General features: G+C 51.3%; 5 protein-coding genes across 10 annotated transcripts; 2 read left to right on the forward strand and 3 right to left on the reverse strand.

Moving 5' to 3' along the window:
- Positions 1-13,883: 13,883 nt before the first annotated feature.
- On the reverse strand, positions 13,884-31,341 carry CTH (cystathionine gamma-lyase). The gene is made up of 12 exons (XM_084266346.1): positions 31,171-31,341; positions 29,318-29,399; positions 28,605-28,700; positions 25,590-25,699; positions 24,820-24,951; positions 21,961-22,018; positions 20,766-20,843; positions 19,426-19,578; positions 19,106-19,227; positions 17,024-17,076; positions 15,285-15,423; positions 13,884-14,581 (listed from the first exon to the last, which is right to left on the reverse strand). Exons 1-12 carry the CDS (start codon positions 31,330-31,332, stop codon positions 14,561-14,563), a joined length of 1,206 nt encoding a protein of 401 aa, XP_084122472.1. The 5' UTR covers positions 31,333-31,341; the 3' UTR covers positions 13,884-14,560.
- A 1,446-nt stretch (positions 31,342-32,787) lies between these two features.
- ANKRD13C (ankyrin repeat domain 13C) lies at positions 32,788-60,486 on the forward strand (the record flags this gene model as incomplete). The annotated part of the gene is made up of 14 exons (XM_084266498.1): positions 32,788-33,139; positions 41,313-41,354; positions 43,871-43,975; positions 44,680-44,765; positions 45,571-45,616; positions 47,581-47,647; positions 48,855-48,999; positions 50,305-50,436; positions 51,904-52,065; positions 53,276-53,355; positions 54,852-54,950; positions 55,460-55,560; positions 56,795-56,944; positions 60,108-60,486. The coding sequence occupies 13 exons, from the start codon at positions 32,788-32,790 to the stop codon at positions 56,923-56,925; spliced, it is 1,548 nt and encodes a 515-aa protein (XP_084122624.1). The 3' UTR covers positions 56,926-56,944; positions 60,108-60,486.
- A 2,061-nt stretch (positions 60,487-62,547) lies between these two features.
- On the reverse strand, positions 62,548-83,921 carry SRSF11 (serine and arginine rich splicing factor 11). Of its 3 annotated transcripts, none has more exons than XM_084266468.1 (12): positions 83,779-83,921; positions 77,177-77,310; positions 73,084-73,193; positions 71,155-71,247; positions 69,697-69,746; positions 68,050-68,177; positions 67,024-67,105; positions 66,007-66,138; positions 65,407-65,496; positions 64,720-64,815; positions 63,965-64,103; positions 62,548-63,857 (listed from the first exon to the last, which is right to left on the reverse strand). In XM_084266468.1, the coding sequence occupies exons 1-12, from the start codon at positions 83,904-83,906 to the stop codon at positions 63,663-63,665; spliced, it is 1,377 nt and encodes a 458-aa protein (XP_084122594.1). In that variant the 5' UTR covers positions 83,907-83,921; the 3' UTR covers positions 62,548-63,662. The 3 variants fall into 3 exon arrangements, with proteins under 3 accessions (XP_084122594.1, XP_084122593.1, XP_084122595.1); XM_084266467.1 differs by having other exon boundaries at positions 62,548-63,860; XM_084266469.1 differs by lacking the exons at positions 77,177-77,310; positions 83,779-83,921 and adding an exon at positions 73,492-73,741 and having other exon boundaries at positions 62,548-63,860.
- A 2,389-nt stretch (positions 83,922-86,310) lies between these two features.
- LRRC40 (leucine rich repeat containing 40) lies at positions 86,311-101,940 on the forward strand (the record flags this gene model as incomplete). Its single annotated transcript, XM_084266212.1, has 15 exons — positions 86,311-86,458; positions 86,922-87,103; positions 87,664-87,737; positions 89,031-89,160; positions 90,148-90,271; positions 90,458-90,600; positions 91,669-91,841; positions 92,108-92,198; positions 94,609-94,654; positions 96,022-96,130; positions 96,909-97,016; positions 98,440-98,550; positions 99,466-99,543; positions 100,353-100,538; positions 101,375-101,940. 15 exons carry the CDS (start codon positions 86,311-86,313, stop codon positions 101,478-101,480), a joined length of 1,809 nt encoding a protein of 602 aa, XP_084122338.1. The 3' UTR covers positions 101,481-101,940.
- Positions 101,941-109,623: 7,683 nt separating this feature from the next.
- LRRC7 (leucine rich repeat containing 7) lies at positions 109,624-186,182 on the reverse strand (the record flags this gene model as incomplete). Of its 4 annotated transcripts, XM_084266460.1 has the most annotated exons (25): positions 185,988-186,182; positions 179,737-179,854; positions 178,648-178,726; positions 177,818-177,907; positions 175,127-175,183; positions 161,063-161,126; positions 158,284-158,358; positions 155,373-155,517; positions 153,236-153,308; positions 147,744-147,873; positions 146,634-146,749; positions 140,487-140,556; positions 138,898-138,997; positions 137,700-137,824; positions 135,824-136,024; positions 131,870-131,986; positions 129,825-129,936; positions 129,404-129,584; positions 126,936-128,613; positions 125,071-125,220; positions 120,560-120,679; positions 116,140-116,358; positions 114,632-114,724; positions 112,590-112,664; positions 109,624-109,731 (listed from the first exon to the last, which is right to left on the reverse strand). In XM_084266460.1, exons 1-25 carry the CDS (start codon positions 186,174-186,176, stop codon positions 109,624-109,626), a joined length of 4,485 nt encoding a protein of 1,494 aa, XP_084122586.1. In that variant the 5' UTR covers positions 186,177-186,182. The 4 variants fall into 4 exon arrangements, with proteins under 4 accessions (XP_084122586.1, XP_084122587.1, XP_084122588.1 ...); XM_084266461.1 differs by lacking the exon at positions 131,870-131,986; XM_084266462.1 differs by lacking the exons at positions 125,071-125,220; positions 131,870-131,986.
- Positions 186,183-285,066: the final 98,884 nt, after the last annotated feature.

Genomic DNA, 285,066 nt, shown 5'->3' on the forward strand with positions numbered 1-285,066 from the left:
ACAGGTACCTCCAGGGAGCTCATGGCAATGTGGCCCTGGCAGGGCACAGCATCTGCTGGGATGTCATCATCCCACGGAGCCGCCCTGCGCTGCACCAGGGAGGGAGGATGAGATGGGGATGGATGATTCCCCTTCCTGGGTACCCGGGCACTGGGCTCAGCGGGCATGGTCACAGAGCCACTGTGAGCAGAGGAGTGGGGTCTGCGGCCCCCGTGATGCTTCAGGGCACAGGAGAGCGATGGGACCCCTCAGTGTTTGGGGAATGGCCCCAGGACCATGTCTGCTTCCCTGCACCCACGGGGCAGCGAGTGTTGGATGGCAGCACAGATGCCTTTCCAGTGGGCTGCCAAAGGGGACAGCTCAGGGAAGAAGTGCTGTGTCCCCACATTGTGTCCACGGAGGGAGCAGCCGGCAGAGCTCAGAGCTGGGAGCAGAGCTGCTCGTTACATGTGAGTCAGCCGGGCGCAATTCCCATTCGCTTTCGGACCCAGCAGCAAATAAATCATCTCATTTCCACCCCCACCACGCGTCTCCCTGTTGAAAAGGAGAGATGCTGGGAGCATGAAGTCTTGAGGGGTGGGTGGGGGGCTCCAAACCAGGAGCCACCTCCTCCCACGGCTCCCTCGTGCCGCCCCACTGGGCTGTAGGGAGCGGTCAGGGTGTGTGGGAAGGCAGTGCTGGCACAGCCAGGCGCAGGGAAGCGCTGCAACTCCTGGAGTTACGTAAATATTTCCCTTCCAGGGTTAAACACCGCCACTTCCCCTTCCTCAGCACAGCAATAAAGAGCAGAGTTTAAACAAACAGCCCTTCACAGAGATGCGCCCTGTCTCATTCACTGGAGCCCGTCCTGGCCCCAAGCACCGCAGGTGAGACACAGCCAGAGCTGCAGCACGCAGCACGCTTCCCAGATCCTCTGGTTCAGGCTTAGCTTCAGCCTAGAACTTCTTGCTCCCCGGGGTTTTCTGGAACCTCAGCTGCCTGCTGCGGGTCAGCTCTGGCTGGGACCCAGCGGGGATCACAGAATCACAGGGTTGGAAAAGCCCTTTAAGCCCATCGAGTCCAACCGTCCCTGTCCTGTGCTGACCCAGCTCCCTGAGCACCTCATCTCCCCTCTGTTAAACACCCCCAGGGCTGGGGACTCAGCCCCCTCCCTGGGCAGCCTGTGCCACAGCAACTTGAGGATCTCCGTGACACCCGCCTCAGCACCTCCCGACACAGACACTGAGCATCCTCCCAACGGCCCTGGCAGTTTGACATTAACAGAATTAATTACTTAAATGGATTAAATTACAGCTTAAACCAGTTACTTGAGGAAACAGACCCTTTTTTCCCACTAAGGAGACGGTCACAAACCACCACAAGCTTCGGAAAGTCTATTTATGTTCCACGAGCAGCTGCAAAATAATCTGCAAACCAACCTCAGCCCCATGCACACTCGTGGGCTGCCCAGTGCCAGTCCAGGCAGGCGGTGTCACAGAATCACAGGGCTGGAAAAGCCCTTTGAGCCCATCGAGTCCAACCGTCCCTGCCCTGTGCTGACCCAGATCCCTGAGCACCTCATCTCCCCTCTGTTCAACACCCCCAGGGCTGGGGACTCAGCCCCCTCCCTGGGCAGCCTGTGCCACAGCCCCACAACTCTTTCAGTTCTGCATCAGCCCTGCGCTCTGCCCATGCTGCTGAAGCTCTGCACTCACTGGCAGTGCAGCAGGGATAGAGACAGGGTTGTAAGAGGGAGCAGCACACTCTCTGGTTCACATGTGAGCACGGCTGCACGCAATGCAGCCGCATCCCAGCGGGTGAAGACAAGGACAGCTGATGGCCTGTGCCCCGGGTGATGTCCCAGGGGATACAGACAGGGATACGAGTGCTCTGCTGAGCTGAGTACACGCTGCTGACCCCACCTCTCTGACTTGATCCAGCCAAATGTAATTCAAGTGAAGTCATCTGTTGCAGCACTTACTCTGAGTGAGGGGTCAGCATCCTCAGCCCCTCTCCAGAAACAGCGGCGCTCACCGGCGCGCGGCGCGGGCCTTACGCCGTCGTGCACGTCGCTGTGTGGCGGGCGTCAGGAGGGGGCTGGCATCCAGAAGCCCCGGTGAGGATGTGTGCCGTGGGTCTGTGGGAGGCCTGGAATGGAAATAGCTTTAATGAAGCTGAGGAGCTGATTGCAATTAAGAAGTTATTAGGACAGCCCTGACTTTCTTGTTGGGGCATTTAAGCATCCCCATTGGATGACTGGAAGGTGCTGGGCGTTTCAGGGCTTCTCTGACACTCTGTTTGGAGAAAGTCCCTTCGAAACTTTTACTCTTTAAACGCTTCTGCCCAAAACTGACATGATTAGTGTGAGATGTCCATGTTCAAGGTGACTCCAGGTTTGAGGAGCCCCAAGATCCTCCACAGGGAACATCCCCTATGGCCACAGAAACCCCACCTCAGTCTATAGAATATTCCCCTGGAAAATGGAGAAGAAAAATCACTCCAATATTCCCTGATTTGCCAACACTTGTCATCCCCTGCAGCCCCCACCAAACCCAAGGGAGCTGCCAAGAACAAATAACTACCATTTCCATAGATCAGGAGATGAATCATTCATGTTATTTTTAGCAGGTCATTAAGGGCTGGCAGCAAAATCTGCAAACTGACTTGTGGGGCTTTTGATTCGTGTTAGCATAACCTTTTAAAGAAAACATGAACTGGGACTTAGAACAAAGGCAGTGGAAGGGCTGGAAATAATAGCTCCAAGTTTTAAAATGACAGTGAGAGATTAAAGTAAATAGACTTCATGTGGGTGTCCTGCTTAAACACAAGGTAGCTAAACAAAGACAGGCGAGAGGTCTTGTGTAAAAGATGCTGGGGTGAGGGTTTCCTTCCTCCCCGCTGCTATTTACCTGCCTGGGGTAGGGATGCTGCAGCTGCTGGGAACAGCTGGGTCCCTGTGGGACACCATGACTGGGTCGTGAGGGAGTTTTCCTCCTCATGCCACAGTCTGAGAGTTGGGAAGGTCCTCTGGGTCTCAGCTGCATCAGGTCAGCTCGGAGGAGTTGCTGGGTTGGCAGTGACCAGGTCCGGAGCATGTCGGGGCTGATGAGCTTTTCACCCATCAGCAGAGCAAAGCTTCCTAAAAAGTGTGTGCAAGAAAGAAATAATAAGCTGCACATTAAATATTCAGCTGCAGAGAGTGAGGTCTCCATTACCATGCTATTGACAGTGCTATGGGTGCTGTTCTCCACAGGAAATCCAGGGCACGTCCCATGAATTGACTGAGGTGGAGCCACAGCTGGACGGATGGCCAGGAGCTGCCCTCACGCCTGTGGCAGCAGGGCACCCAGTCAGCTCCATCAGCAGCCACCCAAACCACCAGCACTCGGACTACAGCTCACACACCCTGGGCCACTGTCTGAAATACCCCTGCAAAAGGCCCCTGGCTCCCACAGCAGGCTCGGCTGCGCGCAGGAGCCCTGGAAGGACTAAATCACGCTCCAGCTTTGCCAGCTCCCGCAGCCCTCGTCAAATTAAAGGGCTCTGGCTGGAGCCTCAAAGGCAGAGAGGATGCTCTGTGCTGGGGAGGACTGAATGAGAGCACACGATGTGCAGGCAGGCTGCTGGAGAGGGGTTCTGATGAGATGAAGTTCCTGGCTTTTCTGAAGGGGGGAATTCAGCGCTGAAAAGGATCAGCGCCCAGGGAGGAGGTACAAAGGGTGTAGCTGAATATCTGAGGGCAGAGGAGAGCTGCTGCCTCATTACCCACTTCACAGCCTGCTAATAGAAAGCCTCATCTCCTTTGTTAGCAGGATCAATACAGCTCGTTGCTGGCAGGGAACCAAACAGCACCTGCCCACACAGAGCTGGAATGGGCTCTCGGCCGCCCTGCGCGTCCCCTCCGATCCCTTTGTCGGGTTCCCGGCAGAGCCACGTGCAGGCAGCTCGTGTGAACACACCTCTGCAGAGTGCCAGAGCAGATGGCACCCTTCCCAAGAGCCAGGGCCACGCTCCCCACTGCCAGGAGCGGATGCACAAACACCATCCTCGGATGGGACAGGTACCAGATGCCCAAGGGCCTGGAGAGCCCTTCAGGCTGGGGACCCGGGAAGCGCACGGCACCCCTGGCTCTGCTCCAGTCCTGCAGCGCCTTTGTTTGGGTTCTTCTTTGAGGGATGGATTTAATATGGAGCAAATTGAATTGTAACCTTTGCTGTAAGTGGAGGCATTTGTTTCTTTGGGTCTCAGGGGGAGTTTTCATTAATTATACTGAGCCCAACGGCCAAGTTGGCAAGAAATTTGTTTCCTAGGAAAAAAAAGGGCAGCTGAAGAGAGCCCACAGCATTGTTTCATGGATCACAGGGAAATAGACCACATTTCAGCATTAGGGATTACCAGGGGATCTCACCACCCAAAATGGACACGAGAGGCACTGTGGGCAAGCTGCCTGGGGAGAGCAGAGGCAGGGACAAGCTCCCTGGGGATGTGCTGCTGCTGCAGGACACCTTTGCTGCTGCAGCAAACCCTTGAAGGTTTGCTCCTTCAAGGACCTGGAGGTGCTGGTTTGCTCAGAAAAGCAAGGAGTCCTGCCAGAGACATGCCCAGAGCTCCTGGAAGGACCTTCAGGAGAAGATGCTCAGAGAAATCCACGCTGGACGTGGGCAGCAACGTTGCTAATTCAGAGCTGCAGCTGTTCACAGACACCACAGCTTCAGTGGATGGCTGGTGGTGCTGAAGCCCTCACATGGGAGCTGGTGTTAGGCATGGAAGCAGCTCCAAAATCTGCCTTTGGGAAAGGCAACAGCACCAGTGAGAGCCCGTGTGGAAGGAGGACACCAGCACAGTTCTCCCAGTCCAGGCATTCCTGGGGGGCAGCAGGGAGGGAAGGAGGAAAGGAGGGCTGTGCTTTCCAGTGGAACTCAGCCTGCTAACTGAACTTGGCTTTTCAAAATGGATTTCTTGCAGGGATGCCCTCTTCCTCCTGGGGAGGTGGATGAAGCAGTTTCTCCCCCTTTTTTTCTGGAAGCAAGCACATGAGATGAAGGACAAGAAGAAGAGCTACGCTGGAGGAAAGCAGTGAACAAGCCCAGGCACCTCCTGACGCTGAGGGACACAGCTGCCTTCACATCTGCTGGAGAGAACTCAACAGATGAGGGGAGAAGGTCACTAGTGATGCTGTGCCCAATTTAAGAGATGAAAGAGCAGAAGGGATTTAACTGAGCCAGTCCTGAGCTCGGTGGCTTCATTTCCCATGTGAGGCTGGGACGTGTGAGGCACCGCTGAGGTGGCTCTACTGCAGGGTCAGCAGAGAGACCCAGGCTGAGGGATGGGCTCCTGCAGCTGGGATGTCCCTGCAGGGATATAAAATCACCCCAAGCAGACCGTGTCCCACCTAAAAACCCACAGGATAAAGTTCAATCACTCCAAGCAGACCTTGTCCCACCTAAAAACCCACAGGATAAAGTTCAATCACTCCAAGCAGACCTTGTCCCACCTAAAAACCCACAGGATAAAGTTCAATCACTCCAAGCAGACCGTGTCCCACCTAAAAACCCACAGGATAAAGTTCAATCACCCCAAGCAGACCGTGTCCCACCTAAAAATCCACAGGATAAAGTTCAATCACTCCAAGCAGACCGTGTCCCACCTAAAAACCCACAGGATAAAGTTCAATCACCCCAAGCAGACCTTGTCCCACCTAAAAACCCACAGGATAAAGTTCAACGAGCCAAATATTTGGGATCTGGGGAGGTTTTTAGGATTTGGGATAGCTGTTTTTGCTTATGCTATCCCCTCTCTGCATCCTCTCAGGCTCACTCTCCTTTCTGGTGAGCCTACAAGCAGAAGCACCTTTACATGACTAAGATACTTCTCACTCCAGACAACTGTTTCTTTGGATGTCTCAAATGGAAGTTATTTTCTACATTTTAAATCTAAGCTGCCTCATCTTTACCATGGTGCTGAAACCAGCTGAGAACTTGCTGCTGGGATGAACTCCCTCACCATCCTGGTCCTGAAAGGGGTCCTGGGAACAGCGAGCATCATGGCTGGCTGGGCCTGATCTGCTTCTGCCCTGGTCTCTGTGTCCAAGAGAAAGAATTCCTTTGACGTTCAGCTGTCCTCAAGCAAGCCTAGAAGAGGAGGAGAGATAAATGATGAACATAATCTAAATAGAAAGATTTTCTTCATTCTCAGAGCCTTTGTGACACGCTGTCTTGGGAAATATTCCCAGCCCAAATGGAATTTCGCTCCATTCTTCAGAGATCTCACAGTGCCCTTGTCAAACACACGAAGCCTTTCAGAGCCAGAGAGAACAATGTCCATCACTGTGCCCTGGAGAGGACACAGCAGGCACCCTGGACACACAGGCATGGAAAGATTAAACCCCCAACCCTAGCCACTAAACATCCCCACTCTGCAGAGCAGGGAGAAGGGAAGGGCTTCATCTGCTGATGCTCTGTGATGGCACCAGCACCAATGGCCTCATCCCATCCCCGCTCCCACTGATCTGGATGGAGGTGCACTGGGGTGAAATCACAGAATCACAAATCACAGGGGTTGGGAGGGACCCCCAGAGCCCATGGGGTCCAACCCCCTGCCCAAGCAGGGTCCCTAGGACAGGTCAGGGCTGGAATCTCTCCAGAGAAGGAGACTCCACACCCCCTGGGCAGCCTGTCCCAGGGCTCCCTCACCCTCACTGGGAAGAAGTTCTTCCCCACATTGGGGGGGAACTCCCTGTGCTCCAGCTTGAGCCCATCGCCCCTTGTCCTGTCCCCACAGACACCGAGCAGAGGCTGCCCATGGCCCCTGTGTCCCACCCTTCAGCTGTTGACAAACACTGATCAGATCCCCTCTCAGGCTCTTCTCTGCAGGCTGAACAGCCCCAGCTCCCTCAGCCTTTCCTCCCAGGGGAGATGCTCCAGGCCCTTCAGCATCTCTGTCCCTCCTCTGGACTCTCTCCAGGAGATCCCTGGCTGTTTGATCCCAGGGAGCCCAGCACTGGACACAACACTCCAGGTGGGGCCTGAGCAGGGCAGAGCAGAGGGGGAGGATCCCCTCCTGTCACCTGCTGCCCAAACTCCTCCTGATGCCCCCAGGATCCCATTTGCCTTCTTGGCCCCTGGGGCACACTGCTGGCTCATGGCCAACCTGTTATCAACCAGGACCCCCAGTTCCTTCTCAGCAGAGCTCCTCAAATGTATGCCTGTATATATACATGTGTGTATATACACACACATATATACATATATTTACCTATAGATACATGAAGGGGTGCAGTGGTCCTGCTCCAGTGGCAGGTGCAGAGCCCCAACTTGGAGACTCCCCCAAAACTCCCGTTCCCATATTGCAGAGAGACCTGCAAACAGCTCCCACCCCCCCAAAACCAACACAGGGGTGAGAACAGCCTTTGCATGGCAACAGCCCTCACATGACAACAGCCTTTGCATGCGATCCTGCAGTGGAGCTGACAAACTCCCCGCTGGAGATCTGGGCTGTAAATCACGGGGGGAGCTGCGGGGTGCTGTGGACATTCCCACTCCTTATACGGGACCCTGGAGGATCCTTTCCAGCTCCTCTGCCAAAGGACAAATCCACAGCACAACTGGGATTGCCAGCACGAGGGCCCCAGCTACACACAGTGGTGTCCAGGGCCAGGATCTCCCACACCCAAATAAACCCGTCGCGGGCGGATACTTGGAGGAGCTGAGGAAACACCCGAGTCTGAGGATCCAGGGGGGATCTGGTGCTGGACATGGAAGATGATCCGAACTTCAATCTGATGGGCCTTGAATAAACATCAGTGCTAAGGACCCCAGCACAGTGTCTAAGGGGGAAATGCAGTTTAGGATTTATGGATTACCCCTGAAACGCAGTGTCTGGTTTCTCAGGGCATTGGGATCCTAATTTTCTTGTGCTCCTCTGAAAGCCACAGATCTCAGACCCAGCAGATCCTTCTGCACCCTTCACAGTGAAACAAAGGATGCACAGTTCTAATTGCAGTGATGATAAAGCAGGGAGAAACTGAATCCTCTGGGAAGGAGGGCTGGTAATGTAGGGATTAATCCTGTGCCAAAGTGGTGCTGTGCTGAAGCTGGAGCCTTACCTGGTCCTGCTGGTGCCCTGATGAACCTTCTCCATACTTCAAGGAGGCTCATCTTCAGCATCTCTGCTGTCCCAGGCTTGGCTCCTCAGGTGGATCCAGGAAGCAGGGATCTGCCCCCAGCAGCCCATCTGAGCACTAGTCAAAAAAAAAACCAACCAGGGAAGGGAATTATTTCTTATTATTTCTTATTTTTTTAGTTCCACACAAAACCTGCCCAGGGCAGCAGCCCGAGGCGCTTGTGCCCACCTCCAGGTCAGCGCAGCTGCCAAGCTCTCCCACTTCATCCCATCCGATGCAAAAGCTCTTCAGGAGTCATTCACTCATTGCAAATGACCTGGGCCTTGAGTCCAGATGAGGGAGAGATTCCAGCCATGAATTTCTTCATTAATTCCAGGCACTAATGAAGGCACATGATTCACAGGCTTTTCAGGAGCTGCTTGCTCAGCATCTCCCAGGCAAGAAATGGACCTGAAACTCCTATCAACTGGCCTAATTAAAAGAGGGGGAGGAAATGATGGCAGAAGCCCTGTGATCTCTCACAGATACCCCTATCTGCAGTGGTTAATTCCCATCCACTCTCTCGAGCACCGTGCACCCATCGGCAAATGACTTTTTATTGCTAATAGACCAAATACTCTCAATTAATGAGTGTTGCTAATTGGATTTCTCCTCTTCCTGCAAATGGCAGGACAGCACTGCAGGGCTGCACCCCTCCCGAGCTGGCTGTGTGTGGCTGGAGGGTGCATCCCTGGGGGGATGGACCGTCGCAGGGATGCTCTGTGCCTTGTTTCTCCCGCACAGCGGGGCCAGCGCTCGGTGCCGCAGGGTCACACAGACCCAGGGTCCCCAGGCCCTGCTCCAGTTTGTGAACAGATCTCCTTCCCACTTCTGCCAGCTGGGCCAGAGGTGCCAGAGCATCACCAGTCCCTGGGGAGGGGGATGACAAGCAGGGCAGCGTGGTCCTGGGGGCTGGTGGGGCCCCGGCTGGTCTCTTGCTGGAGCAGCAGCATCTGTCCCACTGCGCAGCGGCACACAGGGCTCTGAGCTGTTGGACTTCACTCAGGGAGCAGTGCCAGGCTCAAAACATCTCTTCTATTCATCAGATCTTCCCTTTCCTTTCACTTCTGTCCTTGACAGCCACAATCCGAAGCAGAAATCCTTCCCCAAGGTCGGTGTTCCCATTACCACGCTGGGCTGGAGGAAGCAGCACGCTCAGGTCAGGGACAAAAGGGAGGCACAGAAATGGTGTTTGTGCGTCAGCTGCTGCACCCAACAGCAGGTAGAAAACCCTGTGAGGCACTTCCAAGGCTCAAAGCCATGTTAGTGTCTCTCTCAGACGTGCCTGAGGTGGTCAGGAGGCTGTGGATAGCACAGGACATCTCCTTTCCTGGAGTTAGCACCTCAGAGTCCACTAAATCCCCGAGCACATGGGATGCTGAGCTGCTGCTCCCCAGCCTGCACTCCAACAGGGCCCCACAGCAGCAGGGAGAGCTGAAACACGCTCCTGTGCTCGTGGCCAGGGGTGACAGTGAGGGCCAGGCTGTGGAGCTGCAGGATGGGGCAGTGTCTCTGCTGACAGGCAAAGCATGCACAGCATTGCTTGACATCTCCTACATGTACAAGTTTATATAATCATGACAAATGGGGGGTTGCAATTGCAGCAACTTTCCTGTAAGTAAAAGCTGGAAGATTCTAGGAAGTATTGTGAGTAATGTGGTAGGGCTCCCGGCCCTGCTCTGGCTGCACAACCCTTTACAACTGTGGCTGCAGCCAGAAAGCAGCTCAAGTTAGGGGAAGGAGAGGCTGGGAGAGCACAGGGGGTGCTATTTGTAACACTGGGGCTGGAGCTGCACCCCCTCTGCGCAGCGCGGCGGGACAGGGAGCCGAGGTGCCAAAGCCCCCCATGGAGGATGTCACCACTGCCCCGTCCCACACCGCTCCACAGCTCCCACGGGCTGCCCTGCCTGCTCCTGGCATCCTCCATGGGTGACTGGGGGTGGAGACACCCCCACAGCCCCTCCCAAAGACCCCTGGGGACTGTGGCAGGGGATTTCATGGCCACATTGACCCCGGGGCGAGTGCTGCAGGGAGAGCAGCACCGCTCATGGTGGCCAAACACCCCAACCCAGCCAGCTGGGGATGGCTCTTCCATGCAGCTTATGACAAGGGTTTTGCAGCACGAGCTGCCCACAAGGCATTTCATTCCCACACACTCTGCCCACTCCTACAGCCAGGAAGGAGCCAACTCTGCTCCCGTTTCTTCCAGAGACACCCCCTTCTCCTGGGCCAGCCCTCACCAGTGTGAGGACAAGGACAGCAGCTGCATCCCTCACCATGCAGACTCACAGCACATCAAATCCACAGGGCAAGGACCAGCCCTGTGAGAGCAGGGAGGGATGGTGGGGAGCTGCCTCCCCCCAGCACTTCCCCTTCCCCCCAACACCATGACAGCACCTGGCTGGCTGCAGCCTCTGGGAACAGACCTGGGTTAATGGGTCTCAGTGCCAGGCTCGGTACTACACAGTGAGCTGCCAGGGAACAAATGTCATCTCTCTGCAACACACGTGTGACCTGGGCCTCAAGATAAAAGGGAGAAGCCCCTTGAAGTGTAATGCAATCTGAATCCACATCTGCCAAACCTCATCAGCAGAGGAAACATACCCTTTGAACTTCAGAAAGGATGGGGGGGTGTGATGGATCCGGGGTCAGCCCAGGAGAGGGAGGGTGGGGTGGCTCCAGGGAAGTCAGAGAAAGGAAGGGTAGCGACAGGAGAGCTCAGAGGACTCTCTCCCCTTCAGATGTACAAGCAGCTCGGCGAGTTGTTGCCCCCACACACACTTCAAGCCCTCCCCAGTTTCTGGCAGGACCAATGCAAGGCCACCCCACGTGGTGTTAGAGCCAACCTCAGGGTGATGCTGTGCTGAGGAAACCACTGACCAATTCATTGAGAATGCAGCTGCTGGCAGGTTCCTGGGTCCTGTCCCCAAATACACACTCTAAAGGAAATCCACGTCTGCAGAAGGCAGCTGCTGCAGGCAGGGAACACCCCAGCTATTCATTCCATGGCAGATACTCCTCTGATGGAAACCAGACACTCGTGCCCCTTCACAAGCAGCCAAAGACCAGCTGCTCCCACCCCAGAGCTCGCTGCACAACGTAGCAGCCACAGAGCTGCTACAAAAACATACACACATGAGGGGTCTCCTAGGGATTATTGGCTTTTACTACCTGGTGTAAACAGTAACTGATTCTTTGGAGGAAGGAGAAACACTCAACCAAAACCCCTGCAGCTGCACACAGCACCCAGGGACCTGCTGAACGTGCCACAAGCTGCGGTGTGGAGAGGACAGGGGGACCTGTTGAGCCCACACAAGAGCACATTACCCCAAGCCTCAAACTGTAGCTCCTCAGGATCACTCCCAGGAGCAGTCCATGCAAAGACCATGGTTAATGCTTGTGTGCCAGACCTGGGAAAGCCTCAGGGGAAGGGAGGGCAAAGCTGGTTTATGGAGCAACACTGCAAACTGGTTGGCTTGGATAAATACCTCCCGAGCTGGAAGGGGGCAGCTCGGGCCCTGCTCCACCCAAACGAGCTGCATGGGGAGCGCAGCTCATACTGGGGTGGCAGGACACAGCCCATGGCCACCACCTCTCCCTGGCCCAGGACTGGGTGCTGGTGATGCCATCCCCTCCCTGCCTGAGCCACAGCTCTGCCCAGCACAGCCATTCCCCAGCACTGCAGCTCCAGGATGGCACATTCCATGAAATCTTGTGCTGACATTTGTCATCGGATTTGGAAACGCTGCTGAAGGACATTCAGCTGGAGAAAGAGTAATGGGAAGAGGGACTTCTGGTTCCTGTCCCCCAGGAAGGGGGAGAGGCAGGCTGCTCACCTTGCAGGGCTTCCCTCTGCGCCAGCAGGGACCCTGGGGCTGCCAGCCCATCGCTGCCACCTGAGGGTGCCCACCGACCTGGGGCCAGTCACACCTCCCCCTGGATTCCTCCTGGAGACACACACAGCTTCAGTCAGTCCTTCACCCCTCCTGTTAGCTGACACCACAAAGCCCCACGCGGGCTGGGAACGCAGCAGTTGCATCAGGGGGCTCCTCACACACCGTGTGCCCACAGACCTGGCAGCTTAAGCAGAGCTTTTCAGGGAAGAGAAGGAGGCTTTCACTGGAGCACAGCTACCACCTCCCACCATGCAGCCACCACGCCTCAGTTGCCATGGTGGGCTTCACACCCCACAGCAGCTCCTTGTTCCCACAGCCCCTCCAGCCCACGTCCCCGACAGCGCCACATGCAGCCCGCACGTGCTGGTGTGGCACACTCAGCACTGTGAGTACACAAGGGGGCTGTTGGCCATGCACACCTTCACCTCAGCTCTCCCCCAGAAATAACCTCTATTTAATCAGTCTAGGTAATCAGGAGTATCCTGTGTGTCGATACCCTAACTGCTTGCTGCTCAGACAGCACGGTGCCCTGGCAGGCTGATAGGATTCTCTGTGGGCTGGATGCATCGCCCTGAAGTGCTGTACTGACCTGGCAAGGAAAGCACAGGCTTCATCTTCACTGCAGCAGAGAGCAGCCTTCAGCTGCTCAAAGCTCTGCTGAGCTCTGGGCTGTGTGAGGCAGGCAGTGCTGGGTGGTTGTCCACAGGTGGAGGCACAGGCACCCTCCGTGCCAGCTCCCTGCTCTGGGAGAGCAGGCAGACACACTGTGACACCAGCTCAGCGTGCCCATGCAAAGCACAGCCCTGCCTGACCTGCTCTGCCATCCCCAACCCAGCACCAAAGCTGGCACCCACCACTGCTCTCCCACCTGTCTGCAGATGGACCCTCCCCACGCAGCCCCTTCCCTCCTGACACAGCCAGCAGCCCCCTCAAGCTCCACACGGTCCATCCAGAGCTTGTCAGGGCTTCTAAAGCTGTGCTGGGAACTCTCTGTGAAGAAATGAATTTGCTGAAGTCCTTCCCCAGCAATTACCACTGTGTGCTGCAGAGGCTGAGAGCTGTGAGCACACCCAGGCACCACAGCAACGCTCTTCATCCCACTCAAGTTAATGAAGAGCCACGTGTGTGGTTCCCTGCTACAGACAGGCTACTGAGGAGGACTCAGAGCAGCCACCAAGGCCCAGATCAGACACAGTGCTTGGCCACTGCCCCAGCAGTGCAGAACCCTGAGGGCTTGATCCTCCTACAGCCAAAGGACTGTTATCCCTGCTGGGGTACCACTGGGGCTCACAGCACCCGGCAGCCAGCCACAGCACCCACATGTGCCAGGGTGTTATTACCACCTTCTACAGCAGCTTTTCATCAGCTGGTCAAAATCACCCACCTCCCACTTCACATCAGCTCTCAACATGAGAAAGAAACAAACAGACACCCCAAGAATGTCTTAATTTTCACGTAGGTGGGGAAAGCTAAATGCCTGTGCTGTGAAAGATCTGTGGAGTCAGTGTTGTAACAAATACCTGTAGTAGCTGTGCCTCCCTTGTGGTCCTTCAGCTCAGAGATGCTGCAGGCAGCAGGGATGCAGGGGCTCAGAGGAGATGACACTTGTGGGGTGCCTCTGGCATCCACCCAGACATCCCTGAGCAGCACTGAGGTGCCTGACCAGTCCCTGCCTGATGCAGCATGGTAATCCTTCTAGGCTGGAACTTCTCTCTCTGGTTCCTTGGGGAAAGTGAAAACATCAATGGCAGCATTTTCCCAGGAGAAAACCTAAACCAAGCCAGCACTGCTTCATGGTCTGATTTTGAATGCAAGTAATATATGCAAGTGGCAGAACCAGTGATGCATCAGGGAAATTCAAAGCATGTTTTAATTAAAACTATTCCAAATATAGATCAAATCGTTACAATTAACATGATTTTTCTAAAACAACTGAAAGAATCCTCATTGGAAAGTTACCATTGTTCACCAGGCATTGGATTTCACCTCAATCCTCCATAAAATGTCTACAAGAGAAAACCTCATTTCCATCCTAATTAAAAAAAGGGGGGAAAAAAAAATCAATGGTAAATCAATAGTTATTAAGTTGGGCTGTTGGATTAGAAGAATGAGAAGTTAACTGTGCACCCTGAGGAGCAGTAAGAGACCAGCCCTCCCTCCTATCACCCCGGCAGCACAGTGCTCATCTCCAGGGAGAGACAGGGGATGACACCCTGGGCGTGTGTCACAGCTGGTCCCACACACAGCTTCTCAGCTCCAGAGATGCCACAGCCCAAGGGTCACAAGGTGCCCAACAGCACCACGCAGGGGAGCAGAGGCTGCGGGGCAGAGCGCAGGGTCTGCGCACAGCCCGGCGACAGCCCCACACCCTGACAGCACAGGGAGAGCTCCCGGGACTGCAGCCTGGGCTTGGGCAGATTTCAGTTCTCCAAGGCAGATCGAAGGCAAATCAGCAGCAGTGTGGCTCTGTGTCTCATCCTCTTCAGCCATTTCAACCTTCTGATTCAAGTTCCAGTTTTAAACATCAAGGCTTCTGGTCTGCAAACTGCCAGGAGAAGGGAAATGAGAGCTAATTACCCTCCTGGAGAAGAGGAGGCTGAGGGGAGCCCTTCTCCCCACCTTCCCTGCCCTGCCAGGAGGGTGCAGAGAGGTGGGCGATGGTCTCTGCAGCCAGGGGACAGGAGATGGGACAAGGGGCAATGGGCTCAAGCTGCCCCAGGGCAGGGTCAGCTCAGCTGGGAGGGCAAAGTTCTTCCCTGGCAGAGTTGTGGGGCTGTGGCACAGGCTGCCCAGGGAGGGGGCTGAGTCCCCAGCCCTGGGGGTGTTGAACAGAGGGGAGATGAGGTGCTCAGGGAGCTGGGGCAGCACAGCACAGGGACGGTTGGACTCGATGGGCTTAAAGGGCTTTTCCAGCCCTGTGACTCTGAACTGCTACAGCAAACTGCCAGCCTGCAGCTGCCAAGGGGGAGCAGGCTGATGTGCTGGGCCCAAGTCAAGCACTCACACTTCATGTGTCTCAGTAATGACTAATCCTCTCCAGTAACAATAAATCCAACAGATTTAAACAACAACCTGTGCCAGTCCTGCACAGAGAAACCTAAGGAGGGACACTTCAAAGGCACACACGAGCCCTACAAGTGGTTTAATAGCGAGGTGAGAATTACCAGGAGATGGTTTAGTGAGAAAGGCAGAGGAGCAGCAGGGAAACTGCTCTGAGAGTGATGGCACTAGGGTACCAGCACACTTACTGCAGCTGTCAGAGCCTGATCAAGGTCTTCCAGTAAATCTTCTTCATCTTCCAAACCAACTGAGAGGCGAATTAATGTATCACTAATTCCAAGAGCTTCTCTATCTTCTTTAGGCACTGAAGCGTGAGTCATGATGGCCCTGGAGGCAGAAAATAGACTTCTATTCTAAGAAGTTTTAACTTGTGCCAGTAAAGACCAAACAAACTGGTTTCCTGCCAGCATCCCCTGAGATTCTGTGGAGCTTTCACACCTTTGTGTATCACCTTGTGGTTAACCCACAGGTGGAGAGAGCTCCTGTCATCTGCTACTGAAACCACACACGCTGCAGACAGGTCAGTCACCTGTCCCTCCAGAGTTTCAGTGCAGCATTTCCAAGCTACAAGTGATGAATCAGGAACAGACACGTAACCATCTGGGACTGAAAAAGGAGAAAATCCTACTCCTCTTCCTTCTGGGTGTTTCTAACTAGAAGCACCTAGAGCTCTGCTCTAAGCATGGGGAGAGACAGCTACGCCACAGGACCTACAGTCTGAAATCTGATCTTGATTCTTTTTTTGACTACTGGTTTCTCAGATGACTTGTCAAGCTGTCCCCACTGACACTGAAGAGTTTCCTCTCTCTGGCTACAGAGGACACAGACAGGGAGCTGCTTCCCCTGCGTGCCTGGGCGCTGATGTGCGCCCCTTCGTCATTACCCCTGGGCTGCTCGGGTGGCTTCACACGTGCTGTGACCTCAGCTGAGTAGCTGAAAGGATTTAGGGTGTGTGTTCAGTGTAACGTGCCAGCAGCCCCTCAGGAAGCAAACGGGATCTCAGTGGAACAACCTAATTCCACACAAATCCCACTTTCAGCCCCCCCACACCTCGGGAGCTGGGGACAGCAGCGGCTGGGTGCAGCGGACACAACCTGCCCTCTGGTGTGAGCAGGCAGAGCCGCAGCCCTGCCCCAGCCACACCGCCCACTCCAGCCCAGCCTGCCTGCTTGGGGTTGTTATCAGGGCAACAAACCACGGCCCAGGCCCCCCCCAGTCAGAGCCCCACAGCCCAGTCCCCTCCCCAGTCAAAGCCCCACGGCCCAGTCCCCCCCAGTCAGAGCCCCACGGCCCAGGCCCCCCCCCAGTCAGAGCCCCACGGCCCAGTCCCCCCCCCAGTCAGAGCCCCACGGCCCAGGCCCCCCCCCAGTCAAAGCCTCACGGCCCAGGCCCCCCCCCAGTCAAAGCCTCACGGCCCAGGCCCCCCCCCAGTCAAAGCCTCACGGCCCAGGCCCCCCCCCAGTCAAAGCCCCACGGCCCAGGCCCCCCCCCAGTCAAAGCCCCACGGCCCAGGCCCCCCCCCAGTCAGAGCCCCACGGCCCAGTCCCCCCCCCAGTCAAAGCCCCACGGCCCAGTCCCCTCCCCAGTCAAAGCCCCACGGCCCAGTCCCCTCCCCAGTCAAAGCCCCACGGCCCAGTCCCCTCCCCAGTCAAAGCCCCACGGCCCAGGCCCCCCCAGTCAGAGCCCCACAGCTCAGTCCCCCCAGTCAGAGCCCTGGCAGTGTGGGAAGTCCCTCATCACTGCATCCCGACCCTCACAGAAGCCACACTCATCTCTGGGCCAGCCACTGGGCTCTGTGGCATACGACGTGTTACCCTTCAATCTCTCCACCAAACCCCTCAGCTCTGGGGACCAGAACATTCCAGAACCCCCACAGATCCCGTTGCTGCCCTGCAGCTGTTTCATTTGGTGGTGAGGAGTGACTTACGGATGCTCTGCCAGGCTTTCGTATCCCCCCAGGCTCTCAGCCAGGGCAAAAACCTAGGGGAAAGGAAACTGAAGTCAACAGGGGAAGTGTAGGGCTCTTCTGTGCAGCACATTCAGTGTGAGCACTCAGACAGACAGGGAGAAGGCTTTGTTTGGGGGTTGGTTTTATCCCCTCAGTTTTACAGTAATACAATATATACATTCCAATATAAAAGGTATTAGCTGTAATTAGGAGAAAAGCCCCTCTGCATTTAGCAGGTAAGAGCTGTGAAGATTTACACCAGACTGGTCCTAAAAAGGCTCTGAAGAGACACTGGTGCAAAACTGCAATTAAAACATACCCATGCTGAGCAAACCCAGGTCAGGAGGAGCTCCCAGCATGCCACACATGGGAGGCAGAGCACAAGGCAGAACACACATCCCCAGGGAGCAGGTCCTGCACCACTCTGCTCAGAGAGGGATGGAGCAGGCTGCCTGGACAGAGGGAGCCTCTCAGAACGTCCAGTTAAGGTTTAAAGTGATTAGATCCCATCCTTAGACACCCTCCTTCCAGCACTGCTCCCACTGCACAGCCGTGCTTCCCAGTGGCAGGCTCGGTGGGGAAAGCAGCCAGACATTTCAGACTCCTCCAGGAGCCTGAACAGGTTTCTTCACTCCTTCCTTGGGCCTGGTGGCTAGCTCAAGTATTTTGAAAGCCAGCCTGAATTTCTCAGTGCCTCACAGGACTAGCATTTGTGAGATGCCTACTGTGAGGTGAGGAGCTCTCTAGCACTGGTCTCTGAGCTACAGGCATGTCTTGCTGGGTGACAAAGAGCCTCCCTGGAGAGCCAGCCATGCAGACCCAGGGTTTGCCTCCTGTGAGCACACTCACTGCCCTCAACACCTCGCTGCAGCCCCAGTTGCTCTTTAAGAAAAAAAAACCACCCCAAAACCAACTACACCCATCAACCAAACAACCATCTTCTCAGCCTGGGTTAAGGAAAGGGCTTTAACTTTGAGCCTGCCTCAGGGTTAGCCAAGGCCAAGGGCTGAAGGGAAGATAGTCCTAAGGGAACACACTCCCCAGTACTCTTTGTCAGAGCTGGCAGCCCTCCTGTGCCCAGGGTAAAGCCTCTCTCACCTAACAGGGTATTTTGTAGGAAAATCACAGTTTTGGTAAGTTCATTTGCAGCTGATGACGTCAGCTGGCGAGTAAGATAGGGAGGAGAGGGAAGATCTAAGTTACCTTTGTTAATTATCACCCATTTATTTTTCCAAGAACAAACCAGCAAAACCACAGGAGCAGAATGCCAGTTAACCACAGACCAAGCCCAGCAAACCCATTAAAGCTGCTGGCAGAACGAGTACACAGCAAAGCAGCAGCAGCTACGCTCCAAGCTGAGGGACTCTCCCTTTGCTGGGTGATTCATGGCACTTCTCAAGAGGTTTTTCTCCAGATGAGTAGTCAGCTATGACACCAGCATTACAGCAGCCACCAGTTCTCTGCTGTCAAATCCTGTTTGTGCAGGCACACAGGCCCTTCATTAGGAGCCATGCCTGGGCTACCCTGGACACACTGCACCCTGCACGTAAACAAATACTTCAAAGGGGCTGAGGCATCCTTCCCCCCTCTCATTAGCCTCCCATTTATAATCTATTATTTAGAGGTGGTCACGCCCAAAAGACCTGAGGAGCTTTGCAAGTAGAGACAGAGTCTCCCTGCCCCAAGAAAACCCCACTCCCTTCCACTGCCCCCCTCAGAAGGGGCAGCGGGTGCAGCTGGAGCAGAGGAGGTTCCAGGGGAATGTCAGGAGGAACTTTGTCCCTGTGAGGGTGACAGAGCCCTGGGCCAGGCTGCCCAGAGAGGCTGGGGAGTCTCCTTCTCTGGAGACATCCACACCCCCTGGATGTGTTCCTGTGGGGTTTAGTCTGGGTGATGCTGCTCTGGCAGGGGTGGGACTGGGTGAGCTGGGGAGGTGCCTTCTGACCCCTGACGCTCTGTGATTCTGTGACAGGCCCCAGTCCCTCCCGGTCCCCCTGAGGGTCAGGGTGAGAGGGACCTGTCCCTGCTGTCCCCAGGCAGCACAGGTTCACTCTCATTTACCTTTAAACTCTTGAGAAAGGCAGCAGCATGGTCCAGATTCCCTTTGATGTAGAAGGTCACCATCCCCGGGCAGCCGGTGCACTGCCGCTTGACCAGCTCGTGCTGAGGGTGGGAAGGCAAGCCTGAAACGCACAGAAATCCCCCTGAGCTAATTGCTGCTGCTGCAAAGGGTGAAGCAGCTCACCCCAGCCACGCAGGAAGAGCCCCTGGCCGAGGAGTCACCCCGCGGGACGGGCGCACAAGCGGCACGTAGCGCCGTGGTCCCCGACCCAGCCCCGCGCCCTGAGGACGTCACCTGCTCTGAAGCCTCCCCAGCCTACCTGGGAAGATGACCTTCTCCACCCGGGGATGAGCCTCCAGGAAGCCAGCCACAGCCAGGGCGTTGTGGAAGTGCTGCCTCATGCGGAGCGGCAGCGTCTTCAGCCCGCGGTTGCACAGGAAGCAGTCAAAGGGAGAGGGCACGGCTCCGAGCGCTGCGGAGACGGAGAGAGGCACACAGGAGACAGACTGGCATTGCTGGGGATTCCTTGAGTCACACTGCACACAGTCCTAACTTCCAAAATGGCTACAGTTAGAACAAGACGAGTGGAAAGACACTTGATGCCACCTGTCTCCCTCACCTCACCTCACACACACGGGATGCAAATCAATGAGCTGAATTAGCAAGCTGGAGAATCACAGAATCACAGAATTATCAAGGTTGGAAAAGACCTAAAAGATCATCTAGTCCAACCATTCACCTATTACTACTAGCTCCCACTAAACCATGTCCCTCAAGGGTTACACCTTTCAGACACAATACACCTTCACTCTTCCTGTTGCAGACAGGACACTGTGCAGAAACTCATTCATTACAATTAAAGAGGCAGAAAGTTGTTAAAATCAACCCTGCAAGAACATCCTGCATCAGGTGCCTCCCCCAGTGAGTGGGTTCAAAAACCCCCAGATGTGCTTGACATGGGTTGATGAAATTACATGAAGGTGTCATTTAAGTGTTCATATGCCTCTTCAAGGGCATACAGAAACGATGGGGGGCTTTCTGCCAGGGTCTCACCCCAAACCTGAGCCCCAGGGGTGGCTTTGGGAGCCATCCTGCCCCCTGTTCACAGCAGGTCCTGTGCAGACAGCACCCGATGCTTTCAGGACAGGCTGCATCTCCAGGCAGAGCTGCCTGTGGCACAGCAGTTCTGGGAGGCACAGCAGAGGCCCCCCAGCTCAGTCCTCCCTTGGGAGCTGGGGGGACACACACATGTTCTGGGGAAGGCAGGGAGAGGGGAATTGGTCTGGCAGTGAGGAGTGCTCCCTGCACCTGAGCACCCATCACCAGCCTGTCACCACCCCACACTGCTCTCAGCATTCTTGGAGAACCAGTTAGGGACTGGGGACCAGTGTCCATAACAGTACTGGAGAGGGAAGCCACAGAGGCACACCAACAGCTATTGTGTTGGCTTCAGGCCACCCGAGGTAGAGGTGAGAGGCAGGGAGGAGGCTCCAGATGCCCTCAGGTTTCTCCCCAGCCACGTACAGGTGTGTGTGTTCACCCCCCTGAGCTGCATCTCCAGAGCCATGGCATGCTTGTGTGCACACAGCGTGCTCCCCAGCACGAGCTGGGTACTGGCACATGATGCCTGCCAGGCTGTTCCCTTCCCTGGCCACTTACAGTTCTGCAGGAACTTGAGCCTCTCGTAGAGCTCGTCACAGTTGACTGAAACAAGTCCCATCACAACATCACTGTGCCCTAAAACGCAGGAAGAGAAGAACAGCATCAGCCCCTCTGCCCGTGCTGGGGCTCTGCCACATCCCCCCCATGTTCCCAGTCCCAGTGCTGACACAGTCCTGGTTCTGGGGAGACACTGGCTTCCTTCTCAGCTCCCCAGCATCCTGCCTGTGTGGCACTGGGAGGCAGCTTTTAGCTCATTCTGCAGCTCCAGCCAGCAGGGTGCCTGGCTGTGTGCCACACTCCTGCCCCCAGGTACTTCCCAAGCCTGCCTCTGGGAAGCAGGACACGGTGCAGGAATCAGGGGGTCCAGCACCAGGGGACACCAGCCAGACAACTGCCACTTCTGCCCTGGGGTGGTTCAGCCCCAGGCAGTGGCTGAGCACCACGGGCTGCTCCTTCCCTCCCATGGGACAGAGCCTCTTGTGGGTTGGGATAAGGACAGTCACTGACAAAAATCACCTGAATATAGAACAATAGTGGCCAGTTACACTCACACCCAGTGCTGACACAGTACCTGACTGAGCTGATGAGCACAGAGGGCTGCCTGACAGCAAGGAGCAAGGGACCAACCAACCCAACACCCCAGCTGCACTCAGACTGTCCTGGAGGCAACCAGCCCCTACCCTTCCCCAACCAGCTGCTTGTATGGGGAATGATGTCAGGGGGTGTGGAAAGCTGCCTCAGCTCACCTGGGCTGGCTCAGCTCACCTGGGCTGGCTGCTTGGGGAGGTTAACCCTGGCCTGGCCAGAGCCAGGACATGCCCACTCCACCATGAATGTGTGGTTACAGCGTGGCTCTGGGCATGTCAGCCCAGAGTCTGGGCTGTTGGGAAGTGCCACGTGCTCTGGGCAGGCTCCAGCCTCCCCTGGGCCTTGCCATCATTTCTGGTGGCCACTTTCCATTGAGGCCACTCCCTTTGTTGCAGTCAAATTAAAGCTACAAACACCTGCAGGGCTGTTACCTGCAGTCAGGTCAATATTCCTTCTCCCAGGTGCAGTTTAGGAGCTACAGAGACTAATTCTGTGGTACATCTGGGAACTGCTGGCAGGAAAACTGGCTTTTGGGAACTGCCTGGAGCCAGAAGGGCTTGTGAGCAGCCAGCCTGAGCCAGGCTGAACACACACACACACTCACCGTTCATGTATTTGGTTGCAGAATACATGCAGATATCAGCCCCCAGAGACAAAGGACGCTGGAAGGAAAAGAAAGCAGAAGGTTGGATTAAAGCTCCATGCACTCTGGTTCATGTCAAGCTAAATGGAAAGGCTGGGGAATAGCAGCAGGTGGAGAAACTCAACAAAGAACACACAAGAACTTGATACAAACCTTAACACCTTAAGCATGAGAAGCTGAGAGTGGAGATAAACAGGGGATGTGACAACCCCAACAGCACAGGGAGTGCTGTAAAGACAGGCACAGTGAAAGGAAACTACAAGGAAACATCATTTAAAAGCACTGGTCTAATTCCCACCAGCTTCAGGGAGAGGAGTGACTGCATACAGCTACCATCCAGCCCGTATGGACTGGGGAGAACACCAGGTACTCTGCTTAGCTGAGGCAGGGACAGGGACAGGTATTAAAGTGGAATGCCTGAGAAAATGAAGAGCTCACCACAGCCTGCAAAGGGGAAAAATGATAAAGAAAAAGGCAGTGGTGTCTGGATCCCAGTGCTGGTGGCACTACCCCTGCAGCCCAACCAAAAACCTGATGGATGTGGGAAGGGTTTGGCAGAATCACAGAATCCCAGCCTGGTCTGGGTTGGGAGGGACCCCAAGGGTCCCAGAGCTCCAACCCCCTGCCACAGGCAGGGACACCAACCTCCAGGCCTGGAGCTACACAAGGCTGCCCAGGGCCCCAGCCAACCTGGCCTTGAACACCCCCAGGGATGGGGCACCCACCCCCTCTCTGGGCAGCCCCTTCCAGCCCCTCACCACTCTCTCTGCAAACAACTTCCCCCCAGTCTCTCCTCTCCCCCTTCCCTCCTCCAGCTTCACTCCAGCCCCTTGTCCTGCCAGTCTCTGCCCTTTAACAAGCTGATTCCCCTCCTGTTCCTCTGCTCCCTTCAGGGACTGGGAGGCTGCAGTGAGGTCCCCCCACAGCCTTCTCTTCTCCAGGCTGACCCAGCCCAGCTCCCTCAGCCTCTCTCCATGGGGAGCTGCTCCAGCCCCCTGAGCATCCCTGTGGCTCCCCTGACCCCTCTCCACCAGTTCTTCCAAGAGCAGGGCTCTCCCCCCTCACCTCCCGAAAAGCCCTGCTGGGGGTGGCTGATGGCAGGAATGATGCTTTTTCCTTAACCAGGCACTAAGGAAAGGCCTCTGCACGTCCCATGAAGGGGTTACAGAGGCTGGGGAGCAGCACTGTGTTCACAGGTAAGAAGTGCAGCAGGTTCAGAACTCGAGGCTGCTGTGGGAGGGAACACAGGTGCCTGTTCAAGGAAGGGGGCCAGTGCCCCCCCCAGGAGCACAGCAGCACCACCAGCCCCTGCTCCAAACCTCCCACTGCCACCCCCACCTCAGCAGCAGCAGTCCCGAGGGCTTCACAGGCATCACCCAGTGCACCTCCTGGAATCAATCACTGCAGCTGACTTCTTAGCACCAGCCCAATAAAAGAGGCATTAACTGGCTCCTGTACCCAGCCACTCACTCTCCCTTTCACACACTGTGATCACAGTCACCAGCTTGGAAAAGACCTTTCAGCTCATCAAGTCCAACCATTCCAGTCCTGTGCCAAACCAGATCCTCCCTTTTTGCAAACACCAATGCCCATGCTGGGGAGGAGGGGGCATCACTGAGCCTTTGGTATGTACAACACAAACCCAAGTGCTGCTTCAGCTGAGCATCAACACTTCCTGTCAAGCTCTTCACTTCCAGAGATCTGCCATGGTTTACCCTTCACAAAACCAAAGACACCTTGCCTTTCACACTCCCAAACCCTTCTACTTCTACAAGGGATCAGCTTGGTCTCCTGGGAAGTATTCCCTGCCCATGTTAAGATGAACAAGACTTTGAAGTTCATGTTTTCTGAAGTGTTTTTAGAACTTGATTGCTTGGTTCCCCCTTCTCCCTGCCCCTTGCTTCCCCCCCTTTCCCCAGCCCCTTGCTTCCCCCCCTTTCCCCTGCCCCTTGCTTCCCCCCCTTTCCCCTGCCCCTTGCTTCCCCCCCTTTCCCCAGCCCCTTGCTTCCCCCCCTTTCCCCTGCCCCTTGCTTCCCCCCCTTTCCCCAGCCCCTTGCTTCCCCCCCTTTCCCCAGCCCCTTGCTTCCCCCCCTTTCCCCAGCCCCTTGCTTCCCCCCCTTTCCCCAGCCCCTTGCTTCCCCCCCTTTCCCCTGCCCCTTGCTTCCCCCCCTTTCCCCTGCCCCTTGCTTCCCCCCCTTTCCCCAGCCCCTTGCTTCCCCCCCTTTCCCCAGCCCCTTGCTTCCCCCCCTTTCCCCAGCCCCTTGCTTCCCCCCTTTCCCCTGCCCCTTGCTTCCCCCCTTCTCCCTGCCCCTTGCTTCCCCCCTTCTCCCTGCCCCTCGGTTCCCCCCTTTTTTCCCCTCCTGTTTTTCAGGCCCTGGACTGGCTCAGAACAGACCCCAGAGAGCCCATGCAGCAGAACTGGCACAAAAAGGCCAAGCACACACTGACACAGACAGGCTGGAGCTGGGACACTCTTCCAGAGGCCTGACAGGGTTTCCACCAGCAAGACCTGACCCCCAGGACCTCTGAATGCCAGAGCAGTCATCCTCCCCATGGCTTACCCAACTGTCTCCATGCAGTGTTTACCTGGCTGGTAAATGACACTGGCTTTGCTGGGATCATGCTGGTGTATGACTGGCTGTCAAACTCTGCACAGCACCGTGGCTGCTGGGAGCAGCAGCAGTACCTGGGGTGCACTCAGAGCCAGAGCAGGCGCCTTCCCAACACACAGAGCAGAGCTGCAGCCCCTTGGTGGTGCTTCCACTTGGAAGAGGTGTCCTCTGGAGCACTGGGGTAGCTGTGGAGAAGCAAGGGGCTCACCTGGAAGTAGGCAGACATGAAAGTGTTGTCCACCACCAGAAGGACACCCCTGTGCTTGTGCACCACGTCTGCACAGGCCTGGATGTCGATGACCTTCAGCGTGGGGTTGGTGGGCGTCTCAATCCAGACCAGCTGCAGGAACCCAACACCACAAGGCATCAGCAGGGGGGTTCTGGGGGGCACCTGTGTCAGCCCTAAGTGCTCTGGAGCCTTAGGGCACCGAGCAGCAGCTTCCCCTGGGGGTTGCAGAGGGGGAGGAGGGACACATCCCCACTGAGGAGCTGCCAGGCTCCTTGGGAGCTGTGATGTTCTCCCCACAAAAGCAGCTGACCCATGGGGAGAACACCACAGCTTCTGCAAACCTAAGGGCACCACACCTGACCCAGGCAGAGGAAGCCTTTACACCCAAGCCTTGGCAACCCTTTTCCAGCTGAATTATCTCCCAGCAGAGCAGAGGATGATCTGCTCCAGTGCTGCAGAACACCTCCTCCTCCTCCTCCTCTGACCTCAGTGTTCTCTCTGCTGTTTCTTCCCTTTCCCCCCCTCCTCTCCCTCTCTCTGGTGGGTCTTTGCCCTTCTAAAGATGTTTTCAGTGAGGCACCACGAGCATCAGAGCAGCAGGGAGGTGTGGGAGCTGGGAGAGCCCCAACCTGTCCCCACAGAGACCACCCCCACAGCCCCCTCTGCGTGACACAGACCCCCCCTTACAACAACAGCAAGAGCAGAACCCCTCAGTGATTAGGGAGCTCAGCAAGCTCCCTCTCCCCTACCTTGGTCTCTGGTGTGATGGCAGCTTCCAGACACTCCATCTTCGTGCAGTCAACAAAAACTACATTCAGGCCTGTCTTCATGGCCACCTGCCTGAAGTACCTGTTCGTGCCTGCAAGAGAAACCCCAGAGCACAGGTGAGCACCAGAGGCACAGGGTGACACCTCTGCCCTGGGGGAGGAGGGCACAGTTTTGTGCTGCACTCCAGGACCAGCACACTCACTGGCAATTCTGCTTCTGAGAAGTTTAGAGATTGCTGGAGTTCTAAACAGCATGGAAAAGTAACACTGGGAAGGGAACAGCAATAATGGGAACAAGGAACCAACGTGATTTTTCAAGCCCTTTCAGTTAATAGCTGGTTCAGGGGGGTTTTAATTGGAAAATTAAACAGCCCCCCTTTAGTTTGCCTGCTTCTAACTCCCCCTGCAGCCCCCTGCCATGCTGGTGGTTCCAGGCTCTATATCCTCTTTGCTCCACCCCACTTATAGCAACTTTTTCCCACCATGTATTTTCAAACTCCTTGGGGTTTTTTTGTATTTAATAAGCTAAATTGAGAATTTGGGAGAAGAACCACCAAGGGGAAGACTCCAGCCATGGTGTTTCCTATCACTCCAGTAAATAAGCACACAGTGAGCATCTCCCTCCTTTCTGCCTTTGAAGCCTTCCACTGGAGAGAGCAGCAGCATCCAGCAGCAGCCAGTTGAGCACTAGACGTGCAGCACACCTGCCAACACTGCCTGGATTAAAAATTAATTCATTAGGTCTTTCTGCCAAGGTTACTCAACATTTACTCACTCAGGCAGAACAGCAGTTTGCCACCAAGTCAGAGCACAGGCAGGGTGTGAGTCCCTGGGCTGAATGCTGTGCATGAATGGTTTTTTCTTTCAGGAAGCACTTTTATTTCTACAATAAGTGATATATTCTCTCTTCCTCTCCAAGAACTTCACCCCAGGAGGGGAAGTTTTCACCCAGGCTGTCAGGTCTGCAAACACAAGCCACAGGGACGTTGCTTTGTGGTGCTATTCTGCTCTTCTAACAGCAGCACAGGGCAGAAGCCCTGAGCTGGAAGTGTGCTGGTACACTGGCAGTCCTGTCACTGCCTTGAGAGGTGACAGCAACAGCTCAGCATCCAGGGGTGCTGGAGTCCTACAACCCCCCTCATGCCTCCCAAAACACAGCATCCCTAAACACATCCCAGGCAATATGCTCCCCAGCACTGCCCATGAACCTTTCACTTTCACTGCTTTTCATGGAATCCCCAGGCTGGAAAAGCCCCTTAAGATCATCCAGTCCAACCACCCCTGTCCTGTGCTGCCCCAGCTCCCTGAGCACCTCATCTCCCCTCTGTTAAACACCCCCAGGGCTGGGGACTCAGCCCCTCCCTGGGCAGCCTGTGCCACAGCCCCACAACTCTGCCAGGGAAGAACTTTGCCCTCCCAGCTGAGCTGACCCTGCCCTGGGGCAGCTTGAGCCCATTGCCCCTTGTCCCCTCTCCTGTCCCCTTGGTCACCTGGTTTCTGACAGCCTGGGTACTGTGTCTGTCTCCCTGGCATCAGGCAGCCCAGTCCTGCTGCCCCATCCCACCAGGCTCTGGGCTCAACACTTTCCACAGCCTGTGCACCCTGGAGGGAGCCAGGACACGTGCCAGTCCCTGGTTCCCAGTGCCCCAAAGGTTGTGGTCTAGGGCCAGAGTACAAGTGTGGTGGGGGAGGGAAGCTGCCCTGGCCAAAAGGAGCCAGCACAGGAGCAGTGAGGAAGCAGCTGGCAAAGCACCAGGCTGCAGCACACAGCACCAGAGCTGGGAAGCTGCCCAGAACAAGCCAGGAGAGAACTGAGCTCAGGGGACAAGGAGCCTCTGGCATCCAGGGAAGGAGGAAGGGGCTGAGCTCATACTGGGCACGCCAGTCTGCACAGGTACCAGTCAGGGGGTGTGAATGCCCCTGGGTGAGGGTGTCTGTGTCTCTCTATGGCACAAGCATGAAAGACACGCAGGGCAGAAGCAGTGAAATTCAGGTCTGCAGTAACCACCTCTGGCTGAGGCTCCAACCAGCAGGCAAACTGGTTCTGCTGGAAAAATACCCCCCTGGGCCCTTCTGAAGAGAGGAAACCATCAAGTGCTTTGGCCAAATGACCATCATTTACCCAGGGAGCAGGATGTCAGGGGGGATTCCTGCTGCCTCCACCCCCCTGGGTGCTTTGGAGAGGAGCTGTGTGGCATGACAGAGCTCAGACAGCAGCAGATGTGTGCAGTCAAACTGGCTGGGAGAACTGACTGGCAAACAGCAGCTGCTCCTGGTGATGGCAAAGGTGACTGTTCCTGCTGAAGGGCTCTCCAGCTGTGGCTTGGGAAAGCACCACCTGTTGCCTGCCCCTGCCCCACGTGCAAACACAGATCTGTGCCAAGGCCCTGGGGGAGGCTGAGGGAGGCAGCCAGCTCTGTTCATCCACGAAACCCAGCAGCACTGCTGGGGACCCAGTGCAGGACGTTGGCAGAGGTGGGTGTTACTGGGGAGTTTCTTGGAAGAATGGACTGGAAACATCTCTGTGCAGGATGGAAGCCTGAGCGTGGGCTGCAGCATCCCTGAGCATCCAGAAGACACAGGCTTGACAGATGTAAACTGGGCTTTCAGGGAAGAGGATGGAAAAGCTGCCTGAAACAGTCCAGGCAAAATGCAGGTTGGGAAAGGGTCACCCCCCTAGGGAAGGAATCCCAGAAGCTGGAAAGCTCTGCTGTGCTGGACTGCAGAGGGTCCTGCTCTGCCAGCACATTTCCCCTCATTCGAGCACGTATCACTACTTAGCCGTAGTTTTTAAACTCCATGCTGTGGGGGTTTACTGAATCTTCCCATCTTTTCATTCCTACCACCAGGCAGAGGCACTCAGTGTTCCCAGGAAGCAAAAAGGCTTGAAGGAAGTGAGGTCCTACAGTGGGAAATTCAGAGGTTGCTGGGATTGCAGACAGGCACATTTAATCCTTTGCACAACGAAGAGCAAACCCACACTTGTGCTTTACATACCTCCATAGACATCATCCATGCAGATAATAGTGTCCCCTGCCTTCAACAGGTGAGTAATATTCAAAGTAGCAGCCAGGCCTGAAGCATAAGCTAAACCTGGAAGAGAAGAGAGTTCAGTGGTGAGCAGGCTGCAGTTGTGTGATGCCCCTGCTGAGCCTCCCTTCCCTTCCCTGTCAAAAGGAACCTGCTCTGGCCCTCTCCTGATCTCACTCCTCAGGAGGCCCTGCCCTGGCCAGGCCCCACTGGAGTGTTGTGTCCAGTGCTGGGCTCCCTGGGATCAACCAGCCAGGGATCTCCTGGAGAGAGTCCAGAGGAGGGACAGAGATGCTGAAGGGCCTGGAGCATCTCCCCTGGGAGGAAAGGCTGAGGGAGCTGGGGCTGTTCAGCCTGCAGAGAAGAAGCCTGAGAGGGGATCTGATCAGTGTTTATCAACAGCTGAAGGGTGGGACACAGGGGGCCATGGGCAGCCTCTGCTCAGTGTCTGTGGGGTGCAGCACGGGCGTGGGAGGCAGGAGCCCTGCACACAGCCCAGGGGCACAGATGGACCTTCCCGAGCCGCAGGCGTTGGGCTCTTCCCACCCCCATCCCCTGGGCAGCCTCGTGGGGACACACACCACTGCCACTGCCCCCTCCTCGCTCCCCAGGTCATGCCCACTGCTGCCAGTCCAGAGACACACGCTGACACCCCCTCTGAGGAGCCACTAGTTGCTCACAGTATTTAGCTCCATCTAGTGCTGCCACAGCCTTCTCCAGGCAAGTCCGGGTCGGGTTCCCGCTCCGGCTGTACTCGTAGCCCTGTTGGGAAAACAAGGAACACAGCTCAGGAGAGGAGGCCTGGTACAGGCACAGCTGTGGGTTGGTAGGAAGCCCTTGCTGTTGATGCACCCTCCCAGAGCAGCAGGCTGGCTACGCCAAGCTGCTGCACCCCAACATCCAACTGGGCATCCCCAGCCTGGAAGTGGTTCCTAGAGCTGCTCTGGGGGAAGCATCACTCTGCTAGCCATGCTTGCCTACGTCTCCCTAGCTACCCATCTGGTGACTGCTGGGAAAAAGGCCTGGGGCTGCCACTCCACTGCTCCTGACGTGATCAGGAAGAGCGTGGCCCATCTCCAGGATGCTCTCTGCTTGGGAGATGCCACAGGGCACTGGCCAGTTCCAGCCTGTGCCCACCAGAAGTTCTTGAGAGCTCATCCATTTCCCTGGCATCAAGGAGACCACGTTCTACCTGGGAAGGTAAAACTTGCAGCAGCTTTTAGGTGACTACTGAGAAAACTTAACAAGAAAGGGAAGAGTCACGCAAGCACAGGCACCCTCATTACAGAGAGGACCTGGCTAAGCACCCTGGCATCTGTGTGTTTGGAGGATTTGGGTTTAATGACACCTCTGTCACGCTCAGGAATCCAGCAGGCTGCTCGCACAGCGCTGCTGGGGGGATGCAGCTGCTCTGTCATCAGGACAGCGTGGCTCCTTCCGCAGCCCTCTTCAGCACAGCCACGAGACAGTCCCCGTGCCAGGCTGTGGACGGGGCTCTGGCTGGAGGCACAGGGCACAGGGTGAGTTCTGCCTGCCTGGGCAGCCCCTGCGGCGCTCAGCCCGGGCTCTGGGACAAGCACTGACTCGGGAGGTGTGCAGCCCTGCCGTTCCCCTCGTACACCAGGGGCAGCCACAGAAACTCACTGCAAAGCCTCCCAGCGCTTCCTAAGACACGGCTGACCCGGGAAACGCTCGCCCAGGCTGGAGGGACAGCCCAGGCAGCCGCTCCCCACCCGCAGCTGAGGCCGAGCAGGGCAGCGGTACCCCGCAGCCTCGGGCCTGGCCCTGCGGAGCGGGAGCCCCACTCCCCTGCTCCCCATCCCGAGGGCTGCTGCTCCCCGGGGACCCCCCCAGCCAGCACCTCCCGGGGCCACCAGCCAGGGGATGCTGGGCCAGGCGATGCTGGGCCAGGCCGTGCCAGTGCCGGGCCGGGGCCATGCCGGGCCGGGCTGCACCAGGGCCATGCCAGGCTACGGCCAAACCAGACCATGCCGGGCCATGCTGCACCGGGCCAGGCTGTACCGGGCCGGGGCCATGCCGGGCCAGGCTGTACCGGGCCGGGGCTGTACCGGGCTGTACCGGGCCGGGCCGGGCCGGGGCCATGCCGGGCCACGCTGCACTGGGCCGGGCCGGGGCCATGCCGGGCCAGGCTACACCGGGTTGGGCCGGGCCGGGTCGGGCCAGGCTGTACCGGGCCAAGCTATACCGGGCTGTACCGGGCCAGGGCCATGCCAGGCCAAGCTGCACCGGGCTGTACCGGGCCAGGGCCATGCCGGGCCAAGCTGTACAGGGCTGTACCGGGCCAGGGCCATACCTGGCCGGACTGTACCGGGCCGGGGCCATGGCGGGCCACGCCGATGCCGGGCCACGCCGTGCAAGGCCGCAGACCCCCACAGCGTCCCCGTCCGCGCCACCACCCCTCCCGGGAGCGACGCCTCAGACCCCCCCAGACCCCCGCCCCGCCCCGCAACCCCCCAGCCGGGCGCACGGGGCCGGCGCGGCCGAGCCGGGTGCCGGGGTCCGGGGCGCTCACCGCGTGCTGGCCGGGGCTGCGCTGCTTGAAGGTGGTGGCGAGGGAGATGGGCGGCACCACGGCGGCCGAGCGCCACTGCTCGGGCTCCTGCCCGGCGTGGATGGCGCGCGTGGCGAAGCGCGGGAAGGGCGGCAGGAACCCGCGCGCCGCGCCGCGTTCCATGGCCGCGCTCCCGCCGCCGCGCCGCCGCGCGCTGATACCGGCGCACGCCCCGCCCCCGCCCCGAGGGCCTGGCGCGGGAGGGACCCTTTCCTCCGCCTCTGATTGGTTGAGGAGAAAACGGGGCGGGGCCGGGAGGCGCCCTCGCCGCGGGGAGAGGAGCGGCAGTTCGCTGCGCTGCCGCCCGCCCGCCCGCCAGGGGGCGCTGTGGGAACGCAGCAGCGCGTCTCCCCGCACCGCCAGCGCGCCGGGCCGGGCGCAGCTCGCCTCAGGCTCGGCGGCTCCGGCCCCCGGCACACGCCTGACCCGGCGCCTTGTCCCGCTGCCGGGCCCGGTGGGACCGCGGGGCGAGCAGCGAGCCCGGCAGCGCCTAAACCGCTCACAGCCGGCGGGCCGGTGTCCACCGGAGCGGTACAGCCCGCCGGTGAGCGCCTGAGGCCCCGGGCAGCGCCCGGCGGTCACGGCGGGGCCAGACGCGGGGGGTCTCCTGGCCAAGCGCGGGGCTGACGCCTCCGCCCTGCAAGGAGCCCAGACTGAGGGCCTGGAGCATCTCCCCTGGGAGGAGAGGCTGAGGGAGCTGGGGCTGTTCAGCCTGCAGAGAAGAAGCCTGAGAGGGGATCTGATCAGTGTTTATCAAGAGCTGAAGGGTGGGACACAGGGGGCCATGGGCAGCCTCTGCTCAGTGTCTGTGGGGACAGGACAAGGGGTGATGGGCTCAAGTTGGAGCACAGGGAGTTCCCCCCCAATGTGGGGAAGAACTTCTTCCCAGTGAGGGTGAGGGAGGCCTGGGACAGGCTGCCCAGGGGGTGTGGAGTCTCCTTCTCTGGAGAGATTCCAGCCCTGACCTGTCCTAGGGACCCTGCTTGGGCAGGGGGTGGGACCCCATGGGCTCTGGGGGGCCCTGCTCACCCCTACAATCCTGTCGCATGACTGCTCCGTTCCGCAGGTGGCTGCACTGTCCGGTGTGACTGGTGTGGGGTTAAAGCGGGACACACGCGTTATGACGGGATCTAATAAGGGCTGCTCAGTTATAAACCGTGCCTGGGACTGCAGGAGCGACTGGAGATGATGTCAGGGTGATGCTCCGGTGTCTCTGAGCGGAGCCGAGCCGAGCCCAGCCCAGCCCAGCCGAGCCGACCCGTGCCGAGCCGAGCCGAGCCCAGCCGAGCCCAGCCGAGCCGTGCCGAGCCCAGCCGAGCGCGGTTACCGCCTTCACCGCGGCCCCGCCCCAAGTCTCGCGATACCGCCCCCTGCCTCGCCTCTCGCGGGAGCAGCCGGCCAAGATGGCGGCGGCGCCGGGCCGTTGAGCGGGTCCCCGCGGGCGGGCGGGCTCGGGGCTTTTCCGGCGGGGGATGCCGACGAGCCGGGCCTGGCCGCCGCGGCTCTGAGCCTGCTGACCCTCGGGCTGCGGCCAGCCTGCCCGGCGGGGCCCCGCCAGCCGCGGGGCCGCCGCTGGCGATGACCGGCGAGAAGCTGCGCTCGCTGCGCAGGGACCACAAGCCCAGCAAGGAGGACGGGGACCTGCTGGCGCCCGGCGACGACGAGGCGGCCGCCGCGCCCGGAGGCGTCTTCACCGGCGGCCGCGGGAGCAGCGGCAAAGGCGGGCGGGCCGGCGGCCACCGCATCTTCAGCAACCACCACCACCGGCTGCCGCTGAAGGGGGGGCCGGCGGCCGGCGGGACGGGCCCGCCCGCCGAGCCCGACAGGTGCCCGGCGCACTTCCCCGTGCACGAGTGCGTCTTCAAGGGGGACGTGCGGCGGCTCTCGGCCCTCATCCGCACGCAGGGCATCGGCCAGAAGGACAGCCACGGTGAGTGCCGGGGCAGCGGCGCGGCCTGCGCGCTCCGCCCGGCGGGGAGGCGGCGGCGGCGGCGGGAGCTCCGCGGGAGCCGCGCGGCCCTTCTCTGGCTCTCTGCTCCCCTGGCTCGGCCCGCAGCTCCGCGCCCATTGCTCGAAAGCCGCCGGTGGTGCCCCTCTGGGCTCGGGGCGGTGGCGGCGCTTGGGAGAGGTCTGGGGGTTTGCCTAAGCCAGGCGGGCCCGGGGCCCGGGCGGCCTGGGGGGGCCCGGGCGGCGCGGGGGGCCCTGGGGCCGGGCTCTGTGGGGGGGCCCGGGGCCGGGCGGCGTGGGGGGGCCCGGGGCCGGGCGGCGTGGGGGGGCCCGGGGCCGGGCTGTGTGGGGGGGGGCCCGGGCCGGGTGAGCTCCCTCACACCGGGTGCTGCCTCACTCCCGAGAGCTGACTCGGTCAGGGCCCGCACCCCCCGGGACTCGGGAGCGAGGTCTTGCTGCCGGGTTCTGGAGCGGGTGGTCGCGCTTCTTCGGCGGGGAGGGACCTGCCTTTGATGCTTCCCTGGGGTGAAACCCCAGAACTTACTCTCTTCTTCCTGCTTCAGTTCTGAGACTCGAACAAGCCAAGATCTCACTCCCTGCTCCTCTGTAAGCTTGCTTTGGCCGTACAGCAGCAGCAGCAGAGGCAGAGGTGCCACCCTTGTGTCACTCCACAGTGCAGACATTCCCAGAAGCTTGCTAGGGCATCTTAAAACGATACCCTTAATCTGGGGAATACCTTAACGTGGCTGAAAAATGCATCAGCCAGTCGAGTCAGCTTAAGTTGCATGGTTAGTCTTCATCTCCATGTTTCCTACCTGTTCCAAGAGCAACATGATCTGCTTCTGCTGGGGAATGCGACGCTGTGCCTGCCGTGTGTGGTGTCTGGAGAGGCTGTGCTCCAAGGCTACAGTTACCTTCTGTTCCTGATTAAGGGATAGATGTCCCCTTTGTTTTTCCTTAATTGTGTTGTGTAAAGTAAAAAGGAGCATTAAGGTAGAGCAATCTTCAGGGTTGGTGGAGTGGGAATAATGATGCAGTAGGAAATGAAAAGCCGGGTCCACGATAACGTTAGGCACTCTGACACACAGGCTGGTGTGTGTGGAGTAATACAGGGCTCTGCTTTCCCAATCGGGGCAGGGAGGAGTAGTTCTTACAACTGTCATAACATGTCTCTAAGTACATTGTTGTCAGCGTGGCCACAGGTATACTTATCCTGTCATCTTCATTCCAAGCGTTGCAGTGGAGACTGGTAGCATGGAAGCAACACTTGGGGAGAGGTGTTCTCCCTCACCGTGTTCCTCCTGCTGACTTCTCCCCTACACCAGCTCCAGTTCCTCATCAGATAATTCCTCACCATAAGCTCAGTACCTTTGAAGGTGCTCCCTTGCCCATCTCTGCTGCTCTGTCTCCTCTGATGTGCATTGACAACGTTGATACCATCCTTCTCTTATATAAATGTGCACACACACATATACATATAGACCCAGTGAACATCTCTCTGCTTTCTCAGCACTGTCTACAGAAGGCTTTGGGGATTTCTGTCCCTGAATCACTTCAAGTAAAAACCTGCTGTCCTGGTTTGGCCAGGCTGGGGTTAACTCCTCCTGCAGCAGGGCTGGGATGCTGTGTCTGGTGTCAGGATGGAGCAGTGCTGGTAACACCCTGATGGTTCCAGTTGTGTCACAGTCAAGGACTTTCTCAGCTCTCCATATTTCTCTGTCCATGAGAAAGGAGGGTTGAAGCCAGGACAGGTGACCCAGACTGGCCAAAGGGGGTGTTCCATGGCAGTGACACCCTGCTCAGTGTAAAGGGGTTTTGGGGGAGGAGGAGGGGGCAGCTCCAGGACACAGGGGTTTTGGGGGACGGTGGGTTCCGGGGCGGCTCTGGGTGGCACAGCCTGAGCTGTGGGGTCAGTGGGAACCTGCACTGTGTGTCAGCAGCTTCAGAGATTTTTGCTCTAAAGTCCTGTTGGAGTTGTGATATTTGATCTTTCTGCTATTCTAGTAAACTGTCCCTATCCCAACCCACGGGCTTTGGGTTTCTTGGTTTGGGGTTGTTATTTGCCCCTTCCTCTTCCCTTCCTTCCCTGCTCTTTTCCTTTAAAGAGCAGGCAGTTGTGTGGATCTGGGCTCTCAGCTGGGGTAAAACCATGACAAATGCCTCCATGTTTTTACTTAAAGTGATTCAGATCAGATATTAGGAGAACATTTTTCACTGAAAGAGTTGTGGGGCTGTGGCACAGGCTGCCCAGGGAAGGGGCTGAGTCCCCAGCCCTGGATGTGTTTAGAAAAGGGTAGATGAGGTGCTCAGGGATCTGGTTTAGCTCAGGATGGTTGGACTGGATGATCTTAAAGGTCTTTTCCAACCTGCTGATTCTGTGGTCCTTTGCTCTTAAGTTTTCAACCCAACCCCACCCCCCTGGTGCCGTGGCATACCGAGGGCCTGACTAGTATTTCCTTGTTATTGTGTTCTTTCTGCCTGAATCCCTCTGTTGCTTGTTTACATATTTGAGTTGTGAGTGATTTGGGGAAGAAAGCTCCAGCCTGCAATTGTGCTGGGAAATAAGGCAGAAGAATCCTGGTGCATGACAAGGAAGTGACTGAGGGAAGGAAGAACTTCTAGTAACAGTTACTGTTTACAGCTCCAGCCCATTTTTAGCCTGCGGTGAGGTGCAGAAAGCCAAGGCCTGTGGAAGGTAAACCTTGTGGTATTGTGCTGTATCAGAACACCATGCTGGCTCAGTGACTTGAGCACAGCCTGCTTGCTCTCTAAATTAACCTCAAAACCCATTACCCATCAGAAGGTCGGTGTCATTATCCCAAAAGGGACAAGTCTCTTGGGAGAAGGTTGTAACATACCTATTGAGTTACTTATTTCTACTGTGCTCTTAAGAGCTTGGATGTATTCAGAGTAAACCCATGTTACTATCTGGAACAGACCAGACTTCTTGCTGGGTTAGTCCTGGAAGCAGGCACAGCTTCCTTGTAGGTGTGTCAGGTGCCTTCCCAAAGGTTGGGAGTCACACATGCACGTGTGCACGGGCGAGTTCACGTGTGGTTTGGTGCACTTGTGGGGTTCTAGGCACTGCTGTATCACTGTTTGTGTGGCAGAAGGCCCTGTGGGCTATACAATCTGAGGAGGGAAGTATGCATGCCGATCTCCCAAAGCTCTGGGTGGTGAGGAAGTTGTCTTCAGGTGGAAGGGGAGCGTGAGGCTTGTTTGTGTGGTGAATCAAGCTGTGGTTGCAGCTGTTCAGGTGTGTGCCCGGTGACGTTCCCAGTCGGTGTTTAGAAACCATCATCCTAAACCTGTTATCATTTGATTGAACTGCATGGGAGTCATCACAGCGACACGTCAGCCACTTAATGATTGCCAGTGCCCTTTTCATTGCAGTGCTCTCCTGCAAGTAAATGCTGTAGTTGTACACTTGCACCCCCCTCTCTCTCTCTCTGTCTCCAGCAGCTGCCTCCTGCGGAGCTGCTTGTTTTCCGGGAGTTTAACCCTTGCTGTTGTGGCTTGAGCTGTGGTTCAGGGGAAACCTCAAGCTGTTAGAGCCATCTGTGCAACTGCAAGGAGTGTAACTGCCCTCTCCACCTCCTCTCTGTCCTGTTAGGAACACTTCATTGCACTCTGCACTGCCTGGGAGACATTGATCAGTGTTAAAGTTCACCCCTTTCATTTGTGTTCCATCAGACTAATTTTACCTAGAATTACTCTGGCTGGTAAATGTTCTGGGGGGGCTGCAGTGTGATAGATTCCAGTGGAGTGGTTCCCTCTGAGTCCTGTAAAAAAACCCGGTGCTGATTAATTTATCAGTCTGAGACTGTTGTGTTTTAACCTGGCCACAGATAAAACAAGCCCATGGCCGAGCCCTCGCTCCCCTCAGTGGGAGGGGGAGAGAAAGGCAATTTAATAGGACAGAAAAGGGAGAGAAAATGGTAATGGTAAAGGAATATACAAAACCAGTGGTGCTGGTGCCTTCCCTCAGTGTTCCTGGGAGGAGTGGAAGCTTACCTCTGCTCAGACAAGAGCAGAGTCTTTCTGCTTGAACAGCTCTTGCCTTTGTCCTGCTGGAGGTTGCATGGAGGCACTCAGCAAGTGACTCCTTGCTGTGATCTCTTAATTTTGTGACCTTACAGAGTTTGATGGCTGACTTTAAGAAGTCAGAGTTAAACCTGACAAAGCCCATTTTGTTTGGCCCAGAGAGCATCCAGACATCCCCAGGTTACTCAGATCTTAAGCCAGGTGATCAGTGATGGAACTGTGCAAAACGCTGTCCAGGTTTGGTGCTTGGAGGTGCCAGGGCTAGCATTGTGCCTCAGCTCCTGCTGAGGCTGCTTCCCTTTGGGCAGGGGCTCGGAGAGGTGGTCTCTCACCCCATTCTGAAGGGGGCTTTCCTCTCAGTGGGGCTCACCTCCCTTTGGTACAGCAGCTAACCTCTTCTCTGCTCTCACTGATGTTTGTTAAACCTCAGACACCATGCCAGGGGCTCACTGGCTGAAGACCACCTAGCAGGATGTTACATCATCTCAGCTTCCTCACAAATAGCTATTTTTTCCTTCTAGAAGGGGTGGATCCTGGTTTCTGTGCCCTGTTACTGTCCTGTCTGCCTTTGTGGATGCTGCTCTTCCTCCCCCCATCTGCTCTGCCCGACTCTCCGAGCTCCTTTGGAGTTGCCTGCTCTTCAGTGTGAAGACAGCCACTGAGTCAAAGAAAAATCTGTGCTGGGAGAGCTCTCTGGAGGTGATCTAACCCAGCCTCCTGCCCAAAGCAGAGAGAACACTGGGGTTAGCTCAGGCTGCTCAGGTCCTCAGTGTGAAATGCCGTGTGTTGTCACAGAGCTGCGCTTTCCGCGTGTTGCCTGAATGAAATCTGACACGGTGCTGGGGAAAGAAGCTGCTGGGGGCCTGGTCAGCTTCTGTTCCCTTGTCCCTTGCCATTGTCCCCAGCTGTCACTGCTCCTGGAGCTGTCTGGCTGCGTTGTGTTCAGCCTTTCAAAGGTGGGCTGGGCTTTTTGCACCGGGCAGGTTTACTAATGGGAGAGGAGACTTAGCGTAGAGCTGTTGTGGGGTGAAGGTGTCCTGTGGGGGGCTTGGTAAGGTGAGGAAGTGGCTTATGTAAGGATTGCTGAGAACACAGTGTGGCTCAGGCTCAAGTTTGTTCCTCTGTGCGTCGGTATGTCAGTCACTTAGCAAAGAGTGGCTGCATCCCCAGCTCTAAGTCATCCTCTGGCTTGGAAGCCTGACAGGATCTATTAATAGACAGTTTGAGGTTGGCTTCCTGAGTGTGTAAGATGAACTAGGATGTGGCTGGTGACCCGGGAGAATAGTTTGTGCTGGGTGTTGGGTAGCTCATCCACACCCACTTGGAACTCTGCCTCTGACTGCTTGCCTATCTTGATGGGAGATGTTCTGATACCAGGGTGCAGTTACCTGTAGAGCAGCCTCTGTGTGTTGGGATGTACAGCACATCAGCTCTGGCGTGCAGCAGGGGTGTCCTGCTAATGTGATACCATGAAGGAACCCTAAAATCAAGGACTTTGTTAGAATTGCAACAGAAACATGCTTCCCAGCAACTTCTAACTCTGTTGAGAAAACCTTTAAACATATCACAGAATCCCCAGGTTGGAAAAGCCCTTTAAGCCCATGGAGTCCAACCGTCCCTGTCCTGTGCTGACCCAGCTCCCTGAGCACCTCATCTCCCCTCTGTTAAACACCCCCAGGGCTGGGGACTCAGCCCCCTCCCTGGGCAGCCTGTGCCACAGCCCCACAACTCTGCCAGGGAAGAACTTTGCCCTCCCAGCTGAGCTGACCCTGCCCTGGGGCAGCTTGAGCCCATTGCCCCTTGTCCCAGCTCCTGTCCCCTGGCTGCAGAGACCATCACCCACCTCTCTGCACCCTCCTGGCAGGGCAGGGGAGGTGGGGAGAAGGGCTCCCCTCAGCCTCCTCTTCTCCAGGCTCAACACCCCCAGCTCCCTCAGCTGCTCCTCAGAGGATTTGCCCTCCAGCCCCTTCCCCAGCCTGGTTGCCCTTCTCTGCACTCGCTCCAGGACCTCAGTGTCCTTCTGATGGTGAGGAGCCCAGAACTGGACCCAGCACTCGAGGTGCAGCCTCACCAGTGCCCAGTACAACAGTACTGGAGCTGTAATGCAGCTAAAACAAAGAATTTTGTGTCCTTACGTTATGTTAATAAAACACACCTGGATTCTGGTAGCAGCATTAATCCAGCACCCACTGAACCTTGGTGCATAGTTGAGAACCAAAGTATAAATCATCTTGTGCACAGCCAGGAAAACGGGGTCATGTTTGTAATGTCTGCCTGGGAGGCTCCCTTTGGGCATCAGAGGAACCAAAAGGCTTTTTAGTTTTTTTTTTCCTTTGGAGTGAAGTTGCCATGACTTCACCATCTAACCAGTACTGTATTTGTAGAAATTTTGAACTAAATCCCTGAAAAATTAATAAAATAAGCTCTTAAAATTTTAATCAGTATCTTATCTTAGAGTAGCTTTTAACCTAGATGTGTCATCTTTGTAAATTGCCAGGCTTTTCAGACCATGCTAAGCATAGATGTTTGGGTTATCCCTTGCTAGAACCCCAGACTGGTGTGGGTGGGCAGGGTCCTTAGCCCCCCAGTGCCTCCACTCTCCCCAGCCCAGGGTGCCCCAAGCTCTATCCAGCCCGGCCTTGAGCCCTGCCAGGGATCCCAGGGCAGCCCCAGCTTCTCTGGACACCCTGTGCCAGGGCCTCCCCCCTCCCTGGGAAGGATTTCTGCCCCCCAGCCCCTCTCCATCCCCCTCCTGCAGCTGGAGGCCGTTCCCCTGGGTCTGGCCCTCCCTGCCCTGGGCACCAGCCCCTCTCCAGCTCTCCTGGAGCCCCTCGAGGGACGGGAAGGGGCTGGGAGCTCTCCCCAGCAGCAGCTTCTCTTCTCTGGGCTGAGCCAGCCCAGCTCTCCCAGCCTGGCTCCAGAGCAGAGGGGCTGCAGCCCTCCCATCATCTCTGGGGCTCCTGGGGACTGGCTCCAACAGCTCCATGTCCCCCTTGTCCTGGGGACCCCCGAGCTGGAGGCAGGGCTGTGGGGGGGGTCTGTGTCCCAGAGCAGAGGGGCAGAATCCCCCTGTCCCAGCCCTGCTGGTGCCACTGCTGGGGGTGCAGCCAGGACACGGGGGGCTTCCTGGGCTGCCAGCCCACAGTGCTGGGTCAGGCTGAGCTGCTTTTCCTGATCCCAAAGTCCAGCTTATCAGGGCTGCTCTATCCATTCCCTGCCCAGCCTGTCACTGTGCCAGGGATGTCCCTGACCCAGGGGCAGGACCTTGGCTTTGCTGGACTCCATGAAGTTCACGTGGTGCCACCTCCAGCCTGGCCAGGTCCCTCTGGGCACCGTCCCTTCCCTCCCGGGGACTGACCCACCACACAGCTCGGTGCTGCTGGCTCAGTGGTGCTGAGGGTGCCCTTGGTCCTGCTGCACACGTCTGACAAAGATGTTAAACAGCACCAGTCCCAGCACCAACCCCTGAGGAACTCCACTCCTCACTGGTCTTGATTTGAACTTGGAGTGTGGCCATCCGGTGAGTTCCTTATCCACCCAGTGCTCTGTCCCACCAAATCCATCTCTCCAGTTAGAGACATGGATGTTGTGCACGTCTGTGTCAAACACGTTGCACAAGTCCAGGTAGATGAGGTCAGTTGCTCTTCCCTTACCCACCAAGGCTGTAACTCCATCATAGAGATCCAGCCAGCTTACTGGGCAGGACCCCAACCTGTGTGCCCTGTCCTGGGGACCCTGCTTTGGCAGGGGGTTGGACCCCATGGGCTCTGGGGGTCCCTTCCAACCCTGGTGATTCTATAATTCCCCATTGGTTCCTGTGACCTCAGGAGCCCCTTTGAGGAAAGGAAGTTGGCTGCAGTAGGTTTCAAGGTGTCCTGAAAGAAATCTCTCTGCCCATGAAGTGCATCTCAGAGATACCTATCTGAACAGGAACAGTCCAAGTGCTGGCTGAGAAGAACATCCCTGTGCTGGAGTGCTCAGTGTGTCCCTTGGGTGGGTCACACAGCGAGTTTCCTACCCTGAAACGTTTGGGCTGTGTGTGTGCACACCTGTGGAACTGCAGTTGATTCTGCTGCCTTGCATCTCACATGTTTGTGTGTTCTGTGTTTCAGGAAACACTCCTTTACACCTTGCTGTGATGCTGGGACATAAAGGTACGTAAAGACATCTCTCTCTTTTAAGCTCTTCAATTCTCCTGAAGACCTGGGGGCTGGAGGGTAAGATATTCCAGCTTTTCTGAGTGTTCAGAGTTGAGGTTTTCTGCAAAGAATGCACCGAGCAGGTGGAGAAAGGTTGGAGAAGAAGTTAGGGCCATTCTTCAGGCCCCATCAAGGGGATGGGGGTGAGTAGGATGGGGTGAAAGGGGTTGGAGCCGTTGGACTCCTTGGGGCAAGAGCAGCGGGTGGACACAGCTCTGCTCTTTTTGCAGAGATAGAGAGAAATTGGGAAACTCAGGGTGTTGTAGACGACTGAGGAACAGCTCTGAGGGTGGGCAGGTGCCCCCTGCTTCCCATGGGGGCTGGCAGCTGATGCTGGTGGGTATGCCCAGGGCGTGCAGGCCGGGTGCTGATCCTCCAGCTCTGTGGTCAGGGGCAGTCAGCTCAGGCACAGGAGGGGGATTAGCTGCTGGCTGGGACACGCTGCCCTTTCTCTCTGCTGACACCTCTCTGGCAGGGGGTGTCACTGTCATCCTTGCTGATGCTGAACAGCCCCGTTTAGCTTTTCCCAAGGAAGTGAACCAGAAGAAACCATCCTCCAGAATAAACCAACTCTGAGAGTCCAGATGTGACTGTTCACCTGCTCTTTGCACCCTCCCTCACCCCTTGATTGGAGTCTCTGGCGTGCTGCCTGGCTGTTCTTCCATGCATCAAACCACCCAGAGTCGTGATGGCTCTCCTCTTTCCACACACCCTTCCCAGCAGGATTTCAAGGCACAGGGTTTAAATTTCCACTTCAAATTAAAACTGTAGAAATAGACATGTTTTGAGACTGGGAGGAAACCCGGAGTGTGATTGTTCAGTCTCAGTGACAGGCTGTTTCAGTGCTGGAATGGAAGTGGTTTGGGTTGAGTCCCACACTGGCACGTGGCCCTGCTCTGAGAGAGAGCTGTGTCAGCCCAAACCCCTGGCAGGTTTGGAGAGGGGGGTGCAGGATGTGCAATGAGCTGTCTCAGCACACTTGGTAACACCGATGGAGGGATTGATCCGAGCTGACTGAGAGTTGAGTTGGGAAGTAATTTGGAAGGTGGCTGGAGAAGCAGCAGCAGTAGAGTAGCTGGAACCTGCCAGCCTTGGTCTGGCCTGTGATACTTCTGGAACAAAATCTTAAAAAGCAGAAGATAAAGAAGATGTTTAAAAACCTTTTGAGATGGTGATGAGGCAGATATGTTTTCCAAGTGCTGGAAGTCAGAGATAGGAGGTTTTTTCAACCTGTGAGAAGCAGTGCGTTGTCAGACCTGCTGTTTCCCAGTGAGGGGCCTCGTCCAGAGGCTGGCAGGACAGAAGGCAGCAGCCACAGCAGCCTTTCTTTAACTCCTCAGCCTTTTCTTTGTGAGAGAGAAGCTTTCTCCCTCTGTTGTGCCCCGTGGCAGCGTTTGTTTCCAGCTTGGGCTTGTGCTGGTCGTTGGTTCATGCAGTGTTTGCACTGGTGGCTGTCCTAGGCACTGTGTTTAAGCCACTGTACAAATACCTCTGAGTTCCTTGGCCAAGTAGTCAGGGCTTCTGTTTGTTTACCACGAGAGATGATGCATTCACCAGTGAAGTATCTCTTCCTTCCTAACACCAGTGCTTGCCAGTGAGTCACAGCTGCTGCATCTGGAATGACTAGCAGGGCTTCCTGTAGCAGCTAGCGTAGGAGAACCTCCGGGAAGCTCCTCTATCCACCCTGCCTGCCCCTCCCCTCTGATGAGACATTTCTTCAGCCTGCAGCTCCAGCTGGTAACTGCTCCCCTTTGCAGATGGGTCAGGTTGGTTTTGATGAGGTGTGGTGAGGAAACTCTGAGTCGTTGGAAGCTGAAGAGCCGTTTCAAAGGAGGACAGCTTATTCAGAGCGTGAAAACACTGCAGGCCGCCTTCTCTCCTCGGTTTTAAAGATGATTCATCACCCCACCGTCCCCTGTTACCCGTGCAGGCTGAGCTGTGGCCCTGTGGTTACTTGCTGTGGCTTTGGAAAGATGTTAACGTTGGTTTCCTGGCACGGAGTCCCTGTGCTGAGCGTGGGGATGGCACTGACACAGGCTGGTGCTGAGGCTGATGCTGACAGGTGTAGGGCACTGCAGGCATTGCCTCTGCCTTGGCAGGGCACAGGGCCCTGACTTGAGTGCCCTGTTATCAGGGCTACAGATAGCCACCTTGTAGTCCTGCACTGCCAGTTACTTGTGGCTCTGGGGCTTTCTGAGGGCAGTCTGCTGGTTTGCAGCAGAAGGGACGTTTCTCAGTGGGTGGTTGATCCCCAATTGTGGTTTTAGTGCTGGTATTTAACAGGGGAATGCTCTGAGTGCTCCAGTAAACTCTGAGCAAACATTTGACTCAGAATCCAGATATGTATTTTGATAAACTCTTTGATACACTGAACACCTACTCCTTTTGCTTGATTAATGCTTCCTTCACCATGAAGGACACTGCTTCATCCCTGCTGTGGACTGTAAGTAATGATTCCTGTTCTGTTACAGAATGTGCCCACCTGCTTTTAGCCCATAATGCTCCTGTAAAGGTGAAAAACGCTCAGGGATGGAGCCCTCTGGCAGAAGCCATCAGCTATGGAGACAGACAGATGAGTAAGAACCTCTGCTTCCCAATCATCAGAAAACAAGGCCTTGTTCAGGGCTGGAAAACAGGGTTTGAAACCAAGGGGGGGGGTGTAATACTCCTGTTTTAGTTGTCCTTAAGAGTTTATCTTAATCAGCTGGTCTCTCTTTTTATTGAAACATGATAAAATCTGTGTGCACATCCATTTCCTTGATTGCATCAGGATGCATAATGCTGAGTTAAGATTTTGCTTAAGGTGACTGTAGAAGCTCTACACTGGCATTTGCATTTCAAATCAGAGTTAGGAGGTGGGAATGAGTTTTAGCAGTATGGTCTCTGCTCTTTGTGGTCACACGTGTGCCTGGTGGATCAGTCAGCAATGGGATATGGCTTTTGGGCTGCATCTCAGCAGGCAGATCATAGAATCACAGAATGGTCTGGGTTGGGAGGCACCCCAAGGGTCACAGAGCCCCAACCCCCTGCCACAGGCAGGGACACCAACCTCCAGGCCTGGAGCTACACAAGGTTATCCAGGGCACCATCCAACCTGGCCCTGAACAGGTGTTGTGATCAGAGTAGGCTGTGTGTAACTACTGTAACCTGAAGTGGTTTTCTCCCAGGTCTGATGAAATGTTACAGTCACATTGTTGGGGTTTCTTTTTGTAAAGGTGTCAGACAGTGGCACAACCTGTACTGGACAAACAGATTCCCTTCACAGTTCATTCCTCTTTAGTTACAGCACTCCTGAGGAAGCTGAAACAGCAGTCCAGGGAAAGTGTTGAAGAAAAGCGACCTCGTTTATTAAAAGCCCTGAAAGAGGTGAGGCTTTTACTTGTGCAGGTCTCTCTTCTCTGAATAACCATCTGGGGTTACAGTGTCTGTTTCAAAGGGTCCCAGAATTACAGGTTTTTAAGATATTACTTCTCAACTTCTAGAAATTCAAACCCAAAGGTTTATGTAGGACAGACCTGGAGTTGTCTTTGCAATCTGAAAGTTAAAGAATATCTTGTTAACCTGTGTTTGTTTAATTAGACTTTTAGGTTTTTCCCAAGTCTTTTGTCTCAGTGAATATTTCGCTGACCAACATTTGCTAATTTTAATGAAGTCACCCTTTGCTTTGCCTGTGGTTTACAGGAGTTGGCTGGCCTGTGTTTGTGGAGGTAGAGGAGTGTTTAGGTGGGTGCTGAAGCTTATTTCCAGAGGATAAATTGAAATTGGTGTGTGTGAACTCTGCTGGCAGAAACTGGAGCTGTTAATTAGAGCCAGAGCCTGTAATGCCCTGTGATTGGATGTGGTCAGTCAAAGCAAGCAAGGAGGTCTGGAGGTGGTTGGGGTTTTATAAAACACATTTACAATAAATCTGTTCCAGTCCACAGTTTAATAGCTGTGTGAGTGATTATCTCCAAGAAGCCATTGCAGGTGGGTAGTTCAGATGAGTTATGTCATTCATCATTACTGATTCTGGTCCAGTTAAGGATTCAGAGATGCTTAAGTGCAGTAGAAGTTCAAATACAAACATAGCAGGTTTTCTGTTTGGCACAATACAACTTCTGCATGTCTTTCAGCAAGTTTTACAGTTGTCCTTCAGACCATAAAGTGTTCTAATATGTTCTTTTCATCTCAGCTAGGTGACTTCTATCTAGAGCTTCACTGGGACTTTCAAAGTTGGGGTAAGCAATTGCATGTTCTGTTTCCTTGGGAGATGATGCAGTCAGACTTCAGCAGGCTGCTTCTCTCCAGCTTAAGCTTTCTGCTGGGTGGCATGTTGGACAGTTCACAACCCAGTTCTCAGGATGGAAGCTCTGAAGAAAGAGCAGGCAGCTCCTCTGCTGAATTCTCTTGGCTTGCTCTCTTTCAGAGCTGAATTGTATTCCTTAATCTAATTACACAAAGTGGAGGGGAGGGGGGGCACAAGCTGCTGTTTACTTCAAGAAATTGATTACTAGAAAAGTAAAATACCAAAATGTCTCCCTGATGGATTGGTGTCACTGTGGAGCAGTGGTTTGGAGAAGTTAATTGAGTAACTGGGCTTGGGCGTTTCACTTCTGGAATACTCTGAGTGTGCCTCTCAGCTAAGCACAAGGTGTGGTGGGGCCTTCAGGCCCCAGCTCCACCTAGAAGTTCCCTTTATGTGACTGTGTGACAGTCAGTGCTTTCTCAACTTCCAGCTCCTCTTACCTGTAGAAGAAAAACCTAAATTGGCAAAAATGTATTAATGATGATGATTGGGCCTGAATAACGTCGCAACAGCAAAGGGTGGTACCTCCTGTGACTGGCTGAAAGTGAAGCTGCTCTTTCTACTTGCTTTCATGTGAGCATAGCCTGAGTCTCTGCTGCTCTCTGTGCCTCTGCCTCAGCCAGGAGGAGCGAGCAGGGCAGCCAGGCCTCCACCAAACACCTCTCTGTCGAGTCAGCACACAACAGGGAGTGGAGCTGGCTGTGGGGTGAGGTAAGACAGGGCTCAGTGATGAGGCTGCAGCCCAGCATGCAGACTGTCCTGGTGCCAGTCAGGCACTGTGCAGAAGAAGTGATGCCAGCAGGAAAGCCAACTGGTGCAGGGGTCCTCTTCACCAGGAGACTCACTCTGCCTCTGCTGACACTACTTAGTTTTCTCCATAAATTCTCCTGAAGGGAAAAAGATGCTCTGGGAAATGGGTGTGTCCTGAATTTTGGTCCTCTGCTCTAACTCCATTGTCCAGGAGGTTGTAATTCCTTGTAGTTCCTTTGGAAGATAGCACTGAAATGCCATCCTGCTGAACTGGTAATGGTCCTTTGGAGAATAAGGGCAGCTGGAGTCTGATATATCCATCTCATAACACCCTCACGACTCTCAGTTCCACCAGTGGTTTAACCTTTGCTTGAGGTTTTAAGCTTAGTGCACTGGGTTTTCTGGGGGGTTTTCCTACTTGTAGCTGCAGTTAGTCTTTCAGCTGGGACAGTCTGTGAGCTATCAGATCATGGGATGAAAATTCCAATCAGCTCAAAGGAGCCACTGGAGTTTATACATGATACAGTGGTGGCTGAGGGCATGTACAGATATGTCCTTATGCTGGACGTGGTCTGTATGATTACAGCCCAGGTTTGTAGTTCCTGAACAGAGGAAACCCTGGTAGCAGTTGTATTTGTAGTGAAATTCTGCTGGAAAATGGGTGTGTTGTAGTTGTGTTAAAATACACTGAGATTCAAACTGGTGTATAGCATCTCCCCTGGGAGGAAAGGCTGAGGGAGCTGTTCAGCCTGCAGAGAAGAGCCTGAGAGGGGATCTGATCAGTGTTTATCAATAGCTGAAGGGTGGGACACAGGGGACATGGGCAGCCTCTGCTCAGTGTCTGTGGGGACAGGACAAGGGGTGATGGGCTCAAGCTGGAGCACAGGGAGTTCCCCCCCAGTCTGGGGAAGAACTTCTTCCCAGTGAGGGTGAGGGAGCCCTGGGACAGGCTGCCCAGGGGGTGTGGAGTCTCCTTCTCTGGAGAGATTCCAGCCCCTGTCCTAGGGACCCTGCTTTGGCAGGGGCTTGGACCCCATGGGCTCTGGAGGTCCCTCCCACCCCTGTGACTCTGTGATTGATGGAAGTACTGAGTAGAGTCCCCAGAGTGCCACCTCACATGCTAACTGCATCCTCTCTCCTCTTTAGTGCCTTTACTTTCCCGAATCCTGCCTTCTGATGCATGTAAAATACACAAGCAAGGTATAAATATCAGGTAAGTGCTGATTTTACAGAGGGCACTCCCTGAGCTGTAGGAGCTGTGTGTTAGTGCAGCCACTGGCTTCCAGTGTGGTCTGACAGGCGCTGCCCAGCAGCCTGCTCACACTGGTGCAACAGCATCGTGCTGGTGCCATGGTGTTCAGAGGCAAGAAGTGGTCTGAACCTCAGGTTGTCTTCCCCCCACACCCCTCAGTTGGTCTGAATATAACTTCAGAGTTCCCAAGTCACTTAAAATAGAAAGCAGAAAGGTTTGGGATTCAAATGTTTTCCCTTTAGGTTCCAAATTTTAAACCAAACAAAAAGTCAAGACTATGAGTGAGAAGGTTGAATCTCTAGACAGTTTGTTCTGTTCAAGCTGTTGGCATAGGGGTGTGAACTGACTTTTTAGGTCAAATTTGAGTGCAAGACCATTTTTTTCCTTCCCTTCTCATTTCTGTGTGTTCTGCTTGTACAAGACTATGGATCATGAGACTGGCACAGAGTGGGAGTAGCTACAGATTTTTTCTTGAAATCAGAGGCCAAGGTATGGTGGGTGTTAAGCAGAGAGAAGTGGTCACTTAGAGCTGAGGTGGTCACTGCAGTCAGGTTCTTTAACCATCTTTGTCAAAGAAGTAAGTGTTGTAGCAACACTGGCTGTGAATTGCTAGAGACATCTCCGTCCTTGGCTCCATCTTCTACTTATTCAGGTCAGCAGAGGCATTTCTTTTGTGTTGGCCAGGGGTAAAAATAGAAATAGCAACTAAAATAAGTCAAATAAAAAAAAAAAAAGACTCAGCCTCTCTCTTAGTCCTCTTCATAATTTGGGTCATGTCCTAATATTGTTCCTGAACCCAGCTTCTCCAAGAGCTGGATGCTGATCACATGGAGTAGCTGGATTTCCTGACGTGTAGCACAGCCTGGCTGTGTAAATTCTGTTGCTTCCTCAGGCTGGCAGTTTTGAAACACAATTTTCTATGGAAAACTTCACCTTTTCCTGTGAAATTGGTGTAAGAGTGGTTCAGAATGCATTTATAAAGGTAGAGATGCTAGAATGTGAGGTTTAATAAGAGCAGTTCTTCACATCAGGGCTTCACTTGGGAACGTGAGCATTAGTGTGGGCTGGGATGGAAACCAGTAACGATGCTTCTGCTGGCAGCCTGGACCTAGTGGTGTGTGGGAGTGTTTGTGGGTAACTTGTTTGAGTCACTGGTGTGTTTCCACAGGCTGGACACAACCCTCATCGACTTTACCGACATGAAGTGCCAACGAGGGGATCTGAGCTTCATTTTCAACGGTGACGCCGCACCCTCCGAATCCTTTGTAGTGTTAGACAACGAGCAGAAGGTCTACCAGCGCATCCACCACGAGGTACAGGTCTCTCTGGGGTGGGAAACGCCTCCAGCTTCTGCTTCAGCTCAGAAGGCTGACCTGTGTTATTGAACACAGAGCTCAGAGGCACAAATGAGCGCCAAAGAAACGCGAACTGAAGGAGCTGTCAGGCAGAGAAGGACCTGGGGGTGCTGGGTGGCTGCAGGCTGAACATGAGCCAGCAGTGTGCCCAGGTGGCCAGGAAGGCCAAGGGCATCCTGGCCTGTCTCAGGAATAATGTGGCCAGTAGGTGTGGGGAGGGGATTGTGCCCCTGGGCTGGGCACTGGTGAGGCTGCACCTCGAGTGCTGGGTCCAGTTCTGGGCTCCTCACCATCAGAAGGACACTGAGGTCCTGGAGCGAGTCCAGAGAAGGGCAACCAGGCTGGGGAAGGGGCTGGAGGGCAAATCCTCTGAGGAGCAGCTGAGGGAGCTGGGGGTGTTGAGCCTGGAGAAGAGGAGGCTGAGGGGAGCCCTTCTCCCCACCTCCCCTGCCCTGCCAGGAGGGTGCAGAGAGGTGGGCGATGGTCTCTGCAGCCAGGGGACAGGAGCTGGGACAAGGGGCAATGGGCTCAAGCTGCCCCAGGGCAGGGTCAGCTCAGCTGGGAGGGCAAAGTTCTTCCCTGGCAGAGCTGTGGGGCTGTGGCACAGGCTGCCCAGGGAGGGGCTGATTCCCCACCCTTGGGGGTATTTAAAAAAAGGGTAGATGAGGTACTGAAGGATCTGGTTTGGCACAGGATGGGAATGGTTGGAACTGATGATCTTCAAAGGTTTTTTCTAACCTTGTGATTCTGTGAGTTTTGTGTCCAGTTGTTACAACTTAAGCTGATAATGACATAAAATTTTGTTACTAAAGATTGTGCTTTTGAATACAGACTTCTAAAGTGAGGAAAAAGCTACAGTGGGAACCTCTTGGAAAGATCTCTGATCATTCTGAACACGTTTGAAGTTATGGCACGTGTGCCCTGTCATCTTTCCAGAGGGCTGAATCTAGGAGTCCTCAGGGGGTTTCAAACGTGCTGCTGCTTTGTGGCTGTTGAGTCACACTGTGGCTTTATTTGTGTTAATATTTAAGATTATTTGGTAACCATTTGGCCAAAGCCACTGTAAATCAGTTTGAAAATTGGGAAAGGTGTGCAGCCAGGAGTTGGACTTGATGATCCTTATGGGTCCCTTCCAGCTCAGGAGATTCTGGGATTCTTGGCAAACTTTGAAAGGGAGAAGTTTATTGTTTATTTTATTTTAAATATTTAGAAGAAATCGTTGTTATTAAGTTCTATTTGCTGTTTGGGATTTTTTCCTTCTAGGAGTCTGAGGTGGAAACAGAAGAGGAGGTTGACATTCTGATGAGCAGTGACATTTACTCCGCAACCTTATCAACCAAGTCCATTACCTTCACGCGCGCCCAGACGGGGTGGCTCTTCCGAGAGGACAAAACAGTAAGCTGAGCAGGCTGCCACAGGCTGCACAGCTGGAGACAGGGTGGCTCAGGCAGCCTGAGTGGCTGGGAAGGAGTAAGAGATGAGGATGTGCAGGACAGAGGAAAAATACCTCCCTCTCCGCCCCGCTGCCACTAGTTTGAGCACGTAGAATATGGACGATGGATGCTGCCCTGAGGAGTGTAGGTCTGGGGAGGGGATTGTGCCCCTGGGCTGGGCACTGGTGAGGCTGCACCTCGAGTGCTGGGTCCAGTTCTGGGCTCCTGTCCTGGTTTGGTCAGGATGGAGTTAACTTCTTCTGTAGCAGTGGATGGAATGCTGTGTTTGGGTGTTAAAATGAAAGCAGTGCTGATAACAGCCTGATGTTTTTAGTTGCTGTCAGACAGTCAAGGACTTCCTCAGTTCTTCAAGAACTGGCTGTCCCAGTCTGTTGGGAGAGGAGTCGGTGAGGAAGGAAGGCAGCTTGGCTGAGTGGGGACATCCAGGAAGGTCTTTGGGAAAAGAGGGAAAAAGATGAGCTTTGGAAGAAGGGGCAGGTGTCTTGGGACCACTATAGGAATGTAGTGAGATCATGTAGGGAGAAAGTCAGAAGGGCTAAAGCTGAACTGGGACTCAGACTGGCCAGTTCTGTAAAAGATAATCAAAAGTCCTTCTATAGGTGCATTAACAGTAAGAGGAGGATCGAGGAGAATCTCCAGCCCTAGTTGGATACTGAGGGAACATTAGTGACAAGGGATAAGGACAAGGCTGAGGTCCTTAATTCCTTCTTTACCTCAGTCTGTAATAGTAAAGATGGTTATTCCCTGAGTACTCATCCTCAGGATCTGGCTGACAGAGAGGGGAAGAATAGCAAAATTCCCATGGTTAAGGAGGAAATGAGTGTGGCCTGGAAGGAAGATAACAAACTGTAGCTAGTGGGCAGGGAGACAGCAGGTTGTATGGAAAATGCCTTTACCCTCAGAGTACACAGTCTCTGCAGACTGTTCTGGGGTGTGTGGTGAGGATTCTGTGTGCTCCTGTGGCAGGCAGGCAGGAAGAGGGAGTGTTGCTTTCCCTGGTACTCAGTTCAGGCAGTGCCAGTCACCCCAGGTTTGCAGCTCAGCTCCTGCTTCAGAGCTTCTCTCCTTTTGGACACCAAGTCCATATTCACAGGGGTGAATCATCCCTTAACAGACCTTGCTGTTGAAGGGTCTCTAGCCAGATTTCCCCTGGCCACTCTGAAGTTCTTAAACCATCTTTTCTGTCATTGATATGAAATACCTGCTCCAATGGAGCTCTTGTGTTTGTGCTGTATGGACCGTGCTGGGATTCTCCATGGATAACTTGCCTGGTTGGCAGTGTGAATCCCAACCCTTCAATCCTGGCATCACCCCAGCACCCTGAAAAGCAGCTGTTTGGATGGACCAGCATGTAAGTGTGTTTATTGTCTCTCCTGTGAGTCACTAATGGCCAGCTCCTTTCCTGCAGGAAAGAGTGGGAAACTTCCTGGCAGATTTCTACCTGGTGAATGGGCTTGTTTTGGAGTCAAGGAAGAGAAGAGAGCACCTGAGTGAGGAGGATATCCTTCGGAACAAGGCGATCATGGAGAGCCTGAGCAAAGGTGGCAACCTCATGGAACAGAACTTCGAGGTACTGCCTCAGGGGTTCCTCACACCACAGGGGGTTTGCCTGGGAGAATCCTCTCACACCAGCCTCTTAGCAAAACCCATAGACAGTGTTTTTATTTGCCTTGGATTGCCTTAATGGCAAAATAATAAATCTGCTCCACAAGTGTAATTATGGTGATATGTTAATGAATGATCCTGATTAGCACACACATTGAGGGATTTCTGTGGTTATATTGGGTATTTCAGTCTTAATTTATCTCTTAGCAAAAGATGATGGGTTTGGCTGTGGCAAATTGCTTGAACTTCTTTTAGCCCAGAAGCTGATTGTTCAGATTGTTCCTGGTTTTCCCTCAGCTTCACTGGAGTGGGGCTGCTGTTACTGCCATGAAATCAAGAGCTATTCAGGAGGAGCCAGGCGACATCTGGGAACACACATACAGCCTTTTAGAAGAGATTAATATAGTTCTGTGTTAGCTTGTGCTTTGTTACTTGTCACTCAGACACTGCAATTAACTGATTAGCTGATGTATCACAGGATCCCCAGGTTGGAAAAGCCCTTTAAGCCCATCGAGTCCAACTGTCCCTGTCCTGTGCTGACCCAGCTCCCTGAGCACCTCATCTCCCCTCTGTTCAACACCCCCAGGGCTGGGGACTGAGCCCCTCCCTGGGCAGCCTGTGCCACAGCCCCACAACTCTGCCAGGGAAGAACTTTGCCCTCCCAGCTGAGCTGACCCTGCCCTGGGGCAGCTTGAGCCCATTGCCCCTTGTCCCATCTCCTGTCCCCTGGCTGCAGAGACCATCGCCCACCTCTCTGCACCCTCCTGGCAGGGCAGGGGAGGTGGGGAGAAGGGCTCCCCTCAGCCTCCTCTTCTCCAGGCTCAACACCCCCAGCTCCCTCAGCTGCTCCTCAGAGGATTTGCCCTCCAGCCCCTTCCCCAGCCTGGTTGCCCATCTCTGGACTCACTCCAGGCCCTCCATGTCCTTCTGCTGGTGAGGAGCCCAGAGCTGGACCCAGTGTTGAGGCAGCCAGGTCTGTGTGGGTGCAGTTTGAGGCCACACAGCTGCATGGAGGCGATGAGGGGAAGAGCAGGAGGTGGAAGAGCCCAGGGCAGAACGAGCTGTGAACTAGACAGGCTGTATTGCTGTGTTCCTCCCAGAAGTTGTTTATTTTGAATGCAAAATCCCCAGGGAATGTGAGGTAGGTAAAAGCTGAGCCCTGTTTCTCTGCACAGCCTGTCAGACGACAGTCCCTCACTCCACCATCGCCCAACACAATCACCTGGGAGGAGTACATATCAGCAGAGAACGGCAAGTGAGTATCTTCTTCTTGCCTTTACTTTCCCTCCACACCTCTGGGTTTATTGCTGGGGGCTGGGGTTGGGTTTGTCTGTGTCCTCCAGTTTGGGGGTGCTGCTTGTCCATTGTGTTGGGAGGACTGGGGACCTCTGGGGTTGGTGTTCCAGGTGCAGGGGAGCTGGGGCCGTGTGTGTACACAGTGTGACTGCATCAGCTGGTACTAAACCCACTGGATGGATGGCTGCCTGATACCTGTGGCTTGAAGTTTAGGCATTTGGATAATACACACATCTGAGCTGGCTTCTTTTGATTATTTTCTGACAAGTTCAGTGCTGAAATCCATTTATCTTATTAAAAGTAGGTGATTTAATGAGACCAGTAGCAGTGGCAGTGTACAGAGCTGCACTCTTCTGGAATGCAAAGACATACAGACCTCCTTGTAGTGCCCACCCCTGTGCAAGATGCTCTCCTCTAAGTGTGTAGCTGAAATTTAAGTCAGTTTGCAGCAGCTTCATTTGTGGAGGGTGCCAGTGGCTGTGTTTGCCTGCCAGCACTGGCTGCTGACCAGTGCCAGGCTGTGCACTGAGCTGTCACACAGGTGACAGCACAGCAGTCCTTGCTCCAAAGCCACTGGAGTAGGCTCTGTGCAGATGGAAAATGATGATCACAGACCAGTTTGGATGGGAGGGGTCCTCAGACCCCCCCAGTGCCACCCCTGCCATGGGCAGGGCCACCCCCAGCAGCTCAGGGTGCCCAAAGCCCTGCTCTCCATCCACCCCCCAGCCTGTTGCTGTGCTGGGGATGTCCCCAACCCACAGGCAGGACCTTGCCCTCCACAGTCCCACCTCCAGCCAAGGTTTGGGCTTTCCAAGGGGCTTTTAGCTATTTCAGTGTTAAAGCAGTTGAGGCCCAGGGAATATTCAAGCAGAATAAACACACTCTGCTTGAGCAGCTGCTGCTCTTGGGACAGAAATATGTGTATTTTCTTTGTAACCTGATGAACTGGAGGCAGTTTAACAGGCAGCCTCAGCTTCTAGCTAATACAAAACAAAAGGGAAAATACCCATCACCTTATTTGGTACCTCCATGGCAATTTTCTGTCTGGTGGGCTCCAGCATGGCTTTCTAGCCATAGCAGAGTCACCTTTCTGCTTTCTCAGAGTATTTTGTATTTTCAGCTGAAAGCAAATTAACCCTTTTCTAGTTCAGCCTGGTGCTTTGTTCAGGTGTAGGCTACTTCAGCCTGTCCTTGGGGTGGGTGGCATGGCTTTCTCTCCTGTTCATGGGGAACTGCTTGAAGACTTCTCTTGTTTCCCTGGTTTTGTCTTGTCTCCTGGTTTAGCAGAGCTCACAGGGATCTAAGTAATGGTGGTTACTGACTTGTCTTTACTATGCTGAGCTTCTACTTTCCAAGCTTGTGCTTTATTGTAGGGATGCTGGCTCTGCCTGCCTTGCAAACCAGGGTTTCACTGCAAGACAACCTGACCTTGTCCTTCTCCTCTCCCCCTCACAGAGCTCCTCACCTGGGCAGAGAGCTGGTCTGCAAGGAAAGCAAAAAGACCTTCAAAGCCACGATAGCCATGAGCCAGGAATTCCCCTTGGGAATCGAATCGTAAGTGGGCAGCGTGGCCCATGGATGTTCTGTGTAGCAAAGGTGTGAGCTGCAGAGTTCTTCCTGGCTTCAGGAACAGGCACTTGGCAATTTAAAACCTGGGGATGAAGTTGTGTGGCTTAAGCAGTTAAGCTCTGAAACCAAGAGAGCAGAGGTCTGACTTACCCTTGTCACAGTACCCAGGTGCCTGGTTCTACAGAATCCCCAAGGGTTGTGTCCTCTGAACCAACCCAGAGCCATGCTGGGCTCCTTACCCCCGTGGAGGAGAGGCTGTGGTGCTGTGTTCCAGGCCCTTGTGTGGAGCAGGGACAGGGAATGATGTCTGGGTGTTTATTTGTACACCTGTGGTGACATGATCTGGGTGCCCAGGACCCGAATGGGGGTACAGGGTGGAGGCTCTGAGGGGACAGGTGGGTGTTTCAGCCTTCTGCTGGGAGCCATTAGTGTCTTTTTTAGGGGGAAAGCTTGTGAAACCAGAATTTGTGATGAAATCTTCTTTTCTTTTTCAGATTGTTGAATGTTTTAGAAGTAATTGCACCCTTCAAGCACTTTAACAAACTTAGAGAATTTGTTCAGATGAAACTTCCACCAGGTTTTCCTGTAAAATTAGGTAAGGTGACTCCAGCAGCTCTCAGGGCTTTGTATTCCCAAAGTGTGAGTTCTTACTCACAGCTCAACTCCTGCTGGGCTTTGGAAGAACTCTCCTACCTGGGGTGTGGGGCCTGTAATACAAGGAACATGTGGGGCTGTTGGAGAGGGGTCAGAGGAGCCACGGAGATGCTCAGAGGGCTGGAGCAGCTCCCCTAGGGAGAGAGGCTGAGGGAGCTGGGCTGGGTCAGCCTGGAGAAGAGAAGGCTGTGGGGGGACCTCACTGCAGCCTCCCAGTCCCTGAAGGGACCCCAGGAACAGGAGGGGAATCAGCTTGTTAAAGGGCAGAGACTGGCAGGACAAGGGGCTGGAGTGAAGCTGGAGGAGGGAAGGGGGAGAGGAGATATTGGGGGAAGTTCTTTGCAGAGAGAGTGGTGAGGGGCTGGAAGGGGCTGCCCAGAGAGGGGGTGGGTGCCCCATCCCTGGGGGTGTCCAAGGCCAGGTTGGCTGGGGCCCTGGGCAACCTTGTGTAGCTCCAGGCCTGGAGGTTGGTGTCCCTGCCTGTGGCAGGGGGTTGGAGCTCTGTGACCTTCGGGGTCCCTTCTGACCCAGACCAGGCTGGGATTCTGTCATTCTGTGTGTTGCTGTGGGTCTCAGGAGCACGTGGTTAGGTGGGTTAGGCAGGGGCAGGGAGGAAGCCTGCAGTTGCAATGTGAGCCTGTCCCAGCCAGGGAGAGAGCTCTCATTTACATCTTCCTAATGAGGGCCTAGCTCTGAGAGCACTTAGTGCAGAAGGGCTGAATTACCCTCCTGTTAGGCATTGATCTCCATCACAGGGTTAAGTCTTCAGCAGCATCTCTGTGGTTCCTTTCCCTCAGGGGCTGCAGGTCAGGGATTTCTCCTTTGCACCCCAGTAGAGAACCAACTGCCAGCGGTGTGGGAAGGCGTGAGGCTGCTGCTTTGTGGGACAGCCCAGCCCAGCCCCCTCCTCTGTGTTCCCAGCTGCTCTGTCCCTGTGCAGCACCTCGTTTTCCATGTCAGGAAGGGAAACACACTGGGTTAGTGATACTGGACGGAGCTGGGGGCTGTTCCTGTGCTCAGGGTATTGTGTGTTCCAAGAGAACTCTCTTTAAACTCCTCCAGCTTCGAGTGGCCGCAGTGTGGGACCCTGAGCACACTCTGGGACACAGCACGAAGCAAGACAAGTAGGGAACTGGTTCTCTGCTCCTCACTGGGCCACTCTGCTTCCCTCCTAGATATTCCTGTGTTTCCCACCATCACAGCCACTGTGACCTTCCAGGAGTTCCGTTACGATGAGTTTGATGACTCCATCTTCACCATCCCTGACGACTACAAGGAGGACCCCAGCCGCTTCCCCGACCTCTAACTCAGCCGGAAGGGCCACGGTCAGTAGCGACACCAGCGTAGCCCGGGGCAGGGGAGCGGGGGCCCATGGCCATGGAGAGACACTGCTGGGTCTCATGGAAGGGACAGACTCCATCCAGGAGAAGAGGGAAGATGCATCCAACAGCCCCTGTGCCGGGCGGCTCCGCCGGTTCCCGTTGGCAGCCGGCCCCGGGTGCGCGGTGCCCCTGGGTGCCCATCCCTGCTGGGAGGACTGGCACATGTTTTTAAATTTTTTACATTTCTTGGTGATAGGAGAAGCACTCTTGGACCATCAGCGTTACCAGGGGGAATGTCCTAGCTGGAGATTAGCCCTACTTCAGCTGACCACATGCTATCCTGTCAGGCTTTGTTTCCATGGACTGTGAACTCTGTATCATTCTGTATAGCTCAGTAACTTGAATGTTAGTGGAACGTGTGGTAGAAGGAATGCATCTTCTGTAGGAGAACGAACCAAAGGGGAACCACTCCTTGTGTTTCCCTCCCTCACTACGCTTGAGAGCCGGCGTCGGCCCCGCAGGGAAGCGGGTTGCCCCCCAGCACTGCTGTGGTGCTGCCCACGGCTCTGGACCCCTCCTTTCTCCCTGGAGCTCTTGGTTCTTCTCCCCCTCATTGGCTCTGTGCTTAACTGCTCTTCATCCCCGTGGCTTGAAGTCCCTGCTGTGTCCATGGCGCTGTGCTGAGCCACTAACAGCTCAGTAGTTAGAGATTGGCACTTTCCTCTCCTCACACTCACTTGGGAGACTCTCCCCATCATGGTTGAGCATCACCTGGGTTGTCTCATGTTCTGCTCCAGAACCTGGGATGCATACAAGGAGTGCTGAGAACAGTAAGATCAAGGATTGAATCTTCATGGAAGAAAAAGTTCAGTTGTAGTGCACATGGAATAGGTGCCCAGGGGAAGGTTTTGTTTGCAACAGCATAGATGTTTCCAAATTTCCCTCCTCTTACTACTTGGAGTAGGCTGGTGTTTCAGTACTCCAGCTCGCTGAGCTGCTTCTCATTCCACGTGGTCCCGGTCTCCTGATGTGATGATAATCCAGCTCTTTGGTTCGTTAGGAAGCGTTTGTGCAACAGGCTAATGGTGCTACTCGTTTGTGTTAAGGAACTTAGATTAAAGTGCTGTGGTGTCGTGGTACAGAGGTGTAAATATTCTCCAGGTGACGATATCCTTTGTGCACTGGAGTTCAGGCTTTGGCTGGAAGGGGAGAGAGCTGCTCTCAGAGGTGGTAATGGAGCCCAGCGATGCTCAGCAGAGGTAACACCCCCTGACCCCACAGGTGGGGCCTTTCCTGAGGGGGCAGTGACGGCCGCTGGCGGGCCCAGCGATGGAGCCTGGAGCAGACCCTCCCCAGGAGCCCAGCTGAGCACAGCCAGGGGCTGCCCAGGAGCCCACAGAGGGGGGAGTGGAGGTTGATCCTCCTCCAGCAGCACCCTAAGCCTGTGCCAGGGGGTGACTGACACGCTGGGGCCACTGACTGACCACCAGTGCAGATGGAAGGGTAGGGAAAAAGCCCAGGGAAGCGTAGGGTTGTCCCTGTGTTGGGAGCTCTGCACCTGCAGCAGGTGTGGAACAGGCAGAGGAAGGACAGAACTTGCTCTGCCAAGTTGTTATGAATTCCTCAGCGTTCTGCATCAGAGGGAGGATGGACACTCACCTCCCGCTCCTGGGGAAGGGCTGTGGTCCTTCCCCTGGGTCTGGGGGGGAATGTGCATGGGGCTGGGATCACCCTGGGTGCTGAGGTCAGGGTCCTGAGCACAGGTCCCTCCTGTCCTTGCTGTGGTGCTGCTGGAGCCGCTCTGGGGCCGGGCAGGAAGCTGGGGCGAGCGCAGGCACCGTGTGGCTGCTCAGGAAGCGGCTGGCAGAAGCCCTTTGGCTGGGAGTTCCAGGGAAGGAGCCGCCTGTCTCCTGTCCCTTTACTGTGTGGTGACTGCAGAGCCCTGGGGGCTGGAGCTGGGCTGGAGTCCCGGCTTGGGAACAAAGCAAGCAGCTCAGCTGCCTTTCAGGGCCCTGCAGAGGGAGGGGAGGGCTCTGTCCCCCTGCAGAGCTGCTCTGGGTCATGTCCAGGCCCCAGCAGTGCCTGGTGATGCTTTCTGTGATTTCCACAGACTCCAGCCAGGATGCTGTGGGGCTCTCACCTTCCTGAGCACACAGGTACCAACATCTGGGGCACTCAGACACTGGCTGCAGCGTGTTGCTGCACTGAGGCTGCCTCCTGTCTGTCTGGAACATTCCTGGTGATGAGTCTGGAGGCTCAGGGCACAGCTGGGACATGGTTTCCTGATGGATACGCTGGGAGCTGCAGGAATCCTCGTTAGCCAGAGGCTCATTAGGCTGAGACACCTTTGGGACTTGTGTCCTGGCACAAGTGTAGCAAGCCAGGGGTGTGCTCCCTGCAGCTCCCCAGTGTCCTGCTGACTGTCCACACCAGTAGCCACGTGTTTTCTGCTGTAACTTGTTCTCCTTGCAGAGGGTCTGGTGGTGTCCTGAGGTGTTGCTGGTCGGTTGTGTCTGCACAGCAGCAGAGGGTGAGGGTTTCCTGGGCACAGGGACCTTCACCCGAGCTGTGCTGGGCACTGGGCTCCTTCCCCCCTCACGATCGCTGCTCCCACCTTTGGGAAATGAATTTTACTGGTGGGATTGAGGCAGACAAACTCTGTTTTCATTTCCCTGCTCTTTTCCCAAAGACGGTGCAGGGGGAAGGTCTGATGCCACAGTAACTTTACAGTCCCTCACCCTTGGTGGGTGACCCGTGTCTGCATAGGGACTCCCCTTCCCTCAGGCCCCCTGAGCACCTTTCCAGGCTGCAGCGGGATCATTCATGGGTACCACGAGGGATGGAAAAGGATGATCACACAGGGAGGGACAAGAGAAGGGACACAGGGACAGCGGGGTGTAGGTGGAGCAGGGAACCTCAGCTTGGCTGCTGCAGGCCAGGTCAGGGTGCTGCTCCCTCTGCTCACAGCCCTTGGGGTTGGGTGTGGCAGCTGCCAGGGTTTTAATGACCAATTAGGAAAAGACAGCGGTTAACTTTGGTAAATTGACATCAGAAATCGTTGCAAAAGAATTCCTGGGGCTGTTTCTGAACCAAACTGTCTTACTGGTCTTCCAAAACACTGCTTTAATTTGGGGCAAAGGGAAAGCCTTTTCTTTCTCCTTCCAAGGAGCTGCTGTTCCAGTCACTGTACTCACTTTACTGCGATTCCCGAGTCACGTAGTGCAAGGATTCCTTACCGACCCTCTGGATATGTTTGTGCTGGAAACCCCCCTGTTCAGTTGATACTCAAAGCACCTGTCAGGTTTGTTTATTTTTAAATGTTCTTAATTTGTAACTCACACCCCGATCCCCCGTTATTTAATCTGTATTAACGACTCTCCTGTAATGCTGCAGTTTCACCTTTATTTTCCTTACAATTTGTAACTCTGATGGAAACAACGTCACTTTTTTGCATTTGACTGGTTGTCTGGTCCATGTTTTTAACCTGCCCTCACTGAGAGTAATTTTGGTTGTATCCTTCCTTAGAATAAAGACCAAACTGCGCTGTTGGAGTCTGAAGCTCTTCAACAGGGGAGAACGCAGCGTTCGCCGCCCATCACAGCCCCTTCCCGGCCTGATTCGGGACCCAGGGAGGGGAGGGCTCAAGGGCTCACAGGGGCCTTTAGTGCTTCAACCCCTTTGTTTCCTCACAGGCTGCTCTTGGCCCCCACAGAGCTCCAGGTGTTACTGGACTCTGGTACCCTGTGGCAGGAGGTGGTGGAGCAGCTCCTGGCCCTTCCAGAGAGCTGGATTGTTTAGAGATGCCTACCCTGAAGGGAGGGAGGGAGACAGACAGACCTGTACACTAGTTTTACCTCCTCTGAGTAACAAGCTCAGATGGTGGGGTTGCAGAACAGGCTCTGAGCACAGGGTGAGCACCTGGCACCTGGGCAGGGCCATTTTACCTTGGAGAAGGGTTTGGGGGGGTCTGGGGTTTTTGTCTGCCTTCCCCCCAGCATCAGCAGGTGAGTGCAGGGGGAGATCCAGCATCCTGCTCCAGTTAAGGGGTTGCTGACTTTAAAATCCTGTGTTTATAAGGGTAAGGAGTTACCAGGCTCTGGCCAGCTCAGTGAGTGACCAGCTGCAGCCCTCACACTGCTGCAACACTGAACACTGTACTGTGGCCCTGGGGAAGTGCAGAAAGGGGAACCCAGGCCAGGGAGGTTGCTGAGGAAGGACTGAGCAAGACCCTTTCCTTCCGCATACACTGTCCCCTGTGCCACAGCCCAAGCCCTGCCAGGAGTCCCCAGCATCATCTCACCCAGCCATCCCCCACTGACCCACGTCCCCGAGTGCCTCACACGACCTTCCCTTGAGCACCCTGAGGGACGGTGACTCCACCACCCCCTGGGCAGCCTGTTCCGATGTCCAACTGCTCTCTCAGAGAGGAAATGTCTCCTTTCTGAACAGCAGCTGTTCAGAGGTTCCATCCAGAGCAGCCTCACAGCCCCCAAGCATCTCCTTCACCTGAGGTTCCTGGCCACCCCTCTCCAGCCAGCCACCCCATCGCCCACCTTTGGGGGCAGCTTGGCCCCAGCAGTGAAACCAGGAAACCACTTTCACTCACCCTTCAGACCCTGATGACTCAATTGCTGCAGTTCAGCACAGCCACACTCCTGAGGCCACCAAGCTGCACCCATGGGTGCTGCCCCAGCCAGACGCTGCTGCCTGGGCCCTGGCAAATTCCATCGCCCAGCTGCAGCCAGGGGCAGCTCTGGGTCAAACCCCTCCAGCTGGGAGCAGCTGCTGGCTCCGGATTGAGCTCCTCAGGCAGTGCAGAGGTGTGAGGGGACATCTGCTCTGTCCACACACCCAGGACTGGAACAAGGTTCAGCTTCCTCGCTGTGGATCGGGCTGCACTGTGCTCTGCACACAAATCCCCTAACGGCACCAACCAAGGGCTGTCCCTCTGCAAGGACAGGGGCACCTCAGCTACCTCCAGGTATTACGAGCACTGTGTCTCCACCAGAAACAGAAGCCCCACCCAGGCTGTGTGACACACACCTCTCCTTCCTGACAGAACACCCAGGATTTACCTTCCCACAAGCTCTAGAAGTGACTGTGCACACCCAGGCAGCGACTCCCTGTGCACACCTGGGCAAAGGGGCAGTTGGAGACGGGGCTGCACCTCCCCAGAGCTGAGATGCTCAGGCCCCACGTGCAGTTTCATGCCACAGCTCAGTTTAAAGCAGCAGATTGAGCTGACACAACAGCCTGCTCAATACACACACACACTCACTGCTGCCCGTCTCTGCCAGCCCCCCCTTCCTATTTCAGTGAAAATACAATTTACACACATATTTTGTTGCAGAGGAGCTTGTCCCAGAGTCTGACCCGATCCCCACCTCAGCCCCTTCCCCAAAGCCAAGGAACTTCCTTTAGTGAACACACTCACCTGGAGCTGGAAGAGCAGCTTGGAACAGGGTCCTGAAGGCAGGGAGCTGTCCTGGTCCTTTTAAAAGAGGGAGCTGAAGAAAAACCTGTACTCCAAACAACTGAGGCACCATCTCCCATGCTCAGGGGTGGAAAGAAGCACCAGCAGAGGTTTCCAGGAACAGGAGTGGAAGTTTAAGGGTTTTATTATCAAAGTTTTGTAAAACAATTTCAGAAACTGTACATCAACATGGCACAGACTGTAGCCTACTTCTGTCTTTTTACCTGCACAAAAGTAAAAGCTCTTGAACTTCTGTAACTAAGAAAACAGCTTGCCTAACTACTTTGCATATAACATGGAATCACTGTGTGCATAAGATTACTACTGCAGTGACAGTAAACACAAGTTTAGTAGTTTATACAACTTGAGATCAAGTAAAAAGTACATTATCAAGTAGACTTGCTTTTAAAAGCATACGAAGGTCAGTTTTAAAATGCACTACCTTTTTGTGACGTGTTCAGCTCCTGAACAAAGGAAACAACCTGGGTTATGAGAACTGCACAAATCAACCTTTAATCGCTGGGCGCTGATCAAGCGGAGAGCTTCCCTTCCCAGGGCTGGAGAAGAGAAGCTGGAGCCACTACAACTGCCCGAGATGGATTTGAACCGAGAGATTTAAAAAATAAAGCCCTCAAAAAGGTCAGTGCATTTTAATTTTGTCAAAGCTGAACAAAACCCACTGGGAAAACCAAGAGAGACCAAACCACCCCCAGCCACACGGCTTCAAAAGGAACCAGACCCCCCAGCGCTATCAGAATCTTTCTGTCCCACGTCCCGTCCTTGTCGTGCGCGGTCGCACTTCAGACCCTTCAGTAGATCCACCGTAGGGCTGTAGAACGTTGAGGATGTTTCTGCCACAATCACCATGCAGTCAGTGCATTCCCTATACTGCTCTAGTACTGCAATGAATCAAATTCTAGAAACACTATCATAGGTGAGCTGATTTACTAAAGGAGATCATACAACAAACAGTCCATGCCTGCTGGAGATGCATGCAGCTTTTTACTGTTGCTTGAAGCATCACCAAGTTAGTAAGAATCGCTTGGCTACGCAATCCCTTTCGGCCAGAACAAGGATGGTTACCTCTCTACAAAGCTTTGGATGTGAGTTAGTATCAGGAGATTTACAAACCAGGTATAGCTCAGAGCTGTATACATCTAGATTTAGGATTAACAAGTACAGCATAAAAGAATCACACAGGAATGACACTGATGCACGTCTGCAGCTGCGGGCACTGCAAGGCAAACCTCAGTCACTCATGTCCATGTCCTCTTCATGATGATCATCCCCGTTTACTTTGGACTCCCTCGCTGAATCCCCGCTGCCCTTGTCAGCGCCAGAATCCTTTCCTTTGGGGGAGGACGAGTCTGCCATCTTCTTCTCCTCCTTCTTCTCCTTCTCGCTGTCATACCCTTGCTCCTCTTCATCATAATCCCTTGTGACCTGCTTTGCCAGGATAGAACAACAAAGGTAAAACTCTCTCCCCAAGCCCCCGGGGGGTAGGGCAGCGCTGGGGCCGGGCAGGGAGGTAGGCAGGTTATTAAACATACTTTCACATCCTTATCGCTCTCAGATTTCCGGTCCCGATCCTTCTCCTTGTCTTTGCTCTTTTTTTTCTTGCTTGTGGATCTCTCCCTCTCATCTCTACTTCTCTCCTTGTCTTTATCCTTCTTCTTTTCCTTTTTGTGTCTACAATGAGAAGCATGTACAGGAATGAAAACCGTGAGCACGCTGTTCCCTCACTGGGACACAGACCACGTCCTGCAGCTCATTCCACACCCCAGGGAGGAAGGGCAGCGTGCAGCTCAGATCCCAGGCTGGGCTGGAAGGGGCCTTAAAGCCCAGGTAGTTCCCACCCCCACCACACCACTCGCTCTCAGTGAACACCCCACATCCCTGCATCTGGGCTCTGCAGCAGCCACCACCACCAAGCCAAGCCTAAGCAGCACCAGGTCAGGAGCAGCAACGCTACAGTGCTTCAGGAGGGAGTGCCTTGGGTTCCCCAGCCTGGGAGCAGGACCCCAAAACCCCAGTCAGCCAAAGCTGGCTGACTCCTGCTGTCAGAGCCAGATGGGCCAGGACCTCAGGTACCCCCCTCCCCTCAGGCTCGGGTATCTCTGGCACGGAGACAGCAGCTCTGTGCCTGACACCAATTAAATGACAATCGACCCTCTGGAGGCCAAGCCACAGGTAAGGAAGCAGGCAGACCCCTGCCCCCTCCAGAGCAGCCCCGAGGCCACTGCTGCAGCTCCCAGCCAGCCCCTGCCCCAGCCCAGCAGCTCCCCCAGCCCAGCAGCTCCCTGACCTGCGTGGAGATGGGGACCGGGACATTTTCCTCTTCGGAGACCTGGGCTTTTTAGGTGACCGCGTTCCGCTCCGGCTTCTCCTGCGTCGTCTTTCTCTGCAGGGAACAGATCCAGTGTGGGGGGTTTCTTACCTTTCCAAAGCTGCACAGACAGCCCTGGCTCCAAGCCCAGCACTGCCCAGGAGGCGCTGAACACCTCTGATGTTAACACAGTACTACGAGCAGCGCTGCAAAGCCCACACAGCTGCTCACCAAGTTACTCCCCCTCCATGAACAAACTGCAAGCTGAGACTGCGTGAGGGATCCCAGCTCTCACTGCACACAGACACACACCAGCCTGCTCTTGTCAGTACTGCAGGCTAATCTTGGAAGTTGTTTTACAAAACAGTGGCATGCATTTTGCATCCTCATTTATGACTAAATAGAGAGTTCAGCAGCCACCCCCAAGCCCCATTCTCTGACACAGAGCAAGCAGAAACTATTCTAAGCCCAAACACCTCCAGAGAATCACAGCATGGGGAGGGGGAACCACCTCAGAGACATAGGTAGAGAGAGGACACATGCAGATCCCCAACACATCCATGACACAATCAGCATCCTGCCTCACTCAAGAACGTTCTTCCTACTGAAGGGGATCATCCAGCATGCTGGAAACAGAGCCCAAGGAAAACTTCCCCATTCCTGTACCTGCTTGTGCTTCTCGATCGTCTGGTTGTGCTGTAGCTTTTGGGGGGAGTTTTGGAACGTTTCTTTTCTTTCTCTTCTTTCTTTTTATCCCTTTTAGGAAAACACAGATTTTGGGTTTAAGTCATTTCCACACTGCTCAAGCAGCATTCACTACTTCAGCTACACAGCAGAACAAATGAGACAAGCACTGCACTGGCTGGCACACACTGGCTGGCATTTCTGGGGCCAGTTGTGCTCTATTAATGGAGACAACGATTACAATTATCTACAGCAAAGCAGAAACCAGCTCAAAACCTGCCAGTCTGGATGCTCACACTTCCTGCTTCCCAAAGACAGCTGCTGAATGATTCAGCTAATGCCTGCTGTGTCTGTCAGCTCTTCAGAAAAGCACAGTACACGTCCTTACAGAGCTAACTGCACACATGTGCAGGGCAAGCATAACGTAACGCTGGAGGACATGACAAGAGACCGGGACTTTAAAAAGCCACTGCTTCATCCTGCCCCAGATGTTTTGCTTGTGGGGTTTTCTGGTGCTTAATTAAACACCAACATTTAACAATTGAACTTCCAGTAAAGAGCAGAGACTGGCTGGAGAATTACCTGGTTTTGGACGTGCTCCTGGACCTCCTGCTTCTCTCTCTGGAATGGGATCTTCTTCGCCTCGGACTTTTCGATCGCCTCCTGCTCCTCGACTTCGAATGGGAGCGTCTCCTCGATCTGCTCCTCGACCGTCTGCACAGCACATGGGACATGGCAGTTACACACAGGGAATTCTGACAGGCCCCTCAAACCCATGTGCTCAGGGCTAAGGGTATTGTGATGCACAGGGATATAGCACACAGAGAAAAGAATCATAGAATGGCCTGGGTTAGAAGGGACCCCAAGGGTCACAGAGCTCCAACCCCCTGCCACAGGCAGGGACACCAACCTCCAGCCTGGAGCTACACAAGGTTGCCCAGGGCCCCAGCCAACCTGGCCTTGGACACCCCCAGGGATGGGGCACCCACCCCCTCTCTGGGCAGCCCCTTCCAGCCCCTCACCACTCTCTCTGCAAAGAACTTCCCCCCAGTCTCTCCTCTCCCCCTTCCCTCCTCCAGCTTCACTCCAGCCCCTTGTCCTGCCAGTCTCTGCCCTTTAACAAGCTGATTCCCCTCCTGTTCCTGGGGTCCCTTCAGGGACTGGGAGGCTGCAGTGAGGTCCCCCCACAGCCTTCTCTTCTCCAGGCTGACCCAGCCCAGCTCCCTCAGCCTCTCTCCCTAGAGCTGCTCCAGCCCTCTGAGCATCTCCGGGGCTCCTCTGACCCCTCTCCACCAGCCCCACATCTTCCTTGTCCTGGGGCCCCAGCTCTGGACACAGGATTCCAGCTGGGGAGGGCAGAGCAGAGAGGGACAATCCCCTCCCTGTCCCTGCTGCCACCCCTCTGCTGATTACAAAGGAAAACAGCAGAGGAGTCACAGTGAGTCTGCCTAGGAGAGAAAATGGCAGCACATAGATGTCAAAGGGCAACGATGCCTCCACCAGCCCCCTTCCTGCAGAGGAGCTGAAGGATTTTTGAAGGAATGGTTGCAGCCACGTGGATGTTTTGGGTTTTTTTTAAAAGCAAATAAGCTAACTGACCTGTGTCTAGATGAAGAAGGTGTCCTCCTCCTCCTTGAGCGTGACCTAGACCTTGAATGCCTTCTTTTTTCATCTTTTTTGTCTGGAGTTACAAAGGAAAAGCCCAGGGAAAAAAACAAATGTTATTTCAGTATTGAGAAAGATTTCATTAAAAAAGGATGTTGAGAGCTTCATGCTACAGATATAAGTAAGGGAAAGGTAAGGAATCCTTTGACATTTGAAATTAAGGTTTATCCATCCTTTTCCTCAAAAGCTGACACAAAGAATGAGCACAGCAAAGGCAGACCTGTGACAAAACCAACATGAAGGTTGTATAAAACTGAGTCAAACCCCAGAAAATGTTTTTATCAGAAGTCAGTTAGAAGATGACAGCTGCAGGGCAGTGGAAAGTCTTGTTAAATATCTCAGGTCTCTGCTGTTTTGTGAAGGGATAAAGAATCTCTCAAATTATTGCTCTGAATCCCCCACAAAAGCCTCAATCAAAATAATCCACACATTTTTCCAGTGTAACAACAGAACAGGAGCTCTGTTCTTTCCTGGAGGCTGCAAAACTGCATTTTCAGTTCCTGCTGCTCAGATTTGGTGGATGTGACATCTGTGGATAAAGTGTTGCATCTTGTTCCAGAACAACATCTACAATCAAAGCCTTTACACACCTCCACAGCCTGGGAATTAACAGGGAGGAAGGCATCCCCAAGAACAAACATCCCTAGGGAGCCAAGGGGTTAAGCCACTTGCTGTTTCCAATGAAACCTCAGGGATGGCAGTGTGAACTTCCAGCAGAGGAAGCCCAAGCTTTTCCCAGCTTCCAAATCAAGTGAATGTTGGGAAAAACAAGTGATCATTAATTCCCTGCATCATTCTGCAGGACACACACAGCATTCACACTGCAGGGCAAGTAAAACCCTGTCACCTATAGATCAGGTCACTGCAGAACATGGAAGCATTGAGCCAATGCTCTGCAGACCATCAGCTTTTATCAGAACTCCACCCTGACCTGAAGGAGCTATTCTGGGATGCAGTTACCTGGCTCGATAGCAGCAGAAATTAAGGACTGTGCTTCTCGTACTCTCTTCATGGCTTCTTCTATTTCTTTACTGGAGGTATCTGATTTCAGACTTGGTGAAACAAGACCTGCAGCTACATGGTTCAACCTGGAAAATACACAAGGATTTTAGAAATTCTGTGCTGACACCCTCAAGAAACACACTCTTCCATTCTCAGCCTATTCAAAGCGACTGGTCTCAGTGAGCCAGGACCTGCCTGTGTTCTGTCACCATTGTGTCACCACTCAGCTAACAGGAGTAGGTCTAGGACATGGTATCTGTGCTGCAAACCATGGCAGGAGATACTAGCACCTGCAGCTCTGGGAGTTCCTTCCAGTGCCCTGTAAGCAGCAGGAAGGTCTGTGCTGTCACACACTGATGTGTTTCTAATGACACTTCTCAGAACAGTTTTTGTACAGCACAGTTTCCATTCTCATCAGCTGAAAGAGCAGCTCCATGGGAAGCAGAACACTACACAGTGGGGAGCCACAGAGAGAAGCCTACAAACAGTGACTGGATTCCAGCTCAGGAGATGTGTTCTGTGAGGTGGCTCTGACGCCGCCTGGGTGCACCCAATACACCCGACTGGTGTTGAGCTAATCCACTGTCTGGGTGACTCTTCTGTTCCATCAGGGATCATTCCCTGCTTACAGGAATGTCCATTTCAAACAGATCAATATGCTGGCACAGAGCTCAAAGCAAAGCCAGATGACCTTCACAGCCTCATCCCTGGAACAGGCCAGACAGCTCTGACGCTTCAGAGCCCCCGACAGCCAAGCAGGGGGAGGAGAACCCGGTTTAGCTAACACGGTGGTGGGGCAGGCACACGCTGCTCTACCTTCCCAAAGCTGAAAGAACTCTCTCCAGAGCTTCCTGCCATCCCCAGCAACAGGGCTTCCTGAGGCAGGGGGTGTTCTTTCTGCTCAGGACACTTTGCAGCTGCTGCTGTGCCCACCAGCTCTCCCCATCGCGTGGCAGGGGGCACAGGGAGAGCCGTGCCCGGCCACGCTGCCTGTCCTGTGCCAAGCTATCTGGAACAAAATTGAGTTTTTTCCCTGAACAGTGAAATACAAATTGGCAAATACTTGTGCTTGGACAGAATCCCCAGGTTGGAGAAGCCCTTGAAGCTCAACAAGTCCATTCCTGCCCTATGCTAAACCAGATCCCTGAGCACCCAATCTACCCTTTTTTTAAACACACCCAGGGAAGGTGACTCAACTGCTACTTGCTCCCTTTTTCTGCCAACTACTAAGGCACCGTGTCTTCTGCTGTCACCCAGCACCCAGGCCCTTTCACTGCTGCCTTCCACAGGAGTCATGGATCTCAGCTCGCTCCCACCCCCAGCCCTGTCACTCCAGCCCTGCAGACCTAACGGCTCTCAGCACCTTTACACAAACACCCTGTGTTTGCTTTTTACCAAAGTGAATGAAGTCCCAGAGATTCAAGGCTGAACCATCTTCATTCCCCCCACTCCTCCTCCCTACCACAGACAAGAGTCTGCACGAGATCCCCAAGACACCAGTGTGCTCCAACCCTACTGAGATCCAGCAGGAGAAAGACCAGAGCATCACCACAGACATTCCCAAGACCAGGCATAGTACCAGTACTTGTAAAGACTGAAGCTTACTTTGGATCCACTGTGCTCATAAGTTTCAGCAGTTGATCTGCTGCAAGAGACTGAGAGAGAAAAATGTAAGTTAAAATCATGTTGGAAGACATTTAAAAGTTACCTTCCTTGAACGCACCCTCAGCAGTGGCCACAGCACAAAGCCTCTCTGATGAACCCAGCACCCCTGAGAGGTTACAGGTGAAAAGGCACGTGGTTTTGAACTTGTGGATGGTGGGGAGGGTGTGAACAATCACATTTCAGGGGTGCTGAGGTACTTTGCCCAAAATTCAGCTCTTTCCCAGACAGAATCCAAGCCCTTCAAAGCCAAGCCACCCTTCTGGGATTTACCAGTTATTTCTCCTTTACTTCAAGAGGACAGAGGTGTCACTAGAGAACTAGGTTGCCTGTCCATGGGAAGCCCTCAGTGTCCATTTATGAACAATAAGCAAGAGCCTCTTTACTCTAAAAATTCCACAGAAGATTAATTTTACAGCTCTTAGGAAAATCCAGGTATTTTTCCAACTGGTCTCTTCCTGTACCAGTGGGACATCAACAGGAAAATGTTTTCTCCCCTCTAATCTTCCTTGCACAGCAGCAGGCATGCACCAAGCCCCAGGAGTCTGTCACAATCAGCTGCAGTGACCATCAAAGGAAGCTCCTTCACCCCAAAAGTGCATTTCTCCACCACCCACCACCCAGAATGCCTGTTTCTTCCACTTGCTGTTTCCTTACCACCATTATCTGCCTCTTACTCCACACAGCATGCAGGAAGAGACTGCTAAATGATGGATTTCCTAGCAATGCATTGAATTATTGCTACTAATTATTCCATTATTAATACTTCTTGTAACAGAAGCCACCCCTGGAGCCTCCTGCTCCCAAAACCTTGCCACACAAACCCAGTATGTCCCTGTAAAACATGTCCTCACCACAGTATTTGGTTCCTAATATATATTCTTGTATTATTCTTAATTATATGTCTTAAATTTTAACTCAACATTCCACACAGTGTAACTTAGAGTCTTTTTTTGACTCTGTTTTAAAAAGACCATGGAGCCTAACAAAGCTCTCCTCAGTGTTTCCTACACCTACAATAGGAAGCGTAACAATTATTTTTAGGGTAAGTACAAGAGAGGTTCAGAGCCTGACAGTGACACAGATTTGAAGTATTTCATTATCAGCTCCCCATTATCTTTAGGTCCTTCTGGGGTATTGTTCCACTCTCCTACAGGTACTATTGATTCCAAACTGGTGCTCAGAAAAATCAGTCACTGGGTTTTTCAAACTGATACAAATGAGATTTATTTTTAAAACCACAAAAGGAAGCAGCAGAAGTGCACTTTTTAAAATGCTTCATGGCACAGGATTTCCAGACCTTCAGCTCGTTACTATACTCACAAACACCAGGAGCATCACTGAGATTTGTCAGACTAGGTCAGTGCCAGGGATAAGAACAATTCAGAATGTGGGACGTACCTGAGAGTTTAAGTTTGCTCCAGGAAGCCCAAGAGCAGCTAGGGCAGGATCAAGAGCAGGAGCTCCTAAAGCAGCTAAAGGAACAGCACCAATCTGCAACAGAGACAGCAGTCAGACAGCGCCAGGCTCCGCGGGCAGCAGGCTGGGAGGTTCCCAAGCGTCAGGCATGGGAAACCTGAACTGGGTTTTACTTCAGTTTCACCCCACAGGCACACTATGGTGAGCTCAGTGAGGGTACTGCAGTTTTCCTTCTTCAGCCACTCCAAAGCTTAGAACACCAAAGACTTTTCTCCTAGAAACATTCTAACGTGAAATCGTCTCGTCTGCATCCCGATGGGCAGGGGGAAAAGGGATCAAGAGAAACACTCCACCACATTCAAGAAACAGTTTAAAATTAAACCCTTTTCTAGTGTTAAAATATTTATTGTGAGTCTCTGAGCCAACTACTGCATATCTAAGTCAGTTCAGGATTGAAATGAACACGGGCTTTTGTTGAAGGGCACCAGGGTATTATTGTGTCTCTGCAAATTTCTCAGATGTGGTTAGAGCTGGCAAATGGGCTGAAAAGCTCCTGGAAGGATAAAGCAGGATGATGGCACAGGGTGAATTTAAGGAAGTCAGACTAGAAGCCTCAGAAGAGAGCTTGGCTTTTGGCCATTTCAAGAGAGATGACCGAAATGCAGGCTGAAGCAGAACACAGGCTGTGCTCAACCCCACGGGACCTCACGTTAATTAAATGCTGAGCTGCTGCTGAGGTCTCACTCTCCCTTCCTTCCTTCTCACTGCCTCCCAACTGCACTTGGGACCCATGTGTCAGCCAGTTCAACCCACTGTGCCAGCAGAGAACTTAGTTTTGAGCTGTCTGCATCAAGCTCACAGAGTCATTCACAAAAGGGCCTGATGAGCTCCAGAGCCAGCAAAGCAGGAGCTGAACCTTCCACTTTTTGACAAGTGTTCCAGTGGTCTCTGTAACTCCCTGCAGCCTCAGAAGGAAAAGCCACGTTCCCACATCCCAATTTTGTGAACAGAAACTGCAGCTCTTAACTTGTTTTTACCAAGTTAGACACCCAGCTCCCAGTCATGGTCAAAAGGAGCTGTGAAACAAGCTTTGAAGGTGTGTTTGAAACAAAGTAAACCCCTAAAATGGGCGCATTAAATAAATTCTATCATCAGTGGGCTGGGAGGAGGCTGGGATCCAGAGTGACAGGACTAAAATCAAGGTGGCTCAACTATCACTTCCAGGAATTGATATACATACAGTTTTTGGTGAGAGGAATCTTTAAGATGGTATTTGCTTCTTCCATCCCTTTCCTTGAGTTTCAAAGTTAAACTTTAACCACATGTAGAGGGAAAAGTCTAAAGAGGCCTTCTTAACATCTCAATGGCAAGTGTATCTCTCATGCAATCAGAAATCGTAGCAGAAGCTACACAAAGAAGAGCTAAGCAGGAGCTGGAGCTGCAGATCTGAGGATGGCAGAATTAGTGGAGCTTTAATTAATTTGCCTCTTGCACGCTGGTCCTCTGTTCTCTAACAGAACATTTCCCACAATGTGCTGTTCTTACTGATCATCTTTCACACAAATTCTTGTGTATTTAGTCAGAAAGCAGACCCAGGCTACTGTGTACAGCTGGGGTACTAACTGAAGGTATCTCCACAGCACACCAGCTCCTTGAGCTTCATGAATTTAGAACCCCTGAGATCTCTACTGCTTGTCACTGGCTAAAAGAGGGATGTGAGAGAGGGAAACACAGCACCACTGAGAGAGCAGAAACATCAGTATTGGGGAAACAGAAGTATCCTATCTAGCATTTTATCCCCATTCTGCCACAACTCCTACCAGAGAGCTGTGACAACCTATCAAGGGATAGAGGCTAACACGTGCCAGGCATCTGTTTGTCCTGAAACACTTCAGGCTACCAAAGGCTTACCTGAGAAAGTGGGTTGGGAGTCGGTAGGAGTCCACCTCCAGGCAGCAGACCTGCCACAGCATTAGCTGGTGCCAAGAGAGACAAAGCCTTAGTCTCATCAGGAATAACTCCTGCAGAGAAACAGCCTTGCATTAGAGTGCATCCCGTTTCAAAGGCAGAAAATACACAAATACACCCAGAAAATGTCTCCCTGAAACACCACCTGAGTTTGTTGAAAGTACTTATGTTGGCTAAAATACAAAGCTTGATGGCTATTAATATTTATCATTAATTATTTTTTGTCAGAATGAAACTTCAATGTGTGAAAATTTGACTGTTCCTTTTTCTCTACAAATGGTTAAGTTTCTAGAGCAAAAGAATAGCACAATACACACTACTTTTTTGTTAACACTGCCAAGATTTCATCACCTGTACTCGATTTTTAAGTCATGAACCAAACGTAAGCAAGCACAGTCGGTTCTCCAGGGGTGTGCTCTCAACTTTCAAAAGCTGTTTTATGAACAACGACTCGTGTCGGCTGCTTCACTACAAAGCACACAGAAAAATCAAGATACACAAGACAAAAAAAGTTTGATTTAGGGGTTAATAATATGGTACAGTTCACTATGTTTTCTTTTACACCTACCACACAAATTTTGTCAAACTTAAAAGAGAGAAGGTATGGAAATATCTTTTGTATTTGGGTTGAATCAAGCGTAGGGCTTTTGCTGACTTGTCAAATGGCAATGAAAAGTCTCTGCAGGTCTTCAAAGACACGCTGTGGACGTGTGTCTGTGGGAGGATGGGTGCATACATACAGTACATGGTGGCACATGCCTTACCTGTGCAGTAAAATGCATTTGTTCCAATATGTGCCATGCTTATTGTACCAAGAATGCTGCTACATACTGCCACTGCAGAAGAAACTTCTGGCCCAAAATCTTGCAGCCAACTAAGACAAGAGTCTTACTTTACTGCCTGCTCTGCACATAGAATTTTAAGGGTCCTACTACAAAACAAGTAATTATTAGGTATTTTTTTTTTTTTACTCTATCCAACAGCAAAAGCCCTATACAGATGGATTAATTTGTTAATGTGCCCAAGCCCCCAAAATGAGAGTTCAATAAAACAATTTTACTATATATTTGCAAATACCAGTAGTGTTTCTGCAATACATATTAAGAAACTGCATCTCATCATAAAACATACAATATGTACAGGGCACTTAAGAGAAACTGGATAAGCTGCAGAAGAAAACTGTTGGGTGGTATTTTCAGCAGGGCCTGGTATATAGTTCAGGCTGAACCAGGGAAAAGAACTGTAAAACACAACAACAAAAAAGAAAAACCACTGTTAAATAAAGGTAATGGTTCCTTCCACCTATACTGAGAAGTGCCGATAACATAAACAAATGTATCATACACAGCACTGTTATCTTGCTTGTGTCATTGAGCTGTCATCAATTTAGATACCCAAAGTTATGGAGGGAGAGGGGGGGAAAAAGGTCATTTAGATAAAGGGCATTAATGCATAAATATATTAACATACCTACAGAGAGATTATGGGGTCATTTTGCATGCAAAATTATGTCTCAGAGGATATTTATCAATTATATCTAAACATTTCAAATTAGTGCAACTACAACATTTCTGGCATCTAAATACAAATCCTCAGACTTATCTTGAGACACCTTCATAGAAGATCTGCATCCATTAAAAAAAAAAAATCATGCATCTGATCCTCTAATTGTTTTTTTTAAAAAGTATTTAGAAATAAATAAACTACAATTTTTGTAAAAAAAAGCAATGAGGCCCCTCACCAGTTAATTTTCATGCTTCAAGAGCTTTTTTTACTGCTGCTTTGTTAGAACCATGAAATACTGCATGAATGTGTAGAAATGAAAGAAAAAGAAACAGACAAAAGAAACAAACATTAACCAAAGAACCTAAATATCCCCCCCAGCCATCTTTTAAGATAAAAGAGTTCCTTCCAAATCTAGGAATATCACAGTGAAAATGACAAATACTAAACCTTACCGTAGACTTTGTGTTTAGTTCTAGAACACAAAGCAACAGCCAACACCAAAATGTCTGTGTGTGCTAAAACTGGAGGGAGCTTGTGATATAGGGGGTAATTATTGCACTAGACAGATAATAAACATTCACTTTAGTGACAGGCAATAATATTAAGACAGAATTCATCACAATAGAAAATAAGAAAGGGCCCAGTTCAGCACAGTAGTTAAGCATCTGCCTGGCTTTAAGCACATGAGCAGTTTCACTAGGCTTTTAAGGCTCTTGCTGAATCGTGCTTAAGTAGCTTGTTGAATTGGGACCCTGGCAGACAGCATTTGCTGGGTAAACTATGCTCCAGTACAGACATATGATTGCAAAACCAGGGGGCATACTGTTATTGGCTCAACATATCTCTTGTGATATGCCACATCATCGTGCCAAAGCCATCAACCACTAGACCACCACAAGGACCAGCCCATGAGGAGCTCCTCCATTTAAACAGGCCTGTTAGAGTTATTCTGCTTGATTCATTTTATTCTCTTTACACAATCTGAACCAAAACTACTGGGCAGATTTCTCTGTGTGCCAGGTTCATCCACCATCAAGCACAATGGACAAAGTCAGACTGACAAAGAGAAAAGTGGGTTTGTCCTTATTGGAGAAGTCAGACACTGGCATTCTTCACCACAGGCCTTGGAGAACACTTCAGTGCTAATTCAGAGGGACTCTATCGTGCTTTAATGCAAAGAGGAGGACAAGATGCCTTTCAGCTATGCTACTGTACCTATACTAGTGGGAGGAGAAGCAGGAACTCAACAGCAGTTTCAGAATGTGCTCCAGGCTCCCAAAAAGCAGCACGTCTCAGTCAAAGGTCAGAGTCCTACCTTCCAGAAATTAAGTATCCGTATCTTTTAAGGAATACAAAGATAAGACAGCTCCCCAGGCCTCCACAGACTGCCTACAGCATTACAATGTCTTCATTACAGGGCTGGACCCAGGCCATGAACTACATTTCTTACGGCAGCACGACTTAATCTGCAGAGGTTTTACTTAATTCAAGCGATCTGGGAAAATCCATTATTTCAGAAGTAAATCAAGAAACAGTACAATGGAAATCAGTTACTTCTAAAGCAAGTCTAGAAGAGTTTAATAAGACTTCTGTAAGAAGAGGTGTCTTCTCAGCACTTTGTTTTTAAGGTAAGTTCCAAAAACCCTGCTCATTGCCTTTCAAATTACACCCTAAAATGTAAAAATAAAAAGAAGAAGAGAAAATGTAGTTAACAAGTGGTTACACCAGGAAAACACTTGGGGACTTGAGTGCTTGCTGGCCTTTAGTTAATGTCTAGAATCCCCTGTAGCTGCAGAGGACCCACTGTTTTTCAGTCATCTGGAAGGGCTTTGCATTTGCCTTCTCCACTACAAAAATCACACACACAAATAACAGAGAGAAGAGTTTATTATTTAGTGAAATTCTATCAAATATATCAAGGATGAACAAGAAAACTTGGAATAAAAAACTAGTACCAGTGCCCATTTGGCACCTCTTGGAAGATCTCACTTTCAAATTACACCATAATTATTCAAACCCTTGGTATATTGGGCTTCAGAAGGGGAGCCAGTGCCTTCTCAGGGGTGTTCCCTGCTGAAGGCAGCAGCAGCAGCTCACAGAGAGGTTAACCTACTCTCCTCAGGGAGGGAGGAACCGTTCTCATGAAGAGATTTATGCCTATGTGAGAGTGGCAAGCACTTAGTTATTACAGCAAGATTTTCTTAAAATGTGTCAGTGACCCATTTGCATAACTCTGTTGAGGAAAACGTCTCATAAAGAGCAAAATTTGCAAGTAATTCTGCCTAAAACGTTAATATCCTGAACTTAAAGAGACACACAAACCCAGTAAGAGGTGAACTTTGCATTTTCCCTCAGTGCCACTAGGTTTACAGAGATTATTTAATCCATGGGCCAATGGCAATATACCAAGGGTTTCAAAAGGTGAGTAGCTAGCATGCCTGGCATTGCACTAATCCTCACTTCTGTGAGCTACACTGGAATAAAATGCCATCACAGGGTGGCTTCATAGGCCATTAAACAAGTCACAAACCTTCTGCATAGGGAACGACTATCAAGGCTCTGTCAACGAACACAGTGTTTGTCAGGTGCTGCGCCACAACGGCCGAGTCGGGGTCGTGGAACTTTACAAAACACACGCGCGACGAGACGGGCAAAGGAGAGTCACTGCAAGAGAGAGAGGGAGACGTTACTCTGAGGGAGCAAACCCAGCCTGAGACCATCAGCTTCCAGCCCCAGGTGGGTGGGATCTCCTCTGTGCAAGAGCACTGCTCCAGGTTCTGTACCAAACCCCTCCTGCATGGCCACAGGTACAAAGTCACACTCAATTAAGCCAATTCACTGGGAAGTTGCAGAAACAGATGTCTTCACTCATCTGTAACAGGATATTAACTCTACTATGTGTTACCTGTGAGCAGTCACCTAAATGCAAGCAAGCTGTCCTGCTCTCTGAGAGGAGGAGACAAAGAACAGCTTTGCTCAGGAAAGGTGAAACATAACCCACCATGAATACCAGATAAGGTGACACCACCAGTGGTTTCACACTCTGTTTAATTACTAAGATAAATTAGGAAACAAAGAAGGTGAGGGGCTGGAAGGGGCTGCCCAGAGAGGGGGTGGGTGCCCCATCCCTGGGGGTGTTCCAGGCCAGGTTGGCTGGGGCCCTGGGCAACCTTGTGTAGCTCCAGGCCTGGAGGTTGGTGTCCCTGCCTGTGGCAGGGGGCTGGAGCTCTGGGACCCTTGGGGTCCCTTCCAACCCAGACCAGGCTGGGATTCTATGAAATAAGATAACCCTTAAAAGATCACTATGATTTTACTTATCAACACAATTTCATAAAAGCTTCCAGGCCAGACTTCACCACACTTTCTCACACACACAGAACCCCCCCCAGGTCATTCCAGAGGGATGTGCTCTGCTCAACACACCCCTGGCATTCAGCAGCAGCCCAACTGAACACAAAGCTCCACAGCTCTTTACTAACTATACTCCCAGGCACAGCTCTAAGAGGAGCTCCTCCACATGCCTCCCACTGCCAAACCCACTGGAGCTGGGTTGAAGAACACTGATGAAATCTTTAAGCTCTGGAAGCGTGGAGTTGTCAGAATTCAGGAGAACAGAGAATGGCATCAAGACCAACATGTCAGAGCTCTTTTGTCTGTGCAAATGCCAAAACCTACCCAGCTGTCACCACCACTGAGCACAGGCTCAAGACTCAGAATCACCAGGTTGGAAAAAACCTTTACAGATCACCAAGTCCAACCACTCCCATCCTGAGCTAAACCAGATCCCTGAGCACCTCATCTCCCCTTTTATTAAACACATCCAGGGAAGGTGACTCAGCCCCTCCCTGGGCAGCCTCAACTGACACAAGCTCAAGAACTGCCCTGAACATCAACCAGGTCACACTTTGATCTATTTTGAATTTAATCTGACAGTGAAACCACACTGCAGCTTTTACAATATAAAAATCAGAATCGTCCCCAGCGTGCAACATCTCACAGGTTTAATAAATTGCAAAGTAAAACTGTAGTGATAAATGGCAGAGGAATAAAGTGACACTACTAGCTCTTTTGTGTCTACCAAGACACAGCAGCTTGCCCAAATGGTGCCTCTTCTTACCTCCTTTGCACAGAAACCAGAGAAGCATTAGCAGTCAGTGTTTAAAATTGTACTACTGTGGTTTTATTAAAGTGAATTAAGGAGTTATGGCCTGACTGGTCCAAGCTCTAAAAAGTTAAACAATGTTTTACAAAAGTGTAGTATAATCTTTTCAGGTATTCTTAAAACGTCTACAGGAACACACAACAGGGCAGTGACTGCCTAGGTACATGAGTACCACTCCATCCCAAGCTGCACAGCTAGCTGAAAATACAAACCCAGCTGAAAATACACAAGGCTGTGCTAATGCAGCCTGCAGTTTAATATAAATCAGTGCATTTCATTTTTAAAAATGTGCTTTTAAAATAAATCCAAGCTGTGGTTGAGTGAAATTCATCAGGAACAGAATGTTCCCAACTGTTCCCCAAAAAAGGCTGGCATTTATTCTGATTCACCAGAGATGAAAAATTTAGTAACTCTCCCTCCAACACCAATGAATGTCAAGACACACAAGGACTGTGTTGCTGTGGTTGGAGCCTGAACCTGCTCTGAAGTACAGCTGACCCTGAATACAGCAGGTGAGCAGGGAAAACCAGCCTCCAACTACTCACTCCACCAACGTTCCCTCACATTGCATCTTAAATATTAAATCTCTCTTTTTAAAGGCTATTTCTGCCACTTACATCAACATTATTACTGATGTAAAGTCAGGGCAGAATAAACTGACTGCCCATGAATGTCTGCGACATTACTGTGTTCTTTGGGTGGGAAGAAACAGATCTACATAAATAAATAAATGAATAACAAGAAACCACCCAAACCACTCAAATAGAACCAACCCACGTGCTGCAGGTGGAGACAGAGGTTGTCACCCTCTTCTCAGCAGAGAAACTACCAGTGGCCTCTGCGAGTTCGTGCTGGTATTCCAACAGAACCCCTGTGTAACTGGATTAGACAAGGCAACACATTACTGTGCCATGCAACATAGGAAATCATTATTAAGCACCCTCCTAATTTCGTCAAGCTTTAGCTCTGCAGACTCTTGTTTTCCATCAGATGTGCTTTTTTTTCTTGGTAAAATTCTTTGTCTGTAAAGATCTGATGGGATCATTCATCTCTAGAAAGGAGAGCAGAGGGCACATGGGCTTCTCTAGCAGACACCAGTGGTGTAAGACCTCTTGTGCCTGAGTGTCCTGGTTTTACCCCAGCTGAGAGCCCAGACCCACACAGCTGCCTGCTCTCTAAAGGAAAAGAGCAGGGGGAGAAGAGGGGGGGCAGGGAGGGAAGGGAAGAGGAAGGGGCAAATAACAACCCCAAACCAAGAAACCCAAAGCCCGTGGGTTGGGATAGGGACAGTTTACTAGAATAGCAGAAAGATCAAATATCACAACTCCAACAGGACTTTAGAGCAGAAAATCTCTGAAGCTGCTGACACACAGTGCAGGTTCCCACCGACCCCACAGCTCAGGCTGTGCCACCCAGAGCCGTCCCAGAACCCACCATCCCCCAAAAACTGTGTGTCCTGGAGCTGCCCCCTCCTCCTTCCCCCAGCCCCCTTTACACTGAGCAGGGTGTCACTGCCATGGAACACCCCCTTTGGCCAGTCTGGGTCACCTGTCCTGGCTTCAACCCTCCTTTCTCATGGACAGAGAAATATGAAGAGCTGAGAAAGTCCTTGACTGTGACACAACTGACACCATCAGGGTGTTACCAGCACTGCTCCATCCTGACACCAGACACAGCATCCCACCCCTGCTGCAGGAGGAGTTAACCCCAGCCTGGCCAAACCAGGACACTGAGTTTCAGAGCAGAAACTGAGGTTTGGATGGAAAGGCAGTTTTCAGATGCTCAACAGGATATGCTGGAACCAGCTTCTATATATCCTTCTTATAGATGTGTGTGTACACAACACAGGCTTTCTTTCTCTTTACTGTTTATTTTCCACACCCTCCACCTCTCACTTCTGGCTACCACAATGGCTGAAGTTACATGAATACAATTACAGCAAGAACCAGGCAGTGGAGCTGGAGGAATGCAGGAGATAACAAAGGGTTTGGGGATGAGAAATAGAAGGAGTCACAGAGCTGGCTGTGGATTACAGCTGCAATATGAAGCAGAGGTGTACATAAAACATGTAAAAGCCAATTAAATAAACTGGGATAAGGAAGTGGATGAGGGGAGGGAAAGATAAACAAGGATGTAGAGAAGCTCAGGAAGTTGTATCTGCTCGGGAAGTCTGGAAGAATAAGGGGCTACTAAGGGACAGCAGAATCAGAGCAGATGAGACAAAGGCCAAACAAGAAGGCAGAGCAATAGAAATGGGACTGATTGCTCACAAAATCCTATGTGCAAGAATGAATCCAATTATGATGTGGGGCATAAAGAGATCTGGATTATGCAGTGAATTTTGAAATTCTAATTTATGCCCTGTAGCCCCTCAACAAATGAATAAATATCACCAGAAAAGTCAGGACCTGAAGTTTCAAGAAGGAACAGAAAAGGCTTTAGAAGAAACAGATAAAAGAGGTGCCTGAGCCCTCAGCATCTCTGTATGGACAACACCACAAAGGAAATGACTCCACACCTCCTTAAAAGAGTAAGGCTCAAACTCAGCCCCAGTCCACACAAGTGCCAGGTCCAGTATCACCTGCAGAGCCCTTCATCCAGTTCTCACAAATGCTGTTTGCCCAACAAGACATTCACTGGTGAATGAAGAGACCTGATCTCCTTCACTTCAAGGGCTGTTCAGTATCTGCTACTCTATTTCTTCAGTGGCTTTTCTACAGATACAGCCAATTCATAAAGACTAAAGGGTCCTTCACAGTCTCCCTACGGGATGAAGATATATTATCCTCTTTCATTTAGGAGTTTGAAATACAAAAGGAATTTAGACTAAATGTTGGACTATGAGTTACTGGCACCTTGTTGCCTTTCCTCCCTTGGCAAGCAGCCTTTACACACACCTCAGTCACACCAGAACAACCAGAACACCAGTGCCAGAACAAAGGAGGCAGGAGTCAGCAGTCACGTGGTGTCTGAGCAGAAAACAAACTTACACCAGGATACAAACCAGTACATGTGGCTTGAAGACTGGGATCTGCAGGTACCTACCGTTACAGGCCTCCCAGAAGCCATCTCTTCTCCTCCCACAGCCCAGCTCCACCACAGATGTCCCTCCAGCCCACAACCCCAAGGCAGATCCAATGCTTGTTCTGAGGAGGGTCCTGTGGGGTCAGTATTCAACGACCCATTCGTGCAGAGGAACCCCATCCAGAGTGTACAGAGTCTGGGGGATGGTAAAATCAGAGCTGCTGGGTCAGGCTATGGTTCTGGGGATTTCTGTTGTACAGTACTTCTTTCTGATATCCCAAAAGTCATTTTTTAATGGATTAGCTAATATATGTATCCAAAATGAGAAAGTTTCAGGAGCAGAATTCACCTCTAAGAGCCCTCCTTGAAAAAGAGACAAAATGTTCAAACAGAGAGCAGCACATCCAACACCTGCATCTCTCTGAAGGTGAGTTACTTTGCTGGCTGTGGAGCACTAATGGTTCTGCCATCTAAGTGCAGTAGAAGACAGGTATGGTTGGACTTGATGATCCTAAAGGTCTTTTCCAACCTGGTCATTTTGTGATTATGCCAGCTACCAACACCCCCACCCTCCTGTCTGGAGCTGTCCCTCCATTTCAGCTACACCCACCTTTCATTTCCTTCCACACAACAATTTCCAACACAAAACTGAAGTAAGAAATCACACCACCACCAGAAACACAGGTTCTGTGTTTGCAGATACCACCAGCTGGCAGGCTGGGTGAATTCCCCTGGTTTTGTGCTAGCAGGGATTGCAGACTCAAGAGGGGAAGGGGGTGGGATGGGGAGAAGCATTGCATGTGTTGTGATAGCTTGCTTTCTTTTGTAAATAAAAAAATCCCAGTAGTTTTGGGTATTTAAAGTAATTGACTGTGTTCTTTGATTTTTCTGCAATCAAACAATCCTCGTTCATCCTGGCTAAAAAACCTTCTTACTCACATAATAAAAATACAAAAGATCAATACATAAGGGCACTAGGTGCTGTAAAACACATCAAGCTGCCATGACCAAAATCAATGTTAGTGATTACCTGCCCATTTTGCTCAGGATTCTTTGCAAGGAGTCACAGAACCCCAGGCTGGTTTGGGCTGGGAGGGATCCCAGACGCCCCTCAGTGCCCCCCTGCCACAGGCAGGGACACCCCTCCCAACTCAAAGTGCCCCAAGCCCCATCCAACCTGGCTTTGGACCCTGCCAGGGATCCAGGGTCTCCCCTCTTTGCCCCGGGGTGGATTTCTCCTAATTATGGGATCTAAATCTGCCTTCCTTCAGCTAAAGGCCATTTGCCCACACCCTGTACCTCCATGCCCTGATAAAAAAGGAGTATGTGTATCCAAGTTTTAGCTTTATGGCCAGGTGCCCACAGGCCCCGTGCAGTGCTGCAGGTTAACCAGACGGCAGAGGGGAGCCAGCCAGCCCGAACAAACCACCCCTACAGGAAAACGGGCATTTGCCTGGAGGAACCCTGCATGCAATCACACCCTGGGCCTCTTCCCCACATACGTGCATAACGCAATTACGTGAGCAATTACACCTGGAACAGGTCCAAACGCTGGCGCTGGCGCCCAGCAACTCTATCTGAGAAGAAAGGAAACGGCAGAGGCAGAAGAAAGCGGCTCGCTGCGACTCAGCCGGCCGGGATCCCCCCCAACCCCCCCCCCCGGGCACAGGCGCACGGCGCGGCTGACCCCGCGGGCCGGAGGGCTCCTCGCCGCCTCCCCATCGGGCGCGCTCCGCGGCGGGCCGGGGGCGGGGGCAGCCCGGGGCCTGGCCGGCTCCCCGCGGCGGGAGCCCGCGTCGGCCGCCATGGAGGCGGGAGGCGGGCCGAGGGCCTGCGCTGGGGGAGGGGAAGGCGGAGGCGGCGGCCGGGCCGCGGCGAGGCGAGGCGAGGCGGAGGCCGGGCCCGCGCTCTCGGGGAAGGGGGGGGGGGGAAGGGCCGGCACTCACTCGGGGGGGAAGAGGCGCAGCTCCTCGATCTTTCCGAGGAAGCCGAAGAGCGTCCGCATCTGCTCGGAGCTGGCGCTGGGGGAGACGTTGGTGACCTGGATCACGTCGGTGCCGCTGCCTGAAGCCATCGCCGCCCGCTCCGCTGCTACAGACACACCGGGGGGGGGAAGAAGCGCGTTAGGCCCGAGCCGCTGCCCGCGGCCGCCCCTCGCCCGGGCTCCCGCCGCCGGCCGCCCGCCCGCCTCACCAGCCTGCCTGGGCCGCAGTATCCCACAATCCCCCGCCGCCGCCGCCCACCGCGCAGGCGCGCTGCGCGCAGCGCGCGGACTCAACGCCGGCTCGCGGCGCCCAGCGGCCGCGCGTGCGCACGCGCGTGCCCCCGGCCCCTCCCGGGAACGCGCGGCGCCGGCGCGTGCGCAGCCGACTTCCCCCCCCCCCCCCCCCCGCGCGCGCGGAGGAAGAGGGGAAGTGGCGGGGGGGGGAACGGAAGCGGCGCCGCCCCGCGCGCGCGGGACGCGCGGCGCAGGCGCAGAGCGGGGGCGCGGGAGGCGGGTGGGGCGGGCGAGGCCTTGGCGGGCTGTGGCCGGTCTGTCCTTTGGGCCCTCAGGGCTCTGGCGGGGCGGGGCGGGCCCCGAGCTGTCCTCTGTGCCGGGGAGCGCGCCCGGCTGGGTGGGCCCCGAGCTGTCCTGTGCCGAGGAGCGCGCCCGGCTGGGCTCCTGGCCGGTGTTAGGAGGGGCGGGGGTCTCAGCCGGGCTCTGGCGTGGCCGCCAGCGCCGTGCCCGCGGTGTTCTGCTCGGCCTTCAGACTCCTTCAAAGCCTTAAGGGAAGGCGGGCTGAGTGTGCTCACGCAGACGCGTTGCCTGGGCTGGCTGCGATTAACGCTGAGCGTGCTGCTGGCGTCCCGCTGCACGTCAGCACTTGCTCCTAAATGTGATCTCCCAGCGATGAGTACTGCTCCTTCCTGGCAGCTGGGCCCTGCCCCGGCCCTGTCCATCCATCCCCGTAATTTCTGCCTGTGACCAAGCTGCCTCAGCGTGCTCAACTCCTGTCCCTTCCCAAGCCCAGCTTCCTCTTAGGGTGACAAACAGGACCGTAGCCAAGAGGCTTCACACAAACCGGCATTCCCAGCCGTGCAGCTTTTACTGTTTGATTGACATACCCAGCGTTTTCTTAGGGAGCTACCTGGTGAGCCAAAGAGAGGAGGCTGAGAAAGGGAGCATTAGAGGGCGGTGGTAAGGAGCTAATGAGGCTGAAATGCTCAGTCAAGAGCTCATACCTGGAGCGTGGCTGCTGCTGGAGTAGTGCTTATATACACAATGTGGGTTTGGGGCCTTAATTAATTAAAGCTCAGCAGAACTACAAGTAAAAGTGGTTTCTTTCAACGAGGGTAGTGTTTGACCCACAGATGTGGTGTGTACAACTCCTTCACTGCAGCCCTGGCCAGCAGCAGCCAGCAGGATCGGGCAGACGAGGGGCTGGTTTACAGATCAGGTGGCAGTGGCTGTCTGGTGAGCTCAGGCGTTGGTGGGCAGCCAGGCTCTTTCAGTCTGGAACCTTGTTTGGTTCGCAAACTCTGGACTGAAAGAAAAGCAGCAAGTTTAATTAAAGGTAGCTTTTTATTTGGTGCATGATATGTGTGTGTTTGAAGCTCTTGGGCTGTTTAGTGTGTATTCGTAGTTGTGAGAGAGCCCTTAGCAGAAGGAACAGGGGTGAGGAAGGGCAGCAAGCAGGAGCAGCATCCCACGGCCTGCAGAGCAGCAGCGGGTTTGCTGCCGGCCCTCCCATCCTTCCTGAGGGTTCTGTGTCCTCAGTGCCTTGGCAGCCACAGTTCCTGGTCTCGCCTCGTGTGTGGGGCGTGTGTCTGTCCCAAGTGCTGAGGGGAGCGCTGCTGTGGAGGGGACGGGGCTTCTCCTTTGCCCTCCCGTGGCTGGAGGGAGCGATGGATGAGCAGCAAACTGGTCATAGAATCCCAGCCTGGTCTGGGTTGGAAGGGCCCCCAAGGGTCCCAGAGCTCCAACCCCCTGCCACAGGCAGGGACACCAACCTCCAGGCCTGGAGCTACACAAGGCTGCCCAGGGCCCCAGCCAACCTGGCCTGGAACACCCCCAGGGATGGGGCACCCACCCCCTCTCTGGGCAGCCTGTTCCAGCCCCTCACCACTCTCTGGTCTGGATGGTGAAACCCACACACAGAGCCGAGATCCGTATGGGAACAGCCACCATCACCTTGCACAAAGGCAGCAGCTGGGCTGCTCAGTGTGGCAGGAGCCGGAGCAGCCTCCAGCACCCTCCAGCACCCCTCGGGGAGATGCAAACGGCCCCTGCGGGCGGCAGCCCCGGGCACGGCAGGGAGCGAGGGTTGGAGGCTTCGCCCCCGGCCCCCTCTCCCATTTCGGGCACCATTTCGGCGTCGCGGCTCCCAGCCCGCACGGCAAATGGCGGCCGGGGCCGAGGCGGGCAGGGGGAGCCGGCGGCTGCCGGGGCTGGGCCCCGCCTGCGCGCCGGGGCGGTGCCGCCGCGGCTCCGGCGAGGGATGGCGGCGGCGCGGCGAGCGCGGGCTGGCGATCCCCGCGCCGGCTTCAGGCCGCCGGAGGAGCCGGGCTCCGCCGTGCCGCAGGGGCTGCTCCGGGCGGCGCGGAAGAGCGGCCAGTTAAACCTGTCGGGCCGGGGCCTCAGCGAGGGTGAGCGCGGCCGGCCGGCCCCGCAGCCCCGCTGCCTCCCGGGGCGGGTGTGGGCGAGCTCGGGGCCGCGCCGCTCCTGGCTCCCCGAAGCTGGAGGAAGGCGGCCGGGCTCCCCCGCGGCTCGGCAGCCCCGAGCCGGGCTCGCAGCCGGGCGGGAAGCGGCGGCGGCGGGGAGCGGCCGGCTGGGGGCGAGTCCTCGGCCCTCCCGGGGAGCGGGGGGCTCAGGCGGGGCAGGGGAGGACGGAGCGGGCAGCAGCAGCGAGCCTTTTCTGCTGTCTGGCTGCAGCTCAGCTCGCTCTCGGTTGCCGGGGGCAGGTTTCCATCCTTCGTGTCAGCCCTGGAGAAGCGTCTCCGGACAAAGAGCTGACTGAGCGTGCACACGGACGTGAGAGTCGCCGTGGCAGGGGAAGTTTGGGAGTAAATGCCGGGATACCTCAGTGAGAGCGTGTGCTTGTCCTCGCAGTGCCGCAGCACGTGTGGCGCATCAACCTGGACACTCCCGAGGAGGCTCGTCAGAACCTCTCCTTCGGCGCTGCCGACCGCTGGTGGGAGCAGACGGACCTGACCAAGCTGATCCTCGCCTCAAACAGGCTGCAGTGCCTCGCAGAGGATGTCAAGCTGCTGCCTGCGCTCACTGTTCTGGATGTAAGTACCGTGAGTCACAGATCACAGGGGTGGGAAGGGGCCTCCACAGCCCATGGGGTCCAACCCCCTGCCCAAGCAGGGTCCCTAGGACAGGTCAGGGCTGGAATCTCTCCAGAGAAGGAGACTCCACACCCCCTGGGCAGCCTGTCCCAGGGCTCCCTCACCCTCACTGGCAAGAAGTTCTTCCCCACATTGGGGGGAACTCCCTGTGCTCCAACTTGCAGCCATTGCCCCTTGTCCTGTCCCCACAGACACTGAGCAGAGGCTGCCCGTGTCCCCCTGCATCCCACTCTTCAGATATTTATAAACTTTAATAAGGTCCCCCCTTAGTCTTCTTTTCTCCAGGCTGAACAGCCCCAGCTCCCTCAGATGATCCCGTTATGGAAGGGCCTTAATCTCTGGTGGAGGTGGGAAAACAAAGTCTCAGATGTTTGCTGCAGTTGGTAATTGCTCTGAGGCACATATAAAACCATTCAGTTCTCTTTTGTTTCTGGGGTAGGAGAAAAAAAAATCTGCAAGGTACAAATCAGTAACTGCATTCTAAACCCTTTGTTTCCCAGGTGCATGATAATCAGCTGACATCTCTGCCTTCTGCTTTAGGACAATTAGAAAATCTTCAGAAACTTGATGTCAGGTAAGTAAGCGACATCACATCGTGGCACAGACTCAGAGCATGAGAAGTGCTGTGGTGTGGGTTCTGTGGTGTGGATAAGAGATCCAGGATATCACATTTTCTTCCAGTAAATGAATGTTAGGTTTTGAGCTAAGGCATATTAGTGTGTTGAAAACCTTAAGTTTTGGATAAAACCTGATGATCTTAGGTCTGTGAAAATGATTTTTGCTGATGCTTGAAGTCACAGCCTTGCTTGGAATAATCACACCCAAACAAAGTGTGTGTTCCTTTGGCTCTGGCTGTTTTGATTTAAAGGAAGGAGAATGCTCTTTGTCGTGAATAGTGTGCCTTGGAAATCATTGTATAGATCTTGTTCATGTGGGAAAGTTCATATTCTTCTGTAATGTTGTGAATTTGTGCACAAGGAGAGAGGGTTGTGCTGCTGCTGTGTGCACAAACCAAGTGAAACAGGTGAATGAAAGATCCAGCTGGAATTTTGTAAATTCAGATGAGGGTTTTAAAGTGTTCTTGAGCAAATAAAGGCAATTAATTTCTCCCAGGAAGCTAATCCACTGTAGAGGGCTGTAACAGTTTAGAAGACGTATTTTTCGTCCAGGTGACAGTGCCCTGAACTGCAGGCATCCACCCACCCACCCATCCACCCACCCATCCACCCACCCATCCATCCATCCACCCATCCATCCATCCACCCATCCATCCATCCATCCATCCATCCATCCATCCATCCATCCATCCATCCATCCATCCATCCATCCATCCACACTCTAGTGTGGGAGGGTTTTGCTGAAGCCTGTCTGGCTGCAGATCATAGAATCATAGAATCCCAGCCTGGTCTGGGTTGGAAGGGACCCCAAGGGTCCCAGAGCTCCAACCCCCTGCCACAGGCAGGGACACCAACCTCCAGGCCTGGAGCTACACAAGGTTGCCCAGGGCCCCATCCAACCTGGCCTTGAACACCCCCAGGGACGGGGCACCCACCCCCTCTCTGGGCAGCCCCTTCCAGCCCCTCACCACTCTCTCTGCAAAGAACTTCCCCCTAATATCTAATCTAAACCTTCCCTCCTTTAGCTTTAGTCCAGATGTAATTAGTAGTTGGTCCCAGCATGGAATATCTGGTGTGTCTGATGCTGGGTGTGCTTTGCACACACCCTCAGGTCTGCAGAGTTTGTGTTTCAGCAGGACGTGTGTGTGGCTAGTGTAACCTGGCTGGTGTAAGTGGTGTAACGAGGCAGTTAAGGTCTTGGAAGCACTCAGTAATTGCTTTTGCCCCTTGTGTTCCCTGTTCCAATGCAGCCACAATAAACTGGAAAGCATCCCAGAAGAGCTGATGCAGTTGCCGCGTCTGAAGAGCCTCCTCCTCCAGCACAATGAGCTGAGCCACTTGCCGGGGGGATTTGGACAGCTCGTCCATTTAGAAGAATTAGTAAATCACCACTTTCTGAAAAAGACTTCTTTCTGCAAAAAGGCTGATTTACCCATGTTTTGCTGCTGCTAATTAACCCCCCCCCCATAGCTTACCAGAGTGCCCTGGGGGCTGAGAGAGCCAAGGGGACCCTGGGGGGCATCAGGAGGAGTGTGGGCAGCAGGTGACAGGAGGGGATCCTCCCCCTCTGCTCTGCCCTGGCCAGGCCCCACCTGGAGTGTTGTGTCCAGTGCTGGGCTCCCTGGGATCAAACAGCCAGGGATCTCCTGGAGAGAGTCCAGAGGAGGGACAGAGATGCTGAAGGGCCTGGAGCATCTCCCCTGAGAGGAAAGGCTGAGGGAGCTGGGGCTGTTCAGCCTGCAGAGAAGAAGCCTGAGAGGGGATCTGATCAGTGTTTATCAATAGCTGAAGGGTGGGACACAGGGGGCCATGGGCAGCCTCTGCTCAGTGTCTGTGGGGACAGGACGAGGGGTGATGGGCTCAAGTTGGAGCACAGGGAGTTCCCCCCCAATGTGGGGAAGAACTTCTTCCCAGTGAGGGTGAGGGAGCCCTGGGACAGGCTGGCCAGGGGGTGTGGAGTCTCCTTCTCTGGAGAGATTCCAGCCCTGACCTGTCCTAGGGACCCTGCTTGGGCAGGGGGTTGGACCCCATGGGCTCTGGAGGGCCCTTCCAACCCCTAAGATTCTGTGATTCTATGAACTTTGTGAATAGTCCAACAGCTTGTGTAGGCTGTCAGTTATTATATGGCATGGTTTTGGGTTGGGGGTTGTTTTAAACCCAAATTTTACCCAATAGTTTAAGAAGGAGACAGTCCCTGGTGATCTGTCAGTCATGGGAGATCTGTTCCTTCCACTCACATTTCTACCAGGGAGATCCCAAAGGTTTCAGCAATCTAATTTTAATGTTCTGCCAGTAATTAACTTTGCAGTCACAGTACTCATGGGATATTTTAAACATCTATTTCTAACCCCCCCCCTCTCTCTGCAGGATCTGTCCAACAACCATCTCTCAGACATTCCAACCAGTTTCGCTTCGCTCATTAACTTGGTGCGACTCAATTTGGCTTGTAATCAGCTCAAGAGCCTGCCTGCAGATATCAGTGCCATGAAAAGTGAGTGAGTTTCCCCAGGTTATGAAGTGCCACCCAGCCAGTTCTGTATCTGCCATTCAGAAATACAGAACATACTATTCAGGATTGAGAAAAATAGATTCTTAGTGTGTTTTCTGTTACTTTTCTGTTTGTCTCTTGCCTGCTTGCTTCTGTTTCTGTTTGTCTCTTGCCTGCTTGCTTCTGTAGGCTTAAGACACCTGGATTGCACTAAAAACTACCTGGAAACTGTACCTTCTAAATTAGCAACTATGGCATCTTTGGAACAGCTCTACCTGAGGAAAAACAAGCTACGTTCCTTACCAGAATTCCCCTCTTGCAAACTGCTGAAGGTGAGGCTTGAAATGGGTGGCACTGCAAGTGTGTGTGCTGTAAGCTCTTAAAATAATAGCTGTTGACTTGAAACACAAGGTTTTGATCAGTGCTGTGATCAGAAGCTGGCATTTCTGTCTTTAGACCTTGGTGTACTACGTCCCTGTTTGCTGTTGTTCTTCCTGCCCATCTTCAGGAAGACAAATGTGCAGCAGTACTCTTCAGGTTTGGAAAACAAATACCTAGAAGAGGAGTAACTGAGCCCTAACACTGCCTGCAATGGTTCTATTTTATCTCTAGGAACATTTTTTTTGATAATTTTACTTTGTTGTTCACTGTTTTTTTTTTTCTTTCTAACTGCAGAGAAAGTAGACTGGTTTTTTTTCTTTTTAACCCAATCTTCCAAATACTTTGCAGCCTTAATTCCCCATGTGTTTACAATTGATAGCTGCCTGCCTCAGAACAGCAGCAACTTGCTGCTCAACTCACAGAAAAACAGTGGGGCCACCCAGATGGCTGTATCAGTGTGGTGTTTCCAGTGACCAGATCCATCAAAGGCAGCAGATAGCTTAGTTCTGTGTAACTCTGAACTCAGCAGTTAAAATCCCAAGCTATTTCAGCATTCTCTAACAGAAGTTCACTTTGATAGGTGAAGCTCATTGTCTGACTGGGGCCAGCAGCATGCCTACACTCTTCTTGGTCTAAAGATCAACTCAGTTTTCCATTACAAGTGAGCCATTTCCAGCAGGGGCATGGAGAGCTGCCCTCTCAACTTCCTCTGCCTTGGAATTTAGGAAAATTCCTAAGCAAAGAAGTTGCTGAGGAGTCCTTGATGGGTGCAGAGTGAATTTATTCCCAGCTTGGAAACAGAACTCAAAGCTGAGGGTGCTGTGATGGTTTCAGAGGAGCTAAATTCAGGCTCCTGTCTCTGGATCTTCAGAGGCTTTGATGTGACATAGGCAGATGAAAGGGATTAGTGACCTGTTTTTCTCCACATCGTTTTGCTGATGTCATGATTGAGAGGAGGAGCAAGTTACAAAGGGATTTCACTGGAGTAACAGGATTGTGGGTGATCTTTGTTCCTGTAGGAATTACATGCTGGAGAAAATCAGATTGAAATACTGAATGCAGAGAATCTGAAGCATCTGAATTCCCTCTCAGTGCTGGAACTCAGAGACAACAAGATCAAGTCAGTCCCTGATGAAATCACTGTGCTTCAGAAGCTGGAGCGACTCGACCTCTCCAACAATGATATCAGTAGGTAATATTAAGGACTGCCTGTGCTGGGGCATAGCTCCACATGTAGTGAGAGATGATCCTTTAGGTGACGCAGCTCACTCTGCAAAATGCAGTTAAAAAAAGGGCTCTGCTAAAATGAACGAGCCCTTTCTGTGCTATGTAAACACTACAATCAAACCCTGCCCTCCTTAAATGTAACCTGTTCTGCACCTTTCTGTGTGAACCTGAGCTTCAGAGAGCCAGGCTGTGTGGCAGACCCGCTCTGAAAGGAGCTGTTTCCCTTTGCAGGCTGCCTTACACACTGGGGAACCTCCCTCAGCTGAAGTTCCTGGCCCTGGAGGGCAATCCTCTGAGGACCATCCGCAGGGACCTCCTGCAGGTGAGCACCACCAGCAGTGTGGGGGGCTGGCTGGCCCTGCCTGTGGGCCTCTTACCCACGGGGTGGTTGTGCACACTGTGCTGTGGGTGCCCTCTCCACTGGAGTCTGGAGCAGTGTGTAAGACTCTGGATTAGAGGGGGTTGTCACAGGACCTGCTGCTGCTGAGATTGTAATTTATATTGTGAATGAAGCTATGGATGTCTGGGAGGAGAAGGGCAAGGCAGCTGTCTGCTGCCTAGCCCTGCTGCAGTCAGGGTTCATTCCAGTGCTAGGCAAGCCCTTGACATCAGTTCTTCCCTAGCTGAGCATGGGGTTCTGGCTTTTGTTTCCCACTTCCCTGAATTAAGGATCTAGGATTCAGTTTCCAAAGCATACTTGATGGCAGTTGGGTTTTGAGCAGTGACAGTCAGGTGTACCTCATTTTCTCAAGGGTAACCTGCAGCTCAGCTCTGTGCTCTCTTTATAGGTAGTCAGCAAAGTGAAGGTGGGAGCTGTGCATGAGGAAACAAGCACTTGGAGCAGTAGGGAGGCTGGGGTTGTGGGCATGACTGCTGCTATAGAATTCCCTTTTATTTTGTTCTCCAGCAGGCCCCTCTTCTTGGTGGTATACATTACTCCTCTCTCTGCTCTTGCCAGTGTAGTAAAACAAGTGTTTGCAAAGCAGTGGGATTCTCTAAAAATAAACAGCACAGGAGACCATTGCAATCAAATTTGGTAATGTGTGTCAGAGGAGGGTGAACATCATCTGTCTGCTGAAGGGAGCATGGTGTGCACTGACCTGGTGAGAGGGCTTCCTGGGTGGAAGTCATACCTGATTCCAGAGCTCAGAGTTGGCTTAAAATGCACGTGCAAAGGAGCTGGGGTTGCCTGGCTGCTTGAGTTCTGCTTTTCCCTCACTGCTCAGGGTCACTGTCTTTGAAATGAAGAGCACAGATGGGTGTGATCTCCTCTGTGCAATTCAGGTTTGTAGCAGCCGACAGGTCCAAGGGTTCCATTGTGACATTTGGTATTGATACTCCCTGGACCCATTCCCACACATCTGTATGACAGGAATTACACACCTCCCTGGATGCAGAGGAGTGATTGGGAAAGGCAGTAGGGTTCCCCAGGCACCTCTTAGCAGCAGGTGAATACTGAGGTTAGGGACTGGCAAAGGCAGGGGGATGTGTAGCCCAACAGGCACAGGCTCTTCCCTTGCCTGACCCTGCTCCATGTCATCTTTCCCTGCCTCTCAGACCTCTCATTCTCATCCCAAACCCATTCCACTCATCCTCTGTTGAATCCTAGTCTCTCCCTTTTGTGTAACATGCCCTCTCCTGGCTGCTGAGCTTTGATTTGACTGTCCTGCTTTCCTCTCCCACAAGCCACATGACTGTTACTCAGCCTTGTGTTTGACCTTCACCTTTCCCTTAGAATTCTCCAGGTTCTTCCTTAGGGCTTCCCTTGCCTTGCTCAGCCTGAGGGCTGTAGTGCCAAGCCATGCCTGCAGGCAGTCCCAGTCCCTCCCACCTCTCTCTCCCACAGTCTTTTGTCTGGTTTCTGATGTCTGGCCAGGTTCCCACCTCCACATTCCCTGTATCCACTCTGCCTTCAGATCAGTCTGTCTCTTGCTGCATGGGGTACAGTTGTCAGCTGGAGTGAGAGGTGGTGACTCATGGTCAGTGCTTCAGGTGGGTCCCTGGCTTTAAAGCATCAAGGAGAAGCATGTAAGGTTGTGAGGAAAGCAGAGCTTTATCCTGAGACAAATGGGCTGGATGGGATTATGGTTACTCACTCATGGCTTGTGCAGGTGGTAACTGTGTTTACCCAGTAGTAGTGGCTACAAGAGGAGTCAAAGTCAAATCTTTAGAGAATCCAGATGTTAAAAGTCCATCCAGATGATGTAACCTGCAGTGTTTTCCCCAGAGCTTATAATTTTAGACATAAAAAGTTCCTGGAACATTGAACAGTCAGCTGCTTTGACAACTCTTCAATTTCTTCTTCAATTCATAGTTGGTTTAGACTTTTTTTAGAAGCTTAAGTGAATTTAAATGCTTTTTATCTTGTTCTTGGGACTGGAGAACGAGATAAAAAGCTGCAAAGGCAGAGCCTAAGGCAGTGACACAGGGATCACAGAACCCCAGGCTGGGCAGGGTTGGGCAGGACCTCAAAGCCCAAACTGGCAGGGACACCTTTCACTATCCCAGGGTGCCCACAGCCCCATCCAACCTGGCAACTGGAAATCTTCAACTGGAATAAACAAACAGCACTGAAAAGCTGGGAGTTCATAAGGTGCTGCACAGGTTGTTCCCTAGGAAGGTGAGGTGGGTTTTCCAGCCAGCCACTGGGGATCACTGCTCTTCCTTGTCACACCACCCATCAGCCCTGCCAGGCAAATGCTTACTCACCTTTCCTTGTCTTTGTTTTTAAGAAAGGCACTCAGGAACTCCTGAAATACCTAAGAAGCAAAATCCAAGGTATGTTGCTCTATCACACTGCATTTTAAAGACTGCCTTTCTATAAAACCAGTCAGAACCTGCAGAGGGGTAGCTGTCCCAACCCAGTTCCCTCCAGGTATCCCATGGTAATAGACCTTTCTCTTACTGGGCAGTTGCTCTTATATTTCAGTGTTGTTTCTTTGTCTTATTCTGTTAGATAACACTAAGCACAAACCTATTCATTATTGAGGATTATAAGTAATCTTTAAGTATTTTTCCCCTGGTCCCTTTATACATTTTGCATGGGAATTCCAGGAGCTTTTTTACCTTCTTTTAAATTTTCCCTCCCCCTGATCACCATGGGGAGTTTACAGAAGGGGTGGTTCTTTTTAAGCATGCTGTCTGTCTGTCTGCTGCCTTGCTCACAGTAGCAAAGAGCAGAGGCTGTTTGGCAAAGGTAACACAGGCAGGACAGTCCTGTGGCTCCCAGAAAGTATGAGCATGGAGCAAGTCTGCCTTGCAGGTAGTGAATGAGAACATGCTAAGAAGCTCTGAGGGGAAAGGAGCTGATTATTTTAAACATCAGCCCACCCCTGCCCTGTTAGAATTCATCTTCCCACCCTGTACCAGCCTTGGTCCCAGCATTCCCTATGGAAGTGATAAGAAAGCCCTAAAGCAGACAGTCAGATGCAGAGCTTCAGGGAGGCTCCTGCTCTGCTGTGTGGTGTTGCAGGTTCCTCTGGGATTCAGAGCTCTGCCTCTGGGGATGAGGCAGCACCAAAAGGACCTTTAGAAATCTTCATCTTTCTTAAAATTTAAGACCTAAAGTAGGAAAAATGACCCAGGTCATGTTCAGTGTGATACAGAAACGGTCACACTGTACTTAAATGGCAAAGAGAAAAGCTTAACCTTTTATTTTAGAAGGTTTTACAGGTTTACAGGTGGGCAGCTGGCACTGAAAGTGGCACCTGTGAGTTATCCTCTTCCTGGGTGGGCTGTCTCTCTGTCTGCCAGAGGATGGCAGCATTAATTAGGCTACTGCAGCCTGGAGAATCGCTTCAGGAGGTCTCTGTCCTTTAACAAACTGATTCCCCTCCTGTTCCTCTGCTCCCTTCAGGGACTGGGAGGCTGCAGTGAGGTCCCCCCACAGCCTTCTCTTCTCCAGGCTGACCCAGCCCAGCTCTCCCAGCCTTAACCATAACATTTCCATTGCTTCTTGGGTGTTCCTTCAACACCCAGGGCAGTTGCCTCTTCCCTCCTCTCCCCCCCAAAAGCAGATTACAGGAGTACAGGAGGAGTTACAGAGGGTGATGGCAGGTGACAGGGACACTGAACCTCTCTGTTGGGAGCACCACACATGGCTGCAGCCTGTAGTTTGTGTGACTGTAGACATTTTCCCTCTCTAGATGATGTCACCAGCCCAAAGGAGGAGCCTCCTGTGACAGCCATGACTCTTCCAAGTGAGTCAAGGATTAACATGCACGCCATCACCTCACTAAAACTACTGGAATATAGGTAAGGGTTTTGAAATATGACCTCTCCTGAAGCTGGGGGAACACCCTCCTGTGGTTTTACTCCCTGATACATACTGAACTCTGCAAATCCTCCTGCAGTTGTGCATTTCCCCTTTATAGTCACTGAGCTCAACAGGCAGATCTGATTTGCAGGTGTTTCAAAGCCCTTTCTTTGTGTTACCAGGTATCCCAGGGTAACATCCCTTTTAGCTCACCCAGATGCTTAATACCTTCCTGTTCTTTTGGTACCTCTGGAGCTGCTTTAGCAATTAAGTCTCAAAACATCTGGTGGTACATGAGTATCTCTTTGGTTTCTTCTTCAATCCACCCAACAATGGTAGCCTGTTAGGTTAGGAAAGGGAAGGAACTCTGGGTTTGCTGGGAGCTGGGATGTGGCCAGGACCTTGCTGGTGAGAGGGCTGGGTGGCTTTGGTCACCACAGCTGCTCAGGACCTCCAGAAGGAGCAGTGACCCAAGTTACACCTCAGTGCTGAGGGGGGAATCTGTTCCCTGCCAGTGACACTGCACTTCCTGGCCCTGTGTGCAGCACTCATGTGTGGGACAGTGACACACTCAGCTCCTGCTGGTGTTCCTTGAGCAGGAGAACAGGGCAGGGTGTCGGGTCCTGTGAGTGTGGTGATGGTGGTTTATGTCCTTAGATACCTATTCTACTGCTCATCTCTTTCTGGAAGAAGATGAAAACACCTTGTTAATAAATAGGAAGTGATTAAATGATGAACCTGTTTGCATTGCTCAGCTAACCCCTTTCCCTTGTCCAGTGAGAAGCAGGCAGCTGTGATCCCTGATGACATGTTCAATGCAGTCAGAAGCAATCCTGTCACCACTGTCAACTTCAGCAAAAACCAGCTGAAGGAGATTCCTCCCAGGTACCTGTGCAAAGGTCCTTCTTAGCTGTTACTCTCTCTTCTGCTTCTGTTCCTCAGCATCTGGAGTTTTTCCCAATCAGGTGCATTTAGGCACTGTGCTCTGTGTGTGTGTCTCTGTCTGTGTGTGTGTCTCTGTCTGTGTGTGTACAGTCACACCCACAAGCAAAACCATAGTTGAGATGCTGACTACAATACCCTTGTGTCTCCAGGGTGAGCAGGGTTCATTGATGAGCTGGGGGACTGGCACAGAACGAAGCCTGGCTGTACTCAGTGGTGCTTCCACTGCCTGTTGGTGTTCATCTGGCTCTGAAATGGATGAGGGGAGGCTGGTGTGATTTCTCCTGATGATGAAGTGCAGCACTTCACCACAGAGCAGCATTGTTTCCTCCACACAGTGGCTTTTCACCACGTGGCTGGGGGACAGTTCACTGCTGTGGCTGAGGCTGTATTTAAATTCATATTCTTCAGGTAGCATAGTTGTTTGTGGGGGTTGGTAAGGAAGCCTGAGCATTTCCATGGCTCTCTTGGATGGGTTTTGTGTCCCATCATGCAGCATTTGCTGCTGCTGCACTCACTATTCATCCACAGGCAGGGGAAAGCTTTCTGTGTCTGCTCTTGTAGGAATGAACAGTCTTTTTGTGTAAGGAGGGGAAGGTTCCTATATCTCTGGTGCTTGAGAGAATAATGAAAGCTGAATTTTGAGGTTACCACTATTGTTTGTGGGGTAACTGGGACCCAGGCATGCTGAGCATGGGATCTTTAGCACACAGAACTTGCAGAATCACAGGATCCCCAGGGTGGAAAAGCCCTTTAAGCCCATCGAGTCCAACTGTCCCTGTCCTGTGCTGCCCCAGCTCCCTGAGCACCTCATCTCCCCTCTGTTCAACACCCCCAGGGCTGGGGACTCAGCCCCCTCCCTGGGCAGCCTGTGCCACAGCCCCACAACTCTGCCAGGGAAGAACTTTGCCCTCCCAGCTGAGCTGACCCTGCCCTGGGGCAGCTTGAGCCCATTGCCCCTTGTCCCATCTCCTGTCCCCTGGCTGCAGAGACCATTGCCCACCTCTCTGTTAAAGCCTTCCCTGGGCAGGAGGTGACAGGGATGGCTTCTCTGTACCATCATTTCTGCTGTGTTTAAGTGAGCAGCTTCTGTAGTAAAATTTGCTCTCCTAATCAGTAGGAGAAGTTTTTCTCTCCTAATAACTGTAGAAAAGTGGTTTGGAGCCTTGCCTTTACACCAGGAGTAAGAGTGCAGGACAAGCAGCTTTTCCATCATCATCACTCCACAAAACTGCTTCTGAAATGCCCAAGACACACAGAGTATCCCTGACTGGTAGAATGAAGCGTTTCCCTCCCCGTGGTAACTTAGGAAACAGAACATGGATGTGAGCTTACCTAATTACAGTGTATTCATCTTGGGTTCCAGGCTCGTGGAGCTGAAAGATGCAGTTTGTGATGTCAACCTTGGCTTCAATAAAATCTCCTCTGTCTCCTCAGAGCTTTGCCTGCTCCATAAATTGACACATTTGGATATCAGGTTTGTGACGTGCCTTGGGCTCCCTTTCTTGGGAACTTGTTTTCGTGCCTTTTTAAACCAGCCATCTGTTCCAGTGCTGGGATGATCCTTCCTTTCCCAAAATGTCCCTGTGAAAGCTCAGTGACTGACAGCTCTGAAATAGCCAGTGGCCTAGATTTGGGCATTGGCTGAAGAGAACCAGGGGTGGCAGCAGGGACAGGGAGGGGATTGTCCCTCTCTGCTCTGCCCTCCCCAGCTGGAGTCCTGTGTCCAGAGCTGGGGCCCAGTACAAGGAAGATGTGGGGCTGGTGGAGAGGGGTCAGAGGAGCCATGGAGATGCTCAGAGGGCTGGAGCAGCTCCCCTAGGGAGAGAGGCTGAGGGAGCTGGGCTGGGTCAGCCTGGAGAAGAGAAGGCTGTGGGGGGACCTCACTGCAGCCTCCCAGTCCCTGAAGGGACCCCAGGAACAGGAGGGGAATCAGCTTGTTAAAGGGCAGAGACTGGCAGGACAAGGGGGCTGGAGTGAAGCTGGAGGAGGGAAGGGGGAGAGGAGAGATTGGGGGAAAGTTCTTTGCAGAGAGAGTGGTGAGGGGCTGGAAGGGGCTGCCCAGAGAGGGGGTGGGTGCCCGAGATGTGGGTGGTTCCCCTACACCCCAAGGACCCCAACTGCCTGTGGGTTGGTGGAGGTGTTGGATGCTTCAAAATGCTGGGGAACCTGTAGAGGACAGGCTCTCAAATCTCCTGCTGCTGGAAATGAGAGTGCAAACCTGGCTTCTGTTAGTAAAGGTCATACTTGAGCATGGTCTTGACCCATTTATGAAGCAGCTAATTGGGGTAAGCCTGTTAGCACTGATAAATAGCATGTTCAGTCTCTGTGGGTCCTTCACTAAAACCTCCCTGCAGTTGGTGATTACTGTTGGTCTTCATTTGACATGCAGAAATAACCTTTTGACATCTTTACCTGAAGAAATGGAGGCACTGACAAGGCTGCAGATAATAAACCTCTCTTTCAATAGGTGAGCAACCATTTAGATTTGTTTTTTAAAGACAGTAGTAAACAGAGTTGGGCTGAATTCAGCCTCATTTTCCTGTGATGTGAGAATGAGGAGGTGCTGGATCAGCTAGCAGGAGCTTGAAACTGATGAAGTAGAAATATATATGTATATACACACACAATATAAATATATATATACACAATATATATTTATATATAAAATATATAAGTGTCTAAAATAAAAATAAATACATAAATAAGCAGATTTCATTTTCATATTTTAAATATATATTTTATTTAGCAAAATATATAAATATAAACAGTATATCATTTATATAGTTTTTATATGTATGTATTTTTCTTTATATTTATTATATCTTTTAATATATTGAATGTATTTATTTTTATAATTAATATAGATGAATAAACATATATAAATATACATAAAAAGTTAATATATATGGACATACCATGGGGGCGGTTGGTTTGGGATCTTAATGCCACCAAAGTTTTGGAGAGAGGCAGTTGCAGCTGGTTACAAGAGGGATTGAAGAGCCTTGTTGACAGCAGATCCCAGCAGGGACCCCAGCAGGGCTGCACTTTGGCCCCCATCCTGCAGCAGCTCTGAGTGTCCGGGGGGCAGGAGGGGAGTGGGGGTGGTTCAGCTCTGTCTCCCTCTCCAGCAGTCAGCGCTTTCCCCCTTCAGAGCAGCCTGATTAATCCTTTACCTGGAGTGAGCAAAGCTAACGTGCTGTCTGCTCTTGGGAGCTGGGGGTTCTTTGAGCTCCCTGCTCTGACTCCCCTGGGTTTGCCTCCTGTCTCTTCCTGAAGGTTCAAAGTCTTCCCCAGCGTCCTGTACCACCTCCTGGCGCTGGAGACGATCCTGCTCAGCAACAATCAGGTTGGGGCCCTGGACCCTCTGCAGCTGCAGAAGATGGACAGGCTGGGGACACTGGACCTCCAGAACAACGACCTCCTCCACGTGCCACCAGAACTGGGGAACTGTGAATCTCTGAGGTGGGTGTTCCAGGTGGTGACTGGTTCCTCCGGGGTGTGTTCTGCCAGAGGGAGGAGAACAAAGGGGCAGTGAGGGTTTGGGGGTCTCCACACAGGAAAGGGGCCTCTCACCATTTGCAAGGCAAGACAGTTGCTCCTGGGGGTTGTTTAGAATTTGGGGAGTTGTTTCATGGTTTAAAAAATCCTGGAAAGGGTCTGTTGGTTCGTGAGAGTCCTGTTGGAGCCTAAGCTGGTTACATGCTCTGTGTGGAGAGGTGGTACCCGTGTGCCTCCAGACAGCCCTGGGCGGGCGTTCGGCTCCTTCCTGGTGTGTAGCCCGTGGGGCCAGGCTGCTGTGCCCCAAACAGGGCACAGAGGGAGGCAGCTGGGAGTGGCCTGACGCCCCTCCAGCGTCTTGATCACCAGTGCCTCTGGGTTCCCCCTTTGAGCACACTGACCTGAGGAACTTCAGAAATACCAAATACCCCCCAGCAGCAGCCTCTGGAGCTGGGTGTGTACTGAAGCACAGCAGGCTGAGGGAGGGTTGTGGTTTACTGGAGTTTTCCCCTTGTGTCATTTCTGTGCTTTGGAAGTTCTTCTTGCTCTCCCTTCTGGCAGAGGCTTGCTGGAGGTGTAAATGTGTGGTGTGTCCCCACAGTTACCAGGCCACCACTGATGTACAGTGTGAATGAGAAGTCAGATGTCTCTGAAGGAGAGCAGCGTGTGCAGGGGGGGGAGTGGGAATGTAAACGTGGAGCAGGAGAGGAATGAGGAATGTGGAGTCCACACGCAGTGTGCACGTGTGTGGTAAGGGGAACACCTTTACCCAGTCCCCAGGCATCTCTCTCTTGTTCTAGGACGCTCCTGCTGGAAGGAAACCCCTTCCGCACGCCGCGGGCAGCCGTCCTGGCGAAGGGCACGGCCGCGGTGCTGGAGTACCTGCGGAGCCGGATCCCCACCTGAGGGGCAGCCGGGCCCTGGGCAGAGCCCTGGGGCAGCGCTGCTGACCAGGGGCTGAGGGTTTCACCACCTTCCTCCTGCTTCCACAGCCTGTTGCTCACCTGCCCGTCCGTGACACGTGTGTAACACCGCGTGGGCTTTGCATGTGAAGAACACCCCCTCCCCTCCACATCCCCCCTGTTTTAAATGCCCACACTACCTGTTTACACTTCTTGTAACAGCACCTGCTGTTGGCAGCCGCGGTGCTGATGGGTTCCTGCAGTTAAGGTCATTTTTACAAGCATCCTGAGCACTGAAGTGCAGCTTTGTGTGGCTGAAGCACCACAGCACTCGAGGCAGAACTGGCGCTGGGTTTCGGGCACCCCCTGTGTAACCTCCTGCCCCGTGTGTGGTCTCACTCTGCCACAGGCAGGGCTGGGTCACAGTGCCCCATGTAAAGCAAGACTGGGCTGCTGTTGGTGCTGTTGGTGGCTGTGCTCACAATAAATGTTTCCAGTGGGATGTATGGTGTGGGTTTCTTTTTAAGCACGTGCTAGTATTTGGTTTTCTAGCCAGTAATGATTAGATTCTGCCTGTTTTATGTAAAGGCACTTCTGTGCCTGCCAGCAATGGCTTTAGGAGCTGCAGCAGTGCCTGGGCTGCAGGGATAGGAGAGGGCAGCAGCTGACACTGCCCTGCAGCTGCAGGTCCGGCTCCTCTGACCATCCCAGGCCAAGGCAGGATGGCTGGATCCCAGGGTGGGGGGAGCTGGATCCCAGGGTGGGGGGCTGGATCCCATGGTGGGGGGCTGGATCCCAGGGTGGGGGCTGGATCCCAGGGTGGGGCAGCATCTGCTGCTGCTTTGGCTTGGAAGCCACACTGCACACTGGTGTCACCACCCCGAGAAGCGGCGCTGGACCCGTGTAGGCACAGTGTGGGGCTGTGGGGAGGGAGGGTGTGCACAGCCCCTGGCAGGGGCTGGCAGGCACCGTGCTGCGCCAGCCGAGGAAGCTGCCTGGCTCCCAGCACTTGTCGCCTCTTCCCAGGGCTGCCAGGCCCCTGACTGCCCTGCAAGCGAAGCCCCAGCAGCAGAGCTGGCATGTGGAGGAGACCCTTGCCAAGCTCTAGGAACAGAACCAGGCCTCCATCTCCCATTCAGCCTCTGGGGCAGCAGCTGCTGCCAGCCCTGGCATCCCTGGGCATGGAAAAGAACCTTTCCTTCAGCTCCCTGTGTTGGCTGGCACCAGCCCTGAAGGTGTTCAAGGCTGGGTTGGCTGGGGCCCTGGGCAGCCTTGTGTAGCTCCAGGCCTGGAGGTTGGTGTCCCTGCCTGTGGCAGGGGGTTGGAGCTCTGTGACCCTTGGGGTCCCTTCCAACCCAGACCATTCTATGATTCTATGTGAGGTACCAGCCAGCTGTGTAAGGTGTACATGGTTCCTGGTGACCAGGGGCCAGGTCAGTGCCACCCCCGTGCTGCACAGAGCAGCCTTTTGGGCAGCCTCACATCCTTCCCAGCAGTAAAAGATGACAACAGTGAATTACAATAAGGTGACATTTTTATTATTTGTACAATAAAGAGACTTTTTAATGTTATTCAAAACACCTTTTTTTTTTTTTTAAATACTGAAAAAGTTGGGTACACCAAAGCCGAAAAATGGCTCTGCTATACACTGCACAGCATTGGTTTAGTCCCTGTAGTTGTTTATGTACAGAAGCATCTGCAAAATGCATTCGAAACACGATGTGCACCGTACGGAGAAGTGGCCTACGGGGAACTGAAACGGGGAGGGTACAGCCTGCGTGTGCAAAGGAACTGAGCAGAGGGTGGAGGGCGCCGGGGCAAGGAGAGGGTTAACAGAGGTGTCTGAAGTACCTTTTCGCACAGAAAATGAAGCAGCTTTCAAGTTCAGGAAGTCTTTATACTGCAAAAACCATTAAGTACATTCACAATCTATGTTAATAAAGTAGTAAATATTTCTTCATTCAGCTTTATTTACATCGATACCGTAATTAAACTGAAAAGTACAGTCAGTCATCTGGAATATAGCAATCTTTTAACACATACAAAAATGACCAGTTTTCTGTATATAATTTAAGCTCAAAATCACGATTATCTCAAAATATTAATTACAATACAGCCATCTCCATCATAATTAAACATGTCTCTTATAAAATGGTAAAATTTTTTAATAAAGAAGTAATTAAGCCGTTGGTTCTGAACTGGATACAGAACTCACAAGTAGAAAACGGAACGGATGGGAGCGGGTGTTGGGCCGGGGGCCGCCGCGCGTGGGAGCAGAGAGGCCCCGGCGGGCAGAGCTGAAGCCGCCTGTGCTGCGGGGCTGTGGCTGGGCTGGTGGTGCTGCAGGAATCGCCTCGCAAGGGCCATGGAGTCCTAACGCAATGCTGGGGTGTCCTTCCCTCCCAGCAGCTCTGCTGGAATTCTCCAGGAAGAGGGTTGGCAAAAGGCTTTTTAGTGGGTTTTGGGGTTTGTTTTTGGTTTTTTTTTTTTGCTTTTTACCTTTTTTTTGGCTTTTTTCTTTTTTTTTGGTTTTTTTTTTTGTTTGTCTTTTTCTTTTTTTTCCTCTTTTTAGGGGGGGCTTTTTTTTCTTTTCTTTTCATTTAAGAGACCCAATCAGACCCCTCGGAGTCCCAAACACCCACTTGAGAAATTTGCCTTCCCCTGAGAGCCGGCCTGGGCTCTGGGTGCCACTGCTGTGCCGCACACGGGGCTCGCTGCCCGCCATCGCCGAAGGAAGGTGGGGGGGGGGATTCAACACAAAAACCAAACCACCAATTAATCCCTATCCTATCCAAACTACTGGCCTGAAAGTTGTATGGTCGCGGTGTGTTCCACTCGCGCTGGCGAGAGGGACGGGTGACAGGAACCCTCGCGCCTCGCTGCCCGCACGTGGCGCCGCGCGGGGCTCCGCGGGGCTCCGCGGGCAGGGAGGGGGAGCGCTGGGTGGGGAGCGGGGGGGGGTCACGCCGGCTGTGGGGAGGGGGCTCAACCTTCTGCTAACAGCGTTCCCATTTGGAAACGCCAAAGCCCACCAGGTGAAGGGCTGTGAAGGGAGGGGGGGTGAGGCTGTGCTGGGCGCGTGCGTCGGCCCTACCGCTGTCTGACCAGGCTGGGTGGGATGAGGGGGGCAGTGGGAGGCCGAAGCTGTCCTGGGGACCTGGGTGGTGGGGAGTGGAGCCCCACCACCAGCTCCCAGCACCCAGAGCCCCCGACCCATCCTGCCCCTGAGCGCACTGACACCTGCGGGGTGCCCTTGACCTGCCTTTGCATTGCCTGTTGCATATATCTCTGTTGGATATATACATATATACACCTGCAGCCAGAAATACGTGGTTTCGTGGCTGCATAAGGTACTTGGATGCTATGTTACAAGCCAGAGAGGTTTAGCCCAGGAGCATCTTTACATTCAAAGAGCTTTCTAGCAACAGCAAACCCATCTCCAGAGTGAGTCTGACCAGAACGTGTAGCTGGAGTTTTGGCTCCTGCAGCATCAGCAGCTGCTCAGGAGCTGCCACCTCAGCTGAAACCTTTCCAAGGTCGGGCCGCTCCCGCTCAGGAAACCGTAAAGGCCTCAGCACCTTCCAGGCTGCCCCCAGACCCCACGATGGGTTGTGTTTGCCACCCTGCGGCTGCAGCGTTGGGAACTCCCCCCTCAGCTGACTCGCTCAGCTCTGCCCCAGCCAGTGACCTGCAGCCGGGCACGGCCCAGCCTGTGGCACAGCCCGAGGCCCCTTGGGAGCAGCCTGGTGCCATCAGACACGTGAGCTGGTGTGGGCATGGGGGGAAAAAAGGCTTGGACAACATCAAATGGGATTTGAAGATGTGACACAGTCGCTGCTGTGAACATCTGGCTGCTAAATATCCCCTTTGTCAGCACCAACACAAAAACTGCACGCCAAGAACAGGCACAGGGGGAAGCGTTAGGCCTGGAGGGGCCGGCAGGCCCCCGGGCTCTGCTCCAGACTCCTACCTCAGAGCAGGAAAAGCACTTCGGAAGCAGCTTCAGTTTTCCTTTCTTTTTCTTGTTCCTTCCTCTGTTTTTCCTCCTCTTCTGAGCTGCCTCATAAGGAGACCACAGAGCAGCCAGCGTGCTGCCGGCCCGGCCCTGGGCACACTGGGACTGCTCCTTGAAACTTGTTGTGAAATGAGGATAAGGGAGTTACAGCACAGGCTTCCTTTTCCAATCTAGCCCTTCCCTGAGGATCAGTGTTTATTGCATGGATCAGCTGAGCTAAGGGATGGATTGCCAGAGGAACTGCCACGCTAGAGGAAGCTGGTGGGGAAGAGCTGCTGGGCTTCCCCACCCGATTCCCCGCTGGCGGCTGCGGTCGGAATGGAAATTCCCATTCGGAGCTTTAGGTTGCTGATGGAATTTGGGAGCTGTGTGGGGGAACACGGGTGTCCTTGGGAGTGCCCAACAGCCTGAAGCCCAGACACCATCTGCCTTTGGAATGTGACTGGCCACAGAACCTCAGACCCACACGCAGTAACAAACACCACGGTCAGTGCGCAGGGTGGACGGTGCCCGGTGCAGCTCGGGCTGTACACCAGGGTCTGAGGCTACAGGAAACCTCCCAGGACAGCCAAAACCTGTGGGTGCTCCCGAGGGACTGCCTGCCCATCCTGAGCAGTCCCAGGAAAGGAATTGTACTTGCTCGTAGCCCTAGTGCCAGCTAAACACCATCTCACCCCATCTGACTACAATCAGTGCCACCAAGAGGAGACTCGTGATGTGTGAGCTGTGGGGGGACAGCAAAGCTGCACTACGGTGTGTTCCAGCCAGGAGACCAAACTCTCCCCACAGCCCCTTTCTAGGGCCAGTGGGGCTTTGCCCTGGTTAGTGTCTTACCTGTGACCTCCCCCTGTGCAAACCTGCCATTGCCATCAGATCCTTCTCACCATGACCTGTTAGTGAAAGCACCGAGCAGCCCCGACCCACAGCTCTGCTCACAGCCCTGGCTGAGCTGCCCCTGTGCCTCAGCTCTGCTCACAGCTCGGACTGAGCTGCCCCTGAGCCTCAGCTCTGCTCACAGCCCCGGCTGAGCTGCCCCGTGCCTCAGCTCTGCTCACAGCCCTGGCTGAGCTGCCCCTGAGCCTCAGCTCTGCTCACAGCCCTGGCCGAGCTGCCCCTGTGCCTCAGCTCTGCTCACAGCCCCTGTGCCTCACAGCTCGTACACCCGGCCTGCAGAGAAACCACCAAGCAGCGTACGGTGCTCACACGCACTACAGCTCACTTCCTTTCACCAGGAAGGCGTCACCTCAGCTCCAGGCCCTATGGCAGAGCCCTCCTCATCCTCCCCACAGCCACACTCCCTGCCAGGTTTCCAGTCCTACGTACATAACGCACACTCAGCGCTGCCCCACGCCTCGGGCTCTGCCTTGTCCTGCTTGCGGGGCGGCGGGTGAGCGCGTCCTGTTCCGCGCGATGACACCGGGCAGCCTTACAGCACAGGCAAAGCTGCCCTCATCTCCAGCTCCACTTCCCTGCCCTGAGCTGGGGGCTGTGCTGGTGTGACATGCCTGTGGCTGTGGCACGCCGCTTCGCCATGCAGGTGGGTGTGTGTGTGCTCACACTCAGCCGTCTGTGTGCCCAAACGCTCCGTGGAGGATCGCAAGTGCCTGAATGGCTGCAAAGGGACTGATCCCCACTCACCTTCATTAACTAACAGCTACGCTGGTGCCCACAGTTTTCCGACCTGATGTCAAATAAAGCCTTATTTCTTCTTCCAAAGGGCAAGGAGGACTCAAGAAGGGGAGTTCTGGGCTCTGACATGCCACCAGTGTTAGGAAAGCAGGGCCGGGCTCTGCCAGAGCCTGCCTGGTTTGATGGCACATTGAGAAACCACATCTGCGGGACGGGAACCAAGAGCTGAATAAAGACTGAGCAGAGAATGATCCAGAGCTAAATCAGGTGGATCCAGCTCTCAGCCTGGGGCGTGGAGAGGATCTCTTACTCACACTGCAAGTGCTGGGAGTAGGGTCAGCTGTGGTTTGCTCTGGTGTGGCCACGCTGGTGGTGCAGCAGCTCTTCCCGCAGGAACGCTGGCACGGATCAAGCGAAACTCCCGCTCGGTCAGCTTGGCATTCCAGTCTCATTAATACTTATGCTGACAAATTGAATCCTTCCTGTTGGCTGGGGAGAAAAAGGGAGATGCAAGTGGTCAGAGAGTACAGGGCCTACAGGTGAGCGTGGAAGTGCCCCTGGCTGGATCTGCTCTCCCTGTGCTGCAGCACAGCAGCAGTGCCACAGCCCGGCATCCGCAGCTGCCCGGCAGCTCCTGGCAGCTTGAAAAAAAGGGAAAAAAATAAATCCCAGCAATTAACAAGCTGGAGCTTCGGAATAACATCAGGGGATGGGTCCTCCTGCACTAAGAGCCTGGCAGTTTAATGTTGATGCGTGGGGTGCTCTCTCTCTGTGCTCAGGAGGGCTTCGGAACAGCCGCCTTTCCCAAGAGCTGAGGCCATCGCGTGGCACCGAGGGACCGCGGCAGATTCCTCCTCCATGAATCTGCCCTGTTTCCCTGGCACAAGCCCCTTGCCCACCAACCCCCCCTTGCAGGCGTGATGTTGGGGGGACACAGGGGAGCAGGAATGCAACAGCACCTTGCGCAGCTCAGGCCTTGTGCTGGCTGTCCTGGGGGGCAGGCAGGGCTCCGCACGCAGGGCACTGCCACCCGGTGCAGTTCTGTTGCCTTTGCAGCAGGGTCACCTTGCTCAGTGTGCACGATGGGCAGGGAGGAAGGGTTAAGACTTTCTCCAGGCTCTTGCAAGCAGCAGAGTACCACGCTCTGGCCGTGCCCACGCGCTCCTTGGGTCTTTCCACGTGGTGCTAATCCAGTGGGGAAAGGTGTGAGCGAGCCAAGCCTCCCTGCAGCAGGTCCCCACTGCCATCAGCATCGTCTGGGTCAGCAGAAACAGGATCCCCTGAAAAGCTCCCGGGAGGTTTGCTTATGTTTGCCCATCTTGCTGTTGTTACCAATGTGGTGGAGACCTGAAGGGCTGCACCAACAGGTCTGCCAAATTCCGAGCTGTCAGTGTTCTCTGTCGGGAAGAGCACCAGGACTTTGATCCCAAGGGGTCTCAAGCAGCGTGCATTGCTAGGAAAGCTCTTCCCTGGCTTGCTCAGCATCATCCACTGCTCCCAGTCTGCTCCCATTCGCTCTGAAGAGACTATTACTCAGATACAGGGTTGGGGGGGGTGGGGGTACAGCCTCACTCAGCACAGATACAGCGAGCAGGGGCAAGCACAGCCTGGACCAGCGCGAACGTGTGGAACTGGGGGGAATGTAAGTAAAGGGCCAAGAAATGTCAATTAAAAAGTTAAATCATAAAATTAGCAGCAACAGAAGAAGTTTTACTGCCACCCATCACAGCCTTCTTCCTCGTACGAACCATACCTGTCTACCCTCACTGCTCGGCCACTGAAGGTGCTCACGGGGAACCGCCGGGCAGCGCCGGACAGGAGGCGGTGCCCCGTTCCCGTGGAGGTTGGGTGTACCTGGGTCCCAGAGTTGACAGTACAATTTATTAAGTCTCTCACCCTGTATAGTGACATTTTTTTACTAATTAATATGGAGCCAGCTATACACACTGCATATGTACAGGTATTTTCATAAGGCATATAACATCTTTGCATTGAAAATAAATGAACATTATTAAATTTAATTTAATATATACTTTCTTCGAGGTGTTTATGAAAATATCTTTTTCTCTATATTTTCGTATGCGACATGATAGAAATATTTCATGGGAAGTACAGGTTAATATATCTTATCTTTATAAAGGCATATACAACTTTGAGGCAGTGTTTCTGATGGACAGCAGAATATTCCTAAAGGATTTGTTATGTGCTTCTGTGTTTTGAAATCATATGAAATTGACTTTAAGAAGGAACTTGATTAAAAAAACGCACCAATGCACAGCCAGAGGCTGACAATTAAAACTAATACATAGCCACATGAACATTATATTTATATTGGTAATATATTTTTGTTTGAGATGATCAGTACTAACATAGAGTAGTATTATACATTTGGCACTACCGTTTGCCATTGGTCCAGCAATTGGCAAAAAATTTGTTTTCCTATGTATAAATCTGTCTGAACATTAGGTCTGGCTAGACATATTTACTATTTATAAAAAAATATTTAGACAGTAAGCTCACGTTGAATAACTAGGTCTACTGTGTTCTGGAAACTCTTCAGTAGTAGCACAGCTTTCTCGTGTTCCATATGTACAAAACTGTGTCCGTTGGCCTGGAAAGCAAGAAGAAGAGACAGGGAATGAGGTTCTGTTGGTGTCTTGGTGCTGGGGGGGCAGAGGGGGGTGTGGAAATTAAAAACAGGGCTGAAGTGACTGGTAATTGCAGAATGGCCTCCCACAAACAGGAGTGTGCCTGAGGGAACCTGTTCCTCTCTCCTGCCCTCACACCGGTACTGCACCCCGGGCTGGGAGCGGGGCCTCTCCAGCCCAAACTGCTCTGGGAGCCCAGGACGTGCTGTGTGTTTTCTGAAGAGCCAACAGCTCTGGGATGGGAGAGTTTTGGAGGCCCAAAGGCAGCTCCCGTGGCCTCTGCTGCGGCGCTGGCTGCCAGGGAGGCTCCGGCACGGAGCAGATGCAGACACGCTGCGTATAGGAACAGGGGGACGTCCACTGAACGAGCTGCTCTGCTTTAGCACTAAATCAATCCTCTGTAACTTGTCTGTTACAACCCTCTCAAACCAGCCCAGTGTTAAATGGCATTATCAATGATTTCCTGAGTGTGACTGATAAGCTCAAGTTGAGGGTCCCCCACTCCAGAGAGCAAACCCGGTCTGTGCGGGGCCTCTGGTCTGCAGCAGGGCAGGGCTGGCTGCACACACCTGCCCATGGGCAGCCCTGAGAGCCTCAAGCTGCTCCTTAGGGAACGGGGACATCTCTGTGGTGGTTACAGAGGCTGCTGGGGCTGGGCAGGTGAGGGAGAGACAGGCTGTGGGGTGCCCGTGCCCACCTGGTCTCTACCTGACGGCAGTTCCCTGAACACCTGGCACTATCAATAGACATATACTGGGGGTGTAGCCAGAGCTGACAGCTAGACCAGGGACCCTTCATGCCTCGGTCAGTAAACTACCATGGCTGTGATGTTACAGCCTCACAGAAGAGCTACCACAGCAGGGATGATGCCTCAGGTCCTGTCCAACCCGGACCAGTCTGGGACACCTCAGTAACTCCAGACATGTGGCATACAGAGCCATGTCTTGGTTGGAAGGGACCTTTCAGATCATCAATCCAACCATCAACCTACCCTGCCAAACCCAGCAATAAGCCATGTCCTTAAGCACTGCATCTGCACATCTATTATACATGTAGGCAGTCAAAAATAAATTTGTGGGATTCTTTGCACTTTGCTTTGACATATTTCAGTGTACTAGAGGCAGAGCATCTTCCAGAGGTGCTATTCTTCTTTTGGGGTCAATGTTGTGGGAGGATTTAGGGAGCTGATGGCCACTGTTGTTTTGAGTTCGGAAAAACTGCCTCAAAACCCCCCAAGAATCTAGAAAATACTGTGACAACTTTCTTAACTTGCACACTCCACTAAAAAACCAAACAAAACCTCTTCACAGCAACTCATCAGATCATTTGTAAGAGAGCATCCAGACTGAACACACCAGCACCTTCCAGCACAGGCAGCAGCGTCACAAAGCCCTAGTCTGGCATGAGATGAGCACAGATGTGGTGGTAACAGGGGAAGTGATGCCAGTGAGGGTTAAGGATGTCAAGTCCTCAAGGGATACTTTCAGCTAAAGGCACCGCTGATATCTGAAAAGTAAAACCAGTTGTGGCTTTGTCCCTGTTAATTCCTTCACGAGACTCAGGAGCACCCTCTTCCTCACCACTACAGAAATCAACACCTGGTACAGGCGTGATGCAAGGGTAGAAGGAACTGCAAATAAAGGGAAAATGGCCTTGCCAGAGAACGTGAAACGATGTCCTGACAGTGACAAATGAGAAACTCTGCTCAGACCGATCCACAGTCCCACGGGAATGACTGAGAGTGCCAAGTCACACAAACTCCATCACTGTAAGTGATGAAGGAATGAGGAGAGTGATCAAGGAACGAGGAGAGTGATGAAGGAATGAGGAGAGTGAAGTTTGCTGCCTAAGAGGAAAACGCAGCAGGACCTTTGGGGCTGCAAACTCCAGCAGTGCCTGTGCAGGGATGGAGGGGCAGGGGGAGCCAAGGAGAGAGGGAGGCAGGAGGAGAGAAGCTCCTGGAGATGTGTGATGGAACAGCCCTGGTTGGCTGCCTTCCTTCATGTCACAGTGAACCTGCTGTTCACATGCTCTCCTTGATCCATGTCAATGGCTTTCAAAACTGCCATGAGCCTTTCAGACACACAAAACGACTCCCTGCCTTGTGCCAGTGCAACACTCTGCTGCCAGTGGCAACCCATTGTCCAGGCTGAACTAAAAACCCCCTGACAACCACCTGCCCTTGCAGGATGCAGAACAAACCCTTTTCTCCAGGGCCAGCCATTATTTTCTGTGAATGAGGAATTTGTGGAAGCTGTGTTCAGCACAGCCTGGCCTTCTGTTCAAAAAGGTCACCAGAACACAGAAAATGCTTGTTACAGGAACAACCCAGACCCTGAAACGCTGAGATTTCTCTGTACAGGAGCTCCACGCTCCAGCAGTGGATCCGGCAGCGGCTGGGTCTCATGTGAGCATTCAGAAGTGCTGAGGCAGCAAAAGAGAGGCAAGAATATTGCCACTTACAGTCCTGTCCAAAAAGCTACACAGCTCCTTACACCGGGGTCCCACCCCTGCAAAGGTGAACGTGCCAAACATGCCTTGCTTTGTCACAGGCTGCTGGTGGAACTGCTTGTACAGCCCCTTTTCCTGGGACAGCTCACCCCAGTACCTCTTTCTCACAGCCCCAGTTTGTTTCCAAGCAGCTTTACTCCTTCCTCCAGAGCCCAGCTTCCCAACCTACCACCAGCTACACCACTAGGAACCAATACTCGAGTACCACAAGGAAGCCAGCAGGGAAGTTGTACCAACAGCGATGCCACCGTATGCCCAAGACGCAAGGACCGAGTTGAGTTACTAAGCAGTTACTTAAACCCATCCGTACCTGGAGGATCTTATCGCCAGGCTGGAGCAGGCTGGATGCTGGTCCGTCAGGCTGAACCCTAGTAACAAAGATACCCTATAAGTCAGAAGTAACAGAGGTTAGGATGCTATCACCAAAAACTAGTTCCCGAAATACAGGTTGTCTCCCTAACTGGTTGTCTGGGGGCTTTCTACACTCTGGGAGTGGTCTGAGCACTAAACTTGTGGTTTAAGGTTTGCAAGCAAACAGGAGCAGGGGTTTGTAGTAGCTCTCTGTGAGCTGCAGCTACTGCTCACCTGGTATGGCTACAACTGGGGGGACATTTGAAACTCAGACTGTACAACGCAAAATACCGACCTATTTGAACAGGGCAACAGGGTTATCAGGAGGATAATTAAAACAGAGCAAGCATTAATTATTAGAAGGATGGACACCACGAGCTATACAGCAATCTTTGTGTACTCCTCTAGTGGAAAAAAAAGTTCAATACAGTGTGATATTCAGTGTTCAGGACGATGGTTGGCAGGGCTCCCCTATCCGGTGTCTGAGAGAGACTGACTTGGAAAGGGGGAAAATGGCCAAGCATTAAAGGATACTGTTAGATTCCTTTTCAGAACATCAGTTAAATATGTGAGTAAAGCCCCAAATGGAAGCTGCTGCACACATCTGAAACAGGTCCCCCGCAGTCCTTCGTCTCACCGGCCGCGGGTGAGGGTGTTTCAGCAGACTCCAGGACTGAGCCCAGCCAAACTGGAGCTCCAGGGACACCTGAGAAACTCCTTGCTCGGTACCATCATGCAAGTCACGTGTGTCCCTGTGAGATTTTTAAAGCCTCCTGGAGCAAGGTGCCACCCGGGGTTCCTGTTAGCTGTGTAAAACCTGAGCTCTCCTAGGGCACGGCGAGGGGCTGCTTGTGCTTCACCCACACACCGTGGTGATGAGACGAGCCTGCCAGCCAACCCCTCCAACTGCACCCTGTCTCCCTAGAGCAGACCCTTTCCTGCACAGAGCCACCCTTAATGCCTTCCAGCACGTGGCAGGCAGTGGAGTACAGCTTAGTGCTAACATTAAGCTGTGGGAGGGGAGCCCAGGATGGTACAAGGAGCAGCCCCAGCACGCTGTCCCAAAGGACACCAGCAACCAGCGTGCTTAAGGGGCCATCACTCACACCCCTGATGGCTGTGTACCTCACATGAGGCTGTTCCTGGAGCTCAAAACAGGGACCATCAGTGACAACATCGACAGGAATTCAGGCCCTGTTAGAGCACCTTTCACATCCAAGTGCATTTTGCCTTTCCAGGCAGCTTTCTGCTGGAATTTGGAGAGGTGGGGCAATTCTTCTTTAACCTTGTGCTGCAGAGCTCAGGTTTTAAAAGCGTTTTGATTCCATGACTTGCCAAACATTCTCTGTATTTACAGGGGTTCTGACTGCTGCTGACAACCCAAGCCAGCATTTTCAAGGAATACAAAAGTTAGGAATACATTTAACCAAGAGGTACCCATAGTCCTTGTTTTTCAACATGCTCCAGCCAGTTTTCCCACAGGGAACAGAGAATTCACAGGCCTGAGAGTCCATTTCCTAATCCCAAAGCCCTGGGTGATCATCACCACACCTTGTATTGTTACTGGACTTCCTTGTACTGTAGAGAGATTTATCAATGTCCTAAATGCACCATTCCCAGAGTGAACACCGACTCTCCCTGGCCATGGTGCCCCATAGGGGTGATGTCTGTGGCTGGCATTCCAGCAGAGCAGCCAGCTTGCTGTGGTGTCTGCAAGGCACCACTGGTCTCTGAAACTGAGAGATGGTTCTCCAGAAAACAGTCTCAAGAATGATCTTACACACAAAACAGAAGGCAGACACCCATGTGGTTTCTGGTTTCATTCTCTCATCTTCATTAACCAGGGGAAAAAAGTGAACAGCATAAAAAAAGGGCAAATATGGGAAAAGGTCTTTCAATTATCACAACAGAAAGTGCTTTAAAATTTCACTGATGTTACCCATGGCTCCACTGTACAGCACACCAAAATAAGGACTATTTAGAAAGGAAGATGTAACTTACCTTATCAGAAGGTTTGAATGGATTTCCTTGTCCACTTATTCCACCACTGATACTAAAACCAAGGCCAGGATTCTTCTCTATCCTCACACAAAACTAGGTTGAAAAGATAAGGCAAGATAAGCCCATGGCAACTGTAGAGCCTATCTAAACATCATCTTCCTCTCCTCCTCCATCCCACGTCACTGTTAACCAGATGAGCTGTGTCACTGCACACTCCAGTGTATAGTGTCAGTAGAGTATCACTCTAAGCTCGAAACATTTTCATGATTTCAGTGTGCTGCAACGATGGTCACGTAACAATAACCACAGTGCTGCACATGTATTTGGGTATTTTCAAGGAGAATAAAGCCAACCCTTTAGACTTGTGAAAGAACAGTCCACATTGGCCAGATCTTTCACCTAAACATCGGGATAAATCTGTCAGTGAGGCTTCTCTTGTGCATTTGACTTTCCCAGGTGTCAGACAGGCAGGATCCCTGGTGCTGTGCTTGGGATGGAGCTGAGGAATCAGTATGCTGAAGCCCAAGACCCTGAGAGCATTGTAAGCATCAGGGCTACAGCCTGACAGCACCAACTGCTGTCCACCACACTCCAGGAAATAGTGCTGGATCTCATCTTGGAGCCAAGATGACTCTAGATGGCATTGGGTAATTGAATAGAAAATACAAATGAGCTCAGTGCAGCTTCATGGCTACTCACTGAGCTGGGCTGAGCAGGCACTGAGCCACACTCAGATTGCTTCTGGATCTCAGACTTAATACAGGCAGCTCCTTTTTTGTGCTGAAAACACTTTCCACAGGAGACAGGTTTGCTAATGATGCTGAACCTTATTCTGCAAGTCGGGTGCCCCAGACAGCTCCAGCTGAATGCTGTGGGCATAGGGTCAGGCAACGAAGAAACTCACCAGCACCTGTTTATACTGGGGGCACTGGAGCTGCAGCTGCCCTTTCGCAGGGCTAAACTGAAGCAGCTGATCCAAATCCAAGAAGATCAGCATCTTCAGCTGACCTTCAGCTCAGTGCTGAGGGTGCAGCATCTTGCCACTTACGCTGCAGCCTCAGCACTGAGCCAGGCGGCTGGGCAATGGGCAGAAATTGCTGATTAACTGGGTGCAACCCAGTGATGTCAGGTCTGTTCAGGAACTTTGGTGCCAAATTCTGTTGCCTGGCCAACCCAAGAAAAAAACAGCACCTGTCCCAGCACTGGGGAAGAGAGGAGAGACCTGCTGAGCCTGCCTTGACCTCCCCAGGCTGGCTCTGCTGCGCTCTGCTATTGCCCTGGGATACTGAATCACAGAATCCCCAGGTTGGAAAAGCCCTTTAAGATCACCAAGTCCAACCATTCCTGTCCTGTGCTGACCCAGATCCCTGAGCACCTGATCTACCCTTTTTTCAAACACATTAAAAAGGGGCTCCTACTGCCCTGGGCTCCCTTCTGCTGCTGCACACAAGGCAGAAAGAGCCACAGAGCGTTTGTCACAGTGTCGCTTTCCAGAGGTGCTTCCTCACCTGCTCCTGGTAGGCATCAGTACTCCTCTGCCCCTTGGTCTGGATCAAGCATCGCCCTGTCTGCGGTGCCCGGGAGCTCTGGGAGGAGGGGATCTGGATGGGCAGTGGTGGCTGGTACTGCTGGATGGTGACTTTGTTCATGTTGCCTTCGTACTGCTGCTCGCGGCTCCGGTGCTGCAGGCTTTGTGACCCCATTAAAGTCTGGATGTGGCTACCTGCCTGTGGGCAACGTAACCCGTTAGGCCAGAAATTCAGGAAGCTGAAAAGAAGCAATTATTACAACTTACAGAGTCGAGGAAAAGCAAACCTCTTCGAGCACAGCAGAGGCTTGCCGTGGTTAACAGCAGCAGCAGGGCTGCGCCCAGGGCGTGCAGCCACCCTGGCTGGGTTGAGGGACATCAGCTCCACACATGATGGGTTACAAACTGAAAGTACTCTTGTTTTCCTCCTGTCACGATCTATGCTCCTGCTCAGAGTGTTCTGTGAACTGAAAAGGTTTAATAAATGGAAGTGGGGTGGATTATTCACCTGAAGATGCCAGGATGCATCTTTTCTGCAGATCACTTGGGCTAAGATTTGCAGCACCAGTACAGACACTGGCTGGTGCTGTACCTGGAGACCACACACCAAATTCCATGCCTTGCCCAAGGGATAAATGTGGCTTGTACAAAATGTAGCTAATCAAATTATCAAACGTCTAGGATAATATCTACTGATTTGAAGCTCTAACATTTTTAAGTGGAATGCTGCAAGCACATTGACTTGGCCCTTCTGTCCCTCCATCCCCACTGCCTCTGCCTCTACCAGGTGAGGTTTGCTTTCTGTGCCCTGTCCCTGCCATGGTGAAGTTGCATACTTGCTTACTCTTCAACACAGTGTCTCCATTCAGGCACAGGAATCACATAAATATTTGAGGCAAAATCAATTCAGCTGAGAAAATGCCATGTTATCCATATTTACAGGATTCAGGTGATGTTTAGAAATAACCACATGCAACTTAGCCATAATGAATGAGCAAAATGCACACTGCCTGCTGTGATCAAATACCACTGCCCCCACAGAACATCCCAGCATTGCTGCTGGGAGGTTTCAGACCACATGTACCCATCAGCCAGTGCTGGTGTCTGAAGAGCCTGAATGTCAAAGAGCATTGTGACTGCAAGGCTCGGTGTCTGCAAGTCCCTGTGGCAAACCAGACCCGTGGTATACACCACCCAACACCCCAGCCATGCCTTGGGGTGAAGGTCTAATCCTCAGTACTATGGAGCCCTCATGATCCTGCTGGAAGAGCCACCAATTGCAAAACTGTACTTTAGCTGAGAGTAAATTCAATAGAGCAAAGATGAAAACATTCCTTACCTGCTGGCCACCCATCCAGCCTCAGAAGGTACAGCAGTCAGGGCATTAACTGCTTGTTGCTGTACCAGAAAGACAGCTGAAGGGACTCACCCACAGGCCCCATCGCTCACACAGACGTGGCTGGAGCTGCTTGTGGCACTGGGCACAGGGGGACAGGCAGCAACTGCCAGCAAAGCCGATCTGCTCCATCCTCCTGACTCCCTCTGAGGAAAGGGACCAGGCAGAGTAGGGTCTGCTGGCTCTTTAGCTTAGTACCAGAGGGGTCATCTCAAAGTGAGCAATGACAGAAATCTCTTGCTGCTTGTACCCAGAACTCCAGCCTGTGCACATGAAAAGTGCTCAGGGGACATTGACAGACTTCCTGAGGAGCAGCCTGGTGGTCAGTCTGTGCTGTGAACATCCCACTTTACAGGTCAGAGATCTTCTGTTCAGCCACAGTCAGAAGGGAAGGACACACTTTGGAGCTAATCATGATTTCCTCAGCACCAACAGCCAAGCCCACAGCCAATTGCTGGATCATGGCAGAGATGCAGCTGAGCAGGCGACTGTGCAGCACAGCTCTGTGCTTCATGTTGGCTCATACTCATCACAAGAGGATCCCCCAAAAGAAGAATCCCATTAATTCTGCTCTCTGCCCCAGATATAACCCCAGGTCCAGCACAGCAGGTGCCTGTCTGCCTCAGAGGAAGGTGGCTGTTTGGAATACAAAAAAATACCATGCTGCTTCACTGAAGAAACTCAGATCTTCTTTACCAGGTTGGAAGACCTCTGTACAGAACAACAGATGCTGGAAATGAAAGAGAATGAGCCTCTAGCCTCTCAGTCATGCCTGCCAGAAATAACCCCAAGCCAGAAAGGGAGAGAAATGCTGACTCAGATCTTGCCTGTCCCGGTTTTGAGGCAGCTGCGTTGCTCCAGGTCTGCAGCATGTGCTGCTTCCACACCCAGTGAGCCCCTTACAGCCCACGCAGGGATCTCCAGGAGTTCACATGCCTTCAGCCTTTGTGTGGGCTGCTGCCATCCTGCAGCAGCTGCAGACGGGGCCAACAGAGTCCTGTGCATCCCCAAATCTGTGCAGCTCATACTCCCAGAGGGTCCTTGCCCCGCACCCAGGTTGGCTGGCCTGATGTCACTTCGTTTTCCATCTTCATTCTCACTCTTCATCCTCTCTTTCTCCTAAGAAGGGATTTCCAGGTTCCCTTTTGGCCATCCCCCAGCACACTTCTACCCCTTTCCCACTGAGGGGGAAGCAGCCAGCTCAGAACACAGCTGATTCATCAGGCAAGCAGCTGACTTGTTGGCATGATGGAAGAAGTGGTCTTCCAGGGAGCATAAATTCTGCAGTCCTTTAATAATCCGTGGATTACTCCACTCCAAGATTAAAATATCCAGCTTTTCCATAGGAGAAATAGCCCATAAATTATGGGATGATCACATAAATGATGATATTTAAAGTAAAACTAGTGTTTAATCTGTATTCTGAAGAGCAAAAAGGACAGGAAGAGCCCCTCACCTCCCAGGATGGGGCGTAACCAACATTCAGAATTCATCTTCCCACTCCTGTTCATGGACTTTGATCACATCACTGCTCCTCGTGTGTTCTCACTGTGGCTCTTGCTGGAGGAAGAGAAGCTGCCTTGCTTGAAAACAGGAATTATTTACTCTGCAGAAAAACACCTCCATTCTGCAGGCTGCTTCCCCAACTCCACTTGTGTTCTTTACTTAACATCCACCACAAAAGCTAATTCTTTTCAGCACAGTGTCCAATACCTACAGCACAATTAACGTAGCTAACAATGGCTGAGCCAATGGATCGCTGCACTGAGGCTAAGCAGATTTCAGTACCATGACAGGACGTGTGTACTTACCCCAGCTGAGCAGCCAGACACTGAAATAGCCAGAATGGATCCAAATCTGCAGCTTCTTATTGCAGTAACGCTGATGATGCACAAAAGCAAGTCACAGGCTGTCCAACTGTGAGTTTTATCCCACTGCACCAGTGAAGAAAAGCAGTAACTCCTCTTAAATAACTTATCCTAGGGTTTTGGTGTGTCAGAGGATAAAGAAACCCTTTGGATAACTTAGCTGGCAGAGCCAGCTTCCTCAGACCATGTCAGGGCACTTCCTGTGCCTGGGGAGGGAGGAGCCCTTGGGCTGCTCGAGGTGCGATGGCTGTCGTGTCCTGTCTTCAAGCACTTCTCTCCGTGTGTATCTCTTGTCGTGACCTCTGCATGGAGGCAAGGGCTACTGCTTCTCCAGCTGTCTTGGAGAAAGAGATGTGAAGCCAGCAGGGAGCAATTTGCCTCATCAGGGCTGACAGTTAATGCACTCAGAAGACCTGACTTCAGGAAGGCACAGGACCCATCTCCACACACAGAACAATCAGCCTAATTGTCGCTCCTGAAACGAGCAGCTCCATCTCCTCCAGCTGACTGCAAACAGAGTTTGCCAAGATCCCCCATTCTCCAGCTTGATGGTCAGAGCCTCTGAAAACAGCTTCTTGGTGGACGAGCAGAGCCAAGTTGGGGCTGGGAGAGAGGAGCCAGTGTCTGCACAGAACCAGGCCAGATCTGACCTGAGAACTGAATATCTACCACCACAAGGTAGGAGAAATTAGAACCTTTTCTAGTGAGTTTATCAGCGAACAATGTGTGCCTAGGAGGTCGCTGCCAATATTCCTGTGGCTGTTCAGACACTGGGCTGGCCTCCATCTCCACACATTTGAGTTTCACCATGAACTGAAGGATGTAATTGAAATGAGAAAGCTGAATGAAGACTTCTCAGGACAGGAGGGAGCTGAGGGCTGTCTGACACGTGCAGGAAGGCGCCTGCCAAGCCCACCGTGCCCCTTTCACACACTCCAGACGTAGCTACTAGCATCGGCATGGACACAAGAGCAGGTAGCAGGCATGGACACACCTCAGTTTGTAACAACTAAGCCCTGAAACCAACCCATGTGTTTCCCAAACCTGTCCTCAGGAACCTGCCCCCCTCCTTCCAGCCACTCGCCGGGAAGAGGAGGTGCCAGCAGCCCGGCCAGCAGCCCGCTGGTGCCGCTTACCTTCTTGGTGACGGTGTCCGGCGGCACGTCCCGCCGCCCCAGCGGGTAGGGGTTCCACTGGCTGCTCACAGACACCTCCTCCTGCCCGTTGTCCAGAATGCTGCTCTGCTGCGACGGGGTCTGTTGCAGAAACGGTAGGGCAGCCTTTAGTCACGCTCACACCGCGGCACAAAAGCCTCTCTTCATATTTAGTTCAGCAACCAACCCAGTTAAACCGTAACGCGCTACTGGTAAAGACAGAAAGCCTCTTTAAAGGGCTACAGCATCTCGTTAGGGTGTAACCACACTGCTGTGGGACTCTCTGCAAGCAGGACAGCTCGAAAGACATGTAAGGGGAGTAATGAGAATAATGAATGATGAGAGAAAGGAGAAAATTAATTGAACATAGCTCGTTATTTTCAGGGAAGCACATTTTGGCAAAGCCCCGCATTTAACCGTGCAGTCTGCCATTAATCACTGGAGTTAAAGCTTCCTTGCTGTTCAGTCAGGCATCAGAAATGTTTTTATTAAGCACCTGCCACCAAGATTAAATGATGTGCTTGGATTTCCTTCAGAAAACACTCCTTAATGGCCATCTTGAACTCGTGCCTGCGGCCCCCTCGCACTGTGCTCTGTGCCTTCAGAGCTCTCTAGGCCATGGCTGGTTCTGCTCCAAGTTAGCAGGGCACATGTACAACCTTAAGCCGGACTCAAATGCTTTCCTGCAGGTGAGTGGACATAAAACACATGTAAAAGCTTCCTAAATGCACTTGATGCTCTTCTTGTTATTATTTTCCACTTTTCTCTCCTTCTATAGATGGTTCATCGATGTTGCTTTTCCCCCGGTTCTCTGACTCCTGTTCTCAGCACTTCTGAGGATGCTTCTTCCGTCCCATCCTGATTTTCTGTTGTCTGTTGCTGGAATTTTTGCTAACATGGGTACAGCTTTTGGTGTCAGACTTCCCAAAACACCAGCACTTTACTACAGCTGGCAGCGTTCAGCAGTACGTGGCACTCGTTTGGGTATAGCTGGTTATTCAGTTCTAATGGTAATCTGCAAAGAGGCAAAGTCTTCTCCTCCTCTGTCATTCACACAACTTCATCAGCTTTGATTAAAAAAAAATCATGACATGCTCCTTTAGATGACCCAAGAGCAACTGAAACTTGCTGTGAAATAGTAAAGCTGGTAACCCATCAATTATGAACTTTCTGTAAATGCAAGCTTAAAAATCCTTTAGAAATAGATCAAAGCAAATTGTGATTGAAATCATGCTCCTCAGAGGTTAAGTAAAAAAAAAATACGAGCCTGATTATTTAAAATCAAGCAAAACTGTCAGTATAATTCCCTCATCATTCAAGAAGTCTTCTGGAAAAAATCAGGAGATGTGATTTTCCACATATTAAAAACCACTAGAAAAACATTTTCCCTACTGACCCTCCAAGACGTCCCCACAGAGCTGGCTTGGCACACAAGAGGAAGGGAAAGCGAGCCCAAGCTCAGCACTTTTCCCCAGCTTACCCCTCATGGCTGGGCCCAGAGCTGCAGCACCGTTCACAGGCAGCACAGCTCTCTCCAGCGCTGGCACACTGGGGCACAGAGCCATGTGCTAGTGTATGGACACCTCTAACCCGACTGTGTGGCTCCAAGTCCTTCATGCAGCTGAAGCTGCGTCCAGCTGGGCCCCAGGACTGCGAGCAGCCAGCCCGAGGGTGCTGCTGGGGGAGCCCCTGACTGAGGCTCCCCAACCCAGGACACACAGAGACCCGAACTGGGTCCCAGTTTGGGCTCAGGTAGGGCTCTTCGTGCCTACTTGAACTTCTAAATTGTCCGTTCTGCCTTGTTTGCTGCTTGTCCCCATGTAACCCACATCCGAACGGGGTGAGAGGAGACACATCATCTGGGCCTGGGGCAGTAAAACCGCTTCCAAACCGAAAAAGTCCAATTGCAAAAGTCTCAGCTCTGAGGAGAGGGGAAAACCAGGGAAAAAGAAAGGCCATGGCCTCTGCGGAGCCACCCGCAGCACGAGGTGCCCCAGGCTGGGCTGGGACCCGCTCACTTCCCGGCGGGATGAGTTTACAACCCACCCTGGTCCCACGGAGACAGGGCTGGATACTGCAGCAGCTTCCTCAGGGACACGCTGGGTTTCCACTCAGTGACAGGTGAGCACGCCGACTGCTCGTACGGGGAGGGGGCACTGCACCCTTCCAAGGAGCCTGCACCCAGCCACAAGCACTGAGCAGAGCTGTGAGCTGGAGGCCAGAAACTGGAGCTGTTCTTCTGGTGTTTCTAATGCCACTGAGGACGAGGACTGTGGAGTGCTGGAGCTGCAGAGGTGAGTTCACACTCAAAATGGAGCAGGAAGGAGGACAGAGGGAGCTTTCTGCTTTCCCAGGGAACAGGAAGATCCCATGGTAACAGGTTTTTCTTTTCATTTTCTGCTGCAACATGAATTTATCTACTTGCAATATTGTTCATTTCCAGAGCTGACAGACTGCAAACAAGCTACATCATAGCTAAGCCTAGGTAAAGATGAAAACCAGCTGTTCAAGCATTAAATACATGGAGCAGAATCGATGTAATAAATTTTCTGAAATAAGCAATTGCTATACTTGATTTCCTGATCTTCCCCAGGACAATTAGACCTCACTCATTACTCTCTTGAATCTAGGCCACGAGAATGAGGAAGAAGAGGTGAATACTGAGCTGCTGTGGCCTGGATTCATTAAGAAATGCAAAATGCTTTAGAACGTGTGAAGGAATAAAATTAAACAATACTAAACATACAAATCACTTGTTCAGCAGTAATTTTTCACCACTTTCCCACAGTACAGTAAAAGAATACACCCTTTCATGCAGTTCAGCATCACAGTTTAAAGGGGGTATGTAGCAATGAGATGCTGGTGAAATATAAAGCAGAATAATTCACAGAAGAGCACACCCCAAAACATGTCACCCTGAACAGTTCCACAGATCCCCTCATATATGAGTTCCATATTCACCTGGAGCCTAAAGTGATTGAAGTGATGGATAATACCTCATGCCTAACGTGTGTGGAGAAATAGCACCATTGCTTGGAGCTGATGTCAAAAACGGGCTTATTTCAAGGACTTGTGGGAAGTTTATACCCAAATAGACAAACAAATTCTTTGAAAGAGAGAAACAGCATGAGCAACACTGGAAAGCTGTCTGTGTCCAAACACACACACCTACGGAGAAGATTCGACCCAGACGTCACTAACTGAGCAACAGAGAAGCACACACTAACACTGGGACTCCTTGGAGCCCAGGGACAGCTGAATGGGAGGTGTACACAAGGTCAACGCTGCACGGACAGTGAGCTACAGCAAGGGAAGCCTGACAGGGCCCTGTGTGCGTGCTGAGCTATCCCTGGGGACACGGCGTACGACGCGCAGGCCCGCGTTAGGAGTTAAGCAGTGCTAAGGCCTGTCCTCCCGCCAACCTGTACAAGCTGCTCGCCTTCCTGCCAGTACTTTATCTTCTTCTTCTATACAGGCTTGGGTGTAAACTCTTAGTTGGGGCGGGGAATCCTCCTTGGGGAACTGCTGACTCCGGAGCCCTGGCCAGGAGCTGCCGGGGAGGAGGCCAGCTGGCCCGGCACACCGCGCCTGCGGCCAGTCCCGCAATTAGCAGCACAGATGATCGCATTTCAGCGCCCGGATCTGTGCTCTGTTGCCCTTTAATTACTCACAGAGAGTAGCTAATTTGTAGCAGCAGCTCCCGGTGCTAGTGCAGGGAGGTGCTTATCCAGGCTCTCTGACCCTAGCACCACCACAGCCCCCGGCCCTCACACGCCATGTCAGGGCGGCCGCTTGCGACTGCACCTGGCTGCTGCTGTCACGACACTGCAGCCACACGTGGCACTGAGCAAGGTCTCAGCATCTCCTCTCTGATACCTCCTCTGATACATCCCTCTCTGGCTTGTCATACGCGCTTTTCCCATCAGGTGTTTGTATAGAACTCTGTGTGTACGTACGTAGCAGCAATTTATCACTAACAGCTGTAAGATGAAGAGAAAAAATGAGCAAATGATCTTCTTTCTATAGGCATTACTCAAAAAAAAAAATACTAAAGTTAATTTAGGTGTGGTAGACCTGTGCTCAAACCTCATCAGCTATTACAGCATACCCAATTACCGCTCACACGTTAAAACCCCTGTCTCTTGGAGCCTATTTAAACGCACATTAAACGCTTCTACATTAACATTGCTAAGATCAAACAGTCACAAAACAAAACATATCCTCCCGTTTCTGTGCACAGATTAAGTCATCAAGAAGATAGAATGGTTGCATCGGGCTGTAACAGAGAGCAGAAAGCAGTAATGACAGCCATGTGAGCTACTGAATCCAAAAAGCAAGATCTTGAGCAGAAAAAACACGTCACCATCATCTTTGCTTTTTGGATTGTGTATCGTATAAGCATGGATAATAGGCAAAAGCTAAACCAGGAGAAAGCAAGGAGTATTAGGAATTTATTTCGTAATGCCGGCATATGCGGGCTCTCCCATACTTACTTTCGGTAGAGGTAGCTCTTGAAGCATTTGGCTTTCAAATTTAGATTTAGTCTGCAAGTTTAAAGTCATGCTTCTGCCGGCATGCATTGCTGAAAACCCTCCAGAGTGCAGCATGCCAAGGCTAACTGTGTTGTGTTTGTAAGCAGCGGTCTGAGTAGAGGAAACAACCACGTGACAGGATATGAACACACATGCTCATCGAATTAAGTATCACACATACATGGTTAAATTCACAGAGTTTTAGTTTAAGCAAACAAACGGTACCGAGGAATAAATAGCTTTCTGGTGCATGCACTGGGTCACACGGAAGCAAGTACATCGCTAGTTGTACATAAAATGGATACCATAAAAGACTTCCACGCTGACAGCAGATGAAATATGTCGTTATCTGTAGTTTGGAAACTGCAGCATATAACATGGTACAAGTCTTTATTTTGCAAAGGAGGCCAGATTTTGGTACGCCTGCGCAGCCACGGGTGGGCCAGGAAACACATCAAAGAGCATCAGAGGCAGAGGCCTGTGCAAACCCCTCTAGGAGAAGGCTCTGAGCCATCTTTTGAGCTGGCAGCTGCCCACGAGGGACAAGCTCCGGTCAGGCCCCGCACAGCGGGCACCCAGGTCCTGCCTGGACCGGGCAGCCTCTTCCGGAGCCGCGGCATCGCAGCACCCGGGGGGCATTCTCAGCGGTAAAACCGCCAGCCCAGCTCCTTACAGCTGTGATTATTGTGTGGTGCAAACACACCTAGCAACTACCTCGCTGGCACTGCAGGGACTACTCAGACCTCAATTCATAACTAGAGAACATCGCCAGCGTCAGCCTCCCAGGAGAGAATAGTACTTTTTAAGCAAGTACACGTTGTAACTGAAGTGTAAGGTACTTCTTAAGCACACACCGCCTGGGAAGTGTTTATTTCCACCAGACACGGGGGTGCACTGTTTTGCCTAGGTGTTTTCCAATGGGTTTTACACATCCTGAGGGCAGCAGCTGAGGTCAGAAGGAAGCCTCAGCCCTCAAGCCAGTTTTTAAAGTTTACCCATTTGATCCTGAATGGTATTTTTAGTATGCATCACATCGGAGAGACTGGAAGGTAACGGACAGATTCACACCAAAGTAGCTAGCAGAAAATAGCTTCAAAATCTGTCCATATACCTAACTTATGCACTTGACAACGGTTAACTTTTCACAACCACTTCAGATTATGAAGTAAATCCGATTCATGAAGTAAGCCATTAAATAGTCAAGCTTATTATTGCAATCATGCACTATATACTTGGTTTGTATAGAAGGCGAGTAAGCATAACTTCCTACAGCTAAAAGGAGTAATAATCATATTCCTCATTAAAAACAGTGGCAGTGGATATCCAGTGGTATTTCTCAGAGTTAAGACCTTAAAATCCCCTCCACTAGCAGTGACAGGAAAGTTAAAATACATGACTTGACTTTTTATCTGTGATTTTCCTCTTTATTGTCTGTCACTGCAGAGATGCCTCCAGCATCTCCGAGTGCCCTCAGAGACGGCTGCTGAAGGGGTGCACCTCAGCAGCGCGCTCCCATCTGGTGGTAAGGAGAGATTTTTACGGGTTTCATTAGTGCAGGCGGTGCTGCAGTGGTTAGTTACTACATTAGTAAGGTGCACCGCGGTGCGTTACTCGTGCAGAGGCTCTTGATCACTCGTTTACCCAGGAACCCCCTCACTCCAGCTGCCCTGGAGCACCCCCAGGCCCCTTTGCGGGCCGGTTCCTCTCACACCGATGCAGGAATTTCGGTACTGGGAACTCTGGTGGTTACCACTGTACGTGCAAATAGTTTGAAATACCAAAACACACAACTAAAGGCATTAATTGCAGAGAAATGCCAAACATACCCTGTCTAACCTTCTAGCTTCTATATGTCTAAGTAGCTGTTGTCTCCAGTCAGCGGGCATTTTAGCACAGCTCTCATTTCCCTTCACAGGGGTAGGCCTTGTCTTTATATCACTGTTATCGGAAGGCTTGTCGCCATAGTTACCCAAGTTATAGTCTGACGGTATCTTTTCCAGCAGAGCTGCCATTGTAGGCCTCGCTGAAACCGGCCTGGTTTGGGACGTGCCGTAACTCTCTGTACTGTAGCTTCTTGCAGACAACGGCCTCCTTTGTGTAAGGTTTTTAACTGGGAAGCTTCCAGTCTGGGCTTTCACTTCTTGGTAGGAAGGATGCTCGTCTTCGTACCTGCCGTTCCTCTTGAGGAACTGAGACTCGGAGACCGAGATACTGCCCTGGCGCTCCACGGCTCCTCGGTACGGAGGCCGGCCATACCTATTGCTGGGGGGCAGCTCGTGGGGCTCGCTGACTCTCCTGAACATGGACATCTCGGTGGAGCTGGCCAAGGAATCCGCCCTCCTCAGGAAGCCCGGCCGAGAGCCCTGGCTGACGAAGGGGGCACTGACCGCCTCCTCATTCACCGACGGCTGGGAGAAGGAGAACATGTGCTCCACGGGCGGGTAGCCGCGGTACGCCCGCGGGCTGACCAGGTCCTGGGGCAGGTTTTTACTCGGTTGGGGAATGTACTCGGGGTTGAGCTGGAAAGGCGGCGGCAGCCTCTTCTCCGCTGTGACCTCCACTGCTCCCTGCGGGTTGAAGCTTTGGTCGAACTGGTAGACTTTCTTGGTGACCGACGGCTTCTGCTGCGGCTGCACCTTGATGCTACCGTAGGTCAGCAGCTCGTCGTCCAGCATGGGGACCGACTGGCTGCGGGACATGCTCAGCATGCCGTGCTCCGGGCCCAGGAGCTTGTCCACCCTCTCGTGGGTTCCTACAGTATCGTTACCAGATGCATAGTTTTCTAAGGGTATATTATACACTTTGTATGTACCAATGTCTATCTCATCGATACTCTGGGACTTCTTAAATTTGTTAGTTTTTAAATCCCTCATCATTGGAGAAAGCCGTTCTGTACTCTTGCTGATGGAGATCACACTTTTGGAAGGATCTGGGCGACAGTGGATATGGGAGAAGACGTTGGTGAGACTTCTGTTAGCGTTTGAATCGTGATATTCCCATGCTATTCCTGGAGTGAAAGTGCTAGTCATTTCAGGAGACTCTTTGATGTGATCTTTCCGCTCAGGCAAAGGGCTGGTGGTGGGGGTGCTTTCCAGTTTGGAAGGAAAAGCTGTCCTGTCTTCAAAAGGACTAGGGGTTCTGGTCCAATTTTGCCAAGGATTGGGAGGAGGCACTTCAGATTCGTGTGTGTTTCTGAGCGTCGGCTGCTCCAGCTCCAGGGGAATGCCAACGATCCTGTCTTGTCTAATCAACGGCCTGCGCCCGTGCGCCGATGTGCTTCGGGATTTGGTGGTCAGGAGGGGGTTGGCACTGGGGTTCTCCACCGCGCTCTCCTCGGCGACAAACCCCGTGTTGTCGTAGTGCGAGCTGTCGTTCCAGCTGTCGGCGAAGGTGTCGCTCAGCGGGCGCCGGTCGGTGCGCTGCGGCAGGCTCCCCGCCGGCGCGGATTCCCTCTGGCTGAGCAATGGCTTTGTTTCGAGGGGCTGTGGGAATGACTGTGCCAGCCTGCAAAAACCAGAAAAAACAGCGGAACAAGATAAAATGCCCCCTACCAGAGCACACAGGTGGTCATCAGCAAGGTGGAGTAAGGAAGCCATTTCATATTCCCCTGTTACCCATGCTCTGGCTTTGGGACTGCACTAGGAGATGTGCACCTTGTGCCACTGGTTTGGCATGGAGCTATCCCAGCTTTCTGCACTGGAGTGCAGGTTGTGTAAGGACGTGCACAAAGACCCTGAGCAGTCAGTCAGAAGTCCTGGGTGGCCCAACGCCACGTTCACATAAACCCAGCTGAACATATTCCCACTATAAAATAATATTTTATGGGTGCAGGGGGAGATTTTTTACACTTGGGTTATTCTTCTTGTAAACAGAAGTACTAGATTCAGTTTCTGTGTGGTCTCACCACCCATCTCCAGCCCCTCTTTAAGAGGGAAGAGCCTGTGGCAGGGACTCCATCCAGGATGGGGCTGCGTTAGGTGATGTATGGCAGGAATAGACGGGGCAGGGTGTTCCTGGTGTGGTACAAGAGCATGTTCAGGTTGTTGACGACCAGTGCAAATTACAGCTTTCAAAGAAATGTGTTTTCTGGAGGTCCAGCAAGGCTCAGGACAGCAATAATACAAGAGACATACAGCCTGCTATCTGTGCTGAGCTACAGCCAGCTGCAGCTTGGGACCACACCGAGCACAGCTCTGTTATTTATGGAATGCCTCAACAGAGAGCATCCAACCCCTTCCAAAACCTAGGACAAAAGGCTGTGTTAACAAAGCTGTGTTAAGAAAGATGATCACACCTGTTCCCCCACAGAGAGTTATTCACTGCTTCTTTAGCCGTTGTCTGCAAGGACCCCATTTTAACGTGCGCGTTGGAGGACCCTGAGGAAGCCTGGGAAGGGGAATAGTCTGAGTAAGTGCCTGAGGAAACGCTGTTATTCAGACAATGGATCTTATCTGCTTCAGACTCGTCTGTCGACTCTGAAACAAAACACAGCAAACATTTTCAGGAGGTGCTACTTGTCAGCTAGACTCCAGAAAAATACATTCTGACATTGGTATTATGTATATCTCTATATACACACAGAGATGCATGTAATATGCTTTAAAACCAGAGTGCAATGTAGAACATCTTAAGTAACATGTCTATCTGTGCACACGACATCTATCTGTGCACATTCCATAGGCTTTCATCTAAAAGGTTGGAAGTCAAGTCAGTACCTTTCTTTTCTTTACCCAGGAGAACAAGTTTGGGTGGGTACAACGGAGTCTCTGGCATGGAGGGCCGAAGTTCCCCTATCCTCATCTCACTGGCAGGATGTCCAAAGGCATCCTGAGGAATATAATAACGTAGAGTAAACATAGGAGGCAGGATGCACTTCAAACTGCAACCAACAAACATTTCACAGCCTTCTTCCCGTGAATGTGACAACACACCACAACCCCACCACACGGGCAGTGTCTAATCATGCTGATTTGTCAGCTGAACATTCTAATTAGCCCTACATAAATACTCCCCAAAATTATGGTGATGTGCTCATCCTGAAAATGGGGACAAAACAGATGGAACTTGCAAGATACATCAAGGCCGTGTAAACATTCTCAGTGAAGTAAAGGTCAGGGAAATGCAAGCTGCCAGCAGAAATAAATACAGATTCAGAATAAACATTTACTTCTTATCCCAGGAGGAAGTATTCCTCACTCATTCAATCATGGCACAAAGTCCCTCTATAGATTCATCTGTCCCTAGAGCTGTATTTAATTAAAACCACTTTGTCTCAAAAGAGTTTTTTGCTAAATTAAAGTGATTTGGATTTCATAAACTTCTCATTGAGAGTTCAGCAGATCTTGACCTTCAAAAACTGTCCTGCACAACTGTTCTGCTGTTCTTGCCAACCACAGGATATATACTAAAAATACCAGGAGTTAAAATGTGGCAAGTGAGATGTAGCCTGAGAGATTTCAAACTAGGACATTGAAACTAGGCTGATAGGATAGCTGGAAGGGGGTGAAGATGCAAACAGGGGGCATTGAAGATCAGGCTTGCCGAAGCTCTGAGCAACCTGCTGTAGTTAAAGGTGCCCCTGCTCACTGTGGGGGGTGGGACTTGATGGCCTTTGAAGGTCTCTGCCCACCCAATGTGTTCTATGGTGCTGTGAGTTGGTGGTGTCCTGGTCTCCTGGGCAGGTGGGGTAGGGATGGCACCAGAGGAATGGCACCAGTGACCCTGCCCGCAGCGGGGGGCTTATGGAATGGGAGCTGGAAGAATGAGCAACATGGGAAACCCACTCTGGGGGCTCAGGGAAATGGCATGGGAAGGGAACTGGTGAGGATGAGGACAGCAGCGCTGGGAAGCCCTGCCAAGGCCAGTCAAGATCCTGTGAGGAGGCGATTGACAAACTTGTGATATCTTGAAAGTGAGTGATGAGCGGGGATTTCATTTGTGAAAGGATGGAAGTTGGAGGAGGAGAGTACCTAGTAAAAAAGTAGAAGCTTTGAAGAGATATTAGGAGAAAATCAGTAATCAGGACCATAAATGAGCAAGGAAATGGTGAGGAGAAAAATACTTTGGAGGGAACTTACACTAACGGAGACACTAGGAGGATCTCTGTACCCTGACATTTTGTCATTAAAAGTACTCCAGCGACTCCAAGAGTGATGTAACATGTAGAGAAACAATTTCAGAGGGAGAATGTACCAAACTCCCATTATTCAGCTGCAAAATGCTATGGTATTTTTTTAAAATTTACTTGCTGCTACTCAGGAGAAATCTTGCAGGTGTTTACTCACCATTAACTACTTTGTGTAGTGACACTGGAACCAGGGGTTTGTAGAAGCATTTACCACGTGATTTAACTCACACTGACACGACAGAGATTGCAATCCTGCAGCTGGTGTTTGGCTGAAGGTGGTACCACACCAGCACAGCAAAGAACAGGTATCGTCACCGCCCGGTGAGTTCAGCCCTCAGTGCTCACATACAGGCAGTTCCTACCCCGTGCAACATACTCAAGACTTTAAACTACTTCCACATGCAGAGATCCCTTCTCGTGCCTGCTCTTTCTAACATGTCAGCAGTGATGTAGCTACAACTGAAAGCTAACGCTGGTGCAATGGCCTTTTCCCAGTGCAGCACAACCACCTTCTAGCACAGTGCAATGAAGTTCCCCAAAGCCATTTTTGGGAAATAAAGGAGAGTGCAGCATGTGCAGAGTGTGAAATCCTCCACCTCTGACGCGTGGTGCATGTCAGGTTTCCCACTGTACCTCTGAGCTTTTTGTATGCTCTTCTTTCTCTTCCCTGCCTGGGAGTTCCTGAGTCGACCTCTGAGTGTTGCCTGTATCAGACAGGTGACTCTTTTGGAATTCATTATCATCTTGAACCTGGAATCCCAATATTGTGCCATGAAACTTCCAAAAGTTGTAAGCTTAAAGTAAAACTACTCGCTGTAAGACAGGAAGAACCAGCAGTTCCATCTTTAACACAAGGATGAACGCAGTAGGTTTTTACTTCAGGCATATGGCTTTATGAATTTCCTGTGTTCTCTTCTTCCTTTCTTTTCCCCCAGTCCAGCTATTCCCATGAAAACCAACACACTTTGAGCAGAACTACTCTGGCATTTGTCTACATGCTGTTAAAATGAAGTATGTTGTAAAAAACCCAAATCATATTCCATTTAATTCTACTCTAAGAAAACCTTTCTTCTTCCAAGCCTGAGAACAAAAAGGTCACAAATGGGGAAAAAAAAAGAAAAAAGGAGGAAAAAAAAAAAATCATTAACAGACCAATTGTGAGGACAAAGGGAATTGTGCTGTGCCAGAGCTTCTTTCTCAGAACTAACCAGAGGGATACAGGTAGAGGGCAGAAAAATACAGTGAGCTGTTTCCCAAGAGAAAAGACATGGTAAAAACCAGTAAAGGAACTGGGAAAGAGAAATACCACCAATTATTCCTGCTGACAATACAAGAACATGAAATGGATCATTTGGAGAGATGGAATGTTAAAAAGAACCTGACTCCCAGGGTCTGCTTGCAAAGCACTTACAGCCCTGACCAGAGCAGCCCAGCACGTGTGAGGCAGAGGGACGTGGGACCGTCACAACCTCAGTAAAGATCTCGTGCCATGGAGAAACCACAAGCTCTCTGATAAAGATATTTCTGACTCCTGGTAAACACAGGTAATTCTGCTGCAAAGACCTTATCCAGGTATGGGACTGAAGCAGTCCAGAATCCTTAGTGTTGTGCATCTCCCACAACACACACATCCCCTGAATCAAGTGTAGCCAGGCACCCTGGGGGAAACAGAAGTCAGGAACTCCTCCTGGAAAGGCAGGAGGATCTTTCAAGACAGACTTCCAGGACAGTCTACAGGAAAGGAGAGGGACTGCTAGACCCAGGGGAACGACCTTCAGCTGCAGGAGGGGGATGGAGAGGGGCTGGGAGGCAGAAATCCTTCCTGGGGAGGGGGGAGGCCCTGGCACAGGGTGCCCAGAGGAGCTGGGGCTGCCCCTGGATCCCTGGCAGGGTTCAAGGCTGGGTTGGAGGGGGCTTGGGGCACCCTGGGCTGGGGTGGGGGTGTCCCTGCCTGTGGCAGGGGGGCACTGGGGTCCCTTCCCACCCAAAGCAGCCTGAGGTTCAGTGATTCTGTGATACTTTCACTACAAACAAAACAAGAAGAGAACTCTTCTCCACTCCCAGCCACCCAAAAGCCCCACAACACAACCCCCACAGTAACAAAGTCAGAAGTGGACAGGACTGAGGTCTTGTTTTGACTGCCACGAGGTGAAGGTCTCAGAAGATCCATCAGCTGAGGAGGTGTTTTTCTAGCTGTTGGCACTACCACCTACCCCTGCTTTGGATCACTCAGAGGACAGTCTCTCCTTTCTACTCAGGATTAACAAGCCTGCCAGGAATTAACACTAAGGATGCTGTAGGTTGGACTGGAAAAGACTATCTTTGCTCCAAATCTGAGCATTACATCCAGTATTTCCAGTTTGTTTGTCAACTCATTCATACCAAGAACATTAACTACAAAGATCTTAATTGCTGATTTGTGGTGTTCCTCACTGCTCCCCAGGGGAGGCCACACAACCCACCAAGTTATCCCAGACTTCTTGCCCAAATGCACATCTTTCAAACTGACCTAGGGCAGCAGAGAGGTTCATTTCAATGGATGATTAATTAAGAAATTGGTTATTAGGACTGAAGCTGGAGGCTGATACAGGGGATTGGAATCATAGCTTGTTACTCATTTCAGATGCTCCCTTTAATTATTTAGAAACAGTTTTGTAAGAGACACATGTAAATCAATTGCAAGAAAACCAAGAAGAGATCAGAAAAGAAACCAGCTTATCTGGGCTCTGAGGGTGGAGCAGTGGGCACTGCACCTGAAAGGGAATCACCCTGCTAGTAGAGGTGGTCTCCAGTCTCAATCTGCACCAGAACACACCTGATTTCCACACTGTACTTTAACTAGAGGCTGGAAAGCGTGGCTCCTAATTACCTGCAAAGCCAATGGGGCTTAATTGAGTTTAATCTGATGTGGTACAACCAAAATGATACTAACACTACTCAGAAAATCATCTCACTTTGCCAATAGCTCCTCATACCTCCTTGTCTTCATGCAGGAGACCAAAGAGAGGAGAATGTATCCCTCAGAGGGACAATGTATCCCCCAGAGGGGACAATGTATCCATCAGAGGGACAATGTATCCATCAGAGGGGACAATGTATCCCTCAGAGGGACAATGTATCCCTCAAGGGGACAATGTATCCCTCAGAGGGGACAATGTATCCTACCCAATGTGTCTTGTCAGTATCGTTTCAAGGTCCAGACAAGCAATGTGCATGCATGTTCCCAGCATGGGTAATTAACATGTGTTCCCAGCATGGGCAATTAACACCCACAGGGACCCATGAAGCAGCAGCCTGGTGCTCTGAGACCAGCAGTGTGTACTCAGCAACAGCAGAACAGGTGAATACTGGTGCCACAAGCCCCAGGTTGGTTAGAAGGGCAGATTTACACAGGAAGGAAGAATTCTGTGGGTAGAAGGGAATAAGGGTGGAATTTAATGTTTCTGATTTAGATAAAACCAGGAAAGATGTAACTTAAATACTGCAGCTGGAATCGAAACCATGCCTAGGTTTGAAGGACACCTTCTGAAGCCATCCTAAGAGAAAACTCCTGTTGTTGTTTTAAAGAAATGAAGCATTCAGCTGTAAATAACCCCCTACAGTGACTGCTGAGTGTGTAAGAACAGCTACTCTGGGCTGGGGATGTGGCAAAGCCAGGGAGGAGCATTCAGGCTACACATCTAGCCAGAGACAGGGGTGTTTCCAGGACCATATGTTTATCACAGTGTTTAAACAACAGAAGGGGGGGGGAAGATCATTTGATGCCCCCTATTCCTTTTGAACATGAGGACATCATAAAGATGTCCAGGAATGCTGGCACTCCTGTGGGGCTGCCCAAGCTTCCCAACCACCAGTACCCGCTGCTGGGGTAAGAGATCTCTGGTTTATAATCCCTGGTGTCAGTGGGAATGCTAATGAGCAGGTGCCCTCTGAGATGGAGCTTCAGCTCTCTGTATCACTTTGGGATTGACCTTTCAGGGTCTGTACCCGTGTTAGACTCGGTTGCTACACATACTGATGCGCTTCTAGCAAACATATTATGGGCTAGATTCTGCAGCTCATTGTAAGTCGCTATTGAGGGGTGCCTGTCCCAAAGATCCCTGCAGTCAAGGAAGCACTCTTGACGACTCCATTAACTTCTGACAAGGTGAACTGACAACGTACTACACGTGGTGTGAATAGAAGCAGCAAGACCTAAGGGCAGAGTAGGGTCACACAGGACAAACGGATTCATCATTCCTGTACTGGATGCAGAAATACACTTACTTAGGTCTGAGATGTAAATCAGGACCAGGTCCATTCCCCTGCTAATATGCCAGTCTCTCAAGTCATTAAAAGTTAGGAGAGTGTTTGTATCTATCAACACCAAAATTCAGCTCGAGGTAGATTTACACCCAAAACCTCAGTCTGACAGACTCAGTAGTACTGGGAAAAACAGCAACTCAACAGAGAACCCCATTCCCTTCATGGCATGAGGCTAGAAGCTGTGAGGTATGACGTTCACAGGGGATGCAGAGCAGCAGGTGACGGGGCCACGCTAACACCCATCTCGAACTCTGGAGAGGAACAAGGATCCTTGTACATTACCTCCACCGAAATCTCCTTGGGTGCCATGGGCCACTTGTGCTCATACTTGTCTTTCACAGTTTGTTCACTGTTGGCAGTTGGTGTTGAGTTCTCAGGCCGTACTCCATGGCTTGTTTTGCCCACCAGATTTTGAACTGATTTTACCATATTCTTTAAATCCTCCGGGTATGGAGTGGGGTAACGTTTTAGATTTATTTCAACCTGAACATTCATAAAAAAGAATTAAAGCACAAATACAAAATGAAAACAGCATGCAAACTGAAACCATGGTTACAGCACTAGGGCTAAGTGCAAATTCCTCAAGTTTTTAATTAATCTGTTTGAGGTAACGTGTTACGTAGAGCTGCTTTCAGGGATTTCTGGGCTGAAATTGGCTCTCAGCTACAATGCATCAACCTATAATGGAATTTCAGTGGCATAAAATAATGGATGGGAATGGTTCTCTATAAGCCTGGCTTTTACCCTGTGAGAGTATTGTGTTTTAATTCTACACTTAGCCTGAGAGTACTGACATATTAAATCACACTTTCCCAAAGCAATCCTGGTGTAAATGCAGAATTTATTTAGCTGCCTTCAGTGTACTGAATTAATCTGAATTATCTATGGCAGCTGAGAACAGAATCTGCTCTACTGAGAGCTCTTTGCTCTTTGAGATGTACAGTGTACGAACATGTGCCAGGTGTATTTTGCTCTTCTTTTACACAGAAAACACAGGAAAACAGAGTCAAAACACTATGGAAAAGTCACCCTATGTCCCACTGGACAGTCCTTCAACTGACTGACAGGCCTCCAGATTTCCTAGAAAACTCCCCATTTGACATTTGCTATTTTTCTCACTGAGAAGCAGAAGAACACTCTGTTTCCCAAGTCCCAGGCAATCCCAGTTTGGAGACCAGTCTATGAAGAAGAGTGGCTGAGGAGGCTCATGGATGACATGACCCCCTTCATCTGGTGAGGCATTACACTACTGCCACAGAGGGGATGGAGCAGCAAACACCTGTGTCAGGGATGACCCAAGCAGGGGAGGTGACACACATGATGCCAGGGGACAGGAGATGGGACAAGGGACAACGGGCTCAAGCTGCCCCAGGGCAGGGTCAGCTCAGCTGGGAGGGCAAAGTTCTTCCCTGGCAGAGTTGTGGGGCTGTGGCACAGGCTGCCCAGGGAGGGGGCTGAGTCCCCAGCCCTGGGGGTGTTTAACAGAGGGGAGATGAGGTGCTCAGGGATCTGGTTTAGTTTAGGTTGGGAATGGTTGGACTTGATGATCTTTAAAGGTCTTTTCCAACCTTGTGATTCTGTAGGTGAGGTAGGCAAAGGCAGCTAATTTCTAATAGCTCACTGAGGTAACTGCTGGAGGTTAAATTCCTGGCGAGGAGGGCACAAAGGTAATTTTGGATTCCAATGAACATGATCTGCTGACAGGAGTATTTCAGAAGCAAAAGCATGATCCATTCAAAAAAAGAAACTATATGAAATACTGGTGTACAGTCTGGGACCAGGGTAGAATAAACACTAGAGAGATTCTGACATGACTGGAACATAAAACATTAAAATGTGTGGCTGTGATGTCATGTGTTAATAAAGGATTTCAACAGAAAAAAGAAATTAAGTCTGTAAAGCATTACTGGAATTCTGGTTGATTTACGGTTGAAAGAAATCGTACTTAGAGGTGGCCTAATGAGGCAGCTGCTTTTTGCACAGAATTCAGACCATGGTTTAAGTGTCAGGTCTACAGATAAACGCAGCTAAAATTCAAGTCATCGAAACGTGGTGACAAGTATTTTCTGGGTACACAGAAATAGTTCAATTCAAGATCTGTAGAAGTTGGACCCTGCCCATACTATGCAAATTACAGAATAAATCAGGTAGTTCTTACCTTAACTTTCCCAGCGTTTTCCTCCTCCTCCTTTTTCTCTTCAAATTCAAAGGCAACAGTCATACGCTGCTGTCTCTGCTCCTCCCATAACGTCGGGTTGAAACTGTCGCTGTCAGACTGGAAATCTACAGTGATGTGGCAAACAAGAACAAGGAGTTAGTGAACTCAGTGGGAGACTGTAAACAAGACGTGTTCTTAGTTGATCCTGTAATGTTGGGACATTGCTCTAAAGCTGGTGAAGGGGCAATGAGAGTAGTAATGGATAAACCATCAGAAGAGGCCATGGAGATGCTCAGAGGGCTGGAGCAGCTCCCCTAGGGAGAGAGGCTGAGGGAGCTGGGCTGGGTCAGCCTGGAGAAGAGAAGGCTGTGAGGGGACCTCACTGCAGCCTCCCAGTCCCTGAAGGGACCCCAGGAACAGGAGGGGAATCAGCTTTTTAAAGGGCAGAGACTGGCAGGACAAGGGGGCTGGAGTGAAGCTGGAGGAGGGAAGGGGGAGAGGAGAGATTAGGGGGAAGTTGTTTGCAGAGAGAGTGGTGAGGGGCTGGAAGGGGCTGCCCAGAGAGGGGGTGGGTGCCCCATCCCTGGGGGTGTTCCAGGCCAGGTTGGCTGGGGCCCTGGGCAACCTTGTGTAGCTCCAGGCCTGGAGGTTGGTGCCCCTGCCTGTGGCAGGGGGTTGGAGCTCTGGGACCCTTGGGGTCCCTTCCAACCCAGACCAGCCTGTGATTCAAAGATGAGAGTTTAATGTTAAAACTGTGAGTGATGGGAAGCAACAGGTATTCAGGGCAGAGGAAAAATCTCCAACTCAGTCCTGTTGGGCTCAGAGCTCTGACCCTCACAGATGCCCCTCTCATATGGACCCAGTGTCTGCAGGTTGAGCTGGCATTGGCCAACAGCCTGAGCACACCCTGGGATTTCTGTCCATGCACAGCCTGCTCCCAGGTTCAAATGGTTTGTACAGAGCCATTCTGCTGGACAGAAAAAGGGGTTGAAGGAAATGTAAATGCCTGAGAAGAATGGGTTTGTGAACAGCACTCCTTCCTGTGTGACAGGATACCACCCCCCCCCCTCCCACAGGCTTCACATGTCGTATCGCAAGAGCCACGTGCACAGAACCATGACTGAAACCCCTTCCTCTCCCTCCCTCTGCTTTTCAAGCCCCATTCCTGCCTCTGTAGGAACTGCTGATGGTGTTTTACCTTCATCGCTGCGGGGCTGCTGGGGAAACATGTAGTTAGTCAGCACCCTCTGCTTTGTTTCGGGGTGCGCCTCCGTCTGCAGCGGGATGAGCGCCTTGGACTGCAGGGGAAAGGCAGCACACAGCGCTGTTAGCTCACAGCACCTCTGCAAACCCAGACCTCAGTTTAGCCTTTCACAGACAGGAAATGCAAGAGTAACTAAAATTCCCTAGGAAAATCAGCTTCTCCATGGGCTGGTGGAAATGCCTCCTCTCCCACTCCTGTACATCCCATAATCCCTACCAGGATCAAGAGGAGAACCCTAAATACCAGAAGCACTGACTGCACCTTGCCTCGAGCCAGTGAGGGAGCTCCAGGATCAGCAGAGCCACAACTACACAGCTAAAACTGCTCTTAGCTAAGGAGGAGTAATTCTGAGGGCAAACCTGGTCCAAGATACTGGAGAATTTAAATTTACTCTGAATACTTAGATGCTGTTGCTGTGTTACTTCAGTTGATTATTTTTTTATCACTGCTTTGCCCTGAGGTAGCACTGAGCAGTGACTGTCATAGTGCCCCCAGCAGAAATGAGCCTATACCATGGAAATATCAAAATGCTGAGAAATATATTGTGTGTTTAGAGGGAAGTGCACATTCTGGGGCTGGGCTGCACACAGGCAGCTGCAGAACACGGCGCCCTGTGGCTTCTTCATACAGATAAAGGGATGGATTGATTTCCAGTAGGATAATTGAATTATCCTCATCAGCCTCAGTTAAAGAGGTATCTGACCCTGGGTGTTACTGCAAAGTGAGACAGGTGAGACTAGGAGAATTCACTGGGATTATTAAGACCCATGAGGTATGTTGAACATTGCCAAGGTTCTGCAAGCTGAGATCTTCTCCATTTAGGGTTAGATTATGGGAAATGCAAAATTGTGCTGTCCACTGATCCTGGAAATGATTGAGACTTATTCTGCACTCAGAGGCTGTGGAACTGTTACACTTCTCAGCATTCCTGTGACACAATCAGCTTTAAAACAGAATCCTAAAGAACATGCCCTAGTGACCCAACCCCCCTGGAACAAACAAGACCATACTAAACTTCAAAGGAACTTAAAGGAGCGTTTTCTCCACAACAAACTGTGAGTCCCTGTGTATCTTGTACGTGTTTAAACTCCCACTGACTTCAGTGGAGTTTAAAATACTCAGAACTGGAAGCACAGAGAGGAAAGGGAAAAGGAAGATGGCAAAACCAGGGCATGGATGGAGCAAAGGATGGGACAACTAATAACCAGCTTGGTGGCAAAGTCTTACCTCCTGAATTTCTATTTACATTTCTATTGACACTTTGGGCCTTTATTTGCTACTTTTGGAAGGACACAGAAGCTTAGGGAAGTGCAAGTAAGAAGTCCTGCAGAGGTGATCTTTCTGAGTTAATAAACGACAGCCAGGAGGATCTATACACCTCAGCATCAAAGCACAAAGCAGGGCTGGGAGCAGCCACTGCTAAAATCCTGCTGTAACCACGTGTTCAATGCCAGGTTTCATTTAGGCCCTTGCTAAGACCCCAGCACCTTACCAAGGACAATATGAACATTAAAAGCCATTACCTGGTTGTCTGAGAGCCACAGAGCTGCCAGCTCCTTAAGTTTGGTAAAAGTGAATGGTAAGTTCTTCAACCTGGAAAGGGTAACATTGGAACACCATGAATCCTCTGTTTCCATGACAGTTTCTTCTAAGGCTTTGTGTGCAGCACCTTTCTCCTGATCACACCGACACTGCTGTCATTCCAGATCTTTATTTTCTCCCACTTTTTACTAAAATATAATATTTTATATTGCACAATAAGAGAGACAGCTCTCAATCTACTGACATCACACCCTAGAGGTACAAAGGAGTATCAACACTCTGCCTTGGCCAGGATGTAACCAGAGTTAGAGCATCTTACACTGAAATCAGAAAAACCAGGAAAGCCCCAAGAGCTTTCAGCACAGCTAACAAACTCTTTTATTTGGCATTTCAGGTTTGGAACAGACATACTGTAAGATTACTGAGAGTTCACTTCTGTGGAAATGTTAGGGAAAAAGAGGAAAATAATCTATTTCTTAACAGCAAACCTGAATGAGGAAATCAAATGGGACAGTAAAAAAATCAGCATTTTAATTGCACATGTAAACACATGTCCTAAAAGTGATCAGAGTGGGGGAGTGGGGAGGTGGTGACTAGATACTTGTGGGGACTCCTTTTGTGTTCTTCCCACCAACTAATCCTGGACATACTGGCTTGACTTATGAGCTGGTACTACACGAGAGGGCTGACCAAACCCCATCCTGATAGCCCCCAGCTCTGTCCCAAACACACCCTGATACCCCCCCAGCTCTGTCCCAAACACACCCTGATACCCCCCCAGCTCTGTCCCAAACACACCCTGATACCTCCCCCAGCTCTGTCCCAAACACACCCTGATAGCCCCCAGCTCTGTCCCAAACACACCCTGATACCCCCCTCAGCTCTGTCCCAAACACCCCCTGATAGCCCCCCAGCTCTGTGTCAGAGCAGGGCGAGGAGCTGGAGGACAGCAGGGAGAAACAGGCCCACCAGAGGACTGCCTACAAAGGCAGAAGCTGTCATGATTTAACAATCCCCCTGTTCTGAGACCGTCGGCCACGCCATCCCGCCCAGCAGAAGGAAAGGCCTGGAAAGGCACCTTCCCCCCACACACAGCCAGGCAGCCTGCTGGCCAGTCCTCCACCTGCATGGCACTGTCAGGAGGATCCTTCTCCCAGCCAGTGACCAACACTGCTCCTGTGGGCATCCTCCAGCCACAGTCTGCCCCTGCTTCCAGGAGGGCTGTGCCTGCCCAGCAGGGGTACCACTGGGAAGCCTCCCTGCTCTGGGGGGGCTGAGGCACATTTCTCTCTGGAAGAGTGTGACTGTAATGAGAATACCTGTGTATTCTGTACCACTGTGTCCAGCTCTGGAGGCCTCAGCACAAGGAGGACATGGACCTGTTGACCAGAGGAGGCCACAAACATGATCCAAGGGCTGGAGCAGCTCTCCTGTGAAGCCAGGCTGAGAGAGCTGGGATGGTTCAGCCTGGAGAAGAGAAGGCTCTGGGGGAACCTTATAGCCCCTGAAAAGTGCCTGCAGGAAGCTGTTCCCGAGGGCATGGAGCGATAGGACGAGGGGTGATGGTTTAAACTAGAAAAGGGGAGATTTAGGTTGGGTGTTAGGAGAAAGTTCTTCCCTCTGAGGGTGGTGGATCACTGGCATGGGTTGCCCAGAGAGGTGAGGGTGGCCCCATCCCTGGAGACATTCCAGGCCAGGCTTGATGGGGCTCTGAGCAACCTGCTTTAATGAAGATGTCCCTGCTCACTGCAGGGGTGGGATTAGATGGGCTCTGAAGGTCCCTGCCAACCTTACACGTTCTGTGGTTCCATACCTTATACTACAAATGACTTATCTATGTCAGGGAAAAGTCTTGCTTTCATTTAATGGTTCATGTAACCTCAGGACCTTTTCCATCTAACTCCTGTGGGCACGATTCAGAGCAGGAACCGAGTGCTGACCCCAGGGCAGAAGCAGCAGCAGTGCAAATACAAAAAGGGTGATGATTCTTTCAGCTCTTCTTTAAGAACAATCTAAAACTGAAAGAAAGGTTACTTACCAGTAACCGATGCTCTTTGAGAAGTGTAGCCCAAATGTACATTCTAACAATTCTACCTCTCAATCACAGGACTCAGACCTGGAAGGACTCTGAGGAGAGAGGAGAAGCAGATGGAAGACAAATGTATATGTGGACTACACATTGTGAAGAACACCGGCTACTGGTAAGACATCTTTCTTTGAATGAATCCCATGTGTGCTCTTAACAGGGACTGAGTCCAAGCAGCTACCCCAAAAAGGTCTCAATACCTCTCATGCAAGTAGTAACTGCACAACTACTTTAGCAAAGGGTTCTTGAAGCACTGGAGGCAGCATTGTGTCTGGCAAAGGCAAGGATGAATCTCCAGGGAGCTGCAGTATCGGGAATCCAACCTTTCCTGACTGCAGAGTGAAAAGCCACTTAAGCTCTGGGTAGACACACACCAGCCCTCATTAGACTCCAATCTCTTCACAAGTCAGGACTCAACCCATCTTTGCCTTTTACTGAGTAGAGACAGTGGAATATGGCACTTCCCAGGGTTGAAGAGCCTGAAACAGGGTTGGAAAGGTTGGGAACTATAAAGATAGAAGGAGAGAGGACTCCCAACTATGGAGATGAGAAGTATATTGCATGGGAAAGAAAGCTGGAGTCTAATACCTGGCTACAATGGAACTCTAACACGGGTATCTGATGAAAGTCCCAGAACTAAACCAGGTTCTGGCCAAATAAGATCAGCAAGGTCCATCTTACAGCGGTGAAGGAGGCCCTTCAGAAGGCATGGAACAAGAGTGAAAGCTTGTAGCAGCTGAAACCATAGTATGAAAAACACACTGGAGGGGCTCCAAACACTCACCCACCTTTGATCAAAATGTGTCATCTCCCAGCAATTTCAGATGCCCCTTAGCCTGAGTGGCAGAGAGGTCATGTCGGGTCTGCCACCTTCCCAAGAGACACCCAGTCCACTTCAGACCAAACAGCCCAACACATTTCTGACACTCACACCCAGACAAACTCCAGATAATGCAAAGAGGGAGACCACCTCCTGTCCTCTTTACATCACAGTTGTCCATTACTCCACATGTGCGTGACCATTCAGAGAGGGGACTGCAAGGTTTCCAGGCACTCGGGCAAGGCAAGTCCAAGGCCACCAGTATCACTGTGCTCGGTGTGCCCTGAGCCAGGGTGCATCCCCATGCCATGAGGAACATCTCCAGGACAAACTCGTTTGGTGGCAAAAGGGCATTCCTCAATAAACACTTGAGCAGCTCAGCTGTTAGCAGAGAATGTCAGTGGGATGAAGGCAGTGATGAGAGAGGCATTTGCAGTCACAGTTGGAAGACAGAAGGTGAAATCTGGCTCCCTTTGTAAAACTATAGACCCCTGACCACCAGCATGGGTTGCCAGTCACGATGACAGAGCCTGTTCTCTCTGCAAGGAAAATAGCTTAGGAAACCAGACATCTGCCAGAATGGATGTGGAATCCTCTTTGGTGTCAGGAGGAGAAAGTCATAGAGGATTGACCAGATAAGTTCTGAAGGAGTTTGAGATCATATCCCATCACAGTCAGTCCCCATCTGTCATACAACAAAAGAAGTGACAGCTGCTTTTCAGATTTGTGCAGCAGTTGGAGCCTTCATGGCCACAAAGCTGCATGAGCAGCTTGGTGAGAGCGGGGCTGCCTTAGCTGCAGACCCACAGAGGCCTCAGCAGGTCCATAACAGCTGAGAGGGAAGAGGCCAGCCCACATCCCAGGACCCAGGGGATCATCACCACTGGGTGAAGCACATGGCTCTGCTTGCCTGTCTGCATCTCTTCTTCCAATGGGTCGAAGGGGCATCAAGGAAAAGAGCTGGTGTGCCTTCTCTGTCATCTCTGAAGCAGGAGGAGTGGAGGGGTAAAGCTGCTGTGGTAACATGGAGAGGATCCCAGCAGCAACAGAGCCCAGACACGCTCCTTCCCAACACATACATGTGGACTGATTCAAAGAGCAGACACTGCCTCAATGTTCACATGGACAGGGAAATGGGAAAACAGGAGAGTATAAATGAAATAAATTCAATGGGAAGATGTGATCTGAACTTTGTCCAAGCTCTTTGGTGCCAAAAAGTCAAAACTTTTTTATTTCCTTTAGGTGGGAAGTTCCACACCAAAAACATCATCATGGGTCTCAGCAGGGCAGCACTGACCCTCAGCATCTAACCTCAGCTGGAAGGGAGATCAACAGAGCTGGAAAAATTTACTCCTCAACCCCCTCAAGAAAAGCCCATGAAGCAGTTCAGCCAGGCTTAAAGGCTGAAGGTCTGTGGTCTGAGTCTGTATCTCTCCTAATCTAGAGTCTGCTCTCCCACTGCATCTTCAATGCTCTCAGCTCGCTCTGTGGTTCTTCAGGGTGACTTGGGGAAAGAGTTTCCCACCCTGACAGGCAAAGGTCCTGTTCTCCTGTTCTCACACCTGTTTTGGTGTTTGCCAAGCTCCACTGTGAGCAAACAGACTGTGAGGAGTGTCATAAAGCAAACAGCACAAGAACAACAGCAGCTTCTTCCATTTTCAGTGAGATAAATCAGCTCAGTGACTTGTCCAGTGAGCCCCGAGCAAGCCTAAGGGCAGAGGCAGGGCCCCCAGCCAGCACTGAGGAGGGAGTGGGAAGGAACAGGCTGCCCAGGGAGGTTGGGGAGTCTCCATCTCTGGAGACATTCCAACCCCATGACCCTGGGCACTGTCCTGTGCAGCCAGCTTGAGGGGCCCCTGCTCTGGGGGGGTCTCCAGAGGTCCCTGCCAGCCCCACCAGTCTGGGAGTCATGGAATCATAGAATTTACTGAGTTGAAAGGGACCCATAAGGATCATCAAGTCCAGCTCCAAGTCTGTGATTCTGTCACAGCAACTGCCACATTCCACCCCAGCCCCAGGGAGTTCAAAGTGCAGCCTGAGATGCAGTTTCAGACTCGAGCTGTAAGGACAAAAGCACCAACACAGCCTGGCATGGTGACACAGCGATGGGAGTCATCCCTCCCTGGGATGACCATCATCCCTGTCCCTGGGAAAGCACCAGAGCCTGACACCCACCACCCAGAGACCCACAGTTCGCTTCTGGGACTTGGACAGTTCCAACACAAACCAGGGTTAAGTTTAACTTTGCATTCTGGTCTGCAGGTAATGCATTTTATGACACCCAATTGCAGTGTGGAAAACCATCTAACAGAATCAAGGAAATCATTTTACACAACTCTGTCCCAGGGGGTTTATATTTCATGGCCAACCTCAACTCCCACAGTGAAGCTGCTCCCAGTAAGCCAGTCACAGGCAGGGGAAGTCCCAGAATCACAGCACCACTAAGGCTGGAAAAGGCCTCTAAGTTCACCTATCCCAACCATCCTCCCTCTGACTCGTGCTGCATGTGCAGAACAGCTACTGGAAACAAACTGGTATTCACACCCCATCTGGGGCACCGCTGAGCAAACCTGCACAGCAGTGGCTCTTCTGGAAATTCACATGTTCTTGGGACTCACATACACATAAATTTGAAGGAAAAGTCCATCTTTTCTGATACCTCCAGGCCAGGCATCAGGAAAGGTGCATCCTACGCTCCCCGTTCCGTGTGTGTGAGAACAGAACAGCCTGTTTATTCCTGACAAAACCTTTGCTCTGCTGAAGGAAATAGAAATTCTTCTTCTGGTTTCAGTGGGGTCAGGGTGACACGCTAGTGTGCTTGCAGTTCATTAGTTCCTATATGCCAGCTTGCCAAAACTTTTCAATCATTAAATATCAGGAAGTTACATGCAATCTTAGAGCCAAATATGGCACTGTCACATGGAAGCACCAGGAGATAGAAGAGAAAAAGAGGTTTTCATCTATCAAAACACACTGAGACTCAGGTCTTGGCCCCCCCACTCAAGGTTTTGTTTGGATGTCAGTGAAACTGACAGCAAGGCATAAATATTTGAAAATGAAAGTGAAGATTTTTCCCTTAAAAATAAATAATCCCAAATATATGTTTGTATTTTTAAATATATTTTTTACAAATGTATTTTTACAAATACCTGAAAGGAATAGTTTAGTATTTTTAAAAAAATCCATTCTTACAAAGGGTTAGAAGAATGACATGATCTGTACCTGTTATCGCTCAGATTTAGGACCCTCAGCTTCTGCATCTGACCAATTTCATCAGGAAGAAACTCCAGCTTGTTGGAGCGCAGCGACATCACCGTCACGTTCTTGCAGCTTCCAATCTATGGGAGGGAGAAAAGCCAAGATGTCAGGACACCTACCTTGGTAACTTTTACTACCACTGACTTGTCATGTTGGGAATTGGCCAGATTGGGTTTTTCTCTAAGTGACAAAAAGCCAAAACCACAGATTCAGATGTCAGGAGATGATGCCCTCCTGCTGCCAGCAAGGGCAGGGAGATGCCTGGGGTTCCTGCCCCACTCCTCTGTGTGGTACTTTCACCTTTCACAGAATCACAGGGTTGGAAAAGCCCTTTAAGCCCATCGAGTCCAACCGTCCCTGTCCTGTGCTGCCCCAGCTCCCTGAGCACCTCATCTCCCCTCTGTTAAACACCCCCAGGGCTGGGGACTCAGCCCCTCCCTGGGCAGCCTGTGCCACAGCCCCACAACTCTGCCAGGGAAGAACTTTGCCCTCCCAGCTGAGCTGACCCTGCCCTGGGGCAGCTTGAGCCCATTGCCCCTTGGCCCATCTCCTGTCCCCTGGCTGCAGAGACCATCGCCCACCTCTCTGCACCCTCCTGGCAGGGCAGGGGAGGTGGGGAGAAGGGCTCCCCTCAGCCTCCTCTTCTCCAGGCTCAACACCCCCAGCTCCCTCAGCTGCTCCTCAGAGGATTTGCCCTCCAGCCCCTTCCCCAGCCTGGTTGCCCTTCTCTGCACTTGCTCCAGAACCTCAGTGTCCTTCTGATGGTGAGGAGCCCAGAACTGGACCCAGCACTGGAGGTGCAGCCTCACCAGTGCCCAGTACAGGGGCACAATCACCTCCCCAGACCTACTGGCCACACTATTATTGATACAAGCCAGGATGCCATTGGCCTTTACATGACTTTACTCATTCACTGTTCTATTATTTTACTACTGAGTACACAGGAAAGGTTTAGTCTTCCCCATGGCACAGACACACTTGGTTTAGCAGATGTTTTGTCCAAGTAGGAATGAAACCTTGGCCCTACCACAGAACATTTCAACCTGTGTTATAAAAAGAAAATCAGCCTCTCACTTCTCTGGGCAGCTCAGGCAGGAAATTCTCATCCACAGCCAACGTCCTCAGGTTGTGAAGGTAGCCGATGGTGGAAGGTAAGGACTCCAACTCATTACAGCTGCAGTCAAATTCTTCTAATAAAGACAAACTGAAATGGCAAATACATGTGTTAGATGCTGCATGAGGGTTAGATGAACAACCTTCACCCCTTGAAAGTCTTAAAGCACCACACTGTGACTGACATCACTCACTGAAGAAGGGACCTTTACTGCCAATTTCTTGAGAAGTCTGTAACACTGTGATTTTAGGAACTATTAGGGACACCATTGGTCCCTCTTATCCAGCAAGCTGGTTTAAGAAGACCACTTCTTTTCCCCACGAAGGTAAAGAAATGCTGTGGGTGGGAATGAAGGAAAGGGAAGCAGGAATTGCCTCCAGGGTGCATTCCAACCAACGTGGTGACATCTTTTCTAATAGAGATCAGTAGTGAGCACAGATGAACCTGTTCCACATCATCCAAACTCAGCAAAGAGCTCAGCCTGCTGCAGTCAGACACAGCTTCTGTACAGGGGCTCATCCCTCCTGTGTGGAGAAAGCAGGCTGAGAAGGGATCTCCCAAGGGCATCTGCACAGCAAGGACCATAAAAGCAAAAGCCAGTCCAAAGTCAGTCACCTGATGCTCAAGTTCTCTCATTGAAACAAGTGAACCCATCTCCATTTCTGCCCTGTGTGCCTTTTCCCAGACTGCTGGGTTCTGCCAAACTGGGAAGACACAGACCTGGCCTCTCCTCCTTCCAGGAAGGAGGATGCACGAGGAGGAGGATGCAAGAACCCGCTGTGCAGAGCTGAGGTCCAGCTTGGCCACAGCCCACTGAACCAGAGCATCAGCTTTACCTTGGTGACTGAGAATCACCAGCTCAGCCTTTGCTAATGCAGAGAACACACACAGGAGTATCCATGTAATATAGAGAGACTTAAAAAGATATGTATATTGCATGAATATTATTCACATACACGTGCACCCACAAAAAACCGTTCTGGAGAAACACCTATTGGATCTCTTGAAAACTCAGGCTGGATAGAAAACCTCCTGGATGAACGTGGTGCTCGTCCAGCTCCTCAGCCTGCAAGTCCTGTGGCTCGTTACAAACCACTCTCCCTGCTTCTGCCGCCCCTTTCTCACCCCACAGGCACTTCCTTCTTCTCCTGAGCACCTTAATTAATAGCAAGGTTAAATGGCAAGCAATTATTTCTTCCTCAACGTTTGCCATCTCCCTGTCCACTGAGGAAGGGAGCAGGTGCCCAGAAACTGGCTGGGCTTTCCCCTGATGTTCTGCTGGCCATGACAAGCAGTTTACCTCTCCTAGAAACTTTGCTCCTTAGCACTTGTGAGTCACGCTGCAGGACTGGACCTCCACTCTGTGTCTAACTTACCTTTATTCCAGTTTCTTAATTAAAAAGAGTCTTCCAGCCTTCAAATTTCATGAAACACGAAACCAGAAACAGCTCCTCCTAGCATGGATTTCTCAGCACTTCCCCCTAATTGCTGCCCTTCAGTGGGACCGAAAAGCCGAAGTGAGTCACAGTGATTAGTGAGAGCTGCGTGGGATCTACCCAGCAGCTCTGCCAGCTTTGGGTAGAGATTTCCTTTGATACAATCTTTGGATCCACCACAATTTATTTCAAACATAAGAACCAGTTTCAGTAAAGGCAAAACCCCAGTCCTTCATACCTAATGTGTGCCTGACAGCAAAGTCCAGCTGGAAAGCTTGCTCAACTGCAAGAGGCACACCACCTGCCTTCTGCTGGTGATACCACGACCAGAATTGCTTGAGAACAAAGGTAACTGAGACTCACTGTGTGCAGCAGAGATCAGGATAGCTGGTACCCTGAACACTAACTGTGGGAGTCTCCCTGATGGTGAAGAGCAACATTATCAGACAACAAGATTTGATTGAAAGGTGTTGTCTGGCACAGACATCCTCAGCTTCTTTCCTTCCTGGTGCCATCCCTGGCAGACAAATGAAGATGGCCACAATAAAGCCAACAAAATCAGTGTGAAACCATATTAAATGTCTGTAACTACCATGGTTAAAAACCCACACGCTCTTCAGAAAGTGATTTTTCATTCATCCTGGATCGTGGATGATGAAAGCAAGTTGACAACAACAGCTATAATCCCGACGATGCTAATTTAGCTGAAACATCATTAACCTCACTGTCTTCTGGGGCTAAATCCAGATCATTCTTGACAGGTTTAAAGAAAGGCAGAAAAAAAACGCGACGTGGACCTGCTGTTCAGTTTGGCACCCACTGGAACGAGGCAGATCCCAGCCCGTGTCCTGAGGCACATCAGGAATTTTTTCAGGCTGATTAGGAGAAGGATGACTGCCACGACTGGAAGAGCAGTCCTGATCCCTCTTGGCCCCATTCCATACAGCCACAGCACCCCACTACCTGCCGAGGCAGCTGAAGCCCTGGCAGTCAGCTACACCCACTGTTGGTGCAACACCTGACTAAAGGAGTTCTGCAGACCCAGGAAACTCAGTTTGTGTTTCCCTTTGCAGCACCTGGTTCTGTCCAACAGGTATGTACAACTCACCTAACACGATACACTGACTACAGCACCTACATATGGGTCACGACTTCCCTGTGTCACCCTCCTACCCACAACGTGGGAGCACGGGCGCTCGCCCAGGTCCTACAGAGAACTTCTCCAGTCTCTGGCTCCAATTTGGTGCTTAATAAAGGTGAATCCACCGACTTCATGAGGAATGCTTTATGAGCTGGCTCTGCTGCACACAGCACCTTGCAGGGTGGAACTCTAAATGCCAAAAACGAGGGTGGCAGCTCACTATTAGCAACATCACCTCCAACAGCGTCCAAGTGCTGGGTGTCTCATCATGCATCGGTCCCTGGAGGGAGAGCTCCCTCCCCCACACTGCTAATCTTTGCCTGACAATAACACACTCTGCAGCGGGTACTACGATGATCATCTGGGAGAGAGAGAGACCCAGTAGGAAACCATCCAAAGGGATGAGTCAGAGAAAGGAAGTTCATTCTGATGTGGGAGTCGCCGTCCTCATTATATGGAAGTACTTTGTTATAAAAGCCCCACCAGTCACTGGAAACACCGTGATACAATGAGGTGAACAGCCTACTGCATGGAGCTTGTTTAGAGCAGTGGTACGCAGCTTCAAACAGCTAATTAGGGCTCCCTGACGAACAATACTGAATGGATAGTGGGCCAAAAACCAACGAGGGCTTCCGCCTCAGTTTGAGCAGTGCAATAAATAAGAAAGCACCTTCAGGACAGGTTTGACAAACTGACCCCCAAACGTTGTTAGAGATGACAGAGTCACAGGATCTAAAGGGTTGGGAGGGATCCCCAGAGCCCCTGGGGTCCAAGCCCCTGCCCAAGTAGGGTCCCCAGGACAGGGCACACAGGGCAGTGTCCAGACGGGGCTGGAATCTCTCCAGAGAAGGAGACTCCACACCCCCTGGGCAGCCTGTCCCAGGGCTCCCTCACCCTCACTGGGAAGAAGTTCTTCCCCACATTGGGGGGGGGAACTCCCTGTGCTCCAGCTTGAGCCCATCGCCCCTTGTCCTGTCCCCACAGACACTGAGCAGAGGCTGCCCATGGCCCCTGTGTCCCACCCTCCAGCTATTGATAAACACTGATCAGATCCCCTCTCAGGCTTCTTCTCTGCAGGCTGAACAGCCCCAGCTCCCTCAGCCTTTCCTCCCAGAGGAGATGCTCCAGGCCCTTCAGCATCTCTGTCCCTCCTCTGGACTCTCTCCAGGAGATCCCTGGCTGTTTGATCCCAGGGAGCCCAGCACTGGACACAACACTCCAGTGGGGCCTGAGCAGGGCAGAGCAGAGGGGGAGGATCCCCTCCTGTCACCTGCTGGCCATGCTCCTTTTGATGCACCCCATCATCAGGATCTTCAGGATCCCATTGGCCCTGCAGATAACACTGGACACTGTAAGAACCTTTTTGCACTCTGTCCAGGCCAGCTTTGAGCCTTAGGAGCTTTTGCTCTCAAAATGGGTTGCTACACAGTCTTCAAGATTTCCCCTTCGTTAATACTCATGATGATCACATAAATCTAAAGATCCTGCAAGAATTAGGGCATGGCAAGCCAAACCTGAGTTCTGCTGCCACAGCTGTGATAGTTCACAAATTTGGACCTTTTTTCTCTGACTGATATACCAACAACAAAGTTACTGCTGAAATGATGACTCTAAAATGGGTGCAGAGCAGTAAATCACTGGCTGTGCAGGTTAGAGATGATTCTGCTCCAGAGACCTCACTGCACTACTGTATTTGTGGATGAGGCTTAATGAAGCCTTCCAGGCTTTAATTTTGGAAGCCTCAGAACAGCTCTGGCTTCAGAAAACTCCTTCTCATGACATACCCTGCTGAGCTGCAACCTGCTGAAGGGAGAGCAGCTCCTGCCCTGAGAGGGAATGGCAGCGCCGAGCACAACGCTGCTCGTGGGTGCCCCTTCCCAGCCCCCCTTCCCAGCCCCCCTTCCCAGAGCTGTCAGGAATGGTATCACCACGTGTTCAGATATTGGGTCAGATTCAATGGACAGTTACCACTTATGCTGAACTCAGTTTCTTCTGCATGAGTGTTGCTGCTGGTGCAAGGAGGGTGATGAAAACACCAGGGCTAGAGCTGTACGAGGCTGCAGACACCACATTCTCTGATAGTTTTTTTCCCCCTCCAAATATCAGTTTATGCAGCATTTCAGATAGAAAACGGGCAGAGGAAGAGGCCTCTAACAGAAATATCAGTGTTAGAGGCATGTTGTGTGTATGTGACAGTGTGAAACAATATAATCACCCACTTCCATACCTGGAGCTGGGCGTACGGACACCTTGAATTACAGAACACACTGCAGGTTTCCCTGAGCACTAAGCTCAGGATGCACAGCAGCACAGCACAGGATTTTGCACCAGTGATCATGTAACACCTGACAAAATAATAGCTAAAGGGCATCATTAGCACTCTCTGTAACAGGATTACTTAAAGGATGCTTTAACATCCTGATGTGTACACCTCTGAAATTGCTGTGATGTTCCCATTCCTGCTGCTTCAATATTTTAAGGAATTTTCACACAGATGAGGTTTGCAGCAGGTTCTTTTCAGCATCAAGTCCTGGCTGTTGCTATAGAAACAGACGTATTCCCCCAAATACTTGTTTTTTCTACTTCTGCTGCTCTAATCACCTAAACAGCAAGTGATTCACACAGAAAAATACCCTTGTTCTTTCCCTGGGAAAACATGATACATTCCATCTTCTTATCAGGCCAGAAGGAGCCCACTGAAGTAACAGTGTTGCTCCAAATTGAAATGTGATTAGATGGGTGCTAGGCACACATTTTAATATTATTTTCTAATTCAGCCCCTCTTTATCTTATTTTCTAATTTTAAAAAGCGTTTCACAGGCAGAAGGGAGAACACATTTTACTCCATGTTGAAAACCATGAGGCTTCTACTCACTTTCCAATTGCATTTGGCAGAATCGTAAGCTGATTGTCATCTACTTTTAAAGTTGTGAGCCTTTTCAACAGCCCTACAAGAGAGAAGGAATAGGAAAACATTGCACATTAATCTTTCTTACTTTCCATAATCCTTAAACAAATAATGAGCTCCAACACTGAGTAACTTTGATCTAGGGTTTAGAGAGCATCTGTATATAGGACAGTGCAGAAACACACGTTGGGCCCATGGAAAATATGTTTCATCAAAAGGAAGCACTGATTGAGTGCTAGGCTGAAGGGAAATATTATGTGTATTGCTGGGGTCTTGAAAAAAACCTGTGAAAACAAAAGAAGAGACTCCTATTTGTGCAGGAAGAGTAGGATTTCTACTCATCTCCTCAGGTTTTAACTAAATGTAGTCCTGTTGCCTTGATTAAAAGGTGATCAGGTTGTAACAGGACATGAGACAAATTATCTAAAGGAATAATTCTACTATTATAGTATAATGCTACTGCTCTGGAGCTTCACAGTATGTGGACAGAAAACCAGATTCTGTCTGCAACCCAGACTCAATCCTGGATGCATCTGAGTAGACTGTTAATTCTTATCATTAGAAGTACTATTACGTATCCAAGTGTGAGCAGGTGCCTGAACTGGGTAGTAGTTACCAGGAGGGGAGCAAACCTTCTGCTTTACCATTGTGCAACAGCAGACAACAAGAAAAAGGTAAATAAAGAAAAAGAAATGGAGAAATATTGCATTGCAGTGCTAGAATCTGAGCTTGAAATGGGTTCCTACCCTGGGAACCCAGCTGGGAGCTGTTCCCATCTCACAGTCTGCTTTTACCCTGAAAGAACAACTCTGGATATAGTGAAATAGCATTTCTTTAAATTATTACCTGTAATTAATGTTAGAAATTATATAAATTAATCAGTGATACAGAGAAAAATGTTAAAATTGAATGTGCTATGATACAAAAGCTGAAGCTGAGCAGGAGAGTTAAGGGATCCCAGGAACACCACTCGCTTCAACTGCTGGGCAAGTTTTGCTGAAAACTCTTTCAAAATCTCCGTGTTTCAAGAAACATCTGGGTTTTTAAGGTGAAAAAGTTCCACCAACATGAACTGCAGCAAGTTCCCATCTGCAAATGCAATATTAAACCACCCCTTTTGCTTTGCCTTTGTCACTGTTCAGTAACAAGGACTCGGAAATGAGACCTGACTGCATTTTGCTGCAGGGATGTGTAACTCAGAATGTAAACATTGGTTCCTTTTGTACAGGAGGTAAATGCCCTCTGAAAAGCAATCTGCATATGCAAATCAGAAACCCACACAGAGCAGAAATTCTATTAGTTATGGTGAGATGTAGAAGGCTGAAATGGGAAACAGCTGTAAAAGGCACCGAGTAACATTCGGGTGGCATGGGGATATTAATTAGCAATATGCTTTGGGATCCAGGCTAAGCTGATTTAAAATTGGGGAATTTACCAGTTCTGTGTTCAAAGGGATGCACTGGGGAAAGTGAAAAAGGTGGTGATGATACAGAGGGATCATTTTTACAGGGCATTCATCAATACAAGGGGCTCATCGATAGAGGGGTCATCAGCTGGAAGAAAGGATGAGGGGAAAAGATTCAAGTGTTTCCAAAGAAAAGGGAAGTATCCAGATGTACAGAGATACCTACAACTACTTTGCTCCCAGAATTTCTACATATTGTAAATAACACAGAAATTCCATGCATGCAATACAGGCAAAGAAGGGAAAGAACAGTTGGAGCTGTGTCTTTGTTTAATGCTCTTACCTGGAACTGCACTGCTGTAAGGGCAGTGATTTCCTTCAGGAGTTTCACACTGTTAACATCATCACTATTATACTTCTGTTCAAATTTCAATCAGACCAATTATCTCCTTCTTTGCATGTTATCTTTAAGATCACAGTAATCCATACTTTCTGACCATGGATTTTTTTCCCCTGACATCATAAAATGGTCACCATGGACTGTCCAGACAGAGATATTCCAAACTCTTTGGAATTTAATGGCAGCTTTGTTCCATCTACTATAAACTCTCATAATTACTGAGGATTATTTTTTTAAAAAAAGATATAAATCAAACCCTGACCTGTAAAAGATTACAAGAAATCCTGAGCTTTTCTCACCTATGGAGTCTGGCAGTTGCTGCAACATATTGGATGACAACAGGAGATCTTCAAGTCCTTCACATCCTGATATGTCCAAATCAACAGTTTCTATCCTGTTTTTTGACACATCCAGGTACACGAGCTGTTTTAACTTCCCTATAGACTTAATAGCATGTTACAAAGTGTTACTTGAACAGATATACAGTGCATGCTAGTTTCTAAGTTTAATTAAAGACAAACAGCAAGACAGGCCTATGTTCAGTCATCTCAGCATCCTTTCTGCAAGAGACACTTCACTGAAGAGGTGCCAGTGGTAGTCTAACAGCCTTCCCATCAGGTAATGGCAAAAGGGATTGTACTAATAAATGACACACACCAACCTAATTAAAGTGCTCCAGGCTCATTAAACCTGCCAACAGTTTGAGTTCTGGGATACAGGTGTGTTATTTGGACATGGATCCATGGGACAGTTACTTGGCAGACCTTAAGGTCTGTGGGCTGGACATGCAGGGAAAGCTTTGATGTGTCAAACTGATTCATAGCAAGTCTCAAGTCTGACCTTTGATACCCGTGGTGTGGCTGGGAGTGGTTAACCCCAACTGCACCCTGTGTGAATTCAGTGTAACTGCAGCTCCAGCATCAATGAGCAACATGTCAGGAATCCTGCCCTAATTTCAAGGGCTGTAAAAAGGAACCTGCTTCTTGATCCGTTATCACCAGGTGGACACTTCACTCTAGGCATGAAATTTCACCAAGAAAATCCCCAGAAAAGCTGCTGTGACTTTCCTTAAATGAAAGGCTACAAGTGGAAGAGTGAAGAGGTCTCACTGCTGACTTGAGGGCGGCTGAGCCGAATCCCTGCCCAGGAGCAGAGCTGAGGATAACACAGGAGTGAGTCAAGGCAGAACACCACCGCTCTGGAGAGCTAGGACTGGGCTGCAACACTGAGCATCCATGGAAATACTTCATGAGCTGTGGGAAGTGCCTCAGCATTACAAAGAAGCTAAAGGACCTGGCTTCAAACCAGCTGAGTCAGGAGCCCTGCCCTGTGAGGATGCTCCCTTCATGGCTGTTGGGGAACCATGGGCTCCTGAGGGGTGTGGATTCTGCAGCAGTTCATGGGAGTGGGGTTTAGCTCTGTACTTTTAGTGGTTATTTACCATACACATGGAAACAGGGAAGCTTTAGAGAGCTTCACCTGCAGGCACTTTGGAACCAGAATGATTACAGCTTGCTTTTCACCTCTTACCTCTGCTTCCAAGGAGGCAGTGCCTGGTATCTGTACTCCTGCCTGAGCGGCTGTATGAAGGGAAGGTCTCCCTCCTGCCCCAACCTGTGCCACCCACAGTAACAGCTGACCACAAGCTGCCTTCTGAGCACAGGCTGCTGTGAAAACTGAATGGGCAACGCTGGAAACTCAGCGAATCTCTAAAGCTTAAAATTACCAGTTGCTATTTCTATTTTTAAAAATAAAAATGTAAAGCCAATATTAACTATTGCAAGTCTCTTGTTTTGCAGAAAGCTTCCAAAAATACCATCTAGGGTCTCCCAGGAAACACAAATTATTCACTGAAAATAATTAAGCTCCTTGGAATTCATTTCCATGATCTACTGAACGTCTTCAACTCTGAACCCCCTCTCCAGGGACCACACTAGCACAGCAGGACTGAGTTTGGAATGCATTTTAGCACTGGATATATTAACTGATCTCACTGTGAGCAGAAAAGAAAGAGAAGAATGGTTGAAATGCTTGTGCCCAGGCTCCTGTGCACGACTGATGCTTCCTCTGCACAGCTGCACTGCAGCGCCGGTGCTGCAGCATCCCTGCTCCTGGCCTGCAGCTGGTTTCAGTGGCAGGGAATGGTTTCAGTACCAGCCTTTACTCTCACTAACAGAGCACAGGAAAAGTGGGTATTTGGACTGAAAATCGTCTCTTCTGTGCAAGCATCCTCCTCAACACAGAATCAAGGTGCATCTAATCTATTCAAGGCAGAAAGCAGTCGTGGCTCACAGAATCCCAGAATCACAAGGTTGGAAAAGACCTTTAAAGATCATCGAGTCCAACCATTCCCATCCTGAGCTAAACCAGCTCCCTGAGCACCTCATCTCCCCTCTGTTAAACACCCCCAGGGCTGGGGACTCAGCCCCTCCCTGGGCAGCCTGTGCCACAGCCCTACAACTCTTTCAGTAAAAAATGCAAAGCATTGTGTGCTGATCAGCAAAGGTTCAGAACAGAAAGAGGAGTAACTTCTACTCCTCCTTCCCACACCTAGACATGGAGTGCTCAGCCTGCTGCTACATCTCCCCCGCGGCGGCGCGGAGCACGGCTGGGGGAAGCACAGGCTCTGCCTCCTGTGTGGCCAAACACCAGTGATGGGAAGAAGTTCTGCGGGGTGGTGACAACTCAGAGACAGCAGATACCTAACCACAACCCTCAGGTTTAGATCTTCAAGTGGGTTTTTGTTCCATTTCTAAACAGGGTGCCTTCTAGAGGAAGACATCTTCTGCCTCTGAGTTGCTTTTAATAGAGTGGGATCTGTGCTCCCCATCTGTTAGTTTGAAGTTTATTTAGATTACTTAGTTTTTCCTCTTCCCCTTTAAAACATGTGGGTTTTTAGGAAGCTGCCAGGGAGTGCATTCTGGCTGGGAAACCATCAGAAACCATTTCTCCCCACAATGAAACTGCAAAACGCTTAAATACAACAGGCACCCCCTTCCCATTTTAGACACAATCACATAACAGCACAACATTTAAAAGGTTGGCACAGGAGTGGCTATGCTGAGACTTCTGCTTCTTGGTAATAATTAGTGACTGTATGAGCTAGAAATACGTGCCCATTCATGAAAATGCACATGCACTCCTTTACTGCAAAGGAAACAGTTCACTATATATCAGAATAATTCGATTATATAAAATAAATGTTCATACCCCAGGTAGTATTTGTAAGGAATTATTGTCCATCCACAATTCTTTTAGATTTTGGATTTGTTCGAGAACCTCAGGCTGAGAAAAAGAATATAGTGTTAGAGACAGTAAACCCATCAGTATTTTCTTCTTTTAGTTAAATATAAATCAATATTTTCTTGAAAAAAACTTTCCCTCTTCACCTTCACTGTTATTTTTACACACTCCATCAGCATTTCAGACAGTTGCCAACATGAACAGCATACTCATTTCATGTCATTGAACTGCTGGCTTTTGAAACTTGTAAAATTTAAGGCTGCTTTGGAAAAGGAGCGAATAGAAGGAAGAGCAAGGGAGAACTCCTTGGAAGTCCCTGTTCTAAACAGCCCAGGGCAGTGGGGGGTTTATGAACAAGGCAAGCAGGAGAAGTGAGAACTGAAAAGGAATTCCAAACCTCACCTTGCAGCCTGTGCTGCACTCTGCCTTTTGCATATTTACAGCCTTAAAAATAGCTGAGCAGAGGCGTTGAGCTGAGCCCTTCCCCAGACACACCACATCCATGTCCGATTTCATGCCTGCATTTGCCACATGCAGCAGTTAAAGCAGTGGTATGCAGTGATCAAGCCTTCAAATGACAATATCAAGCTTTAATCTCAGAGGTTCTATTCTTTTCAATGCTATGAGCTGTTAGTGAAGCTGGAAAAGGCAATTCCCCAAATCACCTCCCATCCATTACTGCTGGGACAATCCAGAATCAAGTCACCAGTGTTGCCATGTTTCAGCCTAAGCTGAGTTTTTTCACAGGTAAAACAAGATTTCCAATTTGCCTAAAGCTGTAGGGATTTTTCTCCAAAGTCTGCCAGAAGCTGGTATTAAATAATGCAGTTCTGAGCACATCAGATTCTGGCACTTCAGAGGGCTGCAGGACTATTTCACTGGAATTATTTCAACACAAGGAGATACAAGCATATCTGCCCAGCATCACAGGAGCTTAAGAGAGACCTTTCTCTCTATCTCTTGTGTCTACATTGCTTGAAATGTTGTGATTCCCACAAAAGAGATGATTTCTCAGTTCACCAGGTCCTGGCAAATCAGAGAAGCTCCCGATGCATCACAGGGTAAGGCAGAACCTGCAGGTCTGGAGAGCTCAGTCCCTCAGCTTTCCATGTTGCCACATAATGTGTTTCTATCAAAAAATGCTTAGTCAACATTTTGAAGGCAATTAATTTTGCCTTGGCTAATTGTATTGCAATCTTGTTGTCCTTCAATGGGTAAAAGCACTTCTAGTTTCCAGGCTAAATGAATTAACGGTCATTTGATGCTGTTTGTTCCTGCGAGGATTGCAGAGCTTCATTCCTCCAGGCTGTTCACTGACTAAGGTCATTAGAGATAATCATAATTTCCCCTCTCAACTTTAATTTTCTTTTAAATTCCTCTCATTAGGCAGACAACCTTCTCAAAGGCAACAGGCTACTCCTGTGCTATACACACCAGTACTGATTTGGTATTTCCTGAGTACAGATCATGGAATATCATAACCCAGATGAGATCATAGAATCATGGAATGGTCTGGGTTGGAAGGGACCCCAATGGTCACAGAGCTCCAACCCCCTGCCACAGGCAGGGACACCAACCTCCAGGCCTGGAGCTACACAAGGTTGCCCAGGGCCCCAGCCAACCTGGCCTGGAACACCCCCAGGGATGGGGCACCCACCCCCTCTCTGGGCAGCCCCTTCCAGCCCCTCACCACTCTCTCTGCAAAGAACTTCCCCCCCAATATCTCCTCTCCCCCTTCCCTCCTCCAGCTTCACTCCAGCCCCCTTGTCCTGCCAGTCTCTGCCCTTTAACAAGCTGATTCCCCTCCTGTTCCTGGGGTCCCTTCAGGGACTGGGAGGCTGCAGTGAGGTCCCCCCACAGCCTTCTCTTCTCCAGGCTGACCCAGCCCAGCTCCCTCAGCCTCTCTCCCTAGGGGAGCTGCTCCAGCCCTCTGAGCATCCCTGGGGCTCCTCTGACCCCTCTCCAACAGCCCCACATCTTCCTTGTCCTGGGTCCCCAGCTCTGGCCACAGGACTCCAGCTGGGGAGGGCAGAGCAGAGAGGGACAATCCCCTCCCTGTGCTCACTGGTGCTTTAATAAGCAGCATTAAAAACGTCTTTGTCTCTGCTGGGAACATGTTCTGCTGATGGATTTTTTGAGAATATTCTAATTTTCCACATAGATTGTCATAATTATAATGGAGTTGTATTATGGAAAAGAATTGAATCAACTAGAATAGAATGGTTGAGGTGGAAGGGACCTGCAATGATCACCCAGTGATCACCCAGGGCTCACCAAACCTTCAAGGATATTATACAGGGATTGTCCCAGTGCCCCCAAAACACCTATTTCTCACCTTTCAGGTGAGTTAGGGGCAGAAACTGCTTTTGGCATCCAAAACTTACATCTGCTAATAGCATCTTCTAATATTTGCAGGGTATAATGATAGACATGAAGACATTAATACACAATTGACACAAGTATTTCATCCCACACTGATGGATTCCAGCAAGAGCCACCAGCTTAGGGTGAGAATCAACTGTGACCTTGACCTGAACTGCAGAAGCCTGAGGTAGATGAAGCACATCATTGTATTATCAGCGTTCACCTCAAGATCTATGACAACTTCTCAGTTCTACAAGGAGATGTGACCACAGCATGTGGCCACCACACAACAGTGCCTTCTAAGTGCATGTGAATGCCCCTCCATGTGCACAGAGCCTCCAAACCACACAGGTGTGTGGTCAAACCCCAGTGTGTTTCTTACCAGCTCGGAGAACTCATTATTGCCCAGATCAAGTCTCTCCAGTTGAGTCAGTTTGTGCATTGACCTGTAACAGATTAAGGAAATAGCAAAGATGAAACTTTTACTTGCAAAATGTGAGTCAGATTTTTGTTTAGATAAAAATAAAGCTCAGCTTATACTGTTACTGCAAAGAGAATTACATCAGATTGACGCTGATGCAAATGAGAACAACATACTCCATCTTCCAGACACGAGCTAAAGTTCTTGAACTAAAAACCAATTACTTTAGTAGAAACATACAATCCTGGTGTAATTTGGCATAGTTGCTCAAGGAAAATGACCCATTTTAATTTTATAAGCAATTGAAAGTAACATAAATTGTGGTATTTTTGATTCAGATTTATAAATTCGTTATCAGTCTCTTTATAAATCACCAGAGTGTTGTGGCTCTTCACAGCAAGAGCAGCCAAAAACCAACGAGGGCTTCCCCCTCAGTTTGAGCAGTGCAATAAATAAGAAAGCACCTTCAGGACAGGCTTGAAAAACTGATCCCCAGTGTTGTTAAAGATTACAGAATCACAGAGGTTGGAAGGGCCCTCCAGAGCCCATGGGGTCCAACCCCCTGCCCAAGCAGGGTCCCTAGGACAGGTCAGGGCTGGAATCTCTCCAGAGAAGGAGACTCCACACCCCCTGGGCAGCCTGTCCCAGGGCTCCCTCACCCTCACTGGCAAGAAGTTCTTCCCCACATTGGGGGGGAACTCCCTGTGCTCCAGCTTGAGCCCATCGCCCCTTGTCCTGTCCCCACAGACACTAAGCAGAGGCTGCCCATGGCCCCCTGTGTCCCATCCTTCAGCTATTGATAAACACTGATCAGATCCCCTCTCAGGCTGCTTCTCTGCAGGCTGAACAGCCCCAGCTCCCTCAGCCTTTCCTCCCAGGGGAGATGCTCCAGGCCCTTCAGCATCTTTGTAGCCCTGGAGAAAGATCACGAGGTCACCAGGACAAAGGGAGTGTTTCACACCATCCCCAAAAGGAGCCTGTTTGTGTTACAACCCCCATTAAAACAATGGTGACAATGGTTCTGAAGCTCTCTGGTGCACTGTGCTGCTCTTTGGAGGTGTCTCACAGAACCCAGGCAGAGTCACATTCCTTAAATCAAGCTGCAGCACACCCAAGACAGCTCACCAGTGTTCCCTGTCTTTGCTGGTGACACATTCATCCCTGAAAAAGTTTGCATTTAGCCCAAAGTCCTTCTCCACAAACTTTGCCCATCGTGGCTTAATTGATGTGTCACTAATTGTGCTTGGACTGCTGACATTTAGATACAAGTTGTAAATATCGTATACAAATTTTTAAATTAATTGAACTCAATGGAGTAAGTAATTACATTTATAATTGCAAACCTGATGGCTGTGGACACTCTTATTACCACCCAAAATCTAATTAACTTTAGGGCTCTTTCCACGAACGTGTGCAGTCCCCACCAGCTCCTGTTCACAGACTGGGCTCAAGAGGCCTCTAAAAGTGGTCGTGCTCACGTGATGTCCAACGTACCAGTTGCTGTTCTGGACATTACAGCGGTTTTCACAGAGTCACAGGGGTTGGAAGCAACCTTCAGAGCCCATGGGGTCCAACCCCCTGCCAGAGCAGGGTCCCTAGGACAGGGCACACAGGGTGGTGTCCAGACAGGGCTGGAATCTCTCCAGAGAAGGAGACTCCACACCCCCTGGGCAGCCTGTCCCAGGGCTCCCTCACCCTCACTGGGAAGAAGTTCTTCCCCACATTGGGGGGGAACTCCCTGTGCTCCAGCTTGAGCCCATCGCCCCTTGTCCTGTCCCCACAGACACTGAGCAGAGGCTGCCCATGGCCCCCTGTGTCCCATACTGAAGATAGTTATAAACATTAATAAGGTCCCCCCCTTAGTCTTCTTTTCTCCAGGCTGAACAGTCCCAGCTCCCTCAGCCTTTGTTTTGCCTCAAACACACCAAGCTCTGCTCAGCTGGCAGCCAGCAGCACACACGCGCTCAGCCTGAGCATCATGAAAAGCACCTGAATATTCCCAAGTTCCTTCAGCAAACACAGACAGCAGGTTTCACTCCGGTTTACACCACAGAAACCCAGTGCAGGACCGTGGCAGGCACATGGTTCTTCACCCTCACAGAGGCTACACCATTAGCCCCACACATACTACACCTCTGGAGACCCCCACGAGCTGGAGCTGGCACCACACCGGCCACATATCCCCAGTTTACAGCTGCAAAGGCGGCTGGTGCACGGACAGACAGACAGACAGACACCCTCTGAAATGGGAAATGCTTCCAAGGCGACGTGAGCAGCCATCTGAGTGCTTCACACTGGGCCCTAACTCTGAACACCTCCTGCTGTGGAGGTGCTGTGGTTTTGCCCCAGCTGAGAGCCCAGCACCACGCAGTCAGTCGCTTGTTCTTTAAATGGGGGGGAAGAGGGAAGGGAAAGGGAAAAAACCCAAAACCAGGGAACCAAAACCTTGTGGGCTGGGATAAGGAGAGTTTACTAGAATAGCAGAAAGATATAACAATGATAACAGGACTTTATAGTGAAATCTATGAAACTGGTGATACACAATGCAGTGTCTCACCGAACCACACAGCTCAGGCTGTGCAGCCCAGAGCCGCCCTGAAAAACCAGAGCATCCCCAAAACCTGCTCCTCCTCCAACCAGCCCCCCTTTTATGCTGAGCACGATGTAATTGCCATGGGATACCCCCTTTGGGCAGTTCGGGTCACCTGTCCTGGCTGTGTCCCCTCCCTTCTCATTAGCAGGGAAATATCAACAACTGCAAAGTCCTTGATTGCTGGGCAGCAGCTAGAAACATCAGGGTGCTCTCAGCACTGCTCATCCCAACTCCCAACCACAGCATCCACCCACTCTTAGAAATTAACTCCATCCTAGCTGAAACCAAGGCAAAAAGGTTCACTTTGGACTACTGTAAATTCACCATCCAAGGCAACTTCCACACATGGCTCAGTGTAATTCCTACAGACAGATGCAGAGTTTGAATAACTATAACATTTATCTGGAGGCAGATTAATTCCAGTTAGCTGGTGCTATATCAAAAGATGAAGCACACTGCCAAATGCACCCAGTGGAATACTGTGAGAGACTTTTCATTACCTAGTGGTATTTTTAGCTCTTTCATGTAATTACTTTTATTTTTCTTCTGAAAAGATTCATTGTATTTTTTATGTGGGGTCATTTTATAAAGGTGGAACAGGAAAGGTGTAATTATGAGTAATGCTTAGTCAAATATTCCTTGCTTGAATGATGTAATGCAATATAATTAATGTGCTAATAAAGCTCTCAGCCAAAATTTTCACATCCATCTTGGTCCATATGGCATTTGGATCCCTTCTTCCATTCATAAATAACTGCAGGAGTTACAGGGAGAAGATCTGAGTCCCTATGGAAGCAGACATCATGGTAGGATCAGAATGAGGTGAATCTTTTCAAAATGACTTTTAAACACAATAATAGAACATGGTTCTCAAAAGCCAGCAGGAAAACCAGCACAGAGGGTAGCTTAGAGAGATTACCGAATCCTTGGTGAAAACCTCACATTGCTCAGGGGTTTGAAAACGTTCCCACTCCATAAATCCCAACACATGTTGGAGAAATCAGTGACATGGGTTATAACTCATGGTGATCACATACATCACCTAATGGAACTTCCGTGTGTTCTGCCTGGTTCTGCTGCCTTATTTAGAAGACGTTATCTGCACATCATAAACACCTCCAATCCCCAGGAACACACCTGGCACTTCCAGGCTCTGGCAGAAGAAAGGAGACAACTGCCATAAATCAGCCTAATGAAGCCATGGTGCTCTTGCCAGCTTTCAGACAGAAAGGGGATGGTGATTTATCCAAACCCTCCTCCACAAACCGCCACCCACAGCTGAGTTACTCGCACCTACCAAGAACCGTATCCACAACTACACCAGCTCAACCAGGTACAAAACCCAGGAGGGAAAAGCAGTCGTGTCCCAGGCACAACCTGGGTGACACAGCAGCAAGTACAGCCGCAGAGGCAGCAGAACACCGCTCAGCGATCAGTGACACAGCGCTGCTGGTGCAAAGAAAGTCACAACCATGCCATGCTCTGTTTCCTCGTGCACCAACAAACAGAACCAGCTCTTCATTTGAGGTGAGGACACGTGGACACCGTGGTTTCCTGAAGAACCGGAAAGCAAGCAAAGGCCAATAAGCTGCTGTTGCTGCATCCCCTGCTGCATTCACCTCAGGTAATATTTCCCCAGACGTCTGTTGTACACAGGAACCTTTATTTTGTGGTTGTTAAAATGTCACAGGCCAGAGTCTTGCCCTGGTTTAGTATTTTAAGCCTTGCAGTGTAACTTTTAAGTCATTAGTGAATCAGTTTGGATGTTACATTGTAAAATTCAGACTTAATAGTTTACCTGTTGCAGAGTAGCTGAATCTTAACCAGGGCTAAAGCACTACATCAAATAATCACAAAGAGCTATTCACTGATACATCATTTAACAGATTCAAAGAAATCTCAGTCCCAGTTTTCTTTGAATCTCAAGATAAATGATATAATTTCTAGAATATAAAACATGTATGGGGTAAAGCAAAGGACCCAATGTGTAAATTAATATCCTGGGGCATTGAATCTATGGATACTCTGGGCTTCAAAATAGCAGAGCATGTTTAAAACTGATTTTGAGGATAGAAAACGTTGTAACACATGGGCTGAAATATAAACCAGAACACACATCTGAAATACCACACACAGGATGCATCCTACTTCATCCTTAACTACCACAAATACCCACTTCAACTGGTAATTCTAGTGAAGAACTGAAGGACTGTACAGGCTGCAGTATCAACCCACAAATTGGAGAAGCACAGGAAATCCAAGCTGGCAAAATCTCAAAGTATCTCTAGTGAAAACCATCCAAACCCCAAGTACCAGCAAACAAACAGCTATTCTGACAGTGAATCCCAGATTTCATATTCCAGGAAGGACTGGCACGTTACTTCATAGGGTGAATACATCCCAGCAGCCACAGACTCACAGAATCTCCTGAGCTGGGAGGGACCCATAAGGGCCATCGAGTCCAACTCCTGGCTCCACACAGCCCAGCCCAGCCCCAGCGTGGCACTGAGCACATCGTCCAGATGCTTCTTGCCCTCAGCCCAGCTCGGGGCTGGGACCCCTTCCCTGGGGACCCTGTGCTAGTGGCCGACCCCCCTCTCCCAGCACAGAACCTCTTCCTGACACCCAGCCTGAATCTCCCCTGTTTCAGCTTCACACTTTTCCCTCAGGTTCTATCCCCGGTCCCCAAAGAGAGAAGAAAGGTCGGCCCTGCCCCTTCAGAGGGGTGCCCAGGGACTTCAGCCTCTCCTCATAAGCCTTCCCCCCCAGACCCTTCCCCATCCTTGGTGCCTCCTCTGGACACTCTCCAAGAGTTTTCTGTCCCTCTTGTGTTGTGGTGCCCAAAACTGCCCCAGGACTTGAGGGGAGGCCACCCCAGCGCAGCACAGAGCAGGACAATCACATGAGCAAGACTGGCTGTATCACTGACACAACTTAAAAGATGCTGTAAATACTGAATTTGATAATACAGGGGAAAGTAAACAGCTGATTTGTAACACTGCAATACTGATCCACTTGAACAAGCTCTTTAATTAACATAAACTGACTAGTGCTTGGGATCTGGGGCTCCACCCTCTTGAAGACTGGAGAGAAGGAGGCTGCAGGTCTCCCACTACTGGCTCACCAAAAGACAACCCACGTGTCAGCAGGATATACAATATATTATTCCAATCACAGAAGAATGTGGCACATTCTTTACTCTCTGCTGTACTAGTTTTGCAGGGGATGAATGAATTTAATTAAAGAGCCCTAGTTTTCTCCTGCAAGACTGAAAAGGCAGTTTTGGCCCAGTTCTCCCATTTACTTTGCCAGAGAGCAGGAAGAAGACGTTACTTAATATGCTGAATAATTAACAGGAATGAATCAAGTTCAAAGGGTGTTAATGAGTATCTGATGACTGCGAGTTAACTGAATCAGCTAACCCAAAAAACAAGAGCAAAGGAATTTTACTCTCAGCTCAGGTTTCTTATTCAGTAGCCTTTCTGATGCCCAGTTTTGTTCTGGGAGGAGCACAGGGTATCATTAAAACCCAACGTGTGTGTGAGGTGGGCTACAGTGATTCTCCACGGTTAGAAACGTTCTCCCCTCCCACCACCTTTACCTGAAACTTAACCCAATCAGTCAGATATAAACTTCTGAAAAAGATAAATGGCCTTTGCAGCTGTTAAATGGAAGCTGTAAAGAAACCAATGAGTGATAAATAAATCCAGTCCTCTCAAAAAATAACCCAGATGGCAGCAGCAAGGCTGGTGTGTGGTCACTGTGAGATGAGGAGCCCTAGAGATACCTTCTCCCAGGGTCCCTACAGGAGATACACCAATAAAAAGCCACTACTGCCTTTAAACAAGAATATTTACAGTCATTTTCAGGCAGGTTTGGCCCACTATATGCATTGGAAAAGTGTTCTCACAGTAAGAAAACAATACAACACCTTTTTTTGTGTCTTCTCTGAGCATCAAATATATTCAGCTTACAACAGCCTAAAGGGAAGAGACAGAGTAGTAGTTGCTTATTAAAATATTGGCAATATTTTAATAATGTAGTGCCAAAGTAGTAAGTCTTCTGGAATGTGATTTATTAAGCTGAGCCAGAGAGCTGCTATTTGAAGAAAAGAGGTCATCATGAATGATGAAATATTTGTAATCTCAAAGTGTGGGAAACAGTTTACATCTTTATAATAAACCCAGAAGAAAGTGGAACAGCATTTCAGAAAATAGCAGCCCAGAGCCAGGCTTTTAAACCTATATTTAGATGCCTCTGGACAGATTCTCAGCTGATATAAATTGTCTGTTCCACTGACTCCAACACACTTCAGACAACCTGCGATTTTTGCAAATCTGCTTCCTAAATCAGGATTTTGGAAGTGAGAAGGATGTTAGGGATGGAAATGTTATTCCAGTCAATGGGACTAATGCTCTTCAGTCACTAGAATGCTTTTTGCAACCCCATTTTCTGGCTAAGGGAAGGAATACTCATCACTTTCTTCCAGCAGCTTTTGCATCTGAGAGAAGGTAAAGGGCTGTGACGTTTACCATGCTGAACACCTTTCTGAAGCTTCACTGGCTTGTTCCTGCTGGGATGAAACTAAAGCAGCTGGTGAGGCTGGCCCTGTGGCCTTTCACTGCCAAGGCTGAGAGATGTTCATACGTGTCTTAAAAAGTCAGAGCAAAGGGGCCTTGCAACAGGGAGCAAGGAGAAAGTAACATCACCCAGGAGTGTTTCAAACAGTGTTTTGATGAACCCCAGAAGATGCTTTCAAGTGATCTCTGCCAGTGCTTATACTAAAATCACTATCTTAGAGGAGCATCATGTTTAATACACACACTGTATCTAGACAAGAAGTGATTCCTCTGCATTATTCTACTCACATTCTCAATTTGGAATAAAGTCTCAGCCCGTAGCTCTCCACAGGTTTAGTTTCTCCCAGTTTGCAAAGTTAACCTCTGCAAAACACCTACTGTAGCTCCATGTGTACTCTGCCAAGGAAGGACCTGATCTACCTCACTCTGTATTGATTCAAAACCAAAAGACTGTGTGCTTTTTATACAGCCTCTATGATGCTGCTTAGAAACCTTCACCCTTGCAGCCTCCTCATCCACAGCCTCACCACCTTTAGGAAATAACCAGCATAAACAAGAGTCACAAGTAATTGCAACAACTGTGTATTTCTGACTGTTACAACAGGAACAGAACTATCCCCACCACTGTGCCCTGTTTCCCAGACCCTCTGTAGCTGGGGATAACTGGCACACTGATCAGGAACATGCATACTCCCCATCAGCATTTCATAAACTTCTACTTTCTGTGGTTCTACCTCTAGATTTTTGGGGAAAGAAAGAAATGGAAATAAGAACTATTTGACTAATAATTAGTCAAGGACATTGAATAATAATGTGAAATTTTCACATATTCACATAAAAGTACACTTGGAATTCAAAGGAAGAATAAAAAAGACAATTTTTTGAAGTTTCCTAAGAGTGAATTCTGGGTGAAGAATGGGATTCTCTGCCTCCCCTTCATTTGTGTTATAACAGATATTTAATCGTGAAGCTGCAACGGAACCTTTCAGTATAAATGCACCAAAAGATGGTTTTTCACACCATCACCCATTATCCAGAAGGAAGAAATTAATGGACAGCATCCTTGTTTCCATTCATCCATGAAATATTTTTCATGCAAAACTTCAGCTGAGGCTGCCCTTCTGTGCTTCCACTGCCGTTTGCCAAGGAAGATGCTCAGGCACCAACAGTGAAATACTCAACTGATCCATAAGATTTATTTTTCATGGAATTTTTGAGGAGCATGCTTGTGTTCTTCTGGAACTAGAAGGCATGGAAGTACTGCTGCAAGGTAAACACTGGCAGTTAAAACCCTGAGAGAGATTCATTACTGCTGGAGACATGAGCAGCGAAAAGCAAACCAGAAGATTACCAACATTCCATTGTAATGCCTGCAACAGGTAACTCTAAAAGATGAGTTTTCAAGCAGATCCTGAATTTTGAGACCAAACACACTCACTAGCAGCAGTTCTCAGGAAAGACGACTGTGTGGCTAACATGTATTGCCTGGGTTTTCACGTAGTTACATTATTTTCTTAACAATCAAAGCCTAAAAATGAGCAATCAAGGATTTAAAAAAACAGTGGCTTCCATCTGAAGACTGAAAAGACATCAATAGAAAATGGCTAATTTTAAGAAAAGGGAAAACAAGCAACCCTGTCATCATCATTATAGCCACAAAGTCCTTTCATTCCCCACTCAAACCAGGAGTGCAATTACAGGTAGGCAATATTTTGGCAATGCAGGGAGATTGCACTAAAACAACTGCAAACCAGGGGATGGAGATAATTGGAAAATGAGCATCTTTCAGAAGTGTGCTGCTGTAAAAGCCCACAGAACAATAGAGCCACGCAGGCAAACACCTGCACAGGCACCTCGAGGTGCTGAGCAGCACAGGGAGTCTCACCACGTTGGTACATCTTTTGTGAAGAGCAGCAGTGTGTGCTGCTGAAGGAGGAGGAGGGTGGTTGGGCACACATCCTGAGGGTCAGGCAGCCCCTTGGGCAGCTGAGGGACAGGGAGCAGCCCAAGCATCTCCCCCACCTCCTCTGTCCCCACCTGCAGTGAGGACAAACACCCTCAAACCCAAAGTGCCACGTTCATCTGCAAGATGGGGAGTGATGCTTTTCAATCCCAAAAGGAGGAGGGAGAAGGTACTGATGGGTCTGATACTTTGGGAACTACTCCTTCCTCCCTCTCACAGGTAGCTAGCTAATCGTCATCCATTCCTCTAATCCCCTTGCCCAGGCAGAAGAAACTGCCCTCTTCCCAGCTGCCAACCTTGCCTAGAGACAAATACTAACACATCGACCCTCAACTTCTCATTTCTTAGCTTAATAGACTATTTTTCAGTCCCTTCCATAAAATACACTCTCTGCATTCATTATTTCTCTTATTAGATTAGGACTCTCTTCAGCTCTTCCCCATCCTGGTTTCATTTGGAGCTTTTCCAAATGAAGTCTCCCTCAGTTTTTACATCTGGTGAAAATACTTTGACAAAGAACATTCGGCATTGTCACAGCTCTAATAGATCGATGACTCAGTTATTTTACATCCTCCTAATACACTCGTGTCTATTTTTTTTCCCCAGTCTGATTTCTGACTGAAGAACTCCTAATTTATGACATAAATTCCTATTAGTCCCTGGGGACGTGACCGTGCACACTGTACTATTAATTTTCACCCAGTTTTTAGTCGCTCTCATCTTCAGAATCACATACTTCTTCCAGAGGCTGTACTCAAGAGCCTGATCTACAGTTTTTGACTCTTCACAAAGCAAATTCTGAGCAGCAGCTGAAGACCAAGAGAAGTCCTGTTTGCCCCCACCACCTCCTGCTAGGAACCCACCCCTGTGTAACGCCTCCATTGTACACTATTCCCTAATGGCACCGTATTGCAGGAAAACAAAGGCTGTAATGCCTACTGTCAAGAAAACCAAAGAAGAGATGAGAAGCCACGGCTTCAGTTGTGAAACAGTGAGTCATTAGGATGAGTACAACAAATACAAGCATTTTCTCATCAATTACCAGCACCTACAGCTCCTCAGACACCACTGACTCACCGTTTACAAATGCAAAATTTCTACAATTTTTAAATATAACAAATTTCAGCTGGAAGAAATCCCACAGAGAAGGTGTTTTCCTCAGCCCAAGCAGCTCTAAGAGCATGCATCATACAAGCCACTTCCATCTACTCAAAGGTTTTTTAAATAATAAATATATAGGCTGCCTGGCCAGGCTGCTCAGCACAAGGATCAGCCCAGGGTGGATTCCAGGTTGTTGACTGAGATATAAAACATTCTTGACTGGTCTCAGGACCCCAACAGCATGCTAATGCACCAAAACATTCAGGCAGGAGCGGCAGGTCTGCTGACATTTCTTGCTATGAAGAGCAATGAATATTTATGACAGAGCCAAATCTCAGAAAATATAAAACTCAGTGCAAATTAATGAGCTTCCACTGGAGGGGTAACCAGACCAGCCGTACATACTGCTGCTGGATAAATGAAAAGCTTTTGTTGCTACAGCTGAAACATGCTCAGAACACTCCTTTCCCAACTAAGCTGTGAAATTAGCTACTAGATTTACTTGAAAAGTTAACAATTTACTCTAATTGCTGTAACAACCACACTGTCACCACACCACCACATGTGTGGTGAACATGAGTGAGGGGAACCCGCTCCGAGCTCTGGTGATGTACCACGGTTCCTACAATGTTTGGCCAAAAGAGTTGGGAAAACTGGTGATTCAGATGTGGGGTTGGGTTATCCCATGGATCAGCTAGTTGAGGCCAGAGTATTTTTTAAGAGCAGGAAGTCAGACTGCACTTTTCCTAGGTCAGGCTGAGATCACATGGAGGTGCAACTCCTCAGCAGCCAATACAATCCACACCCTGATCCGAACACCCCTCACTTCCTCATCCCCCCAACACTCTGCACATTCCCCATCATTTCAAGCCCGACAAGCAGGCACCCTGCTGCCTGCTGCTCCTTCTCCATTTGCTTCCACTAAGCTGGTTCCTGGTCTGTGAAAGGACTGACTGCAGATACACGCTGAGTATATCTATGTCCATGGATACACACACATACATCTGTATCTGTCCACGTAAATCCACACCTAAAATGCATAGTTATGCACAGCCTCTACACATCTCACTTCCTAAAGACACTGGTGTAATTACATGAGAAGGTATTCAGTTACTATGGATACATTTTACAACGATCCTGACTGTCAAGTTAGTATGGAATACAGCAAAACCAGTGCTATGGCAAACACAAAGCACATTTATTTCCTGTTTATGCCAAAATGCTAAATGTTTCCTTTAAAAATTCTCCACACACACGTTTTACAGCAACAGATGAAAGCATATGATCTGCTTTTCAATAACATCTTTTAAGTTGCACTTAACATGGTAATGGTACTGAGCAGAAGTTACTTAAACCAGCCCTACAGTACATTTCCCATCTATTCAAAAGCCAAACTACAACATTAAAATCCTTTACTTGCCCTGCTTTTCACATTTCTAACGTCAGAACTACTGGACAAACTACCCATGTAACCAGGTTATCTTATTCATCATATATCTAATACATTGTAGGACAAGAAGGAAAGCCTTGCACTATAGATCTGAAAGACTCACATCACCTTTTTTGCAACTAGGTAGTAAGATGTATTCTGATTTATATTACTGCATTAGTTTTCCTCCCCCAACCTCCCACACCCAGCTCCAATCTTCTCCAGTATGCCAAGAGATGCTGCCTTAGACCAGTAAGTGCTGTCTTTTCATAAAAGAGGTCAAATTCAGCCCAACTAGGGAGCAGGACATGGATGCTCTACACTAAGACTTGGTAATACCTTACACTGTGCACCCTTTTTCTTCCTTGCTTGCAGAGAAAACTGCTCTGAGAGGATAAAAGCAGCCCAGGGATATGTAGATCCCACATTTTTGCCCCTGATGATGCAAAAACCACCTTGTAGACTTTCTTCCTCTTACTGTATTTCACAATACAGCTGTACCTTAAAGCTATGGGCTTAAAGGACAGCAGTTGCAGAAGCAGAACCTTGTCTTTCCAGTTTGCCTCAGGAGTACATAGCAAAGAGCAGAGAAAAACACACCTACAAATAACATTTCTCTGTGCAGAAGAGTCCAAGAACTTCCTTTCAGGGGGAAAAGTCATGCTCAGCCACCTTAACCTCAGCACTACTGAAACCAGAAGCTACTCTGCGTTGGCATGAACCTTCCAAACCCCTGGTAAACATGGCAAAATTGCATGTTAAAAACCATGTACCACAGAAAAAACTCAATACACATGTGTTTATATATATACCATGTACATTAATAGCAATGAGAGACGATCCCAGTGTTGCTCCCAGTGAATCCAGTAACAAATCTGTTGCCATCTTTAGTGGGATTAGAATTACACCAGAAATATAAAAATGTTCTGTGTGATCAAGATTATTCTTGAACTGTTTTGGGACTTCAGATCTTCAGTCCCAGCACACACACCTCCATTCACCCCAGCAAGCACCTTCTGCACACAAAGCCTGTGCTGTTCCCAGTGGAATTCGGATGGTTACAGGTGGTCCAGCTATCTGTGTACACTACAGCAGCCTTGCAGGTGAAAAAGGCTGCAAATCTGCTGTCCTGAACAGGTCTCACTGTTAAATGCAGTTAAAACATAGAATCATCATAGAATCACCTGGGTTGGAAGGGACCCTTGAGATCATCTAACCACAGCCTCACCCTGCCCAGCCCACCTCTAGACCATGTCCTCAAGCACTTCATCCACACACCTTTTACATCCCCCCCCAGGGGTGGTGACCCCACCACCTCCCTGGGCAGTAAGTGCAAGTGTAAATAGTAGGTGTAACAGAGTAAATAGAAAATTTACACCAAAAAAAGGTGTTTTCCACTATATAAATAATATTACCTTTAACACAAAAAAAAGCTTTCCCTTAAAAAAGGACAGAAGCCCCCAGGAAGCAGAGAGAATGTCACTACATCCCATTACAGTCAGCATGCCTGCACAGGAGGGTCTGATAAAGGTGTGCTTGCTAAAAAGGGAGCCCTTTCTAAATGAGCTAAATAATATGCAAGGCAGTACTGGCCATAGTTCAGAAATACAGGATGCTGTCACCATCTAAGTCTCACAATGGGGACAGCCAACCCCACAATCCCCCAGTCCATGGGCATTTTGTCGTTGGATAGGATCCCTGCCCCAGCAAGCAACGGCAGAATGCTGGTCCCTGTGCAGAAACACACCCCATGCTGCATGCAGACACACTCCTTATATTACCATGGGAAGCAGATCAATTTATTTTTCATTTCTTTTACAGTTTCCTTTTCAAAAGATCATTTAAATGTTTGTCAAATTATAGCAACAAATTATACCAGCTTATCTTTTTGGTAAATAGCACCAAGAAACTCTGCTAAACCGACACCTCTTCAACACTCTGATGATACAGGTGTTGTAAACCACCAAATACAAATTCAACTTCTGTATCAATCACAAGGAGAGACTGTTCTACTGAGGTTTCTTTGAGAATGTTGCAATACATCAGGTTACTTCTTGATGAGGAAAACACTGTCACACAATCCCCCACTAGGGTTTGTGGTTTTCCAGTTTTGTTTACATCTTGTGTTTTAAAATGTGACATGATAAATTTAGGATGCTGAGTTACAGCCACCTCAGTTACCAGTCTCCACCTTCCTCTATGCACTTGCTTTTTGCTAAAAAACCTTCAGTAGAATGTCTTCAACCCATGAAAAAAAGCAGAAAGGACCCTGTTGCACTGGAAAGAGTAACAGTAACAGTATTTTGCCCTTTTGGAAAAGTCAGGTGAAAGAGACTCAGGTAAACATTCAATCACTTACTTTGGTAGAGTTTTCAAGTGATTTTCTCGTAACTCCAAAATTCGCAATTTAACAAGCCTAGAAACATGATAGAGAGTAATTAGTTAATTAATTCATTCAGGAATTCTTATGAATGGTTTGAAACCACTTCTTTCAACAAGAAAATAAGAGTCCATTTAATGCACAATAGTAACAAGTCCAGTTATTGTGGGGCTGAGTATGATACAAGGTGTATCCAGAACCAAACAGCTTCATGTGAGGACAGACAGCTTCTCTCAGACACTTTGAGATCTACTGAAGGCTAAAAAGCAGCTGCTGCTCAGTTCACCAGTTTCTTTTGCAGTTCTGAGCATCAAATCCTACAACTCCCCACTGGCAGATCAATGTGAAGGAAGTTTATTGATGAACTTCAGTGACATTCAACAATTTTTTCTATTCACAGAATCACAGGGGTGGGAAGGGGTCCCCAGAGCCCATGGGGTGCAACCCCCTGCCCAAGCAGGGTCCCTAGGACAGGGCACACAGGGCGGTGTCCAGAAGGGGCTGGAATCTCTCCAGAGAAGGAGACTCCACACCCCCTGGGCAGCCTGTCCCAGGGCTCCCTCACCCTCACTGGGAAGAAGTTCTTCCCCACATTGGGGGAGAACTCCCTGTGCTCCAGCTTGAGCCCATCGCCCCTTGTCCTGTCCCCACAGACACTGAGCAGAGGCTGCCCATGGCCCCTGTGTCCCACCCTTCAGCTATTGATACCCATTGATCAGATCCCCTCTCAGGCTTCTTCTCTGCAGGCTGAACAGCCCCAGGTCCCTCAGCCTTTCCTCCCAGGGGAGATGCTCCAGGCCCTTCAGCATCTCTGTCCCTCCTCTGGACTCTCTCCAGGAGCTCCCTGGCTGTTTGATCCCAGGGAGCCCAGCACTGGGCACAACACTCCAGGTGGGGCCTGAGCAGGGCAGAGCAGAGGGGGAGTTACACACAATGTATGAACGTTACACCCAACGTGTAAACCTGATCATTAAACTGTAAAGACTGGAAACAAAAACTGATACTCTAAACCAGAACAAAACCCAGAGGCAGGACAAGTTACTTGATGCTCAGGTAGGCTCCATTCCTGACTTTAGCCACATGGCTAAATGGGAATGTCATGCACTAGCTGAGTGTTACTGTACCAGAAGGTATGAGGAAGGCACTAACATTTGGAGAGGAGCAAGAAGGGAGATACAGATGAAGAGTTACATGTGGCTAGTAAAATATACTAAAAAAAAACCCCATGCAATGTCTGTATGCTGAGGCTGGAAGCTTCAGCAACATGACAAGGATTTGTAGATGCAAAATACCAAATAGGGAATATGGAGCAGAATAATAATAAAGGAGTAACAACCGCCACTGGAACTAGTGTGACAAAGCAGGCATCTGGGAAAGAACAAAGCGGGTGCTTTCTGCTGAGAAATGTAGCCTAGCAGACATGTGTATCTAATCATCTACACAGATGATGAGATAGGGAACCAGCAGAAGAGTGTAACGAGTATATACACTGTGCATCCAGTAGATTGCAGGGCAGTTCAGAGATTTGTTTTTCCTTGGCATCTGAGCATAGTGCCTGAATCCAAACAGCAGAGACAGCTGCCTGAGGACTGCCTCTGGTACTCCAAGAGCTCATCAAATGCAAACAGTGACAACTCCTCTTCCTCTTTCTTCAGCAAGGTAACGCAGCGCAAGGCACCGACTCCGCGCCGGGCCTGTGACGGGGACACCGTGGCTGCTGATAGAGCAGCACTTTGGATTCCTCTGTGGCTGCTGATAAAGCAGCACTTTGGATTCCTCTGTGCCTGAGTGTGCCAGTGACACTTCCAACACGAATTATGTCACCTCGGAGTTCACTCCGGAGCGCTGATGGATGCTCAAGTTGAACAGTATTACACGCAGAGGGGAGGTTGGATGGGCCAGGGAAAAGCTAATTTGAGGTGAATCCTTAACATCACCTTATCCTTTTGGTGTTAGTCCTTTTTCTCCCCAGCTGCCTGCCCAGCAGGACAATCCCTGGGCTGGAAGGCTGACCATCCCCTCAGCCCTGTAACGGAGCTGGAATAAACCCAACCTTTAAGCCACACCTGCATGGCCTAAGGATCTTCTGGCTTCTGCTGCCCTCCTGAACAGCCACAGCAAATTGTGTCACCTTTGATCTTCCCACCCTGGCTGCTTTGTCCCAATTTATCACTTTTTGGCTGAGTTTCTGCTGCATTTATTTTTACTCTCATTCTCTCTCCTTCCTGTCCTGCTGTCCTGAATCTCCTCTCTTGCTTTGACATCTTTCCCTTGGTTACTCCACCACGCCCAGTCACTTCTTTCTTCCTTTCTGACTCACAACACTTCTTCTTGCTGTTCATTTTTCATGGGCACAGACCATATTGTTATTTTCTGCCCTTGTCACAATTTAATGACACATTTGATCAAGGACAGGCCTCTTCTTCAATTTCTATTTCTTCTCACCTTTTCCCCAAACCACCAAATTGCATCACTTCATCATGAAATTCTTGCTGACACAACGCTCTCTCTAACAACAATCATTCATCAAAACAGGGCTGGAAAGCCAAAAATCTCTTTGTTTTCTTTGCTTTGCTTTATTTTCCAAGAGAATAGAGCTTTAAATTGGTCCCCGAAAGCCTAAACTGGGTTCATCTGAAAACACGATGTGCTTTGATGACTAATTCTTACCTTCCAAAGTTAGCTGGAAGAAACTCCAAAAAGGCATCATTTAGATAGAGCTGGGTCAGATTTAGAAGTTGTGTGAAGCCATCTGGCAGCCTAAAAAACACAGTTAAAATCTTAATGCTCACACCAAAGTTGCTATGGAAATAATAACAATGTATATTTAGAAAGAGAAAGACGACTTTCTCACCTTCTTTTCCTACCCAAATCCTCAAGAACTCATGTTGCAGATAACATTTTTGCCCATCCTCATCCTTTCCACATTGTTATAACCACATGAAATTCAGACACCTGGCACACTGACATTACATCAGCCTTTCCCTCTTCCCAGCTGGGGGTTTGAAACCAAAGGCAGTCTTCTTTTCTTTCTCTCTTTCTCTCCCTTTTCTTTCTTCCTTTCTTCCCTCCTTTCTTCCTTCCTTTCTTTCCTTCTCCCTCTTCTTTCTTCCTTTCTCTCTGTTCTTCCCCTCTCTTCCTCCTCCCTCTCTGCCTCCTATTTCATTTTAAACTGCAGTAGTAAAATTCCATCCTTTCCCTTCCTTCACTCCATTTCAGAAGTCGTGGGACTGCAGCACGACTGACTTCCCAAGCACACAAAGCACCAGCCCCTCATGTTCACAAGGCTGCATCACACGCTGCTCTACCAACACAACCCTTCCTACAAGGAAAGGCACCAGGGTTGTTACACAGCACACAGATCTTCCTATAGATACATCAACCCTGGATTTAAACAATTAAAAGGGAGTCTGGATGAATCCTGCAAACGAACTCGATGCCATGCCTTTGTGTAAACGTTCTGCACTTGCAGTATACCAACACAAGCTCCTGATACTCACTTGGAGACCGGATTGACACTGGCTTCAATAATTGTTAAACACTTACAACATTTAATATTTTCTGGGAAATCTTGAATTCCTAAAAAAGAAAATATGGAAAGAATTACTATACACACATTAAAATAAAACCCTGTTTAACTTGTTTTGCTCATAAATGATCTGTCATTTTCAGATCAGACTTAGGCTCCAGCAAGATGAATACATATGTTGTACTATTACAGGCTAAAAGATGCTACTAAATCTAAAACTGTTACTAAACCCATTATGTTAATGATTGATTTATATAATCTTCTAAAGCTAAATAGTGTCATCATTTGTACTGATAAGAGTGATATTAATTTCTTTCTGAACAGCTTGCCCTTTCCTCCTTTGCCTCCCTCTCCTCTAGAGACCAGTCTTATCATCCCCAGTCTCCAAACCAATACTGATAAGAAATATTCCAAAAATTTTCAGGAGTGTCTAAGCCCCATTTTCAAAACAAAGACACTTAAGTTCAGACATGCAAAGCCTTTCAGGCACATCAATATGCAAATACACAATTTGGAAATGCACATCAGCAAATTAGTCACTGGCTATACAAATCCTGGGAGCTGTTTACATGCAGCTTTATGTGATTTGACACATTACACAAGAGCCCAGTAAGAACTAAGCCACTTTGGAAAGTGGAATGTACTGAGAATTTCTAATGTTTGAATGAATGCACTCCAATTTCTAATGTTTATTGGTCACAAGCCACTGAGGGATGGTGATAAAGCAACTTTTTTTCTTTTTTTTCTTTTTCTTTTTTTTTAAACAGAAAAGTAATAGAGGTAGGTATCTGCCCAGGCTTCTCCAGAGTAACTGAGGTAGATATCTGCCCAGGCTTCTCCAGAGTAACTGAGGTAGATATCTGCCCAGGCTTCTCCAGAGTAACTGAGGTAGGTATCTGCCCAGATTTCTCCAAAGTGCCCGACAGGAAAACAGCACATAATCCAGAAAAACTGAGCAAGTTTTCTAGAACACAAGTTTGCTAATCATCAGGCATTAAAATTTCATTATTGCTCATATTCATTACAGCTCTTGAAAGTACTTATAGTTTTGGTCTCTTACCATTTTTGCTGATATCAAGTTCTTTCAGGTTAACTAAGCTAGCAATAGTGGTTGGCAGACTTGAAAGGTCGTTGTCTGGTATACTCAGTTTGCGTAAAGCTTGACAGTTGAACAGTTGCTGTAACACAAAAAGATACTTTACAGCTTTTCAGGAAAAAAAAGATCAGTTTGGGATCATTATACACAGAAGCAATAAATACCACAAAACTACATTTGCATTCAATAATCAAAAGTCTCTTGAAAAGCCATTGTTTGAGAAGATATTCTTAGAGGCTGCTCAGTGTCACAAACAGCCCATCCACAGTTGACAAGAACACCCAGAACAGTTGATTGGTAGCAGGAATGTTAAGTCAGAGCTTTCTGGCAAAATCTCTATATTCTGGGCAATCAGCATTCTGTAGGCACTTGATAATTCTTACGTATCAATTGAAATGTTTTGTGGCTTGTGGTAAATTAAAATATCTTATGTTAGAAATTAATTTCATGATAAATGTTACAACTTTCTGACTGCAAAGAGAAGAACATTGTTATCTTCAAGAAATAAAATGCTTTGACATTATCAAAATTATATATTTCTTAAGTCCTCCCCCCCACCCCACCCCACCCCCCCCCCCCAAATTTCAGGACTTGGCTCCAAGAATTAATTCAAATTAACATTTCATAAAATTTCAGAATTTCCCTGGCAAAGCCAATCCTCTTCATCTCAAAGTGTTCTCTGAAAATTAGTTCTATGTCTACAACTCTTTCTTTCAGACTTCTATATTGGAATAGAGTCTATACACTCCTCTACAGGCTATTTGAGAATGCATAATAATTTGATTGCCTAGATGAAAACTCAGCCAAGTGTCTGGAGAGGAGAGAATTAAGGCACAAATGGCATGCAAAGACTGACTTGGTACTTCACTTGAACTAAATTTCCCATCATTGCGAAACTGCATTTTTCTGCCTTAACTTTCCATCATAATCCTTTAGAAAAAGTCTCAGAAAATGGAGAGGGAATCACTTGAATCAAAGTGCTCAGAATGAGAAGCACCACACCGCAATCACTGGCAATTGGCACCAAATGCAAAAGGGCCTTTTTGCTGAGAGGCGCTTTTCACTGTGCCTTTGTGTGGACAGGTTTGCTCCTCACAATTCCTCTTACACGAAATGTCCTTTTCAATCCTGCAGAATGCACAGAAGCCTCGTCCCCACCACTCCCCAGCTAACGACAATGGTAGGCAGGGCCACATGACACAACCATTTTGTAGAATCAGCAAATGTGTTGGGTTGGCAGAGATTCGGAGCCCATCTAATCCCACCCCTGCAGTGAACAGGGACCTCTTCACTAGAGCAGGTTGCTCAGAGACACATCAAGCTTGACCTGGAATGTCTCCAGGGATGGGGCCTCCACCACGATTCTGGGCAACCTGGGCCAGTGATCCACCACCCTCATATTGGAGAACATTTTCCTAACACCCAACCTAAATCTCCCCATTTCTAGTTTAAACCATCACCTCTCATCCCATCATTCCACGCCCTTGGGAATAGTTCTTCCCAAGCTTTCCTATAGGCACCTTTCAGGGACTGGAAGGCTGCTTATAAGGTCCCCTCTAGAGCCTTCTCTTCTCCAGGCTGAATTCTTCTCCTGCCATTTCCATAGCATGGCCCGTGGTTCCCAGCCTGATTTATAGGAACAGGCAGAACAATTCCTGTGCACCCTGAGAGCCAAACCGGGTTACACATTTCTGCTTGCAGACAATGTTAATAAAGGGTAATACCTCTGTAGAGAATGAGGAATTCCTTTGCAAAGCACCTTAGAGAGCACCTACTTTTTCTCTTCTGTAAGACAGCGCATCATTTTGGAGAAGACTGGCAAGGAAGGTAATTAATAGGCTCCAGGCTTTACTCTTGAAATCTCTAGCCACAATAATGCATGAGAACAGCTGCAGAACATAGTAACGTTCAGCACAGGGAACCTGCAGAATTTTAGACCCTACACAAACTATACTGTGCTATTTGACCTGGGAAATTAAATTCCCAGTGCATGTTCCCAGCCATTCCCCTGGAGAAGTCTTCTTTTAAAAGCAAGGAAGGCTTGGAACAGCAAGTTTTGACAATATCTGAACAGATACAAGGTTTCTGAGCTGGTGAATGAAGAAATGTAATAAAAAAATGTTTCCTCCAGAGTAATTTAATTACGTGGTGCTGTATCAGACACCATACAAGAGCGTGAATGCAGGTACGTAGGCCCCACACTGCAAAATGGCCCAATCGTTTTTCTACCCACTGGATTTTCAGAAGGTGCCTCTCAATCTCTTTATGGCCTTGCCATCACAATCCTGATGTAACCATCATACTACACATCCATATACTATGTTTATTCCTTTCAGCCTGGAAGCCAAGCGGTGCCACTAGAGTTACGACAGCGGCCTATGAACTACTCCGCATTTCCCAAGGCCTTGACTGCGCAGCAGCGGGGGCGGCTGGCTTCCAGGGCCATCAGAGAACAACAGGAAATTCCTGCCCTTTACTTTCCATAGGCATAACAGTGGAATGGATTTGGTCACATCTCAGGTGGATGCAATGTCAGGATTGTGAGAAATAACACTTTCCAGCTTTGTGGAACAGGAACGTGACTTCTTACTGTTAGATTTAGGAAAAGGCCTTTAACAGGAACCGTAACTCACGTAGCAAAGGCAACACAAAGGAAAAACTTCCTTAGTTTGCATTACCTAGCCACTTATGTGAGCTATACATTAGAGATCACCTCAGGTCTGTTTAGATATGGGCTGTGGCATTTGTACCCAGTGAGATAATGAAGCATTAAGATGCAGCCTCTCACTGCAGTAGGTATTTTGCATGGCTGGTACCTGTTGTACCAACGTGTGACATGGCGAAACACAGTGGTGGCAACTGGGAGAATCTGTGGTTAGAGATAGATGGATTTTTCCCAGGGCACTAGCAAGCAAACTGATTTTGTCCAACACAAATTAGTCTACATTTTATTTATATTTCTAAGGGAAAGCTGCAGGGAGCATTTGAATCTCATTCATGTTTTTCTGTATACTGATTGTCAGTGACTCCACCTTCATCAAAATTGATGCTCTATTTTATTAGCCATTGATTCATTTGACACAGGCAAATAGGGATGTACTTGCTGCAGCAGCTCCTGATAGTGAAGCCAAAGGCAAACAAAAGAAAAGATTTGGCTAGATTTAGGTGAAAATAGAGAGTAAAAGTCATACAATAATCCTATATATCCTTAAAAGGAAAATATTAGCAATTAGGAACTAGATGCTCATTTCCAATGAAGACAGCAGGAAAAAAATAGAATTATGAGGCATAAAATGGAAGGTAAAAATAAAAAAAAAAAGCAGGCAGAATGTATTTAATACATGAGCAATGCAAAATAATGTATTGGTTTCTAGAGCAGGGAAGTAACTAAGGTAGGGAAGGTCTTTTTTTTAACCTGTGTTTTTTTGCATTATTGTTTTGAACATAAGAATATGTTCTGATGACAGATAATTTCAGAAAGATACTGTAACTTCGAAGGCACATGACATTTGGTAAACGAGAGAACAGTGACACAACAAATCTCCTCTGTAAGAAATGGTTGGAATTCACATTTACAGAGAGAGGAGACTTCTCCCTATGGTAGGTCACAACATGCAAAGGTTAATGTTAAATAATATGGTGCCATTTTAAGAAGAAAAAAAAGTGCATTTTCTCTACTAGAAATTAATTCAATAGTGAAAAAGAAGCTCAGAGATATGCAGCAAAAATATCTGAAGCAGAAAATTAGATAAATACATTATTTGGACTGTTTAATTTATGGTAATGAATAAAGGCTTAAGACAAAAAAAATTATGAATGGTATAAGGAATGCAAATTAACACTCCCATTAATCCTCTCTCATACAAGGCCAAGACTGTGTTAAAAAAATGTGTTTACCCAAACTTAAGAGCGATTAAAATGATTTCTCCAGTGCACAGTGTTTGCTTGAAAGGCAAGTGAGAAAAGAGGTACAGAAATAGTTGTATACATTTAAATATCTCTGAGCTATGTATTTATCTGCTGGTTTGTCTCCTCTTGCTCTCGTTCTGTGCCCTGATACATCCCAATTCAGTCAGAGCACCATGGTGGTGGGTGCCCCGTCCCTGGGGGTGTCCAAGGCCAGGTTGGCTGGGGCCCTGGGCAACCTTGTGTAGCTCCAGGCCTGGAGGTTGGTGTCCCTGCCTGTGGCAGGGGGTTGGAGCTCTGGGACCCTTGGGGTCCCTCCCAACCCAGGCCAGGCTGGGATTCTATGACTCACAAGAGCCAAGCCAAACACACACGAAGTCCCTCACTATGTTAGACACTGCCTCTGTTCTTCTGTGTGATTCCTCAGTAGCATCATTAAAACACACAAGGATACCCATATATTATTATTATTAAAAGAGAAACAGCCCTGAAGGCATCGATGAGCAGTAAAACATCCTCCACCACCACCCACCTCATAGTTATAGGGATGGAAAAATACCTGGTTCTCTGCTACCCCTCCTAACAGCAGGAGAGGGAAGGCAGCTCTTGTGGCATTTTTTTGGTGATGTTTAAGACTGTAGCTACCCTGCCTTACCATCTGTAAAGAATTTCTTCACAAAGTGAGCCATGTTAAGCAGTGAACCATCGTATCCAAATAAAGGAGCTCCATGGCATGGAAAAGGTACCGTTTCTACATCTGTAAATAGAATCTGCATAAAGTCTCTATGCAGTGTAAGAAAGAAATATGTTGAGAGATGATGAAGAATGGATTACAGTGGAACAATGTTTAATTAAAGGCTTGCAAGCATCTTTTCATTATTGTTGAGAAAAATTCAATTAAGGAATGGATTACATTGCTTCATGCTTCATTATGCAGCTAGCACCTACTATTAATTGGTTTTTCCACTACCTTGCCCTCTTTTGTTTCCAGAATACTTATGTTATAGTAACTTTTAATTCCTTATAGTAAACATTAATCAATGGAAGAACAGATTTAAAGATTCTGTGAAAGAAGTTTTACACAGGAAGGACAACTTCAGCCACCTTATTCATGGATGAGAAACTTCCCATGAGCCAGCAGTGGCTCCTGCAGCAGGGAAGGGCGATGGGATCCTGGGCTCCATCAGCAGAGGGATGGCAGCAGGGACAGGGAGGGGATTGTCCCTCTCTGCTCTGCCCTCCCCAGCTGGAGTCCTGTGGCCAGAGCTGGGCCCCAGGACAAGGAAGATGTGGGACTGGTGGAGAGGGGTCAGAGGAGCCACGGAGATGCTCAGAGGGCTGGAGCAGCTCCCCTAGGGAGAGAGGCTGAGGGAGCTGGGCTGGGTCAGCCTGGAGAAGAGAAGGCTGTGGGGGGACCTCACTGCAGCCTCCCAGTCCCTGAAGGGACCCCAGGAACAGGAGGGGAATCAGCTTGTTAAAGGGCAGAGACTGGCAGGACAAGGGGGCTGGAGTGAAGCTGGAGGAGGGAAGGGGGAGAGGAGAGATTGGGGGGAAGTTCTGTGCAGAGAGAGTGGTGAGGGGCTGGAAGGGGCTGCCCAGAGAGGGGGTGGGTGCCCCATCCCTGGGGGTGTTCAAGGCCAGGTTGGCTGGGGCCCTGGGCAACCTTGTGTAGCTCCAGGCCTGGAGGTTGGTGTCCCTGCCTGTGGCAGGGGGGTTGGAGCTCTGGGACCCTTCGGGTCCTTTCCAACCCAGAGCATTCAATGATTCTATGACTGCAGGACATCATTCACAGTTATCAAAGTATTACTCAGGTAGCATGGTCAGTCCTCCCACAAGGCTGAACACCTTACCCTGACAAAGAGCTTGCTTTTACAAGCAGCTCTGCAGAGGATCCAAACGTGAGATCACCTACCCTTTACAGTAGCATACTCCCAGTCAAAGCCTCTAATGACAAATTAATTACTCATTGGCAAGAAGTACTTCTTTGGAACAACCAGTAATTTCCCAACTGGACACCTCACTGGTTGCCCCCTTGCTCTGTGCTATGAGGAGAGGAGAAGTAGGTGGCCCTACTCCTCCTCACGCAGTATCATCTGCCCGAACCACGTCGCAGCTCTTTGTGCTCTTCAGAGAGCAGGGAAAAAACATGTACACATGTAATTGAATCTCTGGAGTTACCAGCCACGACCCCTCCAACAGCGAGCAGGGCTCCTGGCCAAGGACAAGCCCCATTTGAGGTGAAGCACACGGTGAATACACGTTTAAGAGCACAACTGAGGCACCCACATTACAGGCAGAACACCCATTACCTTAGGTAGCTCTTCGATTTGATTGGCATCCAGGTAAAGCTCCTCCAGTGTCCGTTCAAAGTTAAAAACCTCCTTTGGCACCTGCTGTAGGCCACAGTGAGAGTAATCTAACACTGAGACGATCTCCTCTTCCCCGCGAAAACACCGGCAGGGCACCAAGCGGCCGATGATTTTCCTTTTGGTTGTCATCTCCAAACAGCATCCTGAAGGAAAAGGGGAAAAAAAAAGAGGTTTCTGAAACTATCAACACTTCAGGGACTGTTTATTTAGAAAAAAAATCAATGCAGTCCAAATACAGCTTTTCCTGGGGGGAATCTGCAGCCTGCATTCCCCATTTCTCACCCCACCTTTCTACAAGCACGAAAGGTGACACTTCCCCACATGCTCACCAAAAATCCAGTCTCAGTGCATCACCTACTCCCCACACCAGGACAGAAGAAAACACCCCAAACACCATCCACAACTGTTGCTTTCCTGAGCAACGACAATTAGCTGTGTAAATCCTACACGTACGGAGACGTCCCCCAGGCAAAGTACAAGAGACCACCATCGGTGCCCCTCATCGGTCCCCTGCTCAGCTGGGACTGTGAGTCACCCATGTGAATCACTCGGAGCCCTTTGGTTCTGATCCACCCCAACATTTAAGTGCCTGGTTGTATTATAGCTGATTTCTCTGACAGTAACAGAGCTCCTTAGCTTTCCACAGGTACTGCCAGAGAATAGTCGCTGTCTTTTCAGCATATGAGTAAAGAAATGGAGATAGAAACTTAACTGGTTATGGAACCAGAATAAAGGTAACCCAAAACCAGTTTGTTTACCTGCCATTCAAGCTTCTCTTCTATTTCCTTACAGAATCACAGACTTACAGGGGTTGGGAGGGACCCTCAGAGCCCATGGGGTCCCACCCCCTGCCCAAGCAGGGTCCCTAGGACAGGGCACGCAGGGCGGTGTCCAGATGGGGCTGGAATCTCTCCAGAGAAGGAGACTCCACACCCCCTGGGCAGCCTGTCCCAGGGCTCCCTCACCCTCACTGGGAAGAAGTTCTTCCCCACATTGGGGGGGAACTCCCTGTGCTCCAGCTTGAGCCCATCGCCCCTTGTCCTGTCCCCACAGACATTGAGCAGAGGCTGCCCATGGCCCCTGTGTCCCACCCTTCAGCTATTGATAAACACTGATCAGATCCCCTCTCAGGCTTCTTCTCTGCAGGCTGAACAGCCCCAGCTCCCTCAGCCTTTCCTCCCAGGGGAGATGCTCCAGGCCCTTCAGCATCTCTGTCCCTCCTCTGGACTCTCTCCAGGAGATCCCTGGCTGTTTGATCCCAGGGAGCCCAGCACTGGACACAACACTCCAGGTGGGGCCTGGCCAGGGCAGAGCAGAGGGGGAGGATCCCCTCCTGTCACCTGCTGCCCACACTCCTCCTGATGCCCCCAGGATCCCATTGTCTCAGCCCCCAGGGCACACTGCTGGCTCATGGCCAACCTGTCATCTACCAGGACCCTTAGGCTGTTGAAAACTCCGATAAAGGACTTTTTGCACAAGTACTGTTAATTTTTCTGCAGGAAAATTAACACTGGGACATTTTACATCAGCCTGTTCCTTAACTCCTGATCTAGACACCAAGTCCTACAGATCTTCCTTGCATGTATGGTTTGTACGAGTGCCTCTGATGCACATGAAGAACAGTTTATACAACGATATCTTACTGGGTTTGAGGGGAAGAAAAATACTTTAACTCACCAAGAGGACACTCAATAGTCAGATTTCACACACCTAAAGCAGCATCCAAGTCTGGAGCAGATACTGCCATGCCTAGAAGTTATTTTAACACGATTGTAGATAAATAAGGCTGTTCTCACACACATTACCACACAGCCAAGAAGGGCTAAACCTCCCAACTCCCATTTGCTAAACCACTTTCAAGGTTCTCAGCCATGTTTATGAAAAAAATGCAAAATAATTGTCCCAGTAAAGGAAAATAAAGGTCATCAGGATCCTTTCCCAGGATGCCAGAGAAAAGCAACTGTATATTCATGCAAAATATTAGTGGAGATAATTCATACTACTTGAGCCATTATTTATGAAAAAGTAAAGATTAAAAGTATTTAATTGGTCTGATAATGCTCCATCCATGTGGCTTATCATATAATACACCAGCATTTTGGAGGTAAATAAAATACCCCACTTATTTCCTTGTTTAAATTCCATTAGCACCCAGCCTGCCTCTGGCAATCCAATGAGACGGGCATGTGTGTGCTGTCAGAACAAATACCAGCTTCTCCCTGTTCTCAAGAGCTCTGAGATGCTGAAAGGAGCAGTGGAACCAGAGGGCAGCTGGTTTTTCACTTGGTAGTGCCAGTGCCAGGCTTTCTGGTGGCTGATCTGCGCTGGAGGGCAAAGCTTGAAACAGAGAAAGAGGCCCAGTGACCCTGTAACTCAGCCTGGCCGGGTGACAAGTTTGCAGGCTTAACATAAAAGTCGGTGACATCAGCAGGGCTGGAGAAGGAGCACCCCAGAGGTAGCAGTGGGTATCCTGTCCCATCCCGTCCTGTCCAGGTCCCCATGAAGGAGCACCCCAGAGGTAGCAGCAGATGTCCCATCCCATCCTGTCCTTTGCCCCATGAGGGAGCACCCTGGAGGTAGCAGTGGGTGTCCCATCCATCCCCTGATGGAGGAGCACCCCAGAGGGAGCAGTGGATGTCTCATCCCATACTGTCCTTTCCCCCATGAAGGAGAACCTCAGAGGTAGCAGTGGGTGTCCCATCCTGTCCTATCCATCCCCCATGAAGGAGGACCTCAGAGGTAGCAGTGGGTGTCCCATCCTGTCCTATCCATCCCCCATGAAGGAGCACCCCAGAGGTAGCAGTGGGTGTCCCACCACCACAGCCACCAGCCGCAGGGACGGCAGCACAAAGCCCTGGCAGCCTCCCTGCCTGGCCAGCATTTCCAGGTTCTGAGCACAGGCTGGTGGGGGGGTGCAGCACGACTGCTGACACCCCCTACACTGCACCTTTACTTCCAAAAACCTCCCCAGAGGGCTCATTTCAGGGTACAAGATCAAAGTGGGGAAAAAACCTGTCCAAACACTGGATGCAGAACACTTCCCAGGACAAATGAAACCAGCCAAACCACATGGCCCCTTCCTGTTCAACGTAGGAAGCAGCAGTTGCAACTGAGTGTTTCAAACCTTGACATGATTAAAAAAACCCACCCTCAGAATATCAAATTATTTGCAGCTTTTCGAGCCATTTGAAGATAATGAACAATTCAACAGTGACATCTACTTCCAAAACTGCTCAGAAAAACATTCTTCCCACAGGCATTACGACGCACGTAGCGTTGCATTATGCCCCTCTGCTGTAGGCATGAACATCAACCAACCCCCCCTGTTTCATCACAATAGGACCCAGAACAGTTTAACAGCACAGCCAGAAAGCATCCAAACAGTGACGTGATGAACTGCACCAGAAATAGGAACTGCGACAGCAAAAACATTTTAAAAATCAGTTTTTCCCTTTGCTGATGAAAACAAAAGCATTTCCATGAGTGCTGCTCAGAGAAATAGCTGCAATTTCTCATATGATGTAAAATTCCTTGAAAAAATTAGAAAGAAAAGCTGCTGAGGATAAACAAAAGGGATGTAAGTGCTTTGCCTTCCTCGAAAGCTCTGGTAAGACCTGATCATCATGACAGACTGGTATGTGGGGTTATCCATTGGACCTGTCCTCTTAGGGAAAAGGGCTACAAAGATGATTAAGGACCTGGAGCATCTCTCCTGTGATGAAAGGCTTATGGAGCTGGGGCTGTTCAGCCTGCAGAGAAGAAGCCTGAGAGGAGATCTGATCAGTGTTTATCAATAGCTGAAGGGTGGGACACAGGGGCCATGGGCAGCCTCTGCTCAGTGTCTGTGGGGACAGGACAAGGGGCGATGGGCTCAAGTTGGAGCACAGGGAGTTCCCCCCCAAATCTGGGGAAGAACTTCTTCCCAGTGAGGGTGAGGGAGCCCTGGGACAGGCTGCCCAGGGGGTGTGGAGTCTCCTTCTCTGGAGAGATTCCAGCCCTGACCTGTCCTAGGGACCCTGCTTTGGCAGGGGGTTGGACCCCATGGGCTCTGGAGGTCCCTTCCAACCCCTGTGATTCTGTGATTCTATCAAAGAGCCCACAAAACCAAACCAGAAGGTGATTTGGATAGATGAAAGATCTGTATTTAGGAAAGATCAATACCAGAATAAGAATGGTTCTTGACCCTGAGTTACAGTGCATTGCTAAGATTTGGGGAGAGAAATTACTTAAGTGACTCCACTCTAGACTATTTGCTGGAAGAACAGCCATGGGAAAGGACGAGCTCTATTTTGATAGGAAGTGGGATTGCAGGTGTCCGTGGTCTGTCCCATTACTTGCCCTTTTTAATTAAAAAAGAAAACAAATTAATGCTGAAAAACCTGTTAAAAAATCCCCTGGGATTTTTACTGGGTTTTACAATCACTTCAGAAAGGACCTGTAAGGAATTAAAGGAGCTGTGGGACAGCTGAAAGGACTAAAATTTCATGCCCTGCGGACTAATGGTAATTAAACCCTTTATTAATTTCAGTATTATTAATTCCTACCCTGGACTAATTCCGACTTCAGTAATTACACTTTCCTCACCTACGTTTTCTTCCTTCACCATGTCCATGAAGCCTTTCTTTTGTTCTGGAGGGCACTGGCTGTAAGTGGATTGCTACACATGATCCTTGGGAACAAAATCAAAGTCAGGCAGTCAGCAGAAAGCCGACCTCCCACCTCCAGGAGCCTGGGTCACCGCACACATTGCTGCTTCAAAAGATTCCTTAATCCCTCCAAGGGATTTCAAAAGCCTTCCTGCTTCCTCACAGAAACACCTGTGCTTAGCACTGCTCCCCAGTTCAACCAGTGAGAGAACCACAGTTCTCAGTACTGGAGGTTGTTGCTCACCATGTAGTGGGTCAGACTCTGAGCTCTGAAAGATCTGTGCCATGTCAAAATAAAAACAACCCAAGAAAGCCCAAGTTGTTGACTCAGCCTCATATAGAAGAGCACTGAATTTCTGTAGGAGCACAACTGCTCCACAAGCTGGGAAGCAGAAAGGCAGGAAGCAAAAGCACTAAGGATGAAGCATGCATCTCTTTGGGTTTTGTGACACTCCTGAAGGGAGTTTACAGAATTCCCAGGTTGGAAAAGCCCTTTAAGCCAATCGAGTCCAACCATCCCTGTCCTGTGCTGCCCCAGCTCCCTGAGCACCTCATCTCCCCTCTGTTAAACACCCCCAGGTCTGGGGACTCAGCCCCTCCCTGGGCAGCCTGTGCCACAGCCCCACAACTCTGCCAGGGAAGAACTTTGCCCTCCCAGCTGAGCTGACCCTGCCCTGGGGCAGCTTGAGCCCATTGCCCCTTGGCCCATCTCCTGTCCCCTGGCTGCAGAGACCATCGCCCACCTCTCTGCACCCTCCCTTCAGGAGTTTATTAATGTCTTAAACTGATAATTAATGCTGTATGTTAATAACAGGCTGTGACATACCATTTTTTGGCAGTTCAGAAAATCAAAACGAAACTTAAATGCATCCTTCCCCACAGAAGCTTAAAAACATTCTGAACTGTTTCCCATCTGCTGTTAAAAATCGATCCTTCCTTGGATGGGATGAGAGAAACGATGAAAGAGCCATAAACTGCTATTTATCAGCTCCACACAAGCATCTCGTTATCATTGTCTGCAGTTTATTCTCTTATAAAGAAAACCCTTAATCTAAGGAAAACAGTAGCTTTGCGGAAATTAATTACAATAAAATCTAATCTCTTCTCAATTAATGGATCCTTTGTGCAGTAAAAGCCCTAATCAGTTATCATAAGAGAAGATGTTCTCCTCACCTATTGAAAAAGCAGAGAAATTCGCTGCATGGCTCACAACCCCCTGATTTACAGATGGAACAGCACAGCTCAAACTTCAAAACTTCCAGTAGCTTGAAAGAATAGCAGAGGCAGCGATTTTTTTTTTGCAAAAAGACAGGATGAAGAAATAAATTCTTCTGCTTCACCAGCTTTTTCCTCTGCAGTGAGCCCACCCACGGTCAGAAAGAGCCATTTTCCTTTTCTCCCCCTCGCAAAGTAATTAAAACATTGATTAGAAAAGCACGACTAAAAGAATGTGTTTTATCGAAGTGGTTTAGGGTTATCCTGAAATATGAGGAGCCCAGAACTGGACCCAGCACTCGAGATGCAGCATCACCAGTGCCCAGTCCAGGGGCACAATCCCCTCCCCAGACCTGCTGGTCACACTATTTTTGATACAAGCCACCATTTATGATTTTAAATCACTGAAGCCAAATTTAATTCTTGGGGGCAAAGACTTGTTCTGTGACATCTTTTTCTAAGCTGCTGAGAAGAAGCAGGAAGAAAGGGGGCAGTTAAAATGCTTCTAGAAAACAACTCCAGCATTTGCCTCTGTACAGCCAGAGGTACAGCAGAGCCTTCCAGCTTCTGGCTTTCAGTCTAGATGAAGAATGGATTTAGTTTTACTGCCAAACAAGTTTTCAGTGTAAGATTTTATTGAATTAATCATATCTGCTCCTGGAGAGCAGCCCTGAGGAGAAGGACCTGGGGGTCATGGGGGATGAGAAACTTCCCCTGAGCAGCAGTGGCTCCTGCAGCTGGGAAGGGCGATGGGATCCTGGGCTCCATCAGCAGAGGGGTGGCAGCAGGGACAGGGAGGGGATTGTCCCTCTCTGCTCTGCCCTCCCCAGCTGGAGTCCTGTGGCCAGAGCTGGGGCCCAACACAAGGAAGATGTGGGACTGGTGGAGAGGGGTCAGAGGAGCCCCGGAGATGCTCAGAGGGCTGGAGCAGCTCCCCTAGGGAGAGAGGCTGAGGGAGCTGGGCTGGGTCAGCCTGGAGAAGAGAAGGCTGTGGGGGGACCTCACTGCAGCCTCCCAGTCCCTGAAGGGACCCCAGGAACAGGAGGGGAATCAACTTTTTAAAAGGGTACATAATGGCAGGACAAGGGGGAATGGATTAAAGCTAAAGGAAGGAAGGTTTAAATTAGATATTACGAGGAAGTTCTTTGCAGAGAGAATGGTGAGGGGCTGGAAGGGGCTGCCCAGAGAGGGGGTGGATGCCCCATCCCTGGGGGTGTTCCAGGCCAGGTTGGCTGGGGCCCTGGGCAACCTTGTGTAGCTCCAGGCCTGGAGGTTGGTGTCCCTGCCTGTGGCAGGGGGTTGAGCTCTGTGATCCTTGGGGTCCCTTCCAACCCAGACCAGTCTATAATTCTATTATCTTGGGGAGGTCAACAGCCCGAGTCAAACTTCAAACAGTGAGACAACCAAGAGGCACTGTAAGCACCAGAGGAGCAGCCCGTGCTGTCTGACAAGGTACCAAACAGAAAATCACCAACACTCCAGAAATTTCATTCAGAATACTGTGAGAAATGGCAAAGTTCCAGTGACCTGATAGTGCTAGAAAGTTTCTGAGGAATCCTGAAAATGAAGAACTGGGGAGCCTGAACTACAGGCTGAAGTAATACTGGTAACATTTGCCAGAGGGTTCGGAAAATATTAATTATATCCAAAGCAGCAGACAATTCGCTTCACTGATTTCTTTGTCATACATCACAGATAAGTGATGATTTTTCTGTTCCTTTTTGCTTCCTCTTATTATCAGCACAATCAACAACATTAATATGCTAATAATGTTGGCTCCTTGCAGCGAGTTGTACTATCAAGCTCAGAAATCACAGATACATCAATCACTAAACCCATCACAGCTTCCATCATCCCCTTTCAGTTGTCCTGAGCTCTTCCATCACTCCAAAGTAATGAAGGCAGGGAGCAGCTCCTTGGGAAACAGAGCCAGCCAGCCAGTCCCAGAACCCCATCCCACCTGGAGTCTCCAAAACAGACACCCCCAAGACACCCCCAGCCCAGCTGAGGCCCCTCATCACTGACAACTCCTGTGCTCTGCTCTGGCTCCCTCAGGGCACAGCACTGCTGCCTGATGACAAGAGGAGGCTGGACACCAAGCTCCTCAGCTACTGGTTATTTTCCTTTCTAAATCGCATCTTGCCAGTGGCAGTACCACTTGATTTTCCTTCAAGTCCCATAAAACACTCATCCTGTGGAGCAGATGCCTTTCCTGAAGCACTTAGCAAGATGTGTGAGTCTAGAAGTGCTGAAGGTACAGAAGGTACCCCCAAACCCAACCTTAGGAAGGTGTTGGGAGTCCATTCTGAGAGGCCAGAATTTACAGGACAAAGGAAATGGAATGAGGCTGAATATAAGGCTGGAATTAATAAATCAACTATGAAACAACCCTCAAATTTCCTTCAGCCAAAAGCCTTTTCCTCACAGGTATTCTCCTAGCACTGGCCAGACACCCACCAGCGTTTTCTTCCTTCTCTGTTCATTAATTGCCTGTGCTGCCAGGATGATTTGCATTGTGCCCATTCCAGTCTGGGTCACTGCAATCATTAGAGCACTTCAAAGCCCTCAGAGCCAGCTTCAGTTCCAGTTAGAAACCCAGCACTACCAACAGTTTAGGTATTCTGTAAAAAGCATATTCCAGCTGGGCCACCTTCATCCAGCTTGCAGTCTTTAAACACGCAGCTCACCTCCCTGCTACGTGCATCCTTGTGGGCAACCCCTCAGCCCTGCCCTGTATGAAAGTACTGTGAGCTTTTACTCCTTTCTTTCTTTGCTTAGTCAGATGTGCAAGTCTTAATATCTCTGTTTTGTACTGTTTATTCTAGTCAAGACTTTGTCTGTAGCCATAAGACCACATTTGTGACATGAGAATTAGGGTTATGCAAGTGCTTACATCAGTAGTCACTGCTACTTTTCATATTCTCACCATTTCCCTATTCAAAAGGAAACTCTGATGATCTGTAATCTGCTTATTCTTTGCCTGTAAACCAGCATCCCTCTCCCTTAAAACCCTCTGTCAGCTACAAATCTGCTTTTCTCCCCTGAAGCTATCCAAATGGGAAGGTGTAGAAGGCATTGCAATACTTCACTGGAAACAAATACACAACTTATCCCATCTAGGAAAGAATCACTAATATTGGAAGGGACAGAAGGAAGGACCAGAGCAAACATAGTGGTGTATGGCTGCAGGAAAGGTGGCTGTTCACATGGGCCCCCACCAAGGAGGCTGTGAAGGGCATTGGGTCACGGCCAGCTGGAGCCGCCACTGCTGCTGCAGCTCTGAGTCCCTCTCTTTAGCAAACCCTTGCTGGGGACTGGCTGCTCCCATTACCCACTCTGAAGTTGGGCACTTCTCTAGTGATGTGCTACAGACACAAGCACCCTCCCCAGAATCTCCTGAGCTGGAAGGCGCCCATCGAGTCCAACTCCCGGCTCCACACAGCCCAGCCCAGTCAGAGGTGGCACTGAGGGCATCATCCAGACACTTCTTGCCCTCAGCCCAGCCCGGGGCTCTGACCCCTTCCCTGGGGAGCCTGTGCCAGCGCCCGACCCCCCTCTCAGCACAGAACCTCTTCCTGACATCCAGCCTGAACCTCCCCTGGTGCAGCTTCACGCTGTTCCCTCAGTTTCTACCCCTGGTCCCCAAAGAGAGGAGACAGGTCGGCGCTGCCCCTTCGCTCCCCTCATCAGGAAGCCACAGACTGCCACAAGGTCTCCCCTCAGCCTCCTCTTCTCCAGGCTGGACAAACCCAGGGACTCCAGCCTTTCCTTGGAAGCCTTTCCCTCATGGAAGCGCACAGCACTTTCCCCACGTGCTCCAGCAAAGGACAGCCACGTACATCTAAGGAGGATGCTCACACAAGAACAACTCCACTTGAATCAATCCTGAAGGCTGGAGCCTAGAAACTTTTTGAGGGTCAAAGCAAAGTCTTTTGCCATCCTGCTTTCAGTGGGAGTACGAGGTTGAAGGTGCTGGGTACCTCTAAACCAAGACCAATTCCTTTCTGACCACATCTCTCTGCAGGACACCTGCACCGCAGCATATGACAGAGATGCCTGGTGACTGGGATTCCAGTCCAGGGTGGTGTGTTCCCAGCCACATGTGTTTTTATCCAGACAGACAAGCAAGGGTTCAGGAGGCAGGGAACATACATGAACAGGTTGGTCAGGTCATCCTCAGCTCCACCACATTCAAAACCATCCACCAGTTCCATTCTAATATACTCTTCTGAATGTGGGATGAGATGTCCAATCCACCCTTGGCTCACCATTATCATGAGCTGCTAAAGACAAACCAAGTGAGACTCCTTGGGTGATTCTTTACCAGTGTTTCTGCTAAAGCCCACAGAATTGTGCACTGACAGCACCTTTCCATGTAGGGAAAGAAAGAAAAAAGAAAGAAAAAGGGGAAAAAAGGCAATTCAGTCTCTCCAATTTAATACCTCAGTGGGAAGATGTAGGAAGGGAAGGACTTTGCCTTATCAAAAAGAGGGGTGCAAAATATAAACTGAATTATTTTCCTGCACAGAGCTCCCAGGATAACCAGCATGTCTTACCCAGAAATACTGTTTAATGCATGGTAATTGAATTCATTCTATTTCCATGATAATATTCTGCATTCAGGTTCATATTTAGATTTTGCTAATCCTAAAATAAAGTAGCCAAGCATGAATAATCATATTTCAGCTTCACCTTATGTCTCCTGAGAATATTACTCACAGGAAGTTGTATACAATTGGTAGAAAGACAATTTTCTCTGTCTTTGCTACAAGTACCAGGACATCACTTACTCCTTCACCATCATGAGAGGAGGAAAATTGGCAAAAAGAATAGACAACAATTTAAGACAGAATTATTTCTACAAACTACCCATAAGTTTTAAATAACCAGACCTTTAACACCCCCCTCCCCATGGCACAGGACCCAATCTTTTACCTTTTATGATAAGATACTACTCAATTCCAATTAAGGCTTACTATTGATCTTGCTTCAAAATTCTTAAGTGAGATTTTTTCCAAGTAAATGTTTTTTTGGATGACCTTAACCTTAGACAATGACAGCTACAAGAACAAAGACTGCTTAGTGACAGCAAGAAGACTTGTGATGCTTGGAGGTGTCCTCCTCTCCCTAAAGAGTTTTGGCAAAGCCTGGTGGAAAACTCCAGGTTGGTGCAGTGTCTTTTCATACAAGAACTGACAGAATTTCAGTCAGTTGCTGCATATTAGTAGCATATACTGAAAATTAATAATTATGCTCTTAATTGCTAGAAATAACAACCACTTTGATGTCTCATCCTGCAGGCATTTAAATAGGAGAGAATCCCAATAATAACCTGGGACAAGAAATAGCCTTCTGGGGAAAACATGCTGTCTGGAAACTGGGAAATTTACATTTAAACTCTGATCTTTGACCTGTTTCAGCTCCCACTCGAAGCAATCCTTTAGTTTAAAAGGCAATCTGATATGAAATTTAGTATGAAATATGATTTCTTCCTTGCCTGACGGTGTAACGGCTTTCACTACCCATGTGATGGCTAGAGCTGCTGCCCAAAGGAACAGCACAGAAAACTTAATTTACCTGCTAAACACAACAGCTAAACCAATTGGTATTTAAATACAAGCTGTATAATTTTCATTAGGCCTGGGCTGCTTCCTCACGGAGGAAAAGGATCATACCCAACACCCAAGTACTTTGCAGCGGTTCCCATCACAATCGCTCTGCGTTATTCCCGACACATTAATCAGCTTAGTGGGAGCTTACTACAGGAAAACCATGCATGTTTTGCTGAGCTTGCAGGATGAGACTTCCAGAGATGATAACGTGCAACTAGGAACTGCAGCTAGAAAAGAAAGTTTTAATTAAAAGCGATGAGCATGACTCCCAGTGGAAGCTGCTCTTCGGATGCGCTGGGGCAGGGCCCTGCTACTCGCTCAGCGTGGCCTTGAGAACAGTCACACTAGAGCAGGTATTCCTGAATCTAAAACAGAAAGAGCCAAGCTCATTCTCAGCATGTGGTAATACCTATTTGGTTAGATGACTGTAATGCCCAACACAGTTATATTTGAGATATATGCAACAAACTGCCTTGAAACTGGCTGGGAAGCTGCCTGGGGGAGAAGACCCTGGGCATGTTGGGTGGCTGCAGGCTGAACATGAGCCAGCAGTGTGCCCAGGTGGCCAGGAAGGCCAATGGCATCCTGACTTGTGTCAGAAATAGTGTGGCCAGTAGGTCTGGGGAGGGGATTGTGCCCCTGGACTCAGCACTGGTGAGGCTGCACCTCGAGTGCTGGGTGCAGTTGTGGGCTCCTCACCATCAGAAGGACAGGGAGGTCCTGGAGCAAGTGCAGAGAAGGGCAACCAGGCTGGGGAAGGGGCTGGAGGGCAAATCCTCTGAGGAGCAGCTGAGGGAGCTGGGGGTGTTGAGCCTGGAGAAGAGGAGACTGAGGGGAGCCCTTCTCCCCACCTCCCCTGCCCTGCCAGGAGGGTGCAGAGAGGTGGGCGATGGTCTCTGCAGCCAGGGGCCGGGAGATGGGACAAGGGGCAATGGGCTCAAGCTGCCCCAGGGCAGGGTCAGCTCAGCTGGGAGGGCAAAGTTCTTCCCTGGCAGAGCTGTGAGGTTGGTGGCTTGAATATGGAAATACAAGTTTACATCTAAATGGACATCTCTATAAATACCTCACTTCCCATGACCACCTGAGAACATCTCTGTATTTCAATGTATATTGGAGCTGCCACTTGCATATTTTTAGCCAGAACCAAATAATAAAAATTTTGCCCTTTCTCCTCAACACCTACTAGTCCTGTCACTCACCCTGAGCTGTGAAGCAGTAAGCACACAGACACCCTTGATTAAACCCCTCCAGAACTCAGAGGGATTCGCATTTCATCTTCAGAATTTAAAATATATTTATAACAGAAAATATATTTCATTTCTGTAACAACTATAGTCTATAATTGCAGAACTATGACTCATTTATGTGAATTCACAGGGAATATCTAGAAAGTGCTGTCCTTCTGTCCAAACATACTGACTTCTTGAGAGGTTCAAATTGTATGGCAGGGGCCAGTCGTGGGAAACGGCTCCAAGGGCTGGCACAGCAACAAATCTCCTAAGAGAAGATGCAGACTAATACAAAAATTACATATGACTCTTGAAAAAAGTTAACCATGCCATGGCAAATGAGCCTACCTCATTACTGGGATTTCATAAGTATCATGTTATTAAATATATACAAGGATCACACATATGTAGCCCACACATACACGGACCACGTATACAAGAAACACACACAGAAGACTAGGAGAGGACACCACAAATAAGAGGAAGAGGGAGACTTCCAACATCATGGTTGCCTGCACAGCCACCAGAGATCACAAGAAAGATCTTTTTGTTAAAATCATCATCATATCATGGAGTACTGGGAAATGGCTCCTTAAAATTTGATTTCACTTCCCTAAGGAAATTTGTGGGTGGCATATTCTCACCTTCTTTCAGTAGTCCCTTTTTTTTTTTTCTAACACTGAAATGTATTTTGCAGTTTTCTCTGCTGTGGTTTAAACATGTTTTGCCAGTGTCAGTTGCCTCACCATCTTGAGATGAATTCAGAACAGCCTGGGAGGTGGGGGCCTTTCTCTGCAGATACTGCAGTTACCAGCCCAGTGCAGCACCAGTGCACCCAGTGCAGCACCTGAGAAAAGCTGCAGGGCTGCCACAGCCCCTTCACTGTGCCGGGCTCTGCACCAGCTCCGCAGGGCTCAATGTACCTGCTGCTTGGGCAAGAAAACAGCGGATTTAAGGCAGCTTTAGGACTGCTCCTCTCTCTTCCAAATGATTCTGCCAGAAGGCACTTGCTTTATCAATGACACACACACACACACACCCCCAACCTCTTTCTGCTTCTGATATTCCCCAAAACCAAGAAATAAGGCCTTTGATTGCCTGGCACAAATCCAGCTCCTGTTATTAACAATAACTAATAAAAAGTTACAGACTGAACAGTTTGTGGGTGTAAGTTCTGTCCCAAAGCCCGGGGAGCCTCATCAGTTTAGACCAGCCCCTCTCAAAATGCCACAGACAACGGTCAGTCGAACACGTTAGACACTGGAACTCCTCAAAAGCCAGGAGTGCTGCGTGGAGGGGATAAGAAATAGGCTTAGGGGCACCGTGGAACAGGAAGATGTCTGTTTGGCCTGTTCCACCCTCCTATACAGCCAGTAAACCCCCTCCTGGCAATGAGGCAGGCTGCGCTGTGAGGCCTCGCCCGTAACACGGAAGCTCCGCTTCGGGCCTTGGGGAAGGTGTGGGCCGGTAGCATCTATTGCCTGCGGCTTTTCTGGCTCATCCATATTCTCCCTACTCTTCCAACATAAATCACTTTACTCAGCCATTTTCTGATCGGATTTTGCAGAACACAACTCCCATTACCACCTCAGCCACCGCTGAGCGAGGACCGATGTCCTCGCACGAGTCACACACTGACACACGCTGCCTGTTCCGGGAAGGAGACGGATGCATCTCGCCTCATCTTTGGCCTCATGAAAGCCCTGAATCTCGAGCAGGGTAGTCCCTTAGGCTCCTTCCTAGCCAGCACCACAAGTAAGCACCTCAACACACGGATTTATTCCACAAGCCAGAGGTCAGAAGTGGATGGGATCAATGACCCAGGCCATTCGAGACCCTCGTTGGAAAAGAATGGGTATTTCTAAAGGTTTCCATCAGCAGAGGGCTCTAGAACTACACTCTCCTGAGTATCGTGTTCCCTCCCATGATTAATCTGTCCCAGTTTTTTTTAGTCAATTAACATGCTGTTCTTATGGTACAAATGTTCTCGAAAAAAATTCTCACAGCTGAGCTGTCAAACACTGAAATTCAGTACATTGGAATGTCAGGTTTTTAACAAAGTCCTGGAGTTTGTAAAGTATAATCAGAACTTTAATGCCCAATTATGCAATCTTAGCAATGACTTTCCAAAGAGAATTTTATCACTTTCATTGTAAACTGGGATCATCAAGCAGAACTGTACCAAATCGTTCCACTTGAGAATAACCAGGGCTTGATTCTCAATGGAGGGGCTCATCAGATCATTGGAAGACGTGGCTGGAACAGCTCTGGAAGATTCACGTGCTTTGGCACATCCTTTCCAATCAGCAACAATGATTTTCTTTGTGGGTTTTTTTTCCTCCCAGTATTAAGGGAATCCCTGGCTGATGCACGCCTTTGTCTGGTGGTCATAACTACATTGCTAAGCCCTCGCTCTTACAAAACGCAAGGTCTTGCCTTGTCTCAGCTCATTTGGTTTAGCAGACACTCTTCAAGGGCTGGGATACCTCCCCCAGCAAGCACAATGGATGCTAAATGTCCGCTGTAATTTCTCACAGCCTGAAACAGGATTAAAACAACACAAAGAACTAAGCAATATTTGAGCATCCACCCACCTGCTCAATTAAGCCTTGGCTATATACAAACAGCTATAGCCTTTTGGCAGCACCTTATAAACAGACATCCAACTTCCACTGCACAATCTGTCTGAAGAGGAGGGCAAGCCTGGCCTGGAGGCTCACTGTTGTGAGCTAGAGGCAACTTAAATACGGAAATCCCTGACCTTGACTAAGTTAGCAAAACTGTGAGACTTCAACGGACAGGCTTTCTGTGCCCGGCATCGAGCATCACCATCACCCAGACCACTGCAAGGCAAAGCACATATTCCACTGAGGGCTGGTGCTAAGTTAATGCCAAACAAAACTGAAAAGCTATACCCAGGTCTGAGTTACAGCCACGCCACAATCATCACACTAATAATTAGGAAAGCTGTTAAAAGTATACTCCTTAGTTTGTTTCAAAATGTCCAGATAATCACAGATTCACAGGGTTGGAAAAGACCTTTGAGATCAGAGTCCAACCGTTCCTGACCTCATTCTACAGGAACGACCAATAAAGACAATTTCCTCTGCTCCAGAATACGACACTCCAGCTTGATGAAGATTTAACTGATTTTTCAGAGCTGCATCAACGTAATACTTGATACTTCTTCCTCCATAACCAAACTGAATAAATAATCCCTGTTCTTCCCGTGCAAGCAAAAGAATCAAGTCTTTTCCTGGAGGTTCTATAAATTTACCTAGATAGCTCATCATTTCATGTATTCCAAATTAAATTAATCCAGCAACGTTTCTCCTGCTGCTGATAGAAATGGTGCCCTGATACATCTCTCCCCCCGAGCAGCAGGGCAGGACGTAGCCCACAACACTGGGAAGGCTCAAGCGTCCTGCCACACATTTCCCTCGCCATCGCCTGACTCACCGGAGCACTTCGGTGCTAATTGGTGCTGAAACATTTAGAACGTGTTTGTAATTCAACAGTTGAGAGATGCTTTGTCACTTTTCAGTCTCCCCCTCTGGATTCTCATTCTAAGGCCCAGGGAGGCAATGGAAAGGGCTCCTCTGTGGATCACAGAATCGTAGGAGTTGGAAGAGACCTCGAGAGATCATTGGGCCCAACCCCCTGCCCAAGCAGGGTCCCTAGGACAGGGCACACAGGGCAGTGTCCAGATGGGGCTGGAACATCTCCAGAGAAGGAGACTCCACACCCCCTGAGCAGCCTGTCCCGGGGCTCCCTCACCCTCACTGGGAAGAAGTTCTTCCCTGTGCTCCAGCTTGAGCCCATCGCCCCTTGTCCTGTCCCCACAGACACTGAGAAGGGGCTGCCCATTTCCCCTGCATCCCATACTTCAGATATTTATAAACATTAATAAGGTCCCCCCTTAGTCATCTTCTCTGCAGGCTGAACAGCCCCAGCTCCCTCAGCCTTTCCTCCCAGGGGAGATGCTCCAGGCCCTTCAGCATCTCTGTCCCTCCTCTGGACTCTCTCCAGGAGATCCCTGGCTGTTTGATCCCAGGGAGCCCAGCCCTGGACACAACACTCCAGGTGGGGCCTGAGCAGGGCAGAGCAGAGGGGGAGGATCCCCTCCTGTCACCTGCTGCCCACTCTCTTCCTGATGCCCCGAGGATCCCATTGTCTCTCTCAGCCCCCAGGGCACACTGCTGGCTCATGTTAAGCTTCTTATCCACCATGACCCCCAAGTCCTTCTCCTCAGGGCTGCTCTCCAGGAGCTCTTCTCCCAGCCTCTATATAGAAGATGGTGCAACAGCCAGGAAAGAGTTCTGAATCACTTTTCAGGCTTGAGCTTCAGAGTGGGTTTCTCAGGCTCAGCCCTTTGGTGAGGTTCACCGATTCGAAGGCTCCTAACTGCAGAATGAAATGAAATAAAGGGACGTCACTGTGCTCAGACTGCCAGCTGCCATTGATCTAAAAATGAGGACAGGCAAGATGATGGCTGCATGAAGGAGATCAGGACACTGTCTGCTATTTTAATGGAGTGGAAAACAAAGAAAATTCGGAATGGGACATGAAAGAGCCTGTAAATGCAGGAAAAAATCACCAGCAGTCCAGATGATTACAGGAGACACGTAGGAGCAGACAGAGGTAGTGCAGGGCTGGAACAAAAGCTGAAGGAAAGCTGTGTGGAAAGCATTTAGTCAATACACAAGAAAGAGTAAACTGTAAACCCAGCAAAGGAATGCAATGATAGCTCCTCTGATTTCATAGCAACTGCCTCAAGCCTTTTTATCTCTGCAAAGAGGTGATTACAGCTTTGTTGGGTCAAGCGACATATGGATCAGGACTGCCCAGAGTACAGTACTCTAAGTGCCACTGAACCGCATTAGCAACTGAACATGAACATCTGAATTTCAGCCTGAATGAGGGGAAAAAACATTTGGAACAGCTTGGAGTGAATCCCATTTCTCCCTCCCACCAAGGAAAACAGATGGTATCAGAAAGATGAACAACATCCTAACAGTCTCTGCTACTGTTCTTAAGGAATAACAACAGGGAGGCAGCACACAGGACGGGGAGGAACGTTCCTGGGGACGCCCTACTACAGCTTACAACCACATCTTTCCACCTCTTACCCAAACCCTTCTCACTCCACCTCCAGCCAAAGGTTGTTCTTGCTCCTGGGTAGTCCTACTGGAATGTTCTTGTGGAACTTCACTTCTGAGTTTCACACTACTATTAATAACTGGCCCAAATTCATTCAGAGGCTATTTATACCCACTTACTCCTTTACCTCCACATTCATTTATGAACTTGGTGGAACAGGCACAAGTCAAACAGAACAAGGAAATTCAGAAGTAGTAATGAAAACTGCTACAAAGGCATCAAAACCAGATTCATCTGAGTAGAATCTTTTTTGACCTCATCTGGCTACATAAAGCATAACCAAAACAAATGATCTAAACCACCATTATTTAAATTCAGATTTTTGTTTCTTTTGCCTCAATTAAAAGGGAAATACAGCAATAAAAAGCGGAGCACGAACTGGCTTCTCCATCAGCAAAGTGCCCCCACATAGAGTGTTCCTGGGCTCCCCCAAGTTAGAAGGACCTTGTGGTCAGGCATGTGGAGCATGACATGAAGGAGAAGCTGAGAGGGTTGGGTTTGCTCAGCCCCAAAAAGAGAAGGCACAGAGTGATTTAACTGCTCTCTCCATTTGCCTACTGGGGCACTGCAGAAAGGACAGAGCCCGACTCTTCTCAGAGGTGCACAGGAGAAGGCCGAGGTGACAGGCACAAGTAGTAGCACGGGAAATTCTGACTAAACATAAGGAAAAAACCCCAAACCCATAATTAAAGTGGTCAAGTACTACAACAGTGGGGCCAGAGTTTGCAGAATCTTCCCCCCAGAGATACTGAAGAGGATGAGCAGCCTAACCTGGCACCTGAGCTCTCAGCCTTGCTTGGACCCAGAGTAGGACCACAGGCTCTGCTTCTCAACTCTGATAACTCCGTGGCTCTGTGACTTGGCTCTTCACAGGCTTTCATTTAGCAGTTCAGTTCATACACTGACAATGGAAACAAGAACTTAGACTTAAGCTCTCCTATTTATCAGGTGTCCACGTCCATTACACTGTTTGGCAGCATGGGAAAAGTTTTCTTGGATTAAAAACATCTCCCACTTTTTACAAACGATGTAAGAAATCTGCAGTTATGCCACTCAGGAATGGAACAGGGGGTCATTAGCAATCATGGCTACGGTGTCCTGCAGCATATTAAACAACAGGCTTGTTGCCTGTCTGTTGTCAGAAACCTGACAACTCCTAACTCTGGAATTCTGAATGTTTGGTTGGTTTAAGCCATATGTGCAGATAGTTATTTACAACACATTATGTCGTCACCCTCTTGACTCTCCTAATTAAAGCTTGGAAACAAACAAAGAAGAAGAACTGAATGCATATTTTACACTTCTTTCCTTCCAAGTTACGACACTGAGTCCTATCAGGTATGAAAGGGACCATGCCTGGTGGTTCAGATGCTCACAAGTTTCATCCTGCACATCTGCCAGGAACATTCTGAGATTCAACCTGTTGTTACTGACAGCTGCCAAAACCAGGCTGGAACTGCTTTTAATTTAAAATATTTCCATTCTAGGAATCTTCAGAAAATAAGAAATCTGCTTGGGAATTGTGCTGGAATTCCACAGTGGGGGAAAAGAAGAATTCATTATATATTTGGTAAGGGAGTGTGAGTCTGAGATCTGGGCCTCCTGAGCACATGGAAAACATCCAGCAAATGCTATTTATCCTTCTATAACACCTTCAAACGTACATTCGCTCTGTTCTCAGGAAAACCATTTCTCCCTATCAGGAGATGCTTTGATGAAAGCTATTAAATCAAATTTAAAGTTAGACAGAAAATTTTAATTAAATTCTTGCCTCTCTTTGTTCAAAACAATCTCCAGCACATTTCTCCTTTTTTTTTTAAATCCTGTGAGTTCAGACACCAACTATGAGTTCTCTTTTCAGGTGAAAAACTGTCTATTGCACTGAAACCAGAGACGGACAATAAAATTCAACAAGTCCTCACTTTTGTTATCTCTCTGCTATACTGACCACATCCAGGTCTTCATGTTCTGTATATCCCAGGAACGATGCTAGTGAAGCTCCTGAGGTTACATTAAATTGCCAAGGAAAGAGCAAGGGCAAGGATGTTAATTCAAATATCCTGAAATCTTTTGCCAAATTCTACAAAACAGATGTTTCTGTGTCTGCATCTGGACTTCTTTCATTATAGGGGTGGTTTGGCCCTGGCTAGAGGGCAAATGCCCACCAAAGCTGCTCACTCACTCCTGGAGGAGAAACAAGCAGAGTCTCCCTTGGTTGGGATAAGGACAGGTATTGCCAAAAATCACCATGAATATAGGACAATAATAGCCAGTTACACTCACACCCAGTGCTGACACAGTACCTGACTGACCTGATGAGCACAGAGGGCTGCCTGACAGCAAGGACCACCGACCAACCCAACGTCCTGGCCACACTCAGACTGTCCTGGAAGCAACCAGCCCCTACCCTTCCCCAACCAGCTGCTTTTATGGGGAAGTGGTGTCAGGGGGTGTGGAAAACAGCTCAGGCTGACTCAGCTCACCTGGGCTGACTCAGCTCACCTGGGCTGGCTGCTTGGGTAGGTTAACCCTGGCCTGGCCAGAACCAGGACAATTATTTAAGGTTTTTTTTCCCCCTAGTTTGTGTGCTGCAGACAGGATAAAGTGGCTGTACCATCTGAGAAGAATGGAGGTAAGTCACTCACTTCCCTAACTTAATATCCTGATGTTCAAAGTTCAGGAAGAAGGAGATCATTCAGTCAAAGCCTGCATCACTGCTACGACTGCCCCGTGCTCCTGGGTAACACCAGGAGGTCTCAGTCACATTGTGCTGTCCCATCCCACAAGTTCAGCAACCCAATTTCAGAGCACACGTGAACAAATGGGGGGAACACAAAGGAAGAGGCCGGGCTACCCCATCACCATGCGGGTACGTTTACGTCCATAGGCAGACACATCTGACATATCACAACTCTGACCCCTTCCTGGCTTTCAACAGGCCATCTGGAAGGTTGAAAAAGAACTGCCTGAATTATTTATACCAGACAAGTCAAATGGAATTGGCTGTTTATATTAATACAACAGATTGGAAGGGATCTGGGGGGAAAATGGAGAAATCAACCTGCATAAGGGGCTTGTCTGTAAGAATATGTACATAAACTTCAGTGAAAAGTGGGCAATGGGCCCTATAAAATGAAATCTCACATGAATCCCTTTTACTCACAGCATCTCAAGCCCCATTTCTCCCCATTCAGTCACCTGGCTGAAGGAAATGTGTTTGTGAGCTGAGGAATCTGACAGCACACCCATGACAGCTACACCAGCACTACAGAGCTGATGGAAGCCCCTTTCTGCAGCACAGTAGTAACTCGGGGCTACTACAGCTTTGTTTAGGGTCTGCCCTTCATTTCCACCTAGGACTAGAGTCAAGAATACATACACATAAACATGCACCAAAGAAGAGAGAGGTCCCTTCAGCCTGAAGATTTCTAGAGATGAGGCTGAAGTCGCTGAACTTGTGTTAGGACATCAGGGAGCATCAATTTATAACAGGATTACAAGAAAAGGATTTCATTTTGTCACTTTCTATGATAGAAAAAATATATTATTTAGCTGACAAAGAACCTGTCTTCTGCATTTAGAAGCTGATTATAATAGATGTCAGTCTCCCAGAGAAAGTTCCTACTGGTTTAGAACAATTTTTTCCCCTCACATTTTCCTGCATTGGGGTTTTTTTTCTTGTAGGGAATTTTTTATTCTTAAAAAGAACCCTCAGTTTGCAGACACATGTCTGAAATTCAAAAGCCTGTTGAAAGATCTGCACTTTGGTGTAACTAAGATACAATGGCTCCCTTGCATCTTCACGAAGTAAGGGGTACCAGATACTCTCCCTGGGCAGTGGACACACCAGCAGCCCAATTTTAAGCTGCAGTTTTAGCATCTATTAAGCTGCTGCATTTGTACACAAGTAGCTCATTCCAATGCAGTGTGTGTGTTTTGTAAGTGGTGTGGATAATGTTTTGTGAGTGATGTGGATGTACCTACAGCCATGGCTGGCCTGGCCTTCAACACCAGGGAGAAAAAAGCCAGCCTGGCATTAGAAGTAACTTCATGAGATTGTGATATTAAACAGAGATAAAGGAGTAAACAGAAGATGTTCACTTCTTCCTCTCCTCCACTTCTGAAACGCTCCATCAGTCAATAAAAAAACTCCTCAATTGGCCAAATTCCCCCGCTAAGTGTGCAGGACTTGCCCTTTCCAAATAGAACTGTCAGGCTCTGGTGCCACTGAAGATGACTCAGAGCCAGCAGCTCAGCTCTAAGCACTCAAACGAAACCAAGGTTGGGATTCTGCATCTAAACATTTGCTTTTGAAAGTACATGAGCACATCCTTCTTACCATGCCCTGAAGTACTGCTGTGCAGCCATAAGCACTGAACTGCAAGTGTTCTAAATCTCCCCCCCATTTAGTCCTGTTTAATTTGTTTGCCACCCTGGTTTGTTTAATTAGTCACTCACAACTTCTTCATGTGTTGAAGGAGGCGATTCATCTCCTCAGCACTGGTGAGGGCACCCTCAGAGGGCTGTGCCCAGTTCCAAGCTCCCCAGTATGAGGCAGCCATGGGCTTACTGGAGTGAGCCCAGTGAAAGGCCACTTTGGAAAGATCCAGGGACTGAAGCACTGGGCATACCTCACATGAAATGGCATCTGAACCTCAGAAAATACTGGTTTAGTGTGGCTGGAACTGAACACTGGCACAGGCTGCACCAGGAGGTTGTGGAGTCTCCATCCGTGGAGACAGTCAGACCTGACTGGACACGGGCCCGGGCAGCCTGCTGCCTGTGCACTCCATTCCAAAGTAAAGAGATGCAGAAGCATCTCATCTCATCTCATCTCTCCTCTTTAAAGAAACACAAAACCTGAGTCTTTCATGAGTAAGGGGAAAGAATCGAAGACAAAGCCCCGTGTCACGGCAGGCTCTGTGCCTGGTTAAAAGCAACTGCACATTTATCACTACAAGAAAAGGGAAAGTAAGACATCCCATAATCTAATCTGAAATTGATACTCCAACAATGGTGGGGTAAGCATTCTGTATGTTACAGGAAAAGAGAGGTGCCTGTATCTGTGCTCCCAAGGACAGGCAGATCTCACACACATCACACTGTGCACACAGGAAACAATCAGCTGGGCATTAATTAGCATCTCGGGTGCCACCAAGTTCCATAAAGACAACACACAGTATATTAGACCTACCCTTGTGCAAAACTCCATGTTGGAATGCTGTGAGACATTGTTTGAGGTCCCTAAAACCAGTTCAAAATCAGGTCTCCAGGTTTGAAGCCCAGTGTCAGAGCCAAGCCTGTGTTTCACAAGGCACTCAGTAGGTCCTTACGTTGTTTCCCGTTGCTCCCGTCGCAGCAGCACACAGCACAGCATGTCTTACCCTCTCAACTCATGTAGAAAAATGAAATACTCAGTGAACTAATTAGAGGAGCAGCTGTTTCCAACACCCATGTGTTAGACTGTGATAACATTCCCAGACTCCCGAAAAGAGCTGCGCCTCCGATTTACTCACAAGGTGTCTAATATTTTCTGATTCAAACTGTCAAGATGTTTTGTTAGAACATAAACAGGAGAAATTTTGACCAAAATATAAGGCAAAATGTATCAACTTGTCTGTACTGGTTTAAAAATAAAAGAAAACAAATCTAATATTTTGACTTTCCTATCTCTGGCATCCATATGCCATGTCAAATAATCTCACTTGAAATCAGACGTTGTTATGAACTTTGAGTGATAAGTAATGAACTAATTGAAACAAAAATCAATGTATTTCAGAGGGAAAAACATAAACTGAATGCTGACATTTTCCCAATGACTCAGGACCATGCCTGCACGTCAGAATTAGCTGTCCAGCTGCAAATGCTGACATCTTCGAGACTTCCCTTAGAAGTATGAGGGGAGTTCTACTCCCCTTAGACAGACTGAGAGACCCTGGTCAGGAAGGAAACCAAGTATCATTATCTGTGAGACAGTGAAAGTGGTTTTGATTAGTTCGCTTTCACATTAGTTCACTTTCTTACTAATTCTTTAGGAGATGGACTTTGTTCCACGCTGATCTCCAGGCACAGAGCTGCAATCACTGAACACCTTCTGAAAAGATGTACAAGCGTTTTACGTGGTCCTGATTAACAGTTTTCATTATCTTAAGTATCTGCACATTATCTCCTGTGATGACCAATCTTTCTTGTCCCAGCAAGATTTTCTTGTGTCTCTACAATGGCAAGAATAAAGGAGTTGGGACCTCAACCAGGATGGTGGTGCCACGACATTAAGCCCAACCCATCAGAAGATGAGGTCCTCTGCCTTTACTGGGGTTCATCAGGAGGATGAACCAGCAAAGGAATGGTTCAATATCACCAGCACATTAACAGAATCACAGAACTGTAGGGGTTGGAAGGGACCTCCAGAGCTCATCTGGAGCCAAAGCAGGGTCCCTAGGACCCCAGCCCCAGCTCCTCTGGGCACCCTGTGCCAGGGCCTCCCTGGTCCCCGGGAAGGATTTCTGCCCCCCAGCCCCTCTCCATCCCCCTCCTGCAGCTGAAGGCCGTTCCCCTGGGCCTGGCCCTCCCTGCCCTCGGCACCAGCCCCTCTCCAGCTCTCCTGGAGCCCCTCGAGGGATGGGAAGGGGCTCAGAGCTCTCCCCAGAAGCAGCTTCTCCTCTCTAGGCTGAACCAGCACAATCCTATAAGCCTTTCTAAAAGGGCCTGTCTCCAACTTCTTCATTCGCTCCCATCAGGTAGTTAAACATTTATTCACATCTCCTCTGAGTCTTTTCTTTTCCAGGCTGAACAGTCCCAGCGCTCTCTCAGCCTCCCCCTCATATGACAGAGGCTCCAGGCTCTTCATCACCTCAGTGGCCTTCACCAGACTCAGTCCAGAAGCATCTACCTTCAGTCAGCACCTATGCAACAAACCCGCACAGACTCCAACCTGGCCCCACTGTATTGATTTCAGTGGGAAACAAGATGTCTTTAGGTAGGAAACAGCTCCATGATTTAACAGAAGTAAGGTCAAGTGGTGTGATGGTAGGAGTCAAGAGAAGGTGGTTTTACTAATTATGTAGCATTACCGCTGCTGAGTAGGAGGCAGCTGCTAAGGAAAAAGGTTTATTGATCTTCAGTTCAAATTCCTCGTAATTATAATCAAAGAAAGATTTTGTAGCAGAGATAATCCCCTGGAGGGACAGGAGTTTTGTAGCTATTTGGGGTCTCTAATGCAATTTTCCCTCTTTTCATTTTCCAAATCATGAGCTAATCTCAACCCATCAAATAAAGCACGTTCTGTACTGCTAAAAGCAATCGTGATACTTAAGTATTGAATATATTGCTGTGTTCTCAGAGAATCCCAGAATCCCAGCCTGGTCTGGGTTGGAAGGGTCCCCAAGGGTCACAGAGCTCCAACCCCCTGCCACAGGCAGGGCCACCAACCTCCAGGCCTGGAGCTACACAAGGTTGCCCAGGGCCCCAGCCAACCTGGGCTTGGACACCCCCAGGGATGGGGCACCCACCCCCTCTCTGGGCAGCCCCTTCCAGCTGATTTTGTGTTCAATAATATATATTTATGATGAACTTGGTATGTCAGAGAGTAAGTTTAGAGCAGAACTCTTACAAGCCCGTCCAACGTGACAGAGGCACTGAGGTAAACACATCACTGACACAGCACAGGAGGGGCAGCGTTCCATCAGCACGGCGTTTGGGTTGAAGAGCTGGGAGCATTCCTGCACTAATCACTTTTTTTCCTTGTAAAAACCATGCAGAGGAAGTACAGGAATTACCAGAGAGGAACAGAAGGGGTTTTTACATTCACTTGGCCCAGCCACAAAAGACAGCTCACAGCCTGATTCAGCCCTGCACTGCTCAAGTACGAGGGTCACTGTGACCCTCAGGTGGAAGAAAGTATTGATCTCTCTGGCAGCAGGCATGGGATGAAGACAGACATCCTCACTGCCTCCGTGCCACGCTGAAAGCCCAGCCCCATCCTGTGCCTGCAGAGCACAGGCAGATGTTCCCTTCCCATGTCAAGAGCAGCACAACAGAAGTAAGCAGGAGGCTACTCACTTTTTGGAATCCACTAGACCTGGTAGAAAAAAAACCCAGACACCACTTATGAAAAGAATTCCATCATATTTTAAGTGAGCTTCACCTTATGGATGAATATGATGTGATATCTTAAGTATGGGATGCAGGGGAAATGGGCAGCCCCTTTTCAGTGTCTGTGGGGACAGGACAAGGGGTGATGGACTCAAGCTGGAGCACAGGGAGTTCCCCCCCAATGTGGGGAAGAACTTCTTCCCAGTGAGGGTGAGGGAGCCCTGGGACAGGCTGCCCAGGGGGTGTGGAGTCTCCTTCTCTGGAGAGATTCCAGACCTGACCTGTCCTAGGGACCCTGTTTTGGCAGGGGGTTGGACCCCATGGGCTCTGGAGGGCCCTTCCAAACCCTGTGATTCTGTGAAATCCTATTTTTCCTGAACTCACCCAGAATTCATCCATTGAACTCTTCCTAACATGGGAGCAGGGCTCAGGGAAAACCTGCTTAATGCAACAGACATTCTCTCAGTGAAGGAGATTTTCTATTTCCTTCTGCTTATCAGAAAAATCTGCTTCCTCAGCATGACCCAAGGAAAAGAAATCCAAGCATGGCAGCCTAAGATTTACTGTTAAAGAATTGCAGCAAATGCCTCATCCTGCAAGGAACAGACAGTAGTTAAATCTCTTGGTCAGAGAGTTTCCTCCCTTCTGCAGAACACCAAAAATTCATTAGGTGAATGGTGACACATTAATTCCAACTACCAGAGAACCTACCCTGCTGCTTTAGCATACATAAGTTGATGCATCTGTGCTAAAGGGGGGGGAAAAAATAAAATATTAAATAATTAAAATAAAATCTAGAAAATAAAAAATAAGTTAAAAATAATTTACAAATAAATTATCACCAGGAAACAGTTTTTGAATCTTCAGGCAAAGCCTGCAGAAGAACACTGATGTCTGCCCAGTGAGGGATCTGATGGGGTAAAACCCAACGTGCCGGTCGCGATGCTCCCATTCACCCCCTGCCCACATGCCCCAGCAGAAGTTCAGGGTGTTCCAAGTGCTAGTCCCACCCTACTCACCATGACATATTTTGACATCTGTTGCTGGTTCTTTCCCTTTCCCAAGCTTTTACATGAGCACCAGGTCAAAGTGGGTTTTCTCAGCTCATTCCCTTTGCCAAGGGGTTTGAAGACTTGGACTACAGACACTGACCTGGCTCACCTGGGCTGAATTTCACAAACAGCAAAACTTGGGCAAACAGAAAAAAACCTTTAAAAAAAACTTAACAAAACAAATGATAGAAAAGCCTCCAGCTTCTACCCAACCAGTAAATAGATTATGTTTTTACAGCAGAAAGTTTCTTACTAGAAAGAGGCAAGAAAGCCTATGGAAAGGCTGTCCCAGTACTGCTTATTGTTCATTTCATACTCTCCCAGTTCACTTCCAGTTGAATGCCCACTTTGCAAATCATCTCCTACACTTCACTTCAAGATGCCATAGCAATAAAAGCACGGCAACCCCTTCTGACAGATTTAGATTGCTGCTCATTGTCTGCTTGCATTTTAATTAACTGCAATACAACCTTTTCGAGTAGATTTAAAGCCTATTAAACAAGACAAAACCTTCCATCTCAAGATGGGAGCAGTTCAATGGAAGGTAAGTTTTCATTGACATTTGAAAGATGATCCCACAAACTCATGACCTTAAAGACACCAGCATTCCTCTCTCACCCATGGAATGAGGCTTGTGATACCCGAGCTATCGGGCGCTACTCAGCGGTAGCCGGAACCTACGCTCAGCCATCCTTGTGTAAGCCTGTAAGGCTACATTTGCTTCCCTGGATTTCATCTGACATAACCAGCAGCAACATTTGTTTTAAAATGAATGGGGAAGTCTTAAAAGGACTTGAAATCCAGCAGTCTCCAGGCTACACACACTCTGTGCACCACTAAGTGTTGTCAGTTAATCCATTGGTGTGGTTCTTTAATGCTTTCCTGCTTTTTGTTTAGCTGTGAGAATGAAACTCGAGTGAGTGCTGCTGAGCACACTTTCAGGATCACAAAAGTATGCACATGTATTTAATTAAACTATTGCCAGAATATCTATGAAGATGATGAAGGGCCTGGAGCATCTCCCCTGGGAGGAAAGGCTGAGGGAGCTGGGGCTGTTCAGCCTGCAGAGAAGCCTGAGAGGGGATCTGATCAGTGTTTATCAATAGCTGAAGGGTGGGACACAGGGGGCCATGGGCAGCCTCTGCTCAGTGTCTGTGGGGACAGGACAAGGGGCGATGGGCTCAAGCTGGAGCACAGGGAGTTCCCCCCCAATGTGGGGAAGAACTTCTTCCCAGTGAGGGTGAGGGAGCCCTGGGACAGGCTGCCCAGGGGGTGTGGAGTCTCCTTCTCTGGAGAGATTCCAGCCCTGCCCTGTCCTAGGGACCCTGCTTTGGCAGGGGGTTGGACTCCATGGGCTCTGGGGGTCCCTTCCAACCCCTGTGATTCTGTGATAAATATTTATTGAGGGAAAAAGCAGAGTATCTACTCGCTGGTTACTCCCAGAGCTGTGCATTGCTAGGTAGCGACCATTTGGATTCACAACACTTCTTCATGTAGTGGTTCCTTTGGGGGGGGCGGAAAGGAGTAACTTTTAATTAAGGATGGTTAAAGAGAACCCAATTCAAAGCAAGTAGGTCAGCACCCGCCTTGAAAGGAGCGCTTTCAATGCAGCCATTGCAGCCCTGCTTGTGCTGGGAGCTGCGAACCTTTGGATTTCCACTTGCCATCCTTCTCCTGGCCCCAGCTGAAGCAGTTAACTTTAAAATGCATGTGGCAAAACAAAAAAGATTTCAAAATGAGGAGAAAAAAAAAGAAGGGCTAATTTGTGCCTGTGTAATGGGAGCTTTCTGCTGTCACTCAGCTAACACAATCGCACCCTTTTTATGAGAGGTTGATAATCTCATAAAATCAAATTTATCTTTATAGCAGGCTGGTTCTGATATCTTGACACCTCGGATCACACTGGGGAGAAGCTATTAGAACAGACATTTGAGACTGAAAGGTAAATTTTATTGATTCCCCTTTGAGCAGTGCAATAGAAATATAAAAATAAAATTTGCCCCACAGGAATTTGCCAATAACACAATTCAGGGGGAAACTAAATGGCTGAGAAATGGGGGAGAAAAAGGGGCATTCTGCATCTTAGGGAAATTTCTCCAGTAATTAGTTTTCAGAAAATATATATATATATACACACACACAGTCCTCATCACACTTCAATATTAGCAACAGGAGAATGTCAAAGAAGTGCGATACACCAATCTACATCCCCGTCACTCAAGCTGGTGAGCAGATATGAAAAAAGTGGATTACAGAGCTCAAGATAAAGAAGAAAATCTCCCTTGCATGAGGTCCATCCTGAATTCCACAGAGCACAATTTCAAGCCAGCTCTCAAATACACAGTGCATTCCCCCACATACATCCCTGAGCTGGAAGTACCAGACCGGTGAGCACCCTGTGAAAGCAGGGAGAGGCATCTCCGTGCAGCAGAACGGTGACACTTCCTAAGCTGACTTTGGGAAGTCTGCTTAATGCCACACCACGTTGCTCTGTGTTACCATGAGGGTGACAAGCTCGGGAGCTCCCTACCAGACATGCCAGGGCATTCACAGGGAACGGAGGATACAGAGACCCCCCTTCCCCAGGCCACAACTGCAGGCACCATGACACCGTGCCATGGATTTAAATATCTCTTTAAATGCTCATTCTCAGCCTCTCTACACAGCACCTGACCAGACAGCATTTCTCACATTTTAAACATTAAAGAAAGGTGAGAGAAATATGCAATGCCCCTGAGTTGAAAAAATAATGGGCAAGGATTAAAAAGCCATTGGCCTGGCTTTGGCACCAACAGAAAGCTGAAAACCTTGGAGAAACAAGTAAAACTCCTTGAAAAATTTCCAGAGAGCTTTGTTTTTCCATGTAGGAGGTGTAGCAGCATTTTGATAAACTCAAGATGATCCATTATAACCTTTCTACCACAAGAGTCCCAAAATAACTCTTGGTGTAAATGCTCTGCATCCTCTACCAGACTCCGAATGAAGCATCTGGATTACGCTGCAACGAAACGCCTCAATTGGCCACTTCTTGGTGATTTCGTAAGAAATTCTGCAGCCTTTGTTCCAACCCAAAAGGAAAATAAATAAATAAGAGAATGAGAGCGACAAAAATTCCTCCAGAACAGAAACTCCACAGTTTGACTGGCTGTAGTTTCCAGGCAACCAGATCTCTCCTTGAAGTAGGATGATGCTTGAAGTACGCTGTGGCTTGAAGGCAGCCCCCCCCCAAGAGAAACCCAGCACTCCCAGCTGTACCCATGACAAGTGCCCACACCTTTGGGAATGAGAAGGTGTCTCGAGGAGCCACAAATACAGCCTGGATCATTCTGACACTGACAATACAGAGAGAATTAAAAGAAAAAGAAAACCTCTCCCCATCAAACTAGGCTACTTGCTGAATAGCCAGGCCCATGCACGTATTGTCTCACGCCATTTAATCTTAGTGCTTGGCAGTGGCATAGCATACAGCAAGACAGTACCATCACCCACATCCACAGCTAGACATGATCTGGGGCAAGAAAATACCTCAGAGAGGGGAAAGGGGAAAAAAAAAGCAAACCTCAGAAATGGTTTTATTCCGTATTTTTTAAATAAAGACAGTAAGAAAAGTAACGATGTTTAAAAGCCTTCTGTTCAGGCTGCCACAGAACATTGTTGCTTTGTACAGCACCCCCGGGGGGGAAACCTGCTCTCATAAAGGCTTTTAAACAATATTTCTAGGTCCAGCGACAATAAGACTGGAACGCCTTTGAAAACCAGCCCTACAGCTCTTGGCCAGAGTCTCTTTGTGCGTGGCAAAATGGCAGCCGGCGAGCAGGCCTCTGCAAGGCCCCGCAAAGCCTGCTTTGAAAGCAGCTGGGAAATCAGGCGCTTCACCGTTAAGAAATGCCCAAAATAGGCTGCCCTTATAAAAACAGGTGAAATTAAGGTTGTGAGTACAGTGTGAGCTGGCCTTTAATCGTACACCGCTCTCAGTTGGGTCGGGGCGCTCTCGGAGGCTCTGAGAGTATCAAGGGGAACGCAGAATAAAGTCGAGCAGGCATACAGCAGAGCTGCACGTTACACAGCTACAGGTTCTCTTACAGAAGCAGGGGAAGAGGCACAATTTCAGCTCAGAATTACCCACTGCCAAATGTCCACATTCAGCACCAAACACCCCAAGTGCCAGGATGCTCAAAGCCAATACAACAATAATAGTAGCTGTACTTTTCATCGATCCTCAGAAGCTCCTCTGAGATTTATTAGAACTTTAATAAAAACAAATCAAGAACACAAAGATTTCAGCCAGAAACAAGCCTGGGAAAAAAAAAAGAAAAGAAAAAAAATCAATTAAACACTTCATCCAGCCAACTCAGAAGCAACTAAAAGCTTGTGGATATCTTGGAAATTATTCAGCCTGCTTAATTATGCATTTTGACACTGTTCTGTCTATAAACCAGAGAGGAACAGATGTAGCATTAGAAATTCAGCCTCAGATGAGTAAACACCAGTTTCAATAGAACAGTAAAGCAGTTCTCCTTTGCATTTAACTTTTCATTAAATTTTAATGAGGAAAAGGATAAAACAAGAAAACAGTCTAATAAATTTACCCGCTAAAGGTGGAGTAGTGGGGTAAATGACTGAGAACCTGCTTCTGAGAGTGGCAACTGTATTTCAACATAAAAGCCTTATTTCTTGGTATTTGCAGCTATAAATCCATCTGAACATGGTCTAGGACTTATTGATGTCACCTTCCAAATATATAATTTTTACCCCACTTGCCCAGTTCAGCCTGCACCCAGCTAACACAGCAGGACTTCACCAACTGCCATTTTAAAACCTGGTGCAGAGCTGAGCTTATTAAAACCCCTCTTATTTAGGTAGAGACCATCCTCTGGACATCACAAATGTGTATTTGGAGAAAACCACCCCAACTGCATCACAAGTAAACCTTTTCTTCAGAACTTAAAGCACCTGGAGGCAGCTACTGCCTGTAAACACAGTACATCCCAGCCACATGCTTACAAAAAGCATGTGTTTTGTCAGAAAACAAATGTTTGTGTGTTATGTGTTTAAAAAAGGGTAGATCAGGTACTCAGGGATAGGGATTAGTATAGGACGGGAACGGTTGGACTTGATGATCATAAAGGGCTGTTCCAACCTGGTGATACTGTGAAAAGCTGGTCTGAAGGGCCAAATTCATCAGCCACTTGAAAAGATCTTTCCTCCAGAATGAATTGCTTGCTTTTTTAATGTCTAACCACGACTTAGAGCCTTTAAAATAAGCCAGAAGACAGGCGATGAGCACAACAGTGATTTTCTCCTGGTGCTGCGCCCTGCCCAAACAGGATGTAGTAGGAGTAGCTCTGCTCACGCTTTACGTTAGAGTGCAGAGATTTCTGCTGCACTTACAGAGTGTTTTATACTGCAAAGAACCTCTCTCTCAGATGAAGTGAGACATACAGATGGGCACCACCTGAGAGCATCAGAAAATGCTTCAGATTTGTAGAAGTGGCAGGGCCTCATTCCTCATAACCACACTGACTGCATCACTGCATTACTCACTTGTGAAGATCTTTTTCTCCCTTCTTGATAGGGCTCACTCACAACTCAAATTCTTTCTCCCCCTTCCTTCCCACAACAGCAGCGTGGTAAGAAGTAAAAGGCTGTTAGACAAAGCACTCGGTGCCACAGATTTGCCACTTCCAGAGGCAGCCTCTCATGGCCATGAAAAAGCTAGAAAAAGCTTAGAAAAGCTAGAGAAGCTCCACCTGAAGCTGCCTGTCAGTACACATCTGTACACAGCTGCACACAGCATGGCAAGCAGCACACTCCTCACTCACACAGTCACTAAGCCCTAATGACCTGCCAGGAACTCACAGGTACACAGTGAAGGGCGACTCAGACAGTGGCATCGTTACTTCTAATTATCAATAAAACCGTCAAAACATTCCTGTACAAAGTCTGACTTCCCCCAGCTGGAGTCCTGTGTCCAGAGCTGGGGCCCCAGCACAAGGAAGATGTGGGACTGGTGGAGAGGGGTCAGAGGAGCCATGGAGATGCTCAGAGGGCTGGAGCAGCTCCCCTAGGGAGAGAGGCTGAGGGAGCTGGGCTGGGTCAGCCTGGAGAAGAGAAGGCTGTGGGGGGACCTCACTGCAGCCTCCCAGTCCCTGAAGGGACCCCAGGAACAGGAGGGGAATCAGCTTGTTAAAGGGCAGAGACTGGCAGGACAAGGGGGCTGGAGTGAAGCTGGAGGAGGGAAGGGGGAGAGGAGAGATTGGGGGGAAGTTCTTTGCAGAGAGAGTGGTGAGGGGCTGGCAGTGGAGATAGAGAGGTGGTCTCCCCTCAGCCTCCTCTTCTCCAAGCTGAACACACCTTCAACTGGATGCTCCTGAAATTGTCTTCCTAGAACTAATTTACAGCCCATCTAGGTTTGCACTGCAAAATCAGAACCATGGCAAGTAATCTAAATACATCTGTTCCATAGGAATCAGAGCAGCTTGAGTTCACTTCAAGCAAATGCATGTGAGTGCTCTACATCCTGAAGAGGAGGCTGGGAAGCCAGGTCATCCAGCCAGGCTCAGGCACTATTAGCAGTGGCTTATGTCCCATGAGGAGCCATCTGAGGTGGCACCTTCTGTAGAGCTCTCACACTGCATCTCACCCAAGTGACAAGCATAGAACAAACCACTTCTGTTCCAGCTGTAACACACCCTGCTTATGCCACTGCACTTCTCATGCAATGGAAGTAGTTATGGAAAAGAAAACAAACCCAACAAACCCAAACAAAAGGAGCAAGCCACAACTTTTAAACCCTTCTCAATTAAGGCAAATAACAATAATACATCTTCCTGCACTGACTCACATGCAAGCATCATCAAAGTTAATGTATCCACAAGCATTTGTAAAACCCAAGTGGTCTCAAATGTCAGCACATGATAGCCAATTAATTCTCATGGGGCCTGAATTATGTAAGGACCTGGCAATATCCATCATCTTCTCAAGTCATGGACAGCAATTCAGACAAAAATGAATGGAACATAAACGATACATGCAGAACCAGGGGCTGTAGCCTGTCTATAAATCAGCCTCACAGCTACCTCAGCCTTCAATGGGGAAACCCTCCAGAGCCCACTTCTCCTTTAGCAGCACACGTTCCTTGATGGGGTTTTTTTTCCAGCTGGATTCTAATATTGGCACTGTGGTGACAGGAAGGAATAAAGGTTTCCTTACATCCAGGAGCCACTGCCTTTAAGGGCAGCTAAGCATATGGCTGCCAGTTGGATGAGCGCAGCGACACATTTAAGGACACTGGAAACTGCCAACAGCACACACACAAAAAAGGAGATGATATACCCCAGGGCTGACACAGATTTTAGAGCAAAATGAAGCTTCTCTCCCTGTCTTTGCTTGCCACAGGAACTCTGCAGGGAACAGGAGGGATACTGGAACAGGTAGTACACCTGGATTGGTCACCAGACATATTTCTGAGACAATGAAGATGGAGTTTCCCCCTGGATTCAGCACTGGTGAGGCTGCACCTCAAGTGCTGGGTCCAGTTCTGGGCTCCTCAGCATCAGAAGGACAGGGAGGTCCTGGCGCAAGTGCAGAGAAGGGCAACCAGGCTGGGGAAGGGGCTGGAGGGCAAATCCTCTGAGGAGCAGCTGAGGGAGCTGGGGGTGTTGAGCCTGGAGAAGAGGAGGCTGAGGGGAGCCCTTCTCCCCACCTCCCCTGCCCTGCCAGGAGGGTGCAGAGAGGTGGGCGATGGTCTCTGCAGCCAGGGGACAGGAGATGGGACAAGGGGCAATGGGCTCAAGCTGCCCCAGGGCAGGGTCAGCTCAGCTGGGAGGGCAAAGTTCTTCCCTGGCAGAGTTGTGGGGCTGTGGCACAGGCTGCCCAGGGAGGGGGCTGAGTCCCCAGCCCTGGGGGTGTTTAACAGAGGGGAGATGAGGTGCTCAGGGAGCTGGGGCAGCACAGGACAGGGACGGTTGGACTCCATGGGCTCAAAGGGCTTTTCCAACCTGGTGACCCTGTGTGATACTGTTACTGAGACTGATCTTTCTCAACTATCAGGTCACTGTAAGTTTTATGTACAATCCTGTAACAACCCAGCACAACACTACCACTTTTTAGACAAACCTTCAGCACCTTTGGCAGTCCAACACACTGTTGCTCAGAGGCAATAAACAATGAGCCAACATAAATCAGTGTCCCCTATAGATCCAGCTGATACATGATACAAGATATATGAGCTATCAAGAAACTAAGTTGCTCCTAGTCCCTGGTAAAGAGATAAGCCTGTTGTCCAAGTCCTGGAATCACTCCCATTCACCCCAAATCCGTGTCTTTCATTGAAAACATCAGAAAACATGCCTTTACATCAGTGGCAATTCCAGCAACTGAAAGAACTCAATTATGACTTTAAGAGCATAAAACCAATACAACTTTCCACAGAAATGGATCAGCTGGGACATGCCCATCAAACACTAGACAGATCTGATTAGTAGTGGGTGAACCACGGTCATTGCTGCTGTTTGCTGATGGGCTCTGGGTTGGCCTCTCCTCTCCTGGATACCTGGCAAAACTTACTTCCAAAGGATTTACCATCCAGTTCCTTTTAAGTCAAACATTTCAGACTCTGTATCAAGCTTGCAAATAGCTCTTTAGAAGGAAGCCTCCAAACTTTGCTTCTTTTTCTGCGCAGAAAACATTCTTCTCACTTGAGAAAGGGTGATTAAATTCATAATTACCCAACTTGCCCATAAAAATGTCTTTCAGTAGAAGTAAATGTGCTTTTTATAGATAGAGGTTAAAGCCCAGTTTGAAAATACGTCCCTGGGTGTCTATTCCATAACTACCAAGCTGCTAAAAACTCAGGGAAGTGCACATAGATACTTAATGTCAGAGGCTCCCTCTGGACAGCCACTGAGGAGCATCACACCTCTGTGTTTGCCAACCAACATCTGCACACCACAGTCAGCATGCAGCAAGGAGCCCTGCAGCCCATGCCCAGGCCTCAGCCCCCAGTGAAAAGCATAGAATCCCAGCCTGGTCTGGGCTGGAAGGGACCCCAAGGGTCCCAGAGCTCCAGCCCCCTGCCACAGGCAGGGACACCAACCTCCAGGCCTGGAGCTACACAAGGTTGCCCAGGGCCCCAGCCAACCTGGCCTGGAACACCCCCAGGGATGGGGCACCCACCCCCTCTCTGGGCAGCCCCTTCCAGCCCCTCACCACTCTCTCTGCAAACAACTTCCCCCCAATCTCTCCTCTCCCCCTTCCCTCCTCCAGCTTCACTCCAGCCCCCTTGTCCTGCCAGTCTCTGCCCTTTAACAAGCTGATTCCCCTCCTGTTCCTGGGGTGCCTTCAGGGACTGGGAGGCTGCAGTGAGGTCCCCCCACAGCCTTCTCTTCTCCAGGCTGACCCAGCCCAGCTCCCTCAGCCTCTCTCTGTAGAGGAGCTGCTCCCCTACGAGCAAAATCAGAGATCTCTGCCAACGTGAGAGGCATTTCTGTGGGCACAGTAAAGATAAGACTTCAAATGGCTTTAATTCCACTTAGGAAAACAATTCTAGTGACTGTAAATGCAATTGTGTTCTGTCATGTTGTAATTATATTGCTGCATCTCTCCTAAAAGGAATTAAAAGGGGAAAAAAAAAGGATTTTCATGTTCATTGGCACAGTATTTACTGCCAAAGGCTGCTGCTGCCATATGCAGAGGATATCCCCTAAGACAGCCAATTACATTTTAACCACAAACTTTGGATATGCTGGAAAAAAACCCCAACCAACCTGGATGCACTGCTTTGAGAGCTGCAAGAAAGCTGAATATATGGCTAATGATAAAATTCAGTGGTTAAAGAAGATCACAGCTCTAATGGCAAATACTAGTCATCTAATGTCTGTAATTTAGTGTCTCCTTCAAAGACCTATTTCCTGGGATAGCTAATTCCAAGTGTTCAAAAACCATATGAAGAGAACACTGATTTTATGCCATGTCTGAAGGCAACATGGAAAAGAAATGGAGAGGAGGGGTGTTTCTTTTGCCCCTTGCAGCAGAACTGCATGCAGGCCAGAGTCACAAACTGATTTTAAAAAGAATTCGGAGACCTGGAAGGGGGGGAAAAGCCAACCAGGACCAAGCAGTAATACACAGACACAGTGCTGGTTCAGGGAGTCCTTGAGGAGCCTCGTAGCACTAGGACTTAGGAACACAGACCAAGGAAGCATGATTTTACGTGGTATTACTATGAGCATTGTGAGTTTACAATAAGAGAGACTTAAATGCCAGTACACCTACCCCAGGTCCTACCCCTCCTTGTTACCAGCAAGCTACCTACCCCACATCCCAGGAAATCACACTGGCATCACCCCTTGCCAGAAGGATATCAAGACAGGACAGGGTGAGACTGTAGGAAGTCATGGTAGAAGATTATTCCTTGACTATGAGCAGAGAGAAATAAAGAATTCAGGAGGATTCCTGTAAAACACCCTGGCTTTTGGAGACACAGACATCCCCTCTCCCTGCAAGCTCTTTCCCTGGGTTGCACCAACCCACAGCCTCCTCCCTGCATCCCTACAGACATGCCCTGTGGCGAGCAGCAGCCGCCTCACCCAAGCACTGGCACAGACATATTTCCCTTGTTTGATGCTCTTCAGTTGGGATTTCACTACTCATGGTTTCCTAAGGGTGAGGTTTGCTACAACCCACGGCCTTGCTGAAGTGATATACATGAGCACTGCTGAAATCAGTACAGTTCTGTTCAGGTACCAGATCTGCTCACAAAGAGAGAAGGAAACAGTACAGGATGAGGCCACCAGAGCAGGTATCATCTGTGAGGAGCTTGAAGGAAGAGCATCCTTTAGTTGGTACCATCTGGTAATGAACACTGGAAGATGTGGGTCCTCAAAGGCTGGAGCTAAGAAAAACCCCAAACCCCATCCCAACTCTGTAGGAAGGGCTACTACTCTGGACAATTAGAGACCTTATTGAGAGAGCTTACCATAGAATCACAGGGGTTGGGAGGGACCTCCAGAGCCCATGGGGTCCGACCCCCTGCCAAAGCAGGGTCCCTAGGACGTAAAGGACAGAATACAGCCAGACCTCACGACAGGATGCAGCTCCAGGGTTTGCCACACCTGCTACCCAGCATCTGGCTCCAGCTCCATGTTTCAGAGCATGAAAAAAAATAAAATCAAAAGCACCTTTGGGGAGTTCCTTTTGTGATTCTTAATATTGAAAGTAACACAAATGAAGATTCTAGTTGCTGCAACAAGGTGTAAGTGTATGGTAAGAGTACAGATTATTGCAAGGAAGCATGGGGTTTTTCTTTTAATTAAAAATTACAAGCAAGGGATAAAGATAGTGAAAGGCACACATGACCAAGTGGGTTTGGGACTATAGAGTAAGCTCCTCTGAAGCTCAGGGAGATGTACTGAGAAACTACAAACACTTGGCAGCCTGCTAGCAGAAATTCTGCCCGCTGCTGTGGTAACAAGACAGACCCACAGAGGACTTCTTGGGTTTGAGCTACCACCTGAGCAGCAGCAGGAATACCTAAGCTGTGGGTTTACCTTTCCCCCTCAACTTGGAAAGCCAAGAGTTAACTCAACTGAACAAGCTCACTGCTTTGCAAACCTCTGCCCGAATGATCAGCGGCCCCCTCCAGCAACCCCCATTCCCCTGGGACGGGGTAAGAGCAGGGATGGGTGAAGGAGATCCAACCAGCCCTTATGTTCTACATCCAGTCAGTTTTCTTTAGCTTTATATGTGGTGGATAGAAAGAAAAGAGGAAGTCCATGAGATGTACTCAAAAAGAATCCCAGGTCATTCTGGTATTAGTGTTTTAGCTGTTTTATATTGGCATATTGGCACGCTACATTTCATCTTCACACCAAGATACTCTGAGGGGCTTATTCTGTGTGAGTAACTAATTGAAAAAGCTTCAAAGCAGAACTGTGTGTAGTAACCCCTAAGTTACCCAAGCATGAAAGGGGAAAGCACAGAGCTGAGGCCATTACTGAACAGTTACTCCTTTCTTCTCGTTTCCTGCTCGCCCTCTTTTTCTCCCTTTTGCTGGAAAGCAAGAACCACACACCTCTGCTGTGACCTCTTGCCTTCTTTCATCACCCATGGCAGCAGCTCTGGGGTTCCCCAGCAAGCCTTGAGAGCAACGCACCCCAGCTCTGCCCCGTTTCCCTCTGGGACCCATGGGGAGCCATTCATCACTGCTTAGACAGACATGGTGTTCGTTGGAATCGCTCCTGTTCCAGCTTGGTGATTCCATTTCATTACCTTCCATTTCCAAAGCACAGATGGGGGTTTTTTTGCTCACTGTACAGATGTTGACAGTGACACAGGCAATACATCACTGGGAGTTTAACTGCTCCATGGTTCTGCCACCAAGCTCTCCAACGTGCTAATGGAACCTCATGAAACCACTTGTGCATACAGCTAAAACCTTACAGCTCAGGGTTCAAAGGCACACAGGGAAGAAGTCTAAGAAAAATAATAATAAATAATAATAAAATCTGCCTTTCTTGTGCACTAAAAAACAAGGCAATCAGCCTGAACAGGAGTTACACACCGAGCGTGCTTTAGAGGCACGAAACCATCACATGCCAGTGCCCAGAAAAACAACAAATAGACCATGCTCTCCTTTGAAGAAGCTGTTCCTGAGGCTGCTCGTGACTTCCCAGGGAGCAGCTCTGGAATCTGCTTGCCCTCCTGTTCCTGGGCTGGCCCGTTAGTCCTGTCTGGTACCAAGATGCAAACCTGGGTCTGTGACTCAGAGTTCCCAACCAAGAGAGGGACAGATCTGGACTCCCAGAGAGAGGGGCTTAACTCAGAGCCCGCAGCACTACAGCTCCATATAGCACTGTCCTTCTGATGCACCAGATGCTCTTTCTATCCTCAAAATATAACAGCAATTTAGAAGAAAAACACAGGCAAGCAAGCAGACACATTCAGGCAGTCACATTCACACGTTCAGCTAAGCCCCGTGGGTATCTGTGCTGGAAGCAAACCAAGGACACATTTATTCTTTCCAGTTTTGCCCATTGGATTTTGATCCCAATATTTTCTTCATCAGAAATGACAAAGAGCCAATGCTCCTGCTGCCTTCACTGAAGAGTAAACGCTGTGACACCATGAGTGTCCAGCAACAACAATGTGTGTGTGCCCCATCACCAATGCAAAGGGTATTTTTACTCAAATTCCAATGTTTACAGGCGTGTTATCTGACCACACTCTGCCCTCACAAGAGGAAAGGGATTGGAAAAGTTACTGCTGTGGTGCTGCTTCAGCACAGCATCCCATCAGCAGTCCTGCATCCTGAGGAGCACTTCTACAACAGAGTGCTCCACCAGCTTCCCGCCTCCAACCACCAGTGAGGTCACCCTGACGGCTTGGGGGGTTCCCCAATAGCTGACAGGGCGATGTCAGATATCACACTTCAGGAAAACATAGCTCATGTGTAGCTCACAGCTGTCAAATTAAAAACTTTTGCTATGAAAAGTCTAAAGACCTGTTCATACTCTCACTTTTATCAGTAGCACATCAGTTTTTGGAGGAACAAGCTACCTTGCTCCATAATCACACAGACTTGGGTGTTTTTCTCATTTATGTAATTATCCTCTGGCCCTTTTCATCTCTGGCACGATGACAGAACAGCAATCCTATTCTATGAAGAGGTTATTTATTGAAGCGAAACACACCTGAATAGCTCAAATCAGATGCTGAGAGGAAACACAATCTCAGGGCCAAAGCATCTGGCTGAGCGTCTGGAGCCGTGCCTGGGGTTTTGGCTGTGCCGTAGGGGACACAGGAGAGCAGCAGGGCTGCCCAGCGTGCCCCTCTCACAGATGGCTTCCCTGCTCACCCCCAACATCCTCTGTGCATCAGCACGGCTCCTATGGAGAGCAGCATCGTCACCATGCTGCTCACAGCCCTGCGAGTCCCGGGCTGGGGGAGGCCATGGGACAAGCTGACAGCAGAACCACGCAAGGGAAACCAAACTGGGCTCTGACCCCCACACCTCTGCAGTACCACTGGGTTCACCCATGAGCAAAACTCCATGCTTGCTACTGGAACTGTACAGCCAATTAATTCAATCCTTATTTATCTCTTGTTCTGTGTGCCACACCTGAAAGGAGGGTGCAGAGAGGTGGGCGATGGTCTCTGCAGCCAGGGGCCAGGAGATGGGACAAGGGGCAATGGGCTCAAGCTGCCCCAGGGCAGGGTCAGCTCAGCTGGGAGGGCAAAGTTCTTCCCTGGCAGAGTTGTGGGGCTGTGGCACAGGCTGCCCAGGGAGGGGGCTGAGTCCCCAGCCCTGGGGGTGTTTAACAGAGGGGAGATGAGGTGCTCAGGGATCTGGGTCAGCACAGGACAGGGACTGTTGGACTCGATGGGCTTAAAGGGCTTTTCCAACCTGGGGATTCTGGGATTTGGAAACAGGCTGCTTTGGTCTCTGAATTTTTTAGCCAAAACTACTCGTGCATCACCCACAGTGGGCTGAAGCTACTCCAAACAGCCATGGTCACCAGCAAATCCAGGTGCCAAGCATGGGATGCTGAGGGAGCTGGGGCACGCAGGGGCATGAGGGCCCTCGACTAGCCAGTGCTCCTTACACAGAGGAAGCAGCAGCCTAAATTCCCCCTCGCAGCGACCTGGGTTTCAATGAAATTCCAAGCAATGTATTTTCCTTCCACAAAGAGCTCTTGTGCTGCTGGGAGGAGTTCTGGGCAGTCAGAGTAGCTGGCTCATAAAAGGTGACCTCTAAAAATCCACCTGCAAAAAGCCACGAGCCGACTCTGCCACAAGACCACAGCTTGGAAAACATTGCTAGAAGTACTAGACTTTGCATTCTTTACCTTTTGAGCCTGACACTGGAATCCTTAAGAGTCCCTGAAGCTCTTCTCTCCCACAGTAAAGGTTAACTGGCTTGGCAGAAGAAAGCCACCTGGCTTGAGGGCTGCAGGTTTTAATGTGGCTTTATGCAGGTCTGGATGTTTCTATGTTTATACATCCGTGTTTATATATAAACGTGTGTGTTTGTATACTTGTATATTGCATGCTTATGTTCCCACATTTAAATATAAATGTTTAAAGGAATTGACATTGTAACTGGGGAAACATTGGTAAGAATAAGAAACATTTGTGTAACTGCTGCTATTTGCTGCTTAAGAATTAAGAGGCATTGATAACTTTCTATTCAGCTCCAGAATCTCTTTCCTGTGCATCCTCTATATGTAACTCCAAGTGACAGTAATGGGAATTATATGAGCCCTTTTCAAAGAACACAATGAACCTTTTAGCTGTGAGATCTTTAGGTTTAGTCGGTGGGTTTTAGCCTGTGGTAGCACCTGAAGGTGACAGCTCTCATGTCAAGGGGGAGATCCATCTCTATTTTGCACAATGCAGGGAAAGAAAAGCTGGCTGGCACATGAAAGCAGCCCTTCCTGATGAAGCTGAGACTTGACTTGGTGTGAGGTGGGTTAGTCCATCCTTGGGCTGAGACAGTCCCTCCAGCTCACAGCAGCTGGGGACTTGGTACCTGCCAGTCCAGCATCACTCCCCAGCTCTGCAACGGGCTGTGAGGTGAACCAGTTACGGGCAAAGCTGCATGATGCAGCACAGCAGCTGCACAAAGTATTCCTGAAAGTTTCCATGGCTTGTCCCTGTCTACTGCCAAGCTATGGAGTATCAGCTCACTTGCATACATCAAGACTGGGGAAACTGTGGTAAGATAACCTAACTGCCTGGTAACTGTTAGAGCAGACAAGGGTGATGGGGCAGACCATGGGGGAAATCCAAAGCCAATCCAGTATGTAATCTGCTTTCATGGTGTACAAGGTGGTCAGTTCAACCAACTGAATGAGAAGTCACCCCCAGCACACCCAGGAGAGAGATTTCCAGCGTGCCACAGTACACTCCTCATCCCCAAAGGAAATTACCAGTATTATATCAACCCTGCACAGCCCGTTTTCACTCACTGATGCAAAGTACCAACATTAGTCACAGCCTACGGCTCTGCATGTCTGCATCACTGCTCCTCAGCTTCATTCAGCCACTCCTCTGACATGGAATAATGGCAAGTTCGTTCTCTGTGTGCTCATCTTTGGCTTCTCCTCTCTCCTTCCATCCCAGCAAGAAACCAGAGAACTGAAAACCCACGAACACGTTTCCTGTGTTACAAGTGCCCTGGCCCATATTCGCTACCAAAACCCCCCCCAAACTATTTATTTCGTTTTAAATTCCAGCAGCCAGTCAAGAAAAGATTGTGCCCAACATTAACTATTAATGATTCATTTTGTTTCCATTACAGGACAGCCAAGAGGCAGCAGTTCAAGACTGAGAGCCCTTTGTAACTTCCAGCATGCGACGGCTGCGGGTGTGCATGTGTACCTGTCACAACCGATTGCGCTCCGACTCGCTGACATCCTCCTTGTGTGTATCACAAGGCACCAGCTACAATTTTTGGGTCAGATCCAACAAAAGGATTACTTTGCTCTCCTAGACACACGTGGTTTGTAATGTTATTTAACATTCACGGCTGCTACAGATAATTAAACGCTCGGTGGATGCGTAAAGGGTGTTTCTGGGACTGAAAGAGGAGGACAGGGCATGAAGCAGAGATGAGAAAGGGACAGGGGGCCAGCTCGGGGCTGGCCCTCCTCGGTTGGACTCAAGGACCAGGACTTCTTGGAAAGAATTCACCTCAGTTGCCCATCTCAAAGCCTGTGTTGCTCGAGAGCGCGTTGCCTGCAGCCTCTCGGCACGCAGCGCCGACCCGCAGCCTCGGCCAGCCAGCTTGGAGAAGGGCTGCGGCTGCCAGCAGCTGCCTGGCAGGAAAGGAAAGGGGCTGCCACCCAGAAACAAACCCAGGAGAGCCCAAGCTGCTCCTGAGGAGGAACCAGCACTTCTGAGAGGAAATCAAAATGCGAGAGGTAAAGGTGGGAGGACAGCCTGTCCTCCTCCTGCCCTTCTCCTCCCAGCTGATCAGAGTGCTGCTGAGAGCATCCTGTGCAACACGTGCTGAGCCAGGAGGAGGAGGACACAGACCCCTGGTAAAATGATGGGATGTAACACGCCTGTAAATTACCTCACTGAGAAACAACTGTTTTGATGCCTTTCTGCCTTCCCTTCTGCTGGTATCTCAGTCCCCAGCCAGTGAATCACAGAATCACAGACTGGCCTGGGTTGGAAGGGACCCCAAGGCACAGCACTGCAAGTCTTCAGAGGGGATGGGTCACGAGCCACCAGTTCTGCAGCCCAGAGCCACCCCAGACCTTCTCAGCGCTCCTCTCACAGCATTCAGGCCTGGCAATACCTGTATGATGACCAGAAAAGTCTACAAGCACCTAACCAGCCTTGAGGCAACCCTCAGGCACTCCCCACCCCTGAAAACAGGGGGATCTCCATGAGCCTGCATTATCTCACCCTGTCCCAGAGCTGGTGGATCTCTGCCACCCAGCTCAGAGAAGGCTGAGATTCACACCCAAAAACCAGACCCACACCCAAAGAACAGTGTTCCTTCCCCTTGGCAGTCTCCAACCACCCAAAAAGCTTTTTGAACAGGAGTGGTTGGTGTAAGAGGAGTCCAAAGTTCACTTACTCCAGCAGATCAACCCCAAACATCAGGTTTGCATCATTTTCCTCCTGAGTTTCACCCGACACCTGAAGAAAGGTCAAGCATCTCGCCCTGGTGAGTCAGGAACAGCTCCAGCACAGCCCAGCAACAGCCAGAGGCACGTTCATAGTCTCCAAACAGCAGCGGGGATTTCTCTTCCTTTCTTAAAATAGGTTTTTCTTACTTTGCAAATCTGGCAATGGCTCAGTAGATAAGAAAGGGAGCCATAAACAGCTGAGAAAGTATGAGCCTCCCTGCAGCACGGGGCCAGCATACCCAAGCAGCCAAAAAAGCCATTTTATTACCCAGTAGTTCATATTCAGAGAAATTGTATTTTACAGCAATATTTTCCTGATAAATAAATTACCAACCAAAAACATTAAGCTTCTAACAGCAGCTCAGCAGCTCTTGCCCCTTCCTGCACTGCTGGGCTGTGATGATTTACTCTTCTCATGAGTAAGCCAACAGAATGACACTGCCCATCTGAATTCACAGGTGGCATTGCATCCCTTCACACACTGCCAGGAGGTACCATCAGCCCCTTTCACCACTCACACTACATCCTGCCAGTGATCCACAGTGCCATAAATCACCTGAGGAAAGCAGATCCACAGCCACGCAGCAGAGGAGGAGCCAGCCCACATCTGGGGGGTTTCCAGCCATTCTGGCTGTGACTACATCCCCGGTCAGCACAGTTTCCCACCCATGGCAGGCATTAGCTTGCTTTCCAAGAAGGATTTGCAAGCAGTCAGGCCCAACAGCTGCTCACCACCAGTGTTTTAGGTGGAAATCTAGGAGTAAAATAAACTGATCACTTCTTGGAGTGGTGGATGTATTGATGCTGTTCTGTCCCTGGCTTACCAAGCGTTTCCATGAACTTGGGGGGGTCATTTCAGCAAGAGCCACCCTGACAGCACAAGCACGTTCCTATTCTCATAGAATCATAGAATGGCATGGGTTGGAAGGGACCCCAAGGGTCACAGAGCTCCAACCCCCTGCCACAGGCAGGGACACCAACCTCCAGGCCTGGAGCTACACAAGGTTGCCCAGGGCCCCAGCCAACCTGGCCTTGAACACCCCCAAGGGATGGGGCACCCACCCCCTCTCTGGGCAGCCCCTTCCAGCCCCTCACCACTCTCTCTGCAAAGAACTTCCCCCCAATCTCTCCTCTCCCCCTTCCCTCCTCCAGCATCACTCCAGCCCCTTGTCCTGCCAGTCTCTGCCCTTTAACAAGCTGATTCCCCTCCTGTTCCTCTGCTCCCTTCAGGGACTGGGAGGCTGCAGTGAGGTCCCCCCACAGCCTTCTCTTCTCCAGGCTGACCCAGCCCAGCTCCCTCAGCCTCTCTCCCTAGGGGAGCTGCTCCAGCCCTCTGAGCATCTCCGTGGCTCCTCTGACCCCTCTCCACCAGCCCCACATCTTCCTTGTGCTGGGGCCCCAGCTCTGGACACAGGACTCCAGCTGGGGAGGGCAGAGCAGAGAGGGACAATCCCCTCCCTGTCCCTGCTGCCACCCCTCTGCTGATGGAGCCCAGGGTCCCATCGCCCTTCCCAGCTGCAGGAGCCACTGCTGCTCAGGGGAAGTTTCTCATCCCCCATGACCCCAGGTCCTTCTCCTCAGGGCTGCTCTCCAGGAGCTCTTCTCCCTGCCTGGAGCTGTGTCTGGGATTCTTCCAGCCCAAGTGCAACACCTGACCCTCTGCAGTGCTGAACCTCATTAGGTTCACCCGGGCTTTCTCCCCAAAGCAGTGTCTTCAGAGATTTTGCTCTGTGTTTCTCTGGAGCCTCTAACATGTGCTCTAAGACCGCTGACAGGCTGGTCACAGGTCTAATGACAAGACCCTTGTTAGTGACACACCACACGCCTTGGCAGGGAGGACTATTATGGGCCAGGCCACGGCTGCACCACATGGTGACAGGGACAACTGAATCGCCTGCACAGCTCCAGGCCTGTCAGCCTGACGCCCATCCTGCACGGTGTAATGGCACAAGCAACACACAGCGTTATTTAGAGAGAATTACTGCAGCTCAATAGGATTAATGACCTAGGAGTATTAAAAAAATGCAGCCCCAAACCAGCCCAGCACATTTCTTCTGGGGGGGGGGGTCACAGGTACAGGGTAACTGCCAGTGGTAACACAACAGCACGCAGCCAGCACTGGAGTCACTACTGCACAGCTCCTGCCTGGGAACCCGAAGGGTATAAATCAGTATCAGCACCAACCAGACCTGAAGCTCTCAAAAGGGAGGTGAGAACCTGGCACAGTTTGACCAGAGAGGTGGTAGAGGCCCCATCCCTGGAGACCTTCAAGGTCAGGGCTGATGGGGCCCTGAGTGACTTGCTCTAGTTCAAGTTTCCATGAAATCATTTCTGTGCAAGTGACTTCAGCCAGCTGAGCTGAAACCACTGAGAGAACAGGCCACTGTCCCTGGCTGGACAGGAGGGAACCAGCCAACAAGTAATGCTGCACCCTGGCTGAAGAGCACCCTTTTGCTGGGCAAAACCCCACCAGTATCCTCCTGGCAGAGGAAAGGACTCCCGGGTGGGAAGCAGTGAGGAAGAATCCTGGACTACACAGAACTGCTCAGTAAAGTGCTGATGTGGGGAATGGGCTGAGACAGCCAAAGACAGCAGAGAAAGTCGAAGGGAGGAGTCCCAGCTGCCGGCCGGACTGCTGCCTCACAGGATGCTTCTGGGAGAGCAGGAAGCAGTGTGTGTTTGGGGCATGGCACCATTTGGAATAAGAATAGACTACAAAATGATGATTAAGACCATCAGCCTGTTCTGTCTCCACTCCCTGCAGCTGATAGAGCTGCAGGAAGAGGCTGCTCCCCTGAACCAGGCTGTGCAGGGGATATTAGAGACCCACACTCCAGAGCACCAGCCGCAGCAGCAGTGAGCTGCTGGATCAGGAGAAGAGCCAAACATCCATTTTCCATAGCTCAGTTCTTGGGGAAAGCTAATTTCTTCCTAATAAAGCTGCAAGAGATTAAACCTGAAATGTGAAATGCTAGCAGAAAGAGGAATGTTCAAAGGGCAGGGACTAGAGCAAAGCCAGCCCAGCCCATCAAGCCACAGTAGATGCTGGATAAGTCAATTAAAAGCAGTGAAAAATGCTCCAGTGTGCTGCACAGGGCTATAGTTCTTCCATTAATTGTGAATATAGGGAGGATAAGACCCATCCACTCAGTTTGAGAGGAAAATGAGTAAGAATTATACAAAGAAGCTTCAGTATCACCCCGGGCTGCTGATCAGAGTCTTCCCCTGAAGAAGAGTTTCCCTTTCAGCGTGCGTTTTGTCTGGAAGGATGAAGGACAGGGTTGTTGATGTCTTCCCTTCTGTAATTCTTTTTAACTGCATGTATTTCCCTTTCTCAGAGCCAGGGGAGATGCTGACACATCTCCAACCTTTTTCTTAGAGATTAATCAGCTAAAACAAATCAATCCTACATATGTGAATAGGAAGCTTAATTAATTCACGCTACTATGATTAGCAAATGCAACAAGTTAAAGCAAAAACCACTTAACCACATCGGGGTTGGACCCGATGATCTCTCGAGGGCCCTTCCAACCCCTACGATTCTGTGACCTAATAACATCCTTCTTATCCTGATTTCGCTTTTCCTGCAAGAATGTTTCCTTCTTCCAAACCTGGGAAGTATTTAGCTGTTGTTGTTGCTGTAAATTCCCAGAACCAACCCAATCCCTTTCGGGGACAAGCACAAAGGCTGAGGATTACTTCCAAAGCTGGTTCAACCCTTACATCAACAAATGGCTAAGTGCATAAGTCATCCACTCTGAAGAACACTACAGGCACCTTTATTCCAATAGCAAACTACATTAGTCCATAAATTGGCATTTCAAGTGGGCTTAAATATCACACTGATGATTTGGGGCCACCCTCTCCCACCCCCCTTGGCTACTGAGCTGCAGTAGAAGGTACAAACGTCATTTTAGGGTGAAAGTTCTCAGAATATGTAAAATGACTGCCCTGAGGTTTAACCTTCCCCTTACAGCATCATGCACTCAGAATGACTAATAAAACCCTCATTCAACAGAGAGCCACACGCTCAGCTAGACAAGGTCACTCTGGCCGACCCAGAAAGGCTCCAGCTGGGGGAAAGATTCCCAAATATTTTTACAGGAATCACAGAATCACAGATCACAGGGGTCAGAATGGACCTCCAGAGCCCATGGGGTCCAACCCCCTGCCCAAGCAGGGTCCCTAGGACAGGGCAGGGCTGGAATCTCTCCAGAGAAGGAGACTCCACACCCCCTGGGCAGCCTGTCCCAGGGCTCCCTCACCCTCACTGGGAAGAAGTTCTTCCCCAGACTGGGGGGGAACTCCCTGTGCTCCAGCTTGAGTAGGAAAAAAAATCAAAAAATCCCACAAAAAAACCCTCACTGAGGCAAAAATCGAAACATATACACTGGGTTTGTGGCACTGGCAGCTCCCAAACTGCACAGTGAGCTTCCACGGGCTGTGGGATTCCCAGTCTCCATGGTCTGCCGGCTGCTCCCAGCCAGGAAAGTCTTCTGAAACCACTAAAATGATCTATCATCAGCTTGCAAAGGGTGAAGATGAATGATCACGTCATAATGCCTGCTTTCTCAGCCTGGAGATGCCACCTTTGTTTAATCCCTTCCATAAGTTAGTGACTATCTCATCCATGAGTCTCCCCAGCCCCAGGAGCCGGCGCGGGCACCGTCCCCAGTGAAATGAAGCTGCAAAGTGGAGCCGTGCTGGGGCCTGGGCTCTGGCTGTGCCCAGAGATGGGGCTGGCTCCAAGGATCAGGGAACAATCTGGAAGGTAATTGGGAAGAAAAGGGAAATGGAAAGGAGGAGACAGGTCACTGCATGCAGCCGGGCTTGTGGGCACCAAGCCACAAGCTCTCATCCTCTCACACTGAGGACCCACATTTGCAGCTCAAGGGGAAGAGCGATGACAGCCAGCACAGAGCACACTGAGGGTGCTGACTGAGGAGGCATCTCTCTTCCAGGCACAGCCTCCCAGCCAGACACAGCTCCAACCCAGGGCAGACACCACGGCCAACTCCCGATTCTGAGGGACAGCATCCAATCCAAGTGATTCTGTGTAAGTGGGGGCTTTTAATTGTCATCGCCTAAGGATGCCATGCAGGACAAGGACAGGACTATTACTCATTTATATCAGCATTTCCCTGCTAAAATTAAGGATTTTATGAACTTTTACATGCATTTGGAGACATTTCTTCACAACAGCAGGTTTAGCTCTTCTGGTTGGTAAGGCAATGTCGTTGTTCTGGGCTGTTACAACACCACTACACCCAATGCCATAACTCATGGTGGGTCATCCTCTAAGAACCCAATTTGGAATTGCAGAATCATCAGATCTCCTGAGCTGGAAGGGACCCATAATGACCATCAAGCCCAACTCCTGGCTCCACACAGGGCCGGCCAAATCAGAGATGGGACTGAGCCCATCATCCACTGTTTTTGGGATACACAGTGCTAAGGAAAACTCATTTTTTTGGGGGGTGGGAAATGTTAATTGCTTTCAATTTTTAAAAATTTATTTATTTTTTAATATTTTTTCCTCTCAAAATATCACAAAACCCCTCCCACTTGTTACACAGGCTCTGGAGTTTCAGAGACAGGAGCTGTGGCACTGGCTGTGAGACTGGACACAGCGAAAGCAAAACTGCTGGGACTGGTCTGTTAAAGCCAACGTCCTTGTAACACATTTCAGGTGCTTCTGCTGCCAACCTTCAACCAGGAGAAAAGAGTTCAAATGCTTCTTACTCTCAGGATTATAAAAAAATAAATAAATTTCAAAGTACTGAAAGAAACTAAACTCCTATTCAGACACACCATGGAAGATGCTCCCCAGAAGGGAGGTTTTTTTAGGTGACAAGCTAAGAAAACAAGGAATTATAACATTATAAGCCACTCTCTTGCAGTCTCACCTGGTGCAGCAGTGCCAGCCAATTACTGCTGATGCTGATCCACAAAGGACACGTTGCAAACACATACAATGCCCTTTAGAGCTCAAGATGATAGCTGAAAACATCTTTATTTTAAGGTACCCAAAGATCTCAGCCAGTATTTCTTCTTCTGTGAAAACCAAGTAGTCAGGCCAGGAGATCCTCGCCAGCCTGGGTGCTAAGGAGTGGTGGCACTCCTGGAACCTTGGCTGTGAAGCCAGCCTCAGGAGTTATGAGGAGGTTGTGGACTGAGCCCACAGCACCAGAGCAGCAGCATGCCATGGGGCGATGCTTGGGGATGCTTCACACCCACATCCCAAAGGGATGCTTGTGGGAGCCCCAGCCCAGCCCCAGAGCTGCTGGACTCTTGGGGCAGCTGCCTCCAGCAGCCTCAGCTCTCCAGAACAAGTGCACTGGGGGGGGTTGGTTTGGGGGTTTTTTTGTTGGTTTGGGGTCTTTCCTGCCCTTTCCTTTTTGCTGAAGATCAATATAATTCAGCTGATCTCAGGTTAAGAGAACAGAACCCATCATTCATCACACACAGCTCTCAGACCAGACTGGTGTACCCACGTGCACCCTTCTCCAGGCTGTTTCCAAACAAAACTTGGTGACAACGAATGAAATCCCACCAAGGCACGACACAGCACACACCAGCTTCTGTGCAGAACGATCTCTCACCAGTATTTTTATACTCCAAGGGTGAATTTTGGCTTTGTTAAAGCAGCCCTGCATTGAGCTCCTGTGGGATAAAGCCTCTGATAAAGCTGTGCTCAGCACACAACTGGCAGCCTGATTTGCATCTCATGCAAGTTAACACAAGTGTGAATGATCTCAGGGTACCTTTGGCTCAGGATCCTGGACTCACAGTTTCCTATCTTCTCCTCAATGGCTTTAGAAAGAGAATTCAGCTACTTGGGAGCTCCCTTACACCCCACAGAACCAAGACATCATGTGCACTTGGAGAAAACAAAACAAAGAGCCCGGAAAACCAGCAATAATGAAGCCAGGCTGAGAGCTGGGATGGGTCAGCCTGGAGAAGAGAAGGCTCCAGGAGATCTTGCAGCTCACCTTCTGGAGCCTGAAGGGGCTACAAGGAAGCTGGGGAGGGACTTTTTAGCAGGGCGTGGAGTGATAGGACAGGGAGGAATGGGTTTAAATTGGAAGGGGAGAGATTTAAATTGGATATTGGGAAGAAATTCTTCCCTCTGAGGGCAGTGAGGCCCTGGCACAGGGTGCCCAGGGAGGGGGTGGCTGCCCCATCCCTGGGGGTGTCCCAGGTGGGTTGGATGGGGCCTTGAGCAGCCTGGGCTGGTGAGAGGTGTCCCTGCCACAGAGCTGGGACTTGATGGGCTTTGATGTCCCTTCCAGCCCTGACCAGTCCAGGATTCTGTGACATTATTTACCTGGTATTAACACACTGCAGGCAGCTGATAAAAACCTGCTGCAGTGAAGTGGTAACTCCAAAGGAATCCCTGGATTTACACTCAGGAAAGGGAAGGGGGAGAGACTCAGCAGTTCCTATGTGAAGCCAGCAACACATACAAAACATTCCAACAGATATATTGATAGTAAGCCCGTACGACACCCAGCCTGCAGAAGCCATTCCAGTGACTTAACAGCCCCCCTGAAGGAATTCCCCTCACATTGTGTAGAGGAAACCACAGCTGAAGTCACTTCACGTCCCTTGCACAGCACTAACCAGACCTTATTTAGTGCTAATAGTGTTACAGGACTCTCCAAACTGCTACAAACACACATGGCTTCTGCTCACCTTGTTGGCAGGTACATCACAAACATCCAGGACAACAAAATATCACTAAATCAAACATTTTGCTCCGGAAAAATCAATTACCAAATCTCTCCTGATACTGCAGAGGCCCTGGGTGTGTCTCCTGGTGTGCTTTGCGTTAAGGATTGGTGTTTATAAATGACTTCCCAGTGTAACCACTGAGGTTACCATCTCGTTCTGTCCCTGCTTGGCTGCCGCCGGCGTGTGTAGGAGAAGCTGTGAGGATGCAGCACAGCACCCTGCAGCTCTATTTTCTTACCCGAGAAGAAGGCGACACAGATACTGACACAGGATATTTTGGTAGGGTGGGTGTTAAACCAACCACAGTGACTCCTGAACACCAGAGCTGGTGCTGCACAGGCAAAACCGGGCGGTTTCGACCCCGGTACGTGAGCTGACTCCCTCATCTCACGCCAACGTACGTGCCCAGCGCCTGCCAGACTCCCATGGGGCTCCCACTCTGCTCCCACTGGTACCCACAGCCATGCTGGTTTTCCAAACTGGCAATTCCCAGGAGGGGTTTTAAACTGGTGCAGTCCCATGTGTCCCATTAGCTTTCTCCTCCCTGCACACTCATAATGTAAAGTCATCATGTAATGGAGTTTACTAACGAGGAAAAGAACAAACACAAGCCAGCAGTGAGCCCAGGTGGCCAACAGCATCCTGGCTAGTGGCAGCAACAGTGTGGCCAGCATGCCCAGGGCAAGGACCATCCCCTGTATCAGGCAACTGTGCGCTCAGGTTTGGGCCCCTCACCACCAGAAGGATGCTGAGGGGCTGGAGCAGGTCCAGAGAAGGGCAGTGGGGTGGGGAAGGGGCTGGAGCACAGGGCTGATGGGAGCGGCTGAGGGACCGGGGGGGTTGAGCCTGGAGGAGGCTGAGGGGAGACCTGATGTTCTCCCTGGAAGGAGGGAATAAGGAGGGTGTCAGTCTCTTCTCCCAGTGAAAAAGCGATGGGACCAGAGGAAATAGTCTCAAGTTGTGCCAGGGGAGGTTGAGATTGAATACAAGGAAAAATTCTCCCTGGAATGGGTCGTCAGGCATTGGAACAGGCTGCCCAGAGAGGTGGTGGGGTCACCAGCCCTGGGGGGATATAAAAGACGTGCAGTTGTGGAGCCTGGGGACATGGGTTAGCAGTGGGCTTGGCAGCGCTGGGTTAACAGCTGGACTCGATGGTCTGCAAGGCCTTTTCCAACCTGTGTGATTCCACGGTTCTGGTTCTAACTGGGCAAGATGGCACAGCCACACAAAACCTACAAAAACCTCTTCTAAAAGGAGAGAAGAAGGTGCAACCCCCCTGGGGTTCAGCCAGCACAGCGGAGGCGATGCCAGGACCCAGAGCTCGACAGGGTAAGGGGGGCACGGCGACAGCCACGGCCAGCACCCCAGACAAAGCCCCATCCTCCCATGCACACACACACTCAGCACCAACCTGGGATGGTAACAAGGCCAAGACAAACCAGCCCCACCACAATTCCAAGTGCTAAGCAATAGGAGCAGAAAACCAGAGAGGCAAAGTGCCTGGGAAGCCCCTACATCATGTTCAGCCACCGACTGGCTCTGCTTTCAAAGTCATTTCACTGACAGAGCACACAGCCATCTCCAGAACAATGCCGTGCTGTAGCTCACTAATAAGCTTCTTTCACTCCCTAATTAGTAATAAACGTTCCCCTTATATTCCCAGTTAAACAGTGGCAGTAGTCACCACTCTGTGTTTTAATTCTATTTAAATTTAAAATCCCTACTTTGATTCCATCAGCTATACAGGCGCTGCTGCAGCTGGAAGGTTGGAAGCTTTCCTAAGACAAACACCAGCAGACAGACAGACAGACAGACAGCTTCCCTGACTGAGTAGTAGCCAACTCATTCATGTTCCACCACCTTTACTGTGTCAGCACCCTCCCATACCACTCCAGTACCCGGTGAGTGCACTCCCATTCATACCTAAGGAGCTCTCTTGACTTCAATTAGATTAGGAGGATAGAAAGGAGCAGGATTTGACCTTCTGGGTATATCCAGAACAAGCTGCGTGGTATCTGGGAGCCTGATCTCCTGCATCTGTTCATAAACTCCTTCCCAAGGATGAATTAAATTAGCTGGCGTAACAGGCATCAGAGCAAAAAGCTTAATGTGTTCTGATGCTGAGATGAGCTGCACACAATTTATTAGGAGACAAATAATCAGAGCAAAGCCCAGTTCACTGCTGAAAACGATGGAAAGGGCCTCAATATTAACAGCTGTTCCCACTCTGCAGCCTGGCTGGGAGGGGCTTCATCTCAAAAAGCCTTCTGCAGCTCAGTCTCCTACCTGGGGTGTGAAGGAGTTTGTGGTTGGTCCCTTCTGCTGTCGTTTGATAGCTCCACTCATGCTCTGGAGACCTGTGGTGTGGCACCTGCCCGGGTCTGTCCGCGAGGTCCCGGCTCACCTCTGCTCTCTGCTATCAACATGCCCTGCTCAGCGCCCAGCACGTACTGCAGAGGGTGCCTACAGAGCCATGGACGGGGGGAAAAAGCCTTCAGAGCAGGGCTGGTTGAGATTAAACCAACAAAAATAGAAAAGAAAATACTCAAATATCTTGGGGCAACTCCAGTTTGCCCATTAATGCTCAACTGGGAGATCACAGCTAAGGGCCACGTGACGCAAACGCGACACACGACATGAGACACTCAGCCAGGCCAATAGCAACACCCTGTGTTTCCACAGGCATGAGGCAACTGTATTGTGGCCAGCAGGTCTGTGCCCCTGGGCTGGGCACTGGGGAGGCTGCAGCTCGAGTGCTGGGTCCAGTTCTGGGCTCCTCAGCACCAGAAGGACAGGGAGGTCCTGAAGCGAGTGCAGAGAAGGGCAACCAGGCTGGGGAAGGGGCTGGAGGGCAAATCCTCTGAGGAGCAGCTGGGGGAGCTGGGGGTGTTGAGCCTGGAGAAGAGGAGGCTGAGGGGAGCCCTTCTCCCCACCTCCCCTGCCCTGCCAGGAGGGTGCAGAGAGGTGGGCGATGGTCTCTGCAGCCAGGGGCCAGGAGATGGGACAAGGGGCAATGGGCTCAAGCTGCCCCAGGGCAGGGTCAGCTCAGCTGGGAGGGCAAAGTTCTTCCCTGGCAGAGTTGTGGGGCTGTGGCACAGGCTGCCCAGGGAGGGGGCTGAGTCCCCAGCCCTGGGGGTGTTGAACAGAGGGGAGATGAGGTGCTCAGGGAGCTGGGGCAGCACAGGACAGGGACGGTTGGACTCGATGGGCTTAAAGGGCTCTTCCAACCTGGTGACTCTGTGAAATCTCTATTTGCACACACACACACAAGCTGCACATTCACAACACAGGCCGATCATACGTTCCCTACTCAGTGCTAAAGGGCTTTTTCTCAACCCCACAAGAGAAGCAGCCAAGTTCTCTCCCCTGTAAAGCAGATGGAGAAGAGGATGGACAGAGGCTGAGGTAGGAGCTGCTGCAGAGGGTTGGATATTCAGACTTCTCAGTTCGGTAGAAAGGGAACAATCAGCCTTTTTTCTTTCCTTTCAACTACAAACATTCCCCTTAAAGGGTTTCACCTTTCAGGTAAGCAGGTTTGGAGAAGAACAGACTTGGGTTCTGTTGCTCCCCTGTTCCTGTGAGCACAGGTTGTGTTCCTTCATGCTGCTCGCCCCACGCTGCCCAAGTCAGCGCATTCAGAGCGATGGACTAGAAAAACACAAAGGATTCCAGGAAGGACACACTTCCTTTGGCTTTAAGGTTTCCCAGAGCTATTGTAAAGCTATAAAGAAACGGTCCCCTCGTTGGTGTAAAAGGGAAGGGCACACTAGATAGGGAAAAATGCTCAAAATAGGATGAAAAGGATGGGCAGAGGTATAGACTCCTCTGTGCAGGGACACTAAGTAGGTCGGTTTACAAAAGAGATGAGTTGGGGGAAATGTGACAGATCCCTTCCCAAATCCCAGGTGGCATGGAGAAGATGGATCAGGAGCATCTTGTCGTCATCTCCAAATAAACCTGGCATCTGAGGACAAATCCTGATAGCCCAGCATGATAATTCCACCTCTGGGTTTCTCCCAAAGAGACTCTGTAACTTATTAGGATGGGTTTGGTGTGACTACTCAGAGTCACATCTAGCAGAAGTAATTAAGATTTATCTCATCTCAGGCTAATCTGACAGCCAATGCTGATGAGTGATTTCCTGCTGTAGCCAGATTTACAGATGACATCCCAATGGCTGGACCTGCACAGAGGAGATGCAAGTCCTGGAAATCCCAGTCTTCTGCCTCCTCAGTCTTGTCCCACCCCGGTTCCCTGGGGCGAGGCATCCCATCCCACCCCGGTTCCCTGGGGCGAGGCATCCCATCCCATCCCACCCCACCCCGGTTCCCTGGGGCGAGGCATCCCATCCCATCCCACCCCGGTTCCCTGGGGCGAGGCATCCCATCCCATCCCACCCCGGTTCCCTGGGCTGAGGCATCCTATCCCTTCCCACCCCGGTTCCCTGGGGCGAGGCATCCCATCCCATCCCACCCCGGTTCCCTGGGGCGAGGCATCCCATCCCACCCCGGTTCCCTGGAGCGAGGCATCCCATCCCATCCCACCCCGGTTCCCTGGGGCGAGGCATCCCATCCCATCCCACTCCGGTTCCCTGGGGTGAGGCATCCCATCCCATCCCATCCCACCCCGGTTCCCTGGGGCGAGGCATCCCATCCCATCCCACCCCACCCCGGTTCCCTGGGGCGAGGCATCCCATCCCATCCCACCCCACCCCGGTTCCCTGGGGCGAGGCATCCCATCCCATCCCATCCCATCCCACCCCGGTTCCCTGGGGCGAGGCACTGCCTGAGCACTTAGAGGGGCTGGTGGAGCATCAGGGTGGACAACCCAGGTGGCCACAGTCTTTCATCTGAGACACAATATGCAGTGTGGAAAGGTGGGAAACCAACAGTGCCAACAAAAACCCCAACACCATTGTCTGTGGGAATGAGGAAGCCTCAGGAGAACGTTAAAGTCCCATCTTTGGAACATGGGATGTAGAACTCAATGTTTCTGAGGACAGTTATGGACCAGAGCCAAGCCAGGTGACAACCACTGTAATCCCATTTAGCTCCACACACTCTGAACTTCCCCTACATCAATCACAGAATCCTATCATGGAATCTTTAAGGTTGGAAAAGACCTCTAAGATTATCAAGTCCACATGTCTGTCCAATGCCACCATGTCAGCTAACCCATGTCCTGGAGTGGCTACAAGTGTTTTGGACCCCTCCAGGGGTGGTGTTGACCCCACCACCTCTCTGGGCAACCTGGCCCAGTACCTGATCACTCTTTCAGGGAAGAAAGATTTCCTGATCTCCATCTAAACAACCCCAGCACAACTTGAGGCCATTTCCTCTCATCCCATGGCTGGGTACTAGGTAGAAGAGACTGATTCCCCCATCACTACCCCCTCCCTTCCTGGGAGTTGCAGAGAGTGATAAGGTCTCTCCTCAGTCTCCTCCAAGATCAGCCCCCCAGGTTCCTCAGCTGCTCCCATCAGCCCTGTGCTCCAAAACCTCCAGTTCTTCCAGTGAGGTCAATTCCAATTCATCATCCAAGGCTGTGTAGCTGTAAGTCTCCTTTGCCCTTCCCATATCAGACCCCTTATAGCCCTCAGCACCTTTGGGATAACCATCCAGCCAGGATGTTATCATCTGTCACCCAGTAGACCCCTGTGCACTCAGGGCAGTGGGTCCTTGGACCAGCTGGCTGCCCACAGGTCCCCCCATCGCCGCATAAACGTAGCTTGGGGGTGGTGGGAAAGGGTTTTACTGGGATGGGGTGGTCCCACCCTGGGAGCACAGATCCTTTCACACAGCTACCACTTCGATCTCACTGCACAGCTATAAACTGGACCTGCTCAGGGGTGAAGTTTTCCTTCAGCAGCTCCTCAAGTGGCTCCACCAAACGTATCCCCACAAGCAGGGTCATCACTGAGCTGCAGAGGAAGCTCTTCTCTCTGTGTTTCCCACATGGGCAGGTAAGTTAAAGTGGGGGAAGGAAGCAGATCTATCTGTTTGCCTTTCCCTGCCCCTCCCCATGGATACAGAGTGGCTTCCCCAGTTCAGTGTATAGAGGGAGCACCGCTCCCAAACGAAGATGTCTTGGACAGGGACTAAATGCAGCGTGACACTTGGCATCGCACCTCCTCATGCTAAATCTGGCCACTCAAAAATAGCAGCAAGGCTTGCAGAGCACCAGCAGCCCTTGTGCACTGACTGGCAGCTCCAGGATCTTCATTTCTAACTTGTGGAAGCTCACATATTGTGGCTGTTATAAATGGAAGTGATCGCTCAGCAGCAGTGTTAATGACATCCCATTAACGAGCGCCTCTGTGGGGCTGTGAGCTCGGCCTTGGGAGATGCTCAGAAGAGCTCGTCTTGGAGGAGGCTCTGCCTGCAGGTTTGGAAGCTGATGTGCAGGAATCCTGAAACAGGGGGTGGGGGGAAGAGCCTCAGAGAAGCACAGCAGCATCCAGCACAGTGGAACAGCAAAGCAAGCTGTGTTTTGTGGCCTGAGAGAAGCTCCTGCAAATGATGCATATTTACTGCCCTCAGGTCTCATGAGGGCCACCACTGTTCCCCAAACAGCCCATCAGGCAGAAGACCCCCATGAGGTGAGGGTCTGTGACAGCCTGTGATGGTTTCCTCTGTCCTGGGGACAGTCCTGAGTCGAGTCCCCTGTCCAGGCCAGACATACAGCCCCTGGGGCCACGCTCCCTGATAGACTGTGTCACGGTGTGGCTACAAGTACAATGTATCTGGATCATCTTTCCTTAACAGCTGTTCTGTCAGTATCTGGTTAAAAATACTGTTCAAAAGCCATTCAGCTTGGTCTCAGAGCTCCCCTTGCCCCTTCCCTTCAGGGAGTGAGGGGCAGTTCTACTTCAGCATCACTCCCAGAAGACACTACAAATCACACGGCATTTCAGACCCAACCGGTTTCGATACCCAAACCCTACCTGAAAAATTAAGGGAGTCACAGAATCACAGACTCACAGGGGTTGGAAGGGACCCCCAGAGCCCATGGGGTCCAACCCCCTGCCCAAGCAGGGTCCCTAGGACAGGGCAGGGCTGGAATCTCTCCAGAGAAGGAGACTCCACACCCCCTGGGCAGCCTGTCCCAGGGCTCCCTCACCCTCACTGGGAAGAAGTTCTTCCCCACATTGGGGGGGAACTCCCTGTGCTCCAGCTTGAGCCCATCGCCCCTTGTCCTGTCCCCACAGACACTGAGCAGAGGCTGCCCATGGCCCCTGTGTCCCATCCTTCAGCTATTGATAAACACTGATCAGATCCCCTCTCAGGCTTCTTCTCTGCAGGCTGAACAGCCCCAGCTCCCTCAGCCTTTCCTCCCAGGGGAGATGCTCCAGGCCCTGAATCATCTCCATTGCCCTGCACTGGGCTCTCTCCAGGAGATCACCAGTCGCGATACAGTCATGATAGAGTCAGCTGCATAAGTAAGTTCTGCTCAGTCATAGAACTCTGAAGGAAACCATGAAGCCCCAGCACATTATTAGTATCGATCATCACTGGATTCCTGTGCTGTAATGATTCATCCTCCTGCTCACACACAGGATTATGACGATGTCTTAATTCATGAGACGACACACGTATCTGTGAATCAACAGCAGCATCCCTGCCATGCTCAGACTGGGGGGCTGACGTGCTTCCACGCAGGTGACACTGCACAGATCCCTCAGGCACCTCAGAGGCAGGTACATCCCTGTGCCAGACAAGCACATCCTTCCCACAGTGCTGGAGGTGGGATCTGGTAGACCCTCCACTCCCATGACACAAGTCACTGGGGGTGCCCAGTGCTGAAGCATTACTTTCTGATTTGCCAGGGGACAAAGCATGGATGAAAAAAGGAAGGAGACACCCAGGGACCACTGAGGAAACGCAGAATGTGACCATCAACACAGGGAGTCCAAGAGGATCCTGGGTCCCCTCTTCAGGCCACACCTCTGGATGCTTCCCAGCACCTGCCTCACCATTTCCTCTCCCCATAGATCCCCACAGATCCCTGTGGATCCCCACCTTCTCCTTCCCTTCTTGCCATGCACCCAGGCAAGATGGGACCAGCCCACACAGCCCCTCAAAACAGGGGTGGTCATGAAAGCTCACGAGGCAACACTGCTCACCCATGGACAACAGCATCCATGCTCATGTCATCACTCTTCCCTCTCTCCCACGTGCACTAGTTGGGTGCCCTTTCCATCAGGGAGCTGCCCTCCAGACTGGGTGGCCACACAGATCGGGCACTGGAACACCAACAGTGAGTACTTCTTAACAAAACCCATTTGAGGGCAATTCTGCTCTTCCATGGCCCCACAGAACCTTCAGTTCACATGTCCATGGGCTTGTGATGTCCATTCAGAACATCAGGGGTACCCTGGTAGCACCCGTGTTTCACAAACCTCACTGCAGAGCACAAGAAGATACCTCCCAACATGCAGATGACGAGCATGGCACATGGCTGTGCCACACGTCACCCGTGCCACACGTCACCGTGCCACACGTCACCCGTGCCACACGTCACCCGTGCCACACGTCACTGCTCAGCCTGGCTGAAGGAGGCTGAGATGCTGCTGCCAAAGGGGCTGGAGGTGAGGAAGGACCATGTGTAGTCAGGGCCAAGATGAAGGATGGATGCACAACACCTGCCGGAAACACATCTAGCCCAGCAGCCTTGTGCTGCCAGGCGCTCGCCCATCAGCTTGGCATCGATTATCACCCATTGATTACCTATTGAAAAGCACCAACTGCACGTGGAAACGGGCTCTGAATAGCGTACGAGCCGGGGCAGGTTACAGCACAGGGTAAAAACTGGTTCATAAACACTCCCCAGCCTCCAAAGCGCCGGGGGGCTGAGGCTGCCTTAGCGCTGCAGGAGAAAGCGCTGATGGAGGTAGGAAAAAATTCCCTCTCCATATAAGGGCTGTGAACATTTTCCCACTTAAGACAACGTGTGGGATCAGATTCGCAGACACAGAAATATGTTCTGTTCCCTGACACCCACAGTCCTCGAACGCCGGGCTGAAGCGCTGGCAAGAACCAGAACCATTTGTTAAGTACAAAAAATGTCTCACGTAATTAGGGAGCTGCTGAAAGGCACCAATTTAGTCCTCAGGCTTTCAAAATGTAAGAGTTGTTATTGTAAGGACAGCCACAGCGGCGTTGGGCCGCGAGGTGGGAGCGCCGAGCGCCGCACGGCTCCATCGGCGCGCTCAGGACCTGGGGCAAAATGAAGTGTGAGGCACAAAGAGTCTGACATGGCTCCAACAACCCCTCTGGCAGAGTTTGGGCTAATTCGGAGGTGATGCTGCCCACTGGGTACCCAGAGGTCCCTTCCTGCTGGGGTGATGTGGTCCCCTGCCCAGCATCATCCACCTCTCTGCCAGCTCCTCCAGGCATCGCCCGCAGCCACAGAATCATAGAATCCCAGCCTGGTCTGGGTTGGAAGGGACCCCAAAGGTCCCAGAGCTCCAACCCCCTGCCACAGGCAGGGACACCAACCTCCAGGCCTGGAGCTACACAAGGGTTGCCCAGGGCCCCAGCCAACCTGGCCTTGAACACCCCCAGGGATGGGGCACCCACCCCCTCTCTGGGCAGCCCCTTCCAGCCCCTCACCACTCTCTCTGCAAAGAACTTCCCCCCCAATATCTAATTTAAACCTTCCCCACCTGTCCCCCTTGGCAAAAGGCTGGGCCACCACCCTGGCAAGAGTGGTGAGAACCAGAAACATCTCAGGAAGCATCTACCAGGGATGAAGAGCCTCTACCCAAAAGACTCCTTTATGGTCCAACACCAAGAACAGCAATGAAGCCAGGAACTTGGTGTTGAAAACAGAACATCTGGCCTTCAGATAGAGGGGTTCTCACATATTCGAGATGAAAGTGATGCAAGAGAAGCAGACAGTTGGAAGGACTGGTGGGGTCTGAGCCAGGAAGGGCTGGAGACAGAGCTCCTGGCCCTGCCAAAGCAGCCACTGCTGCCAGCCCCTGCTCTGCCCCCAGAATCTGCCAGCCACGTCTCCGCTCCTCATCCACCAACGGCACCAAGGCCCCTCCACCGGCAGCTCCTCTCATCTCCTTACACTGCTTCCTGCACCTCATGGCTCTGCTCCCACCAGGGCTCGTCCACCTCCCAGCCCAACCCAGGCTGGTTGCAGAAGGGAGACACCCCACTGACAAGGGCCTCTTACACAACCCCTGATAGAACACCAGCAAGGTGTAAATCCAGAACAAGAGAGCTCCTCTCAGAGTGGCTTCAGGCAGGCCATCTTTCTGCTGATGTGCCACCATCTTCCACAACCTTCCCTAAATCCACTGCAGTAAAATCTTTAAAGACTAAAAAAAAAAAGAGCCCACAACAAAGCAGTGCTTGAGAATCAGCAGCTGGACAGCCATCCAAGTCAACCACAGCTTTAAATCCCACTCCAGTCTCCTCTCTGGAGCAGCACCCTCTGGGGAACGGAGCACCAGCTCAGCTCCCTGACTGGAGGGCAGTGCCAGCAGCCTGCAGACCCCCCCCAGCTCCGCTCTGCAGCTCGGGATGTCACACAGCAGGACCTGCTGAGCTCCCAGGGGCTCCTGGTTACCTACCTGCTCGTTAAGTGTGCGGGCAGGACCTGGGAGATTGCTCTATTGATTGCTCTATTTTTAGCCCCTGTCATATCTTCCAAGCGTCAAACTCCGGTGACAAACTGAGCACGCCAAAGACTTCACAAGCAAGCCTCCACATCCCAAGCAAGCCTCCACATCCCAAGCAAGCCTCCACATCCCAAGCAAGCCTCCACATCCCAAGCATGCCTCCACATCCCAAGCAAGCCTCCACATCCCAAGCATGCCTCCACATCCCAAGCAAGCCTCCACATCCCAAGCAAGCCTCCACATCCCAAGCACATCACTGAGCAAACAGTGCCAGTGTAGATGCCACGAAGCCCAGTGTTTGCTCCCCACCCACGGGATCCCACAGGACAAGACATCCCACCGGCTGTCCCCCACTCATCCATGATGGGATGTGAATAACCAGTGTTGTGTCCTTCACCCAACCCAGACAGGTGTGGGTGCTTTCTGCCCACCACCTCCCGTGCTTGGACAAGGTGGAACCTGGCCCCTGCTGCCCTCAGCTCTGCCTCACACCAGCTCTCATTCGCATCTCTGTTCCCTGGCAAAATATTTGAGGGGAAGAAGAAAGGATTCTCCTCAATAAGCTCAAACTCCTGCAGCCAGATACTCACTCCCTATGGGTAGGAGTGAAGTAGAGGATGAGGAAGGTTCTCCTTCCTGTGGTAAAGAGGAACAGCCTTCCTGAGCTCATGGCTTCCTCTCCTCCTTTACTCACCATCCCATCCAGTAATGTTTTGCTTGCTCCACCTCACCAGAGCACCTCTGTACAGATGTTACTCTCCTTTACTCCTCTAACCCTGACTTCAGGTATAAAGCCACCTCTCCCCAGGCTCTCAGACCTCTGACACCAGCTCACACCCAGCCTAATTCCCCACCTTCAACCCTCCCACAGCCCCTCAGCAGGTGATGCTAAAAGCAGTACGTGCATCTGATGCGCAGCAGGACACCCAGGATTTCTCTGGATCCACAAATTGCTGCATTCCCAGAAAAAAAGGAAGGGAAAAATATTAAAAAAAAACCTTGTGACAAAAGCCCAGTGGTTGTGAGAGCCTGGTCCCAGGAGTCGCTGCGATCTGCAAGTGAAAGCCTGCAGAAACCAGGCTAAAATTAGAGCTGAAAACCGAAGACACATGGTGGCTCTTACAAATCCTTAAATAGGGCTGAATGCAACATTTAGGTGCCTGGTCCGTGCTCAGCTGAGAGCTAACGAGCTCGTTACTTTCTGTTGTGAAGGAGCCCTGAGCCTTTCTGGGGCAGCTCTCTCTACTCTGCATGTTATTGGGTCAGCGGTGTGGGTGCTTTCGACGCCCATCCGACGGGCCAGCAGATGGTCAGAGTGCCTGTGCCTGGTCTGATGGACCTACACCCCTCGTTTAAGGCGGGCATCTCCTCCCCCACGCCCCCCTGCAGCAGGGCTGGCTCCCAGCCCAAGCAGGACCACCTGGGCCCGGCTGCCAGGCACCTCGGCTGGGGCTCCTGCACGGCTCGGGGGATGGAGCCACGGCTCACCCGTCACCCTCCGGCGGGGCCGGGAAGGGTTTGGATGGCTGGGATGGCTGGTAGGGGGTGCAGGGCTTGGGGCATGGAGAGCTGAGGCTCCCGCCAGGCAGCAGCATCCCGCCCCCCTCGGGAGCATCGGCTGGTGTCCCCTTCACGTGGGGGTCAATGCCCGTTTGCCGGCTCTGTGATGAAGCCCGATGCTCCGCTGTGCTCTGCAGCAGCAGCACCTCTGCTTTGTACAGAGCCCAACACCGCAGGGGCGATTCACGCCTCGTTCCGCTGAAGTTTCCCTGCTTTACCAGCACGCACAAGCTGCTGTCCTGAAATATGCCAGAGCTAAACCCCGTTCTGGAGGCACCTACAGCTCCACGCATCTCTAACGACTGATTGAGGAGGAGCTATAAATTCCCTTAGGACCAAGGAGGGAAGAAATTGCCCAGGTCCCTGCAGCATTCCCCCCTTCCATGGGCTCCCACAAGTGGAGCAGGCGCTGGAGCTCTCCACAGCTCTCTGCAGCGAGCCGCCTTCGCCTCCCAACTGCTGCTCCCTGCTCCTACAGCGGGCAATTAGCAGTGATTGCTGCTGCCAAAACGGGTTCCACCTAAACCCCTGCTTCTCAGTATTCCAGCACATGGAAAAGCTCCTCCTGCCTGAGGGAATGATAAAAATACCAACCAAAAAAATACTGTTTTATCAAAGTTTTACCCCTCAGGTACCGGCAGAGGTTGAAGTTCACGCGGACATCCAGCTAGCACAGTGCACCAAGGTATTGCATTCTGAGACCATTAAATTAATGAAGTTTTGAAGTAAATTCCATTAATTAATCCTGCTTGAACAACGAAGAAGCCTTTTCCATGCTGGAAAATGCACGAGCTCCCTTCCCTTCCCCGTACCCGCGAGCTGAAGCACCGTTAAAAGGCTCTCGGAAAAGAGGTCACGTTTTTCCAAGACTCAGGATTTCGTGATAATTCCAGAGCTGCTGAAACCAGCCATCCCTGCTTCCTGAGCAAGTCTTGCTACTTCCAAAGAGGGGAAAAAAAAAAGAAGCGGCTGCGATATGCGACGTGGAGGTTGCCATGGCAAGCCTACATCCTCTGTCGAGTATCTGAGCGAGCAGATGCGTAACGGCAAAACCCACCAGATTAAGTCACTTCTCCTGCCGTTGGAGAGAGGAGGGAAGAGCTTTCTACATTCCATCTGCCCCCGAGGGCTGTAATTCCTCAGAACACCTGAGGTTTAAAACCCAAACTGGCACGTGGCTGGAATTTTTTAGCTGAAGAATCAGAGATGTACAAAAGGAAGAGGAAAGGATTTAACTGGAGTGATGGGCGCACTGAAAATGCCCAGGATACAGATTGCTTTTATTTCCCCCCAAACCAGGGAACTTTCAATGGTGCTTTGATGGACAAGACCCTTCCCCAGTCCAACCTCACCGAAATAATGGTCCTCAGACCCCCCAGCACACGCTCATCCCCACCGCCCTCGGATGTGCCGCACCTGGAGACGGGTCTGGGGGAGGATGCAGCCCTGAGACCCTGCGGCCCAATCGGCCGCCCAGGGCTTGGGGAGCCAGGCTGAATAGCCTGGGAAGGGGTACGAGCGTGTACCCATTGCCCCGAGGTTGCCCCAACCCTGGGTGCTCCACGCTGGCCTTCCTCAGCACAGCCAAGACTGACGGCCGGCATTGCGTGGGCAGAGGGATGACAGCATCCCAGCATCTCAGCAGCATCCCAGCATCTCAGCAGCATCCCAGCATCTCAGCAGCATCCCAGCATCTCAGCAGCATCCCAGCAGCATCTCGCGCGGGACGGAGAGCCGCGGGCTCGGGAAGGGGCAGCCTCCCCGCAGCGTCCTCGGGGTGCCGGAGCCCGGGGAGGGAGGTGCGGAGCCGGGAAGGGGAGCGGGATTTCCCGGGAGCCGTGCCGATCCCGACGCCTCGTTTCAGGCAGGTTGAAGGGAACGACGGCGAAAACAGCCCAGAAATGTCATTCCCAGGCGGGAGCCGGCCGGGGCGCCGGGGGCGGCGGCACCGAGCGCGGTCCGTGCCCGAGGGCTGAGCGCCGAGGGGAAGCCCCCGGGGCCGGGGCCGCCCTGCCGCTCCCCGGGCCGCTCCTTTGTCCTCGGCGGAGGCTCCGCGGCACCCAGACGCTCCCTCCCCGCAGCTCCGCGGACCAGCAGCCCGGCCCGGCCCCGGGGACGCCCCGCACCGCGGCAGCATCCCGCACCGGGGGCGTAGCCGGCGGCGTGCCCGCGCGGGGGAGCCGCTGTCGAGCCGCCGGCACCCCCGGGACCCCTCCGGGACGCCCCCCCCATCACCAACCCCCCGTGTCCCCCCATCCCCTCCCCTCCCCGCCGCGGCTCGGCGGTACTCACGGTGCAGGCGGGAACGCGCGTCCATGCGCGGCCGAGCCGCGGTCCGGGGGCGCGGAGCCTGCGGGGGCGCCGCCGAGGGCTGCCCGCGCCCGCGGCTCGCCGCCCGCCGGCCCCGCCGCGCAGGACCCGCCTCCAGTGCGCGGGGCGGCGCCCAGACACAAAGGCGGCGGCAGCGGCGGCGGGGCGGGTCCCGCTGCGCGCCCGCGCTGCGCTCCGCGGCGGCGCAGGGGCGGGGCGGGGCGGAACGGAGCGGCGGGGCCCGGCGGGGAGGAGGGGGCGTGCCGCGGCCGCGCCCACCCCGCGGTGCGGAGAGGAGCGGAGCGATGCGCGCAGGCGGTGCCGCGCGTACCCGCCCCGACGGGGCGTCCCGCGGCCGCAGCATCACCGACCGGGGCCGGAGCATCACCGGCGGGGCAGGAGCATCCCCGCGCTGCGCGGGCGGAGGCGACGCCCAAAAGGCACGGCTCCCGCCGCCCTGCCCCCCCGGCTGCCTCGCAGCCCGCCCGCCCTCGGGTCCCTCCGCTCCGTCTGGCAGGGCCCGGGGCCGGAGGGGAGGGGAGGTCTCTCAGCCTCCTGGGAGAGCCCCGGGAAGGCGGTGGGAAACGGCTCGGCATCGGTTCTGGGATGCCGCAGGCCGCAGGCTAAGGCAGCGTGGGCCATAGGGAAGACCTTGCAGGGGCGTCCTGCCCGCGGGTGGCGGCTGCCGTCCCTCACGGCTGCCTCCATCACCCGCAGCGTCCGGTCCGGCCACCGCGGGAGAGAAGGGGACGAGCGTGCGCGCGCCCGAGCTCCCCGGTGTGCGTGTGCTACCTGGGAGCGATGCCGGGGACCTGCCGCTGGTTTTCTGCAGCTCCTGGTGCTCTGCAGAGCAGTTGTGGCAGCTGGCAAGCGCAGGTGCTGCTCGGCGTGTTTGCTTGCGCTGTTTCCAAATGCAGCAGCACCGCCAGCAGCAGCCACAGCCCCCAGCGCGTCCCCCGGGCAGAGCCGGGCTGGCTGGGGCAGCCGCTGCCGAGCAGGGCTCCTGGCCAGCCTGTGGGGACGATGGCGCTGACCTCCTCGATGGCTGGGTGGCTTTATGACCAGTCTCTGTAGGGTCATCACCTCCTGTCCTCCCAGCACCTCTGGATCTGCCCAGCATCAGAGCAGGAAAACGTTTAGAGGAGCTGGAAGAGGCTCACAGGAGGGTTTACAGCAGCAGCGAGTTCTCTGTCCCTGTCCCACCCAGCTAATCCCTGGGTGCAGGTAACACCCCCCTGCTGCCCATGCAGCAGTGCTGGGGCCGAGCCAGCCTGGCAGCTCCCAGCATGTCCCACTGTCTCCAGAGTGGGAGCTGAACTTTGGCCCCGACAGGTCCTGCTCCACCTGCCTGATGTGGGTATCCACTTGTTTGACGTCAACTCTGAAACGGGGAGGGGTCTGCAATGTTCCCCATCTGCCCCAGCCAGTCAGAGAGCCCCTGCAGCCTCCTTGGCTTCTGGCTCAGCACCAGCCTGAGTCCTGCCCCTGGCCCCCTCGGCATTCCCTGCCTCCAGCAGCCAGGCTCTCCACTACTCTGTCAGTAGAGGCACATCAAAGCAGAGCAGGTGCCTTTGCTCTCACAGCCATAAAACCCGTGCTGGCTGCTGTGGGTGCTACGCTGGAGAAGGCAAACTGTGGGATAGAAGTGATGGGTGCAGCAGGGACAGCGTTTGGTGACCAGGTGATGGACACCTGTCACCCAGGAGATCTGCTGTACCATGAGACAGGAGCCAGGGAGTTCTGCTCCCTCCCTGTGCTCCTGACAGCCATGGCCAAGGCTCTCTGCAGGGCAAAGAGACTTGGACTGGAAAAACCCTGGGAGAGTCTCGTCCTTTCCTGCAAGATATGGGTGGGTCTTTCCCCACGTGTGGGGAGAGGCACACGGCTGTGCCACAGGGAGCCAGGGAGGGACCGGGGCAGTGGGAACCTTCTCCAGGGGCAAAAGCCCAGGGAGAGGATGGTGGGGACATGGTGTGGGAGGTTGCTTCAGCTCAGGGGCTTTATTTCCTCCTTTAATGTCACCAGCCTGGCCCCTTACAGACCCACCCCCCACCCCCCCCACCCCAAATTCCTGTGCAGCACATGTTGGAGATCTTCCTGTTGGAGTGCCCCTGGGCTGGGCACTGGTGAGGCTGCACCTCGAGTGCTGGGTCCAGTTCTGGGCTCCTCACCATCAGAAGGACACTGAGGTCCTGGAGCGAGTGCAGAGAAGGACAACCAGGCTGGGGAAGGGGCTGGAGGGCAAATCCTCTGAGGAGCAGCTGAGGGAGCTTGCCTCCAAACCACGGGCCTGTCTCCCAGGATCCATCGTTCAGGTGGAGCACAAAACCCTCCTCTACCATTTAAACCCCGCCCTGGAGAATGCTGAGCTCTCTAGGTTGATCCACTGAAGAAGTATTTAGATATCAGCTTCAAACCTCATCACAGCTGCCCCCCCAGTCCACAACTCCATCTCCATTCACAACTCATTCCTGCCTCTCCCCTCAGAGCCGCCCGTGTGAAGAGCAGATGAAGGTCACCCCAACTGCTGCTCACAGGGTGAGCTGGGACTTGCTCTGATGCAGAGGCTTCCCACCGGTGTTCTCTGTCAGCGCTGGCAAAGTTGTTGGCTGCTCCCTTTTTACTGTACCCCCCATCCCAGCACACACACACACACACACACACACACACACACACACACACACACAGTGCTTTCCCCTGAGCGCAGGGGGAAGGAGACCCGCCTTGGCTCCTCTGCTGCAGTGGGCTGCACTCTGCAGCCAGCCTGTGTCAAAAATACATTGCAGAGGCTGCAGCAGCAACCAGCACTCACCATGTGCTCCATTATATCCTCACAGAAACACCCTGCATGTATCCCCCGTTCCCTTATCCCTCTGACCTTTAAGATGCTCGAGTTCCTGCTGCCTCCACAGTTAACACACACCCCATGTAGGTGAGGTGCCTGGGAGGGAGATACCTGCAGATACCTGCACTGAGACCCCTACATGGACAGGCTGCCAGCCCCAAAAAGCTGTGGATCCCAATGGACAAGATAAAAGCCATGAGAAGTAATAATCCTGTGCCAGAGAAGGGACTGACACGGCGATGGGAGGGCAAACAGAGCCAGAGGATGCTCTGCTTTGGGATGCTGGGGCGTGGTGCCGCTCACAAGCGGGTACCCGGCGCTGCACAGCCCCGTGCAGGGGTGCAGAACGAGTGTGTGAGGGGGCTGGTCAGAGCTGCACTGAGAGGAGTGCTGCAGAGGATGTGATGGAGAGACCCCCAGCAGCTGCAGAGTGCCTGCAGGAAGTAGTATTGCCTTGCTGATGTGAGGGATGTGTGATCAACGCCGTGATCTGGCATCACCCCTCCGTGCAGGTTCACTGTCACCATCACTCTGGCCTTAAAGTGCCCCGTGAAACCACGGTGTTCACGCTCAGGACTCTGTTCCTAACACACCTCTCCTCAGTTTTTGAGAGAACCCCCATCTTCCCAAGATCCTCTCGTTACTCACAGCGACTGCAAACCCCTCTAAGGCGTTCCTGGGGCTCTGGGCACTCGGTATCTCACCCCACTTCTCTGTCAGCAGGTGGGCTTTGGGCTGTTGCCGTGCAGAGGATGCCTGTTCCAGGGAGGAGGGGAGCCAGCAGCCGAAGGAAGGCAGCTGCAGCCTGGCAGGGCTCCCAAACCAGCGTCACTGGGAGGGGTATCTCTGAAAATAAAGGAGCCATTTATGTTCTGGTTTATCACTTGCTCCTTCTAATCATTTTGCAGCAGGAATGCCAGTCGTGGCAATCAAACCCCTGCAGCACTACAGGCTGGGGGAGACTGGCTGGAGAGCTGTCAGGCAGAGAAGGACCTGGGGGTGCTGGGTGGCTGCAGGCTGAACACGAACCAGCAGTGTGCCCAGAGGCCAGGAAGGCCAGTGTCATCCTGGCTTGTGTCAGAAATAGTGTGGCCAGTAGGTCTGGGGAGGGGATTGTGCCCCTGGACTGGGCACTGGGGAGGCTGCACCTCGAGTGCTGGGTCCATTCCTGGGCCCCTCGAACCACTCTGGAGGCACCCAGGAGCACCCCTGCCTCACCAACCCCTTGTAAGGGGGTGTGATGTCAGGTGGTGAGGAAACAGCCCTGGGGAACTCAGCCCCCCTGGGCTAACTCAGCCACTCCTGGGCTAACTAACTCAGCCCCCCTGAGGTAACTCAGCCCCCCTGGGCTGGCTGCATGGGGAGGTGAGCTCTGGCCTGGCCAGAACCAGGACACTGCCCTCCCCACTCCACAGGACATGCAGGAGCAGTTTCCCACATCAGATGCTCAGGATGGTATTTCAGGAGATTCAGCTACTCCTGGGAAGATATTTTAGCAGAAGCTGGAAGAGATTACTTTCCAAAGGGATGCTGGGGGGGAAGCAGGTCCCCCAGGGATGGAGGGCAGCGGGCGGGTGCCCCTGCAGAGCCCCCACTCCTGCTTCCCTCGCTCCGCTCTCTGCAGCCCCTTCCCCATCAGCCCACCTGTAGCTGTGCTGGGGAAGTCCCACTGCTCCTTTTGGTGGGTTTTGAGGTCACCCTGAGCTGATGTCACTCAGGAGTGAACACACTGTGATGATTTTTTCCTTCTAAAACTCTACGGGAAGAGTTGAAGGTCACTGAGGGCGGCTCTTGGCACCCACAGCCCAGGGCTGGATGTGTCCACAGCTCCAACACTCAGCCCAGCTCCCCCGAGGCCTCAGCTGTGGGGTCGAACCCCCGGTAGATCAGAGATTGACTAAACTTTCCTTTTTGGGGGGTCTAGAGCCCTCTGAGTGTTTAAAAATAGAGCTGTTACTAAGCGATGGCGGCGAGCGGAGAGCGAAGCTGCCGAGGAGCCTCTGTGAACAGGTACAGACATCGGGGGCTGTCAGGTTCTGAATCAGAGCCCCCTCCCCCCGGCTGCTGCTGCTCCCTGTTCTCCCTGGGGCAACAGCAGGAGCCAGCAGGAGCTGCCCCAGCCTTGAGCACCCCTGCACCCTTGCTGGCAGGTCAGATTTGGGAGCCTTTCCACAGAATCATAGAATCATAGAATGGTCTGGGTTGGAAGGGACCCCAAGGGTCACAGAGCTCCAACCCCCTGCCACAGGCAGGGACACCAACCTCCAGGCCTGGAGGCTTTAGTGTCTCTGAGGAGAGGAAAACAGTGAGGTGGGAGGACGGTATTACCACACCAGGGGCAGGAGCTGGAGGAACAGCTGTGGGCATGGGGTTTGACAGCAGAACCCAGCCCTGAGCTGCCACCGTCCAGCAGCTGCTGCCCCGGGCACATCTGAGCGCCCCAGCAGCCCCACCACATCACCCAGGCTGGGAACCCTCCTAGGTGAGGGCAGGGAGGGGACTCCAGCTGGGTGTTGGTGTTGGTGCTGCTGCAGAGTATGTCAGCCCCCCGCAGCCTCCGTGCCCACGGGCTCCCCGTGCTGTGCCCACGCTGCTGCCAGCTGTCCCAACGCCCGCTCCCAAACCCAGCCCAGCTCCATCACTTCTCTCAAACTCTCTCCAACCAGGATTTCCCCTGACATGAAAACTTCCCACCTGTCACAGATGCTACTTCAATGCTACGTGAACTGCTGTAAAAACTGCTTGGGAAGGAAACCCTCTGACCTCCAGCACTAAGGAGGAACCGTGAGCAGAGCATCTGCCCCAGACAGGGACTTTGAAGCTGTTTCCCATGGGTGGAGGATCCTAGAGCCACCCCCAGCATCACAGCACCACCCAAGCTGCAATTCCTCATGGCAACATCCCCGTGCTGGACTTCATGTGCTTTTCCAGGCACATGAAGGTACCAAGCATGCTCCTGCAGCTTCTGTGGCTCTCCTGGTGAGTTTCTGCTCAGGGCTCTTTGCTGGGAGCCCCTCGCTACCCACACTCAGATGGGATGTGACACCCCATTTTTCTCAGAAGGGGAATGGCAGATTAACCAAACAGAAGATGTGTCCTTACCACACTAAGTGCTTCCCTCCTGTTTGAACCAGGGCTCCGTGGTGCTCACCCACAGAAGGCATCTGTGGGGCTGGGACAGGCTCGTTCGGCTCTGGATGCTGGGGGGTCCCAGCCACGTTGAGGACATGGTGAGACCTGGGTCTGTGCAGCCCTGCAGCCCTTCCCTCGGAGGCTCCTGCAAAGAAACAACCTCTTCTCTGCTCCCAGGGATGGGGACAATGTGCAGTCCCAGCCTGTGCAGTGGCTGCTCCAGGGCTGGGACCAGCAGCTCCTCCCAGCCAGGTGGGACAAGCCACAGGATGGGGCAGAGGAGCTTGAGTTACTCCCCGGCTGAACAAAGCATTAGGAGCTTGGTGAGACTCCCAGGTTTCAGCAAATTATTTACAGTCATTTTATTTCTTGCAGTGGGGAGAAATGTGAGATTCATTATTGCATACACTAATTACTCCAGCTAAGTGTCAGACCTGCACCATGCGATGCTGTGTTTTCATGTATTAAAGACATTAATTGCCAGGAAACAGTGTGCCATGACTGATTCATTTTTAAAAATAAAAGAAGAAGAAGAAGAAATCAATATTAAGTATTTTGACTCTTGGGAGCTGAAGCAGCACAACACGTCCCGAGTCGATGTCTCCCCACTGAGCTGTACCGGTTAAGGGCTCGGGCTCAGCGATGCCATTGCTGTCACCTGAAGCTGTTGTTGGCTCTGTGCATCAGGGGGCTGTCAGACACCTCACACCAGTTAACAGGGTGATAACACCCCGAGCCCAGGGAGCTGCAGCCCGTGAGGGGCTGAGCCCCGCCGGTGGGGCAGTGGGGGGCTGGGGCTGGGGCCAGCCCAGCAGCGGTGAGGGGAAGTGATGCTTTGGCTTCTCCCTCAGCTCTCTTTGCTTTTCAGGTAAAGTCATTGAAGTTATGGAATCATAGAGTCATCAGGGTTGGACAAGACCTCTGAGGTCATCTCCACCATGATCTCTCCCACCTCTCTCACTCACTAGCCCACCTCCCTGAGTCCCTCATCTGACCTCTCCTTGAGGGAGGTGACTCCACCACCTCCCTGGGCAGCCTGTTCTGATGCCAAACTGCTCTTTTGGAGAAGAAATTCCTCCTCATTTCTAACCCGACCCTCCCCTGGCACAGCTCACAGCCATTCCCTCTCATCCTGGCACTGGGTATCTGTGAGAAGGGGCTGAGCCCAGCTCACCACAACCTCCTTCCAGGGCGTTGGAGAGAGCAAAGCCCATGGAAATCCATTGGAGGAGCCCTGCAGGATGCTTTTCCTCTCCAGAGACACAGCGGGGTGGGAGCTCCATGCTTCCCACCACCTGCTCAGCAGTTCCCTCTGTGCAGGTCCGGAGCCACCTGGGTGTCCCAGGGAGCAGAGGGCTGGCAGCTCATCCCAGACTGGGGGTCATCACCCCACACCCAGCTTTCACCCAAGCTTCTGGTGCAAATAGCTGCTAACTGCTCATCTCCATTGAAGGCTGCAGCACATAAGTAGCATTTCCTCCCCCATAAAACCAAAGTCACACTTCATTTGCCAGTGTCACTTCTTTCCACACCATAAACCACCGCGGGCACCCGCCTGCCCCGTGTGTCACACAGCCCGGCCACCGCTGCCCACAGCCACTGTCACCCTGACACAGGCAGCCCCACATGGGAACACCCCGCTTCCTCGGGGGTTTCTAGGACACCACAAGCACCCGCATTTCCTGGGAAGGGGCTGGGTCTAAGTCGCTGCAGGGATTTTGGAGATAGGTGAGGAGCATCGGCTCACAAAGGGACCTCAGCAGCAAGTGGGGAGTCTGGCACCTGGGGAGGAGTAACTGCTGGAATCTGGACAGGCTGGGGGAGCTGCTGGAGAGGAGCTCTGGGGAGAAGGACCTGGGGGTGCTGGTGGGTGACAGGTTGGCCATGAGCCAGCAGTGTGCCCTGGGGCTGAGAGAGACAATGGGATCCTGGGGGCATCAGGAGGAGTGTGGGCAGCAGGTGACAGGAGGGGATCCTCCCCCTCTGCTCTGCCCTGCTCAGGCCCCACCTGGAGTGTTGTGTCCAGTGCTGGGCTCCCTGGGATCAAACAGCCAGGGATCTCCTGGAGAGAGTCCAGAGGAGGGACAGAGATGCTGAAGGGCCTGGAGCATCTCCCCTGGGAGGAAAGGCTGAGGGAGCTGGGGCTGTTCAGCCTGGAGAGAAGAGCCTGAGAGGGGATCTGATCAGTGTTTATCAATAGCTGAAGGGTGGGACACAGGGGGCCATGGGCAGCCTCTGCTCAGTGTCTGTGGGGACAGGACAAGGGGCGATGGGCTCAAGCTGGAGCACAGGGAGTTCCCCCCCAATGTGGGGAAGAACTTCTTCCCAGTGAGGGTGAGGGAGCCCTGGGACAGGCTGCCCAGGGGGTGTGGAGTCTCCTTCTCTGGAGAGATTCCAGCCCCGTCTGGACACCGCCCTGTGTGCCCTGTCCTGGGGACCCTGCTTTGGCAGGGTGTTTGGGCTCTGGAGGCCCCTTCCAACCCCTACAGCTCTGTGACTCTGGGATCTCACCCAACCACCTCTCTCACTCACTAACTCACATCCCTGAGTGCCTCATCCAGCCTTTCCCTGAGCACCCCGAGGGATGGTGACCCCACCACCTCCCTGGGCAGCCCATTCTGATGCCCAACCACTCTTTCAGAGAAGAAATGTTTCCTCATTTCTAACCTGAATCTCCCCTGCCCACCTTGCAGGGAGTAGGCAGGGGATGAGCCTTCCCCAAAGAGACCTTTTCACTGGAAACCCTGCCTGGCTCCTCCCCACCCAGCCAGGGTGCTGCTGCCTTTCTCTGTATGAGGAGGCTTCCTGTATCTTCCTTCCCCTCAGGAGGGGACCCAGCTCTGCATTATTCATCCTGAACCTTTCTTGTCCATGCTCTAGGACAGACACAGTGAAAAACTTTCCTTAAAAAATTCATTTTCCTCAGGAAAAAATAGCAAGTGACTCTGCAGAGAGATCACCTCCTGCATTAGCTGCTCCGTGTTCCCAGCGCATCGCAGGGGACCCACCACACACGCATCCCAGCCAAGGGGGGGGACGTGGCTGGGGAGTACACTGAGTGCAAGGCTTCTTTTTTCATCTCCTTTTACAGTTATTCAGCCCTTTTTTTCCTCCATCCTGGGGCACTGCAATCTCTGTGAGCAAAGGAGCAAATCCTCCCGTGCCCCAGCAAAGCTTCAGCCACACTGCCTAGGAGGGAGGCTCCAGCCTGCTCCCCTGGGGTGACCATAGAATCATGGAATCCCAGCCTGGTCTGGGTTGGAAGGGACCCCAAGGGTCCCAGAGCTCCAACCCCCTGCCACAGGCAGGGACACCAACCTCCAGGCCTGGAGCTACACAAGGTTGCCCAGGGCCCCAGGAACCTGGCCTGGAACACCCCCAGGGATGGGGCACCCACCCCCTCTCTGGGCAGCCCCTTCCAGCCCCTCACCACTCTCTCTGCAAACAACTTCCCCCTAATATCTCCTCTCCCCCTTCCCTCCTCCAGCTTCACTCCAGCCCCCTTGTCCTGCCAGTCTCTGCCCTTTAACAAGCTGATTCCCCTCCTGTTCCTGGGGTCCCTTCAGGGACTGGGAGGCTGCAGTGAGGTCCCCCCACAGCCTTCTCTTCTCCAGGCTGACCCAGCCCAGCTCCCTCAGCCTCTCTCCCTAGGGGAGCTGCTCCAGCCCTCTGAGCATCCTCGTGGCTCCTCTGACCCCTGTCCACCAGTCCCACATCTTCCTTGTGTTGGGCCCCAGCTCTGGACACAGGACTCCAGCTGGGGAGGGCAGAGCAGAGAGGGACAATCCCCTCCCTGTCCCTGCTGCCACCCCTCTGCTGATGGAGCCCAGGATCCCATCGCCCTTCCCAGCTGCAGGAGCCACTGCTGCTCAGGGGATGTTTCTCATCCCCCATGACCCCAGGTCCTGAGTCCTGTGGGGCATTTTGCACCCTTGAGAGTGTGACTCTTGGTGGGGAGCTGCTGGTGCCTGTCTCCTGATGCTCAGACCTGCAGCAGCAAAAGGAACAGCTCTGCTAAGTCAAGCTCCTGGGAATGCCAATACCTGTGTCAGTGGGACACCCCCAGGGATGAGGCTTCCACCCCCTCCCTGGGCACCCTGTGCCAGGGCCTCAGCACCCTCAGAGGGGACAATTCCTTCCTGACATCTCACCTACCCCTGTCCTCTTCCAGCTTGAAGCCATCACCCCGTGTCCTGTCCCTGCACCCCCTGGTGACCAGCCCCTCTCCCACCACCCCTTTACCTGTCAGGATGCTGCAATTTGGTCTCCCTGGAGCCTTCTCTTCTCCAGGCTGAGCCAGCCCAGCTCTCCCAGCCTGGCTCCATAATCATTATCCCTGGTCTGCAGAGCACCAGCAGACAGCAGCTTCATCTCATCTCTCAGTAGCCATCAGCTTCATCTCTCAGTATCCTGCTTGGACAAGCCGCTCTGGAAATCTGAACTGAGAGGGCAGTGGGGCAAAGGCACGATGCCTGGAGTGTGAAACCCAAGGCCAGCTGTTGCCCAGCAGCTGCACAGTCCCACTGGGTGGTGTTGGGCTGCATCGATGGGTGCCCAGTGCATCTAACAGCGTGGAAGGGCCATGCCCATACACCCAGCAGCCCCACAGCAGCTGCGAGGGCAGCAGGAGGGAGCACCCAGCTTGCAGTGTCAGAGCCAGGTGAGTGCCAGAGCACGTGGTATCTCTGCTTGTCCCCCCAAACCGAGCTGTCTGCAAGTGTGGGACAGAAGAAGAGTCACAGAATCACAGAATGACCAGGTTGGAAAAGCCCTTTAAGCCCATCGAGTCCAACCGTCCCTGTCCTGTGCTGCCCCAGCTCCCTGAGCACCTCATCTCCCCTCTGTTCAACACCCCCAGGGCTGGGGACTCAGCCCCCTCCCTGGGCAGCCTGTGCCACAGCCCCACAACTCTGCCAGGGAAGAACTTTGCCCTCCCAGCTGAGCTGACCCTGCCCTGGGGCAGCTTGAGCCCATTGCCCCTTGTCCCATCTCCTGTCCCCTGGCTGCAGAGACCATCGCCCACCTCTCTGCACCCTCCTGGCAGGGCAGGGCAGGTGGGGAGAAGGGCTCCCCTCAGCCTCCTCTTCTCCAGGCTGAAGGACAGCAGAGGCAGCGATGGGGATGGGTGCAGGGCTGTGCCAGAGCCCACCCACACAGGAGGCATGACCAGCCTGGTGCTTCCCAGGAGGTTTTACAGCTCCCAGACCTTGGGCAGCCAGAGGCTTGGGGAAGGAGCTCTGCTCCTTAAAAGCAAAAGCGTGCAGGGAATTACAAACCACAAAGGACTCCCAGGGCACTGGGAAAGTGAGACAGGTTCTTGTCTTACATCAAGACAGCCTGAGGGCATCCCATGCACACACCACCAGCGTTATGCTCTGCTCAGGGGCTTCTTCCCTCCGGTACCAGCAGTGACTTTCCCCAAGCACCTTGTGTAATGGTTTCTTTTCCCAAGCTGGGCTCATTCCAACTTGCATTTCGGATGAAGGAAGGAAGGAAGACCTTGCAAACACTCTGCTTGGATGCATTGGGGCCCTCAGTCTGCCCCTGGCTTCGCGTTAGGGCCCTTGGGGAGCTGTGTGCTTCTGCAAGCTCCCAGCTGTTAACTGGAAGATAAACCCCAGCTCGGGGTGCCAGCTGTCACTTCCATCCCGTGAGAACCAAAATGCCCCAACAAAAAGAGACATCCCCAAGCTCCAGACCCCAAAAACGTGCCCAGCAAACTTCCTCCAACAGCTTCAGCCTCTGACACCCCACGCACAAGGACCGGTCCCGTCAGCACAGCGTCTGCAGACTGAGCTCCTGCTGTCCCCTTTGGGACAGATCCAAGGGGAAGGAAAGTCCCTGCAACCACGGTACCAAAGCAGGTCAAGGAGCTGCCCCTTCCTCCAGCGCTGGTTCATGTCCCCAGTCATGTCCCCATCCTGGCAAGAGCCACAGCAAAAGTAGGGCTCCCCAAGCCTCTTGCAGCCGTCAGTGCACCCCAAGCCAGTACCTGGCTTACGGCCAGCAGAAAGCACATCTCTTCCCTCCCAGGGAGAGGCCCCATCCGCCTCCTTTCTTAGCAGCAGCTCCTTGCTGATGGGCAGCAGAGCATCCTCCGGGCAGCAGCTACCCCAGGTCTGGGAACGGCCGACCTGTCCCCGTTGGGGCGCGCAGCCCGGCTTTCGGGCAGCAGAGATGTTCCCTGCCGCTGCCCGGGCTGGGACGGGGGCTTTGCAAGGAGCTCCTGCGACATGCAGACTCCTCCAGCCACCCAGCAGCGAGACTGGCTTGGAAAGCTGCCTCCTGGAAAGGACCGTGGCACAGACAGCGTTTCGCCGAGGCCGCGGACACCGGGCGCCGCATCTGCCGCCCTGCGCCGGGAACACGTGGCACCTCCTGACACCAGCCAGCAGCGGATGGCAACACCCCGGAGACCCCCAGTCTCCCCTCATTACAGTTCTGAAGGTAAAATCAAGCAGACGCTGAGCTCACGCTTGATTCCAACATACCACCAGAAGTGGGGAACAGAGGGAACCGCTCTCCCAGTTCACTGCATCCAGCTGGGTATCGCCAGCTCGAGCGTGTCCCTGTGTCTGCTGTGCCTTAGAGCCCACACAGACACGTTCCTGCTCCCCCAGGATCAGATCTGCCCCACGGACACAGCCACGAGGTTTCCAACCAGCGTTTTGCCCCTCTCTGCTGCCCCGAAACCGGGGGCTGCCCCTGTGCCCCGGGGTGCCATCGTCTGAGCATCACCCCTGGGGATGCCCCAGCGGGGAGGCTGGGTGGGGGGTGTGGCACCCACCGCCGCAGGCTGGGGATGCGCTGCCCCGGTTGCTGTGGGAAGGCGGTAGCCATGGGAACGCGGCGGGTTCGGATGCTGCCTGGGCTTGGCCTTGGTACCGCCCCGGCGCTCCGCTGCCGCTGGACGGGCGGGGGGATGTCTGCGCGGCGGGACGGCCACACGGACACAGCGGGATGCACGGGCTGGGACGGGCACGTGAAGCCCAAATCCCGGCCGCGCACCCATCTCGCCCTCTGCCTGCAGCCGCCTCCACCCGCGCTGCGATCCGGCAGCTCCCGGGCTGCTGCGGGCACAGGCAGGGTCCCCGGGTCCTGCGCTCTGGGCAGGGAGCGTCCCCGGGGCACGGCAAGCGCCGGCAGAGGGGAAAGCAGACAGGCAGGGACAAGCCAAGGCTGGAAATGCAGCGTCCATCAGCGTCTCCCGGCTGAGCCTGAGCCAGCGGGACGGGCTGCTCCAGTGGGGACGGGCAGAAGTGTTGGCATGAAGAAGGAAAACAGCTGGAGGAGGGGAAAGGGAGAGCTCAGGGCAAGGGCAGCAGGGGAGGAGAAGTAGCTGTGGAGATGCTGAGCAGCCAGGATGTGCCTGTGGGGACGCAGGGGTTGGGAACTCGTGTCTGCACAGACACTCTCAGGGAGCTGGGGTGTGATGTCTGGATGCTGTCCTTCAGCACCAGACATCCTGGAGCTTTATCACTCCTAACGTCAGCCCAGCAGAGAAGACCCCTGCAAAGGGGTTGGTTCTGAGCTTCACCCAAGGCTTTGGGCGTCCCAGGGACACAGAAAAGCTCCCCTATAGGACAGGTCCCTGAGAAGCTGACCAAACCCTTATGTCTCCTGGTGAAAGAGCCTTTGAGCTGTTGTCCAGCCCTGGAAGCAGTGGGAGTGGGACAGGACAGGGCAGAGAGCTCCCCTGTCACTGTCCTCAGGTGATTAACGCAAAGAAATTCTGTGCAAGGAAAGGAACAGCTTCTTCCCCTCTACCTAAGCCTGGCTGCAAGGTTTACAAGCATTAAGTGGCCCTGACAGAGCCTGGATTTGTTGTTTTGATGAGCCAGCTCAGTGCAGGTTCCCCTGAGACCACCGACCAGCCAGTGATCGCTCCTGCTGGAGATGCAGGAGGCTCTGGGTGTCGAGTCCCTGTCCCACAGAAAGAGGTCTCCTTAGCCTCAGCACCATGGGCTCTGCCTCAAAACCCACCTCTTTTTTCACAGGGAGGGAGCAGGACCCACAGAGGATCTCTTGACAGCCAGAGACCAGGAGGTCCACGACAGCAGCAGCATCTCCACCCCAAGACACGACCTCGTGCAGGGGGGTGTCATTTTTGGTCAGGCTGCTTCAAACTCCCTGATTGTTTTCTCCCAGCACTACAGACAGAGCTGGCAGGGAAGCAGGTTTGTTAGAATTCAGCTCAGACCATCCTCCCTGACAAGGGAGGGAGGAAAGTTGGGCTGGAACAGCTCCCTGCCACTGAATCATTCGCCTCCGTGCGCTGCAGAAGGGGCTCTCCAGCAGGAGAAGCGTCTCCCCTCCACATGAGCAGGGGAAACAATCACAGGAATCCAGGAGTCCTTCCTAAGAAGTATCAGGAGAGGAGAAAGGCACGAGTGAACTACTGGCTTTCCCCTTCACAGGTCCCATGAAAGGCTGCTCGGGGTTCCTCAGGTTTGGGAAGATGCCTGGCTGGCTCCAGACCCCATGGAGTTAATTGCAATGTTAATTTCCTTTAACAAACCGTGGATGAGGTTCCTGGGAACATCAGGGGTGGAAAGGATGTGGCACAGTCAGGACCAGGGACAGAAAGGTGCCCAAGCATGGCTGCATGGCTCTGCTCCAGTGCAGGGGGTCCCACTCCGCAGCCCACTGGCACGAGCTCCCTGGGCAGGAACCAGCCCCCCCAGTGTCCTCCTGCTTGGCTCCCCTTGCTTTCTGCATCATCATTATTACTATTAATTATTGCACTTCCATTTTAAGCCCTATTTTCAGTTCCTCCCTCCTTCCCACAGGAATTATTTGGGGGCTGGGTTGTCCCGTGCTTTGGGAGCTGAGTCCGTGACGGGGTCTGGGGCAGCACTGGGGGGGATCCCCTCTCTCCATCTGCTGGGGGTGCAGCCCAGGGTGCCACCGGCCTTTGGGGCTGCCAGTGCCCATCGTTGGCTTGTGTCCAGCTTCTCATCCATCAGTGCCCCAACTCCTTTCCTTCAGGGTGCTCTCCATCACATCACCCCCAGGCTGTGCTGGCAGCCAGGATTGCTGGGCTCCATCAGCAGAGGGGGGGCAGCAGGGACAGGGAGGGGATTGTCCCTCTCTGCTCTGCCCTCCCCAGCTGGAGTCCTGTGTCTAGAGCTGGGGCCCAGGACAAGGAAGATGTGGGACTGGTGGAGAGGGGTCAGAGGAGCCACGGGGATGCTCAGAGGGCTGGAGCAGCTCCCCTAGGGAGAGAGGCTGAGGGAGCTGGGCTGGGTCAGCCTGGAGAAGAGAAGGCTGTGGGGGGACCTCACTGCAGCCTCCCAGTCCCTGAAGGGACCCCAGGAACAGGAGGGGAATCAGCTTGTTAAAGGGCAGAGCCTGGCAGGACAAGGGGGCTGGAGTGAAGCTGGAGGAGGGAAGGGGGAGAGGAGAGACTGGGGGGAAGTTCTTTGCAGAGAGAGTGGTGAGGGGCTGGAAGGGGCTGCCCAGAGAGGGGGTGGGTGCCCCATCCCTGGGGGTGTTCAAGGCCAGGTTGGCTGGGGCCCTGGGCAACCCTGTGTAGCTCCAGGCCTGGAGGTTGGTGTCCCTGCCTGTGGCAGGGGGCTGGAGCTCTGGGACCCTTGGGGTCCCTTCCAACCCAGACCAGGCTGGGATTCTAGGATTGTCCCAGTTGAGCTTCATGAGGTCTGCACAGACCCAGCTCTCAGGCTGGACCAGGTCCCTCTGGATGACATCCCACCCCTCTGCTGAGAGGCAGGAAGGACAAAGGTCTGAGGGGGACAGTCCAGGGACCCGTTGGTGACATGGGCACTGGGGCAGCTCTGCAGCCTGAAGCCGTGAGGGGCCAGGAGCAGGATGGAGTACAGGCCCCTTGGCTCCATCACAGTCTAAGTCAGTTCTCTCATGCTGCCCTAAAAATAAGCTCCTGGAATTATTTGCAGCGCTGAACCGGAATTTGCTTCCTCCTCACACTTAGTCATCAAATTCTTCAATCAATATTAATGTTCCCAACCCAGGCACGTTTCTGCCTGGTGCAGAGCAGCAGAGCACAGGCATGTCCTGGATGGGGCTGTGGTGCCAGGTGGGTACCTGCTGCAGGCTGGGAGGTGCAGCTCTGTGTGCCACAGGGTTAGTTACCATGGAAAGAGCTCCTGGTTGTTCCCAAGTTGTTTCCAAACCCCACATTAATTGCTGCCACACTCTGCAAGGCACAGAACCATCCTCCATGGAGCTGCTCTGGCTGCTGGCCCCAGCCCTCAGGTGAGGGGAGAGAGCAGACAGCACGTGCCTCCCAGGTGAGAGCTGCTGGGGTCGAGTTTGCTCAGGTCTCTGGCAAGGTTTGGGGCTCCTCACTGCAGAGCACAACGTGAGGGTGTGAGGGCTGGGTCTGCTGCATGCAGGAACCAGCCTGTGCACACCTTCAGCCTTCGTTTCCTTCATTCTGCATGGAACCTGGTCCCCTCCCTGCAGCAGCCACACAGCAGCAGTCACTGGACACCACTACAGATCACAGAATCATAGAATCATAGAATGGTCTGGGTTGGGAGGGACCCCAAGGGTCACAGAGCTCCAGCCCCCTGCCACAGGCAGGGACACCAACCTCCAGGCCTGGAGCTACACAAGGTTGCCCAGGGCCCCAGCCAACCTGGCCTTGAACACCCCCAGGGATGGGGCACCCACCCCCTCTCTGGGCAGCCCCTTCCAGCCCGGGGCGATGGGCTTCCCCAATGTGGGGAAGAACTTCTTCCCAGTGAGGGTGAGGGAGCCCTGGGACAGGCTGCCCAGGGGGTGTGGAGTCTCCTTCTCTGGAGAGATTCCAGCCCTGACCTGTCCTAGGGACCCTGCTTGGGCAGGGGGTTGGACCCCACCGGCTCTGGAGGTCCCTCCCACCCCTGTGACTCTGTGATTCTGTGATTCATCTCTGCTGGGCAGTGCCCAGAGGCATCAAGCCTCCACCCCTGGGCTCAGCTCCTGCCAGTTTTCATGGGAAAAGGACACAGGGGGAGGATCCCACCAGCCACAGGCTCAGCACCGGCGCCTTTCAGCTCAGAAGGGCAACAAGAATGGAAATCAGAGTCATTCCCAGGGCTGCAGCTTGGAGCTGGAGAACAAGGAGGACACAGAAAGTGTGTCACAGGTTTCCCCACATCCACAGACCGAGCTCCCCACAGCCACGTGTACCCAGCCTGTCCCCCAACCCTGCTCGGGCTGCCCCAGCCTGCCAGCACAGGCTGGGGGAGGGCTGGAGGCTGTGCCCCCACCATGCTCACACAGCTCCACACACAGGAGCTATCCCTGCAGAAACCCATCACACCACCCCTAAAATTAGAGCTAGAGTTTCCTTTTACCAGGCTGGAGCCTCGTGTGGTCACCTCAGGTTTTGGGTAAAGATAGAAGCTGCTTTCCTCCCCATTTAACTTGTATTGAGCCAAGCAAGGAACTAGCCTGGCTCCCCCTTAATAAGGAATGCAGCTCATGGAATGAGTTCCAAGGGGCTTTCCAGATGGAGAGGGGAAAATATGTATATATATATATATATATATGTATGTATATATATATAATAAAGAATTCAAGTTAGGTGGTTTACCCAGTTTAAAAATAAAGCTTGGCAAACACACTCACTGCAAAAAAACCCAAGGAGGAAAAAAAATCAGAGTATGTCAGGAAAAGTTATCTCTAAAAACAGGGGGGCAGAGGGGTGGGATTTGGTGTTTCAGCAGCAGCTGCATCCCAGGCTGGAGGGAACGTGGTGAGGGATCCAGGCTCAGGGGGCAGGGAAACTGAGCCACGAGCAGAGAGGGGCTGCTGGAGCTTTTGAGGTGCAACGTGGGTCACATCCCTTTGGGGATCCCTGGCATTGCATTAACCTCCCCCCCACAGGGCTCTGCTCTCCCTCGAGCTACCCAGAAAGACACTGGGATTTCCCAGCTTGTGTTTTGGGATGCTCCCATGTAAGGGTTTCCCTGCAGCATTATTTCCATCCTCCCCTGGAAACCTGGGAATCCTGCAGCTACAGCCCATCCTCCCCTGGAAACCTGGGAATCCTGCAGCTACAGCCCATCCTGCCCTGGAAACCTGGGAATCCTGCAGCTACAGCCCATCCTGCCCTGGAAACCTGGGAATCCTGCAGCTACAGCCCATCCTCCCCTGGAAACCTGGGAATCCTGCTGTTACAGCCCATCCTCCCCTGGAAACCTGGGAATCCTGCAGCTACAGCCCATCCTCTGGGAATCCTGCTGTTACAGGCCATTCCATGGGGGCAGAAAGCACCATTTTAGCTGCTTTTAGACTTCCCTGAAGTTAGGCACGGTGGTGGGGGGCCCAGGGAGGCTGGGGGCTGGGGAGGCTGGGGAGGTTTGGGGCTGGGGAGGCAGGGGGGCTGGGGTCCAGGGAGGCAGGGGGCTGAGGAGGCTGGGGGCCAGGGAGGCTGGGGAGCCCGGGGGCCAGGGAGGCTGGGGAGCCCAGGGAGGCTGGGGACCAGGGATGCTGGGGGGCTGAGATCCAGGGAAGCTGGGTGCCAGGGAGGGTGGGGGCCAGGGAGGCTGGGGGCCTGGGGAGTCTGGGGTCCAGGGAGGCTGGGGGGCTGGGATCCAGGGAGGCTGGGGTCCAGGGATGCTGGGGGGCTGGGATCCAGGGAGGCTGAGGTCCAAGGATGCTGGGGGACTGGGATCCAGGGAGGCTGGAGGCCAGGGGAGCACAACACCCACAGTCCTAAATGTCACCACATTTCCCTCAGCTCTGCCTGTTCCTGCAATCACAGCAGCCCCCCTGCTCCTGCCAGCGGGACAGCTCTGCCCCCCACACCAGCACAGGGAGCACACACCGGTCTCTGCCTGCCTCCTCCTGCCATCCCCCAGCCTGGCCAGCACACCCAACCACCCACAGACCTTTGGAGAGGCTCCTGGTGCCCCCACCCCTGCCCCCCAGCCAAACCCAGCAGACAGGGAGATGCCCCAGCAGCACCCACCCTGCTGCAGCAGGGTGAGGGGCAGGAGCAGGAGGAGATGCAGGCTGCAGGAAGGGAAGCACCTGTGCTGAGACACACAGAGTGTTTCTGCCACTGAAACTTCCCACCAGAACACACCTTGTTGTGCAGCAGCACACAGCTGCCTCTCACACCAAGGCTAAACCCAGTGGCAAATGGGATGCTCTGACCTACATTTTATGTATATCAGGGCTCTTCTGCTGATAGGGAGCAGAGAACCCTTGATGTATTACCCCTTACTAGGCAATATTTTTTTCCCTGCTTCCCTCCTTAGGATGTTATATGGCATTTCTGGAACAAGATGTATTTAATTTATGTGAAATCCTGAACCTTCTGCAAGCATCACCACTCAGGGAAGCACCAAGGAGCGCTCTTTGATAAGAGTCTCACCCTTTTTTGGTTTGAAACTGCTCAGAAAAAGATAGAGATTGCAAAAATCACCCCTTGTTCCCCTGCATGAGCCCTGTCCCAGCCCCAGGACCCATCTGTGCTGGGTCTGTGCAAGCCCTGAGCTGCAGCACGGATGGATGTGGGAGCTGGGGAAATCCTGGTCCTCTGCTCTGAAACCTTCCTGCTCCCTCCTGGACGGCCCCATGGCCAGTTCTCACATCCCCTCCGTGGGCAGCCCTGAGCCAGGGTGGCTCTGAGCAGCACAAGACACATTTGGAAGGGGTCTCCAGCTATGGGACCACCCCCACTCACCGGGACAGACCACACAGTGCCAGGGCCACACACAGGCTGCCTGTGCACACCAGACAGGGACTGCAGCCAGGGGAGGCAGGAGCTGCAGAAGGGAAATGGGAGCAGGTGTGGGAGCATCCCTGTTGTCACCCCAACACAGCAGGAGCAGTGAAGACTGGTGTCCTCCCTGGCTCGGGGCTCCCCAGCTGCCTCCCCAGCGCCAGACCGAGCACCCAGGTCCCACCATGCTGCTCCTGCTCCTGCTTCCAGCCACTCTCCAGCCTTACCCTGGACTCCTTGAGCTGGGAATCAGCCCAGGTTATTGCTATCCTTGGATTTGTATCATGCCCTGGCCTCTTCCCAGCGCTTGGATGGCTGTGCTCCACAGAGAGATCCCTGCTCCCTGCTCCCTGCCCGCCTGCGCCCAGCCTCTTGCTGCAGGGTGGCAGCAGGATGAAACACAAACAGCCACGGCTCCTGAGGGGCACAAGAGACCCCCCAAAGTCCAGCCCGGTGCCTCCAGGCAGCCAGCAGCCAGGAGTGAGAGCTGGGGGTGAGGTCTCCATAGCTGGTGGCCCCCATCCCACATGTCCCCACATGTTGTGGGCAGCCTGGCTGGTCACACACATCTGGATGCTTGTGGGTGCAGGGAGAGGGCAGGAGGGAACAGCAGCCATCAGCCTGCCCTGCTGCACGCTGCCTGCTCTCAGTCTGGGTGAGGCTTTCATCAGGCCCTTGCTGAGCTGCAGCTCCTTGGCTGCTGCAGGCACCCACACCACAGCTCTTCCCAGCACTAGAGACAAGGTGCTGCTGTCTGCTCCGATTCCCAGGCTGAAGCTCCACGTGTGGAGCTCAACCCCCTCCACAGCATCAAGCCTACCACCCTTTTCCCTGGAAACCTGGAGGCTGGATGCACTGGCAAACGGGATGAACACCCTGAGGCCATGCCAGGTGTGCTCTGCACAGGGGTCAGCACAGGCTCAGTGTGCTATTTCACTCCCTCTCTCTAACACACAGACGTCCCCACGGCCGCTGTTGGGTTCTCCCAGTTTGCCACCCATGGATCCCCCCTGTTTTCCTCTTGCTCATCCTGAGCAGGTTCTCACACTGGCACCCAGGATGGGTGTACTGAAGGACACACACTCCCCAGACAACAGTCCCTTAGCCCTCCCAGTTACATCCACATCTCCCTGGGTGATGGCCCAGAGCCATTCTCATTCCAGTTGAGCATCCATCCTCTAATTCCACGCACACAATCCCTCCCAGCTCTTGTGGTTTCTTCCAACCCTTGGGCGTTTCCCTGCTCTGAACAGCTTCTCACAGCAGGCAGCTCCTCCTGATGTGAGTCCCCATCCCTTCCTGCCTGTCTGGCTTTGATGGTTTCCTGTTCCAAGCCGTGTCCCAGGCACCACGTGCCTCCCAGACCTCCACAGCTCCGTTGCCTGGCACGCGGTCGCCGCTATCAAGATTGTTCTTCCGGATCCCCCCAGGGTCTGTCCCTGATGTTGCTGTCACAACACGTTCTCCTACCTGAGATGCTCTTAGCTGGGATTGCTGCAGGTTCATTTTCCCTTCAGAGCCTCAGGTCTCACACTGATGGGGAGTGCAAAGCCCCCCCGAATCCCCCCAGCAGCCCCGCACGGTCCAGTGCATCTGCAGGGAGGGTGGGAGAGCTGGGAGGGGCTGGTGGAGGCAGCTGCCTGTCCCTGCCCTGGGTTCCATGCCAAAGGAGCTCCTGCACCCCACAGGCTTTATCCTTCCTTTCCTGCTCAAGCCCTCAGCTCCTGCCTCCTCCCACCAGAGGCTGTTCCTTCATCTCCCCTTACTTCTCGCACGGTGCTCAGTGGGGACTGGGGGGACTGGGGGAGCTGGGGGGGCTGGGGGGAGGGTCCCAGCAGCCCAAGCTGCAGTTCTGGCTCTTTCACAGTTGCACATCTCCCCAGACTGCCTGTACCTGTGACAGAAGGTGTGATGGGGTCAGGCTGTGTTCAGGGGGGCCCAGGGACAGGACAAGGGGCTGTGGGCACAGACTGGAGCAGAGGAAGTTCCCCCTGAGCCTGAGGAGGAACTTGTGTGCTGGGAGGGTGGCAGAGCCCTGGGCCAGGCTGCCCAGAGAGGCTGGGGAGTCTGGAGCCATCCCAACCCCATGACCCTGGGCACTGCCCTGTGCAGCTCGAGGGGACCCTGCTCTGGGGGGTGGGACTGGGGGATCTCCAGAGGTCCCTGCCAGCCCCACCAGTCTGGGATTTATGACATGAGCTGCAGCACCAGGGGATGGAGTGGGCACCAGTGGGTCTGTACAGCGCAGAGGTCTGTCCCTGTCCCTTCTAGGTCAGTGTGGTGGACAATTCCTGCCAGCAGCACCCAGAACACCATCTCCATTTCCACTTCCAGACACACCAGCACCAGCAGCTCGGCAGGAAAATGCAGCTGCCGTAACGAAACGCCCCTTGTGCTCTGAGTCACTTGTCAGGGTCCCACAGCTGCTGCCAGCAGGGAACCTGTAAATCTGCCACGTTACTGGAGCAGCAGCGACCCCAAACCAAAGGACATCCCATTCCTGGGACATCAGGAGCTCCTACGCCTGGTGAAGCCGAACGCTGCCTTTGCACTGGAATGTCAAACAACTCCCATCTGCCCAGCTGCCTCCTCCTCTGCCTCACTCTGCTCATGGTGAGGGAACAGGGGAGCGTATTTCCATGGATAAAACAGTGTTCACAGGCTGGAATGACGCTACCTTTCTCCCAGAAGGCTGGTTGTAAGAGCTCTATTATTCTCCCCACCACACCTATGCCTGCTCAGAGGAATGTTAATTAATGTGATGGGTTACATAAAGTGAGCAGCATGTTTTAGAACAGCACCTTGGTGAGTACATTCATTTCCCTGGCAAAAGGGAAAGAGAAAATACTTTGCAGAGTCAGAGCTGAGTGTAAGTGGGCGACTGGCAGGAGCAGAACCTGGGAGTCCCTCTGGAGCAGCAGCGATTGCTACCCCACCTCTAGCTCTCAGAAGAAACGGCCCCTCCATCAGGTATCCCATCATCTCCCATGCTAGAAACAAAGGTGTGTAAACAACAAGTCCCTTGGGTGCCTGGAAAGGCCCAACAAGCCCGGAGCAGAGAACTGACAGATCATGACATGTAACCAAGACCCACAGCCACCAGTATTTACCTGGGGAGCGCAGGGGCAGTGCAGGGATGGTAGGGTGGACGTGGGCTTCCAAAGCAGCATCACAGGAGCAGGAGGGATGGTTGGCTGCAGAGGGGTCACTAACGAAGCTCCTCAGACACCTCAGGTTGTGGCTTCCACCTGACTCAGCGTTGCAACATCTGGCCCTGGCAGGGAGAGAGGAGCAGGAGGCTGAACACTGGCAGAGGCATCACACAGAGACCAAGAACTGGGGTGCCCTCAAGGACTGGGTGAGACATGCACTTCAGGGTCAGAAACCAAACCAAAGCAGCAGCAGTGCTGCTTCTAGCACTGGATTCTGCAGTGGGGAAGGCAGGAGGGATGCCTCCCAGCTCCATCATCCCCTGCACCCCAGGACTGGGAGCAGCCACTCCCAACCAGCCTTCACCAGAGCCCAGCAGAGTTCCCCACGCGGGGCCAGGAACACCCTTTTCAGCCCAGCGCCCACCCAGGTCTCTCAGGACTGGGAGAAGGAGATGGGCTGTGATTGCTGGCTCCCAGCTCAGGCAGAGGAGCTGGTGCCAGCACCTAAACTGGTGTTTGGCACGGCTAGCAGTGGAAGCTGCGTCCATCCCCCAGCTCTCACACAGCCAGGCTGCTCTCTAAATAGGCAAATATTGGTATTTTTCTTGTTAGAAGTCAGTTCTCTTTTATAAACCCCAAATTATTTATTAAGACCTATTCTTTATAAATAATTACCATTTCTTTAAAGGCTTTCCAAGTCTCACATCTCTGGTTACCTGCTGGCTGCTCAAACCCACCCATCAGTGTGCCCTGCTTCCAGGCCACTCAGCTGTCCCAGCAGAATCACACCCTTTGCTATTGCCCCAGCAAATTTAAGCAGGTTGTAGCACAGGTACAAGGCTGCTTTACATGTATGAGGCTTGTTATTTGCTTATTACTTTAAGAAATAAACTTCAGGAGCCCAGGAGGGGCTGGGGTCCCGCTGCAGCCCCTCTCCCCCACCGCTCACCGGGCAGACCCACCTTCTCATTCTACAGCAAGGCAGGACCTGTTGCAGAAGCTCAGATGCCTCCAACAGCCCAGAAAAGATGCAAAACACACCCAATATTTACTAAAATTTCTCAGTTCTTATTCTCTCTTCCTTTTCTTGAACATTTTAAGCATCTACAGCAGGGGTTTCTCCCAGCCTCTTCTCAATCGTGGGCTTAAGCCCAAGAGCAAGAGATGAAAAAGAGATTTGGGTCAAGCCCTGCAAGTATTATGCTCATTCAATCAGGCCACAAAAATCAGCATCGTGACACAGTTCAGCTAATTCAGCTCTAAGCAAAGCAGGAGAGGCTTCCTGAGAATTGACTATCAGGTACATAAACTCTGTAGGATCCTTCTGGAAAATAAACCTGCGAGTCAAAGCCTCCCTGGGCTTAGCTGAAGGAATTCAAACACCAAACACAGCTGAAGGGATCCTTCCCAGCTTGCAGACAAGCCTCAAGGAGGAAAAGAAACTCCATTTTCTGCATAAATTGTTGGTTGGGAATTATCCACTCTCTGTCCTCTTGGATCCTTCCCAGCGAGGGGGATACTGGATGCTCAATCAAAACCAGGGAGCTCCAGTGTTTAACTGGGGTTCATGAAACTCCTTGGAGCTTCTCACCCTGGCACGATGCTGGGTGAGATCCTCTGGCTCCCCAGAACAGCCTCAGCCTCTTCCCTGCCATTTCAGAAGAGAATTCCCCATGGACACAGAGCTCCTGCTCGGGGAGGTGCACAGGTTTGGGCTCACAGCCTGGGAAAGGGGGCTGTCTCACCCTCATGAAGCACCCAGGGGTCATCACGCCCTGAGAGTTCCCCGTGGCTCAGGGCTGTTCACCCAGGGCTCTGCCCTGCCAGCACAGGAATCCATCTGTGTCTGGGGACAAAACAACCCACCAACAGCAGCACATGGGTGTCCACCTGCTGCAGCACCCTTCCTGGTTGGCTCTCGGTGTCCCAAAACTGCCCCAGGCAAGCAGGAGATCCTAACGGTCCCTTAGAGGCTTGTGGGATGTGTGTCAGCAGCCTGCAGTGTGCAGGGCCCAGCAGAGACCGGGGGTGTGAGGGAGGCAAGGAAGGCAGCAAGGAGGCAGGGCCTGCGCCTCTGCATCGTCACAGCATCTGACTCACACCAGCCTCTTCTGGGGAGCAAGTGGAGTTTCCATGGCTGGCAGCTAGAAATAAAGGCCTTTTGGGGGGGGAACTGAGCAAACACAGCAGCAGTGGCTCGGGACAAGTGTCACCTGCAGTGTCACCCTGCAGAGACAGTACTGACCTGCAGCAGCACCCTGCACAGCCCCCATGGTGCTGACCTGCAGCATCACCCTGCACAGCCACCCTGGTGCTGACCTGCAGCATCACCCTGCACAGCCCCCCTGGTGCTGACCTGCAGCATCACCTTGCACAGCCACCCTGGTGCTGACCTGCAGCATCACCCTGCACAGCCACCCTGGTACTGACCTGCAGCATCACCCTGCAGAGCCACCCTGGTGCTGACCTGCAGCATCACCCTGCAGAGCCACCCTGGTGCTGACCTGCAGCATCACCCTGCACAGCCACCCTGGTGCTGACCTGCAGTGTCACCCTGCAGTATCACCCACCCTGGTGCTGACCTGCAGCATCACCCTGCACAGCCCACCCTGGTGCTGACCTGCACTATCACCCACCCTGGTGCTGACCTGCAGTATCAGCCTGCACAGCCCACCCTGGTGCTGAGAGTACATCAAGAAATACCTCCAGAAACCAGAATTCTGGGTTTCTGTCATCATTTCTTATTACCAAGAATTCAAACCACTTTAAAACTACTGGCAGGGAACTACTAAGAGTGATGACTCACCAGTAGCCACTCAGGGGTTGAGCTGTTTGTCTGTCTGGGAGGTGAGAGGCTGGACCAAGAGCTTCAGCATCCAGCCCAGAGAAGCACTGTACCCATCAGCTATGGGCTCAGCTCATCTCTCAGATGTCAGCCTCACACACACCGTCACCACCACCTGAGATGGGCTGACCTGCAAGCCCAGACCTGTCCCATCCCTGGAGTGATGGAGATGAAGCAGCCACTCATCCTCCGTTCCCTGGCCAGGGCAGAGCACAGCCAGGCAGCACGCTCCCCAGTGATGGTCCAGCCTGCACTGTGGTTTGTTTTCAATGATGGTTTGGATGCAAACCCTGCTGTAAAACAGAGCAGCTGCATAGAGCAGAACACTAAAAACCAAACCTCTTGCTCCAGAGGCCTGGGATAATGAAATAGATCTTAATGCTTAACATGGATTAGCTGAGAGAGGGAGAGGAGAGTCCTCCTCTCACAACCCACCGGGTCAAATCCTGGCTTGCCACAGAAAGACAAAGTTCCCTCACTCCTTTCTTCTCAGTAGCAATCAATAAGTCTATTATTATCCAGCCAAGGGGAAGGCTGACAAGTCAGGGTTAGAAACATCGACCCTCTGGCTACAGGGGAAGGGAACTGCCAATGTAACCCCATAGAAATATCGATGCTTGGGAAAAAAAAACCCCAAAGCACATGTTTATTGTGCCTCATTTTGTGCAAATGTAACTGCTGTGAGATGATAACAGTGGTTTGAGCAGGGCAGAGCAGGCAGAGCCACACAGCAACCCCAGCCACACCACGGAGTGGCCCGAGCTGCGTCTGCCCCGGGGAAGGGATGAAGTGCTGTCGTGTGGCTGCTGCAGCTTTCGCCTCTGTCTAAGACCTTAATCTTCTTTCCTCAAGTCCAGCTCCTAATTTTTAATTGTGTCTCTGGTTTTTGCCCTCGTTTCCTCTGCCCCACAGTCCTGGCAAGGAGCCTCTTCCCTGGGAGCATCTCGGTGGTGGTGTCAGCAGTGGTGAAGCCCCCACGACTGGGGCTGAACACCGCCAGCCCCTCCAGCTGCACTGTCCCTTGGCCTCTCTGGCTCAAACTCCAGCCTTCCCCATCTCTACAAATAAAAGGAGCTTCTCCCATAGAACATCAGCAGGTCTCTCACATCTGCTGCTTTCCACAGCTGGTCACAGCACCTCGACCCCCTCCCCCCCCCCCAGCTCGATGCCCCCACGTGCCCCAGCCCTGCTAAATCCTCTGTTCCTCAGAGCTGCATCTGCACTAAGGAAGAGTCTTAGAGCATCAAATTGACTCCAGTCTGCTCACAACGCTGCTGTTCACAAGAGTAAAACCACAAATAAAGGCAGAACTCCCCAGGAGCAGAAGGAATGACACCTGGTTTCTCTGGTGTCCTGCACAACCTGAGCTGCAGATGCTGCTGCCCCAGAGCCTGGGCCAATGTGGGACCTGTCCTGAGGCTTCTCCAGGTCCCCCCAAAACAGCTTCTTTTGCAAGAAAGTCATAAAACCAAAATATTCCCCGTGTTCCTTGAGACATTTCCCAGGTGAGGAAACAGAGAGGCATGGAGACAGCTTCCTGAGCCACGAAAACACAGCTGCCTGCACGCTGAGCATCCCCCTGGGCACGGGTGTCCCCGCCGCCCTCAGAACCAAACCTGCTCTTTAGCACAGCAGGTGGGCACAGCTCCCCCCTGACCCAGCTTTGGCTGGTCACCTATTGGCAGCAAAGGGCCAGGCAGGTGCCAGGCAGCTCCCAGCCACGTCCCTCTGCCTCAGGACAGGCTACACTGGACAGGTTGTGACCCTGAACCCACTCTTGGTTCCCAGGGATCCACAAGGCTCCACCACAGCAGGACTGGAGCACCCAGCACAGCATGAGCAGCAGAGCACCTTCCTGGCCAATTAATACTCATTAACTGCATTTGCATGGGACTGAGGGGCTTTTTGGGCTGCACACCAATTCCTCTCCGTTGAGTTTTATTAATGCAGAAGGACCAACACGTGGGCTATTTTCAGCACACCAGATCCATAGTGTGTCCCCGTTCCTCTGTAGAGCAAATCAAGTATTTGATGACGAATTCACCAATTAAGTGGGAGCAACTCAATTGACTTCAGTGGAGTTCTACTGACTTACCCTGCTAATTCCATTAAGCAGGCTGGAGATGACATTTACATAGACAGACCTGGGCCTCCCTCCCTTCACCTGAGCACATAAGCAGTTCCAAGAGGCCAGGGGATCATTTTTGGGGGGGAACATGGAGCCAGCTTGCTTTCCCAGGCACACCTGGCACCTACAAGGCCCTGGAGGGCTGCAGGGCAGCAGTCAGCTCTAAAGCTTGTTCTGCACAGGTCCTTTAAGAGCAGAACACATGAACCCTGAGCTAACAATCTTGTTCTTTATAAAAACACAGCGATAAGAGAGGTGGGAAGGCAGCTGCTGCATCTCATGTAGGCATTACAGCTGCAAGGCTGAGGCAACAGAAGCCTGAAGTTATTTCCACATCAGAACTGGTTACCTCTGCCAGTGAGGGCAGAGAGTTGGAGGCAACACCAAGCCTGGCCTGACCTGACAGCAAAGATGAAGCCCAGCACTTGGTTTCAGCTCCCCTGTGCTGCTCTTGCTGTGGTGCAGAGGCTCAGCAGCTCCTCCAGTCCAACCCCTGAGGCTGATCCCCCCTACCCAGGCTGGGGGACCTGTCCCCTCACCAGTGCTGGCTCATGGCTCAGCTCACCTGCTGCTCTCCCAGTGCTCTGGCCAGCAGCCCAGAGTGCTAAATGGTGACTGGGAAACAGTCACTGTCCATGGTGTGAGCAGAGGGGTCACCAGAGCCGGGCACATCGGGCCCCTGCCCGGGACCCCGGGGCCCTTGAGGGGCCACAGAGGTACCTGTGGCTCTGCTGATGAGGATGCTGCTGAGGGCTTAAAGGGGCCCCTTTGGTGTCAGGGAGTATCAGGGGAGCACTGCAGCCACCATCACTCACCCCATGGACTGATGCACCCCAGGTTTCGGGGAGGAATGGCCTCTGCAGTGCCCAGCACCCGGGCAGCACTGTGGTGCCTGGGGTGGCACCCAGGCCATGGGCACTCTGTGCCTTTCCTGTAGAGACAATGTGCATACACAGCTCTGTGTCCCTGCACCCCCAACCACACCCCAGGGCTGCCTCCCTTCACGCCAGGACAGTGGCAGCCCAGCACATCTCCCAGGCCACCTTCTCCCTTCACTCACACGCTGACACTGCCTTGCTGGGGTCAGAGCCCCCCAGCACCCCGACCTGACACCCTGTGGGACCCTCAGCATTTCTGGATGCCCCACACTGCCCAGTGCAGGAGGAGGAACTGGAGAGTGGGTCCCATCCCCAGTGGCTGGGCTGCAGGAAAGCCCCAAGTCAGGGCCAGGGTCTGTTCCCACAGGGCTCTGGGCTCACTTACCTTCCCACTGATGCCCTGGGAGTTCTGCTGTACAACCTGAAGTCTGCTCCTCTGCACCCTGTGCCTCTAGCTGCTTTCTTCTAGTAAACCCTGGAACAGAATACATGGATCAGTCAGTAATTCACAATAAGACTCTGTAACTTCATTAAGCAGAAACCAAATTATGTGGGTTTCACTTGGGCTCAGTTGGAACACATCAGGCTGCAGTATCAACCATCAGAGACTCATCCTTTATTCCTAAAAATGACCTTGAGATCCCAATTCAGCCATGACCTAAACCAAACAAGTGTGCTGAGTGCCTCATCCTGCTGCCTCGTGGTCCCAAACCAGTATAACCTCTAACTGCAGCTGGAAGCTGAGTCTCCATAGACAAGCCAGTCCAGCTCGACCTCCCTGACACACAGCATGTGTTTGAGGTCGATTTAATCTCTTACCAGTTTTACATCCATGAGACTGAGCGTGAAGCAGCAAACCCACAGCCAGGCACGGGCAGCCCAGCGCTCACCGGCCGTGCCACGGGCTGGGGGATGCTGGCACCGGCTGCCTGGGCTGGCTGGAGTTACTGGTATGAAACCACAGCCCAGGATCCTGCTGTCCCAGCTCTGAAAATCCTCAAAGGCTTCAGTGCTCACGTGTGGTGTGGGAAAGGTGCTGCTGTGGGTGTGTGACACCACAGAATCCCAGCATCACCAGGCTGGAAGTGACCTTTGAGCTCATTGAGTCCAACCATCCCTGTGAACCCCTTTCCCTGGCAGAGCAGTGCTGGGGAAACCAAATTCCCCCCAGTCAGTGCAGGGTACCAGGTGCTGGGCTGTGCTCAGAGCAGTTCATTCAGCAGCATCGTGCTGACAGAGGGCTGAGCCCCAGTGGCTGTTTGGCAGGGAGCTGTGCCAGGCTGGTACTGGTCCCAGTTAGTTCAGTGTCAGGGGGGTGGTGGGTGCACAGCTCAATCATGGCTTTTCCAGGGATGCATTGGGAAAGCATCACTGTCTGCCTTGGATGTCACCACTTCCTGAGTCCTGAGGGATTCCAGCAGGTTCTTGAACGGGGCTGACCCTCAGCTGGGGGTGCTTCAGCCACCAGCCTTTGAGAACAGGCTCTGTTCCACATGTGGCTAAAAGAGAATTGCCCCTCGTGCTGTGGGTTACAAGCCAGAGGCTTGTAGCTTCCAAAAGGGCTAGTAAAACTTAATATTCCAGCAACGTGGAAGATCTGTGGCTAGAAATCAATATTTCATACTCTTCCTTCAGTGTACACTGCTCCTGCCTTTCCCTCTGCCACGCTCCCAGCCCAGCGCTGGGGAGAGCCCTGCCTGCAAGAGAGCAGCTGATGGGCTCTGCCCATCCTTCCTGGTGTGGTTGGGAGGTAAATGGAGATGGGAGCCACTGAGAAACAACAAATGGAACAAGCGTGGCCAGAGCTGAGCGTTGAAAATGAGATTGTCTCTGCTCTGCACCAAATTGAATTCCTGGTGGAAGTGATTAGCAATATTGCTAATAATTCACTGTGCTCTATTCCAATATACCAGCCAGCCCCTGCAGTGTGTTTCCTGAATAAATTAATGCCTGAGGGCTGATTCCCCTGTCCTCTGGAAGGGTTTCACACTGTCTCTCCCTGTCTCACTGCTGGGGAGGGCGCAGGTGCCAGCCCAGCAGTGCCAGGCTCCTGTGGGGACTCTGTCCTCCTGCTTTGGTGACCGCTGCTGCAGCGTGTTCTGCAGGGGAGAAATGCTCCTTCCTTCCCATGGTGACCCCAACATCTTCAGCATCCCGAGGGGCTGCACCGCCCGTGCTGCTGCAGGGAGGGTGTGGGGAGGGAAAGCAGCTGGACAACACTGTAGAGCTGCAGATCTCCACCTACCAGCCCCAGGAACTGCTGCAGCTCATCTTCGTGGGGCTTAGACATCCACACAGAAGGAAGCGTGCAGCACGGAGCAGCTGGAGCGTGGAGAAGGACATTAGGGAGATGCTTGTCATCCCAGATAGACAACCAGACCTGCTGCTGCTCCCTGGGGTGCTGACAGGGTGCCTCCCTGAGCATCCTGGCTGGAGGTGACTGCCTTGCCCTGCCTTGTGGAGCACTGGCAGCCTGCAGAGCCTGGGAGCTGCTGGGGTCCAGTGCACAGGACTGGGTGGCTGGAGGATGGAAAACAAGACACAGATCCGTGGGAGAAAGTCAAAATTGCACAAAACGTCACAGACCTGAAGAGCTGCTATAAAAATGGCAGTGGGGGAGGAGGGCAGAGCTGGACGGTGCCCCCTGGCTCCCCACGGATGGGGGTCCCAGCACCCCATCCTTCCCATCCCTCTGACCGCCAGGCTGGGGACTGGGCTTCCTTTCCCAGCCCTGTGCTGGGTGCAGCCCCATCGCTGCCACTGGCACCCACTGTGCAGCCCACAGCCCCTTTTCCAGATGGGGGGAGCTGGAGCCTGTAATCTCTCTACTTAAACCCACAGGAGGAGCATTTAAGGCTTGTTTCTTTGGTGTGGGCAGCGTTTAATTCCACCTTCCTCACCCCCCTGGTCGACCTGCTGATGGCTGGTTGCTGTTTATGGCTGCAGAGGGTGAGGGGAGGCTGCTGCTGGGCCAGCTCCTCATCTCAGGGCTCTCAGCAAAGCTGCCTGAGGTGGTGGTGCACCCCGGAGAATCCCACCTCCAGCCCCTGCCAGCGCCTCCAGTTTCTGTGGCAACAGCACGTCTCCACGGTTGCCACTTGGAGATGCTAAAAAAGTTATTAATACCAGCGGGGTTTCTCTCAGGTGGCTTCTGGTCTGACTTACCCCAGGGCTGGAGGTAAACTGCCCGGGTGTTTGGCTTGCCCGGGATCCAGGCGGGGGGGAACGGGCAGATGAAGTTGCTGGTGATTGGGAGTGATGTTGGTGGGACCTGCTGTGGCCAGGGGCAGTTCCTGGGCTCTGCCCACGTCTGTGAGGAGCCCAGGGGAACCTTGGCTGGCTGGGAGCTGCCGTTGTTCCCATTTCTGCCTCTTGCACGCCAGTGGATGGCGATGCTGGGCAGCACAGGGCTGTGGCACGGTCTGACCAGCAACCTGGCAGCGTTTGCAGGTC

This window comes from Gallinula chloropus (assembly GCF_964237585.1).
Source record: "Gallinula chloropus genome assembly, chromosome: 6".
Lineage (NCBI taxonomy): Eukaryota > Metazoa > Chordata > Aves > Gruiformes > Rallidae > Gallinula > Gallinula chloropus.

What these genes read in the sequence shown, in the direction of transcription:
- CTH (XM_084266346.1), bottom strand. Translation starts at nt 31,332, where the DNA reads ATGGAACGCGGCGCGGCGCGCGGGTTCCTGCCGCCCTTCCCGCGCTTC. An exon ending in CATGGATGATGTCTATGGAG is followed by an intron (nt 25,700 to 28,604) that starts GTATGTAAAGCA and finishes TTTCTCTTGCAG; the next exon opens with GCACGAACAGGTACTTCAGG. An exon ending in GGAGAAGGTCATCTTCCCAG is followed by an intron (nt 19,228 to 19,425) that starts GTAGGCTGGGGA and finishes TGTGCGTTTCAG; the next exon opens with GCTTGCCTTCCCACCCTCAG.
- SRSF11 (XM_084266467.1), bottom strand. Translation starts at nt 83,906, where the DNA reads ATGGCTTCAGGCAGCGGCACCGACGTGATCCAGGTCACCAACGTCTCC. An exon ending in ATGAGCACAGTGGATCCAAA is followed by an intron (nt 68,178 to 69,696) that starts GTAAGCTTCAGT and finishes TGTATTTTCCAG; the next exon opens with GTTGAACCATGTAGCTGCAG. An exon ending in CGGTCCCCATCTCCACGCAG is followed by an intron (nt 64,104 to 64,719) that starts GTCAGGGAGCTG and finishes TTCTCATTGTAG; the next exon opens with ACACAAAAAGGAAAAGAAGA.